At 36.5% G+C, this 284,832-nt stretch overlaps 1 protein-coding gene and 11 non-coding genes across 12 annotated transcripts; 3 read left to right on the plus strand and 9 right to left on the minus strand.

Moving 5' to 3' along the window:
* The first annotated feature begins 12,688 nt into the window (after positions 1 to 12,688).
* Positions 12,689 to 169,040, plus strand: LOC150082595 (phagosome assembly factor 1). Its single transcript, XM_090378706.1, has 13 exons — positions 12,689 to 12,886; positions 71,215 to 71,297; positions 74,392 to 74,475; positions 87,494 to 87,537; positions 92,621 to 92,700; positions 103,777 to 103,856; positions 109,808 to 109,911; positions 116,708 to 116,820; positions 129,383 to 129,459; positions 148,168 to 148,308; positions 153,975 to 154,175; positions 158,183 to 158,314; positions 168,662 to 169,040. Exons 1-13 carry the CDS (start codon positions 12,823 to 12,825, stop codon positions 168,737 to 168,739), a joined length of 1,281 nt encoding a protein of 426 aa, XP_090234832.1. The 5' UTR covers positions 12,689 to 12,822; the 3' UTR covers positions 168,740 to 169,040.
* Positions 169,041 to 186,198: 17,158 nt separating this feature from the next.
* Positions 186,199 to 186,270, minus strand: TRNAE-UUC (transfer RNA glutamic acid (anticodon UUC)). The gene has a single exon. It is a non-coding gene; the product is annotated as a tRNA-Glu (tRNA).
* Positions 186,271 to 197,866: 11,596 nt separating this feature from the next.
* TRNAE-CUC (transfer RNA glutamic acid (anticodon CUC)) lies at positions 197,867 to 197,938 on the plus strand. The gene has a single exon. It is a non-coding gene; the product is annotated as a tRNA-Glu (tRNA).
* Positions 197,939 to 198,510: 572 nt separating this feature from the next.
* Positions 198,511 to 198,582, plus strand: TRNAE-UUC (transfer RNA glutamic acid (anticodon UUC)). Its single transcript has one exon. It is a non-coding gene; the product is annotated as a tRNA-Glu (tRNA).
* Positions 198,583 to 204,638: 6,056 nt separating this feature from the next.
* Positions 204,639 to 204,710, minus strand: TRNAE-CUC (transfer RNA glutamic acid (anticodon CUC)). The gene has a single exon. It is a non-coding gene; the product is annotated as a tRNA-Glu (tRNA).
* A 2,381-nt stretch (positions 204,711 to 207,091) lies between these two features.
* Positions 207,092 to 207,163, minus strand: TRNAE-UUC (transfer RNA glutamic acid (anticodon UUC)). Its single transcript has one exon. It is a non-coding gene; the product is annotated as a tRNA-Glu (tRNA).
* Positions 207,164 to 208,873: 1,710 nt separating this feature from the next.
* On the minus strand, positions 208,874 to 208,945 carry TRNAE-CUC (transfer RNA glutamic acid (anticodon CUC)). The gene has a single exon. It is a non-coding gene; the product is annotated as a tRNA-Glu (tRNA).
* Positions 208,946 to 229,935: 20,990 nt separating this feature from the next.
* Positions 229,936 to 230,007, minus strand: TRNAE-UUC (transfer RNA glutamic acid (anticodon UUC)). Its single transcript has one exon. It is a non-coding gene; the product is annotated as a tRNA-Glu (tRNA).
* Positions 230,008 to 231,073: 1,066 nt separating this feature from the next.
* Positions 231,074 to 231,145, minus strand: TRNAE-UUC (transfer RNA glutamic acid (anticodon UUC)). Its single transcript has one exon. It is a non-coding gene; the product is annotated as a tRNA-Glu (tRNA).
* Positions 231,146 to 232,207: 1,062 nt separating this feature from the next.
* TRNAE-UUC (transfer RNA glutamic acid (anticodon UUC)) lies at positions 232,208 to 232,279 on the minus strand. The gene has a single exon. It is a non-coding gene; the product is annotated as a tRNA-Glu (tRNA).
* Positions 232,280 to 233,060: 781 nt separating this feature from the next.
* On the minus strand, positions 233,061 to 233,132 carry TRNAE-UUC (transfer RNA glutamic acid (anticodon UUC)). Its single transcript has one exon. It is a non-coding gene; the product is annotated as a tRNA-Glu (tRNA).
* Positions 233,133 to 233,493: 361 nt separating this feature from the next.
* On the minus strand, positions 233,494 to 233,565 carry TRNAE-UUC (transfer RNA glutamic acid (anticodon UUC)). The gene has a single exon. It is a non-coding gene; the product is annotated as a tRNA-Glu (tRNA).
* Positions 233,566 to 284,832: the final 51,267 nt, after the last annotated feature.

Here is a 284,832-nt window from a genome sequence, read left to right on the forward strand (position 1 = left end):
AAGTGTAGTACCACACAGTTGGTACGTTTCTCTGGGGTTACTTCTACCCATATGCAGTACTTTGCATTTGTCAAGGTTAAACTTCAGTTGCCACTTCTTAGCCCATCTGCCCAAATTATCTAGATCCTGTTGCAGTAGCACACTGCCATTACTGTCATGAACAACTATGCCAACCTTTGTATCATCTGCAAACTTCGACACTAAGCCTGATATACCTTCATCAATATCATTGATAAATATACAAAACAACAGAGGACCCAACACCGAACCCTGTGGGACTCCACTAATAACATTAGTCCACGAAGAGCAGCACCCATTAATTACCACCCTCTGTCTTCTCCCACTCAACCATCCTTTTATCCATTGTAGCAACTTACCCTTAATACCATTCTGCTCCAATTTGCGCAACAGTGTCAAAAGCTTTCCTGAAATCCAAATATCTGATATCAGAATTATTTTTTGCATCCAGTTCCTTTGTACCCACATCATAATATCCTATCAAATTTGTCAGACAAGACTTTCCCTTAACAAACCCATCCTGTGTCTGAATTATTGCTGCAGTCTTGTCTAGATGATCCTGCAATGCATCTTTAACCAGTGACTCCATTATTTTACCCGGAACAGAAGTTAAACTAACTGGTCTGTAATTACTCGTGTCACCCTTCGATCCCCGTTTGTGAATTGGGGATACATTTGCAAATCTCCAGTCCATGGGGACCTCCCCTGAGTCTAACGATGCTCTCATAATTATGGCTAAGGGTTTGCTTAGTTGCTTTGCCGTCTCCTTTAATATAACTGGATAGATCCCATCCACCCCAGGTGCCTTTCTTATGTTTAACTTCAACAATTTCTCCTCCACTTTGCTCTCAGTTATTACAAAATCATTAGGCACCCTGCTACAATTTGATAACCTTCTGCCATTTTCAAACCTTAATAATTCCTCATGTGTGAATGTAGATGCAAAATACACATTCATTTTGTTTGCTATCTGAGCAGGATCATCAACAGTCGAACCATCGATATCAAGTGGACCAATCAGATTGACCCCTTCCTTTTAGAGTTTATATAAGTAAAGAAATCCTTGGTGTTTTTCTTAGCATCTTTTGCCAAGATTTCTCGTAATCTGCCTTCGCCTGCCTAACCTCCTTTGTGACCTTATTACAGACTAGCTTATATCTGCCATAGGCTTTCTGAGTCGCTTGATAATTTATATGCATCCCATGCATTTTTCTTCTCTGTCACGAGTCTGATTAGTTCTTTACTTTACATATACTTTACCTTCTGTGACCACGCCATTTTCCCCAATACTACTTCAAAGGCGCCACCTACTGACTTTGTTCCAATTGACAAATAAAATAAAAAAAAACAAAAACCAGCAAACGAATAATAAAAAAAACAAAAAAAAACGTGTTTTATGAATGAGTGACAAACAAAATGCTGAAAAATAGAATGCAGACCGGTAAAAATGCCACGGTTAAAACGTTTGACAGTATAACTTGGTTAAAATGCCAACCTATTATTTAATTAAAATCCACCCTTTGCAGTACAAATAAATAAAATAAAATAATCAAATGCAGAATTTTTTAAAACTATTACCGAATATATCTGAAGTTTCCTGCCTTGCTCGTTTAAACAAGTAACTAATTTTAGTGTTTTTGATGCTAAACACAGATGCAGTTCTCGATGTTTTGCTTAAGTTTCATTTGGGACAGTCCTGTTTGAAGATTTATTTAGACTTATTAAGGATTATTAAAGCTTTTGTTTATTTTGTTTTGTTTTGTTTATTTCCAATGCCACAATTTTATTTTATAAAGTTGTAAGCTCTATTATTGTTTTATTCGATATATAGATTAAAATTTAATAAATTTAATTATTAGAAATAAGTGATATATTTATTTCTTGCCAAACTGTTTCACCACCTCTCATTCCCATTTGCTTGTCTTTTGGAGTACTTGTTTGAAACAAATTCCAAGCTATCCACTGATCATCTTTATAGGCCAAAATATTTGCATATTTTGCAGGAAACATGCAGTTTCCTGCAATCAGAGGTGTGTTCAATGACTTTTGGTAAGATAATGTACTTAATGTTCATCGTTTAGGATCTGTCGTAGAATCGAGGTACTACAGAAACGTCCCAATCGATTCAATCTAACACTATTCCTGGCTGCCACCCTTTCACCTTACGCAATTTGCTGTCTCACTAATCAAACCCCAGGGATAATGAAGAAGTGAGAAAACAATTTTTTGTCACATCTCATATGACTACTATCTGCCATTATGTCTGGAAGTTAAGAGTACAATAAATTCAGTGTGATATGTAAATAACAACGATCTGAATGTAAGATTTTCGTTATGAAATACTGTTTTATACTTATTTCCAGTTTCATAATGGATGTGTTGTTACAGTTGTGAATGTTCCAACTCAGTCGTTACGTTATTTGTACTAATACTCAAGATCATGATCAGGGCTATGGAACTCTCCTTTTAACCATGTACTACCACCAGTGGATTTTCTGCGGCTCTCTCGTGATTTAATTCTAATTAGAAAATATGGTTTTAAAGAGCCAAAAATTTTAAATTTAAATGCACATATCACTGTTAAAAAGAAAGCGATTCTACCAAAAGCCATAGGATAGCCGTCTGGTTTATTTTTATCTTATCATTCTGTTTATTGCTAATATATTCTTATTTTATTTATTTTTTTATAACGTTGTCACCGATTGTTGTTGTAGTGGGGTTTTTAGGAGCATCAGCAACTAAAGCCTTTGCTTCGTATATGCTGTTTGTAAATTGCGTGTGTTCTGTGGTTGATTTTCTGTTTGCTGGATGAAAAACCCGAATTTCCTTGAGAAAAAACCTGATATCCTCTCCTGAGACCGGCTAACTCAGCCACAGGGATTGTTACCTTTACAACCATAAACAGATTTCGAAACTTGAAATTTTAAACTCGCTAGTAAATTAATGATTACATTATTTATTTATATGTAACTACTCATTATTTATATAAACTACAAATTCTATCTGAAAATAGTTTCGGTAGTTTCTGTGGAGAAGAAATCTAATGTTGGCCACCCATAAACATGAACTATGCCAAAAAACGTTTATTTTTTTTTCTTTATTTTATTTTGGAATCGGTGCCAAAATTGCTTGTCGACCTCAATATATGATTATCAAGCTTTAGTTTTTCTTTTCTAAGTGGCTTTTAAATCTTCCGAAATGTCGTATTTTTTCTTTTCTTTTCTTTCGTTCTATGAAAGATAATGAATATTAAATCTTTTCAATCTTCAATTTTTTCGTTTAGAATTTTCCTTTTACATTATATATCTGACGTTTAATTGAGTCATATCTTTCTTAAAAGACTAAAGAAACTTCAGAAAAGAAGTAATCTTTACTCTCTCGCTGGCTAAAAATATACAAATTGTACACTGAAACGGTCGATCTGCCAACCCGCGCTGGACCAGTGTGGCAGATTATGGTCCATTTCCCTCAACATGACTTGTTGAGGATGCCTCCATCCTGCTGACTATGGCTGCAGATTTATTTATACTAAAAGAGATCATACACATACAAACTGTCCTCCTCGACACCATGTTTCCCTTATTGTGAAGGCAAGCATTCTGCTTTCTCTAGATACTTGAAATGTGGAAAAAAAAGATGCAAAAATATAAGGTAGAAAATCGTGTGACATATTCTGAAGTACTGAAACAAATACTGTCATCATATCTTTCCAAATCTTATGCCACAGTTAAAAAGATATATAAAATAAGTCAAAACTGACAAAGCAACTAAGGCTATGAAGCGACAGTATACGCTATCTGCCCATTCTACCTGTTTGATGGACGAAAAACTCGAATTTCCTGGGAGGAAAACCATACAGCTCTCTCCCGAGACCCAATAACTCAACCACATAGTGAAAAAAGGCCATAAAAATTAATCGCTTCAAACCGGACATTATCCACCAAATGTAGGGAGGACGGTGATTTTATCCGCTGCTACCTTCGAGGGCCTTATTCCTTCAAAAATAACAGTTGTAGAATGGGCACGAACTGTAATTTATACCAATCTAAGATCTTCAAAGTCTTCTGTCTCCCACTAAGAGAGGTTCAAAGATTCTTCACAATCAGAGATTCAAGCACAGCGTAATACCAAATCCGTTCACCAATGAAGCAAGTAGCAGTAGTTTGGTTTTAGGGGCATCAGCAATTAAGGCCATATTACTCCGTGTATATTGTCTGTAAATTACGTGTGTTCTGAGGTCGATTTTCTGTTTTTCTGGACGAAAAACTCGAGTTTCTGGAAGAAAAAATCCAAGCTATCCTCTCCTGAGGTCCACTATCTCAGCCACATTGTGAAAAAGCCCCATAAAAATTCCCTCCGTTATGGACGGGACTCGAACTCAGGTCTTTACCACCCAGTGTGGGGAGGACGACAATCCTACCAACTGTGCTACCCACGAAAGCTTCCACCTTCGCAATACATGAAAAGAATCCATTAATATTATTTACCACTGAGAGCTGCCATCTGGATGCATTTACTTTCAATAACCCTTACATGGATAATGGCACGCATTACATATAAATAGCGGTATACTTAAAAAGAAAAGCAGTACTGTTTTGTGTAGTGTAAGACCGAGGCAACTCATGGTGATTAGCTTCGTAGTTAGTTTCTTCTTTCGGTACCTACAAACACTGAAGCTAATATTAATTTCAATAGTTTAAAGTTTCATGTTTAAATGGGTAGCTATTGCTTTCATTCTTTGTCTTGCTCTTTGGCTAAATGAATCCAGTTCTCGGTGTTAAGCTTTTGTACATTACATTTTGTTCATATGTAAGGATAACTAAACCGGATTGCATGGAATTATCTTTTAAATTGATGTTCGCGTGTATCATTTGTTGTCAGTATCAAAGTACATGTGAATTCCAAGGTATCTGATTTTGTTGCTATGTGACCGAGGTGTAAATATTTACTAGCTCCTGTGTGAGTGTTATGCTGGGAAAGGTGATTATTGTGTTGTGCAGTGTACGTTGACTTTTCAATGTCACTAATCAAAAAACATTTGGTTGTTTTAAGAATAGAATTAATGTACTAGATCTTTATTTTCCAGGATGAATATTTGAATACCTTATTTCAGTTACCGGTTAGATAAAGATAGTAATTTCTTTCTCCTGCTTAGTTATTTTGAAAAAACAACTCATTATTTAAACCTGAAATACAAAATTATTCAGTTTTTGTTCCTAACTTGACAACTTATAAATTCTAGTCTATTTACACACCAGTGTCTAAAAGTTAAGTTAGCGCTTTTTTAACGTAATTGCGAAGATGTTTACATTAAATTTGATTTCCTGATGTAATTTAATATGGAGCGAGTCATCAGATGGGTTATAAAAGTGCGCACAACAACAGCATTATTTATTTTTAATCTTTCGTGCTACAGAAGGCAACTGATTAGGTTTCTCTTTCTGTGAAGTCCTCCGTGATAGTACAGTATAGTGTTCTCGCCACTTGTCACTCGTTTGGAGAGGTCTGGGTTGGAGTCCTGTCATAGGTTGGAGGAATTTCTAAAGGCCTCTTTAATAGGGGCTATAGTTAGCCGATCTCAGCAGTAGAGTTGCCCTATGAGATATTCCTGGTTTTTCAGCACTCACACCTGAACATACCGTGCATCATGGATGCATGGACTCGTGCTGTTTTCGCCGTATTCTGTTCCTCCTCGTCATTGTAAAATAGCAGGAACTGGGATTCATCAGAGCAGCCAACGTTTTTCCAGAGCTCATTGTAACCGTACCTTTTGTTTTTTGCTGAAAGGAGTGGAATCCGGCGGTCGTTGGCTGTAATACCCCATCCACGAGATGGTACGACAAGTTGTAAGCTCTGAAATGCCTCTTTTATTACCACCATTGTATTGGGTTTTTATTTGACCGACCGTAGCCTTTCTGTTACCCTTGCCAAATGTCCGTTGGCCTCTCGCATCAACACGCTGTTTCCGACCACAGGATGTTTGGTTAATGGACCATTCTTGATACACCCAATACCGTACATAGTCACAAGTGAAGCCTCAGCAGGGTTGCAGTTTCCGAGATACTCATGCCAGCGCATTTCATGCCGAATACCATGCCACATTCATTCACTTAAATCTTATTTGTACCAGCGCGTTTCATGCGGAATACTAAATTCAATCACTTAAATCTTAAGTTTTATCCATTCTCCCACAGAATTGCATACATACAACATGCCTACATATCTGTCCACCTGCTTTATATCGCATGGTACGAACATGTGATGCTATTATTGAAGAAGCTTCGAATTTCATGGAAAGGGTAGGTGGAGCTGATAAAGTGGCCTTTCAGTATATATGACATTACGATGTGTGTGACAAACCGGAAACGAAGTTCCGATGCATTCCGCTTATTCTGAGCTTGGACACACTGATGCCTCATGTTCTTGTTTGCATTGGAATAAGCATTAAACATACAACTCTGGTTTTTCGTCCAGCAAACAGAAAATCGACCTCAGAATACATGCGATTTACAGACAATATACACGGAGCAATACGGTCTTATTCGCTGATGCTCCTCAAACCCTACAACAACAACAGCAACATTAATTAAACATACAAACTACTATGATGAAATATTGATAAGTGATAAATGCTATATCTGGAGAGGAAATGGCTAAATAATTTCGATTTTTTCGGTTAATATCCCACTTGATAATCTTAAATTATATTGATTTGTTTAACTAAACACAGACTTTTCCACGTGTAGAATAAGCGAACTTAATGAAATAGTTGGTAATATTTATTTTCCTTTTTCTAGAGATTCTCAAAATTACCTTTGTATTTAGGTTCACTCTAACGCTGTCGTCATTGACAAACAGTTTCTTCTAATACATGGATGTTTTATATGCACCTGGGGTAAACCATTTGTTCAGGGGCGGAAGGTAAAGCTTACCCTCAGACACCACCCCAGAAATCAATACTGGTGGCGTGTTTCTACTCATTGTTCTCAAAGGCATCACTTCTGAAACTTCGTGGAAAAGCGTTGTCTGCTAACATTTTGGCATTAGATCCTTTTGAAGCGCTTTCTGACAACTTTAACTCTTTTGAAGTTGCTGAGCAATGAGTCTCTGGGGGACCCAAGCGCAAACCGACTATATGAAGTCCCATATCAAGCAAGTTTTTTCGATACTCTTTTGTATACGTGCAGGAGCAATGTTACAAAACAGACGACGTTATTTCGAAGGCACTTGCCAAAGATTTAAGAAAACATTCGCCTTTTGTATAAATATTTCATTAAAATCGCTCGTATTATTAAATTATACCCAGATGATGTATCTAATAACAGCGATCATAATTATCCCAATACAAATTGGAATCAACAAGTAATTATCAAAATGACAACAAAATATTATTAAATATTATACGTCAAACGTTACTTATGAACAAATGACGTTAGCGCCATCTAACACTAACAAAAAGTTATATTAATGTTCAGGTGATTACTGCTATTTCTGTAACAAGAAATTTTAATTACAAAACTCTTATGAATAAAAATAAAATAAAATAAATGATAATGTTGTTTTTGGAAATAAATATGCGGAACGTTTTCAGATATTTACAGCTTTGTTACGAAAAATAAGATGGATTATTTCTTATGTCTGTAAGAATCCAAAAGGGAAACATAATGAGAGCAAATTATAAAATGTGATTTATTTATAAAACACGCGTATGAATACGTATAGATTGAATTAGATTTTCAATGCAAAAATATGTTTATTTTTGCATTGAAAAATTCAATGCAAAAATTTAAAAAATCAAAACATAAGTACAAATAATAAGTAAAGTACATAGTTTAATAAATCCGCACATATTATATTTAAAACATAAAATTAAATGCGTGATATTATTAAATTTTCATTTTTAATACTTTCCATTATATTTTTCATTACAGTTTAATCAGTCAACGTGATTATTTGTTTAATGATTTATTAATAATTTTATTCATTGTTTAATATTTATTTATTAATATTTTTTAATTTTTTATTTTTAAAAATTAATTTAGAGATTAATGGTACAATTAGTTTATTTGTAGGACAGGGATAAAATTATGAAAAACTTGCCCTAATAAATCCCAATATCTAAATTAAAAAGAGGCTATATTTCTGAATTCTACATTGAATTTCGTCTCCCAGAAAAGTTTTGAGTATTGAAGTTGTTTGAACGGGACTACTATTGGCACTTATTGAGTACTGTCATTTGGCCTAATCAGGAGAGATTTGATTGCAGTTCCTAACTCCACAGGGTTGAAGACATCAGGAGCAGCTAGCGATAGCTGTGAAATTGTCCAGAGTACGGCTGATGAAGGGTTTCAGTAAGGGATCCCGAAACGTCACAGCTGAGTTTACCTTTTCATGTAACTTTTTACACAGTGAATTTCAGTTAAATCATATGGTTTAATTAATGTTATTCGAATTTAATTAATTAATTATGAACAATCACGTTATGTTCTTCCAACATTAATCTTTTTTTATATTATTATCTGCCACCTCCCAATCAAATTACTGCATACTTTCCTAATTACTTATAGGGGATCACATCTGGTGAGTATGGGCTTGGCACACCCAGGGTCCTGAGCTGGGAGGTGTTAGCATTAGCATTAGCATTAGCATTAGTAGAGGCATATGATGCAAGAAAGCAAGCTTATTCAGCATCAGCCAAAAAAAAAAAAAAAAAAACAACCACTAAAAAAAAAAAAAAAAAAACAACCCGTTCTTCTCTTTATTGGTGATTCCCTTCTACTTCTGACTCTCTCAGGGTAACTCAGAATGTTTTTTTTTTTTTTTTTCTTTTGGTTGGTGCAGCAAAAGCCTCAGTCTTCCTTGCACCTATAATAATAATAATAGCCAATTTATATCCTCACTTTTATAGCAAGACTTGTGAATGATAGCCCTGGTGGGTAGCACAACTGGTGTTATCACCATCCTCCCCACATCGCGTGGAAAAGACCTGAGTTCGAATCCCTTCAGTGACGCGAGGAACTTTAATGGGCCTCTTTCACAATCTAACTGAGTTGGTTGGGCTCAGGGGAGAGTAGCATGGTTTTTCTCTGGAAACTCGGGTTTTTCGTCCAGCAACTTTCAAATCGAACATAGAACGTACCCAATTTGTAGACATATTATATACTTCGCAATATAGCCTAACTTGCTGATGCGCCTAAAAACCTATAACAATCAGCCAACTGTGTATGGTGTGACGTGTTACGTTTTTAGGTGCCTTAGCACAATGCTTAAAGCGCCTATTGTCTTAACTAACCATATCTGTCGATCCGTTCGCGTGTAATGACTCCCGTGGATGGATTTTCATGATGTTTTACATATGGCTCTTTTACAACGACCTGTTGAGCATTCCCTATTTTCATTAAAACCGGTCCAATAGAAATCCGCAATTATAATTTTTTTATTTTTAATAGATATCACGCATGCTATCCAAATACCATATACTGTATTGTATGTAACTGAAGCACTGGATTCATTGAAAGAATGAATGGCCAGTATGGCAGATGCGCTGAAGCGAAATGTTTATGTGCAATTAGTTTCGGTTCGCACATAAAAAGTCATTGCTTTTTGCTCATTTTTTTTTTTTTTCTTTTATTGTTATAAATTGAGTTATTACTATTTGCTAACGTGCGCGCAATGTAACTCACTGGTGCATTAACTAGTTCGGATCCACTGTGAAGAGATTCTGGGCCTCTTTGCTGGTTCTCCATGCTCTGTGAATAGGCGACGTTTATAATTTTAGTGGCTAGAAAGCGGATCAAAATGAATTTAGGTACGCCCGGTCATTTGTCAAATGTTATTCGGTACGCACAAATACACACACACACACACACTTCTTCACGTGCGCACACACTAGGCCAGTAGGGCTGCCAGGAGTTTTCTTTGGAAGACATTGAGAATCAGAGCCTCTGTTTGAAAATTACACTATATATATATATATATATTTTTTTTTTTTTTTCGTTTTAATCAAGTCTTTTTGGGAGAGGATGAAGCCTGTAAACCCCCTTCGGGATACACCCATATCTAATAAACTCCTTTCTTTGAAAAGTGGGCTAACCACCAGATCCTTTAGCAGCACATCCTTGATTTGTTGTATTTATTACAGTCGTTTTTACGTTTGTGACGCATCATGTTATGTAACACTTCAACCAATACTAATCATACATTTTGGAATCTCGATTGCGATTCTATTTTGAATGGATACAGATAATCATTTTCTCAAATTGGAAATGAATAACTATCGGAACGCCAGTATTAAATGACCACTACTGATTAGCGTAAGGGTAGGGGAGTCATTCACAAGTTACGTAGAGCAAGGAGATAATAGGTAGCTGGAGGTGTAGTCACAGCAAATAGTAGGCAATAGTTTCGTTTATAAAATTGGGAATAAATTAATAATTTTTCAATGACTTTTGGGTGACGTTGGCGACAAATGGCTAAGCGATGCAGAACCCAGCATCTGACCATAAATTCGTCGAGAGGGGAAAATTTTGCCATGGGATTTTGTAGTTCTAAGTCACTGCCAATATGGACGTCTTGATTAGAATTATTGTAACGATATAATTTATTGGCTAGTCCAATCACTAAAGATAATAAATAACGAAGCAGTTTAGATAGGGAATTCGTATCCTCTGTAGATGGATGGAATTTTAGGATTTTTCACACTATGAAGAAAACGTACAATCCAGAGCAAAAGGTGTGCGGTTTCCTCCCTCCTGGAAATTTAGGTTTCTTTCATCCGACAAACCGGCCATAAAATACACGCAATGTACAGGGAATATATTGATACCTTTTGGCCTTAGTTTCTTTGGCGCAAAAATAGAACAAGAAAATAGAATAGATATTTATGATTTCTCCCGAATAATGACTTTGTTGATGAAATATTTGTTAATATTAAATCGATATTATTTGGGCACCTTACTGTTTTTATCTATCCTCATATCTTACTTTTATCTCAGCAGCATAGTAGTGCTACAGATGTGTGCTACACCCCCGCAGTCTGTATATCTGAATCATGTCTACTAAGAAGTGTTTTTCACTCTTCTTCTGCTTCTGGGAATTCCTTTTTGTACAAAACTAAAATCGGAGACAGTTCAGTTATCCCTTGGCTGGTTATAATAATTTATTTCTTTGTGTTTTCATTTATTGTTTCGTATATCTAACTCTTCTCCTCTCCTCTCCTCTTCTACACCAATCGAAGTTCCCTGGGGGGGGGGGGGGATCGTGACTCTTTTTTTCAAAGCTGTTTTGTTAAGGGATTCTTTTAGCTTTGCGGGAAGAAACTGTTAGGGAGTTTTAAGATCAATTAAACTATTTTTAATATGTATTTTACCGATTAATATATAGGTAAATAAACCTTATTAGTTTTTGATGTTTGTCACTTTGTTTATAACTTTATATGTATTTTTTGCACAAGTGTGTATATGTTATATACAGAAGTGGCCCTATATTAGCTTTTAGAAACTGGTGCCCTAGGTGATCTATGCAGTCGGCGATTCCCTCTTCCAAAAATCTAAGAACAGTTGTAAATAAATAATAAATAAATTTTCTGTTTATACTCCGGGGCGACCACCCGGTCAGATGAGTTCAAGATCGAAAGAATACAAGAAACAGCACCGTATTTAACAGTCACGTGATTGAAGCCCGGTCACTCAAAGCACGTGTAGGTTTTTTTTGGTATGTACTCTACACATTGACTGTTTTTCTTGTAAGAACGGGCACCTTTGGTTATATACAGATACATGAATTATAAGTGACAGTGGCGTATCATAATGAAGTTGAGTTCGCGTGCGGCATAATTTATTTATTTTCTTTTTGGGCTGTGAAATTGCATGTCAGTTCATTATAAACAATCCTGTTTGTAATATCATTTTCAAATACAAATTATTGCCGAATCACTTAATTTTTTTTTGTCTAAGTGTATTTCTAATATAATTCTTAACTCTTTTAAGCACAGAGAACGATTGTTCTGCTGATGCGTTCGAAACAGGAATTGACAAAAATATTTTTAAAATTATGCCCACATAAGAAAAGTTGATACTAGTCCTCCTAAGAAGGCGAATTTAAATTTTCATTTTTATGCAAAATGTATAAAATGCGTTAATTCTTCCTTAAAAAAAATATTAGTAAAAACAGCAATGAGTTTTTAAAATTGATTCTGGGCCCCAGGCAGATGTCTTTTTTACCTATAGGATAACGAACCACTGCATAGGTGGGCTGTCTGATTATCTAACAGGTTTTTCGAAATGTTTTTCTGTTATCATTTTCGATGGATAAGAAAAGGAAAAAACAAATGACGATTTTTTTTTTTTTTTGAAAATGAGCAATTTTTCTCAGCTGACGTTAAGCCTGATGACAAAAAAAAAAAAACGTTAGCAACGGAAATTTTAGCAGCTACATTAGTATTTTTTTCTTCTTTGTTGTTGGAAAATATATGTCTTCAAGTTGTAAGCACAAACCACAGCAGTTCTCTTTAAGTTTATTACATCCTTTTGTTTAGTTCTTTGTTGTTATGTGCTCCTGTCAGATCTGTGACCCAGGAACAAAATCTGAAACGTTGTCAAGGTCAAACGGAAGATGGTATGTTTATGTCTACTGCGCATGCCTCTTACAGACTAACCTGTGTAAAGATGGCGTCAGGTACTTTAAACAAAGAGTAACTAGCCAAGTTGTAACTTTAGTTAGTGACTTATTGCAGCTTTGTTTTCAATGCATTGTGGGGTTGATGATTGTCTACTCTAATACAGAATTTAGTGACTTTGTGCGAGGATGTTGGAATTGGAGGTTGTGCCTGAACGATCACTGGGCAATGAACAGTGGGAGCTCGTTCTTGGTAAGTTGTTGGTGAAATGTGTTTTCGAAGCGTTGTTTGTAACCTTACGTCAGTTCATCTGGGCACAGCTGACACCACCACCCATAGGTTCTCAGCTGATGCCACGACATTGGGATAAGTTCTTTTTATACTTTATCAACACTTAATAAAATGTGACACTTTTAAATTGCTGTACAACCATACATAACAAACAAAGGATTTTACATTTACGTTACGTGCCAATTTTTATAAACAAACCGAATTGCTCCAAAAATATTCTTTCACACCTGTGTGAAGTGAATGAACGTGGCTTGATATATTTAATACAGTGTTTTATTTTAACTATTTTGTAGTTATAGCATTTAAAAAGTGCGTTATTATTGACTGCTGTAACTATTGTTTATTCTTTTGTTCATATTGTGCAATTCACTGCCAGATCACTAAGTTTGGCGTGGCATGTATGTCATCATCAAAAGAACTGCTATTTTTTCATTGCTAAATAAAATATATTCGCTTTGTTATTCTGTTATAAAATATCATAGTTGGAAAATGAACCGCTCTTTAGTGTTTTCTGGACGGTATAGTGTTCATACAATAATCGGATTTAAAAAACAACAGAAAAAACACCTTAATTTCCTTTTTACTGTATACCTTTCCTCTGAAAAGAAAGTACATTTTTTAGATGTACTTTCTTTTCATTGTAACATTTTTATTTTTGATATGTGTAAATTGTGGAAATACTGTACTGTGTTCATTTGATGATTATTTATAGTTGCTTCATTTTTTTTTATTTACCTTGCATTTTGTTTTATTTTATTTGTAAGCAATTAAAAATATTCACTTTTCCGAAAAAATGATTTATTATAAAAATGCAGTTGGTACTGATTGATTCTCCCAGGAAGTGATAATTAAATTCTAGTTTCTTTTTAAATACCCAGTTGATAAATGTAATAAAAATACTTTAAAGAGCTTGTACATTTAATTGATATTTTAGATCAATTAAATGAAGACATTTAATTGATGATTATTACTTGATTAAATGAAGACATTTAATTGATCTAAAATATCAAACATTTTGATCTTATATAGTCTGTTAGAATGATTTCTATTTTCACATGGATTATGCATTTCTACCAACTAATGAAAATTAAATGCATAGTATTGTAAATTGTACATGTTCATAAAAAATGCTACAACTTTGTGTGCATATATTCTTTATGTATTGCATTGGCATTAGTGAGTTTGGTATCATTAAACATGTAAGACTGGAATTGAATAGCAATAGATTGTGATTTATTATTGAAGTAAAAACATATTCAGTATGTGATCTCTGTACATGCAGGACCATTTGCAGACTTGATTGAAGTTTACAATAACTACAGCCAGTGTTTCTTCAGAAATGCTCTCCACAGCAGCTGTGATTTCACATTTAAATTCTTCATTGGTGTGCAGATTACTCCTATACATATTGTCCATAAGGAATCCCCAAAGGGATTCAGATTCAACAAGTATGGTGGCCAAGACCACCAACCCCATGTTGTCCAAGATATCAGTTAGAGATGACCTTATCATCAAGATGCTTCTTTGGAGAAATGAAGAACCTCATTTGCTATATGTGGTCGTTTCCCATCTTGTTAGGAAATGTTTTTTCTGTGTTCTCTCTCATGCCTTGAAATATAATAGTAATTATTATTTTAATGATCCCGAGATAAAGCCCATATCTGTTTGTGTGTATCATATCTGTAGAAGTGTGTTTACAGTCAATTTACATGTGATGCAGGCTGAAAAACTCAGAGGAATGCCTCTGAGTTTTTCAGGTAGCATTCTGCATTAACTGTATTTGTCAAGAAGACTGGTCCAGTGATTGCATACCTGCCATGCCATGCCACACCACACCATGTATTTTAAGGGTTCAGAGGCTTTTAAGGATTCAGAGGATTCATGAGTGAACGGAGTTTGCACTGCCCCATACATATTCTGTTTATTGACTCGGCCATTAATTAGTGAGCAATATGCCATGTGTTTAAGGAAAGTTTTAAATCTTATTGGACAATTCTTAAAATGCATGCAGTTTTAAACCCAGCTTTTGTGACAATCATTTCACAGATTTCCTTGGGCTATGAATAATCGCTTTCTGTAAGTGTGCAGTATTTCACGCATCCCAGTAGACTTCTTTTTGTTAATATACCTCTTATTGTCTATCACAATACCAGACTGTTCAAACTTTTTTTATTGCTAAATCAAAATTGCAAAGTAATTGTCATTTAACACCATGTAACGATTGAGCTTAACTGTGAGATTTATTCTTTACCAACCTCAAAATTTTGGATCTTTTCTGCAACTGAATTCACTTGAAATTTCTGTACTATAACAAAACTGCCAGTTTTATAAAATATTTTTACAGAATTTCATACAGAATTTTCCTGTTAAGGTGCATCACTAACAAGTAAAAAATATTCCCACGTGTTTACTGACACTGAACTCACCATTGCCAGTCCACTAAGTCAAGTGTAGGCATTTATAACTATTATAACTTTCTTGATGACTCTGTATTTGTAAATGGAAATATAGCATAAACTCTTTTATGGCATGACTCCTCATGTATTTAGTACAGTATCCAACTGCTTTTAATATAACTGTTTTATTACTTTCATGTCACTTATTGTCATAATTCCTCTCTTCTGTGATACAAGCAACAGTTCAACAGTTCATGGCTTGAGTGTGAAAGGTTTATTTGAGGAGTCTAGCAATATATTACTTTTCAACAGTCCCTTTGGAGTCGATATGCTTCTGCTACTGATACTGCAGGTGCATTGATTCCAGCTGTGAATAAAGTTTTCTCTTGGGCCTCTGGAATTCATCCACTGTAGCAGTAATATCACTGTCAGTTGGAAAATGGATGCTAGACATGTATTTTTTCAAATTAAGAAATAGATGAAAGCCTGATGGTGCTAGATCTGGTGAATATGGAAAATAGCCGAACATTTCAAAGCTGTGCTTATGCAGGGAAGCCATGGGAATGACAGACTTGTGAGCAGGTGTAAACAAGACTCCTGAGTTTACTGATTGCTGAGTTTACCTCGCCATTTGTCTTTGATGTTTTCACACAAATGCCTTACAAAATCTGCATAATACGTTCCCATGACTGTCTGGTCTTTCTGAATGTAATCCACTAGCAACACTCCATCTGCAGTTCAAAAAAACTGATGACATCACCTTGCTAGCATAAGGAACTGACTTGGCTTTCTTTGGATGGGAAAAAGAGCATGTTTCCACTGTTGCAATGCTCCTTTGTCTCTGGCTGAAAGTGATGGATCCACATCTCATCCATGTTCACAAACCTTGAAAGGAAATTTTCTGTATCTGCTTGAAAATAATGCAAATATTCACTTGACTTGACATCTCTTGTGTGTTTTTGATTTGCTGTTATTGTGTGGTACACATCTTCAGATGAGATGCCCAAGATGCTGGCAATGTACCAAACTGTCACTCATCACCAGATCATGCACACTGTCAACAACATCTGAAGTGATGGACACTTTTTTTCCCCAAATATTGGATGAGTCTGTTTGTTTGTTGATTTTTGTCCATTTTTCCTGATTCATACAACTTTGTTGACTTCAGGACCTGTAATTAAAGAATGTTATTGAAACTGCATGAAACTTTGTAGATTACTATTTGAAGTGTTATACATTTTAAGTACAGCAATTTTTTAGCACTGTACTACTATCCTTTTATACCTCAGCCACGAACCTTTCAGATCTCCCTTGTATTGTTGTCTGTGAGAAAGTGTTTGTTTGTTGAATATGTGAGGTGTGATCAAAAAGTTCAGAGACTGAACTAACATTTGAGAGATGAAACTTGTGGCTATTCATATAGATCTCCTTCAGAGTTGTCTGATGTATACACTGATTCCAGTGCTTCTGCAACTTATCGATGCATTTTCTTTTGGAATTTCTAACAGTTGCTGTGTTACATTCAGAATATTTCCTTATTTATTACAAATCTGACTTTTCAAGGGGACTATAAGATTGGGGGAGGGAAATCACAGGGAGTTAAATCGGTAGTATGGTGAATGGGATCCACAGTGATGAAATGCTTCACAAGAAATTCTTGAATGGAAAGCGCTGAGTGTGCAGGGACATTGTCATGCTGTAAACACCAATTCCCCGAAGTCCATTTTTTCAGCTGTTTTCTCTGAATAGTATTGCACATTCACTGTAGAACTGTTTGACCATGCAGGAAAAATTCATAATGAACAATGCCTTGGGATTCAGAAAATGTGATAAGCATAATCTTCACATTTGATTAAGATTATCTTGTTTTTTAGGGCCAAGGCGAAGATGGAGTCTTCCACTGAGAGGACTGGACTTCGTTTCATGGTCATAGACATACACCTATGATTCATCACCAGTAATGATAAAAGAAACAAAGTGTGGGTCATCAGCAGCAGCAGTAAGTTGATGAAAATCTTGACATGTGGAAACTTGTCGCTCTTTGTGGTCATCAGTGAAAATACAAATTATAAACTCGACTGAAATGTGTCACATTCTCAAAGCTTTTGTTAAGATTGATATGTCTCACAAGAAATGTTTTTCACTAGAAATTTATAGATAGTTAAACATTGATCAGATTAATGTTTAACTATTTGCAAGTTGCCTGATCGGATCATGAATGATTGAATTTTTGAAGTTGAAGGGCCAGAGCGATGATCATCTTTGAAGCACAAGTGGCCTTCTTGAAACTTTGTGAACCACTGAAGTATCTTTGAACTTAGCATCTTCTCTGAAAGCTAATTTAAACATTTTTGGGTTTCTTTACTTTTTTCCTACTTTAGAACAGAATTTGATGCAAAATTTGCTGCTTAATAAGATCACCCATCATTTTAGAATGAAACACAAAATACCATATATTTAATGCATGCTAAGTCAGAGTGATTGCAAATAAATGGGCAATCATTGTGTTAATATGACTAGATGAGTCACAGAATGTGTTATAACTTGCTACATTGCAATTTTAAGATACAAAGTCCCCAAACTTTTTGATCACATCTTGTATATGCCTATTTTTATGCTTTTACAAAAGAAATGGTCATCTTTCAAAAGGCGTGTTAGCGTTTACATTTTTGAAGTCAGACGTTAGTGGCTTAATCTGAAATTGTTACTTTTAATTTTTTTCTAAGATTTATATTTTGTATTTTCCTGCTTTTGTTTATTATGTTATACATAATTTATATTTATGAAATGATTATCAATGCAGAATTTATTAATTTTGGATAAAATTTAAATTTTAGAATAAAACAACCAGTCAACATCCATTCACTGTCCATCTCCGAACTCATTGAATGAATTTTTTTTATCCCTCATTTATTCCTTCTACTTCTGTTTTTAGAACAACCTTTCTTCACATGTATCTCCCAAAAATCACAATCTATGGAAATTCAAGTCTGACATCAACAATTATCTTTTGTCTTCTCAGATTTCATCTAAGTATTGCAGGTTCTAATACCTTTTGTATTCGATGTTTTCTTATTAAAAAGAAAAAAACAGCCTTATGATTTCTCCCAAAAATCTTCATGTGTGTGGCTAAACAAGACACAGAAATTAACCTTCTATTGCTAGTATGGCATCTGACAGATGCCACTTTTTAAAAATTTTTATGTTTTTCTTTTTTTTTTTAAATTTATAAATGAAAAAATCCTCTCACATACCTTTGCACATCAATATTCTAACTAGTTATACAGCATTTTCTGTTTTAATTTTGATATACTATGAATTACAAGACATTTAATTTTTATATGGCATTTAACAGATGCCAGGCAAGCAAAACATCTATCTTCTAGACAGTTCCCATTCCCATTCCCATGTGGTGTCTGTGAGACACCAGCAACAGATGTGTCTAATCTTGCTGTAGAGCTTTGATTTCTCTGGCTAAACATGAACAGCTGACAGAAATACGGACATTCACGATGCATCTGTCAGGGTGCCACATAAATATCTGTATTTCAATCCAGGGGACCTTGAAAATTCCAAAAATATGATAAAAACTTTATTATTATTATTCTTTTTTTCTTGTTTATTTTGATTTGATATTTTTTCATTGGGTTTTGCAAACCATAATTAATAGAATGCCGTTCAATTCAGTAAAAAAGCTAAAAATTAATTTTTTCTAATTAAAACAAAAGGGCTATCATACAGATGCCATGTGAGTTTAAATTTAGGGTACAAGTGATGGATGGTTAAACTGAGTGCACTTATATTCTGTGGTAAAGCTGCCCTATAAGTGTCGTAAGTGTATCCATTTTAATATTTTTTGTGTATTTGTATTCGGCTTTGGTTAAGATTTCAAGAGAAAAATCATAATGCAAGATTCTGGTATTCTAAATTTTAAATGGAAGTTAATTATCAGTATTAATAAATTCTTTGTAACATACAGTGAGTGCAGTCATTCCACAATTGAAGTTATCTGCCTGATGCAAAATGCCTTTCATCTCCCATTAGAAAAGTTTATCTGCTGGCATAATTTCCTATTAAAGAGTTTTTAATTGTTGGAGACCTATGTCTTGTACCAGGTTTTGCAATTTTTTTATCTACTTCTGAATCAGTATTTAACCTAGCCCAACTGAGTTCTTTATACTGAATTTTTTTTTTAAACCCGCTATATATAAAAAAATCTCAGGTTAAATGTTCTCAGTTAGGACAAAAAGTATCAGTACCCCAAAGAAATATGTCAACTGTGTTGATACTCAATTTGTTTTCATAAAATAATTGCATAAGATTTGTTTCCTTTAAAATTTTATAATGTTTATTTATTATTTTAAATTTTATTAACTAGCTGTTAAATATTTGTGTTGATAACAGTGATAATCTTTTATTGTTAACAACAAAGGTCAAGTTGTATTATTTAGAAATTAAATAGAATAATAGTGTCATGCTGTTATTTCTTATTTACTTTGAATAAATCTTAGTTTTCACTGATTTTATCTTTAGCATCCACATTCAGTTGATGTATTGGTAGTTAGTATTAGCAAATTTTAGCAATGTTGTTTGAGCATTTGATAAAAAATAATGTAAGCTGGTAAAGCTTTTCATTCATTCTTTATGCTGTTGATTTTAAAATCCATGACATGAAATAACTGAAACTGCCATTCAACCAAAACAAAAAAAAAATTGCCCTAGGTGGTTTTTTCATCATGAGTGATTTTTCCACCAGGCTGATTCTTCCATTCACTGATTTTCTATTCAGCCTATTGGTGTAATGATTGCAGCATGCCCTTTAGGTGTGATTAAAATATTAGTTTTGGACTCATTGCTTTTATTTGACTATGGCGTTCAGTGGTTTTAAAATTTTGCAATGGATGCTTATACAAAACATTATACAGTATTTAGGTTAGTTATTTCATATATATATATATATTTTTTTTTAGTTCATATTTTGGAAGGAAAAGGATGTTTTTTTTTTGTTTTATTTTTTAAGTTTGATTCGATGAAACATTGAATTAGTTTGTTCAGTTTTGAACAAATTGATCCAATTGTTTTTTCTATTGTGCATTGTAATATTTGAATCATATTTGATTTGATGTTTACTGAAGTGATGTTTTAAAAGTATTGCAATTTGTGAGTTAATTAAAAAAATGACTTTCTTCATAAAAGTTGCTTGTCAGATGCTTGTTGCTTATTTTTATTTTTTTATTATTAAAATTTAACATACTTAGTGATTAAAACCTTTGTAATTGTAACTTATATGCATAACTTATATATGTACCTCAGTGACAGAGATAAAAATATATAGCCTGTGTCATGGGGCATGGAACATATTAGAGCAATTTGGAACACTGTTCTGGTTGGTGCACTATGGCCATAGTTGCCGATGCACCCAATAAATTCCAAAACAAACTGTTCTGGTTTGTTACTGCATCAGTAATGCTCCTACATACTTGATTATTAGAAAGAGGATTAAAGAATGTTCCATTTCATGAAATTTTCCATTCTGACCCCTGCTATGTTACAAAATTGTTGGATGCAGGTATAATTCAAAAATTTAGAACAAAATAACTGAATTACTCATAATTTAACAGTTAGCATTAGCCATATGGTGTAAGGAAGTTCCAGGCTTTTACTGCACCAGCCAAAACCAAAATAAATAAAATAAAACTGTCTGTGTTTTTCTCCTTGCCTGCTATAGGTGCCCATCCAGCTGAACTTTGAATATCACCAAGCTGTTAGCCTCAACTACTGACTAAGGGAACATTCCAGTAATGAACAACTCTTGAACTGAAAGAAAATGTTCCACAGTCCAGTTTAAATCTCTTTCCCCACAATTTTTATTTTATTTATCCTGTTGACCTAGTATTATTTATACTTGTGAACATTTCACTTTCATTCATTTTGCTGTCTCTTCTCAGAGCCTTGTAGACCCTCAGTCAGGTTCCCTCTAAGGTAGCTTAGAGGGACCTACCTAGTTAAGCTAGTTTGCTAGTTAAGCTACCTAGTTTTGAAGCTCTGTAGCCCACATATTCAAAGTTTTTTTTCATTTGGGTGCCCTTTTTACCATTCTAACCAGGCACATTGCGTACTTTTGAACCCCTTCAAGAAGCTTACTGTCTTTTTTCGACTTATCTTCCCTATTTGGACACACTATTCCAAGTGTGGAGTCTGACAAAAAAATGTTTGACAAATCATCATAAGGACACTATTAGCTGTTCTTGCTACGTGTCTATACTGTCCCCATTATAGAAAAAAGTACTACAAGTGTATAAGTTATTTTGAATTTGCTATTCCCAAGTATTAAGATCTTGCATTTTATTGCATTAAAACATATCTGCCAATTTTCTGACCATTGAAGCCTAACCAAGTTATCCCAAAGCATTGCTGGGATAATTTTGGGATAACCAAGTTATCCCAAAGCATCTCCTGTTCTTGACTTCATCTGCAGATGATAGGATTTCCGGTCAATGGAAAAAGTCATTGATGTACAAGAGGAAAAGAGTGGGAAAAAGAACTGAACTTTGGGGAATACCAGCATAGTGAAGAAGTTAGCAGACAGAGAGCCCTCTACTATCATGTGCAGTGAACAGTCACAGAGAAAACTGGATACCAAATTACAAAAAACAGTGCCAAACCTTTTTGTCAAACATGATTAAATGCCTTTGAAATGTCAAGAGCAACTGCTTGAGTTTCACCAAACTTTTCCATTGAATTTGACCACAGATGGGTAACATAAGCCAGAATATTACCAGTGAATCAATACTGACAGAATCCATACCAGCAATCGTTGATCAGATGGAAGGTTTTTAGATAGTTTAAGAGTTGGTGATTAATTGATTTCTCCATTACTTTATAAACAGTAGAAGTAATTGCAATGGGATGATAATTGGATGGAAGTGATTTGTCACCCTTTTTTAGGAACTGTCTAGATATGAGCAAATTTCCAAGCAGAAGGAAAAACACCTTTAGAATAAGAAAGTGAAAAAAGGTGACACAGAACTGGAGTCAGTTCGGGAGCACAGGTTTTGAATGGAGTGTACTGGCAATGATGGGAGGTGGTTTACTAAGATCATTAATACACAAACACAAGTTGTAAGGAAAATAGGATGTTAGCATTTATTCTTGGCTGAAGTGGAAATAGAACCATCTGGTTTTGACTTAGGTGGGAACAGAGATGGGCGAAAGTTGTGGCCAATAGTTTTCTCAAAAGACCAGAATTCTCATCTACCATTTGGACAAGAAGCAAGTTTTCTACTCTTAGCCTGTTCGAAATCTAGTTTGAACTGATTAATAACTGTTTTACTTACAATTGTTATGAGCTTTGGAAAAGGCAGAAAATGGGACAAGATTTGGAAACAAGCCAAATACGATATGCAACATTCTTCTCTTGAACAGCTTTAGCACATTTATTGGAAAACCAAGGTTTACATAAAGGATGAGATTTTAAAGTGGAGTGTGGAATGAAGGATTTCATCCCTACAAGAATAATTTCACTTACACGATCTGAGAAAATGTTGACATCAGATGTTTTGAAACAGTAATCCGACCAAAGAAAAGAAGAAAAGAAATCTTGCAGATCATCCCATTTTGCATTCTTGTAATGCCAAACAACACAAGGTTGGGAATGGCCATGAGGGAAAGGCTCCATTGGAAAAGAGACCATTACCAAGTTATGGTTTGAAGTGCCTAGAAGATCATTTACCTCAACCATCTGCTTAGAAGGGTTGTTTGTGATTAAAAGATCAAGCGTGTTGGCAGTGTGTGGTTAGGATTGTCTGGTATTCTGGTAGGTAAATAAACAATCTGTGCGTGATCATTAGTAACTGCAAAAGCCTCAGCATCTCGACCAGCTGGGGCGATATGACTAGAAAACGGAAGCCAAGCTGGAGTTGTGAACATTAAAATCACCAAAGAAAATTACCTCACTGTTAGGAAAGTTGGACTGGAGAAAGTCAAGTTTCGAAGAGAGGAAGTCAGAGTCCCAAGTGATTAATGGAGTTGGGAGAATGATAGCGACAACAGATGAATTTGAAAGTACAGTCAGTTCTGCTATAACGCGAATTTTCACATGCGAATTTGCTCAAAGGTGATTGGTATATTAGGGAACAATGCAACTATAATGCGATTTTCGCTTTGGCTCATGCACAATTTCGTCTGCAAGTAACACCAGGTGAATGTAAAACCTGGCACCAAGCTGAACGTAACGACCTGTGCAGCAATACATACAAGTTTACAAAGCTTAAAAAATGTCAAACCTCAAATGTGTGAGAGCTATATTTACTGTAACTGTATTGGTTGGAGACACTGTTGTCATTTGCCACATTAACAAGATTTTTTGTTCAAACAGAAATTTCATGAGACGGGATGGCGTGAGCGGAGGAGCACATTTCTGGAGGTCACTATCATAAAACAGTAAAAACAGTTTTCAGTTCCCGGTTCATTGGGCTTTTCTGTTAACACAGTCTAATTATAAATGGGTAGTAAACTCGATCTTACTGCATTTGCAATAATAGCTGGAATTCTGTGGGTTTTTACGTTATGGTGAGATGTGTTCCCCTTCCTCTTCAATCATATAAAAAACATAAATAAATTTTCAGAATCTTCTCTTTTGTGCGTGCCGTGTTTATCGTTATTGATTGCTTAATTCATATTTTTATTACAGTGATAATTAAGCTATGTACATAAGCATATATAGTCTCCAACCAATACAACTAAATGGGAAATATAGCTCTCATACATTTGAAGTTTGACATACATGTTAACTCAATGTATGAGGTGATAATATTGTGTTTCTGCCTTAAAGGCACCCCCCCCCCCTTATGTTTCTCTTACCTCAGTTCACCTGCGTGTGTTATCCTATAAGTCCGTGTCTTGGACTGTTCTTCCACATTTGTTAACTTTTCTTTATAAAAAGTGTATTCATACAGCATTTCAGACATGGGTAAGCATCCTAGCTCCAAGAAGCCAAGCAGTGAGTGCAAAAGGAAAGCATTAAGTATAGAAGAGAAACTTGAAATAATTAAACGTTTTCAAAGAAATGAGAGAACATGTGATATCTCAAGAGCAACAGGCTTAAGTGAAACCACATTGCGCACCATCCATGCCATGAAAATAAAAGCTGCGCATGTAGCTGGAACAACTTCAAGGGCCGCAAAGTCAATTAGAACAAGACCTAAAGAAATAGAAGAAATGGAAAGGCTGCTAAGCATATGGATTGAAGACCAAACCAAAAAAAAAAAAAAAATTGGGAGCAAGCCCAATGAAGACCTTAAATTTAAGTGGAGTGTTTTCACAATGTTAAGCTGTATGGCAAAGCCGCAAAGGCTCATCTGCATTATTTTCTGTACCACCTGTGGTTCAGAAAATAATTGAAGAATGCAGCTACACATTGGATCAGATTTTCAATCTGGATGAAACAGGTCTCTATTGGAAACTTATATGCCTTGAAGGACCTACATCTCTAAGGCAGAAGCACATGCCTTAGAATTTAAGGCTGCAAAAGATCGTTTAATTATGATGTTTGCCGCCAACTCTAGCGGAGACTTGAAGTTAAAACCAGTAATTGTTTATCGCTCTGCCAATCAGCGAGCTTTAAAAAGGAATTGTGAAATCCAACCTTGGTATTCACTATAGGTCTAACAAGAAAGGTTGGATGACTGGGCAGATATTCACCGATATTTTAGTTGAAGCCTACCATGACCCTTTCAAGAATTATTGCAAGAAGAAGAACTTAGATTTTAAAATTGTAATAATTCTTGATAATGCACCAAGCCATCCTCAGACGGTTGCTGAACTCTCCCCGAATATCAAATTCATCTTTTTACCTCCGAACACAACCTCTCTACTACAGCTCCTTGACCAGGGTGTGATAGCAGCATTTAAGGCAAACATTCAAGATGTTAATTGCTGCTACTGAAGGTGACAAGGCACAAACTGTTATAGAATTTTGGAAGAGATTTAACATTAAAGTTGCCATTGATATGATTGTAGAAGCCTGGAATGATGTAACAAAAGACTACTTGAATCGCGTGTGGTGGAAACTTATCCTTCATTTAATTTACGAGTTTGAAGGCTCTGAACCTTCAGAGCAACTAAAACAAATCAAGCAGGTTGTGTTGCTTTTGCAAAAGAAGTTGGTTTCAAGGAAGTAGAAAATGAAGATATAGAAGAACTTCTAGAGCTCCAAATGAGGATCTATGTAATGAAGGCTGCAACAAGTTGTTGCAAGTCATGGGGCAGCCTGCTAGACTTCGTCAAAATGAGGATGATGACGAAGTCTAGCAGGCTGCCCCATGAGAACTTAAAACAGCAGAGTTATTAACTGCTTTAAGTGGAATTGAAAAGCATTTGCAGTGGATTGAAGATAATGATTATAACGCTAAACGTAGTAAGATAGTGCTTGGTGGCAGTTGGACTCATTTGGAACCATATAGGCAGCTCCTGTATGAAAGAAGGGGGCAGGAAAAGCAGCAAAAGCTAGATAGCTATTTTAAACCAGCACAGAAGAAAGAAAATCAGGACAGTGAATCACACCCTTCCACATCGGGTATAACAATATTTGTCCTAAGAATGATAACCCTCCTTCGACCACTTCAGACGAGCAAACTTCATATCTTGTCAAGGTAAAGTGCTATATTTACTGCAATATTTATTTATTTATTAGAAATTTAAGATGTGTTAGCAATTTTATTGGGTTTCTAACTTTTTTTTAGTGTTTTACTTACTGGACTGAACTTTTTTTTTTAGTGCTCTGCCCCATCCCTATTTTTCCCATTAAGCCCTGTTTTTAATGTGCGAAATACCATAATGCAGAGATTTTTAGGAACACATGTACTGCGTTATAGCAGAACTGTCTGTATGTGGTAGAGAGATTTTAAGCCAGAGAAGGTCAAAAACAGGAGATTCCAAATTACTGTCTCTGACAGGGAATATCAGAATGAACATATGCACAGGTACCATCTTTGAAGCAAAAGGAATCATACAGTGAATAATTCGGACAACTGAGATGAACAGTTTTTAAATCAACTGAGATTCTGTCAGAAAAAGTACATGGGGTTTGGTAGACTGTAATTGGAAATGAACATCATCGAGATTAGATCTGAGACCCCGTATATTTGTGAAATGAACACGGAAATGTTTGGGTGGTTTAGATCTTTTTTGCAAATAAGTTTGCTCTATTAATTTGACAATTCATGGTGTATTCAGTAGCAAGAAAAGGTGGGGGGGGAACATGCTGTATAAAGTAATGAAATTTTTGGATATGGTATACACATGGTAAGAATATACTCAGCTCCTTGACATAAAGCGGCCTCGACAATGCCCTCTGCATACACACTTCTCGGACTCCCTCCAGTCACTATCTGGCAAAGTAGAGGCAGTGAGATTATGCACTAGCTGATCTGGGAGCCTCCTAGAGAGTTACCAATGGGTTTGGTCCAGTGTACTATCTGCCAGCCTGTGAACACTGTTTTAGAGCTGTACCCTCAAAATGTAAGGAAGATTGGCCCTTGCCATGATGTCCGTCATAACCTCAAAAGACATCAATCATACTGCATGATGGAAGAGATGGGGAGGGTTTACCAGAGCTTTGCTTTGGAGACTAAACATGGGTTCCACCACTTCAAGCCTAAAATAAGCAAAGTGGTAGAATTGCACCGGTTGATGAGAGTCATCTGCCACCTAGCATTGTCTAGTAACACAGAAGGGCGGCATTCCTTCGTATAAGCAGGAGTTGAGGTGTGGTGTGGCACCCACACCACACCTCAACTCCTGCTTATGTTGGTTTGCACCTGAGTGGTCACCCACAGTGTGCTAGGTACTGTATTTCAGGACTTGCACTTGGGGATTATGCCCAGGATTACTAACAGTCCCACCATTGTGAAGGTGCAAGCAGAGGATCTGGCAGTCACAGACCAACTAGACTTTGCCAAAATTAGCTCCACTTGACTTGAGTGTCACCCGAATATCAGTTCCATTAGCATTTTAAACTCCCAGGTAGCAAGCACAGCTTGGCATATCTGATAGAATGTCTGCAGCACCCTCAAGGATCTCAGTGATATTCCTCAGTGAACCCCCTATAGTCCACTGGTATAGTCAGTGGTCTACAGGGATTCGATTTTCACACTATGGGTGTTGACTAACATTAGAGTTGGGAGAGGGAAAGGTTTGCAAAATTTTACATAAAATTATTTTTTAAAGTATTGCCTCAGGTTTTAAATGCTTGTTTTTTTTATTTCCAAGAAATAGTTTTATTTTATAAAGTTGTAAGGTCCTGCCATTGTTTTATTTGATATCTAGATTAAAATTTAATTATTAAATGCGAGTGGTGTATTTATTTCTTGCTTTTATGTCAGCACTCTCCCATGGGGGCATGCTCACATAAATTCATTTATTGTTTTAGCCAGTCATTAGCATTAGCATTAGTAGAGGCATTTGATGCAAGAAAGCAAGCTTATGCAGCATCAGCCAAAAAAAAATAAAAATAAATAAATAAATAAAAAATAACCACTTCACCCCTCTGTTCGTTCGAAATACCTGCCCAGCTGAGCCTTAAACTTATTTAGGTTATCAACTTCCACGACAAGGAATGGAAGTCTATTCCACCAACCAACCACCTGCTGGCTAAAGGCAAATTTCCTCACGTCTATCCTACATCTGTCTTTTCTCAATTTGAATTTATGTCCTCTCAGGTGATTATTATGAGCAAGAGGAAGAATCCCGTCAGCATTGAGCATGCTCAAACCATTCAAGGCTTTATACACCTCTATCAGATCACTTCGCTGGTGCCTAGTCCCCAGACACTGTAATTTGCAAAACTTAAGCCTTTCTTCGTAAGAGCACCCCTTTGTTCCATTCATTAATCTTGTTGCCCCTCTCTCTACTTGTTCCAGCATCTCTACATCCTTCTTGAAATGAGGCCTCCAGACCTGTATACAGTATTCTAGGTGTGGCTTGATCATTGCCTTATACAAGGGAATAATCACCTCCTTATCCCTGCTAGAAAAATTCCTATATATCATCGACAATACACCATGAGCTACTCTTGCAGCCCGTCTGCACTGCTCAGAAAACTTCATATCTGCCTGCACAACCACCCCCAAGTCCCTTTCATTCTCTACCACTGTCAGTGTAGTACCACAGAGTTGATACGTTGCTCTGGGATTGCTGTTTCCCATATGTAGTACTTTACATTTGTCAACGTTAAACTTCATTTGCCACCTCTCAGCCCATCTGCTCAACCTTTCCAGATCCTGTTGCAGTAGTATAGTGTCAGTAGTGTCCTTGACAACCCTGCCAACCTTCGTATCGTCTGCAAACTAGGACATTAAGCTGGATATACCATCATCAATATCATTTATAAATACAGAAAACAATAATGGACCCAATACTGAACTCTGAGGGACTCCACTAATAACATTAGTCCACGATGAGCAGTGTCCATTGATTACCACTCTCTGTCTTCTCCCCCTCAACCACCCCTTTATCCATAGCAGCAATTTGCCTCCAGTGCCACACTGCTCCAATTTGTGCAGCAGTCTTCCATGTGCAACAGTATCAAAAGCCTTTCTAAGATCCAAGTATATAATATCAAAGTTATTCCCTGCATCCAGTTCTTTTGTGACTGTATCATAGTATCCAATCAAATTGGTCAGGCAAGACTTCCCCTTAACAAAACCATGCTGTGTCTGAGGCTATAACTGAAGTCTTGTCTAGATGATCCTGCAGTTCTTCTTTAACCAGTGCCTCCATTAATTTTCCAGGAACAGAAGTAAAACTAACAGGTCTATAATTACTTGTGTCGCCCTTTGATCCTCCTTTGTGAATTGGGGTCACATCTGCACATCTCCAGTCCATGGGTACTTCCCCTGAGTCCAAGGAAGCTCTCATAATTATGGCTAAGGGTTTGCTTACTTCCTTTGCTGCCTCCTTTAATATAACTGGATAGATCCCATCCACCCCAGGTGCCGTTCTTGTATTTATCTTCAACAATTTCTCCTCCATTTTACTCTCAGTTATTACAAGATTCTCTAGCTTACTGCCAGAGTTGAATACACCTCTGGCATTTCCCTCGCTGAATAACTCCTCATGTGTGAATGTCGATGCAAAATATTCATTGTTTGTTAGCTACCTGAGCAGGATCATCAACAGTTGACCCATCAATATCAAGTGGACCAATCTGATTCATCCCCTTCCTTCTAGAGTTTACATAAGTAAAGAACTCTTTGCTGTTTTTCTTTGCATCCCTTGCCAAAGATTTCTCGTAATCTGCCTTCGCCTGCCTAACCTTCTTTGTAACTTGGTTACAGATCAACTTGTATCTATCATAGGCTTCTGTGTAATTTGTATGTATCCCATGCATTTTTCTTCTCTGTCACGAGTCTCATTAGTTCATCTGACATCCATTTAGGTATTGTTCAAGGTCTAAACCTTGAACAATATTTCTTAGTTGGTATGTAAAGCCTAGTAGCTTCCAAGATAAGTTCTTTGAATGCTTCCCATTTTGAATTTGCTGTTGGTAACATTATCAGTTGGTCCCACTGTATAAAATTTAAATACTGTCTCAGTCCATCGTAGTCGCCTTTATGAAAGCAATAACCCTTCCCTTTACCCCTAATGGTAGTTACCTCTTTGAGTAAATCCCACTTCAGCACACTGTTATCACTGCCACCTAGTGGTTCATTTACCTGCAGATTCTTAATGCATGAAGAATCACTACTGATAATCAAATCAAGAGTATTACTCCCTCTAGTTGCCTCCCGAACATGCTGATGTAGAAAACAATCATCCAATAAATCCACAAAAGCCTTGCTAGTGTGTGAGTGACCAGGCCCCAAATTCCAGTCAATATCTGGGAAATTAAAATCCCCCATTATAAGACTCTCTGATTTACAGGCCCACTCTATTTCCCTGTACAGTTTCTTATTATACTCATCAGAGTCATTAGGCCTATAGCACACTCCTACTCTCAATTTTGATCTCCCAATGCTTATGTCACACCAAACAGACTCGACACTGCACTGTCCAGCAATGTCGACTGGCTTCACTTCCTTGGATTTTATGTATTTCTTAACTAATAGCATAACCCCTCCTCCCTTCCTATCCTGTCTATCCTTTCTGTAGACATTGTACTCCCCAAATTCCAGTTCTTCATTCTTTATATCTGTGTGACACCACGTCTCTGAAATCCCCACAATATCTGCCTTTGATGTTTTGAGCAATACCTCAAATTCATCAAATTTATTTACCAAACTCCTAGCATTGGTGTACACGCAAGTATACATGCACCTGTTCTTTTTCTTAGCTACCCTAACACAACCTATGTGTTTATGTGTACCCCAATGATTCCCGGCAGTCTCTGAAATATCCTGCATCTTATTTTCCAGGCTGTGGCTCATTCCAATAGAAGCAGTGGAAGAATCACTTTCACCTCTGCCAGTGGCTACTGTTAATCTATTAGTCCATGTATCCCCCCAATCTAGCAGTTTTCCGACCCACCTAACACTGCCTCGATAGCATCAGCAAACATTCTTGCACCCTTTCTATTTAAGTGTATCCCATCCCTGTAGAAGCAGCCATCCCTGTAGAAGCAGTCTCTCCTGTTAACAAGTACAGACCAGGCTGAAAAAAATTCTACCCCTTGAGTCTTGCACAGTCTTTCCAGGGCCGAATTGATCGACAGGGCTCTCATCATATACTCCCTCCTATCGTGTCTGGGCAGAATTGCAGACACTTTCAAATTCAACCCTTATTCATGGCTTTTTTTCAACAACATTTTTCATGGTAATGCAAAGTTTGAAAATCCTTGGTCTACTGAGTTTGAATTAATGATCATAATGTAATGTGTTTGCATAGTGTTAATGTGTTTATAAAGTTTAATCCATCTTTTCCCATAAAGCATGCTGCTTTTGGTTTAGGATAGATCATCTTTCCATCTTCTTCTTTTTGGCATTCATCTACTTTGTTTGCTGATGGATTTCCAGTTCTTTAATATTTTTGCCCACCTTTCATATATCCTATTTATATGTTTTTTACCATTCTTTTTTCTATTATATAACCATTCTCTAATAGATTGTGTTTTACCTTTGTTTCCTGATTTCCTCACTTTTAACTTTGTCTTAATGTTTTATTAGTTATTTTCCTTACTGATTTTATTTCTGTGGCTTCATTTATTTGTTTTATTTTTGCTGTTGCTCCCTTGTCTCAGCTGCATATGTTATTATGGGTTTAAATACAGTTTACATATTTTACAGTTTAAATATTTTAGAAAATTCTATGCAAATTTAAGTAATGTTTTAAACAGTTTATTTGGGATGCCGTAATTCCAACTTTTTTAATGTCGTTTTAAAAAGCCCAGTGTCTTGGAATTTATATGAACATAAAGTGAATTTCAGTCCCAATAGTTATTAAAATCGATAAGGTGCAACTTGATGTTGTTTTTGTTTGCATCCCCTTTAAATTTTTTTTTTTAATCAGGGGAATAAACATTTTTGTTCACTTGAACAAAAATGTTTATCCCCATCCAGAGGATTTAAAATCCAGTTTTTTAATAGAATATTTCTAATTAAGGAATAGCTATTTTCTAGCTATTCCTTAATTAGAATTCATTGTTTGCTAGTGTATAGTTTATTTTGGTTTGTTCTTCTTTGCATTGCACTCCATGTAAGTATTGTTACCACCTTTCTGATCAATCCTGAAACCTATTCAAGTCATCCATTAACCATTGTCCCATTTTGACGTCACCTGCAAATTTTGACATCATACTGTATCCATTTGCCGGTGTCATTTCAAATTGTCATTAGAATTGGGTTCCCTCAGGGAACCCATTTCTAATACTAATGCATACTGAAGAGTAATCATGTTGATATATAGATTAAGAGAGTCAGGTTATAATATACAAAAAAAGTATGTGAAAATATTATTTTGTCTATAGTTGTCCAGTGTCTAGTTACTTACTAATCAGGTGTCAAGTAAACACTAAAATGACAATCTGGGTAAAAGAAATACAAAAAATGAGATCACACCACCATATCACGTCATGTCACAATCGTCACGTATATGTAATTCTGCTCTACCGACAGTAGACTCATGATGCATGATCATTCTCAGTTGACTTTTGCTGTTTTAACCAACATAAGTATATACTGCAATACATCATTCACCGACTAAGCTGATGAAGAGACACTTTGTCTCGAAATCTACTGTATATTTTATTAGTTTTGTCCATATTTTACTGTATTTTAACACTTTTATTTTATTTTATATCTGTTTTAGTATTTTATATAGATATTATTTATTTATTTTAATAAATTTATTTTAATTCAGTTTGTCGGTCGTCACTAGAAAGTTTTGTGATATGAAAGCCGAAGCTCAGGGCCTGTTTTCCAATGAGATTAATACAATTTTGTAGAAAACTTAGTTTGCATCTGACTACATACAGTATGCAGCTTTTGTCAATAATGTGAAGGGCGTTGGTAATCATACAGGTATCTGCAAATTTTATAATGCATACTGATGTGCTCAAGAGTTTTTCTTTCTCAACCTAGGGTACTTTTTTTTTTTTTTTTTTTTTTTGATTTGGTAGTTGTTGGCGCATCGGCTTCTGTGGCCATATTGCACCTCCCAAGGTTTTTGCAGTACTTTGATCCAAGCCCGAGGCGGGACTCGAACCCGCGACCTTTGGGTTGCCGGGCAGGTACTTTACCCACTCGGCTAGCCCGGTCGGCCCTAGGGTACTTAACCAAGCATATGATTGTTTACCTTAACATTGTATAGGAATAAATATTGTTATATTTGGTTTCGATAGAAGGCAAGTATGATCATTACTCAAAAAGTTTTAGCTTATCAGTTTTTTTTTTTTACTTTAGCAAAAACTTTTTTATAAGAAGTGCTCAACTTCAACACCCTTTCTGGATTACAGAGTTTCCAAATGCTCTGATAAATAGTGCTTAGTCTGTCTTCAAAATGGAGTCAGATAGCAAGTTTCACTCTAAATAAAATGCTGCACTAGCAGTATAATGGCAGATAAAGAAATAGTTGGAATGTTTATAAATGGATGGAAAAACATTCACAGGAAATGATTTTGCCGACGGATGCAAGTTAGAAATTATGGGTTAAGCATGGAAGTTCTACATATCATCATTTTTCTCTTTCTTGGTGATTCCTTTCTATCTCTCTCTCTCTCTCTCTCTCTCTCTCTCTCTCTCTCTCTCTCTCAGGGTAACTCAGGAATTTTTTTTTTTTTTTTTTTTTGACTGGTGCAGTGTAAGCCTCAGGCTTCCTTGCACCATATAGCTAATAATAATAATAATAACAACAAGGAAAGCTGACTTCCAATTTCAGTCATGCAGCATTTGCCTAGCCTTCAGAGTAACATTATACAGTGAGAATCATACAGGAATACTTATATCTCAGTTATTTAAAGGTGTGTTTGTGGATCATTCCACTACAACTGACACTAAGCCACACCACAGATTTCAGAGGAAAGAAATTGCTAAGTTGCTGGCATAATATGAGTAAGAGTGGAAATCGTCTCATGGATGATTTCCACTCTTACTGGTGATAAAATATGAATACACCACTTTAAGCACAAAATTGAATGACAGTATTGTGGGATAGCTTCATCCAGTTCTTCTCATCACTTCACACAAGGAAAATTGATAGCATTTTGCTGTTTTTTGGGACACGAAAAGTGTGCTTTTGATGAATATTATGGACTGCAGAAATTCTGAGGCATATATTATCAGCCATAAACCTTGAACAAACCAAAAAGCTGTTTATAGTGAATCTGACCAAAAAAGATGTTTGCAAGACATTTTCTCCTGCATAACTATGTATGAATGTGTACCAATTGCAAACAAAGAAACAGTTGCAAAATTGCACCAGAGCACGTTTTCTCATCCACTACACAGTCCAGATTTTTTTTCCTTCAAATTTCCATCTTTTTGATCCATTTATGGGTGTGTCGTTCATGGACATAAATTTAGGGATGATGTCAAAGTGGTCGCTGTTGTTGTAGAGAATAAGTGGCTTAGAGGGTCTCCAATGAGAACTTCTATCAACATGGAATACTAGCCCTTGTCTCCAGGTGGTATAAACCTGTAAAAAAAGATTGAGATCATATAGAAAAATAATTTTATCTGGCAAAACTTTTTGAGTGATCCTCATATTTAGTGTATATCCCTGTACACAAATAGATATACAGTATTTGCATACCTGGATATAGAATGAATTAATTCAGATTTATGATGTTAGCAAAGTGAGTTAACTAATCTAATAAAAATTAATTTACTTACGGCACTAGGGGTTCCCCTATGCAGGACAGTGGTCATATGTTATATTGTGCTATCCACAGGGGTTAGCATTAGCAGTGGCAAATGATGCAAAAAAGCAAGCTTATACAGTATCAGCCAAGAGCGCACGCACGCACGCACACGCACACACACACACACACACACACACCTCCCATTTCATTTCATGTATCCATTCCCTCCAATAGTTTGTCTAGTTCTTTCTTGAATTTATTTAAGGCAGCAATGAACCACCTGTTGGCTAAAGGCAAACTTCCACATATCTACTATTCTGCAACCATCCTTCCTCAATTTGAATTTGTGCCCTCTTGTGTGCAGTCTGAGTAAGAGAAAGAATCCCATCAGCATTGAGCTAGCTAAATCCATTCAAAACCTCAATCAGATGACCTCGCAGGTGCCTAGTCTCCAGACACTGCAATTTGCAGAACTGAAGCCTTTCTTGGTAAGAGCACCTCTTTGTTCCTCTCACCAATCCCATTGTACTTCTGTGTACTCATTTCAGCAGCTCCACATCCTTTCCTAAAATGAGGTCTCCAGACCTGTATGCAATACTCTAGAACACATGTTAAATTCTTTGGGTTGCCTAAGAATTTAACAGAAACACAAATTAGAAAAAAAATGTGCCATTTTCTTGCCACATGGTACTCCAGTGACTAACAAACATATAAATGATTTAATAATAATAATAATCATCATCTGGTTATACATTCAATTTTCACCATACCAAACAGATTTCAACCACTACTACTTTATACAGAAGATAGAAAAATAACTTTTGATACATGTAATTATTAATATATATACAGCATATTTAGCAATGGATTGGTATTTTAACCTGTTCTAGATTGTCAGAATTTTGACCAGCTGGCATTTTGACCTAGTTGCTGCTTTTAAGTTTTGGCAATTTGATTGCCTCCCATTGACAGTGAGTCATCTGAACTATGACTTTTAGGTTTGTTATTGTAAAGCTAAATCTAAGTTATCTACTATGGTTGCTCTTTTTATAGTTACAAAGAATAATTAGAAACAGTGAATGGGCAATTTTATTTTATTTTTTTCATGTTTATTGTTTTTACATTTTAATTTTCATATATTATTCTTTTGAGTTCTTAGTAATAATTATATCTTTTCATAAATGGTATAAACCTTTGATTTAAGTTTTGAATATAATAATAATGATATCTTCAAACAGGCCTATGGGGCTGGGAAATTCCATACTGCAATAATTAGACTCAAACACCAGCCAAGTGATTAAAAATTTGACTATAAAATAAAATAAAATATAATAAAATACTATGATACAATATTGGGAGACTAAACTATTACAATAAAATAAAATAAATTAAGATAAAACAATTAAAAACAATTCTAAAATCGTTAAAATTTTCTAAAATACCAGAGCTTTCGGAGACTGCTGTCTCCTTGAACAGTTGAAGGAGACAGCAGTCTCCGAAAGCTCCAGTATTTTAGCAAATTTTAATGATTTTAGTATTGTTTTATCGTAATTTATTTTATTTTATTGTAATAGTTTAGTCTCCCGATATTGTATCATAGTATTTTATTATATTTGATTTTATTTTATAGTAAAATTTTTAATCGCTTGGCTGGTGTTTGAGTCTAATTATTGCAGTAATAATAATAATAGTTAGAAAGTCATAAGTCATTTTTGGCATTCACAGTTTATTATTATGGAGACATATTTTTTTTAATAATATGTGAAGATAACCTATCCCTTTCCCATGCCCGTGCTCTCTCTCTCTCTCTCTCTCTCTCTCTCTCTGTCTGTCTGTGTGTCTTGATTTAATTGCTGAGGTCATTTATTAATTCAATGTGTTAAAGCATTATCCTTGTCATACTGTCTGCACATGACAGGGATGCTGCCTGTACTGTCTCAAAAGAAACTGGAAGTAGTAGATTTATGGTAAAAAAAATCTGAAACTTGAATGTTCTTTATACTTAAGTTATTCAAAAAACAATGCTTTCACCCATCACCAATGAAATTCTTCTTTTTATGGCTGCTGCACACTCACATTGAACTCAAAGTCAGATATGCTGATGTTTCCTCTACCTACAAAATTATTAATGTGAGTAATCTGGTTTCTTAAAGAATTCTTCTCCCTTTTCGTTCTTTTGGCTTTCCTTATTATTCTGACCTTGAATGGATGTAGAATTTTAAAATGTTAGTTCTGCTATTTCCTCATAGTGGTAGGCTGTTGGCTATCATTTTTTATGTAATTCTGCAGCTGTCCCCCCAGTAGTAACTTATGCCATATAATATACTAATGCCCCCAACTTTTAGGCTGTATCCTCACAACCTCTTTAAATCAAATAATTTTGAATCTTTTTGTCATCTCACTAAATTTCTCCCCCAACAGTTTTTCATCTTTCTTTTTCTCTGCTTTCATCCGTTCTTGTTTCTTGATTCTGTGGTGGTGATTTTTTTTTACCTTCATCCCCCCCATCACCAACTAGTTCATACATGAAATCCATTCTCTTCACTCAGGAGTAACTCACAGCACTTTCCAGGGCAATTTTTCACCTTAATTTCTCCATTAAAATTTTTAAAAATTATTGAGTATCATCAAAATTACATTAAGGTGGTAATATCTTGTATATGATTTCATGTGACTACTAATGGGCTAAATGAACAAAGAATACTGACATCATAATTCCCGCAAAGCCCAGGGGTATACCATTGCTCAATGAACACATTTTTACAGAAATCTACATGTTCCTCTGTATATTACTAATCCTTTTTGATTACCCAAGCCAGATATCACATATGTAGATAAATCCCCATGATATTTGTGAAGTGCATCAAGGTTCCTTAATGTGAAAATTCCCTTGTGATTTTCCAAGGAAAGCATGACATATACCAAGGAAAACTAACTGATAATGTTTTCAAATTATTTTATTTTTTAGCAGACTCAAATTCTGATAAAAGCTTTCTACTAATTGTAGCAGTATAAAAATAAATTTCATATTGATATACCCTTCTTTGTTTAAATCAGAGTCAATCACATTACTTCATATCAACTTGGCTGATCTTCCTACAATGTGTTTGAAACCCCTGTCATGAGTTTGGCTGAATCAGTACAAAGATATTACTGCTCTAGATCACAACATATATTTGTATAGAAAGAAAAATGTGGTTTTACTTGAATAATCTCATTCTCAGTAATGCTCAGCAGTTGCTAATTCCCTTGCCAGATTTGCCGGAACCAATTTTCTGTGTAAAATAAAATATTTTAAAAATAATGTTTTATTAATCCCCTGCATTGTGATAAACATTCAGCAAAATCTGTGATAGTATCTCAACCTGATATTTGAGTGCAGTTAAAATATTTATATAATTATCTGACTTATTTACAGTGAAACTTCTCCTAACGGACATCTCTCTACAACGGACATTTTCAAATTCCCCAACTCACCTCCATTGGTTTTAACGTGTTTTCAGCTTCTGTCTAGCGGACATTCTCTGTAACGGACGCGGACAGGCAATCTGCACTGTTTCGTTTAGATTAGCACTTTATTTGATCTCCCTATAACGGACAGCAGGCGAGCTCATGGCCCTTTTTCTAGGAACTTTTCTTCCACGTATTGCCTCAATCATGTGTTTATTTTCTATTTCCGATTCTCTGAATTTTATCCAGGTTTACGTCGGGTTCTAAACCCTTTTTCAAGAATTTTAAGGCACGTGTAAAACTTCAGATGAATTCGGTGTGTGCAGGGGGGGGATATGGTCGGCCTTTCGTCTTTTCAGTTTCAGTTTTGTTCAGTGTCGTGTGAAGTGCACAATGTCTTCTCGTAAACATTTAACTTTAAAAGATAAAGTCGAACTCATTAATGCGTATGATCGGCAAAAAAATAGTGTTTGCAATCTCGCTGCAAAATTCAAAATCGGGAAGACGCAGGTAAGCGACATCCTAAAGAAAAAAAATGAACTGCTCAAACAATTTTGGCAACACGGAAATGATCAGGTTCAAAAATCATTCCCGAAAACTGTTGGACTTCAAATTGACAATGTTACGTATGAGTGGTTTTGTCGCGAACGTGCTAAAAAAATTCCCATTAATGGGCCTATTATTAGGGAAAAGGCTTTGGAGGTTGCGAAATCTATGGGAGTAAATGAGTTCAAAGCTTCTGTGGGATGGCTAGACAAGTTCAAAACTCGGCATAAAATTTCTTGGAAAACCGTAAGTGGTGAAGGTGGATCTGTTGATACTGGGGTTGTAACAGAGTGGACCGTCAAATTGGAAGATTTATGTCGTGATTTTGAAGCTAAGGATATTCACAACTGTGACGAAACAGGGTTGTTTTTTAAAGCTCTTCCTGAAAAAACAATGAGTCTAAAACACGAAAAGTGCCAGGGCGGAAAAATTTCTAAGGAACGCTTGACTGTACTATTGTGTACAAATATGCTGGGAGACTTTAAACAACCTCTTGTTATAGGAAAACCACAAAATCCTTGTTGTTTCAAGGGCATAAAGTTGAATATTTTGAATGTTGACTGGAAGTCTAATAAAAAAGCGTGGATGACACGAGATATCATGAGCGAATGAATAAGTCACTTTAACCAAAACACGATTCGTCAAAACAGAAAAATTATTCTTTTCGTGGATAATGCTGCATCTCACCCGCACATTGAACTGTCCAACATTCAAATCGTTTTTCTGCCACCAAACACATCTGCAGAGTGTCAGCCCTTGGATAAAGGGATAATAAAACATTTTAAACTTCACTACAGAAAACGTGTTTTAAGACATCTCATTGCAAACATGAACGATGTAACATGTGCGAGTGACCTTGCAAAGAAAATCAGCATCCTAGATGCGATTCAATGGATTTCCTCTTCAGTAAACGCAATTAGAAAACAAACTGTCGTGAATTGTTTTGTAAAGTCTGGCTTCTCAAACGCAAAAAATTGAAGTTGTGAACAGCAATGTGGAGCACCAAGAAGAACAAGAACTTCAACATCTATTGATAATGTACGATACTTCCGCTACAAGTGACCCTGGCTACAAAGATATAGACTCGAACCTCACTGCAGAAGATGGTGCTCTAGATATCAACGACATTATCATGGATATTTTTCAAGAAGTTCCTCACGAGGATGAAGAAATGGAAGGAGGTCATTCTGTCGAAGAACATATTAACGACGAACCACCAATGAAAATAGAAGAAACGCTCATACAAATCAATCGTTTAAAAATGTTTTTCGCTGCTGAAGAAGATACTGAAGGACTTTCGATGGTTTCTTCACTCCAAACAAATGTTAAAAACAAAATTATCAGCTGGAAGAAGGTGCAGAAGAAAATAAGTGATTACTGTATGTATTTTTCTTAAGATAAAGTCATAATATGCATAGCACAATTGTATGTATATTATTTACAAAAATATTGTGCAAAATCTGTATATAATTTAATTTAATTTTACATTAAACGTTTAACGATTTTTCTTTCTTTCTTTTTTTTTTTTTTCTCCTTCAGACTTCTTGTTAGCGGACACTTCTCTCTAACGGACACATTTTCGTTCCCCATGGCTGTCCGTTAAAGGGAAGTTTCACTGTATTTATTTATTTTTAAAATTCTAATTTGAATTTTGGTAATAATTTTCACTCCAATATTGGACAATCAAGTTAAAATAAGAACACATTAATATTTAAAAAGTTTTATATACAGTACATATAAAGTGTTCATTTTTATAAAACTTTAAAATTCCACAAAGAAACTCGCTGAACAGGGCCCACGACCATTAAAACTCACTAACTGTAACTCACCAATGTGCGGGAAAATTCACTACTGCAGGCCCCCCCATACACAATCCAGGAACTTACCTATATGAGCCCAAGCCCATTCCGGAAACTCGTTCAAGCAAGAAAGAATTAAGCAAACTGAAAACTGAAAAATTAGAAAAGACAGCTGATAATGTACTGTTGTTGGCCATTTCATTTTCAAAGTGAGGAGCAGGGTATCTTGCTTTTTTTTTTTATTACTTTTGATATGTTTATATTATTAGATTTTATCCAATTTTTATCAGTTTTAATTTTATTAAATACTTTTTTATTTTCATTATAAGTTGGCTGTTGCAAGAATTCTTAATGCTGTCATTTTTTGATAATGGCACATAGCACAGGGTAATATAGTGAGAGTTACCATATTGACAAACTCTGAATAGTTGTACAGTAGTACTATACAATGTACTGTTAATAATAACAGAAAATGGGATGGGGCATGTTTAAGTATTGGTGTGATTATAATGAAGTGGTTGAAAGTGCGAATACAGAGTTCCATATTCCTGTCCTTGTGAAATTTTGGCACATTGACTACTCAGGCTATGGTGCACAAGTTCCTGTGGTACTTTAGTTCTTAGGTTATTTTTTAATTTTTTTTGTGAATTACATTTGTATGAATGTGTGTTTATAGGCTGATATGTGTGTTTCATGTGCTGAATTAATAACAGGGCTATATTCTTCCCCCCCCCCCCCATCTGACATCAGCTGACTGTAGCCCTGATTGAGGAGAGCTTTTAGAATTTCTCCAGTCATTAACTGGATTCAAACCTAGTTCCAACTTCAATGTGTTTGAACCAGTGTGATGCCACAAATTTGTACATCGGAAACTTCTCTGAGCTTTTTTGGCTGTCTTGCAATATGAAAAGAATAATAATTATATTGTTTATTTTAATGGGCTGATGCTGTAGAAACTTCGCTTTTTCATATCATTTTTCTAGTTCTAATACTAATTAATGTTGTCACTGACATTACATGGGAACAGGCAGATGCTAACATGGTATATTAACAAGTGATTATTGACAAGTATTGATTAATATTCCTGGGATAAGTTAAAAGTTTAATGATGAACCAGCTGTGTACCTAAGAGATGAACTGGGTTCTGAAAGTTAGGTGTCTAGTATGTAAACCTTTCTTTAGATCTGTTGCTTGAAGGAAGAAAGGTTGGAGTGAGATTCAGTTGATAACACAATAGATGAATTTCTGAACATGTTGCTTTAGTTCTACAAAGGACTTAATGGTTCAGTAACAATGCTAGACCAGTGGTGCAATTTGTATATTAATTTGAAGTTAGTGAGCCTTTTGTTTTAATCGGAACTACTTACCTCCTCCCATTTTAGTCATTTTCTTTTAGCTTTACATCCGAAATTATATTTAACAGAAATGACCCTTAACTTCATTGCCAAAAATTGTATTGTTTGGAAATAGATATAGAAAGACATTTCTATATCTATTTGTTGGTAGTAGGTGTAAAATTTTCAAAATGTACTCAAACTCACCCTTATGAACTTGCTAAAGTACAAGTGATAAATATTATTGTTAAACAAATTTATCTCTTTTAATCTGTGGGAAAGCAAATGGAAATCTTCCTTTATGTATTTTCATTTATTAAATCAACTCACTGGTTCTTCTTCCTCTTATATCAATTGACTTATGAAATGCACACTGATCGGTGTTCTTTGACTTTTTCTTTAAGGCATCATTATTAAGTTTTTAGTCTTTTTTTTTTTTTTTTTTTTAACAAATTCTAATTAGCATCAGTTGTAACAAAGGTTTAATTTCCTGTATTATATATCAAATTCAATGGAATTTTGAAACAATGCAGTGATAAATGTACTTGTTTTTCTGAGGTATGCTGTTTTCTTCTATGGCTTCTGCTTCAACTTCTCTTGTGTGATATATCGATTTGTCAACACAGCAGCTTACTGAGCATCACTTCTCCAATCTTTGCTTGAAGATTGCTACAGCAATCTTCAAGTGAAACAAAGTGAAAGAGAAATGACTTAAATACATTCCAGATTTTCATCTGTGTTCAGTTTTATATGTAACCTTTGAGTACTAAAAATCAAGGACAATGTAGTTGTCTGTTTTTTAAGTAGGCTGCCTCAAAAGCCCGTTAATGTATTTTGCTAGTGAGTGGAACCACTTATGGTGGAATTAGGTAGTAAGTTTTACTTTAGGGCTGTGTCATATGCATGTTATGGTGAAATAAGAAAAGATGCCATATATTTATTCCAGATAATTTGCATTTTATATTATAGACGTCTACATTACTTTTATTAGGGAAAATCTATTAAAATGACTAATTTTTATTTTTATATTAATTTAAAGTTTATATAAATATTTTTCGATGAAAGATTTGTTATGGGGAAGATAAAGATTATTTAAAACCTCATGTCAGTTATTAAAAATACGTTAGTTTAATCTGAAGAATCTCAAGTTTATGAATTTCTGGTTTTTAAATCATAACGTAAAATGTGAAAACTTATTGGAATCCTAGTATTCCAGTAGTTGGGAGCTGAGAAGACAAAAAGATACTTGTTGATATTGGACTTGAATTTCTGTAGATAGATTGTAATTTATAAGAAAAACAAGAAGCAAGGTTGTTCTAATGAACAGAAGTAGTAGAGGCTAGTCAGAAAAATGATCCAATCGAGTAGCAAAAAATGAGAATATGTTTAAGCATGGAAAGATGAGGATGAGACAGTTGTCCCATTTAAGGAGTTACTGAGTAAAATAAGAGGACAATTTTTAATTTTCCCATTTTCAACTACAGCTTGGTTGCTCTGCCAGGCTGACTTGCAAAAACATGTTTTCTGCCTTTTTATACAAATTCTAATGTAAAGTATTGATATGAACATTTTTTTGATTCTTAACATTACATTTGAGAAATGGTATACTTGTAACCATTGTCAACACTGATGTTCATGGATCTGATTGATGTTCATATGACAACATGAACATCATGTTGCCATATGAACATCAGTTACTACAGTGGATCATGAGTTGATATAAGCTTGTTGGTATATGGTTGAATACTATTAGTATTAATAGAGGCAAATGATGTAAGGAAGCAAGCTTATACATTAACAATCCAAAAAAATAACAAACACATTACCCACCCATCTAATTATTTGTGTAGTAATACTTCCTTAAATTTATTCCAACTGTCCACTTATACAACACCAGATAGATATTTATTGTAACAAGCAGTTACTCTCTGAATGGAAGCAAATTTTCATGCATCTGTCCTGCAACCATCCTTTTTCAGTTTGTGTCCTTATGTGTGTTGTCTGTGAAAGAGTAAAGATTCTATTATATTTACTTTACTTAATCCATTTAAGTGTTAAAAACTTCAATAAATTCTCACAGATGCCTAGTTTCCAGATGTTGAAATTTGCAGAACTGAAGTCTTTCTTGGTAACAGTATCCTTTTGTCCTCCTGACTAATCTTGTTGCTCTTCTTTGCACTCAGTCTAACAGATCCACATCTTTCTTGTGTAATACTTCCACAAAACCCCAGGGGCTCACATCTGGTGAGTATGGGCTTGGCACACCCAGGGTCCTGAGCTGGATATCATCATTCTTCTCTTTCTTGGTGTATCCCATTGCTTTATACAGTAAGATGATCACCTTTTGTCTCTGTTGGCAAAATTTTTGTATACATTGATAGAACCCCACAAAGGTTGGCAGGGTTGTTAATGCCAGTAATGACAGTATGCTACTGCAACTGGATCTAGAAAAGTTGGACAGATGGGTCAAGAGGTGGAAACTAAAGTTTAACATTGACAAATGCAAAGTACTGCATATGGGTAGCATTAACCCCAGAGTGACATACCAACTGTGTGTGTGGCACAACACTCAGGGTACTGAAGAATGAAAAAGACCTTGGGGGTTATTGTGCAGTCAGATATGAAGTTTTCTGAGTAGTGCAGCTCATGGGGTCTTGTCAGTGATATACAGGAATTTTGCTAGCAGGGATAAGGAGGTGATTATTCATTTGTATAAGGCAATGGTCAGGCCACACCTTGAGTACCGTGTACAGGTCTGGAGGCCTTATTTTAGAAGGATACAGAGTTGCTAGAATGAGTACAGAGAAGGGCAACAAGACTGGTGAGGGGAACAAAGGGTTGCTCTTACCAAGAAAGGCTTTAGTTCTGCAAATTGCAACATCTGACTAGGCCTCCAAAGGGATCTGATTGAGGTGTATAAGGCCTTGAATGGTTTGAGTATGCTCAATGCTGTTGGGATTCTTCCTTTTGCTCAGATTACACATCTGAGGGGACATAAATTCAAATTGAGAAACAGTTATAGAATAGATGTCAGTGGGTGCTTGATTGCTGGAACAAACTTCTGTCTGTTGTTGTGGAAGTTGATAGCTTAAATAAATTCAAGGAAGAACTGGATAAACTTTTGGAGTGAATGAATGGGTATAATGAGTTTTTTTTTTTTTTTTTTTAGCTGATGCTGTATTCTAATGAACTGTCTTAAGCTGCTTGTCTGCACTGCTCAGAGTGCATGTTCTGCAAACTTTTTACTTCAGAAGTATTAATGAAGAGAATTTGTTTTTGCATACTACATTATTAATATACGTGTAGCTTTTTTCCCCAAAACTGATGCCTTCAAATTGTTGAAGAGATTGCTCATCATATACAAAAATACAAAAAATTACTGTATGGCATAAAAATGGCAACATGCTTATATATTTTTTAAACTGTATTCTTGTGTTTGCTATTACAATCCCTTGTTGCATACTACCTTAGATTAAAGTGGGTGCAGAATATGATTTTTCAGTCAGCCTTGCCCTCTGCCAACTGAGCTACATTCCTGGGAAGATGAAACTACTGTCTTTGCTTTTTCCACACTGAGTTACTTTTTTGATGGAACAGCTGTCTTGTCCTCCATTTTTCTATGCTAAACATCCTCCTTTTCCACTACTGCATTTGAGCAGTTTTGTCTAGTTGATAAACATTTTCCCTAATTGGTATGGGGTGCTTAACTAGTATAATGCAGTTTTTCAGACTGCAAAACTTCTTTTTATTAAAACATTTATCTTAACAGTTGTTTAACCCAAGGTCTATCTCACTGCATGCATTATTTTTAAAGCTGTTTTACTTTCACAGTGAAAATTTTCAACTAGCTCTAGTTTGTTAATTCCATTGTTTCCCATGGAATTTGGCAAATGAGCAATACGAGATGAAAATATCATTATGGATGTTACATGTAAAAAAAAAAAAAAGAAGTTCTTGATTTTGTAAGTTCTGCAGAAAATAAGCACAAATTGTTTTTCATTAAGATTTTAATTGCATTCAGTTAATTTATTACACCCTTGCATCACCAAAATAAAGGTCCTACTCTTAACTGCTACCAACTAGGTCATTTTATCCCAGTCATTTATGTAGTGGGTTAAAGATTATGATGATTTATGAGTAATATCAACATTCTCACAATATCGTAACATCATCAGTATCACTCTGGAAATAAAAAGTAACTGCATGTGGTATTCCCTGGTGTTTTAGATGTTTGAGTGATTTTAGCTTAATTGTAAATGGGCATGGAGTCAATTTCTGTATACTTGACTTGTTCTCTTCCTGTGTACATGCACTATATTTTTGTACTACAGAAAATTCCAAGGCTAATGAAATGGTATAACATTGTAGACTGCACCAGCTGTCTACAATGTGTCAACTGCAGTAACCCCAAGAGAAAAATCCAAAAAATGTTTTATTTAACATGCAAGTAATGCATAGTAAATAATATGAAAGTTGCAGAAATGCAATGTGTAACTATAAGGTCTGTTTAAAAAAAATCCGTATTCAGACTGCTATGATCTAGTGACAGTAAATGTACAGGATGAGAAACTTAATCTCTTTCAAAATAGTCCTTCTGATGCAATGCATTTCCCACTCTTGGAAGTACATCTGGAAAGCCAGTTTCGAAGTCACTGAAAGCTTGCGCTGTCATATTATTTTTTATTGTTTGTATGCAATCAAATTGACATCTTTCAGAGTTTTTTACAGTGTTTGAGGGGGGGGGGGAATGTTCACATGGCGTGATATCTAGTAAAAATGAAGGTTGCTGGACTTAATGGTTCCATGCTTTGCCAAAAAAACTCTGTACAATTAGCAGTAAATATGGTGGTACATTATTATTGTGAAGCAACCAGTCTTTGGAGTTTAACTTTTCCATTAGCAATTACACAAACATCTAATCTTTGGTTGTTTCATACCAAAGTATGACTTCCAAAAGAACAGGTTGGGCACATGTTATAGAGCTATAACATCATCCTTGTGGTCTTCCATAAAGTGTTGATGGCTGTCTTATCAGTGTTTGCAAAAATACGTTGTGTAATGTTATATATAGGTTTTGATGAGCTGTATCTGTAGTATTGTCTTAGAGTGACTCATGTTAGCCTTAATGAAATTCCATGTGTGACTCATAAGAATCAGAAATAAGCACTATTAATAAGAAATAAGTTCTGCACAATTGGAAATTTACAGTTTGGAGAAAAGTATTATTACATAGTCTAATATATTGTGAGCTGCTTTGATTTCTTCAGAGGCAGAATTTAAAATTAAAGTTTAAATGGTGAACTACATTTGGGAGGCCAAACACAGTCAGAATCTGACTGGATATTTTCTACCAGCATAAAGATAAACTTTATTATATATATGCTGAGGCACTTTGATCATATAAGCCACCAATAGCAAACATTATATGGCCTGCATGCTAAAAATAAGTTGAAACAAAAAAAAAAAATAAAATAAAATAACAATTTTAATGTGCCATAGAAAACAAAAATGGATAAAATTAATAACTAGTCTTTATATATACTTTAAAATTTTTAATGAGAAATTTTAATGAGAACTTTGCTGCATAATTATGCATACTGTTGTTTTTCACTACTAGATATGGCTGATTGACTTTAAATCAAATTTATCTTTAAATAAAAAATATTTTTTTTATATATAGTATATTATTTATGGGTGACTACGTGCCAGTATATTTTCCTATATGTGTTGCTTGTGTCATGCATGCTATTTGTTCACCATTGCTGATATTTGCTAATTTGCAAATTTTATAAAATCGACTCATTTTCGATTTGTTGCTGTTAAATCAGTCCATATTATAAATTAATTAATCTCAGTTAGCAGAGTTTCTCAATAGGGAAAACTCAAATCAGTGTAAAATGTGTTATTACGCTAGAGATTTATGAACTTTCAGTTTATGTACTTTCTAACTGATGTTGTTTTATGCTTTATTGGCCTAATTTTAATGGTTACTTTAACTTTTTTAGGTACAACAGATATATAGGTTGCAGAGAAACTCTACTGACAAACTTGAACAGGTGATTAATAGTACCAAAAGAAACATTTTTTGTCAAGTAAACATAGGTCATAAATGAGTCGTTACAGCAGCAGAAGCTATTAAACGGTTGTAAAAATCAGAACAACACATTCAGTAATTTAATGTCATTTAATGCATACAAATCATTTGCTGTTGCACACAAAATAGAAAAAATAATTTACAAGAAGTGCTCGAACTGGTGACCGTGATGTTCAATGCATAACTCACACCGGTGCATCATTGAACGTTGTAGGTATTGGAAGTTCCTAGGATTGTCTTGTATCTCTGCACTTGCTGCGGCAATCCATGCTATAAGTTCCTCCACTGTGTCAACTGGCGTTTCATATACAAGAGTCTTCATGTATCCCCAAAAGAAAAAGTCTAAACAAGTCAGATCAGGCGACCTTGCTGGCCAGGCTACAGGTCCACCTCGACCAATCCATCTGCCTGGAAAGGTTGTATGTAAGTGTGTATGTACACATCTGTCAAAATGTGGTAGTGTGCCATCATGTTGTAACCACATTTGTGCTCGGACAATCAGAGAAACATCTTCCAACAACTCTGGAAGTGTTTGCTCTAGAAAATGCAAATAGAGTCGTCAATCTAAACGTGCAGGCAACATGTATGGTCCAACTAAAACATTTCCCACAATGTCAACCCATACATTGACACTAAACTCATGTTGGTAGCCTATTCAACCATTGCATGGGGATTATTCTCTGTCTACACATGGCTGTTGAACAATCCCTTTTAGGTGAAACATGCCTCATCAGTGTAAAGCACATTATTGGCAAAATCAGGCTGCAAGTTGGTTTTCTGTAAAAACCAATGGGAGAACTCGACATGGTGGGCAAAGTCAGCAGGTTCTAGTGCATACACTTTCTGGCATCGGAAAGGATGTAGTCCTGCTTCATGCACCACATCCCACACTAAACGATGCTGCACACCCAGTTGGTGTGCAACAGCTCTTGTGCTGGTAAAAGGAGTATTAGTGAAGAACTGCAAAACCTGTTCCTCAAGTCCTAGCAGTGCGTCGACATCCAGTAAATATCATGCATATTCATACCGAAAGAGCCACTATACTGCAACCTTTGGTGTATCGCAGCAAATGTTGTGTGGTGAGGCAACCTTCTGTCTGGGAAGCGTTCTTGATAAATCCTGCAAGCCTCTCTTCCATTTCCATTTGCTGCACCGTATATTAAACGGATATCCACCATTTCTGCAACAGTGAAACACTCCATGTCTGTACACGTTTATGCTATTAGCGGCAGATACATGCCACTCTGAGGACCCTCAATGCATGCGTACGTTAATGTTGATGGTAGTTGTACATTCGAGCACTGTGTTATGGATTGTTTTTTCTATTTTGTGTGCAACAGCAAATGATTTGTATGCATTAAACAACATTAAATTGCTGAATGTGTTCTGATTTTTACAACCCTTCTGCTGCTGCTATAATGACTCATTTACGACCTATGTTTACTTGACAAAAAATGTTTCATTTGATAATTTCTATCATCTGTTCAAGTTTGTCGGTAGAGTTTCTCTGCACCGTGTGTGTGTGTGTGTGTGTGTGTGTGTGTGTGTGTGTGTGTGTGTGTGTGTGTGTGTGTGTGTGTGTGTGTGTGTGTGTGTGTGTGTAAAGTGCCTGTTGTCCTCACTATGCCTATTTGTCCATCTGCATGTAATAACTCAACTCCTACTAGGTGGATTTTCATAAAATTTTATGTTTAGCTCTTTTAGAATGATTTGTCGAGCTTTCCCAAATCTCATTAAAATTGTATCAATAGAAAAACAGCAATTATTATTATATTTTTTTATTTTATATTTTTCTCCCTTCCATATCAAATAAACTATCGATTACCATATATTGTAACTGAAGCACTGAATATTATGTTTGCTCCCATGTATTTTATAAAGGGATAAATAGGGGGGCTTAGAGGGGAACAGGTATCCTGTGTGTTATCAGACACTCAGCCTAAAACACTGATGGATCCAATATCTCTCTATTACAGAAGATTTAGGAGAAGTCCGGTTGGCCTGCCTCCCTAAAATCCACTCATGCACACGAGTGGATTTTAGGGAGGCAGAAGCATCACTTCTCGATTGTTAAGCCCTGTTATGTCACTTAGGTGGCAACGAACGTGTAGAGTGGTTCTCTTCAAGACGCCTGGTCAGCGTGAAGAGGAAAAGACCAAACCCTCCAGCATATGAGAGCACAACAATACAAATGGCCCTCAGTCCCCAGCAGCTTTCACTCTCCCTCTTACGGCAGCGAGAGGATCAGAGTGGAAGCAGAGGGTGCTAAGAATCTCTGGATATGACCAGGCTGCCATGCACGGAAACTGAACTTGGCCTGTTATAACGTACGATCACTCATCGGTGAAGACAGGATATTAGAGCTGGAAAAGGAATTAGAAAATGTGAATTGGAATATCATCGGTTTGGCTGAAACAAGAAGAAGAAATGAATCACTTATAAGTTTAGCAAGCGGAAATCTGCTGTACACCAATGGAAACAGTGAAAGGAGTGAAGGTGGAGTTGGGTTTCTGGTCCATAAAGATTTTAAAAACAACATTTTGGAATTCAAAAGTACATCACCAAGGGTGTCAAGACTAATTCTCAAGATTTCTAAAAGGTACAAGCTAAAGGTTATAATGATTTATGCACCAACATCGAGCCATGATGATGAAAAGGTTGAAGAAATGTACACCGAAATTGAGAGTCTTCTAGATGAGCAGAAAACCCACTACACTATTATTATGGGGACTTCAATGCTAAGGTTGGAAAAAGGCAAAACAGCGCAGAAAGAGGAACTATAGGAAATTTTGGAATTGGTGAAAGAAATAAGAGGTGAAAGACTAGTGGAATTTCCAGAATCTCAAGGACTGTCAGTAATAAACACTTTTTTCAAGAAAAGGGTGAACAGAAAGTGGACATGGAAGAGTCCAAATGGATTAACAACTAATGAAATCGACTTCATCCTCACTAACAGAAGATATATTGTGAATGATGTTACCGTCCTGAATAAGGTAAATGTTGGAAGTGATCACAGAATGGTAAGATGTACACTTGATATAGATGTAGGAAAGGAAAGGAAAAAACTGACTCGAGTAAATAATACAAAGGTCTTTGAGATAACAGAGGAGGAGAAAAAGCAGTATGTACTGGAACTTAAGAACAAGTTTGAGCTTCTGCAGACTGCTCAGGACCAAGATATCGACGAGGAATACTACAACTTTCTGAAAGTGATAAAGCCCGTTCTCTGTCCAACTTCAAACCCACAGAACCAACTTTTCATCTTCCTCATTTATTCATTCAACTGCCGTTTTCTGGAACAACCTTCCTTCATACGTATTTCCTGAAAATTACAATCTACAGAAGTTCAAGTCCAATGTCAACAAATATCTTCTTTCGTCTTCTCAATCTCCAACCCAAGCACGGTACTAAGTACTATAGGTTCTAATACCTCTCGTGTTTGGGGTTCACATTAAAAAAAAAAAAATAATAAATAAATAAATTTAAGGCAGAACTAGACAAACATTTGGAGTTATTGGATGGGTGAAATGGGAAGGTTTTCTTTTTTTTTGGCCGATTCTATATAAGCTTGCTTTCTTGCATTATATGCCTCTACTAATGCTAATGCTAACATAGGAGTATTTGTTACCTTATTTTTTGAAACTGTATGTAAATGTATTCTAAATTATTTTTTCTCTCCCGCTGAATTGAAGAATTGAATACTGCATACATACAGTAAGACCCCCATATCTGCGGGGGATACGTTCCAAGACCTACTGTGGATGGCTGAAACCGCGGATATAAGCAAACAGCTGCTGACACCATATATATAACGCGATTTTCTTGTACATACATAGATATAATAAAGTTTAATTGATAAATTAAACACACAGTAAGACATTACCAACATTAATTACAGTAATAATAAAGTACAGCAGACTCTCAATTTACCAGGATTGGCTTAACTGGGACACTTCAAGACTCCAAATAAAAAAAAAAAAAAAAAAGAAAAAAAATCAACCAGAAGTCATAAAATTCAAGTAACAACTAGAATAGGTATAAACAGATATTTTGCAAGTTGTAAATAAGCGACAAGAACCGGCGTTATAAGTCATCATTGGGAGATTAGTGTACCTGTTATCTTGCAACCCCACTGTCGTCACACCTACCGCTCAAAAAGAAAAAAAAAAAAAAAAAAAGAGAGACATGTTTAGTTTGATTTAGTGTGTCACGTCGATTGTTGTGTTCTGTCGCACCGCAAAAAGACAAATTTTGTTTTGTTATTTATGTCAGGGATCTCAGAATTTTTTTTTTTTTTTTATATAGTAGTTATTATTATTTTTTTTTTTTTTTTTGTTTAGAAATTGCGAAAATGATGGGGAAATGCAAGAGTTGTGCTTTCAAATTAAACAAAAACTTGAAATTATCCAAAAGTTTGAAAACGGTGCATCCATTAAATCTCTAAAGAACCATTATAATGTTGGTGACTAACCCATATGTGACATTGTAAAAAATAAAGGGAAGCATCGTATTGGACACGTGAGTAGTATGTGTTAAGTTTTTTTTCCGTGGTTAACTGTGGGTAACTGAATCAGCGGATACGGGGGCACAACTATATATATATGTGTATATGCAATCACACACTAAGGGTCTATCCATACTTTACCAGATAGACTGATAATCAGACCTTTTTAAAAGGTTATAGACTATACAACCCAAATTTGATCCTGAGGTTTATTTCGCTCAGATTAGGCTCATCAGCTGACTGCACTATCACCCGGATGTCCAAATTTAATCCCCCTAACAAAAGACAATTTAATAAATATTTCCTCAGACATTGGAACCCTATAATATACCATAAATCCCTTACACGATTAATACATAAATTAACCCCACCAGCACATGCATAACACAATTATATTAACCGTACAATTTTCTGTAGTAGATCACCAATGTAGCATAAATTGAGGTACCACGGTGAAAATTCACCATGAAGGAGGCTGTACATATGTAAATAGTTATCCCCCGGTCATATACGAGTTCATTATGCCTTAGAAAAGCTATATCCAAAGGATAAAATTTTTAAAAATTTTTTTACCTGTTTTATTATATTAACACGCTTCTCATATAAAATCTAAGTAATGTGAGTTCGTATAGGTTCATTCTGCCTTCACAGACTATACCTGTTATATCATTAAAATATAAATTTACATTCATTACATTCTCCAGCAATTAGAGCTATAGTAAAGGTGGACTGATGTTATTAGTGGAGTCCCTCAGGGCTCAGTGTTGGGTCCATTATTGTTTTCTGTATTTATAAATGATATTGATGATGGTATATCGGGCTTAATGTCCAAGTTTGCAGACGATACAAAGGTTGGCAGGGTTGTCAAGGACACTACTGACACTATGCTGCTGCAACAGGATCTGGAAAGGTTGAGCAGATGGGCTGAGAGGTGGCAAATGAAGTTTAACATTGATAAATGTAAAGTACTACACATGGGAAACAGCAACCCCAGAGCAACGTATCAACTCTGTGGTACTACACTGACAGTGGTAGAGAATGAAAGGGACTTGGGGGTGGTTGTGCAGGCAGATATGAAGTTCTCTGAGCAGTGCAGAAGGGCTGCAAGAGTAGCTCATGGAGTATTGTCAATGATATACAGGAATTTTTCCAGCAGGGATAAGGAGGTGATTATTCCATTGTATAAGGCGATGGTCAGGCCACACCTAGAGTACTGTATACAGGTCTGGAGGCCTCATTTCAAGAAGGATGTAGAGCTGCTGGAACGAGTACAGAGAAGGGCAACAAGATTAGTGAATGGAACAAAGGGGTGCTCTTACGAAGAAAGGCTTAAGTTTTGCAAATTACAGTGTCTGGAGACTAGGCACCAGCGAGGTGATCTGATAGAGGTGTATAAAGCCTTGAATGGTTTAAGCATGCTCAATGCTGATGGGATTCTTCCTCTAGCTCAGAAAAATCACCTGAGAGGGCATAAATTCAAATTGAGGAAAGACAGATGTAGGATAGACGTGCGGAAATTTGCCTTTAGCCAGCGGGTGGTTGGTTGGTGGAACAGACTTCCATCCCTTGTGGTGGAGGTTGATAGCCTAAATAAGTTTAAGGCTCAGCTGGACAGGTATTTTGAACGAACAGAGGGGTGAAGTGGAAGTGGGTTTTTTTTTTTTTTTTTTGGCTGATGCTGCATAAGCTTGCTTTCTTGCATCAAATGCCTCTACTAATGCTAATGCTAATGCTAAAGGCATAGAGGTTATAGCCCACAGCGATTTACTATCACACCACAGATCATGAAGGGTGCGGCCGTGCACTAAATTTAATGTCAGCACACACAAAACTATCTGAAGGTGGGAATTAGACTACCTTTTCAGACTGACCACCACAAGATATGCAGGAGGTAAGACCCTATATTCATTTTAACAGATACATACCCGTTGGGCTTTGAGTCTCCTATCCCAGTTTGCTGTATCAGAGAGTGTTAACTAAATTAAACTTATATCCAATTCATAATTGCCATTCTTAATTATTTACCAGATTATTACCTAAGTGTTTAATTCTGGCAAAATTGGTATAGGGACTGCAGAAACAGGTATCTATGAGAAATTCTTTTAAATTATTATTGGTCTGCTCAAAGCCTTTGATGAAGTAGTAGACCGATGACCAAGTGGAAGAATGTTATTTTCATGTTATAAATTTCAATTTTTGCTTTATTAACTTCTAATTATCATTTCTTTAATTACCATTCACCTTCAATCATAGACTATCCTGACTAAGGCCAGTTACTATATTACTAGTCTGTTAGTCATGTCCTATTCACACCTTATTCCTTACGGATAGTTTAAATTAAAATTAACTAAATTATAAAATTGAACAAAATATATACATGTATATATATACATAAAACTAAAGTTAAATGTATGCCAATGTAAAATTGTTTGCTTTATGGTTTTCATAGTTGTTCTTATTATTACACACACACACACACACACACACACACACACACACACACACACACACACACACACACACACACACACACCGAGTGATCACTTGATTATGACCACCCCTATGAAGACTGAATGCGACCTGTTGACCACGTGAGGTATGAGAGTGCAGAGTTAGTCGACCTACGTAGCATAGATAAGGTGTCAGTGGTTCAGTATGTAGTGAAATTCCAAGCATGATGGGTAAAAGGAAGAATTTCTCAGACTCTGATAAAGGACAGATTGTGGGTGCTCGACGAGCTGGTGCCTCAATTTCCCAAACGGCTGAACTAGTGGGGTGTTCGAGAGCCGCCGTATTTAAAGTGTACCAGGACTGACGTAAAAATGGTCAAACAATGACCCGATGGAAAAACTGCAAAGGTTAGCGAAAGGTTGATGTTAGAGGTGAGCACCGGGTCCAACGACTCATACAGGCGAACAGGCGCAGCACTGTTGAAGAGTTGACTACCCAATACAACATGGGCCAACGCGGAACAATATCTGGCATGACCATGCATCACACGCTTGCACATATGGGCTATACCAGCAGACAACCAGACGGTATCCTCTCCTAACTAAGGTTCATCGGTGTAAAAGACTCGCCTCGTGCAAAGAGCATGCAAGTTGGATGTTAGAAGACTGGAAGAAGGTGTGTTGGTTGGATGAGTCACATTATTTGCTCCACACCATGGATGGTCATGTACGGATTTGGCATCAACAACATGAGACTCTTGATCCATCATGCATGGTATCAAAAGTGCAGGCCGGTGGAGGCGGTTGTATGGTGTGGGGGCATGTTTCACTGGCAGGAACTTGGATCCCTGGTGCATGTGGAAAAACGTATCACTGGTCTCTGCTATCGTCAACTGCTCGCTGACTGTGTACACCCTGCTATGTTACACTTTTTCCCGAATGGCGATGGCATCTTCCAAGATGACAGTGCGCTGAGCTATCGGGCACTTGATGTGCAGGAATGGTTGAGGAACACAGTTCTGACTTCCAGCATATCGATTGGCCTCCGAACTCCACCGATATCAATCCCATCGAGCACTTGTGGGACACTATGGAAAAGCATATTAGGTGTCTGGATACACCAATCACCCCCATACCTGCATTGCTGGGTGCATTACACACAGCTTGGTTGGCCATACCTCCCTAATGCTTCCGACATCTTGTTGAATCAATGCCATGTCAGATAGCTGCTGACGGCAAAATGAGGACCTACGAAGAGTTAGGTAAGTGGTCATAATTCAGTGATCACTCAGTGTATATATTACAGATGTATGAAATATGATAATGTAAGTTAGGTGTAGTGGTCATTGCATAAATTTCCAAACTACTAGAAATATAGGATAGAAGGAAGAATAAGGAAGCAGTAAGAATAAAAGCGTAAAGAATTTGAAAACCTAAGTGAGTTGCATGTTAAAGAATTAAGTGCCAAAAATTATCATTAAATAAGCAATGCTAAAATCATAAACAATAATAAAAATTAATAAAGAATTATCTTACATCATCAAATCTCCTCTCAGTTCTGCACATAACGTTAAAACTAAATTTTCTCTTTATCTTATTTTATTGTATATATATTTGAATAGCAATTACATGTGCCAAGATTTCTGTCATTAAGATTTGAAATTTCTTATCCCTTCTCTATGTCTCTTTCACACCAGTTCTTATTTAAAAACATCACAGAACTATAGAGTAGAGTCCTTCATCCATTTGGGTACCTGTGGGTAATTTCTCAGGTAATTTTGCTGCCTGTGGGTTGGGTGTGATTCCAGTTTTTATAAATAATTCATTGCCATATGACACTGAAAATCTTGAATTAAAAGGTTCAACAGAAAGAAAAGGTTGGAAGGAAGATTCTTTTGAAGTTGAAGATTCAAGTGATGAAAATGTTGAACCTCCATCTAATGAAATTCAAAATTATATCACAATGAAATTTTCAGTTGTTGAAGTGGTGGGAAAAAAAGTTCACCCTCCCAAACCTTGCAGCTGTGGCTCATTTAATCCTTGCCATTCCTGCCAGCAGCAGTGTACTCAGTGAAAGAGATTTTTCTGCATCTGGATACAAGAAAGATACAAGAAAGATACATCTGGATACAAGAAAGATACATTTTCTGCATCTGGATACAAGAAAGATACATACAAGAAAGAAGAATACAGTTTAACCTAGAAACTGCTGATGGTTGCGTCCTCTTTCTGCATAGCAGAAATGTATAAAATTAATTGTATTTATGAATATATTTTCATTACATTTTTCTCTATTTAACTTTGTTTTTAACCTTTTTGTGCATTTTATACATTAAAAATATTAATATTGTTGATAATTGATTTTTGTATTATTATTGATGTGTAAAAAATTTAGGACAATTTTTTTAATATGTCCTTTTTGTTTTGTGGGTAGAAATAATGTTGGTTGGGTTTATGTAGACTTCCAGTGCCTTTGAGTGCAGGTTAGGTGTAGGTCTAACACAATGGACTCATACGGGGCTCTCCCTAGGGTTTCGTGGAACCCAGTTTGAAAACTGGTTTCAGCAAGGATTGCCTGTTAGTCATCACTTTTGAAACTGGACATCACAATTCATGGCTTAATTTGTCTACTCTGATGGGTTGGGTGCGAGAGAATGCTCTTTCTCCTAGCATCATAAAGTGCCAGGTATAATAGCTCTGCTTACCATTTTCCCATCTTTTTTAAACATCTTTACTTCTGCATGTTTACTCTTTCTTGCCTATTCAGTTTGAAATTTGATGTGATGAACTCTTTATCTATCTGTACATTAAAAACGTTTTTTCCTCCTTGTGATATTTATTCGAGCCAATGGGAGAAGAGGTGAGGCAATTACGTCACTACAAATGCAATTAATTATTGCCAACTGCCTCCATAACATTCACCAACCTTGTGCACGTGATTCTCTGTCTAACATTTGATGTTCCATTGTAACGTTTTTTGTATATTAATGAATATTGTATATTTGTAAATACTGTGGTTTTGTATTTTGTAAATATTTTAAATATTTGTATAGTTTGTAAATATTTCAGTTAAAAATTTAGTCCTGCTCTTTCGGATGCAACAATATTCCTCATGTATTATGAAACCCGAAGCAAAAGGCCTTTTCCTAAGTAACCTATGTAAATGCAGGTAAATAATTACGTAGTGATGATATTGGTTGGTAGTTCAATTAAAGCGAGGAAGACAGCAATAGTTGACAGGTGAAGTAACCTCCCTTTTCTGATTGTTTTGTGTCATCAAGGAGGGGGGGCTTAGCTTAGGTAGGGTGTTTATCCCTCCATCCCGCTGTTTTAAAATGGGGAAATGAGTTCCCGATTTAAAGACACCGGCAAATGTGGGGGAAAACACCCTAGGAAGACAGTGTGCTATGAAAGCCGTGGCATCTGCCAATCACTGCTTTGTTCCTGTCTGTTTGTCGAAATATGGGAGTCACTACTTTCCCACTGTTTTGCTTGCTGCCATGTTGGAGGGTATACACCGTTCTGGAGTTTTACTGTGATATTTATTCGACCCTGAAAATGCACATGTAAATAATTACATATGTCATTTCCTGATTAGGTATTGACCAGTGCATTTTGACAGGTGTATCTTTTGTGTAGAAAAGATTTGACTTACTCTGTATACCTCTACATTTTACGTAGAAAGGCGTGCACGGGGGGTGGGCGAGCAAAGCAAGCAGGGGGCAAAGCCACCTAGTTACTATTATTATAATCACTTGATAAAAAGATGAGCAAAGAAATGTGCAGCAACCAAATCTCTCTCTCTCTCTCTTGCAGTATTACTAAAAATCATGTTTCAACAGTATTTATTACAGTTGCACATGCTTTGCAAACTTCTTTTGATATTTATTTTTTTAATACCTTTCCTGTTTGTTAACACTTTCAGAAATTTCATTACATCTTATTTTTATCAATATTATATATATAATTTTTTTTCTTCCCCTTTTAGATGAATTCAATTTTATATCAGTATTTATGATTTTGACATAGTTTCCTAGAATGGTTTTTGGATTTTCAAAATATTTATTTAAGTTCTGTTTGAGCCTTTTGTTGCTTTCCTGATATAATAGCCTTGAAAGTATGTGGCAACATTCACAAACAGTACATATACAAAATACCTTTTAAGATTAAACAGTTAATCTGAGAAATTTCTTGCTCAGTTCATATTACATATAGTGAAATTTATATATATTAGGGCATGATTCTATTTAATTTTTGAGTTTGAATTTGTGGTGCAATTTATATTTGGGTGGGGGGCATTTCAGGCATCATGGCCTAACTGTGCTGTATAGCAATTTGGTGTGCTAGTAGTCGTTGGTTTGCCTATAGATCTATGTTGAGAAATATTAAATTATAAAAGATTAGAGGAAATAGGAAATTATTTAATTTCCTATTATTTAATTATTATTAAATAATTATTTAATTATTATTAAATTATTTAATTATAGAATAAAAAGTTAGAGAAGGAGGAGGGAAAAAAGTAAAAAATGGAAAAAATAGGAAATATTACATTTATTCACATGGTCATCTCTCTACTACTTCTTCAGGGGCTTTGAGCTAATAGATAGCCATATTAAATGAATTGTCTCATGCATACCTGTTTATGTAGTCCCAATAACAGTTTTACTAAATTCATTATCATATTTAGGTTTAGGTATTGTAATTATAATATATCTGAAAATTATACTAATTTAATTTTAGATTGGTATTCACAAAAAACTGTGATTGGAACCCAAAGCCCAACGGGTATGCATCAGTATAAAGTATGTAGGTATTTACCTGGAATCGTTATGGATGGTGGTCGTTATAAGAAAAGCTGTGAATCAGTCCAGGTGCCGAATTTATAGGTGGCTGGGCACCATCCAGTCTGTTTTGAACGTCTGGCATTAATTATAATTATAATCGATTAATTAATCTATTGAAGTCTACATGTTCCCAATTTGTGGGTATTAAATTTGTAATAGTTCATTAGGATTAGAGGTAAATACATATAGGAATAAATTGTAATAATACATTTTAATACAACCTTAAACTAAATTTTAATACTATATTAATTCTAATTAGTATTGTTATCCACTGGACAAGGACTGGTATAACCTTTCTACAGCATAACAGCCAACTTATACCTGGTGGGATAACTATATACTGTACATATTTACATCCTTCTAAAGTATTGATTTAATCTTTACTGTGCATTGGAATTTATTTTTACTATTAACTGGTGGCAGGGTAAAGCATAATGTGCATATGTGATATAGTTTTGATGCCAATTATATAATTATCGAGTAAAATATGTTGGGAAATAGTCCCCTTAAGTTATTATGTGGCTAAAGTAGGGGATCGGTAGGCAGTTTAATCCAGCCAGGGTCTGCCTGTGAATTATTATTATAGTTTTCGTTTTAGGGTTTGAATTTGGACATCCCAGTTACAGTGTGATCAGTCAATGAGCCTTGTCTGAGCACAATAAACCTGGGCGTCTAATGGGGGAAAAAAAGTAGCTCTGTGACCCTATTAGGATTGATGTCAGGGTGATGTATGATTAAGTTGGCTTGAATAGCTGCATTTATATGGGATCTGATAAACTTAACTGGCATTTTATTCTTAATTAAATTAGCTTTTAGTTTTATTAATGCGCCCAGCATATTTTCCTGGTTTTTATAGATGCGTATTATTCTGTTGGTTTGATTACGTCGCCATGTATCTGTTTGCTAAATTTGTCTCCCAGTTTCTAAGTTTAATGGCTTGGAAGTTGAAGTGTTCTCGTTTGTCATAGTGCCAGGTGAAGACTATATTTTCTTTAATAATGATTTCACTATCGAGGTATATGGCTTGGAGGTGGCCATTTGGATTGGTGTGTTTGATAGTCAGGTCTAGGGGATATATTTTCAATGCCAATTATTGAATTTATTGTAATTGACAACTAAAACATCACCAATATATCTGAAGAATATTATACTGTTTTATTTTGCTTTAATAGTAGTGCAAGTAGAGGTTGGCAATGGAACACGAGCTGCTTGCTCCCATTGCCACACCTCTACTTTGCACATAGATACTATCGCCCATAAGTATGTAATTGTTAATTACACACAAGGTTATTAGATCTAGCCAGTATTGTTTATTACAGCTTTGAATTTCCTGGTATTCTTTATAATAGTAAAGTAGTACTTTTTTTAAATTATCGTGTGATATGCTGGTAAATAGATTTTTGAAATCATAGGAGTATACTTGGCTGATATTATTATTTTTTACATATTCTATAAAGTTTATATTGTCTGAAATGAATTTAGCATTGATGAGGTTGATGGTTATTAAGCTTAGTTTGGCCTCCAGTTTTTTACTGTGGTAGTTTTTAATGTAGCTGTTTCTACATGTGGTGATGAATCTGCTGTCTACAGGGACTTTATGGAACTTCGTGATCCAATAAACGAATGGAAATCTAGTATTATCAATTTTTAATTTTACTTTTTTGTGCACGGCTATTAGTTTTTTTGTAATGATACTAAGGGTGGAGTTGGTAATTTTATGTTTTGCTGTTGTTCAATTCTTTTTTGAGTGTGTCTGAGTAAAAATTTTTGCAAATTATACTGAAGTTGTTATTAGCTTTGTCTGTGCTGGTAAACAAGTCTTTAATATTTTTATTTAATCTTTTTAGGTTGTGTTGTTTGTAGCTATATTGGTACGGTACTGTACATGTATCTAAATCTTTCCATTATGTGATCTGAAGTGGTATAAATCCTCCTTTGAAAAGCTTCCACAGTTGTATTGTATTTATAGGCTAATATTTATGCAAACTGTAGTAGATCCATTCTAATTGAACTTTGTATGTTTTTTAGGTTGGTATGGGTGTTAAGGTCTGAATTTCATACCTTTACCCATGATTTCTTTTAATTTATTATCCTCAACTATATTAAGGTTGCCTGTAAGTATGTGATGCAGATCTATAAATGCTTTATATTTGGTTTCTTTGCAGTAGCAAGAGTGTTCAATTTTATTCATGTTTGCTATTGTGCTTTTGTAATTGCATATAGCTAGTCCAGTGGGCCTTACATATCTATGCATGATCTCTATATTAATTTTGTCAATAGGTAGTTATTTTGTGGTTTTATCAATAACATCTCTAAGGTTAAAATGGCCAAATATGCGATTTTGATATTTTATTATGCAGTATTCTTTTGCTTTATTTTCAGGGTTGGTGTATCCAATGTTAAATTTAATTATGTCTTCAATGGTGTGTTTTAGATGTAAGCTTTTGAAGGAGTATCGTAGGCAGATCTTATTTAGAGCTTTTAGTTTGCTATGATTTAGTGCAAATAGTGTGTTATGATTCGTTTTAATATTAATAGGATCGTTATCCCATTCGGTGAGCAGCATTTCAAAGTTGTCAAGTTTTTGTGGACGTTCTGTTGTAGTTGTATTCTTGTTTAATTTTGTTGTTTCTTAGAGCATTGCCATATATATTTTTAGCTAACTGAAATAGTGTATAAGTGCACTGCCTTGCACCGTTGTAGGTGAAGTTACTGCCGTTAAACCTTTTATTTAACCCATATGGGTAAAGAAATTTATCTTGTAATATAAGATGAATGGCCCTGGAGAGATTGTGCAGGGCTCACGGTATAGAATTTTTCGCAGCATGGTCTGTACTTGTTAACAGGAGGGATTGCTTCTACACGGATGAGATACACTTAAATAGAAAGGGTGCAAGAATATTTGCCGATGCTATCGAGGCAATGTTACGTGGGTTGGAAAACTGATAGCTTGGGGGGGGGAATTCACAGACTAATAGGTTAACAGTAGCTGCAGGCAGAGGTGGAACTGATTCTTGCACTGCTTCTATTGGAATGAGCAGCAGCCCAGAAAGCCAGTTGCTGGGGATTTCAGGAACTGCTTGGAGTCATGAAATAAGTAAATACATGGGCTCTGTTAGAGTAACTAAGAGTAAGAACAGGTGCATCTATACTTGCACATACACCAGTGCTAGGAGTGAGTAAACAAATTTGATGAATTTGAAGTGCTGGTTAAGATATCCAAGGCAGATATTGTTGGGATATCAGAGACTTGGTGCCACTCAGATATAAGGGATGCAGAATTGTTATTTGGGGAGTACAATGTGTACAGAAAGGATAGGAAGGGAGGAGGGGTTATGCTGTTAGTTAAGAAACACATAAAATCTGAGGAAGTGCATCCGGTTGACATAGATGGACAGTGCAATGTTGAGTCAGTTTAGTGTGACATAAGAACTGGGAAAGCAAAAATGAGGGTAGGAGTTTGTTATAGGCCTAATGACTTTGATGAGTACAGTGAACAATTATACAGGAAATAGTGGGCCAGTAAACAAGTCACGAAGGAGGTTAGGCAGGCAAAGGCAGATTACGAGAAATCTTTGGCAAAGGATGGAAAGAAAAACAGCAAAGAGTTCTTTACTTATGTAAACTCTAGAAAGAAGGGGATGAATCTTATTGGTCCACTTGATATTGATGGTCAACTGTTGATGATCCTGCTCAGGTAGCTAACAAACTAAATGAATATTTTGCATCTACATTCACACATGAGGAGTTATTCAGGGAGGGGAATGCCAGAGTTGTATTAAACTCTGGCAGTAAGCTAGATAATCTTGTAATAACTGAGAGTAAAGTGGAGGAGAAATTGTTGAAGATAAACATAAAAGAGGCACCTGAGGTGGATGAAATCTATCCAGTTATATTAAAGGAGGCAGCAAAGGAAGTAAGCAAACCCTTAGCCATAATTATGAGAGCTTCCTTGGACTCGGGGAAGGTACCCATGGACTGGAGATGTGACAATGTGACACCAATCCACAAAGGAGTATCAAAGGGAGACACAGGTAATTACAGACCTGTTAGTTTAACTTCTGTTCCAGGGAAATTAATGGAGGCACTGGTTAAAGAAGCATTGCAGGATTATCTAGACAAGACTTCAGTTATATCTTGGACACATCATGGGTTTGTCAAGGGGAAATCTTGTCTGACCTGTACGCTGCTGCAACAGAATATAGAAAAGTTGAGCAGATGGGCTGAGAGGTGGCAACTGAAGTTTAAAATTGACAAATGTAAAGTACTGCATATGGAAAGCAGCAACCCCAAAGTAACGTATCAACTGTGTGGTACTGCACTGACATTGGTACCTCTGTAGCCAGGTGGGCAGGAGCAGCAGTGCGTAGCACATGCTTCTTGATTAGACCGGGGTTCGAGCCTGTGACCACCAAATTCAGAGGATGCAGAAAGGTCAGGGAATGACCACCGCATATCTCCGGAGCAATATGGCCTTAGTTGCTAATGCTCCTAAATAAATCAAATTACAAACTACACTGACAGTGATAGAGAGTGAAAAGGACCTGGGGGTAATTGTGCAGGCAGATATGAAGTTTTCTGAGCAGTGCAGACAGTCTGCAAGAGTAGCTCATGGCATCTTGTCAATGATATACAGGAATTTTTCAAGCAGGGATAAGGAGGTGATTAGCCCCTTGTATAAGACAATGGTCAGGCAACACCTTGAGTACTGTATACAGGTCTGGAGGCCTCATTTTAAGAAGGACGTAGAGCTGTTGGAACAAGTATAGAGAAGGGCAGCAAGATTAGCGAATGGAACAAAGGGTTGCTCTTACAAAGAAAGACCTAAGCTTTGCAAATTACAGTGTCTGGAGACGACACCTGCGAGGTGATCTGATTGAGGTGTATAAAGCCTTGAATGGTTTGAGCATGCTCAGTGCTGATGGGGTTCTTTCTCTTGCTCAGAATAATTGCCTGAGAGGGCATAAATTTAAACTGAGGACAGATAGTTGTAGGATAGCTGTGCGGAAGTTTGCCTTTAGCCAGCGGGTGGTTGATTGTTGGAACAAACTTCCATCTGTCTTTGTAGAAGTTGATAGCTTAAATAGATTCAATGCAGAACTAGACAAACATTTGGAGCGGTGGAGGGGTGTTTTTTTTTTGGCTGATTCTATATAAGCTTGCTTTCTTGCATCATGTGCCCTTGCTAATGCTAATCAGAGTGTCTTATAATGGGGGATTTTAACTTCTCAGATATAGACTGGAACTTGTGGGTTGATGACTTGCACACATTAGAGCAAGGCTTTTGTGGATTTATTGGATGATTGTTTTCTACAGCAGTTGGAGAGGGAACAAGAGGGAGTAACACTTTTGATCTGATTATCAGCAGTGATTATTCATGCATTAAGAATTTACAGATAAAGGAACCACTAGGTAGCAGCGATCACAGTATACTGATGTGGGATTTGCTTAAAGATGTAACGACCATCAGGGGTAAAGGGAAGGGTTTTTGCTTTTGTAAAGGCGACTACAGTGGTCTCAGAGATTTTTTAGGTTCTATACAGTGGGACCAACTGATGATGTTACTAACAGCAAATTCTAAATGGTAAGCATTCAAGGAAGTAATCTTGGAAGCTACTAGGCTTTTTGTTCCAACTAAGAAATACTGCCCTAGGTTCAGGCCCAAATGGATGTCAGATGAATTAATGAGACTTGTGGCAGAGAAGAAAAATGCATGGGATGCACATAAATTGTCAGGTGACACAGAAGCCTATGGTAGATACAAGCTAATCGATAATCAAGTCACAAAGGAGGTTAGGCAAGCGAAGGCAGATTATGAAAAATCTTTGGCAAAGGATGCAAAGAAAAACAGCAAAGACTTCTTTACTTATATAAACTCTAAAAGGAAGAGGATGAAAGAGATTTGTCCACTTGGTATCAATGGTTTGACTGTAGATGATCATTCTCAGATATCTGCCGAACTAAATGAGTATTTTGCATCTACATTCACACATGAGGAGTTATTCAAGGAGGAGAGGGCCAGATGTTTATCAAACTCTAACAGGGAGTTAAATGATTTTGTAATAACTGAGAGCAAAGTGGAGGAGAAACTGCTGAAGTTTAACATAAGAAAGGCATCTGGAGTGGATGGGATCTATCCAGTTATATTAGTGGAGACAGCAAAGGAAGTAAGCAAACCATTAGCCATAATTATAAGAGCACCCTTGGACTTGGGAAGTCCCCACAGAGTGGAAATGTGCAAATGTATCTCAAATTCACAGAGGGGGATCAAAGGGTGACACAAGTAATTGCTGACTGTTAGTTTGACTTCTGTTCCAGGGAAAATAATGGAGTCACTGGTTAAAGAGGCATTGCAGGATCATTTAGACAAGACTGCACAATAATTCAGAGACAGCATGGGTTTGTCAAGGGGAAGTATTGTCTAACCAATTTGATTAGATACTATGATGTGGTCACAAATGAACTGGATGCAAAAAAATAATTTTGATATCATATACTTGGATTTCAGGAAAGCTTTTGATACTGTTGCACATGGAAGACTATTGTACAAATTGGAGTAGTATGACCTTAAGGGCAAGTTGCTACAATGGATAAAAGGATGGTTGAGTGGGAGAAGACAGAGTGGTGGTCATGTGTACTGCACTACATGGATTAATGTTATTAGTGGTGTCCTTCAGGGTTCGGTGTTGGGCCCATTGTTGTTTTGTATTTTTATCAATGATATTGATGAAGGTATATCAAGCTTAATGTCAAAGTTTGCAGACAATACAAAGGGTGGCAGCGTTGTTAATAACAGTAATGACAGGGTATTGCTGCAACAGGATTTGGAAAAGTTGGGTAGATGGGCTGAGAAGTGGCAACTGAAATTTAACATTGACAAATGCAAAGTACTGCATATGGGTAGCAGTAACCTCAGAGAAATGTACCAACTATGTGGTGTTGAAATCAGGGTAGTGGAGAATGAAAGAGACCTTGGGGTAATTGTGCAGTCAGATATCCTGAGCTGGATATCATCATTCTTCTCTTTCTTGGTGATTCCCTTCTACTTTTGTCTCTCTCTCTCTCTCTCTCTCTGCCGCCTCCGTAGCCAGGTGGGAAGGAGCAGCAGTGCGTAGCACACGCTTCTTGATTAGACCGGGGTTCGAGCCCGTCACCACCAAATACGGAGGATGCGGAAAGGTCAGGGAATGACCACCGTATATCCCGGAGCAATATGGCCTTAGTTGCTAATGCTCCTAAAAACCAAACATCTCTCTCTCTCTCTCTCTCTCTCTCTCTCTCTCTCTCTCTCTCTCTCTCAGGGTAACTCAGGAACTTTTTTTTTTCCTGGTGCAGCATAAGCCTCAGGCTTCCTTGCATCATATGGCTATTCATAATAATAATAGTAATAATATGAAGTTTTCTGAGCAGTGCAGACAGGCTACCAGTGTAGGTCATTGGGTCTTGTCAATGATATACAGGAATTTTGCGAGCAAGGATAAGGAGGTGATTAACCCCTTGTATAAGGCAATGGTCAGGCCACACCTTGAGTACTGCATACAGGTCTGGAAGCCTCATTTTAGGAAGGATGTAGTGTTGCTAGAACAAGTACAAAGAAGGGCAACAAGACTGGTGAAGGGAATAAAGGGGTGCTCTTATGAACAAAGGCTTAAGTTCTGCAAATTGCAATGTCTGGAGACTAGGCACCTGTGAGGCGATCTGATTGAGGTGTATAAGGCCTTGAATGGATTGAGTAGGCTTAATGCTGATGGGATTCTTCCTCTTACTCAGATTACAAACCTGAGGGGGCATAGATTCAATCTGAGGAAAGACAGTTGTATAATAGATGTGTGGAAGTTTGCCTTTAGCCAGTGAGTAGTTGATTGCTGGAACAAACTTCCATCTGTTGTTGTGGAACTTGATAGCTTAAATAAATTCAAGGCAGAGCTAGACAAACATTTGGAATGAATGAATCAGTGAAATGGAAAGGGGTTTTTTGGCTAGTGCTGTATAAGCTTGCTTCCTTTCATCATGTGCCTCTACTAATGCTAATAAATCTCTTTACCCATATGGGTTAAAAAGGGAAATATTGGAAGACCTCTTTATATTGTAATATAAAGAGGTCTTCCAATATTTCCCTTTTTTCAGTGTTTTTTTTCTATAGTTAGTATAGCTATTAATATATTGTTGAACTTGTGTTTTTGAAAGTGTTTTAGTTCTATCTCATTGGTGTATAGCTTTTGTAGTTTTGCTTTTTTGTGGGTCTTTCTCCAAATTTCTTAATTTGTGATCTATGTAGATTTAATCTTATATGCAGTTTGTACTAGTTTGTCCAATGTATTGGATCCTGCATTCTTTGCAGGTAATGAGGTATATGGCATTTTGCATATGGCAAAAACTGGGGCACTTTCTATTGTAGGGTTGTGTTTGTTGTGCATGTATAGACATGTCATGCATAATTTACTTGTACATTTCCTAAATTTTAGCTGGTTCTGATGGGTGTAGACTGTCTATATAAGGGAAGAATTTGTTTCTGTAGGCACCTTCGGATTTCTTATTAATCACCAGTGGGTTGGAGGCATTGAATGCTCTTTCACCGATTTCAGTAATTAACGGGTCCGTCGCGGTCATGTCTAAGCCCAGGGTGCAATTTCTACTGTGATACCTGTAAAGCATGTTGTTACATGTCATTGTTCTGTGCATGGTAGTTAATTAGAAGTAGGAATTTAAAGCTAACGGCCACTAATGTCTTTAATGCTTCCTGTAATGAGGCCTAATTAGTATATATAAAATCTTAAGGTATTAAATACAAATTATTTGAACTGCTCTCCCTGTAGCTACTAGCATAACAAGGGTACTAACAGCATTTTATATACTTAATCGCTGATTTTAAGTTTTTATTCTATAATGAATAAACTTTGTTGTAATGTGGTTGTAGTTATGTGGCATTAATGCTATTGTAGAAATTATCAATTAAATATTATAAGCAAGTTAATAGTATTAGGGCATGATTCTATTTAATTTTGGGTTTGCATTTGTGGTGTAATTTATATTTGGGTGGGAGGTATTTAGGCATTGTTGCCTAACTGTGCTGTCTAGCAATTTGGTGTGCTAGCAGTTGTCAGTTTGCCTATAGATCTATGTTGAAAAAATTTCAATGAAATAAAATTAAAGGAATATAAAAAGTAAATTTTTAAAATGAAAATAAAAGGTTTGAGGAAATAGGAAATTATTAAAGAATAAAAAGTTGGAGGAGGGAAAAAAGTAAAATATGGGAAAATGAGGAAAAATAGGAAATATTACATTCATTCACATGGCCATCATCTCTCTACTACTTCCTCGGGGGTGCCTTCGTAGTCAGGTGGGCAGGAGCAGCAGTACGTAGCACACTCTTCTTGATTAGACCGGGGTTTGAGCCCGTGACCACCAAATACAGAGGATGCAGAAAGGTCAGGGAATGACCACTGCATATCCCCGGAGCAATATGGCGTTAGTTGCTAATGCTCCTAAAAACCAAATAACAAACAAACAAACAAACAACTTCCTCGGGGACTCTGAGCAGACAGATAGCCATATTAAATGAATGTCTCATGCATACCTGTTTCTGTAGTCCCAATAACAGTTTTACTAAATTCATTATCATATTTATTTTTATGTATCCTAATTATAATATATCTGAAAATTACATTTATTTAATTTTAGATTGGTATTAACAGCAAACTGGAATTGGGACCCAAAGCCTGATGCATGCCCAAAGGACGGGTATGCATCAGTATAAAGTACATAGGTATTTATCTGCAATCATTATGGATGATGGTTTCTATAAGAAAAGCCGTGAATCAGTCCAGGCGCCAAATTTATAGGTAGCTGGGGTGCCATTTAGTCTATTTTGCATGTCTGGTGTTAATTATAATTGGTTAATTAATCTATTTATTTAAGTCTACATGTTCCCAATTTGTGGGTATTAAATTTGTAATAGTTTGATATTATTGCCATCAAAACTATATCACATATATACATTACGCTTCACCAGTAGTGTAATGTGTATATGCAATACGTAGTTACCAGTTAATAGTCAAAATAAATTCCAATGGACTGTAAGGATTAAAATCACTACTGTGGGAGGATATAAATATGTATATAGTTATCCCACTGGGCATAAATTGGCTGTTATGCTGTAGAAAGGTTATACCTGTCCTTGTCCGGTGGATAACAATACTAATTAGAATTAATATAGTATTAAAATTTTGTTTTAATATATATATATAACTTTTTTTTTAGGTTAGGATTATACTATATGTAGATGTGCTAGCTGAAAATGCTTTTAAATGTTTGGTTTTATCCAGTAGAGTGTATTGTATTACTGTGGTTATATGAATAGTAGTTACATGTTTTAAAAGAGGCGCCTCTGTAGCCAGGTGAGCAGGAGCAGCAGTGCATAGCACACGCTTCTTGATTAGACCAGGGTTCGAGCCTGTGACCACCAAATATGGAGGATGCGGAAAGGTCAGGCAATAACCACCGCATATCCCCGGAGCAATATGGCCTTAGTTGCTAATGCTCCTAAAAACCAAATAACAACAACAACATGTTTTAAAATTCCTGTCGTTTAAGATTAGAATTTTATATCCCTTCTTTTGTAACAGCAAATGAATATACAAACATTTAAATTTTCTCTATAACTGTACTAGATGGTGAGGACAAGCAAACCTTAACCACTGTGTCAGTTTTCACAAAACACCTCGGTGCCTCCGTTGCCAGGTGGGCAGGAGCAGCAGTGCGTAGCACACCTTCTTGATTAGACCGGGATTCGAACCCGTGACCACCAAATACGGAGGATGCAGAAAGGTCAGGAAATGGCCCCAGCATATCCCCAGAGCAATATGGCCATAGTTGCTAATGCTCCTAAAAAAACCAAATAACAACAAATAACAAAACACCTCTTTTAACATTGTGTCATTCTTCCACAGCCATTAGAAACAATACAGTTACTGAAGACTTTTGTAATCACTTTTTCCAAATCACAGGAATTTGATATCATTTTTGATATGGAATTTGTATTATTTAATTTGGAATGGCAATAAACAAATCCCTTTTGGTACTATTTCATTCAACACTCAGGATTAGACATGTGTGTTCAACCCTGTGCGCTGCTCATGCTGCAAAATACTGGCCAGTTATTTAGCAGTGAATTGCCGTGTTTATTCACTATAAATCATTGTAAATTCCTCTAGCCTATATCGTCTTCATGGAATGTAAAGAGAAAAATTATTTAATAATATAAATGAAGTTGATAGATTTCTTTTATTTTCATTGTTATATATCTCAACAAGAGTCAAATTGCAATATGCATACTTTCTTTCTATTTAAAATGGATGGAATAACTTTAAAGGTATTAATTGAATAAATTCTAAAATTATATAAATGCTTTAATACATCTAATTTTTTCATCCCATTTTTATGGATAGAATAGAGCACTTTTTTGATAAGGTATTATAATTTTATTACTTTTTTCATTATATTATGATATTATTTAGCATGAAATTTGTGTTTTTGAATATTCATCAATAAAAATATATGATAAAAGTGAACTTTTTTTTAGGCATGGCATTCAGCCAGGCTATACAAGTCCTCCAGCAACAGTTCCGGACCATTAGGGGCATTCAAGTTTTGTACAGTGAACTTGTAAGTTACCGAAGTAATCTTTTATTACTTTCATTACTTACCATATCTGAAAATTACTTTTATTACCATATCTAAAAAACACAAACACCTTCAGTTGAAAATTTTTAGTGTTACAATAGATATTGGGTTCACCTGCACATTATCCTTTCTTTTTTCATATCCTACAGTTTGCAGTATAAAGTATATGCTGGTAATTTTTTGATTGGGAATGTTATTGTACTGCTAATGTTTCCTCCTGATTTTGTTTGCTGTAGAATCAATCGCCTTCATCTATTAGCCAACATAAATTTGCATTTAAAATGGCATATGGTTTCTCCTCTAGACAGTCAGGAGCAAACAGGAAGTGCATCAAGGTTCATTACAGAACAATGAGATAGTACCTTGCAAAACTAGTTAGTAGTAAGAAAACAAATATCAGAGTAAAGTTTAAATATTTAAAAAAGGTTAAGATTTTCATGGATTTGTTTATAATATTCTGTGCATAATAGATGTATTTCTATGTCTGTTTTCAGCTGATTAGTACTAGCCACATAATGAAAGGAGGCCATAAGCTTTTGCTGCACTAGCCAAAAAGATAAAATAAATAACTAAATAAAAAAAAAAAAAAAAAATATATATATATATATATATAAAAGAAAGAAACAATCTTATATATGTTTTCCTCCTCATACAGTAACCATTCAGCTGTCCTTTGAATTTTTCCAAGCTTTCAGCCTTCACTACCTACAGAGGCAACTTGTTGCTATAATTAACAAATTTCTGGATAAAAGAAAACTTCCACCAATCCAGTCTAAATCTCTTTCTCCATAATTTGAATTTGACCTCTTGTTCTAGTATCATTTATAACTGAAAATTTCAACTTCATTCATTTTACTATCCCCTCTCAGAGCCTTATAGATCTCATGAGGTTCTCTCGAAGGCACCTGGTCTCCAAGCTCTGTAGCTGGTATTGAGTCCTTCCTTATAAAGACTCTGGCATATTCAGTCTTTCCTGGCGCCTCCATAGCCAGGTGGGCAGGAGCAGCAGTGCGTAGCACACGCTTCTTGATTAGACCAGGGTTCGAGCCCATGCCCACCAAATACGGAGGATGCGGAAATCACCGGAGCAATATGGCCTTAGTAGCTAATGCTCCTAAATAACAAACAACAACAACAGTCTTTCCTCACCTTTCTTCAAAAGGCTGCTGCCCTTTTGTAGATCTGACCAAGTGAGTTGCCCATGTTTGAATCCTTTAAAGAAGTTCAATGCCTTTTTTTAGGTATGGTCTCCACACTTGGACACAGTATTCCAAGTGTGAGCTTACATTTGCCTTACAAAGTGAGAATATAACCTCATTATCACTACAACCAAGTGTTCAATAAATCATTTATAGGACACCATGGGTCTTCCTTTCTGCTTGTCTACAGGACTTGGAGAGAGAGAGAGAGAGAGCTTCATGTCCACTCATATCATAACTCCCAAGTCCTTTTCTTTTTCTACTGTTTTTAATTCATCCCTATCAAGTGTATAAGTTATTTTGGGGTTGCTATTCCCCAGTGGGAAAACCTTGGATTTTTCTGCATTAAAACGTAACTTCTACTTTTCTGACCATCCCTTGAAGCCTATCCAAGTTATCCTGAAGAAGCACTGTTTGACATTGATAATTAACAACCCTCCAGATCTTCATCTGCAGATTTTGACATCATTCCCTCAACTGATCAATCACATTTTGATTGTGACAATGGAGTGGTTGGAAATAGTTAAGAAATTCTGAATTTTTTGAAAGATCCCAATCTTTAAAAATTTATTATGAGGGAAAATGGCAGTTATGGATGCAGTATTAAGTAACATACCTCCAAAGAAGAAAAGAACATTATGTGTGTATAGTTATAAAGATGGCAAGAAAATTTTGATTGGATTTGTCTAATGAAGCGCAACATTTATGAAGCAGCTTGCAAATTTTACTTAAATCCAGTCGTGTTACCTAGCATCTGTAGAATGGTCAGTGGCAGTAACAGTAATTATAAATTCTCTCCCCTTCCTCCATACTGTTAATTGAAGAGTTAGGCCATATTATACTTTTCGGAACTTGGCAACTTTACTCTTATAGATATCTTTCTGCCAGACTAAGGCTCTGAGAACTTATCCCTTAATTCATAGTGTTGGAATTTGTTTTGAGATGGCAGAGATCACTATTTATATTAATGGTAGTGATGTGAATATGGAGACATGCCTACATATTCTCATCGCTATCATTAATGAAATGAAAAACATACTAGGAATGTGCAGCTGATTTCCCCCCCCCCCAATGTAGATGTCATACCCCTACTCAGACCAACAAAAAAAAGAAAAATCCATTTCACATATGGAGAAGTGCAGATGCAATTTGTAAGCTCTTCAAATGGATAATATATCAGCCAGTACCGAAACAGAAAATAGTATTCATGCCAAATGGGCTGTGCCAGTGTTTGTGAAATGGATGGAATTTTGAAATTGGTAGAATATCTAAAATTGTTTCTATCAGTAGAGTATAAAATGCTGGCTTCCTTTCAGTCTTGGCAAAATGAACAGAACAGATGTTAAGTAAATTGTTAGTGTATTTTGGTTTTAAATGCAAAAAATGAATCATTTCTATGAATAGACTTGTAGTGCAGATTTCCTGAAAAAAGTGAAGGTGGCCATTGCTGATTCAAGTTTTATGTCGGGTGATAGATGAAGAATTACATGTTGTATTTTGCATATATATTGACAGGAATGTTACATCCTTATGTTAGATTTCTTGCAATATGTTTTAATTTCGCTGTTTGTTTTTGTAAGCAAAAGTTTTCAATAGCCAATATTGTGTAGTTGAAAAATATGAGTTTGAGGGGTGGATGGAAGTTGTTAAAATATGGTTTATTGTATTTCATAATGACATTATGAAATGCAATACGTCTTGTCATATATGTGCATTATTTGTTTATTTGGAAGAAATGGCTCAGTTGATAAATATGAATCCAGTTAAGTTTTCTGGATTCAGCTAAAAGTTGATATGATAAAATAGACATTTCTTACATATTTAGGTTAGATGATTGATTCCATTTTAAGTTTATAATATAATTTTATTTTTTACAGAATCCTCTTGCTATGGATCTTATAATAAATCTTTCTCAGGATGGAATAAGGCTCATATTTGATTCTCTTTCTCAACGACTTAAGGTAAAAAACAGTTTCAGTTATCCTTTATTGTGTCAAAATTTTAGAAACCTAGAGAAAAGGTGGTGTTTTGCTTTTATTTTTTAATGTCAGAAATTGAACTACACTTTCACAATCAGAATCTGGTGCTCTTCATTTTTTTCATATAGATTATATACGGAACAAGAGAAATATGAGCTCATTATAATAAACTTCAAGGGAATCCCAGATCACAATTCATTAGTCAAAATTTTCATATGAAAAATCATAAACTTTAAATTTTTAATATTAATTTTTTGAAAATTTTCTTTACATTTTTAATATCAATATTGACTCAGAACAAACTTCCTTAACCGTGAGATGCCTAAAGAAACTCCATTACTTTTAAAGAAATAGCATCTCCAAAAGACTACTCCAATTTATCCAATTACTATGATATTTGCTTAAAATATGAGATACAGCTATGACAATTTGCTTCAAGACCTATTTGTCTCACAAAATAGCACGCGATCTTCATTGCGTTATCTCTGATGACAAAAAGCAATGTGAATAATGAAACAGTTCTGACTTTCCATGCTGTGTAAAGAAGCCAAAACAGTGATTATTTTTGACATAGCAAAAGGTATGCCTTATGAATTACTGTGGAACCCCAGTAATCCAGGAATATTGTAACTTATTGTTTACAGGATTTGAAATTTAATGCTTGAAATTAATATTGTGTGATTCTGCTGTCAATAAAGCATAGAGATCATCCACCATGGAAAAATTATGCATTGTTTCAACAGAGAAAATAAGAAATGTTGTCACTTTGGCAATTATAGTATAGAAAAATCCCCTCACTTTAGAAAAATTTCGTGGTGATCCCATTGAAAGAATTAAGATGGGAAATGGAACCACTGTGTAATAGATTTTTTTATTATAATTAATACAGTTAATCCTATTAATAATAATTAATACAGTTGTGTAAATTACTACACGACTATATTAATTTACATAGGAAACTTTGCCATTACTTCCTGAAGCATGTGTTTCTGATTTCAGTTGCACTCATCCTCCATGATGGGGAGGAATCCAGTTATTTCTCATTGCCTCTTAATCATGACCGACAGATGCTGTTATTCAAGTTGTGCATCATATAAGCTTTCAATGTTAGCAGGTTTTTTTATTTTTTTATATTAAATACTTGAGGCTCAGGAACCCTTTCTAAGATGAGCAGTATGCTAAATTACCAAGTCTACAATCAAGAAACAAAGGCACAAAGAAGTTAATAATGTTATTTCCAATATCACATTAAAAATAAATAGTAAAAAAGTAAACTTTTAGCTATAAAAATTTATTATGATGTAACAGTTTAAATAACAATACCTGCCAGACAGAGGTAACCCATGAGAAAATAAGTACACTAAGAGGATTTGATGTTTTGAGGAAACTATGGCAAAGTGTCCCATGGCCATATAATTTATAGTAAGATCTTTGAGATTTTACTGTGGTTAAATTGAGGACTACCTCTTCCTTCTATATATTTAAAAACAATGCTAAATTTAGCTCAAGATGCAGGTTATCTATTGTCTAGCTTAATAACATAGAAACTGATAAAATATACAGTAGAGAGTCAGTTATCCGGAATAATTGATGTCAGACCTCTTCCGGATAAGTGAATGTAAGGTAAGATTAAATAAATTTAATCTTACCTTATTACAATTAAATTAAATAATTAAGATTAATTAAGTTTAAAAAAAATTATAAACCAATCTCGGAAAACAGAAACATCCATCCAGGCATTTTTATACAAAACAGGAAAATTAGAAAGATTTTTAAATGCTCTCAGTTTTTTTGACTTACCAATAATGAGCATGGTCAGTTTGTGCATCCCAGTAGCATTTGCACACATAGCAATTGTAACTCATTCTTTTCTCATCTTAAAACCTGGTGCAGGCATTTCTCTTTTAGTGGCTATGGTTTTTCTCGACAGCGCTTTACATAATAAGCCGTCTCATCAACATTATAAACAATTTTGCTAGGGTAAAGAACGCCAATGCGAGAACCACGGGAAATTTTTACCAGTCAAAAGCATTTCCCAGTACCACAGCTTCTCCCTGCATTCTCGGTAAACAGATGGTGCATGGTATCGGTAGTGGCAGTAGAAGTCGATAGTGATGTATTGATTACTTTTTTCTTATTATTAAAAGCAGATTATCAGAGTTCATGAGTGGGCTGAAAGACTGCCTCAGTCTTAAGGGTGTTTATCCCCCCCTTCCCGCTGTTTTAGCTCAATATGAAAATGACTTCTACAGACAGTGCGTGTTATCTGTAGTTGCAGTAGAAGTCGTTTTCTTATCCGGTTAAAACAGCGGGAAGGGGGGATAAACACCCTAAGACTGAGACAGTCTGAAGGGTGTACCCATAAGTAAATTTCAGCCACAAAGGCATTACACACATGAACTCCAATAATCTGCTTTTAATAATGAGAAAAACTAATCAGTACATCGTTATCGACTTCTACTGCCATTACCGATAACACTCACCATCTGTTTACTAAGAATGCATGGAGAAGCTGCGGTACCGGGAAACATCTTTGACAGTTAAAAGTTTCCTGTAGTTCTCGTGTTGGCTTTCTTTACCTTCACCATATTTTCTTTCTTGTAATTTGCTATAACTGAAGCACACTTACTTTTAAAGGACACTGCTGCCGATTCATCTGCAGAAAGTTTCTTGCCTTGAATAGTTCACATATGCCATGTCTCAGTTTAAAGTTTTTCAGCCAACCCGTGCTTGCCTTAAAATCTTCATTACCTCTTAAATTTTTGATTAAAATCCAATGCTTTTTCACACAGCATTGGGCTAGACACTGGTTCACCTAAACTTCGCTTCTGAAGAAACCACAAATTAAGTGCACTCTCTAAAGCGGAATTTTCAGGTTTTGACAGTCTTTTTCCTTCTAGATCCTCCTTCACTATCCATAATCGACTAATATTCTGTTATGAATTTTAAAAATTCATTGGAAATCTACTTGATCTCGTAAATTGTTGAAGTCCCCACATTAAACTCTTTAGAGAGATTTTCACCTTTTCTAATTCTATTAATAATTTTTGTTTTTTGTTGCAATGTTAAAACTATGTGTTTTCTTTTCATTCACATTTTACCTTAAAAAATTGACAAAAATAATAAATTGCACAGTTTCAGGCCAATATTATTCTTACTGAAGCTAAACTAATCTGAAATTCACTCATTTTCTGAGAAAACCCAGTAGTCTCTGTGATATTTTTCTAAAGCACATTTCTGAAGGTCGCATAGAATTCTAGAGGTCACAATTATAAAACAATAAAAACAATTTGCAGTTTTCAGTTTATTGGGCTTTTTGTTTGTACAATCTGTTATAAATTGGTAGTAAACTTGATCTTTCACTTATTAGAATCAAAATTCAATTTGCAAATGTGATCACTATACCCAGTGTTTACTGTACTACCGTTAATAAAAAAAGAGAAGAGAGATCAGCTTTTAAAATTATTCCGGATAATCGACGTTCTATTGTATATCATTTCTCTGTTCGGCATAGTTGTTCACATCTGTTTTCATTATTACATGATTTTTTTTATTAGAAAACATTTTCACTTAACCTAGAAATGAGTATGCTGGTATTAATAAATTAAACAATTAAAATATCTATTGGATTTACATGGAAGTGAATTTCAGTATGTTTTTAAGTGTGGTCTTGATTTGATTTATTCACTAATTATGCTGATAATTGAAAAAATAAGTTGATTTAAAAAATCAGATCAATGTGATCTTTTGCATTCGTTTAGATTTTAGAAATTCTTTGAACAGGAAGAGCCTTTAAAATTAGAAATCTGGTGGTGTATGTCCACCAGATTATTTCTTTGAAGAAATCTGAATTTTTTAGTTATGGCAAAAATACATTTACTACAGTGAATGATATACACTGAGTGATCACTGAATTATGACCACCTACCAAATACTTCGTAGGTCCTCCTTTTGCCCTCAATACAGCAGCTATCCGACGTGGCATTGATTCAACAAGATGTCGGAAGCGTTCGGGAGGTATGGCCAACCAAGCTGTGTGTAATGTGGTCAGCATTGTGGGTATGGAAGTGATTGGTGTATCCAGACACCTGATATGCCTTTCCATAGTGTCCCAAAAGTGCTCTATGGAATTGATATTGGTGGAGTTCAGAGGCCGATGGCTCGCTGCATTGTCTCCGTGGAAGACACCATCGCCATTCGGGAAAAAGTGTAACATAGCGGGGCATACATAGTCAGAAAGCAATTGACAGTAGTGGAGCGGAGACCACTGATACATTGTTCCACATGCACCAGGGGTCCAAGTTCCTGCCAGTGAAACATACCCCACGCCATACAACCGCCTCCACCGGCCTGCACTTTTGTTACCATTCATGGTGGATCAAGAGCCTCGTGTTGTTGATGCCAAATCCATACATGACCATCTGCGGTGTGGAGTAAATAACGTGACTCATCTGACCAGCACACCTTCTTCCAATCTTCTAAAGTCCAACTTGAATGCTCTTTGCACCAGGCGAGTCTTTAACACCGATGAACCTTGGTTAGGAGAGGATGCTGTAGGGGTCGTCTGCTGGTATAGCCCATAAATATGAGTGTGCGATGCATGGTCATGCCATATATTGTTCCGGGTTGGCCCATGTTGTATTGGGTAGTCAACTCTTTAACAGCGCTGTGCCTGTTCGCGTCGTCAGACCCGGCGCTCACCTCTAACATAAACCTTTCGCTGATCTTTTCAGATTTTCCATCAGGTCGTTGTTTGACCATTTTGACGCCAGTCCTAGTACACTTTAACTATGGCAGCTCTCGAACACCCCACCAGTTCAGCCGTTTTGGAAATTGAGGCACCAGCTCGTCAAGCACCCACAACCTATCCTTTATGAAAGTCCGATAAATCCTTCCTTTTACCCATCACGCTCAGAATTTTTACTACCTACCTAACTACTGACACCTTATCTATGCTATGTAGGTCGACTAATTCTGCACTCTCGTTGTTGTTGTTATTTGGTTTTTAGGAGCATTAGCAACTTAGGCCATATTGCTCCGGGGATATGCAGTGGTCATTCTCTGACCTTTCCGTATTTGGTGGTCACGGGTTCAAACCCCGGTCTAATCAAGAAGCTTGTTTGTTATTTGGTTTTTAGGAGCATTAGCAACTAAGGCCGTATTGCTCCGGGATAGCGGCGGTCATTCCCTGACCTTTCCGCATCCTCCGTATTTGGTGGTGACAGGCTCGAACCCCGGTCTAATCAAGAAGTGTGTGCTACGCACTGCTGCTCCTGCCCACCTGGCTACAGAGGCACTTGCACTCATACCTCACGTGTGGTCAAAGGTTGCATTCAGTTTTCATAGGGGTGGTCATAATTCAGTGATCACTCAGTGTACAATAAAAGATAACAAAAAGTACATACTGTCTCTTTATTATAAGTATTTTTATGCTGTGCCCATATTTGTTTGTTTATATGTGAATAATATTACCATGAATGTGTTGATTCATTTCTACTCTGACTCATATTCCATATTAATGCTATAATGTCTAAGATGTTTATTTTTAAATGGTTCATTTAGGAATTTTTCTAACACATTTTCTTCTGATAAAGTAATTGTAATGTTATTTTGATAGATTAAACAAGAAAGCAAAGCTCTGAATTATAACTAAACAAATACTTTTCCAATATGTTTTTTGAATTAGTATGATTGTTTAGGTTTCAGAATTTCATAAATTTATGTTAATTACATGCCTAAAGTAAAGTTTATATAGCATACCCGCACAATTCATTTATGTCTTTGTTTTCTCATAGAAGAAGTTTTAAAAATACTTAAAGATAATAGGTTAAGCACACACTTTTTCTCAAATAACAAACCCACAAAAAAAAAAATAAATAAAAATAAAAAAACAATAATAATTATAAAATAAACCAAGAGAACCTGGAGGCCACTCAGTAGTGGACCCATGGTGACCTATTCATTTGTGGGAGAATTTTTTGTAAAGAAGTTACAGTGAGAGGATAATGTATTGAGGACCATCCTGCATAAAATATAGAGCCTTTACCCATATTTTTGGATAGGCTTATTACTGTAGCATTGCAAGATTTCTCTCTGAAGTGACACTGTCCTTGAAAAAGAATAGTTTAACCCAGCCCTTCTAAACAGATTCCCTGCCTACCAAGCAACTGCTCTGGGAGCATTTAATTTATAGCACTATTATAATTCTTTCTAACATGTTACAAATTTTTTCTACAAAATAACACTTTAGAAATGAAAGATTTAATGATATTCAGTTTTAAAAGTGTAAAGGAGCTTATAATGTTCTCTATGTATTTTTATAGAACTAAATGACAGCTATGAATAGCAGCCATTTAGTTTTATGAAAAATAAATGTTGAAAGCTACATTTTGTGCACAAAAGCATATTTAAATGGAAAAAGGATTTTTTTTTTTTTTTTTTTTAAAAATGGATTTTATTAACTAGAGCAGTGGTTCCCAACCTTTTTTGACTTGCTAGTCCCTTTCAACGTAATATTTTTTATCGCGAAACCCTTTCAACATAATATTTTTAATGCGAACCACTAAGCCTATGTTCTCTGAAATCGTATAATATTTCTGAATTTTTATTATAAAATATTTCCAGTACTACGTTATTTTATAAGTGACATTGCATAACAATAAAAATTATTATTAAGTATTATTTATACTGTACTTTGTAAAGTAGTTATTAATCAGTCCAAACAGGCTAAGAGTAGAAAACTTGCTTCTTGTCCAAATGGTAGCTGAGCATTCTGGTCTCTTGCCAAAGTTATTGGCTGCAATTTTTTCCCATCTCTGTTCCCACCTCTGACAAAACCAGATGGCTGTGTTGCCACATCAGCCAAAGATAAAGCTGACCTGCTAGCATCCTATTTTTCTACCAACTCGTGTATTGATGTTCTTGGAAAATCAACTCAAACCATTCCCAGTACACTCCATTCAATGCCTCCTGTGGTCTTCGGTCAAGAGGATGTCAGAAGGATTTTGATGAATCTGATGCTAAGAAAGCTCCAGGTCCTGGTGGTATTTCTCCACTTGTTCTCAAGAACTGTGCCCCTGAACTTACTAATTTTGTGTTGTCTTTTTTCACTTTCTTATTCCAAAGGTGTTTTTCCTTTTTCTTGGAAACTTGCTCATATATAGCCAGTTCCTAAAAATGGGTGACAAATCCCTTCCATCCAATTATTGTCCCATTGCAATTACTTCTACTCTTTCCAACGTAATGGAGAAATCAATTAACCGCCAACTCTTAAACTACAGTATCTGGTGCCGACCGGGCTAGCCGGGTGGGTAAAGTGCCTGCTTAGCAACCCAAAGGTTGCGGGTTCGAATCCCGCCTTGGGCTTGGATCAAAGTACTGCAAAAACCTTGGGAGGTGCATTATGGCCACAGACACCGATGCGCCAACAACTACCAAATAAAAAAAAAAAAAAAAAAAAAACAGTATCTGGAAATCTTTCATCTGATCAATGATTGCCAGTATGGATTCCGTCAGTGTTGTTCCACTGGAGATATTTTGGCTTATGTTACCCACCTATGGACAGATTCAATGGAAAAGTTTAGTGAAAATCAAGCCATTGCTCTTTTCATGCTTGGCATAAATGTCTTCTGAATATGCTTCCTTCCTATGGTTTGCTAGCTGTTCTTTGTAATTGGATATCCAGTTTTCTCTCTGACCGCTCACTGCGGGTGATGGTAGACGGCTCTCTGTCTTCTAACCTCTCCACTAATGCTCGTGTTCCCCAAGGTTCAATTCTTTCTCCTACTCTTTTCCTCTTGTATATTAATGACCTTCCACTGACCGGAAATTCTATCCATAGTTTTGCTGACGATAGCACATTGCATTCCACCTTCCAGTTTGAGAAGCCTTGCCTTGCTCAACCAGCTTCAATTTCTCGAGTATCCACTGCGAAATCCTTAAATGCTGACCTTCAGGTAATTCTCCAGTGGGGCAAAGATAACTTAATTTCAATCCTTCTAAAATTCAGTCATCTTATATATCACAAAAAAAGGATTCTTCTGCTCTTGTGCTTATCTTTGATGACACTTCGATTTCTTGGCGAGATTTTGGGGATTACCATGTCTTCTAATCTCTTTTGGCACAAGCACATTACTTAAATTTCGTCCAAATAGCTGTTCACTCTGTACAAATCGCAAATCTGCTGTACCATTGAATATTGTTCCCACATCTGGGGCGGTGCCCTTAAAACCTCTCACAGGCTTTTAGAATCCATTCAAAAGAGGGCAGTTAGGTTAATTAATGTCTCATCTCTAATGGAGTCTCTCCACTCTCTGTCTCCATACACTTTCTGTTTCGATTGCATGCCTTTTCTATAGATACTTGCATGGGCACTTCTGAATTGGCTTTTATAATTCCTGCTCTTTCTTTCAAAGCAGTCCGAACACGTGCCGGAACCAGTCAACATCCTTTTACTGTCCAACTTCAAACTCACAGAACCAATTTTTCTTCTTTTTCATTTATCTTCAGTTTTATGGAACAACCTTCCTTCATAAGTATTTCTTGAAAATTACAATCTACAGAAGTTCAAGTCCAATGTCAACAAGTATCTTCTTTCATCTTTCCAACCTTCAACCCATGCACAGTACTAAGTACTACTACAGGTTCTAAAAAAAAAAAAGTACCTATACATACAGTGATCCTTGAGAATGACAAAAAATCTAGTATGGAAAACAGATTTGTTTAACATGATATACTGTAAGATAGTAAACTAATTATAAAGAATTGTGAAAGATGTGGTTTCTTTCTCTGGCAATTCTTTACTTTTATTTAATTTTATTTTACTTTATTGTTTATTACTTACATTTTGTAGTATAGAATAATATATACAATAGTTACATTTGTAGTTTAGAATAATATATCTATGTAAATCTAAGCAGACGCCATTACAGAATTTTTAGTGCGAACCCTCAGGGGTTTGTGAACCACCAGTTGGGAACCGCTGAACTAGAGGAATATTAAATAAGTTAGGAGAAGCAGCATATAATAAAGGTGAAAATTAATTGTTGTAGCATAAACTGAAACAGACACTCACTCACTCACTCGTAAGCCTAGGTTTAACGTAAATAACAAAATTATTAACTAAACATATTCTAATAGTTTCAAATTATTTTCCCCCTTTTTCCTGAAAAACCAAGACAATGCAGCCGAAACATTGATGAAAACTTGGCAAAGGTAAAGAAAGAGACTACAAAAACTATTGGCAACTTTCCCACTACGAGCTCAGTAAATGGAGAATGTGTGCACTATGTGAGTCCTCTGTCACCATGATTTTTCTCTACATGCTTTGTCAGTAGCATAACATTCTGCAAAACAACAAAGAGTGATTGATCGCAAGTTGGTGAGCAATATTATAATGTTGGCAACCACAAAAGTATTTTCATATGAAATCCAAATGTATTCTACTATCTGGCCAATTTATAAATTTCTCTAACCTATCTTAAGGTAACGCTTTATTTTTAAAATGTTATTTTGGAAACATCTAATTTTATGATTATTAATGGTGGCTAGTATAACCAACTGCTGACAGGGAATGTTCTTCTGGCCATTTGAAGACTTACACTAAATGAAGAAAATCTCTAATAGCGAATAAATTTGGTTTGTTTCAGTAATTTCACAGGAAATTACAGATTGTACTTTGCAACATCTAGGCATCCTCTGATGTTGTTGGTAAGCACAAATTGCCATAGTGACAGTTTAATTGTATCACCCATAGAAAAACATGCATGACTTTTACACATAAAAGAGCTTTGATCAAAATTAAAATGTCACATACAGCTTAGAAATTTTTTAACAACAACCTAGGGAAATATCCTGCACAGAGAAACAGAAGTTAAAAACTAGATATCCTCTTATGATGTTGGTTAAAATTTTGTAGCATTACACTTGACTTTAATATTCAAACCAGTTCCAATAGAAATTAGAAAGCTAAGTAACCACTTAGAATATTTTAACAGCTGCATTATATCCCACATTGAGGAACAAAAGCTAAAACTCAACACATAAAATAAATGGTGTCATCAGCTAATTATGTCTAAATGGGGGGGGGAAAGAACTCTTGTGCTATAAATAAAAATTACTGCTGGATTCAGAGTTAAAAGTTAGATACCGTCCGTTCCAATGGTTAATGCTTAATAGTATACTAGAACTAAAGAACAAGTTTGGAACATGGACTGAAAAACCTTGCAGGACCCAAGATATCAATAAGGAATTCAACAACTTTCTGAAAGTGATAAAGCCAGAGAAACCTATAGGTAAAAAGAAATCCAAAGAAGAAAAAATTAGTCAAGAAACACTGGTCATGATGAACCAAATACGACAAATGAAGAGCAAGACAAGAATGTCTTGCTCTTCAAGACATTCTTGTCTTGCTCTTCATTTGTCGAACTGACAAGAACAAAACTGAGAACTGACAAGGACAAAATTGAGTATACTGAGTTATGCAAAGCCATTAGAAAGAGACTCAGAGAGGACATATGAAGATTTAACACAAGAAAAGTAGAACACGCATTAAGGGAAATTCCTAATGTCACATACAGGAAGTCACATACTAATGTCAAAACAAAGGATTTAAATCAGCAGTCACGAGCAGTAATACAGAAAGACAGATACTGAAAGTGAAGAATAGCAATAGTGTTCTTATAAATAGCAGAGAAGGCATAATTCAAATAGCAGAAGACTACTATAAAGAATTTTATAAGGAGCAAGGGAATGATGCCTGCAGTGGAGATGGATCACAAATTGGCAACACATACGACATACCCGATATCCTTTCTGATGAGGTAGAACACGCATTGAAGAAAATGAAGAATCAAAAACCCCAGGTGAAGATGATGTTACTGTAGAGTTGTTAAAATTAGGAGGAAGAGACATGACACAGAAACTGGTACTCTTCACAAAATACATTAGGAAAGGCATGATTCCTAAGGAGTGAAATAATGCAATCATAATTTTGCTGCATAAGAAAGGAGATAAATTGGAAATTATCGACCAAACAGATCAGTTCACAAACAGATTAGAAAGAATACTTGATGAGAATCAACCGAAAGAGCAAGCTGGCTTTAGGACAGAATTCTCAACTATGGATCACCGTCACGTAATATCACAACTAATGGAGAAAGCAAATGAATATAAAACACCATTATGCCTGGCATTTGTGGATTATAAAAAGGCATTTGACTCCATATAGCATAAGGCAATGTTTCGGGCACTGAAAAGACAAGGCATAGATACTCCGTACATTATGATTTTGAAGAAAATATATGAGAATGCTACCTCCTTTATTAGACAAGACAAAGACAGTAGCAAATTTAAAATTGAGAAAGGAATTTGATAAGGAGACATAATATCTCCAAAGTTGTTACTGCTACCCTTGAGGAAGCTTTCGGAAGAGTAGACTGGTCACAGAAATGAGTCTATGTGAACAGAGAGTAGCTAAACCATTTATGATTTGCAGATGACATTGTGAATCATAAGCCTTTAGTACCAAAGAATTAGAGGAAAATCTTAATCAGTTATGCGGAGTAAGTAAGGATTTCGGACTAAAGATGAATATGTGAATGTGTGAATGAAGATGATGAAAACAAAAGTAACGATGAACAAGTATGCCACAGAAAGGGATATAATCATTGAAGGAGCAGTAACTGGATTCATATACTTATCTGGGATAAGTCATTAGCTGTAATAATGATAAATGACTGGAAATGTAAAATAATGAACAAATGTATTCTCCCCCATGACTAATGGAAGTGAAACTTGGGCACTCACCAAAAGAATGGAAGACAAGCTGAAAACTACACAGCAAAGAATGGAATGAATTATATTAGGAATCAGACCATTAGATAAGAAGAGAAACACATGGATTAGGCAGCAAACACAAATAAAGGACATTCTTATCAAAACTAATGAACTGAAATGGACTTGGGCAGGACACATAACTCAAAGACATTGATGACAGATGGACTAAGAAAATAACAGAATGGTACCCAAGAGCAGCTAAAAGAAAACCTGGAAAACAACAATGGAGATGGACAGATGAAATTTGCGAATTTGTGGGTAGTAAATGGATGGCCATTTCACAAAACAGAAGAAACTGGAAAGTTGCTGGAGGGGCCTTCATCCTGCAGTGGATTGTAAATGACTGATAATGATGATGATGAGTGGCGGCTGATAAAACTAGCTACCAAGCAGGAATAAACATGGCCATTTGAAGAAATACCCTGATGTCAAACCAAACATTGTTCTTTCAGTATTGGCTGAAAATTGGTTGTATAATTGATTCATTCAATCAGTGCCTGATAGAAAAGCAGTTTGCCTATATTTTTTGTAGTCTGGCTTTGTGCAGAGTAGAACAAATGCAAAACCAGTGATTAAACAGAAGTAATACATTGGACTCTGTAGAATGTACAATGATTCATTTAAATTTTAATAAAACATGGACTGAAAATGTCACTTGAACATGTCACCATATCTCTATTTTGAAAACATACAAAATAGAAAAATGGTTACATCTGGATGATTTGTGGTGTGGGGGGGGGTCAGAGTAGTAAAGTTTGAAACCTCATTTCTTTGTACTTTCACTTAAGAAGCTTTTATGAAACAGCATCACCACCTCTCTATTTTTCAAAGTGTTTCTGTGAAAATTACAAAGAGGTGGCATATTTTTAAAAGCTAATGTTTCTTAAGATCTGTCTGGTTGATAGGCCTGACATAGCCAAGTGGTCAAGAGCGTGAGTGCAGTAGCACACGCTCTTTGAGTGGACCGGGGTTCAAGCCCATGACTACTAAATACGATTAACATTTGTATTGATTGATTTATTGTAAACTCCACTGACCTGGTTGTCATGCCAGAGTATAAACAAGAACATTTTTAGATATAAAATTTGTATTATGGAGTTTTCTGTATTTTAATATAAAAATTACAATTTCTGCTTCTATTAAATATTTTTATTTTTGATTTCAGATTATAGAAGTATATAATGTGGGCAAGGTGAAGTTAAAATATTGGTAAGATTCAATCCTTTTATGTGCATTAGCTAAAAACAATTACAGATTAAACAGTACATCTCCATTATCCATTGTGTTGTATAGCTGTAGCAGTCTAAAGAAGTTTTTTGATTGTAATATTTTTGTCATATAATTTTATCTTGCGTTAAAACTTATTATTTTTTTCCTGATTATTATATGTGCAGGCAGCACATCAGGTATTGTGTGTAGTATCACTTAATGAAATGGCTGAAATTTGCCTGATATTATAGTTGATTATGAATATACATGCAGTGGTGGCCATATAAATTGCATCACTCTAAATTTTCTCCCATAAAAGGATTACAGTTGAATTAATTGTCCCTATAGGCTCAAATCTGTTATAACTGATGTATAAAATTATCATGCATCTTATTGATAAGAAAATAAATTAAAGAAAAAAACGATTTTTTTTTATTTTTTTTTTTATGTGAACCCCAAACACGAGAGGTATTAGAACCTATAGTACTTAGTACCGTGCTTGGGTTGGAGGTTGAGAAGACGAAAGAAGATGTTTGTTGACATTGGACTTGAACTTCTGTAGATTTAGACAAATTTATTTATTAATAGTCACAGAAATACACTGCAGGCCATATGAATGCCTTTTCATTGTGATTAAACAATGTTTGAAATTAACATTATGTAATAAGATGGGAAAAAAATATACAGGTGACTCCCACTTAATGCTGATAATTTGTTCTGGAAAAACACTAAGTGAATCAGCACTAAGCGAGCACTGTATTCCCATAAGGTAACATACGTATTTGCGAGTTGCAATCTATGCCATGGGATATTTCCTAATCAATAATAAATGGTACTGAAAAGACGCACGAATTTTAATATTCAAAAATTTGTACATGTAAGATATTCTACATTACATAAGCATATAATTATGTGGTAAGTAACTACATTATGTGTCAAAATTAAACTTAAAATATCAATTAAAGTCATGAATTCATTAATCTGATTGCCCTGGGCTGTTGAGTTTTCGTACCTTTAGACTGAAAAATGTGCCGATTTTTGGGTTGCACTTGGCCCTCTTCCTCTTGTACAAAATCATGTAGGAATTCATTTCTTTCTTTAAACTTCTTATTACCTTTGCACTTCGTTCCATGTCAGTCATTCTCCCAGAAATGATCACATTTTTTTGAAGTGTTCGAAAGCTTCAATAAGTCTTTTTGCAGTCAGATTTTATTGTTTCTTCATTTGTAGGGTTTTGATCATCTTCTCCCTCATTCGCATGTTCTTGTTCTTTGTCATTTCCAGGAGTTATTCATTAGAGAGGTCATCCCTGTCATTGTCGATCATCTCTTGTACGTTGGCATTGTCAATTTCGTCCAATCATGTTTCGTTTCTGAGCCCAACAATTTGCACTTTAACATTCTCAACTGAATCTTCAGGTTCTTGGAACTCCTTTATGCAATCATTCCAAATTTTCCTCCACACTCCAGTCATGGTTTTCTGAGTCACTTCATCCCAGGCACTGGAATGTAGAATTTCCAAAACTCTTTTAGGCTCAGTACATTTTCACCAGTGTTGATAGCTTTAACATCTTGGGAAAAGGTGTATTGTGTGTATAAAAAAAAAAAGTAAAGTGCAGCCATTATCAACCCACTGCAGGATGGAAGCCTCCTCAACAATTCATGCTGAGGGAAATGGACCATAATCTGCCACGCTGGTCCAGTGCGGGTTGGCAGATCGACCGTATTCAGCAGTCAGGGGCTTGAACCCCAGTCTACTCAAAGAGCGTGTGCTACTGCACTCCCGCTCCTGCCCACTCGGCTACGGAGGCCGCGTATTGTGTGTAGTAGGCTTTAAATATGGCAATAACACCTTGGTCCATTGATTGAACAGGGATGTAGTGTTCAGAGACATGTAAAAAAAAATTTATATGATTATTCAAGTTTTCTAAGCTCTTTTTGAGTAGTAAATGGGTGGCCATTGCACAAAACAGAAGGAACTGGAAAGTTGCTGGAGAGGCTTCATCCTGCAGTGGATTGAAAATGACTGATGATGAAGCTCTCGTTGCTTGGATGTCCTGACACATTGTCCATGTCCATGATCAGAATTGCTTTCTAATCAAGATTATTTTTCATACGATATCTTTCCACTGTGGGATAGAAGAATTCAATGTACCAATCAATGAAAAGAGGCCAAACTACCCAAGCTTTTTTATTAGCTTTCCAAACTATACGTAGGTTTGATTTAGCGAAACCTCTAAGGGGCTCTTGGATTTTCTGAAGGTAAACAAAATTGGGTTTTAATTTAAAATCTCCAGCAGCATCACCACCCAACAATAAAATCAACTGATCTTTTGCCACTTTGAGGCCTGGCATATTTTTTTTCTTCTTTCAACATGAAGCTTCCTTTAGGCATTCATTTCCCAAAAAAAAGAAAAAAAAAAAAAAGTCTCCTGTTTCATCTGTACTGTTCAGCAGTATAATACCCCTCTTCAAAAAAGAATTTTAACAAATTCTTTTTTGAAAGTTTCGGCTCCTTCTTGATCTGCACTTACAGCTTTTCCCTGCATTACTATGTTGTGTAGGTTAGAAGGCTTTTTAAATCTACTGAAGCAGCCCTTACTAGCGTTAAATGGCTCCACATTTTTTTCAAGGTGAGCTTTCTTCAGATCTTCATATAGGCTAATTGCTTTTTCTCTAATAATAATTGAACTTAACAGAATTGTGCATTTGATATCATCTTTGATAAAATTATTTATCTCTCTCTCTCCATTTTAGTCATAATAGCCGGCCGGCCTAGTCAGTTTAGTGGGCTGCAGTGGAACAGTTGTCTTTCCTGTTGCTAAAATTAATTCTCTATTTTTTTTATAATTGTTCTTACAGTTGAACCTGCAAGTCCTAAATTGTTGCAAGTCCTAAATTGTTGTACTTGTTGTTGACTGGAATCAGTTTGCTTCAAAACATCTAATTTAATTTTCAAACTCAATCTTTTTCTTTCCTTTGTAGTCTTCAAACTGCATCCAGACGTTGCTTTTTCACCGTTATCCACTATTATTAACCCTTCAAACATGTAACTGCATTGCATTATGATACAATGTTCGAGTAACTGTCCATTATGGATGCTGTACTGAGCGATGACTCTGATCATGTGTGGAGCTCATGTACATATGTAATGCACAACTTTATGTCACTGGTAAATACTAGTTATATTATAAGAACAATGTTATAATGAATCAGCATAAAGTGAACTGCATTATAATGAGGGCCTACTGTGCAAGCAGCAAACAAAAATGGATGTGATACCATTAGGTCTTCCATAATAGATATTAGCATTTTATTTGCCCACCATGAGCTTTAATTACTGCCTTGCACCACTCTGGCATGGGGTGTATCAGATTTTTGATATTATCTCTGCTTTCATGGTACCAGACATGAGTAGTGGTTTATTGTAATGTTATCTTGCTTGATAGCTTTTTTAGCAGCTGTTTTGTGTCCCATAACACTTTAGCAATTTTCAATCGGGTACAAATTGGAACTGTTTCCTGGGCATGATAAGGATCAAATATTGCAGTTTTGCATGAACTTTTTCACCTAAAGATAAAAAAAAACGATGAAACAGTCAGTGTTTTAAACAAGTTTCATCAGTTTAAAAAAAAAAAATTGATGAAACAGTCAGTGTTTTAAAATTAGTAATAATTAAAAATACAAATTAAAAATACTAGTTAAATTTAGTATACTAGAAATTGTATTAAATGATTATGTAATGTTCTAATAACCGTAAATGCACTGTGTGCAGTCATGTTGAAAAACACAAATTTCTGTTCCTTGAAAGAGGTGTCTGATGACAGGCAGCAGTTTCATTTAAAAGTTGTGTAGTGAGACATTAACATTACTATTTGCAAAATGTGTTCTGCCGACTCCTTTGCTTGTTATGCATCCATTGGACCAAACTATTTGGCCCAAATTTATATTCATCAGAGAAATTACAGATTCCAATTAGCATGTTCTTTAGCTTATGTCAGTCTTTTTCCTTATGTATTTTGTCAATAAGGGCCTTTTACGAGTTCAGTATGCTTTCAAATCACTGATCACAAGTCTTCATTCGATAGTCTATCACTTGCATTTACCCTTAGTATGTTCCTCCCACGTGGAACCTATGCAATAATCACGGAGGCATAGATGCCTCAAAATTTGTCCTGTGTACTGCAATACTTTTTCATTTCATTTCAGTCCAGTTGCAGATTTTCTTTTGACAACCCCTGTTTCATATTTCTTTTTAAGTAACCTTGACACAGTAGACTGGTTACAGTCAACTTTTGCAGCTATATATTGGCTAGAAAAATCCTCCCTAGCAAGAGCAATAATTATGCATCTCTTCCTTGCAATTAACTGGGTGTGTGCCATACTGCTGCTGAATAGGAAGTGAAGATAGACAGGAGTAGGTGGATGCTTTTATAAACAAGATGATGCAATACAGCTCTAATATTAAAGAATGATGATGCAATACACACTAGTTTTATAGGATGATGGTAGTAGTGTCTTGAGATGACATAATTTTACCTATAGAGACAAGGTAGTGCAGTTTATGTGGCTGCCAGTGTATATATAGATGATTAAAAATACAAAAGTAAATGGAATAAGAATTAACTAAAACTTTCCCAGATGTGTAAATTCGGTTTTTAAGGAATTATTAAAAATGATAAAACAAGTTAAGAACAATAAAAAAAAAAAAAAAAAAAATCTTGCATGCATATATTCAGTTAGTTCTGTGTCATAATCAGATGCTTAGATAAATTGTGTTCTGCATAATTTTAATCCTCATAGATAATGTGAAATAGCAATGTGTTGTCATCTCGAAATTCCTTAATATTTTATTGAATATACCAGAACTGATTAGAACTTAATAAAATGTTAAGTTTTGTTTATATATCACACTTCTAATTCTAAAGGGTTTTTTTTTTAGGATTAAGAAAAGAAATGTACTGGTGATAGAGCAATAGTGTGCTGTTTAGAATTACTTTGTCATATTTTGATTATTTTGTTCTTGTTACTGATTAAGCATATGTTTCTGTACATACATATTGCTGTTTTCCCCCCTTATTTAGTGGTATAGCATTTTGTTCTCCTGAAGTACCTCCTACAATAGAACAGATAGACCATTCTTTTGGAGCAACTCATCCAGGAGGTAACTACTAAATTTTTACATACATATTAAAAATGTAGTTAACTTTTTTTATTATTATTGTGTGATATAATGAATAACATGAAAATACAATTTCTCCTTGCTGAACAACGGTGATATATTTTTTTAAAAACATCATTCATGATGAAACTGTGTTCAGTAGATTTAATAATTTATTTTAAAGATAGGGATAGGTGATCTCTGTTGCCAGTAAGGCCAAACATTATATTAAATGTACAGAGGCATACGATGCAAGAAAGCAAGCTTATGCAGCATCAGCCAAAACAGAAAACCTTCCCATTTCACCCCTCCATTCATTCCAAATGCCTGTTCAACTCAGCCTTAAATTTATTTAGGCTATCAACTTCCACAACAAAAGATTGAAGTCTGTTCCCACCAATCAACTACTCGCTGGCTAAAGGCAAATTTCTGCACATCTATTCTACAACTGTCGTTCCTGAATTCGAATCTATGCTCACTCAGGTTCTTAATTTGAGTGAGAGGAAGAATCCCATCAGCATTCAGCTTGCGCAATCCATTCAAGGCCTTATACACCTCAATCAGATCACCTCACAGGTGCCTACTTTCCAGGTGCAATTTGCAGAACTTAAGCCTTTCTTGGTAAGAGCACCCCTTTGTTCCCCTCACCAATCTTGTTGCCCTTCTTTGTACTCGTTCTAGCAACTCTACATCCTTCCTAAAATGAAGCTGCCAGACCTGTACACGTACTCTAGGTGTGGCCTGACCATTTCCTTGTATAACGGGATAATCACCTCCCTGTCCCTGCTAGCAAAATTCCTATATATCATTGACTCCATGACCTGCCCTGGCAGCCCGTCTGCACTGTCAGGCTAACTTCATATTTGACTGCACAATTACGCCCAGATCTTTTTCACTTTCCACTTCCCTGAGTGTAGTACCACACAGTTGGTATGTTTCTCTTTGGTTATTGCTACCCATATGCAGTACTTTGCATTTGTCAATGTTAAACTTCAGTTGCCACATCTCAGCCCATTTTCCCAACTTATCTAGATCCAGTTGGAGTAGCATTCTGTCTTTACTGTCGTTAACAACCCTGCCAACCTTTGTATCATCTGCAAACTTGGACGTTAAACCTGATATACCTTCATCAATATCATTGATAAATACAGGTAGTTCTTGACTTTACGAGTTGATTCATTCCTAGCATGCGCTCGTAAAGCAGGAATTTATTTCTCATAGACATAAGGTTAAAAATAGTGGTCACGTTCTCAACAACAAAATTAGTTAGCTAATTAGTTTGTTTAAACAATGATTGATTTATCCAAAGAAATTAAAACACAGCCTGTAAAATCAGGCAAATTATAATAATAGAGAAATTATTTACGACTTGACTTACAAATGTTAAAGAATGTTTATTCTTCATCATCATCGACTAAATGCACACTCATTGATCACTCATTATTGGCTCGGCACTCGTTGGTTTGTTGCACAAGGAGCGTCTTCTTCAGAAATATTTCAAGAGGCATTTGTTTCCAAGATAATCTTCTCTTTTAATTATAAATTTCACGATTGCATGCATAAGCATTTTTTTAACGGCACACACAAATTGCAACTAACACCCTTTGTGCGGAGTAACAAGTTTACAAAGCTTAAAAAAAAAAAAGGAATGAACAGAAGATTCTGAAAATTTGTTTTTTATACGATTGAAGATTTCAGTAAAGGGGAAACTCATTTCACCGTAATAACATAAAAAACCGCACAATTCCAGCTATCGGTATTTTCGCAAATGCAAGAAGATTGACTTTAGTACCCATTTATAATTGCTTGCAGTAACAGAAAAGCCCAATAAACCGGAAAGTGCAAATTATTTTTATTGTTTTATGGTAATGACCTCCAGAAATGTGCTTTAGAAAAATATCACAAAATTGATTCTTATAACGGAACATATGATAACGATGAAAGTGTAGTGCATTTTAATGATTTGAATTGGTAACTAGTACAATTTACAAACCACGCTCATGACGTTTTATATGTCCTTACGGTCAAGCTCGTGACCTTAAGGCCATATAAAAGGTTTTCCCCAGAACAGAAATTAAACCAACAGGTCTATAGTTACTTGTGTCACCTTTTGAACCCCCTTTGTGAATTGGTGATATATTTGCACACCTCCAGTCCATGGGGACTTCCCCCAAGTCCAAGGAAGCGCTCATAATTATGACTAAGGGTTTGCTTACTTCCTTTGTTGCCTCCTTTAATATAACTGGATAGATCCCATCCACCCCAGGTGCCTTCCTTATGTTTAACTTCAACAATTTCTCCTCCACTTTGCTCTCAGTTATTACAAAATCACTTAGCTTCCCGTTTGAGTAGAGTTTGATAAACTTCTGGCATTCCCTTCATTGAATAACTCCTCATGTGTGAATGTAGATGCAAAATACTCGTTCAGTTTATCAGCTACCTGAGCATGACATCAATAGTCAACCCATCTATGTTAAGCGGTCCAATCTGATTCATTACTTTCCTTCTAGAGTTTACATAAGTAAAGAACTCTTTGCTGTTTTTCTTTGCATCCTTTGCCCAAGATTTCTTGTAATCTGCCTTTTCCTGCCTAACTTCCTTTGTGACTTGATTACAAACTAGTTTATATCTGCCATAGGCTTTTGTGTAACTTGATACTTTATATGCATCCCATACATTTTTCTTCTCTGCCACGAGCCTCATTAATTCATCTGACATCCATTTAGGCCTAAATCTTGAACAGTATTTCTTAGTTGGAATGAAAAGCCTAGTAGCCTCCAGAATTAAGTCCCTGAAGGCTTCCCATCTAGAATTCAATGTTGGTAATATCATCAGTTGATCCCACTGTACAGAATTTAAAAACTGTCTGAGACCCCTATAGTCACCTTTATGAAAGCAAAAGCCATTTCCTTTAGTCTTGATGGTAGTTACATCTTTAAGTAATTCCCACATCAGTACATTGTGATCACTGTCACCCCCATGGTTCCTTTATCTGCAAATTCTTACCATGAATAATCACTGCTGATAATCAGATCAAGAGTATTACTCCCTCTGGTTGCCTCTCGAACACAAACATATTGCTGTAGAAAACAGTCATCCAATAAATCCACAAAAGTCTTGCTAGTGTGTGAGTGATCAACCCACAAGTTCCAGTCAATATCTGGAAAGTTAAAATCCCCCATTATAAGACATTCTGATTTACTGGCCCACTATTTCTCTGCACAATTGCTCATTATACTCATCAGATTCATTAGGCCACACACACCCAATCTCATTTTTCCTTTTCCAGTGCTTATGTCACACCAAAAATTCAACATTGCATTGTCCACCAACGTCAATTGGATGCACTTCCTTAGATTTTATGTGTTTCTTAACTAACAGCATAACCCCTCCTCCCTTTCTGTCCTGTTTATCCTTTCTGTACACATTGTACCCCCAAAATTCCAATTCTGTACTGCTTATATCTGTGTCACACCATGTCTCTGATATCCCAACAATATCTGCCTTTGATGTCTTGATTAGCACTTCAAGCTCATCAAATTTATTAACTATACTCCTAGCATTGGTGTATGTGAAAGTATACATGCACCTGTTCCTACTCTTAGTTACCCTAACACAGCCCATGTATTTACTTGTTCCACCATGACTCCCAGCAGTCCTGGAAATCTCCATTACCTTGCTTTCCAGGCTGCTGCTCATTCTGATAGAAGCAGTGCAAGAATCACTTTTGCCTATGCCCGTGGTTACTGTTAACCTTTTAGTCTTAATGGTTTAAATACATTTGACATAAACTAAATTGATTAATTGCTGTACTAATTAATCAGTGGTAATCATTAATTTTTCTCAGTTAATATGTGGGATGTGTTAGGTAGGTAGTTTTATTGGGAGGAGGAGATAAGCATATCCTGCTCCACACTTCACTTGAAATACAGTTATTATTTGAACGGGCTTCGTATACAGGCTGTCTGCTGTTTGCATAGTCTTTCTTCATAAATATTTCAAGTGCCCCACGTAAGAAGCTAATATGCTTCAGTATCTGTTAAAAGTCTCCTACAGTTTGTAAGCCAGCATTGGTGACTCAAGATATCCATCGTCTTCACTGTTGGATGCTAGCATCTATTCATTTTCTTCTTTTGTAGCTTTTGGATGAGACCACCACTTCCTCCACTTTTCCTCCTTTGGCCACCGCATGACTGTTATTTCCAGACTATGTCTGCCTGGGGCAAAAGTAGATGATGTCATAGAGCAGATATCATCTAAAAAAGGGAACAAAGGTTATATTGTTGTACACATTGACACTAATGATATTAAGAGTAGGACATCTTAGACTTGCTTAACAAGTACAGGACAATATTGGGAAAAGTTGTAAGGATCAAATTTGAAAGTGTCTGCAATTCTGCCCAGATAAGATGGGAGGGAATACCTATAGAGGCCTCCGTAGCCGAGTGGTCAGGAGCGGGAGTGCAGTAGCACACGCTCTTTGAGTAGACCGGGGTTCAAGCCCCTGACTGCTGAATACGGTCGATCTGCCAACCCGCACTGGACCAGCGTGGCAGATTATGGTCCATTTCCCTCAGCATGAATTGTTGAGGAGGCTTCCATCCTGCAGTGGGTTGATAATGGCTGCACTTTACCTTTTTTTTTTTTTTTACCTATCATATATATACCGATTGAGAGTCTTGTTAATCAATTTGGCCCAGAAGAGACTGTGCAAGACTCGTGGTGTTAAAAGTTTTCTCAGCATGGTCTGTGCTTGTTGACAGGAGAGACTATTTTTACAGGGATAGGATACACTGGAATAGAAGGGGGGTGCAAGAATATTTGCTGATGCTGTTGAGGCAGTAGTTAGGTGGGTCAGAAAACTGTTGGCTTTAGGGATACACAGACTAACAGATTAAATAGAGCCACAGGCAAAGGTGAAAGTGATTCTTGCACTGCTTCTGTTGAAGCATGTAGCAGCCTGGAAAGCAAGGTGTCAGGGATTTTAAGCTCTGTTGTGGGTCATCGTGGAGCAAGTAAATACATGGGCTGTGTTAAGGTAACTGGAAGTAAGAACAGATGCAGGTATACTTGCATGTACACTAATGCTAGGAGCACAGTAAATAAATGTGATGAATTTGAAGTGCTAATTAAGTCATCAAATGCAGACACTGTAGGGATGTTGGAGACACGGTGTCACTTAAACACAAGGGGTACAGAATTTGAATATGGGGACTACAATGTGTTCAGACAGAACAGGAGGGGGGGTGAGAGGTTATGCTCTTAGTTAAGAAGCATATTAAATCTAAGGCATGCATCTAGTTGACATGGGTGGCCAGCATAATGTTGAGTCAGTTTGGTGTGAAATATACAGTGGGAAAATGAAAATGAAGGTAGGATTATGTTATAGGCCAATAAATCAGATTGTCTTATAATGGGGGATTTTTACTTTCTAGATATTGACTGGAACTGGTGGGTTGGTCACTCACACACTAGCAAAACTTGTGGATTTATTGGATGGCTGTTTTCTACCCATTACACAGAGGTAACAAGCAGAAGCAATACTCTTGATCTGATTATCATCAGCAATTCTTCTTCATGCATTTAGAATATGCAGGTAAAAGACCCACTGGGTGGCAGTGATCCTAGTTACTGATCTGGGATTTACTTAAAGACACAACTACTGTCAAATGTAAAGGGTTTTCACTTTTGTAAGAGTGACTACAGTGGTCTCAGACAGTTTTTAAATTCTATGCAGCAGGACCAACTGATGATGTTAACAACAGCAAATTCTAAATGGGAAGCATTCAGGGAAGTAATGTAGAAACTAGGCTTTTCATACCAGCTAAGAAATACTGTTCACGGCTTAGACCTAAATGTATGTCAGATGAAGTGATGAGACTTGTGGCAGAGAAAAAAAATGCATGGGATGCATATAAATTATCAAGTGATGCCGAATCCTATGATAGATATAAACTAGTCTGTAATCAAGTCACAAGGAACATGATGTAAAAAATAATTTTGATATATACATGAATTTCAAGAATGCTTCTGATATTGTTGCACATGAAAGAGTGCTGTACAAATTGGTGCAGTGTGGCATTAAGGGCAAGTTACTGCCGTGGATAAGGGGGGATGGTTAAGTGGAAGAAGACAGAGAGTGGTTATAATCACAGTGTAGTGTGGTTTATAAGAGAAGGCAGAGAGTGGTTGTTATAGTGGTTATGGACACTGCTCTTCACGGACTAATATTATTATTGGAGCCCCTGCAGGTTCAGTGCTTGGCCCATTGTTGTTTTCTCTATTTATTAATGATATTGATGAAGGCATATCAGGTTTAATATCTAAGTTTGCAGATGATGCCAAGGTTGGCAGGATGGTTAATGACAGTAATCAAGGTAAGCTGCTGCAACAAGATGTAGATTAGGTAGATGGGCTGAGAAATGTCAGTTGATTTCAACATTGACAAATGCAAGGTACTGTATATGGGTAGCAGTAATCCCAGATTAATGTACCAACTGTGTGGTAATACACTCAATATAGGAGAAAATGAAAAAGACCTGGGGGTAATTGGGTAGTCAGATATGAAGTTTTCTGAGTACTGCAGACTAGCTGTCAGGCCAGCTTGTGGGATTTTGTTACTGATATACAGGAACTTTATAGCAGGGATAAGGACGTGATTATCCCATTGTTCAAGGTAGTCATTAAGCCAAATCTTGAGTACTGCGTACAGGTCTGTAAGCTTAATTTTAGGAATAGTTGGAACGAGTGCAGAGAAGGGCAACAAGATTAGTGAAGGATTCAAAAGGGTAGCCTTACCAAGAAAGGCTTCAGTTTTGCAAAGTGTTCTCATTGAGATGTTTAAGCCTTTGAATGGATCGAGCAAGCTCAGTGTGGATGGCATTCTTCCTCTTGCCCAGCCTACACATGTGAAGGGACATAAATTCAAATTTAGGAAGGATGGTTGCATTATTGATGTGTGGAAGTTTGCCTCTAGCCAGAGGGTGGTTGATTGTTGGAACAAACTTCCAGCTATTATCGTGGAAGTCAGTAGTTTGAATAAATTCATGGAAGAACTAGACAAATGAGACTTTATGAGCTTGCTTTCTTTCATCATTTGCCACTACAAGTACTAATTTGGGATCTTAATACATCTAGGGATTTTAAATATACCTTTACATTAGGAGAAGAGCATATTTAAAATTCCTAGATGTATTGAAACAACTCCCTGCAAAGGTGGATTAATTAAATTTTTTGTTGTCACTATTTGCACCCTTAATTAATTAATATTACTATTAATGTTTTGGTATCTTTAAAATCTATAAAAACACCAATGCAAATACTTGATGAAGTGCAAATAAAAAAATGTGAAACCTAGAGTTATGTATTATCAAAGCGACAAAATACAGCTCTCTTTTGTGACCTTTTAATCATATAAGAACTTTATTAGAAATTTTTTGAGGTCTTTTTGAAGTAATAACCTTGCTTGGCTTTATCATGTATCTCCCAACTGTCTGGATTTACATTAGAGGGTCTGTCTTTTTGGCTTGATTTGACTTCTTCAACTTGCCATCATACTAGAGTGTACCAAAGATTAATAAAAGAACTTTTAAAGTTTATTAAAACCTATTATAATTAAAGATTTATTTTCAGAGAAAATAAATTTACACATTTTCAACTGCTAATTCATATTGCCGATAGCCTAGAAATAAGAACCAGAAACACTGCCCATCCCTCTTAGTAAATTAGTACACGTCTCCTTTCTTGTCAAGCAAGAAAGGCAGTCTGTTACTAAAAACCAATGAAAGACCAGTACAGAGACAGTATACTATAAATGTCAAAACAAGCTGACTTGGTAAAACATTAACCTAAGCCAGTTTTATGAATATTAAAAAAAAAAAAAAAAAAAAATTCTTTACATCTTGTACCATTGAGGTGATTTGTACTCTTATATGATCCAGTGAATTGTTACAACTTCAAATATTTAATACACTCATAGCAGAAGCTGTGACTCTATGAATAAATTTGATAAATTGAGGATGAAGATTTAGTTTGACTTTCTATTGTGAATTCTGAAGGCCAAATCATGCTTACTTATGACAATAAAAGGTCTGCTAGTTCCAAATAGAATTCTTTGATAGAAAATTGTCCGATTGCATTATCGAAGCTGTATGTAGACTCAAGCGTTTAGGGCATAAGCCTCAAGCTATGAAGGAGTCTAGACTATGTATAAATATAGTGCAAACGCATCAGAAATACATAGCTATATCTGAATAAATCAGAATATTAGTAAAACGGCATCGTTTTAAGTTATATCTCATATTGTGAATACCTTCACAACGAGTTGCCATGATATTGCACTACTTCGAATAAGTAACGCTTCACCTAAGGAGAAGACTAATGTTACTTATTCTCAGATGGATACCACCACCCAGACGGCACCGTTTCAGGGCTATTTGGCCCTTCTTCGGTGGGTGGGTAGGTACCCGAGTGATGCAATGATGGCAAAACAGTTATGAAGTATAACTCCACAATATGAGAGATGCCTGATGGTGTATCATGTATTTAGACTCAAGCGTTTAGGGCATAAGCCTCAAGCTATGAAGGAGTCTAGACTATGTAGGTACTATGAAGGAGTCTAGACTATGTAGGTACTATGAAGGAGTCTAGACTATGTAGGTACCCACCCACCGAAGAAGGGCCAAATAGCCCTGAAACGGTGCCGTCTGGGTGGTGGTATCCATCTGAGAATAAGTAACATTAGTCTTCTCCTTAGGTGAAGCGTTACTTATTCGAAGTAGTGCAATATCATGGCAACTCGTTGTGAAGGTATTCACAATATGAGATATAACTTAAAACGATGCTGTTTTACTAATATTCTGATTTATTCAGATATAGCTATGTATTTCTGATGCGTTTGCACTATATTTATACATAGTCTAGACTCCTTCATAGCTTGAGGCTTATGCCCTAAACGCTTGAGTCTAAATACATGATACACCATCAGGCATCTCTCATATTGTGGAGTTATACTTCATAACTGTTTTGCCATCATTGCATCACTCGGGTACCCACCCACCCACCGAAGAAGGGCCAAATAGCCCTGAAACGGTGCCGTCTGGGTGGTAGTATCCATCTGAGAATAAGTAACATTAGTCTTCTCCTTGGGTGAAGCGTTACTTATTCGAAGTAGTGCAATATCATGGCAACTCGTTGTGAAGGTATTCACAATATGAGATATAACTTAAAACGATGCCGTTTTACTAATATTCTGATTTATTCAGATATAGCTATGTATTTCTGATGCGTTTGCACTATATTTATACATAGTCGAAGCTGTATGTTAAATATTATTTAGCTTTAACTTAAATATGAATCAATTTGGCAAAAAAATAAAGTTCCAGTAATTCTCAATATCACTGAAGCTAAAGAAATATATATTTTGCAGATCAGTTTTGTCAATTTCAGTATGAAAACCTATCAGACACTTTTTAAATAGAAAGAATTAATGTACAGTGATTCTTAGTCAGGAAACTGATAATTGCACAAGGAAGCATGAAATATAAGAAGTCATCTCAACTCATTTTTGGCATTTTAGTAATTCTTCATAGCATTGCTGAGTGTCAGAGAATATTCAGCCATGTGGGGGGGAGGGAATTCGGATTTCTTTCTGGCAGTTTTGGAAAGGCTCTTGACAGCCAAGTCTGTACAATGATGACATTATTATAAACAAAACTTTTATTCAACATTTTTCTACTGGTAAACAGTCCTGTGGCTGTATTTTAATATAAACTATGTATTTTTGTCAGTGAAATTTAATTTTTAGTGCAGTGTGTTTTAGTGCAGTCAAAAAAAATTATTCTTGTTTTTCAGAAGGAACTGCTTTTTTGCAAAAAAAAAAAGAAAAAAAAAAAAAACATTCTTTCCTCCCTTTTTTTTTTTTTTTTTTTTTTTTAGCTAAACAAAACAGGGGGAAAAAATACCCAGATTCTTCCTGCCCAGAAATACCTAAGTTCCAGCTTTTCAAAACTCAAAGTTGGTGGCTATGGATGATGCACAATTTTGATGTGAGTTACTTTTAAGATCAGATCAGCTATTCTGCTGAGTGCTTATCAGTAGAATAGCTACACTAAATATTCAACAGAATTTGCTTCTGTTTTAAATAATATCCATAATGGTAAGTTATATAACTTCAGCAGTTGGCCTCTTACTTTGTCTCTCAAGAATCTTTCACATGCTTAAAACATGAGTGTAATCAGCACAAGCATTGTTCTTCCAAATCATAGCTGAAATGCTGTTTGCATGCCTTTTATAGAGATATTTCCATGAGCACTGTTCTGAATTGGCTTCTGTTATTCCTCTCTTCTTTCTCTTCCAAAACAGTCCGAACATGTGCTGCAACTAGTCAGTATCCATTTACTGCCCAACTTCAGACTCACAGAACCAGCTTTTCTTTGTTCTCATTTATCCCTTCAACTTCAGCTCTCTGGAACAATATATTTTCATATATATCTCCTGAAAATTACAATCTACAAATTCAAGTCTAATGTCAACAAATATCTTCTGTTTTCCCAACCTTTAACCCATGCACGGTACTAAGTACTATATGTTCTGATATCTTTTGTGTTTGGGGTTTTCATTAAAAATAGAAAAAAAAAGTACAAATTTTATTTATTTTTTAGAGTTCAGACTCCTTGAATGTTTCTTTTTCACTGAACAAGCACATACTTGCAAGATTTGAAAGAATTTCTCTTTTTGAACAATTAATATAATTGCACAAAGGTTTATAGTAGTAATGCAGTCACTTTTTATCTTTCATGGAGCAAGTTATTATTTGTTGTTGGGTTTAAAAGCTTTAGAGGTGGTGCACAAGGTTTAGAAGTTGGCTTACATTATAAATCCATTTCCTGTGAATGAGATAAGAAGCCAGTAGGCTTGCTATTTTTATTTATAATTTTTAGAAAATAATTTGTTTGTAAATAATGGCAGTCAATTATTTTCTAAAAAATATAAATTCTATAAGTAGAATAGTTTATATAAAAGTAACCATCCTTATTGAGTCAAAAATTTATTTATTTTATTATTTTTTTTTTTTTACAGTGTATGATTCAACACAGCAATTGTTTGTACTAAACTTCAGAGGACTTTCATTTTCTTTTCCTATAGAATCCAAGTTCCAGGTAATTAAGAAAATAATTTGAATTGTGTGTGTGTGCGTGAGAGAGAGAGACCCTGGTGAATGTTTGTTAATAGTATGATGTTAAACAAACATTCAGTACACTCAATTAGCAAAGCATTATTAGATCACTGCTTTATGTACATGTGCAAATATACTTCCCAGTCATCAGCATTTAAGATTAAATAAATTGTCCAAACATATAAATGTATATTTCAATTCAATTTATAAAAATATGCATGCTGTAGTAGAATTGTGCTAATTTGCATATGTTATTTTGTGTTAACTTGTAAAACAAATGAGGTCACATTTTGGGCTTACACTACAGCAAGTTAGATTACCTATTAGAGTTGAGCAGTTATCTGAAAATGATTCAGATGTGCCAAGTAACAATAATGGCTCTGTAAAGGTAATTCTGTTCTACATGTGAACAGTTTCACTTTTATGGAATCTGAAGGCGATGGTAGGTAAATGATTGTTGCAAGTGTTTTTGAACTTTCAAGTAGTAGTAATTTTTCAACTGTGATTTTTGAAATCATCCAACCAGAGCTCTCAGAAACTTTCCTGCATAAGTCATCCAATTCTCAGCAATTGAATAACACAGAAAAAAAACATCTGTAGAATGAATAAAATGATATCTAGTTTGACAGAAGGGAACAAGAAGAAAGAGACTTCAAGCTGACAAATTTTCTTTAGCATCAAAAACAGAAGGAATTGATAAATAATTATAGAATGTATGATGCACCAGGTGAAACAATAGTTGATTAACAGCTGTTTCTAAAATAGCTAGATGCTGATTTGCACAGTTCATGGCAAATAAAAATGATAAATTGGACATTTTAGCTAGCTTTCAACTTTGATTCTGAGTTCCTTTTGAATGGTTTCCCTTATTTGCAAACATATGATAATTGACTGGCACATTGGAGAACTATCAGAATGCGTAGTTCTAAAGCTGATGGATCCATTCCTTCAAAAAGGAAAAGAATGACTATTGACTTTTTTTCCTTTTTTTTTTTTTTTTTACCTTCAGTTTCCCCTCATATAAAGATTGTTCATCAAAAGACAACAGCCGTGAGCACTATGAATCAAAGCAGAAAAGACTACCCATCTCTCTAAAAGCCAAAAAAAGAGTGACATTTATGCCTAAAATAATGTTATTTCATAAGTTGTCAAGGAAAAATAGAAAAGATATAATTCTAAGTACCTATGACATTGTCCATGTCAGTATCAGGTGTCAAAAAAAAAAAAAAAAAAAAGCTGACATTGTATAATTCAACAAAAACACAACATAGATGAGATTAATCAGAACATGGAAGAAAATTTTCCACCAAAGAAAGCCTTACAAGATAGCAATTACAAGTTTTCCACATTGTTTTGAATCTAGCTGTTTTACATGTGTGGATTTTTGTATTGCAAACTTACAAGCCAAAAATTTATTTTGAAATTGGTTGATAAGATTACAGAAAACTTACATAGAGCTAAAAAAAAAAAAGAGAGTTGCTCCATCAACATTACAGCTAGGAACCAGCAAATAATGATGATAGTGTCAAAAAAAAAAATTGCAAAAACAAAATCAGTGATGTTTGTAATAAATGTTGAAGATCTATGTGTGGCACATTTACTGGAACTCATGTTATTTTTATTAAATTGCTGCCTAAAATTAATCTTATTTCTTTCTGTAATATTTCTTAAAGTTTAATTTTGCAGTTTATTGGAAATCAATGAGTATCACCTTTTTTTATAATCATATTGACTGTACTGATAAAATACAATAAAGTAGTTTTTATGAATTTGTATCTCTGTAACTTTAATGAAGAACGGTAATCTGAAACACTGCTAAATTACATGCACAGTGAAATTGACTGCTGCCATACTTATAGGTAGTTCGAAAACCACCATACTCCAGTGTTAAGAAAGAAGACAAGGTACGAAAACATTAATGACAATTTTTTTTTTTTTTTTTATTTTTATTTGTACAGTATAGTACTATGTGCTGTATTTCTGAAAGTTAATTTTTTTAATGCACAGTAAAGTACATTAAAATAATTAACTTTCAGGAATAACAGATCTCTTTGTTTCTATTTTTTTTTTTTTTTAATATTTATTATTGATGACAACAATAAATAATTGGGTTCATTTATTTGTAATGTTTTTAAAATGTTTTTGATTTGGATTGATAAATAAATAGGGAATTCTGCCATACTAATATGATCAGTTTAATACAGTTTTTGACCAATCAACCAGCTGCCTTGATGTAGAACAGTTATCATCCAGCTAAGGTCTATAACAGATGCCCTTCCACTCTATTAAACTGCTGCTACAGTAGTGGTTAAAAATGTAAAAGCACTTCACTGCATAGAGGTAAAGCATTTAATTAAAAGTTTCCTGTACAATGAGATTGAAAAAATATATAACAGATTATACATTGTGCCCTATTTTGAGGAATTCATCAGTACTATGAGAAGATTAGCTACATTGCTTTAAAATTTTGAAATTGCATGACACACACACACACACACACACACACACACACACACACACACACACACACACACACACACACACACCTGCTAACAGAAATTTAAATCCTTCGTGGAACTGGAAAACAACGACTGATGTGGAACTGAGACAAAGGATGAGAACATTTATGAGTTTTTGACTCGCTGGCTCAGAGATGATGTTGTTAGAAGCCAGATGAATGTCCCTGTAAGAAGTGGTGAGAGAAAAAACATAAATCATGGAGTCCTCTTTTCTGAAGTGCTTTGTATATGGTTTGCCTTGAGACTCATTTCTGTAGCTGCTTGTAAGTTTGAGAGAGAGAGAGAGCGAGCGAGCATTACCTGATTGTCCTCTTATGCTGTTTGACAATCAGGGCCATATAACAATCCTGGATGTTGCTACCTTTCACCAGTCTTGAAGCTGCTTTTGAGACAGGTACTGCATATGGGTAGCAATAATCCGAGAATAACATACCATTTGGGCGGCATCATGCTTGTGGTGGTGGAGAATGAAAACTACCTGCAGGTAACTGTACAGTCTTACATGAAGTTCTCTGAGCAGTGCAGACAGGCTGCTAGGATAGCCCACGAGGTTTAGTGAATGATATGCAGGAATTTTGCCAGCAGGGATAAGGAGGTGATTATCCTGTAGTATAAGGCAATGGTTGGGCAGTATCTTGAATATCTGGAGGCCTTATTTTAGGAGGATGTGGATTTTTGGAACAGGTGCAGAGAAGAGTAACAAGAATAGTCTGGGAAACAAAAGGCATTCTTATCAAGAAAGATTTTAGTTCTGCAAATTGTATCACTTTGGATCTAGGCATCTCAAGGAGACCTGACTGAAGTATTTAAGGGCTTTAAATGAATCGAGTAAACTAAATGCTGATGGCATTCTTACTCTTTCTTGGAAAACACACTGAAGGGGACATATATTTAAATTGAAAAGGATTGTTGCTGGATAGATAAGTAAAAATTTGCTTTCGACCAGAGAGTAATTGAATTGATTGTTAAAGGAAACTTTCACCTGATGTTGTGGAAGTATGTAGTTTGAATAAATAAAATTTAAGGATCTAACAAAATAAAAATTGATGGAAAGAGCCTCAGACTTTGGAATCTGAAAAATTATTAAAGGTGATGGACAGATTAGGCATGTAGTGTTTTTTTAGCTGATGCCGTAATCTTCCTTACATCATTTGTTGCTACTAATACTTATATAATTATTAATAGTAGCAAACATAGTAATATCCTAATATTGTAGCCATATAGCCTTGAACTTACCATTCTTGTATTTTACAGAAAGAAAGAACCTAATCAGATGTGTTCTATACATTATGTTAGAAATGAGTGGTGCTGTTATAGTGTGTATTTTTGTAGTCTGCCTGAATTACATGTTTTAGAGCTTAAAATCATACTCTGATTTTACATTTGGATTTATCAGTTTAGTAAAGAAGCAGCATACTATTTCAACTTAGGTGTTGAAATAGTTTGCAAAAATAATGCATTATGTTGTTCATTACCATCTGGGAAACCTTTATCCGTATGTTGACCTAAAGTAACTAACATAATTTTTAACCGAATAATGTCATCAAGGAGGTGAATCTGTTATTCCTTAAAAACTAGAATGCACTATTCTGATTGGTGTTAGAGCTGTTTGGCTCCATTATCGGTTAGTGGGTAGTCTCAGTTAGTGACCTTGTGTCAAGAGGTGAATAAATGTATTAAATTTGAATGTGCAGCCAAGTAGCATGAGGAAGAAAATTTCCACTTAAAATCATAAACTATTCTTACATGTATAATATCCACCCCTGCTTGTTACTGGACTGTGTTGGTCGAATGCAGCATATTATACACGTAACTATAATGAAAGTTATGATTTCAGTTGGATGATTTCTTTTTAGTTTTCATAGTGCTTAGCTGCTCATTCAGATTTGACACATTTATTCACCTGTTCAACACATGGTCACTAATTGAGGCTACTTGTCTGATGATGAAGCCAAACAGCCATTAGACTGGCTATGACAGCACTTTGAGTTATGAATATAATGGATTCAGGATTCATCCTTGTTAGTGATGTTATTTTATTAAAAACAATATTAATTACTTTTGGTCAAATTGTGGATAAGTGTCATTCAAGGGACAAGAGTATCCCCAGACAAAAGAAAAACATAATGCAAAGTAAAGTTATTTTCTCAAACCATTTGAATTTATACTGTTAAATTGCATCAGATTTCACTTAAAAATTTATGCAGTTAAGTTCATAAAATAAAAATACATAGTTGTAATTTAACTTCTGGACACACCAACTCATTTATAGGGGTTATTCTGTGAAATGGTAGAAGGATATTAATTAGGTGGGTTTTGGGTCAAATATGTCTGTTGTATGAATATGTCTCCCATTCTCAAATATCACAGAGTTATGATCATTTAATGCATGTTACTGCAAATGGGTAAATGAAAAGGAAATCAGAGCAATTCATGCACATCTCTGATGTATTTTAGTAGTTATATTAGGTAATAAGAGTGAATGACAGTGTTAAAAGCTATAATTTAGAATAATTTTTAAATAAATACATCTAAGATATTACATTTTAGTTATGTTAGATACTCTTCACAATAGCTGCTATGATTTTCTAAGCAAACTCTGCATATTTCCACACTGACTCAGCTGATTTTTGATTACCTTCAATATTTATCCAGCAGCATCCATGATTCGACACAAAAGTTTTCTTGTCTGAATTCCTGTGAGTCTGTTGAAAGAGGAATGGCACATGATTATTTGTAGTTAATGGATTATGAAGGAAGGACACATAGATTATATAACCAACACAGTACAATTCCTTAACCACATTTTAAGAATCAACCGCATCCTGTCATCACACCTGAAGAGCTGTATGGAGGTGGTCGACTTGATTCCAAGTTGGCCACGTCCATAAAGCACCCCAGGTCAGATCACAGGATTTAGTTGAATCTTGAAATGTCACCATCCAGTTTAAGTATTTGTATTGTGGTGGTTATATAATCTGTGTGCAAAAGTTTCACTAAATTTACTTCCGCAATAACACATAACATAACATAATTAAATACACAATTTTCTTCAAAATTGTGTATTTAATTTTTGTTTGCCTAGCACCAACTGCATGCATAACTTCAAATGCTCACAATGTGTAATGTTTAAGAATGAGATACATATCCATATAAAATTTTGACAAATTTTATATGAACATAAAATTTTAACTGACAACCTTCTTCCTTAAATTTGCTGTCATTTCGAGGAGCACTATGTATACTGTATATATGTAAACGTCATCATTTATGAAAATATTTTTGGCTCAAATATTGTTTCATGGGCTATTCTAGAAGAAATTGTAATTTCCTGGATAATTGAAAAATAACAAAAAAATTCTTAATCAATTTTCAACCTGCTTTATTTATATGTGCAGTATTATTACATTTTCAGCCAAGATATGCTCATGGTTTGGGTAGTCTCCAATTTCCCAATGGTGCTTCTCCTGTAGTTTCAAAGATGTGTATATATAGTGGAAACAGTTTATCAGACACTAGGTAAATATTAGTATTTAATATTTAGCTGTTAAGACTTTTATCATTTTATTCTTCACAAAAAAATAAAATAAATATATATACACAGTCGAACTCATTAATACAAAGTTCAAGGGACCTAAATTTTCACGTTTTGTAATAATGAAGTTTGTAGTAATGTGGTCCCCCAAAAGTGCACAATTTTGCCTTTTTTTTGGTACATACTATATATATCTAAGAATAATAATAAATAATAATAATAATATCAAAAATAAATTAATTTAAATTAATAAAATAATAAAAATAAAAAATAAAAACAAAAGCCTTGTCTAACATACAGTAATAGGAATAATGCATTTTTTTAAAGATTTCATTTTACAATTGACTTTCAGAATAACGGCACCTTCAGGGATTCAAGATGCCTTTATTTCGACTTTTCCATTATCTAAAAAGTTTTATTTTTAATATACTTAATGCAAAAATAATGAGGCTAAATAAGAAATAGAGAGATTAAGAATGCAATTTTATTAACTGCACATAAAAAACATAAACATGTTGATGATCCAATGTTATATTCTGCCAGTTAATACACTCCTACTTACTCCTGTTCTGTTTTCTATTATTATATCAAGTTTTTCACTAAGCTTTAATGTTGTTCTTTTTTTCTTCTCTGTATGAGGTTTATTAACATTAGGAGCCATAGTGAGGCATTTTTAATTTTAAATAAATGTAAAACAGCGTATAGTCCATGGTATCAAAACAGAATTCGCAAAATGGCAAACTTAAACAAATACAGTACAGTAATACCCCGAAGTTACGCGATAGGTGGGTCTGACGAAAATCGCGTAAGTCGAGGTACAACTTTGCATATAAATACATATAAATTTTGCTTAATTGGGACCAAGGACTAACAAAAACACTAGTTTAGAAGAAAAATATTAATAAAATTGCAGTTCTTTATACATATTAATACAAAATATGTATTAAAAAAACAAATGACTTACGTAAAAAAGTTATTTCGATGTCGATGGCTTCATAAAATCTAACAAATTCGTCTGACGACACAGCGCGTTCTTTTTTTCACGCAGAATTTCTTCGTAGCAAGCTAATAATTTTTTTATTCCTTGCTTTGTAGCTATAATGCGTTCTTCGTTGGAGTCTGTTTTCTAAAATTTTTAAGCCCTTTACAATTGAGCCCTTTTCAATTTTCAACCTGTCAAGTTTGCAATTGTCATGTGCTTTTCGCCTTTGCTTCATTTAGGCCTGTAGCACGTGCAATATCACATGGTCTTTCATTTCGCTCAAAGCGTTTCACAATTTCATATTTTTTCTCTATCGACAGAGGTGGACTGGCCATAAGCCTTACCGGGGAAACCCCGGTGGGCCAGTGTGATTTTGGCCATAAACCATAGTATGAGGCCACTATAAATTTTCCCGGGTAAGAATTTTTGACCCAGTCCACCTCTGTTTATCGATAATTGCTTTTCTTTTTCTCTCTGAATCTGCAGTGTCTTCACTAGGACGCTTCCTTTTCACACCTTTTAATTAAGTATTTTACTCATTTTTAGGGAATAAGGCACGCTTGATACGCATAAACAAAGCTGCGCGCATGTAGCAACTGAATAAACAACACCATAAAGGCAGAGATACACTATTAACACCTCACATTTCTAGGGGTTACTACCATAAAACAATAAAAATCCAGTTGCGTTTCTGCTAGTGAAATCTGTTATAAACTGGTAGTAAACTCGATCTAATTGCATTTGCGATTATACCGATAGCTGGAATTGTGTTGGTTTTTACGTTATTATGGTGAAATGTGTTTCCCCTTCACTGATATAAAAAACATAAAAGCAACAAAGTTGAATTTTGTTCATCTTTCGCTCTCATTCTCCGCCGTCGCACCGTATATCAATAACATATGAAAAACGACCTTGAAGATAGTGGGCGGCAGCGTTGCCAAACGAAAAAAATCAAGAACCGCGTAACTCCGAGTTCGCGTAAGTCGGGGTATTACTGTAATCGTGTGACTTGCCATTTTCTTTTTTTGGTACTGAACTCAATGTTAGCTTGAATGTTCTGTTATTTGTGGTGCCGTTATTTCGACAGTCTACTGCATTTGTAAGATAAACTAAGAGAAAAGCAATTAACGGAAATGAAACTCATCCAAGTTTCTTGCGATGACCGACTAACTGGTTAAAATAAATTTATTAAAATAAAAATGATATATACATAAGATAAAACAGAAATAAAATAAGATAAAAGCGTTAAAATACAATAAGATAAAAGTGTTAAAATATAATATAATAAAAGCGTTAAAATACATAGTAGCTTTTGAAGCGAAGTGCCTCTTCATCAGCTAGTCTGTGAATGGTGTACTTCAGTATATATTGATGGTTACAATAGCACAAGTCAGCTGGGCATGATCATGTATCACGAGTCTGGTGTTGGTAGAGCAGAATTATGTACACGTGATGATCGCCAGCGCCCATCACACTGCAATACAGTACATTCTATAATAGAGTGTAAGTGTACTCCCCTCGTCCAATTCATTGGTGGCTATGTGCAGTGCTTCAAGTCATGAGCGCTGGCTGAACTTCCCCTCTTAAAATGAGGCCTCTAGACCTGTACGCAGTACTCAAGGTGTGGCCTGACCATTGCCTTATACAGAGGGACAGTCACTTATTAGGATAAGACAATCACTTCACAGTAGGAAAGAAGACCTAAGACTCTCATAATAGCTACTGAATGACAGGTAAATAGTAATAGTATTTGCCCTATAGTGCAAGGAAGCCACAGGCTTTTGCTGCATTGGCAAAAAAAAAACCAAGTAGATAAGAAAAGACAAATTATATGCTTCCTTCCTCACACAGGTAACTATCCAGTTAACCTTTGAATTTATTCAAGCTGTCAGCCTCAACTAGCTGTGAGGCAAACTTGTTCTAGCAATCAGCAACTCACTGGCTAAAAGAAAACTTCCTACAATCTAATCTAAAACCCAACCCCTGAAATTTTAATTTATGGCCCCTAGTTCTGGAATTCTTTATAACAGTGAAAATTCTGCCTTCATTCATTTTACTAATCCCTCTCAGAGCCTTATAAACCTCAATTAGGGGTTGAGCATGTACAGAGAAGGGCAGCAAGAATGGTGAGGGGAATGAAGGGATCCTCTTACCAAGAGAGGCTTAAGTTCTGCAAATTGCAATGGCTGGAGACTAGGCACCTGCACTGTGATCTGATTGAGGTGTATAAGGCCTTGAGTGGGTTGAGCACACTGAATCTTCCACTTGTTCAGATTACGAACCTAAAAAAAAGTAAAAAAAGACCTAAGACTCTCATAATAGCTACTGAATGACAGGTAAATAGTAATAGTATTTGCCCTATAGTGCAAGGAAGCCACAGGCTTTTGCTGCATTGGCAAAAAAAAAAAAAACCCAAAAAAGTTCAGATTATGAACCTAAGGGGCATAAATTCAAATTTCCTCCAGGGGTAAAGGAAAGGGTTTTTGCTTCCGTAAAGATGAGTACAGTGGTCTCAGACAGTTTTTAAATTCTGTACAGTGGGATCAACTGACGATGTTACCAACAGTAAATTCTAAGTGGGAAGCATTCAAGGAATTAATCTTGGATGCTACTAAAAGTTTCATACCTATTAAGAAATATTGTTCAAGGTTTAGGCCTAAATGGTTATCAAATAAACTAATGAGACTCGTGACAGAGAAAAAAATTGCATGGGATGCATATAAATTATCAAGCGATTCAGAAGCCTATGGCAGATATAAGCTAGTCTGTAATCAGGTCACAAAGGAGGTTAGGCAGGCGAAGGCAGATTACGAGTAATCTTTGGCAAAAGATGCTAAGAAAAACAGCAAGGATTTCTTTACTTATATAAACTCTAAAAGGAAGGGGATGAATCTGATTGGTCCACTTGATATCGATGGTTCGACTGTTGATGATCCTGTTCAGATAGCAAACAAAATGAATGAGTATTTTGCATCTACATTCACACATGAGGAGTTATTAAGGTTTGAAAATGGCAGAAGGTTATCAAATTGTAGCAGGGTGCTTAATGATTTTGTAATAACTCAGAGTAAAGTGGAGGAGAAATTGTTGAAGTTGAACATAAGAAAGGCACTTGGGATGGATGGGATCTATCCAGTTATATTAAAGGAGGCGGCAAAGCAACTAAGCAAACCTTAGCCATAATTATTGAGTCCAAGGTTAATTATCCTTGGACTCGGGGGAGGTCCCCACGGACTGGAGATGTGCAAATGTATCCCCAATTCACAAAGGGTGACACAAGTAATTACAGACCAGTTAGTTTAACTTCTGTTCCGGGTGAAATAATGGAGTCACTGGTTAAAGATGCATTGCAGGATCATCTAGACAAGACTGCAGCAATAATTCAGACACGGCATGGGTTTGTTAAGGGAAAGTCTTGTCTGACAAATTTGATAGGATATTATGATGTGGTTACAAAGGAACTGGATGCAAAAAACAATTCTGATATCAGATATTTGGATTTCAGGAAAGCTTTTGACACTGTTGCGCATGGACGACTTGTACAAATTGGAGCAGAAGAGGAGTACAAAAGGATGGTTGAGTGGGAGAAGACAGAGGGTGGTAATTAATGGGTGCTGCTCTTTGTGGACTAATGTTATTAGTGGAGTCCCACAGGGTTCGATGTTGTCTTCTGTTGTGTCCTCTGTTGTTTTGTATATTTATCAATGATATTGATGAAGGCATATCAGGCTTAGTGTTGAAGTTTGCAGATGATACAAAGGTTGGCAGGGTTGTTAATGACAGTAATGGCAGTGTGCTACTGCAACAGGATCTAGGTAATTTGGGCAGATGGGCTAAGAAGTGGCAACTGAAGTTTAACCTTGACAAATGCAAAGTACTGCATATGGGTAGAAGTAACTCCAGAGAAACGTACCAACTGTGTGGTACTACACTTAAGGTGGTAGAAAATGAAAAAGACCTTGGAGTAATTGTGCAGTCAGATATGAAGTTTTCTGACAATGCAGACAGGCTGCCAGGACAGGTCACGGAGTTTTGTCAATGATATATAGGAATTTTGCTAGCAGGGAAAAGGAGGTGATTGTCCCTCTGTATAAGGCAATGGTCAGGCCACGCCTTGAGTACTGCGCACAGGTCTGGAGGCCTCATTTTAGAAAGGATGTAGATTTGCTTGGTGAGGGGAATGAAGGGATCCTCTTACCAAGAGAGGCTTAAGTTCTGCAAATTGCAGTGGCTGGAGACTAGTCACCTGCACGGTGATCTGATTGAGGTGTATAAGGCCTTGAATGGATTGAGCATGCCGAATTCTGATGGGATCCTTCCACTTGTTCAGATTACGAACCTAAGGGTGCATAAATTCAAATTAAAAAAAGACAGATGTAGAATAGATGTGCGGAAATTTGCCTTTAGCCAGCTGGTGGTTAATTGCTGGAACAAATTTCCATCTGTCGTTGTGGAAGTTGATAGGTTAACTAAATTTAAGGAGGGAATGGTGTGGTTTTTTTTTTTTTTTTTTTTTTTGGCTGATGCTGCATAAGCTCATACACTTGCTTTCTTGCATCACATGCCATTACTACTACTACTAGGTCATCTCTGAGGTGCCTGGTTGCCAAGCTCTGTAGCCCACATAATTGAAGTCTTTCCTCATATGATCATCCTTCTGCCGATCTCACCATGGACCCTTTTTTTTTTTTTTTTTTTTTTGAACCCTTTGAAGAAGCTCAATGTCTTTTTTCAGATGAGGTCTCCCTACTTTTCAGTTACTTTCAATGCTCAATTATTTTGTCTCAAAATAATTGAGCATTGAAAGTAAATGAAAAGTGAAAAAAACTTTATAAAAAAAATTCCAAAAATTCCATTTTATATGGCAATTTTTGACAATTCAAAATCCTTATGGATATCACTGTCAGGGTGCAGCATTTGCTAAAGGTCATCTCTGATCATTAGCAACTACCACTACATGCAAAAATTTAAATGCTCATAGCTCTAAAATTCTTGTAAATGGGATACATATTCATAAACATTTTAAACTCAAGATCATCTAATTAACAACCTCCTGAAGTATGGCTATCATTTCATAGAATAAAGCTAAAAGTAAATAAGACAACTCAGCTGATAGAATCTATCCAATTAGAAACAAAAAATTATTTTGACATCATACATTTAGATTTCAGTACAGCTTTTGATACTGTTCCACATGAATGACTGCTGTACAGACTGGAGCAGTGTGGCAAGTTACATCTATTTGGGGGGGGGGGGGTATTAATGGCCACTGCTCTTCATAGACTAATCAGTGAGGTCCCTCAGTGTTTGTTGCTGGGTCTCTTATAGTTTTTAATATTTGTTAACAATATCCACAATATGAACATCCAGTTGAATGTTTAAGTTTACTGATGATACCAGGGAACCAGTCAGTGTTATTTAGTTGCTAATATCTAGCTATTGGAATTTTTTTTTTGTAAAGTTTTTTTCACTTTTCATTTACTTTCAATGCTGAATTATTTTGCCTCAAAATATATGTGGAATGTAGTGTTTTTTAATTTATGATTAGAATTACTTTAAACTATTAAACAAATTTCACCAACAGTCACATGCATAACATTAAATGCTCATAACTTAAATGCTTCAGATTGGGATGTCTGTTCATATAACATTTTTGACTCAGAATCACCTAATTAACAGGCTCCTGAAATCTGGCTGTCATTTCTTAGAGCACTCATTATATTACATATATATTTATGATTCTATAGCTCTTTATATACTTATGCATGGACTGACTATGTAATATTCGTTTATTGTAGGCCACCACCTCTTCCCATGACTAGTTTCTATAATCACTGCTATTTAGACAAGTTAGAAGTACTAAGGGATAAGTGTATGACCCATGGCGTGAAAGTGCAAATTATTACTGAAGGTAAGATAAATTTTCTTGTCTTTTAATTTCAAATGATAGATATCATCTCAAATTCAATTTGAAATCTACTATAATTTATTTAAACAATTTATGAAAAAATAAATTTAAATGACAGTCTCTCTCTCTCTCTCTCTCTCTCTCTCTCTCTCTCTCTCTCTCTCTCTCTCTCTCGTGAGTTTCTTGATCCTGTTTGGGCTCTGAAAAGTGAGTTTTTCTAGTGGTAAATTCTGTGCAGTGAGTTTCTTCATGAAATTTTGAAAATTCACAAAAAGAACTTTATACACAAATGCTTTTAAATATTGCCATTTTCTGCTTGTTTTGACTTTATTTGACTTTATTGTCTAGTATTAAGTTTTAAGTGAAATTATTTCAAAAATAAAATCAGAATTTAAAAAATCGTTAAAAAATCATAAAAGAATTTTTTTTTTTAAATTCAAAAAATTTCTTGTTACTTTTATTTGATATAATACTGTCTTCATCAAATTATGCATTGCCTTAATCAGTTTAATCTTCTGAATCCAAATTCTAGAGAATTCAGTTTTTATAAGCCAAAAACACCCTTAAATTATCTGACTATGGTTGACAGGCATGATCTCCTCTTCTAATTTTAAAATTATTTTCATGCTGCCATGTATTATATAAAACGAGTTAGTTAATGCACACAGTGCACGTCAGGCATGTTTCATTTTTTTTTCCGTAAATTAAATGATTTTTTCCCATTTCCGTGATTAGTGGAAAGGAAATATAGTTATCTCCTTATCAGTTAATTACTAAGATTATGTCTTTATAAAACTCATAAAAAAATAATATCACATTGATAAAACTATATAATTTTATATTCTCTAAACTTAAAGAATATAAAATTATATTATCTAAGTTTAAAGTTCTGTTAGCCCTTTGGTTTAATTACAACTGTATGATATTGATTACTCTCCTGCCACAATTTTTTAAAATTCTCTTTCTCCCTCTCCCCGCCCCCACCTTCTATATATATACATACAGTCGAACTTCCCTATAACGAATTCGATAAATCCATATAACGAATTCGATAAATTCGTTATAGAGAAATTTTGTTATACAGAGAATATCTTTTTTATTAGAAATTGTTATTTAATTAGAAAAAGAATCTACATTTATTTTTAAAGTATCTTATTTCAAAAACACTTATTTAAATTACGTTTACACAATTTTCGCTGGTAAATATCACAAATTAAAAAAATCTGTAATTTTCGTTTGCGCAGTACAATTAAAAAATGTCTGATTCTCAAAGAAAATCTCACATTTGTTCAGAGCATTAAAAACATTATCAGGAACATTTTCACAAAACTGTAGACCCATATGAACCGTTTTAAAAGCGTTAATCGTTTCTTCGCGAGCTGGCTTTTCTACAGGTTGTTCTGATGTGTCTTCAGCATCATCATTAATTTCTTCGTGATCATGGTTGCGTCTAACACTGTTCAGCAGTATTTCATCTTCATTTGGATGTTCTGTTGTAGTCAGATCTTGATCTACATAAACATAACTATCCAGTGTTATTTCATTTTCGACGTTTCCGGACGATTCTAAAAATGTCCAAATGTTTTTCAGTTGTGAAAGGGGCAGTTCAACTTTTTCGTTCAGTTGTTGTTCGACTTCTGTACTTAATGCAAATCCCGCTTTCGAAAAACAATTACAATTCAGTGACATCGTTTGTCCAAACTTTTGCCAGTTCAGAAATGCATTCTCTAAGGTTAATTGTAACCTCCAAGTTTCTATTTTCTGATAACGCATTGACAATCTTTATTATTATTCTCTTTCGATAATGAAATTTAAAATTTTCAATAATGCCTTGGTCCATTGGCTGGAGTTTTGACATCACGTTTGGTGGTAAAAACAACAAATTCACACTTAAGTTTGGCAGAAATACTGGCAGGATGTGCCAGACAGTTGTCAGTTATTAACACAATTTTCCTTTTTTCTTTTGTTATATGCTTGTCTAGTTTTAATATCCAGTCTTCAAAGATATCACTTGTCATCCATGCTTTTTTATTAAAGGTGTAATCAACTTCCAAAAATTTTGTGCTTCTAAAACATCTTGGATTTTTTGATTTTCCGATGACTAAAATCTTAATTTTTCACTTCCTGTCATATTTGCTTCAACTAGCACAGTGATTCTTTCATTGCTCTGTTTTCCGCCAAAACATTTATCATCCTTAAAAGCAAGAGCAAGCATTCTATTCGGTAAACATTTAAAGAATAAACCCATTTCGTCAGCATTAAAACATCCTTAGGTTCATATTCTTCCAAAATCTTCTTTAAGGTATTGTTCCTCCAACTGTTGCAATCTTCTTCGCTTACATTAACACTTTCTCCACAAATAACCTTTTCCACAATTCTGTGGTGCTTCTGAAATTTATCTAGCCACCCAGTGCTCGCATTAAATTCTGTATGTCCCAGGGACTGTGCAAATTTCAGAGCTTGTTGCTTAATTATTGGCCCGATATTGGTATATTCTTTTCACGTATCATTTGCACCCATTTTAGAACAGCTTTATCAACATCTTTGTATATACACAACTTAATTCGCTTCTTGTCTGCTCCTCCTTCAATTGAATTTAAAATTGATTCTCGATTTTTTAACGTCGTAGATAAGCTGCTTGCAGGTATGCATATTTCTCCGCATTATCTTTTTTCTTAAAACCCTGGTCAATATCATGAAGAATCTTTATCATTAATACTTAAACACTTTCTCTTCGACATTGTTTCTGCACTGTAAAAATTACTGGACTGCAGCTCTTGCTGATACATACACCGCAAACTTCTCTTCACTGGCCATATAGTGAATTGTTAGTACCGCCTACTCAATGACGTCCGCTTGCCAATTCAACATATCACGTGACTTTTCCTATCAATCAATTTGAAGAAATATACGACTTTCATTCAGATATACACGAAAGAAAATTTACAGTTAATGTATGTTACTTTTCAGGAAAAAAAAATACAAGTGCATATAGCCTATGTGATTGATGACAAATTGTTCTAAAAGAATGAAATAAAAAAAAAAAAATTCATGAAAACCATCTACTGGGAGTCCAGTTAGATGAAAATGGACATATCATATGATTGACAGGAAGGTCACATAGTACAGTTGAGGTGAGAAGCGAATGTCACTCAGTAGGCATTACTAAAAACTGACTATGGTAGCATTCTATGTATTGCCGACGCAGCATGCTAAAGGCTTACTGCAGCGAATTTCACATTTTCCCCTGAGCCAACGTCAATTTACAAATGTACCCTGTTTATTGTAAAGTTTATGACCACTTTTAAGAAAACCCATTTGGTTTTATAACTGTAACAAAAATGAAACAAAGACCTTCCTATGGGCGTCAACGACCACAAGTATTCACTAAAAGGATGATGAATTCCAGATGCTAATGCAAAATTTCGGAGGGAAGGAGGCCGCATATTTGAGCGGCTGTTTAGCAGTAAATAATTGAAAATCTTCGAAAATGCTTTTACTGATTTTTTAAAAATTCGTTATAGAGAGACTAACACTTGCCATATGGGGTTAATTTTACATGTAATTTCGTTTCAAGGTGCAATGTTTTGCAAAAAAATTCGTAATATAGAGAAATTCGTTAAATAGAAGTTTGTAATAGAGAAGTTCCACTGTGTATATATATAGTAAAATTATAAGTTCTATAAGCAAACAGAGCAGATGAGAAAAACTAGAAAAATTTTTTGAAACGTATTGTATGCCAAGTGCTCCAAAATGCGCAGAGCAGTAGTAAAGGAAGCAAAAGAATATATAAATGCTTCTACTATATACATATATATATATATATTAGGGGGAAAAGAGCAAAGAAACATAACATAGAAAGAATAGGAAAATGAAGACACATGGTAAGAAAATATATATAAAAATTTTGAAATACTAAGACTGGTGCCCACTTGTTGATGCCGAGGCAAAAACAGCGTGAAATATCACAAAAGAAACATAATGAACCTACCACTAAAGATAATAGAAATAAGATGAACCCCAAGGAACAAATAAAAATAACCATTATATCCATTCTCATCAGAGGGCCACTGGACATACTGGCTGTGAATATTACTGCAACGCAAATTACCGCAACCAAATTACCACTGAAACTCAAACGTCAACCCACCAGAGCAATAAAATACACCACAGAGGCCCTAATACAACAACAGAAATAACAATAAAGACTGAGCACTCACCACAGAAATAAAGAAATGAAGTGGATAATGCCTCTTATGCCTAATTTTTATTATTATTAACTATTATGTATATCTTAGTATGTTAGCCTTTGAGCAGGTAACAACAGACTTGTAATCATTTACAAATCTTAACAGGGGTGAAGCCATAATGCAATCATAGCAAAGATTTATTAAAGGTAGATTGAGCCTGATCAATATGATTAGACACCATGAAGTAGTAACATAGGAACTGGGTGAAAAGAATAATTCTGATATTGTATACAGGCATACCTCGATTAACGAATAGGATGCGTTCCACGAAATTACTTCGTTAAGCGAAATTTCGTTTTCAGAGATAAAAATACTATGGCCAGAATAGGGATACGTTCCTACGTAAAGAAAATGAAAAGCTTTTTTTCGAACAAAGAAAAGTTTTATTAAATAAACAGTCAACTTACATACAAAGTGAAATCACATTTTAAAATATGAGGTTAAAGTTGATTGTTTATGCTTTTTTCCTCTTTCATTTAACAATTGCCTATACGGAGTTATTGCATTTAACACTGATCGCTTAACTATAACACTTCTTCCTAAGTCAGGATCATTTTCACTAAAAAAATTTAAAACGTTTTCAATATCATTTAAGCACCTTTTTAAATCTTTGGTTGTTAACACTTTTTCGGCAGGTACTTCTTTAACTTCGCCTTCACTATCTTTGTCTTCGTTGCTAACAAAGCTTTCTAAATCTTCCACTGAAAAACCATCATCTTCTGCATTCAATAAATTTCTAACATCCTCTTCATCGACATTTTCGAAACCTATTTGATTGAGCCATCTGGATAACTTGATTTCTAATTCTTGGATGTTATTTTCTTCTTCTAGTACAACTTCTGGCCATATTTTGCGCCAAACTCCATTTAAGCATTTCTTAGTGACTTCTTTCCAAGAACTATCAATGCTTTCTATTGCGTTTTTAATGGTGTAGTTTTTCCAAAAAGTTTTAACTGTCATTTCCTCTTTATCCTCTAGTTCAGTTAAATTGCTTAAAGTTCGGCGCAGATAATAAGCTTTAAATGATGCTATTACTCCCTGATCCAATGGTTGAATCAGGGAAGTTGTTTGCTGGAAGAAACACAACTTTGACAGGAATGCATGTGTCCAACGTATTAAGATCAGTAGGATGTCCCGGAGCATTGTCTAACAACAAAAGAGCTTTTTCTTCAAATTTGTTTTTTTTGACAATACCGTTTTACTCCAGGACAAAAGTGGTTAACAAACCAATCAGTAAATAACTCCTTGGTAACCCACGCTTTTCTATTTGCTTTCCATATTACAGGTAAATTCATTTTTATGTTACCTTTTAACGCCCTCGGATTTTCTGAATGGTAAACTAATAACAATTTTAATTTATAATCGCCAGAGGCATTTGATCCAAAGAGTAACGTTAAACGGTCTTTGGCTGCTTTGAACCCAGCAGCTGATTTTTCTTCAATAGAAATGAAGCTTTTTGTTGGTAGCCGTTTCCAGAACAAACCGCTTTCGTCAACTTGAACACCAAATTTGGTGGAAAATTTTCACGTTTAATTATTTCCTTTAGTTTTTCTGGAAACTTATTTGCAGCTTCAACATCTGCACTTGCAGCTTCTCCTGTTAATTTTACGCTATGAATCCTGGCCCGTTTTTTTAAATTTCTCCAACCAACCACGAGAAGCCCCAAAGGTTTCCGTAATTTCTTCAGTTTGTTTAGATTTCAGGTGATTAAACAAAAATGGAATATTTTTTTATGTTAAATGGGGCTTGAAATTGCGGACTTCGTTATATCGAGGCTTCGTTATCAGAGGTAACGTTAACCGAGGTATGCCTGTATTTAGATTCCAGTAAAACCTATGATGCTGTGCTGCACGTACAATTGTTGTACAAAATGGAACAATGTGGCATTAGGGTCAAGTTATTATTATGGATAAAGTGGTACAAGACAAACAGTGGTTATAAATTACTAATTCTTTTCATGGACTAATGTGACCAGTGGGGTACTTCTCATTTATCTGATTTTAATGAAAAATGGCTTGAAAATATTTTTAAAAGGCCCAAATATAAAATTTCATGAAGCTGTGTCCACTGGGAGTTGAGTTGTTACTATAATTTAAAATAATGTAATTTTGAATTGTACTTTAAATAACCTTTAAAATGTATGTATACATATATACTCCTTGGAGAGCCCACAATAAAAAAAAAAAAGGTGTGTGTACACATACTCTGGAAAATGTTGAAGCTATTAGAATATCCGATACTCCTAACAGCTCTTCACACACTTGATCATTTCCTCCCTAACTGCTTCTTCACAGTGTAACTTTTATAAATAGCTCAGATCATGACTTGCTGGTAATCTCTTTTCCCAGAACTCCCATCTCTTATGTTATTTGGAGTATATCAGGGCCAAGTGGAATTAGCTGTGTACAGTTCCCTTTTCATTAATTGGACTACTGTTAATATTAACAGCTCCTCAATTGGGGCTGTAATTAGCTGATCTCAGGCAAAGAGAGTAGTCCTTCAAGTTATTCTTTGATTTTTAGCTGCACATCAACACACACACACGCACGCACGCACACCTCCGTAGCCAGGTGGGCAGGAGCAGCAGTGCGTAGCACATGCTTCTTGATTAGACCAGGGTTCGAGCCCGTGACCACCAAATACGGAAAGGTCAGGGAATGACCACTGCATATCCCGGAGCAATATGGCCTTAGTTGCTAATGCGCCTAAAAACTAAACAAAACACACACACACACACACAAACACACACACACACACACACAGAGAGAGAGAGAGAGAGAGAGAGAGAGAGAGAGAGAGAGAGAGAGAGAGAGAGAGAGTGAGTGAGTGAGTGAGTGAAGGGAATTATATTTGAAGATGATAATGAACTACATTTCACTTCCAGTTTGATATTTTTCTTCCGTAAACCACTTATCTGCTCATTTCGACTTTATACATTATTCACCAGTTAGAATTCACTTGTTGTCTGATGAGAGACCAATACATCTTGTACCAGCTATCACAATCATTGTCTCCAAGTTTTAAATAAATAGAATATTAATTTTCTGTGTTGCTATTTATATTAAAATGATATTAGTACTTTAGGTCACTCACTTTTTCTGACAGAATCCCCATTATTGGTTGTCTCAACCACTGCTCATCTCAGTTTCCCTGATTCCTTTTGCTTCAAAGGTGATACTTCTGCATATGTGTGCTCTGATATTCTCTTTTCAGATACTTAATAATTTGGAATCTCCTCTTTCAACCTTCTCTGGCTTAAAATCTCTCTACCCCATTCTGTCAAATTTGCCTGTTACCACTATCATTCTCCCAACTCCATTAATCACATGGAACTCTTTGAAACTTGACTTTCTCCAGTTCAGCTTTCCTAATAGTGAGGTAATTTTCTTTGGTGATTTTAATGGTCACAACTCTAGCTGGCTTCCATTTGCTAGTCACACAGACCCAGCTGGTCTGTGTGACTAGCAAATGGAAAAATCTCGTCCTTTATCTAAACCTTTGTTTTTTTTCCAATAAGTGTGCTATGGCTGTTCAAGATAAGAATGTTGCATATTGCATTTGGCTTGGGTCCAGATCTCCAAATTCATTTTCTGCCTACACTAAAGCTCATGCCAATTATAAAGCAGTTATTAATCAGTCCAAACTGGATTTTGAACAGGCTAATAGTAGAAAACATGTTTCTTATCCAAAATTAGTCAAGTATTATGGTCTCTTGCTAATGCTGTTGACTGCAACTTTTGCCCATCTATACTCCCACCTTTGTTAAAACTTGATTCTTTTGCTTCCTCAGCTAAAGATAAAGCCAACTTACTAGGTATTAGGAGTGGCGGGTGGTGCAAGAGGGCAAGGTAATGCAGCATTAACCAAAAAAAAAAAAAAAAAAAACAAAAAAAAAAACAGAATTTCTCATATTGTCTATCCATTCCCTCTAATAGTTTGTCTAAGGGCAATGACTGCAATGTAGGCCGTCTGCTTTGTGGCAAAAAAAGGTCATGAAATTGAACAATCTTCTTTTATGTTAGATAACTTGGTATCTATTAGTTTTGTGTAGTATTGTCAAATTAAGTCAAATTTAATTGAAGTCATGCCTCAGACTAGAGTAGCAGAGCAAAGGGCTGAAAGTAGTGGGAGTGTTGTAGCTCAGAGTAAAACTGGATAAAACTTCTACGAATAATGGAATAAAATGAAAAACATTCCAAATGTGGTCTTACATTTGCTCTATGTAGTAGGATTATGACCACCCTATCTCTACATGATAATGTTTGATAAATCATTGATAGAATGCCACGGGCTTTCCTGGCTGCCTGTTTACACTGTTCAGAAAACTTGATATCTGCTTGTATTGTAACTCCCAGATCCCTTTCTTCCTCCACAGTTTTCAATTCAGTTCCACCAAGTGTAAAGACCTTGCATTTAGCTGCCACTTCTCTTACCATTCTTGCAGCGTGTTCAAGTCATCTTGAAGGAGCACTACTTGGTACTGACCATTAACTATTTTACCAATCTTAATGTCATCTACAAATTTTGATATCACACTGCCTTCTATCCCTTCTTCGATGTCATTTATGAACATGAGAAACAACAGTGGTCCAAGAGGGGCTCACATCTGGTGAGTATGGGCTTGGCACACCCAAGGTCCTGAGCTGGATATGATCATTCTTCTCTTTCTTGATGATTACCATCTACTTCTTCTGACTCTTGTTCTCTCTCTCTCTCTCTCTCTCTCTCTCTCAGGGTAATTCAGAAATTTTTTTTTTGGCTGGTGCAGCATAAGCCTCTGGCTTCCTTGCACTGTATGTCCAATGATAATAAAAATAATAATACTATCATCCTACTTTTCTTCTAACTTCTATTGATCTTGATAAATCACCTCCAACCATCCCCAGTATACTCCACTCAAGTGTGGGCAACATTGGGCCCCAGCAGGGGTCCAGTGGCTAAATGGCCAGATGAACAACAATACACAACACTACACATATACAGTATCCATACCACTTTTAAACCTCTGGCCTTTGCAGTGAACTGTACTACACCCACAATGAAAGCAACACGGAGATGGGGAAACCCCTGTTGCCATTTGACATGAACACACTTTACACTCCACTCAGTATCTCCTGTGGTCCTTTGTCAAAGGGATGTTCAGAAGAATCTTAAAGAACCTTGATGCCAAGAACGCTCCAGGTTGTGGTTGTATTTCTCCACTTGTTCTCAAAACCTGTGCACAGCTTACTACTGTTCTGTGTTGCCTTTTTACACTTTGTTATTCCATTGGTTTTCCATCTGATTGGAAATTGCAAATATCCAGCCAGTTCCTAAAAAGGGTGACAAATCTCTCCCATCCAATTATCTTCCCATTGCACTTACCTCTACTTTTTCCAAAGTAATGGAGAAATCCATTAACTGCCATTGATCCACTGGTAATATGTTTGTTTAGACTCAAGCATTCTTGATATTTCTAAGTGTTTTGGTTGTGTTTGGCATAAAGGTCTTCTTAACAAGCTTCCATCTTGCTGTTTTTTACAATTAAGTGTGTCCAGGTTTCTCTCTAACTTCTCACTGTGGGTATTGTAGATAGCTTTCTGTCTTATAACTTCTCCTCTAATGCTGGCGTTCCCAAGGTTCAGTTCTTTCTCCCACTCTCTTCACCTTGTATATTAATGACCTGCTTACATTGACTGCAAATCTTATCCATAGTTTTGCTGATGATAGCACATTGCATTCCACCTTCCAGCTTGAGAAATATTGCACAAACAGCTTCAACTTCTTGAATATCCATTACCAATTTTCTTAAATGTTGCTGATATCTAGGTAATTCTCCAATGGGGCAAAGATAACTTAGTTAACGTAGCCGAGTGGTCAGGAGCACGAGCTGTAGCATGTGCTCTTTGAGTGGACCGGGGTTCAAGCCTGTGAGTGCAAAATACGATAAACATTTGTATTGACTGATCTATTGTAAACTCCACTGACCTGGTGGTCGTGCCGGAATATACACAAGAACTTTTTTTTTTTTTGTTTTAATTTCGATTCTAAAATTCGGTCCTTCCTGTCTGATACCTCACAAAAAGGATTCTTCTGCTCCTATGCTTATCTTCAATGACACTCAGAGTTCTAAACATGATCACGTCTCTATTAGGGGTTACCCTGATTTCTAATCTCTCTTGGCATAAGCACGTCACAAATATATATTGCTTCTTCTGCATCTAAGAAATGGGTTTTCTCTTTTGCTCTCTGCATTGCATTTCTTCTAAACAGTTACTACCTCTGATTAAATCTCAAATCTGTCCTGTCATGGAGTATTGTTCCCTTGTTTGAGGTGGCACCTCTAAAACCTCTCATGCTTCAAGAATCTATTGAAGAAGGCAGTCAGATTAATTAATGACCCTTCTTACAAAATCTCTCTACTATCCTGTAGATGTTTTGTTTCTGCTGTATAACTTTTCTATCAATACTTCTTGGGCACTGTTCTTCTGAATTGGCTTCAGTAATTTCCCCTCCTGAAAATTACAGTTTACTGTCATTATAGTTATTTCCTGAAAGTTACAATCCACAGAAATTCAAGTCTAATATCAACAGGTATCTTCTTTTGTCTTCTCAACTCAAAACAGTACTAAGTATTATAGGTTCTAATATCTTCCATGTTTGTGGTTTCGTAAAGGGGTGGGGGGGAAGGTCAACTCATCTCTGATGTGAGCACAAGCCCAAACCTTGAAAGCCAGAAGTCTGTATCTGTCAGTGAGGGACAAAAGTATCCTTTGGGTAGCAGATACAAATGTAGCCTAGCTTTCAAGATTTGGACCTTCAGTAAGAACTGTTGGAAGGTGGTATGAGCTGAGTAAGAAAGAAATGCAACACTGAATCTGCATACCATTCTTACGAAGTCCTAAAAGCTATAAAGGTTGCTACAACCAAACAGTGATAATGGGATCTGTGACTAATAGAAAGTGCAGTAGAAGACCATCCACTTTCGTGTATGAGATGAAAATTGAGGTTAGTATATTTTAACACAATCTTAAGAAATTTATAGATATTGTTGTGGGAAATCAGGCCAACTTGCCATTCTGTATAGAAAATGTGGAAAACAGAACTAAGGTGGAAACCATGCTATATGCACTATTCAGAGGATAGTGATCAAATGATGGAGTTTGTCAAAATCATGTTTGGGCTGTAGGACTGGCAGGATCTCTTAAAGACTGTTATTTGGCTAGCCACAGCAGTCATTACCAGAGATTACCTGATCTATAGGAAACAACAGAGATGAGCCAAAAACTGTTCCAAAGTGACAGTGGTGTGGGATGCTCTTTGATAGAATTTTTGGCTCATATATTTATAAGATATAATGAATACAAAAAAATACTTTACTACACTTCAAAAATGTTGTTTTTCTTGTAGTCACACACTGTTCAAATGCACAGGAAATTATCTTTATGAAGGATACTATTCCACCACACTTTATTATTCCTTTGCAAAACTGGCTTGACATTAATTTCCCAAACAGATGATTGAATATGAATCAACAGAGTGGTCTGCAAAAGAGCCCTGAAATGACAAAGAGAGATTCTTTTTTCAGCTCTGACTGAGGAAAAGAGTACTGGAGAAGGCCAAAAACTGTTGATAAATTGGAGGAAATTATCTGAGAAGCAGCCAGAAATGTTCTGTGGGCTTACTTTCATGTTAATGGAAAGTATATCATGCAGATTAAGAAAGGTTTATCTACTATTTAATGTTACACTGCAATGAAATAGAAAGAAATGATATTATTATCACTTAAAAAAAAAAAAAGTCCACCAAAGTTTGCTGAAATAACCTTGTGTACTTTTCATTTAGTGCTTTTGAAGGCTGTATTTTTGAACTAAAATGCCACAAAAAATTGTATATATGGTAGCTATATTAAGATTTGAATATGTTTAAAATAAATAGTATAAAATGCCTAACAAATATTGCCCCATTAAATCTTTTATATTTCCATACTACTCCAACAATACCTTTTTAAAAGTAAGAGGGAATTGTTTGTGATTATTGTAATTGTTTATTTGCATTTCCATACACATAAATAAAATTTTATGATTATGGTTAAATAAATGAACTTTTATTAGTAAACTGTATCTTTTATGTTTCTGATCTCATGACTTTTAATGCTTTGCCTTTTTTTGTCTCCCTTGTTAATGTTTTTTAGATAGCTTTATAATTATTCTCTAGTTTGCATATTAAGCAGTCTCTTATAATAGATACCATAAATTTTTAATAAATTTTCTTAAACTTATTGTTCAGTATAAATAGCATTCGCTAAAGAGCATAAAATATATATTGCATTTTAGCCCTTGGTACAAGTAAACTTCCGGAGTTAAGAAAGCAGGTTGCAACTAAAATCTTGAAATTTGGAGATGCTGCACAAGTAAGTTTGTTGCAGTTAAAATTTATTTTTAGAGTGAGCATATCAGGCTTGATTAATATTTAAGGTATGTTATACAATTTTTTAACAATAAGGGAATCTTTTATTTGTATTAAGTGTATATAATGATATCTCAAATGTGGTATTTGACACATCACATTTGTATGTGTTTGTGTAACAGACAACCTTTGTCTATTTTTATTTGACGTAGTTGAATGAACATATACTGTAAATGTATATTGTTAATCAGTTACTCATATTGTGAAATAAACCTTGAAGAATTTTGTTTGGCCAGCTTGATGTGAAGGCAGTTGAGGTCTTGTACTGAAACAAAATTTCTACTTTTGTATAAGTTTTTTTTTGTTTTAATATTTTGCTCATGATTATTGTGAAGCTTTTTGTTTAATTAATGATCTGGACAAAAGAAAATAGACTTGTGCAATTCCAAACCATGCTATTTTATTCAGGACTTTCATATGCTTGGTGCCTCTGTAGCTATGTGGGCAGGAGTAGCAGTGCGTAGCATATGCTTCTTGATTAGACCGGGGTTCGAGCCCATGACCACCAAATATGGAGGATGTGGAAAGGTCAGGGAATGACCACCACATATCCCCGGAGCAATATGGCCTTAGTTGCTAATACTCCTAAAAACCAAATAACAACAATAAGAATCCATATGCTTATGTTTGTATTGGTCATATTGTGCAAGCAAGCCAGGCTTCTGTTTTGCTAGCAAAAAAAAAAACCCACACACACCTATGGTATTTCCCTCTTCCTGTAGGTTCTGATCCAGCTGGCCTTTGGATTTCTCTAAACCATAAGCCTCAACTACCCATGTGGGTAACCTATTCATACAGCTTGCCAGCTGAATGAAAACTTCTTGCAATCCAATCTGTAACTCTCTCCCTTGGTTCTAGTGTCACTTAATACCTTGAAAATTTTCCCTTTGTTCATATTATTATCATGTTCTCAAAGCCTTATATACCTCAATTAAATATACCTAGTACCTCTAAGGTACCAGGCTCAATCAAACATTGGAAATCTCTCCTAATATGAGTGCCCTTTAGCTAGTCTCACTAGGAGTGCTATCAGTATTTGGACCTTCTCAAGAATCTCTATCTTTTTAGGTGTGGCCTTCATGCCTGGACATAGTATTGCAAATATCTTGCAGCTGTATTATGCAGTGCTGTTAACCTTATTCCTATTTCTACAACTAATTGTTCAATAAATCAACTGGATACCATCCCTTCTAGCAGACTGTCTTCTTGGGTCTGACCCCCCACAAAACCTTCTTTCTATATTGTTTTTACAACACTCCAAGTGTACAAGCTATTTTGGGGATAGTCATTTATCTAATCATCCCTGAAGCCCATCCAAGTTCTCCTGAAGGAGCATTGCTTGGTGCAGTTCATCAGTGATTCCTGCAATCCTCACAATTTTGACATTGTGCATCTCTTGGTAAATTTTACTTAAGAAAATCAAAGTCATAAGCAGTTCCAGCAATACTCCCTATAGGATTATATCCCTCAGAAATCATTTTATCATGAACATAATGATTATTATTATAATCAACTAAATGCTATTTTGCCAAGTGTAACATTTACCCAATAGGCAAGCTAAGCTATTTTTAAGTTATTATCAAAAACAGAACAAAGGAAAATACAACAGACAGCTATGAAAGGTGAAAGAAACAAAATGTTTAACTTTTGAAAACATCAATTAATATCAGTATTAAGAAATTAAAGTAATCCTGGTACTGGAATAATATTGAAAAGAAATTTGTAACAAATAGACAGAATAATAAATAAAGAAATGGTGTTGATTGAAGTGTGTATATTAATGGTATGGTAATTTTCCCTGCTAGGAAGTCCACTGAAAATGCTTGATGATAAATAAATGTATTTATTGTATCCTAGTTTCAGACATGATTTTTTACTTTTTTTTTTTTTTTGTTAAAATTGGAACACTTTTTAAATAATTCAATGCCATTTTTTTCTTTGAGAATTATAGCCTAAAAGGCTTCTAGTTATCCAACTAACGATCACAAATGAGATAGGCTTTTCTTTACAAAGATAACTCACCTCTTAATTCTGCCTTTTCACATTCCATATGGAAAGTTGAAACCACGAAAAGAAAGGAAAAGGAGGAAGGGAAAGCATGAAAAAGTACTACCTCCATGAAGTATTATGCTCTACTTCATGGAGATAGTACTTTTTCATGCTTTGATGATGTTAAATACCTGTTATTTTATTTTAACCAGAATGAGTGAATTTGCTTTATTCTATATAAATTTTATAAGACATCATGAAATTATCTAAAATTAGTTAAAAATAGAACAGAAGATTACTTTGTATAAAACATAACACAAGTTAGTATTCTCATTTTTCAATTTTATGTTAATTCTCTATCATAAACAGAAAGTTTCATATTGTAGTTAAATGGAGAGTTGTCATTTATGATGTTTTGAATGTATACTCTCTGAAACTGGCAATTTAGAAAAACTAGTTTCTCATTTTGGTGAAAGTTTCAACAAATTGGTGAATGTAGTAAGCCCACTGTAAACTGTTTGAAACAGAGATGGCTGCAGAGTAATGATTCAGTAATACTTGTTTTATTGTTTCCTTTCTTATAAATATATTTGAGTAGTTCAGTATGAAGGTGAAAAGAAACCTTGAGTACCTCTTGCTGAAATTACTTTAAACAAGTTAAAAATCTAAAATTTTTTGGCTTTTTAGAAAAAATATACCTCAAATTCATACCCCACGTGCATAAAAATTGGTCATATCAGTACTGTGAAGAAATGATGCAAAGAATACAGAGGAGTGTGGGGGGGGAACAAAATATTTTTATCTCAATTAATAAAAGAGCTGATTCACGAGACTAATCATTTTATAATAGCCAGTATGGTTATTATTGCTCTTGAACTCAGTAATCCCAGCCTTTTATGTCTTTTAATAACTTTGATAGTATGAACCAGAGCTGTAATACTCAATATGTTTTACGTTGATATCATATTTGATTATATGATTATATAATTATATTATATTATATGATTATATTTGTAAAATAATAAGAGAAGTTTACCTCAATATAGTGAAAAGAAACCTTGAGTACCTCTTGCTGAAATTACTTTAAACAAGTTAAAAATCTAAAATTTTTTGGCTTTTTAGAAAAAATATACCTCAAATTCATACCCCACGTGCATAAAAATTGGTCATATCAGTACTGTGAAGAAATGATGCAAAGAATACAGAGGAGTGTGGGGGGGAACAAAATATTTTTATCTCAATTAATAAAAGAGCTGATTCACGAGACTAATCATTTTATAATAGCCAGTATGGTTATTATTGCTCTTGAACTCAGTAATCCCAGCCTTTTATGTCTTTTAATAACTTTGATAGTATGAACCAGAGCTGTAATACTCAATATGTTTTACGTTGATATCATATTTGATTATATGATTATATAATTATATTATATTATATGATTATATTTGTAAAATAATAAGAGAAGTTTACCTCAATATAATATGTAGAACACTTCCGTATGATACTCTCCAGCAATTAAAACAAAAAAATTGAAAAACCTTGCATTACAGTAAAAAATCATTAAAAATCAATTGAACACAATTAAAAATCAAATGAATACAATTAAAAATCAATCTAACACAATTAAATAAATTAATTAAAAGAAATTTAACAAAAAGCTAACATTAACAGAATTTTTGTGTAATTTAATTTTGACAGTTTCTGCATTTTTTTTGTAGTTGTTGGCACATCGGCTTCTGTGACCATAATGCATCTCCCAAGGTTTTTGCAGTACTTTGATCGAAGTCTGAGGCGGGATTCGAACCCACTACCCTTGGGTTGCCAGGCAGGCACTTTACCCACCCGGCTAGCCCGGTCGGCTCTGCAATTAATAGTCTGGTATAATGACGTTGGACAATAAGTATTTTGGCCACATTAAATAAAAAAGTATGTTTTTTGTTAACAGCATGAAAGGCTAATTCTGACGATGCTGAACGAGAAGCATGAACTGAGGCCACGTGTTGATTAACACGAAAATTCAGAGGAAAACACATAGAACCTTGGTACGACGAGTTGCAATCCCTGCAAGAAGCGTATACCAGGTCATTTATTTGTGTTGCAAACGAGGAAAGGACTGAGCGATTTTTCAGTATAGTGTGTAGTTTCCGTATTGGCCTGGCCACAATTTTAAATTCAGTATCTTTAAAGAATCTGTTAAGCTGTTTGTGCCACTGTTCAACATATCGGACAGAAATAAAGTATTTTTTAATATTACGATTGTTGGTTGATGTAGTATTTTGCATCCTATCTCTAGCTTGGTTTATTGTAGCAAGGGGATAACCCCTGTTTAAGAATCTGCCGGTTAATCTTGTAGAAGAACGGGTGATAGTTGTTATAATGTAGAAGCTTGCCGGTGTTTGTAGGTTTATGATAGATGTTAAATTGGATTTTATTCGAGTCTAGAGTAAGCAGGAAATTTAAAAAATTTAATGACTTTGTATCCATACCTTCCCTTTCCAATAAAAATTTGAGTCTAGAGTGAATATTATTAAACGAATGTAAAATGTCTTGGATAGTACTACTATCAGTAATAACTAGAACATCATCTAAATACCTCCCATAGTATGTGATACGAGGTAGAAAAGGCCTCAAATGTATACGCTCAATCGTTGAGCGATATACCTCTGATATTAAGCCGCTCAAGCTCAGTCCCATCGGAAACCAAAAATTTGTTTATATACTTTGTCTCGAAATGTGATATAGTTGGCCTCAACTAAGAGTTTAATTAAGTGAAAAATTTCTTTAATCCGAATCTTCCTATAATTAATCGGTATAGAGTTATTATTTAACATATCCCAAATAATATCTAATGTGTATTCAACGTTTACATTCGTATATAATGAGGTAACATCCATTGATAATAAATTAATAAATTATCATTATTGCCAAGTCTGCAGTCCTTAAGGTTATTAAATAATGTATCGTTGTTCTTAATCCCAAATTGCATTGCCTGTCTAAAGGGTTTTATAATGCTATATACATGTGTGGCTAAGGATGAAAATGCCGAGTTTCTGTAGGAAACAATAGGCCAAATAGGAAATCCGGTCTTGTGTAATTTTACCTGACCGAAAAGTGCAGGAATATTGTATGTTCTGGCCTTCAATTCCTTTAACTGAACCATGGTAATGTAATAATTTTTTCAATACGTGGTTAACATTTTATTGTATTGATTGACCAAATTGGTAAATAGTGCCTGGTCTACTTCAATATAAGTAGAGGTATCTGAAACAACTGAATATAACTTATTAATATAATCATGTTTATCGAGTATTACAACTGCATACCCTTTATCTGCCCTCTGTATAACAATGTCTTTATTTTCCTGAAGTTCACATTTATTCAATTTAGGAAGTCACGTTTCTTTTGTGTTATTCACTACCTGGTTAACTTGTTGAATAAATAAATCTTTTTATGGAACATTACAAAGTCCAAATTCAATATCAATTACGCACTTTTTTTAGGTAGTTTTTGAGGTGGTAAATTATAATTTAATCCTTTGGATAAAAGTGAAATCTGGTCCTGTGATAGTGTATAGGAGGAAAGATTTGTAACCTGTTGATACGTCGCTTTGTTCAATGTTGGGTGGGGGCGCGTTCGCGAACTAGCTGACATATTCTGTTGTAGCATGTGTGTATGTGGGGGGGAGTCGCCGCCCAACTTGTATGTACTTGGTTGCAAGCCCGCACGAATGTGTTTTGACCCTCCTGGTAATGTATTCAATTTGTTAACGTGTCTGTTTTTTATTTCTGAGGCCTGTGCTTCACGTGGAAAACTATGGCAGTCTTCAATACAGACCAATCTCTAGAATGTAGATAATTTTTTAATTTGTTGCGAAGTTTCCTAACCTAAGAAAGGTATTTTCGTTTATTAGAATACCGAGAGCTTAAGGCAAGTTTAACTATATTACGCGATGTGGCAAGTGCTAATTGTTCTGTGCCTGAAATTTTATGATTTAAATTCAACTTCGGAACGATGTTGCCACCTTTTCTACGCCTTTTCTACCCTGGAGTATCATACGGAAGTGTTCTACGTATTATATTTAATGTAGATTTGACGCCTTTTCTACCCCATATTACATACTATGGGAGGTATTTAGACGATGTTCTAGTTATTACTGATAGTAGTACTATCCAAGACATTTTACATTCATTTAATAATATTCACTCTAGACTCAAATTTTTATTGGAAAGGGAGGGTATGGATATAAAGTCATTAAATTTTTTAAATTTCATGCTTACTCAGGACTCGAATAAAATCCAATTTAACATCTATCGTAAACCTACAAGCATTGGCATGCTTCTACATTATAACAACTATCACCCATTCTCCTAAAAGAGATCTATTATCTTTAATCAAAATCTAAATGCCTATAAATATTCAACAACAGAATCTGCTTTGGGCTCAGAAATACAAATACAGTGGAACTTCTCTATTACGAACTTCTATTTAACGAATTTCTCTATATTACGAATTTTTTCGCGAAACATTGCACCTTGAAACGAAATTACATGTAAAATTAACCCCATATAATGAAGTGTTAGTCTCTCTATAACGAATTTTTAAAAAAATTATTAAAAGCAGTTTTGAAGATTTTCAAGCATTTATTGCTAAACAGCCGCTCAAATATACTGCCTCCTTCCTTCTGAAATTGCGCATTAGTATCTGGAATTAAATAATCATCCTTTAAGTGAACACTTGTGGCCATTGATGCCCGTAAGAGGGTCTTTGTTTCATTTTTGTTACAGTTATTAAACCAAATGGGTTTTCTTAAGAGTGGTCTTAAACTTTACAATAAATAGGGCAGATTTGTAAATTGATGTTGGCTCAGGGGAAAACGAAATTTGCTGCGGTAAACCTTTAGCATGCTGCGCCAGCAATACATAGAATGCTACCATAGTCGGTTTTTAGTAATGCCTACTGAGTGACATTCGCTTCTCACTTCAACTGTACCACGTGACTTTCCTGTCAATCATTATATGGTATGTCCGTTATCGTCAAACTGGACTCCCAGTAGATGGTTTTCATGAATTTTTTTAAAATTTTTATTTCGTTCATCATCAATCACATAGGCTATATGCTCTTGTATTTTTTTTCTGAAAAGTAACATACAGCATACGTTAATCACAAATTTTCTTTCGTGTATATATGAATGAAAGCAGAATAAAAGAAATTCACAAAGTCGTATGTTTGTTCAAAGCGAGTGATACTGTTGAATTGGCAAGCGAACATCATTGAGTAGGTGGTACCTGTACTAACAATTCACTGTATGGTCAGCGCAGCGAAGTTTCCGGTGTATGTATCGGCAAGAACTGCAGTAGAGTAATTTTTATAATTGCGGAAACAATGTCGAAGAGAAAGTGTTAAGTATTAATGATAAAGCAAAGATTGTTATGATATTGACCAGGGATTTAAGAAAAAAGATATTGCAGAGAAATATGGCATGCCTGCAAGTAGGTTATCTACGATTTTAAAAAAATCGAAATCAATTTTAAATGCAATTGAAGGAGGAGCAGACAAGAAGCAAATTAAGTTGTGTATATACGAAGATGTTGATAAAGCTGTTCTAAAATGGGTGCAAATGATACGTGAAAAGAATATCCCAATATCGGGCCTAATAATTAAAGATGCAGATATAGTTGGGGAAGGATGTTACGTGGTTGTTATCCATTAAGAATTATTATTATGTATAATTAACCACTCTTTTACTACATGGAGTTTTTAATATATATTTTATTAAGCATAGCCTAAACCAATATATACAATAGTGTGACGTTTTGGGTATCTTGCGGATACCCATCATCAGACCGTGCTGTTTGGGAATAGAGATAAAATTAAAAAGGTGAAGGTTACTAATTAGATTTACATTGAGCAGTTCTAAATTATAATCATAATTTTTTTTTTTTTAAACAAAGGATCAGTTATAAGATGTATTAACAATTGGTCATTTCTAATTTTCAATAATGCCAGTGAGTAGATAAATAATTCTAAGTTATAATAACAAATGGAGCATCTCTAAGATTATAGTTATGACATAAAGGAGCAATTCCATGTTACTATTACACAATTATATGAGCAGAACTTGGTTACACTGAGCAATTTTTTAATTTACTTTACTTTTAGCCTATTTTATAAGATGAATTAAGACAAACAAAACAAATCTTACCTGCTGACCGCCCTCAGACCTGAAGAGAAATGGGAAAGAGGATCAGCCAGCAGTGCCTTTTATAGGTCAGAGATTCTTATATTTAGCTAGTAGGAATAGTGTTAGGTTATCCTAGATCCAGGGAGCTTGAAAGTTGACCTTTGACCTCTTGCTAGGGTTCCGGTTGCTGTTGACCTTCACCTTTTTAATTTTATCTCTATTTGGTCCTTGAGGTTGTCACAGTCATTCTCTTAGATATGCCAGACAAGCTGTACTTGCTACCTGGGAGTCTAAAACACTGATGGAACTGATATTCGGGTGACACTCAAGTCAAGTGGACCCAATTTCGGCGAAGTCCGGATGGTCTGTGACAGCTAAATCCTCTGCTTGCACCTTCACGATGGTGGGACTGTTAGTAATCCTGGGTATAACCTCCATGCAGAAATACATGGTGGGTGACCACCCAGGTGTGAACCAACGTAAGCAGGGGTCGAGGTGTGGCACCCACACAACATGGAGGAATGCCGCCCCTCTATGTTACCAGGCAGTACTATGTAGTAGATGACACTCATCAACTGGTGCAATACCACCACTTTGCTTATTGGAGGCTTGAAGGGGTGGAACCCATATATAGTCTCTAGAGCTAAGTTCCGGTCAACCCTTCCTCATCTCTTCCATCATGCAGTACGATTGATGACTTTTGAGGTTATGATGAACATCATGGTGAGATCCATTGTTCCTTACATTTCGAGGGTACAGCTCTAAAATGATGTTCACAGGCTGGCCGCTAATTAGTATACCGACCGAAGCTATTGGTAACTCTCTAGGAGGCTTCCGAATCAGCTAGTGTATAATCTTTCTACCTCAACTCTGCCAGATAGTGACTGGAGGGAGTCCGAGTAGTGTGTGCAGTAGTAGTAGTGGCATGTGAAGCAAGAAAGCAAGTGTATGAGCTTATGCAGCATCAGCCAAAAAAAAAAATCACACCATTCCTTCCAAATGCCTGTCCAGTTCCTCCTTAAATTTATTTAACCTGTCAACTTCCACGACAGATGGAAGTTTGTTCCAGCAATTAACCACCCGCTGGCTAAAGGCAAATTTCCGCACATCTATTCTACATCTGTCTTTTCTTAATTTGAATTTATGCCCCCTTAGGTTTGTAATCTGAACAAGTGGAAGGATCCCATCAGAATTCAACGTGTTCCACCCATTCAAGGCCTTATATACCTCAATCAGATCACCGCGCAGGTGCCTAGTCTCCAGCCACTGCAATTTGCAGAACTTAAGCCTCTCTTGGTAAGAGGATCCCTTCATTCCCCTCACCAATCTTGTTGCCCTTCTCTGTACACGCTCAAGTAAATCTACATCCTTCCTAAAATGAGCCCTCCAGACCTGTACGCAGTACTCAAGTCATGGCCTGACCATTGCCTTATACAGAGGGACAATCACCTCCTTCTCCCTGCTAGCAAAATTCCTATATATCATTGACAAAACCCCATGACCTGCCCTGGCAGCCTGTCTGCATTGCTCAGAAAACTTCATATCTGACTGCACAATTACTCCCAGGTCTTTTTCATTTTCTACTACCTTAAGTGTAGTACCACACAGTTGGTACGTTTCTCTGGGGTTACTTCTACCCATATGCAGTACTTTGCATTTGTCAAGGTTAATCTTCAGTTGCCACTTCTTAGCCCATCTGCCCAAATTATCTAGATCCTGTTGCAGTAGCACACTGCCATTACTGTCATTAACAACTCTGCCAACCTTTGTACCATCTGCAAACTTCGACATTAAGCCTGATATACCTTCATCAATATCATTGATAAATATACAAAACAACGGTGGACCTAGCACCGAACCCTATGGGACTGCACTAATAACATTAGTCCACGAAGAGCAGCACCCATTGATTACCACCCTCTGTCTTCTCCCACTTAACCATCCTTTTAGCCATTGTAGCAACTTACCCTTGATACCATTCTGCTCCAATTTGTACAATAGTCTTCCATGCGCAACAGTGTCAAAAGCTTTCTTGAAATCCAAATATATGATATCAAAATTATTTTTTGCATTCAGTTCCTTTGTAACCACATCATAATATCCTATCAAATTTGTCAGACAAGACTTTCCCTTAACAAACCCATGCTGTGTCTGAATTATTGCTGCAGTCTTCTCTAGATGATCCTGCAATGCATCTTTAACCAGTGACTCCATTATTTTACCCGGAACAGAAGTTAAACTAACTGGTCTGTAATTACTCGTGTCACCCTTCGATCCCCCTTTGTGAATTGGGGATACATTTGCAAATCTCCAGTCCATGGGGACCTCCCCTGAATCCAAGGATGCTCTCATAATTATGGCTAAGGCTTTGCTTAGTTGCTTTGCCGCCTCTTTTAATAGAACTGGATAGATCCCATCCACCCCAGGTGCTTTTCTTATGTTTAACTTCAACAATTTCTCCTCCACTTTGCTTTCAGTTATTACAAAATCATTAAGTATCCTGCTGTAATTTGATAACCTTCTGCCATTTTCAAACCTTAATAATTCCTCATGTGTGAATGTAGATGCAAAATACTCATTCAGTTTGTTTGCTATCTGAGCATCAACAGTCGAACCATCGATGTCAAGTGGACCAATCAGATTCATCCCCTTCCTTTTAGAGTTTATATAAGTAAAGAAATCCTTGCTGTTTTTCATAGCATCTTTTGCCAAGGATTTCTCGTAATCTGCCTTCGCCTGCCTAACCTCCTTTGTGACCTGATTACAAACTAGCTTATATCTGCCATAGGCTTCTGAGTCGCTTGATAATTTATATGCATCCCATGCATTTTTCTTCTTTGTTACGAGTCTCATTAGTTCATTAGATAACCATTTAGGCCTAAACCTTGAACAATATTTCTTAATAGGTATGAAACTTTTAGTAGCATCCACGATTAATTCCTTGAATGCTTCCCACTTAGAATTTACTGTTGGTAACATTGTCAGTAGATCTCACTGTACAGAATTTAAAAACTGACGGAGACCACTGTACTCACCTTTACAGAAGCAAAAAGCCTTTCCTTTACCCCTGATGGTAATTAAATCATTAAGTAAATCCCAGATCAGTACACTGTGATCACTCCCACCTAGTGGTTCTTTATCTGCAAATTCTTAATACACGAATGATCACTGCTGATAACCAGATCAAGAGTATTACTTTCTCTGGTTGCCTCTTGAACATGCTGCTGCAGAAAACAATCATCCAATAAATCCTTAAAAGTCTGACTAGTGTGCGAGTGACCAAACCACAAGTTCCAGTCAATATCTGGGAAGTTAAAATCCCCCATTATAAGACGTTCTGATTTACTAGCCCACTCTATTTCTCTGTACAATTGTTCATTGTACTCATTCGAGTCATTAGGCCTATAACACACTCCTACTCTTATTTTTGCTTTGGCAGTGCTTATGTCACACCAAACTGACTCAACAGTGCACTGTTCATCTATATCAACTGGATGCACTTCTTTTGATTTTATGTTTTTCTTAATTAAGAGCATAACACCTCCTTTTCTATCCTGTCTATCCTTTCTGTACACATTGTACTCCCCAAATTCCAGTTCAGCATTCTTTATATCTGTATGACACCACGTCTCTGCTATCCCAACAATATCCGCTTTTGATGTCTTGACCAACACTTCAAATTCATCAAATTTATTTACTATACTTCTAGCATTGGTATACAAAGGGTACTAGGAAAGTTTTGCAATACAGCTTTGTTTATTTAATTTTTTCAAAGTAATTTCCTCTACATTCAATACACCTCTCCATCCTCCGAAACCAATCTTTAAACCAGTTCTGCCAAGTTTCACTAGGGAGTAAAGCACACTCGTTGTCCCAAGCCCGTAGAAGGTCCTCATCACTGGAAAACCGCCTCCCTTTTAGCTTGATTTTCACATGCGGGAACAGTGCAAAGTCGCAGGGAGCAAGGTCTGGACTGCAGGGAGGGTGCTCGAGAAGTTTCAGTCCTGTCGTGGTCAAATATTCGGTGCAGGCTTTGGCGCGGTGAGCTGGAGCATTTTCGTGCTGGAGGTACCAGGTGTCCATTCTTGACTTTGGCCGCAGGTTCTTCATAGATCCAATGACTTTAGGCAGGCATTGTTCAGTATACCACTTAGCTGTGACTGTCTTCTGCGTGTCCAAAACGACACGTTCCACAATTCCACTCGATTTGAAAAATACAGCTATCATTTTCTTCTTTACAGATCGGGATTTTCTGACAATTACGGGTGTGTCGTCATCATCAAAGACCCAAACTTTGTTTTGAGCCTTGGTCGGCAGATCGTAATAGTACAGCCAAGTCTCGTCACCTGTCACGATGTTGTTCACATACCGAGATTGTCCCTTATCAAACTTTTTTAACATTTCCCGGCACCAAGTCACACGTCGTGTCATCTGCTCTTCAGTCAGTTGATGCGGCACCCAGAGAGAACAAAGTTTCTTCATGTGCAAATGATCTTGCAGAATCGAACGAATTGCTGGTGCATTTAGGCCCAAAGTATCCTCTATCTGTTGGTAGGTCACTCGTCTGTTTTCGTCAAGCATTTTCCTCACAGCAGTAACGTTTTCCTCCGTAACTGACGTTCGTGGCCTTCCCGGCCTCTCAGAATCCTCCAGAGTGAAATTTCCCCTTTGGAATTCTCTATACCACCTGAATATCGTTGTACGATGTGGACAATCATCATCTAGTGCAAGAGTCATTTCTTCTAAGCACTGGTCTATGGTTAAACCACGCACGAAATTATACCGCAAAGCTGTCCTTATCTCATTTCGTGACCACGATGCCATCGCAAGCACTTTACACTCTCACTACTGATGAATAACTGAGCCCATCGACTTGGCGCGGCGGCTACTATGCACGTATGAACGTCTCAACATGCAGCAACAAGCAGCTTCCTGTGATTCATTGTTGCGTCATATTGCAAAACTTTCCTAGTACCCTTTGTACATGCAAGCATACATGCTCCTGCTCGTATTCCTAGTTACCCTAACACATCCCATGTACCCACCTACTTCAGGATGACTGCCATCCGTCCCTGAAACCCCCAACACTCCACGCTCCAGGTTGCTACTTATTCTAATAGAAGTTGTGCAAGAATCATCTTCACCTCTGCCTACAGCTACTGTTAAACTATTAGTCCTTATATCCCCCCAAGCTATCAGTTTTCCGACCCACCTAACACTGCCTCGATAGCATCAGCAAATATTCGTGCACCCTTTCTGTTTAATCGTATCCGATCCCTATAGAAGCAGTCTCTCCTGTTAACAAGTACAGTCTAGGCTGAAAAAAATTCTACCCCTTGAGCCTTGCACATTCTTTCCAGGGCTGAACTGATCGACAAGGCTCTCATCATATACTCCCTTCTATCGTGTCTGGGCAGAATTGCAGGCACTTTCAAATTCAACCCTAATTCTCGGCTTTTATCCAACAGTGACCTGTACTTGTTAAGTAATTCTGTCCGTCTCCTACTCTTAATATCATTAGTGCCAACGTGTACAACTATATCGCCTTTTGTGCCCTTAAAAGATGATATCCGCTCTACGTCATCAACCTTTGCCCCTGGCAGACATACCCTGGTCCTGTTCCACCTATCCTTTTTACAAAGCATGTTTCCCGTTTCCCCTGACAATAGAGTCACCAACAACTACTAGTTCCTATGGGACCAGCGCATTCTGCTTTGGGAGTTGCAGCTGTGTTGCGTGATGACCAAGTGCAAGCTCTGGCGTTGATGTGGGCAGCTGAGAGCTTGATGGGCCCTCAATTTAGATCTTTCGAGGGCATCCACCCTGTCCTTCAAACTCTCATATAGGCCCATAACAACGCTGAGTTGTCGCCTGATTTCCTTACACTTCTTACATTGCGCACACACACACAAAGACATCCCCCATGGCAATATCATGTTCCGTTCCAGAGAGTTCGGCAAACATTTCACAAGTCGCACAATTTTTTAGGCTCTGATGCGTTGGAGAATCGTCCCCCTCAGTTCTCCCCCGAGTCACAGCACTCCTGCCACTTTGTTTGTGTTGCTTTGCTGCTCTAGTTTGGGGCATGATATTTTAAATTAATAAAATCAATAAATTAAATTAATTAAATGTCAATACTAGGCTATCTAATAGAAACAGTGAAGCGTATTACTCTATAAATTATACATTAGAGCTACCTAACTACCTCAATTAAAAATTTGAATTCCCTACCACTCTATACAAAAACAATGGCTGCAAGATTTGAACGAAATAACGGTTTTACGTATATTAAGTATTACGTATATCTACAAAAACTGTTTATCTAAATTAAAATAAAAATAACCAGTGTAACTATAACTATAAGACTACGTATTAAGTACAATATAAAATAACAATTAGGTAAATAAAAAGGCAAACACTTGTCATTTTTTCGGAGCCTGCAAGTGTGTGTGTGTGTGTGTTCCTCAGCTATGAATACATAAAAAATATATGTATTTTTTGTGTACAGGGGCATTGTCAAGGCCACGTTATGTCAAGGATCTGGGTATATTCTTACCATGTGTATGCCATATCCAAAAATTTCATTACTTCATACAGAATGTCCCACCCAATTTTTCTTACTATTGAATACACCATGAATTCTCAAACTAATAGAACAAGCTTATCTGCGAAAAGATCTAAACCTCCCAAATACTTCCTAATTCATTTCACAAATATACGTGGTCTCAAATCTAATCTAAACGATGTCCATTACCACTTGCAGTCCAAACCCCATGTACTTTTTCTGACAGAATCTCAGTTATTGGTTGATTCAACTACTGCTTATCTCAGATGCCCAAATTATTCGCCGTACGATTCCTTTCGCCTCAAAGGTGGTACTTGTGCATATGTCCATTCTGATATTCCCTGTCAGAGACTTGGTAATTTTGAATCTCCTCTCTTCGATCTTCTCTGGCTTAAAATCTCTCTACCTCATTGTGTCAAATTCATCTGTTGTCTCTACCGTTCTCCCAACTCCACTAATCACTTGGATCAATTTGACTTCCTCTCTTTGCAACTTGATTTTCTCCAGTCCAACTTTCCTAACAGTGAGGTAATTTTCCTTGGTGATTTTAATGTTCACAACTCCAGCTGGCTTCCGTTTTGTAGTCACACCGACCCAGCTGGTTGAGATACTGAGGCTTTTGCAATTACTAATGACCTAGCACAGATTGTTCATTTACCTACAAGAATACCGGACAATCCTAATCATACAGCCAACACGCTTGATCTTTTTCTCACAAACAACCCTTCTAAGTATACACGGTCAAAGTGAGAGGTCCTTTAGGCACTTCAGATCACAACTTGGTGATTGTCTTTTCTCCAATGGAGCCTTTATCTCATGGCTATTCCCAACCTCGTGTTGTATGGCATTACAAGAATGCAAAATGCGAGATTTCTTTTCCTTGGTTGGATTAATGTTTCAAAACTTCTGATGTCAATGTTTGCTCAGATTGTGTCAGTGAAATTATTCTTGCAGGAATGGAATCCATTATTCCATACTCCTCTTTAAAATCTCGTCCTTTATCTAAACTTTGGTTTTCCAATAAATGTGCTAAGGATTTTCAAGAGAAGAATGTTGCATATCGTAATTGGCTTGTTTCTAATTCTTCAGTTTCATTTTCTGCCTACACCAAAGCTCGCAACAATTGTAAAGCAGTTATTAATCAGTCCAAACTAGAGTTTGAACAGGCTAAGAGTAGAAAACTTGCTTCTTGCCCTAATGGTAGCCAAGCATTCTGGTCTTTTGCCAAAACTATTGGCCGCAACTTTTGCCCACCTCTGTCCAAACCAGATGGTTCTGTTGTCACTTCAGCCAAGGATAAAGCTGACCTGCTAGCATCCCATTTTTCTTCCAACTCATGTATTAATGATCTTGGTAAAACACCTCCCACCATTCCCAACATGCTCCATTCAATGCCTCCTGTGGTCTTCCGACAAAAGGATATCAGAAGGATTTTGATGAATATTGATGAATCTTTATGCGCCGGGTCCTGATGATATTTCTCCACTTGTTCTCAAAACCTGTGCTCCTGAACTTACTCCTATTCTTTGCCGCCTTTTTTCACTTTCTTATTCCAAAGGCGTTTTTTCCTTCTGCTTGGAAATTTGCTCATATCCAGCCAGTTCCTAAAAAGGGTGACAAATCCCTCCCATCCAATTATTGTCCCATTGCAATTACTTCTACTCTTTCTAAAGTAATGGAGAAATCAATTAACTGCCAACTCTTAAACTACCTAGAAATCTTCCATCTGATCAATGATCGCCAGTATGGATTCCGTCAGTGTCGATCCACTGGTGATATTCTGGCTTATGTTACCCATTTATGGACTATTTCAATGGAAAGGTTCGGTGAAACACAAGTAGTTGCTCTTGACATCTCAAAGGCTTTTGATCGTGTTTGGCATAAAGGTCTTCTAAACAAGCTTCCCTCTTATGGTTTGCCAACTGTTTTTAGTAATTGGCTATCCAGTTTACTCTCTGATCGCTCACTGAGGGTGATGGTAGATGGCTTTGTCTTCTAACTTCTCCACTAATGCCGGTGTCCCCTAAGGTTCAGTTCTTTCCCCCACTCTTTTCCTCTTGTATATCAATGACCTTCCATTGACTGGAAATCCTATCCATAGTTTTGCCGATGATAGCACATTGCATTCCACTTTCCATTTTGAGAAACCTTGCCCTGCTCAATCAGCTTCAACTTCTCGAAAATCTGTTACCAATTCCCTAAATGCGGATCTTCAGGTAATTCTCCCATGGGGCAGAGAGAACTTAGTTGATTTCAATCCTTCTAAAATTCAGTCTTGTCTTATATCTCACAAAAAGGATTCTTCTGCTCCTATGCTTATCTTTGGTGACACTCCGATTTCTAGGCAAAATGATATATCTCTTTTAGGGATTGCTCTGACTTCTAATCTCTCTTGGCACAAGCACATTACAAATATTGCTTCCTCTGCATCTAAAAAACTTGGTTTTCTCTTTTGCTGTTGGTGTTACTTTTCTTCAAAACAGCTGCTCACCCTGTATAAATTGCAAATCTGCCCTACCATGAAATATTGTTCCCACATCTGGGGTGGTGCCCCCAAAACCTCTCTCAGGCTTCTTGATTCCATTCAGAAGAGGGCAGTTATTTTAATTAATGATTCATCTCTAACAGATCTCTCCACTCGCTGTCTCATAGATGTACTGTTTCTGCTGCATGTCTCTTCTACAGATATTTCCATGGGTACTGTTCTTCTGAATTGGCTTCTATAATTCCTGCTCTCTCTTTCAAAACAATCCGAACACATGCAGCCGCCAGCCAACCTCCATTTACTGTCCAACTTCCAACTCACAGAACCAACTTTTCATCTTCCTCGTTTATTCATTGAACTGCCGTTTTCTGGAACAACCTTCCTTCATACATATGTCCTGAAAATTACAGTCTACAGAAGTTCAAGTCCAATATCAACAAATCTCTTCTTTCATCTTCTCAACCTCCAATCCAAGCACGGTACTAAGTACTATAGGTTCTAATAGTTCTCGTTTTTGGGGTTTACATAAAAAAAAAAAAAAACAGCATGGTCTGATGATGGATATCGGCAAGATACCTGAAACATCACACTATAGTATATATTAGTTTAGGCTATGCTTAATAAAATATATATTAAAAACTCCATGTGGTAAAAGAGTGTTTAATTATACATAATAATAATTCTTAAAGATACAAAACTTACTCGTGAGCAAGTTCAATCCAAAGAATACATTACCAGATGTATTGAAAACAATTTGGCCTTCCTAAGGACAGTTCCTAACCTGACTTACTACTGGGCTCAATGTAAGTGCGATCTATTCGCTATGATTAGACAGCTCAGTAAACCTACAGTGTTCTTTACTCTGAGTGCCAGTGAAATCGGCTAATGACACTCACTCACTAACTTTGATTTGGTACGTCATTTCAGAAAAATGATATCAAAGACGTCATTTCTTCTGTATATATATTGGTTAATGAGACTAACACACTAACTTTGATTCGGTACTTCATATCTGGATTGACTTCATTTTTGCATTGCAAAATCTTGACAAGTTGGTTTTACTACAGTCCGAAATTTAGTAGGTGCTGTCAAAGATGTTTTCACATCAAAAATAATAAATGCTGGCTCGTTCGGATTATTGACGTTTGGATTTTCAGTGCTGTACTGTACTTTTATAATTAGTAATAATAATACACAAAAGTGCATTAAATAAAAGTTGAGTTTATTGCTATAGTAAGAGCTATTTTTATTTCTATGAGTCAATAACTTTCAAATAAACTGGTTAGTATTTCATATATAAATATTTTTTTTAATAATGATAATGGATATGAAAAATATAACATAAATTATTCAAACATATTTAGCAGTCATATGTTAATATAGCTGATTGTATGAATTGTCAGTAATGACAACTTCATTTTTTCTTTTCCAGGATGTGGTTGCTGCCCTTGGTTCTCCTAATAAAGTGTTCTATAAAGCAGAGGACAAAATGAAAATCCATTCCCCTAATTCCCATAAACTTCTTACTTCACGTTCTTCAGACTATTTTTATAATTACTTTACTCTTGGTATTGTAAGTAATCAAAACTAAAGTTCTGTTCTCATAATTAACTCTTTATTTATTAGCAGTCTCTCTTAATCAAAGAATAGCTGAGCACTGAATATTTTCAAAACAGAGAATATTACTAACTTATATGTTAGCTGTTATATTATAGTTATGATAGATTCTTTCTAAAACCATTTGTCCCACTGGATATAAACCATATCTCCCAAATTATATGGTTTTAAAATGAAAAAATAGTTTTTTATGCACTTTTATCATTTTTGACAAAGAAAAATATACACATGTGCAACACTAATACCACTTTCACTTCATTGAAATGAAAGTGGTATTAGTGTTTCATAGTATTAGTGTCATGGGTTTCATAACTGGCTCAACACTTCATTGTTGAGCCAGTTATGAAACCCATGAATACAGAATATTCATATATAAAGTACTTTAAAAATAAATTTCTTTGGAGGTAAGGAACTGTGGCTGCCATATATTGACCACCACTGACCCCAGGAATGTTGAAATATGAATCTCTCACAACCCAGCATAGCCAATATCTTTGCAGTATAACACTAAACTGTTATTAGAAATTCTGTACACAATAAACAGTACAAATTAGAGTAAGTAGGTATTACTTAAAACACTTTAATTTTTTGGGTCAACAAGAAGCTCTGATAACATCAAAAAATTAGACAGCTATAATGCATTTATATTAGGGCTCCACTAGTTGGTAGCATTGATTTTAATCAATTTTGTGTTGCTGTAACATCTATTCAAAGCTCAGATGCCATCTATTGCTCATAACAACAAACTGTGTACTACCTGTACTAGATGTAGAACACACACACACACACACACACACACACACACACACACACACACACACACACACACACACACACACACACACACACAAATTGCTTGTAAGCCTAATAGTTGGCTAAAAAGCTTGAGATTTATATTCAGGCAAATGCAGTATGTCACTTATGTCTTTCACCAGTCCTAATAAATAAAATACTATTAACCTGATGTCAGTCACACAGGGCCCGACAGGTGACCTCCAAAATGTCTGTTGCTTATCAATTGCTAATTAATAATTAAAATTCTGAATTTTTTTCCTACCTTTATAAATACAGTAAACCCCCGCTATTCGCAGTATCTGTATTCGCGATCGCTGATTTAATATAAAATGAAACCTAAAAAAATGTGAATTTTAAAGTGCCGTGAATATTTTCCGCCATAAAAAAACATGGGCATGGCTAAAATTATCTTTCCCAGTCAAAACAGCGCTCAGTGGGTGGGGGGGAGAGGTTGACAAAATCGCAGGCGTGGCTGTTTCTCGCTAATCCTTGTTCAGTATGTGTTATGCGCTTGTCATGGAAGGTTTCGTCGTTTGCTTTTAATTTATATGCTTATAAATTGAATAAATTTATCAATTTATAAATTGATATAAATTGATTTTGTAAGCATATCAATTTATAAATTGATATGCTTACAAAAGTGATAAATCGACTTTTTCGAGTGTGTTAACGGAAGAAAGTGACTTTATTGAGGACAAGTTCTTTCTAACCCGTACAAAAATATGGCTACGAATAACAAGGGAAATGTGAATGTGAAATTATCAAAGAAGGTGATGACATTAGCAAATAAAATTGAGTTATTAGACAAAATTTCTAATGGTGAAAGTGTCTCCTCAGTGGCAAAACATTATAAAATCAATGAGTCAACGGTACGATCAATCAAAAAATCGGAAGAAAAAATCCGCCGTAGTGTCCGTGAAAACGCACTAATTGCTTCAAAAATTTGCTCTGTAACTCGTGATGTTAAATTAGAAAAAATGGAAAAAGCTTTAAATCTGTGGATAGAAGACCGAACTCAAAATAAAATTCCATTAAGTTCACTCATCATTCGTGAAAAAGCAAAACTCCTTTATCAACACTTTAGCGAAACTGGTGATAGCACTGGCAGGATAAGTTTTTTTAGCTAGCAAAGGTGCTGGTTTGAAAGATTTGTTTGAAATTTCTAATAAATATTACATTTAATATCAAATTGTTTCTTATTTTCATTTCGATGCCATATGCTTGCATTTCACTATGTACTGTCTATGTACATAGTCATATTATGAAGGTACATATAATACATACATAGACAAACTTTTAGACTAGTTTTTCTTATATATTACATACTTTGGAACAGATTCCCTTTATTACTATGGGAGCCATAACTCAGTATTCGTGTTTTCGGTATTCGCGACATTTCTTAGGAACGTAACCCCCGCGAATAGTGGGGGTTTACTGTATAGCCAAATTCGTATTCAAGATGTTTGGAAGTAAAAAAATTGTTTACTTGAAATTACAATTGCAAAGAATCTGTCAGGTACCATGCAACTATTTGCTGTGTTTGCCTTTTGTTTCAACTTGTCAATTTTGCTTTCATCATCTTGTGCATGTTGCTCACACATGTTGTTTGAGATTACCATGCTGGCTGATGTGTGGCAGAGAAGTCTGCCATAGAAAGTAGTTCCTTCATGTTTAATTGTTGTACAAAATGTGCTTTTTGTCTTGATTGTTATGATTATTGATGTAAAATGGTTTTTTGCTTCAATTATTATCTGTTTATTCCTCTATTTATTGGAAAAACACATATTTGAAATTTTATAGTTCTTAACCTTTCTCAGAACTGAAAAATGGAAGTGACTGTTAGTTTCATGTTTATATTTTATAACTGTAATTTTGTTTTTAATTTTCACCAGAACTGATATCTTTTTTTTGTCTTTTGTTAACAAAATGACAGGTAAAAAACACAGCATTTTTTATTTAAATTTAAAAAAAAAGTAAACTTTTTTTCTGTAAATAAAAAGCAAAGTTGGTACTTGTCAGGTTCTGCATGACTGTGTTTGTTACAAACAGGGATGTGACAGGTTAAATATTCTTTAAATCCTATATTCCAGTTTTACACAAACTTATTAGTGGTTTGTTTAAATAACTAGGGTGCCCTTAGAAGCATCATAATGACGATGATTAATGCTAGTAAAGTTATACTTAATTTTAGAGTGAGCACAATATTGCAATTATAATAAGTTTAATGTGAAAGAATAGTTAATGTGACTACAGTTCTATTAACAAATTTACTTTAGATTATGGTATGTACGGAAATGATGCAAATGCTCTAACTTGTACAAATTTACTTTATTATTGCTATATGTAACATCCATTAATTATTATGTATTACATGCAGCTTCCATAGCCAAGTGGTCAGGAGCAGGAGTGCAATAGCACATGCTCTTTTTGAATAGACTGGAATTCAAGCCCCTGACTGCTAAATACAGTTGATCTGCCAACCCACACTGGACCAGTGTGGCAGATTATACTCCATTCCCTCAACATGACTTGTTGAGGAGGCCTCCATACTGCACTGGGTTGACAATGGCTGCAAATTTATTATTTTATTTATTATCTATTACATAATAATTTATGATATTATGTAACACCTTATATTACATAATTATCAATATATTATGAAATATCCATTAATTTAATATTGAGCTGAGAAATTCACAGCGGTCATAATTCAAGGTCCTATAGTCTGTGGTCTCTCTTAGCTTAAGTGAACAGATTGATTGTATTTGAATTTGAAATGTTCATGTTTCAAAGGAAACAGAAGCTTACAGGGAACAAATTTTTAGTTTCAAAACTTACAATTAGAGAGATGGAGGAAGGCTGTTGCTGAATTTCAGGCAACTGCAGTTCTCTGTGGTATCCTTCAGTGGCTACAACCTGGGAGAAGTAAAGGACAGTTTTTAACTGTGAAACACAATTTGTTTGCAGTTGGCCTTGGGTGGTCACAGTGCTGGGTGTATTATTGGCAATGGCTGCTTGATGTGTTGTTTTTGTGGCTTTTGGTATTGTGGCACTTGTTTGCACTGATGGCGACTGTTTGTTGGAGGGATGAAAGATGTTTTTCAGTGCTGGAAAACAGAGTGATCCAGTGGTGGGGGAGGGGGAGATGTAATGGATAGTAATGGATGTGTTCAGTCACTGTATGTACCTTCAAAAAGTATCCAGACAGATGTCAGTTTTGCATACTGACATTGCAATTGCCACTAATTAGCATATTCATATCATTTGGCCACGAATACCCCACTCTCCTGGGTAGGCTTTCTTAACTAACAATAGACTACAATGGGTATAGCCCACAGTTCTTCCTGCAGAACAGTGCCCATTTCAACTACTGATATGGAACATGTTGGTTTGGCCTTTATCTGATGTTCCATTCATTCCATAGCGTTTCATAGAGTTAAAATTGTCACTCACAGGACAATCAAGCTTTTGTACATTTGTATCCACAAACCATTCTCAAGCAGTACTGGCAGTATGGGATGGGATATTTGAAATGAATGTGAGTCATTACTAAAGAATCTCCACATCATAAGGAGCATGGAATTGTCTATAATTGGTTATGCATTGGCATTCATGGTTCTCTGTAGAACTACCAAAAGTCTTAAGTCGTGACAAACTGCCTCACACACGATAACCTCACCTCCTCTGAACTTCATTACTGACGCAATACACTATACACAGCAAATGTTCTTTATGTGCCCTTCACACTCGCACCTGCCAATCTGAACAAAATAGGGTGTAGTAAAATTTGTCACCCCATCAATTTACACTGTTCTGTGTGCCACTTAGATATTCTTGCACCTTGCAAGGCAAGACCACTGATTGCAGTTAATGATGTTTGGGTAATATGCCTCTGCTCTCCCATGTAAACAGGCTATGGAGTTCTGTGACAGTATAGTCATTTCGGCACTTATCACTCATTTGCGGAGTAATAGTGATAGTAATTGCCATATAGTGCAAGGAAGCCACAGGCGTTTGCTGCACTAAGAGGGTTAAGGGATGGATGATGATTTTCCTATTCCTCTTCAGGAAAGGTTAAACATCTTGTAGTTTTTACCAACCATCTATGGTTGGTAAAAACTACAAGAAGATTTACCAACCATAGATGGTTGGTAAATTTGCAGTCAATCAATCTGCATAATTAGTCACTGAAGATAATTTTTTTACAAATATGCAATAAAATTGGTATTGTAAATTTTCCTCATAACCATAGTTCTAGTGGATCTTGCAACGTATGTACTGATGACCATGCACATTACTCCAGGACTACCGCATGCCTTTCTCTGCTGAATGCTTCACACAGTCCAACCTGCATTTACAGCTTTGATAAAAGACTTATTTTTTCAACTTGATAAAGAACCTGAAGCAAAATTTTCTTACTGTGAGCATCATAGATTTTGAATTCTTTAAAAAAATTCCTTACCTCAATTATATTTAAACTTAGGTGAGAAGTGTTTTTAGAAGCCAGTGCTGTATTCCTGATTTTTCATTTCTTGGATTTTTTTATTGGCTATATGAGAAATAGATTCATACTCATATAATTTATGAAGTTTTATTGAGGTTTTATAAAATATATCTCCCTTGAGTACTGCCATAGTATATCTCCCTTGAGTATAGCCATATGCGCCTATTGAATAGTAATTGTTTTCACCATCTTTGTATGTGTGGAAATAATCTGCTATTTATTTTATACTGATAAAAATGAATTTACTAACAAAAATTAATAAACAAAGATTTATTATTTTATTAAATAGTAGTAAATTGAAATGTCCTGTTACAATTTTTCAGGATGTTCTGTTTGATGCAAAGACACACAGTGTAAAGAAGTTTATCCTTCATACAAACTATCCTGGACATTACAACTTTAACATGTATTTCCGATGTAATTTTGTTATTACTTTGAATACCCATAAACCTCAAGAATCAGAAGAAGCAACTTTGATAGATGTTACTGAACAAAATACACAAATTATTACTGCCTTTACAAAGGTAAAGTAGTTGCATTTATGTCATAAAATGTTATTTGATCTATTCTGTTAAATTATATTCCATATAGCAAGCAATATAATCATTACTTTTTTTTTTCCCCTCCCTAGCATATAACTGTACATTTATGTGTAGTTATATGCTTGGGAAAAGGAGTGATTTAGAAGTTTTTCAAGCTGGAAAAACATGTTTTGTTGATTTGTAAATTTTTTGAACTTTAACTTTATTCCCACAAAAAAAAAAAAAAAAAAAAAGCTTTATTCCAGCTTACAGTCTTGCTACATGGTTACATGTAACATTTTAAGAAAAATATAGCAATATACAATTTCTCTTCCTTTGCTGTCATAGATATTTATTGCATTGTTTATATTTTGAAAAGCTTAAAGTTGTAAATGTCATAAATGTTTGTTATTTTATTTTTGCGACTAAGACTATGAGGTGTCAGTGTATAGTGTCTGTAAGTTGCATTTTATATGGATGGTTTACCTGTTTGCTAGATAAAAAAAATCCATTTCCAGGATAAAAAATCATGCAACCTTTGACAAATTAACTCAACCATAGTATGAAAAGGAGCCCATAAAAGTTCCTTCCATAAGGATAAAATTATGTATTGTGATTTCATTGTCATTTTCGGGTATACCGCAGTCTGATCATTAATAAAGAGAACAATTTCAGGTCTACAATAAAGTAGTGGGGTTGTTTTGATATTTTCTGAAAAGAAGGATAACATTCCACTTCATTTTAGGAATTGCCCACATTTATGCTATAGCTATAATCCCAGTGCCAGCTTTTTTTTTTGCCCAATGAAAAGGCTCTCGTTTGGTTTCATTTCAGAGTCATTAGAACCTGAATATTGTACAATAACTCTTTCAGTGTGAAGTTCAGCAGAAGCTGAGATATTTGTGTTGGTGATTTATTGTAAACTCTACTGACTTGGTTGTCGTGCCGGAGTATAAACAGAAAATTTATTTCTGTGTTAAGTAACATATGTCTGACAGCTGTGGACTACAGCGAGAGATAAAAGGGTTACTATCTAGTACAGATTCTGTACTTACATTAACCACTAACTACAGACATAGTGATTTGACAATTTCTCTTACAGCCTTTGCTTATATATTTTATTATATGGGATGTTCCTATTATACAGGAAATTCAGTAAATTAGAGGGTACTTTCTATGGACCAAAGCAATGCAAAAATGTTATATAAACATGGGCCAGAAATGCTTCGTTAACAAACTACACCGAGTGGACAGAAATCATGGGATACCTACCTAGTAACGGGTCGGCCCACCTTTCACACAGCGACGCATTGAGTCCACTCGTTCATGAAATCATTCCACAAGTATTTCCATCCATGCTTGCTGCACCGCTGTCTGTAATTCCATTGTATTTGGCCTGACATAGCCAAGTGGTCTGGAGCGTGGGTGCAGTAACACATGCTCTCTGAGTAGACTGGGATTCGAGCCCGTGACTGCTAAATATGATTAGCATTTGTATTGATTAATTTATTGTAAACTCCACTATTATTTGTTTTTTTTTTTAGGAGCATTAGCAACTAAGACCACATTGCCCCAGGGATATGCGGTGGTCATTTCCTGACCTTTCCGTATCCTCCGTATTTGCTGGTCACGGGCTCAAACCCCGGTCTAATCAAGAAGCGTGTGCTATGCACTGCTGCTCCTGCCCACCTGGCTATGGAGGCGCCGTAAACTCCACTGATCTGGTGGTCATGCCAGAGTATAAACAAGAACATTCCTGGGTGCTGGATCCAAAGCTCAAACGGTCCTTTCCACAGGGTTCATGTCTTGTGCATGGGGAGGCCATTCCATGATGGTAAAATCTGCGGAATGCTCTTCAAATCATGTTCTAGTCACTGCGGCTCTGTGGGGAGGCACATTGCCCTGTGAGTGCACGATAACCATGAAGGGATGCAGATGGACTGCAAGGATGTACACATGTAACCTGGACTGTTCAGAGATGTCTAGATGTACCAGAGGTCCCAACATGTGCCAGTTGAACAATCCCCAGACCATTACCGACCATCCACCTGCCTGAATAGTTCCTTGTTGACATGATGGGTGCATAGCTTTGTGCTGTTTCCTCCATATATGTACCTCCCGTCCACTTGAAATAACTTCAAACGGGACTCATCGGGCCAGGAGACCCATCTCCAATATTCCAAGGTCGAATGCCGATGTTCTTTCGCCCAGTTGAGGTGTAGAGTCCTGGGTTGTGGTGTTAGCAATGGGACTCTGGTGGGTCGGTGGCTTCCATAATTTGGGGGTTAATGATCACCTGATGGTCTTGGTGGAGACGTTTCTAGCATCTCCCTCGTTGAAGTCTGCAGTAATTTGTGCTGCAGTCACTTTCATCCATCACCTTTCTCTGCCCACAGTACTGTCCACAATGAGATGTTATTCGGGAAGTGGCGTGTTCCCGATACTGTCGAACGGGATAGTGCAATTTCTGTACCACCTTCACGATAGAGTGACCTGTGCATCGGCACCCACTATCATCCCTCTTTCAAAGTCAGTTAACTCATGACATTTATTCATACTGACATCGAATTACCATCTACTTGAATACATTGTACCTATATACCTACTATGTGGTGTGTTCGTCCACTAGCAAGAGGGGTGACAAGCGTCGCATTGCCCAGGAACCAGGTATCCCATGAATTCTGTCCTTTCAGTGTACAGCCAGTTGAAAATTTTCTCCACAACTGTAGGATAAGAGAATTTCATTTTGAAAGTACCTTATATTACAGATATGGTTTAAAGAAATTTGAGTTGAGAGTAAGTATGCAAATGACTAAATGCCTTTTTAGGCACATTAGCATATGTGCATAATGTGCCTGTTGTCTTTACTGTGTCTGTCTGTTTGTGTGTCGGTCCATCTGCATGTAACAACTGGACTTCCAGTGGACAAATTTTTATGGAGTTTTATATTTGGGCCTTTTAAAAAGATTTCTTGAGCCATTCCAGATTCATTAAAATTTGACCAATAGAAATCTGGCAATTATTTCTTCTCCCCCCCCCCCCTTGTCTGGTGTAATAACTCTACTCCCAGTGGGCAGATTTTCATGAAATTTTATATTTGGGCCTTTTAGAAAGATTTGTAGAGCCTTTCCCAAGTTTCATTAAATTCGAACTAATAGAAATATGACAGTTATTATATATTTGGATATTCTAGAATGATCTATTGATCATTATTAAATTTCATTAAAATCAGACCAATAGAAATCTTGTAATTACTATTTATTTTTTAATATAATGTGTCATATGTTTGTTGGTTGGGAGAGTGAATGGGTAATGTGGCAGGTGTGCAGAAATGAAATTTTCTCAGTTCCACATAAAATTTGGATTTTGATTTTTTTTAAAAAAAGCATGAAACATATGAAAACACAGACCACTTGTCTCACAGATGACTAAACAATTTGTTTTACACTGGACACTAATATAGCTTGCATTACCCCAGAAAAATGATTGGAGATGACATAGCTTAATGTCTTTTGTAAGTACTATGAAGGATTTAACCAAGTAACTAGCCAATAAAAAATGGAAGTTAATAAACCGTTCTCACTGTTTATTGGCTGTAGTTAAGGATTAAGCCTTTGAGATTATTCATTAAAATTTAAGTTTTGAAATAATTTCTATTTTATATTTCTTGCCATTTCATGAACTCGCAAGCAAAAAAGAAATAATTTTTTTTTTTAAATAGCTTTAGAATGAACTGCTTATCCAACAAGGAAATAAACTATTAATTTTCAACTTTATGACAGTTTCAGTTTCACTAATATGTTATACAAATTTTTTTAAATTATTTATTCTAGTTGTTTGACTATTATAATTTATTTAAGATAGTTGAGAATAATTTATTTATTATATCCCTATAAGCAAAATAGTATTAAAAGTGTTAAATTTCTTTATAATGCATTTATTATCATTAGACTGGCATGTGTGATTTAAGATATTAAATTAACCAATTAATCTCTTTTTTTTTTTTGTAGTGGGACACAATACAGGAAAGGTTAGTGAAACCTTCAGAAAGACCCGTAGTACTCAATCGAACTTCCTCCCCCAATGCAACTAATCCGTTTGGTTCTACCTTTTGCTATGGTTATCAGGACATGATTTTTGAGGTGAGAAAAAGAAAATATTAAGTATATTATTTTATTGCAGTTATTCAAAAAAATTATATTTAGTGTGTCCTGCCATTACTAAAACAAACACATAATATAATCTGCTCGGTATTAAGTCCCCCATAAAGAGTGCAGTGGGTCTCTCCCTGTCACTCACTTGAAAAGTTCTTCTGGGTGCATATTCTTCCCCAGAGACTGTAGGATTTTTAAAGGCTGCTTCAGTTGAGGTTTTAGTTAATTGGTCTCAGACACGGAATATGTTTTGTCCCATAAATTATTTTGTTTTTCAGCCTGAAAAATTTCAACTTAAAATGGAGTATATTATTTATTTGGGCCTGTGATTCATACCGTCTTTTATTATCGACATCACATTCATAGCACAAAAGCTTACAATTAAAAAAAAAATCAAAATTATCCATGAAGTCAATTGAAATATAAAACAATGTTCAAGAAATAGTAGACAGTACTCATAATTCTGTTAAGTGAACTGTTAAATCGTAAAATTTTCCTTCAATACACCTACAGTCCTAATGTTTGATATTGGCAGTGAGCTAAAATTACAAAATAACTATTATTAAGTGTGTGTGTGTGTGTGTGTGTGTGTGTGTGTGTGTGTGTGTGTGTGTGTGTGTGTGTGTGTGTGTACACAGTATAAGATACAAAGTATTAGTCCTTTTACTGCTATAGCAGTTATAGTCATTTTTCCTAGATAAAAAGGATTAAATACACAGTTCTGCATCCTGGCTGAATAAAATTAAAGATATTATAAATAACCTAACAAATCAGAAACTACTTTTCTTTCTTCTTTAAACTGTGAATGATATTAGTAGCCACCAAATGAAATTCGAAAAGGAAAATTCTATACAAGCAGCCCATGTTTTATGAATGCCCACTATCGTAAGGCAGATTCAGACTTAAAACAGAACGTGTTATTTTGGGGGCATGTAATTCACACTTTACTTTCCTTTATTACAGATATTATGTTCATGTGAGGGAGGTTAAATTTGTGACTTATTTCACTGTTTCATAAACCAAATTCCCTAGCTTCAGTTATACTGAAGAACAATGAAAAAATTTTTCAATGGAAGCTAGATTTCAAATGTGCAGCTAATTTTTTTCTAGCACCCTCAGTTTACAAGATATTTTAGATTTCATGTACTTAGGTATCGGTCTCTGTTCCTATTGGACTGCTGATTGAGAAGTACTGGAGTCAGTAGTTTTCTAGATCTTGCTGTACTGACCAGCTTCTAGCAGTTTCTAGGCTATTTTCTATCCTCTCTGCATGTCAGATGGATATAAAATCTCCCAGACAGGTTAATCAATTAGGATCATCAACAGTTGAACCATTGATATCAAGTGGACCAATATGATTCATCCCCTTCCTTCTAGAGTTTACATAAGTAAAAAACTCTTTGCAAAGTGTGTGGGTTAACACTTTTCATAAATTAGAACCTCATAAATCTGACTTCTATGAGACATAGCACGTGTTGAGTATTTGAAGATTCAAGTTTTTTGGAAGTTATGCACATAAACTAGGTATTCGGGGCCAATTTTTATTATGTATGTATTCTGTAATTGGCAAACTCAGGTGAACTGATAACATAATTTAATGCAGTCACCTGAAACAAAGTCATCAATAATAATTTGCCATTCCTAACACATATTTATCAACTGCAGACAAAGTGCACAAGGGACCCAAACCTCTTAAGTGACATTTCATCCATTAATTGGGGAGCAGACCACTGCATTTTTCTCTGCCTCTATCATGCAGCTGTCCAACTGAAATTCGATAATGGGTCCCAAGTGTTATGCATCAGCTACAAACAGCGTACTTCAGTGGCTTGATTCAGTTCATCATCAGGCTGTCTGCATTGCTACTGGAGCATTAAGAACATCACATCTCCCGACCAGAGTCTATTATGTTGAAGCAGCTGAACCAACCATTTTGATGAAAGCAGTTGTTGCTGAAATATACTTTTAAACTAAGAACCTTGCCTGACCACCCTGCTTGAACTTCCATTTTTGAGCCATGATGGGAAAATCTCTATCATATCTGTCAGACTGTGAACCATCCCTTTGGTATTATTGTCTGAGTTGCTTACAAAGCTTAACATCAGTGTAGACAATGTTGCCAAGTCATCAACTTTTTAATAAAAAAGTTGCATGATGGCAAATTTTCACCCAGTGAAAATTTGCCATCATGCAACTTATTTATTAAAAATTGTGGAATGGCCAACACTCCACTTTCTGTGTACCTAAAACTCTGTGCTGCCCATCAAACTGCCTACTCAGATATGAAATCAATCTTCACTGATAACTCGAAGTCAGAATCATGTGGGATCAGCTGTGGTGTTTCCAAATAGCATGGTATCTGAGAAGATTATTCATGAATGCAGTATATACACAGCATAGTTTTATGCTGTAGGGCTAGCTTTGTACCACATTAAAATCAAAGGGGTGCATAGTTTATGCAAATTATTTAAGTGCATTACAGGCTTTATCAATGATGGGATATCATTTTCATCCAGTTCTGTTCATGCTTCAGCAGAAGTTATTTTTCCTTCATGAATCTACATTTGACATATGTTTCTGATGGATTCCAAGCCACATGGGTTGCTGTAGCCAGATCAGCACAACCCCAGAGAAATCACAGCCTGCTACTTCCATATACAGACTAGAGGCAGGTATTAAGTAATATATGTTACATTCCCAATGGCAACAATCATGACATGGACAGGGCACAAATAAGTTGTACCAGATTAAATCTGTAAATAAGACATGGCAGTCTAGTCTGAGCAAGAATCACAGAGAGGAAGTTGTTCTTGCTTGCTTCCACATAGGACATAGTCGTCGTATGTATTCTATTGTGTTGAGGGCTAATGACCCTCGTGTGTATGAGGATTGTGACACCTTTTTAAACATTTGTCATATTTTAACCAAATGTCCACATTTTAGACATGAATGACATATATCTTTTTCATCTTTTAGCAATCTGACATAGCCTAATGCCAGATTGCTAGAAAGTATTTTAATATTGATAAACTTGTTTAGATCTATTTAAAATACAGGTAACCCTCATATAACACGGCTATTAGGTTCCTGTTAAATGTTGTTTTGTGCAAAACCGTGTTATATGGGACTAAGAAAAGTACAAAAAGGGACTTACGTTCCAATAGCTAACAAAAATACACCATTTTAGATTTCGTGTATCTTCTGCTGTCTTTAAAAAATCAGTAATCTGTGCTTGTTTGCTTTTGCTTGATAAATCTTTGTGAATTTCATCGTATGGAACTAAGCATTTTTGATGCTCCCTTTTGAACTTTGGGCTTCTTTCATTCAAGAATCTGCATTCAAAAAATAAGATTCTAATTGCTCAGCTAACTTTATGCCTTCCCCCATGCTTTTTAGTGTAAGATTTGGAAGTTTAGAATTTTCATCTGCGATAACATCATCTGAATTGATTTCATTTTACCTCCGATGCCATTTGCGCCAAATCTGCTACACCAGCTTCTTTTTCCGCCAGTAATTCTTGAATGTCTTCAGTAATCATATTTTAAAAAATTTTTTTTTTTAGCATCGGCGACTAAGGCCATGTTACTCTGTGTATATTGTCTATAAATTGCATGTGTCCTGAGGTCGATTTTCTATTTTGCTGGACAAAAAACCGGTGTCCAGGAGAAAAAACCATGCTGCCCGAGCCCGACTAACTCAGCTATATTGTGAAAAAGACCCATAAAAATTCTTCCCTTCATTGACAGGATTTGAACTCTGCTTTTTTCCAACCAGTGTGGGGAGAAGGGCGATTTTATCAACTGTGCTACCCACGAGGACTTCAGTAGTCACATCATCTAAACCTTCCCCTCCTACCAACATAGCAAGTTCTACTATCGCACCGATTCCGTTTTCTGCCCATTCAATCATATCACCGAATGAACTGTCTTTGGTCATACATTTTTCCACACGCATTTAATGTTGATGGTTTTACTTCTTTCAGCAATAAAGCTATGATTCTGATGCAGTCCACAATTTAAAAATGTTTCCATGCTTCCATTACTTCAATAGATTTGGAATCAATTTTTTCCAAAATCTATTGTAACAATTTTCTGATGGAATGAGTTTTAATGGTGGATATAATGCCTTGATTTAATGGCTGAATGAAAGAAGTTGTATTAACCCAGTACAACTGTGGCAGTAGGAACATAACTTCAACTTCTGGATGACCTGATGTGCTATTCAATAGTAATAAAACTTTGAAATCTAGATTTTTCCACAAGTTCAACAAGTACAAGTTCAATAGCACAGAATGTAACGTGGGAATTTCTCAACAAAATAAAATACAGGGATTTCTCAAAATTTTTTTTGACTAGCGAGTCAACAGCGGGGATTCAAAAAGAGTGGAAACATTGAAAAATTGCATCTGACATAAAAGCAGGGTTTTCCCCGCACAAAAGCTCAAAAATATCGTTATGCGAGGTTTACCGAAATTCGCTAACTGTGTTAGAGCGAAACCATGTTATATAAGTACTGTGTTGTGCGAGGATTGCTGCAATTTATCAATCGTGTTAGAGCGAAACTGTGTTGTAGAAGTACCATGTTATACGGGTGTTGCCCGTATACTCTTTTATTACATGCACTTTTAATACTCACATATACTTTGAATCGATATTTACAGAAGAAAAACTCGTTGTGTCAATGAGAAATTATGGGAGTGAAGTTGAAAAAATGCAATTAATGATGTTGAAATTTCATATTGCACGAAATTTCACGTTTATTTAATGAAAAAACTTTTGAGCCTACAGACCAATAAGGTTCCTGGGGTTGATGGCATCAAACCATTGAGGCTAATTATGAGAGCATCACTGGACAGGAGTGATTCCATTGGATTGGAAAAGTGCCATATCTGCAGTACATAAGGGCAGTTGTAAGAGTGAAGTAAGAAATTACCGGCTGGTTAGTCTAACTTCAGTAGTAGGGAAAATCATGGAAATAATGATCAAGGGTGTAATTCAGGATCATTTAGATAGAAATGGAAGTTTGAAGGATACTCAGCATGGTTTCATAAAGGGAAAATCATGTTTAACTAATCTGGTTAGCTGTTTTGACAGGGTCTCTGAGGAGCTGGACTCGGGGGAATAATTTCGACATTTTTTATTTGGATTTCAGCAAAGCATTTGACTGAATCCCACATGAGTGGTTACTTTATAAGTTGGAACAAGTTGGAATCACAGGGAAAATCCTTAGGTGGATAGCTGGATGGCTTCAGGACAGGAGGCAGAGGGTTTTGATAAATGGTTATTTCTCAGATTGGGTTGATGTAAGAAGTGGGGTTCCCCAAGGATCAGTATTAGGACCATTGTTGTTTTTGATTTTCATAAATGACATCAATGAAGGGATTGAGGGCGTGATGTCTAAATTTGCAGATGACGTAAAGATTGGAAGAGTAGTTAATGATTGCCGCCAAGCAGAGCTTCTTCAGGGATGGTCAGAAAAATGGCAGCTATGCTTTAATCTAGCAAAGTATAAGTTATTACATCTGGGGAACAGTAACCCCAAAATAACTTATACACTTGGTGGAGTTGAACTAAAGCCGGTAGTGGAGGAAAGGTACTTGGTGATGATGCGGTCAGGCATGAAGTTATCCAAGCATTGTAGACAGGTTGCAAGGAAGACCCATGGTGTCCTATTGATGATTTATCGAAAAATTGCTAGTAGAGTTAAGGATATCATAATCCCATCATATAAGGCTATTGTTACACCACACTTGGAATACTGTGTTCAAATATAGAGACCGTGCCTAAAGAAAGACATTGTGCTCCTTGAAAGCATCCAAAGATCTCACCAGGCGAGAGAGCCTGGTGAGATTAGAAAAAAAAATATCGTACATATGACGAAAGACATTGAATATGTGGGTTGCAGAGCTTGGAAATTAAGCACTTTAGAGGAGACTTAATTGAGGTGTTTAAGACTCTGAGAGGCATAGTAAAATGAATGCGACGAAATTTTAAGGCTTATAAATGATTCTAGAATTAGGGGCCATAATTTCAAGGTACCGGGAGAGATGTTTAGACTGGATTACAGGAAGTTTTATTTTAGCCAGCGAGTTATAAATTACTGGAATAAGTTACCTATATGGGTGGTAGAGGCTGACAGTTTGGGGAAATTCAGAGGTTAGCTGGATAATTACCTACAGGAGGAGGGAAATGTTCAGGTTGTCTATTTCCTTTTCTCTTATTGATTTATTTTTTTTTAATTTTCTTCTTCTTATTATTATTTTTAAAATTTCTTCATCTTATTATTATTTGTTTTTCTTGGCTGGTGCAGCATAAGCCGTAGGCTTCCTTGCACCATGTGGCCATTGCTAATACTAATAATCACATATATTTTTATACCTTTTTTGACAATTTTTTATTCTTATACAGCCTACAGATATGTTTTGACACGGTGACCAACTTTCATTGGTCACTGTACTTTTTTACTGCCTTTTTGTTGTTTACTATTTTTATAACTGATTTTATTAATTTACCATTGTTGGCCCATTATAACCTCTGGTGCTCATGTACCAATAAACTGCAAACCAACCAGTCTTCAGTATAATCTCCTTCTGCAACGACACACTTTATCCTTTGTTCTTACCAGTGATCAAAACATTTTTGAAACTCTTGTGAATGCTTTTGGGTGGTATGTTTTGATTTTGATTTTTTAAATCAACTCAAATTTTTTTTTTTTTTTTTTTTTTTTCATGCCCTGTTTTAATTTTGGGGATAGTGAAAAGTTGCATATTGCTAAATTGAGAGAAAGACTGGTTCAGCATGGCAGGAATGTTTTTGTTGGTCAAAAATTGTCAGATGGCATGTGAAGTGTGGTAGTACATCATGGCAAAGAAGTCAACCATTTTAAAATTCCTTGGTAGGCTGTGTGACACCTTGTGGAACTATAATAATGTAGTCCCTTGGCAAAAAATGTAGTCTGCATGACTTTCGTGTGATTTTGACTGCTGTGCCTTTTAGATGTGAAAACATCTTTGGCGGCACCTACTAAATTTCAGACTGTAGTAAAACCAATTTGTCACGATTTTGCCACACAGAAATTAGTAACCTTAATGGAAATGACGTCATTTTCGTTAAGGTTACTAATCTTCGCATTTCTTTTAGGTATTTTGATTTGTATATCTTGGTTATGAAATAAGAGCTTTTGTATTGTAAATATTTTATTCATCATTCACAAATTTCCATAATTTCAGCTGGAAGACAAGATAAAATGGATTTATGAAAACTGAAATAAGAGACATATGCATGCGACTGCAACGTATCTAAAAACCTCTTAAAAACTGTCGATTGATGTACCCAATCTTGTAGCGGAAATTGAGATTAGTGTTTATTGTGAGATTGAATGTTTCTTGCAGGAAAGTAATTAACGGTTTACTTTCGTTCAGTTTGAAGTTAACGTCCAGTGCTTGATTTTATGTTTGTCTTTTACACAATCTCGATAGTTTTTGTTGTTCTCGTACACTCATTGCTGCCTCCATGTTTATTTTCTTAGGTTGGCTTGCTCGATACTCTCAACAATGCTGTGCATTTGAATTCAGCATCGTTGAACACACAGCTATAGCAGTGTGGCATTCAGTGCCTTTCACTACTCAGAAAATTATTGATGTGAAAAAACATCTGTATGGGCACTTAACGATGGAATGTAACAAAAATGCGGATTGCAGCAATACAAATATTTGTATTGTTGCAATCCCTATTTTTGATTCTGCATTCCTGATTCCAACAATACAAATATTTGTATTGTTGGAATCAGAATATTCAACAAATGGCTACAATCAAATGGATAATTAGACTAATGACATGGATTTTGCTGACCTCTTCCAAACATTGATTCAATAGAGTCAGTAGCGGGCACGAGCATAAAGCATTACATCATTCATACTAAATATTTTGGACTGAAGTATGAGGCTAATGCTTTTTTTTTTTTTTTTTGATTTGGTAGTTGTTGGCACATCGGCTTCTGTGGCCATATTGCACCTCCCAAGGTTTTTGCAGTACTTTGACCAAGCCCGAGGCGGGAATCGAACCCGCGACCTTTGGGTTGCCGGGCAAGTACTTTACCCACTCGGCTAGCCCGGTCGGCAAGGCTAATGCCACTAACATAGATTCGGTAGACTAAGTAGCAGGCACGAGCATAAAACTTTACATTATTCATGACTTTGGTTCTAGCTTTGTTCGATTTTTAAAATGGTTTTTAAAATTGATTGATTTTCATGATTTTCTTTCATGATTTTCATGAAAGATGTTTTCATGTAAAGCATCTTTTGTGCATACAGAGAGGGGCGCCTCCATAGCCAGGTGGGAAGGAGCAGCAGTGCATAACACACGCTTCTTGATTAGACCGGGGTTCGAGCCCGTCACCACCAAATACGGAGGACGCGGAAAGGTCAGGGAATGACCACCGCATATTCCCGGAGCAATATGGCCTTAGTTGCTAATGCTCCTAAAAACCAAATAACAAACAATAACAAACAAGCATACAGAGTACACATGTAGTTTTTTTTTTTTTTTGGGCCTTGGTGACTGTTTTCCATTGGGAGTTTTGAACCTCAGTCTCTAATAAACTGTAACAAGTATTTTTGTGGATCTGTAGTTGACTTCCCAGCATCACAAAAAAAATTTATATTTGCATATTGTTCAAATTTCATCATTTTCAGTGCACATGACAAATGAGGAGAAAAGTACTCATTTAAAGCAGTTTTCCACTAGACTGGTACATAATAATGAGTTAAAACTTGGTGTACATCTACTCTAAATATGTCATATAAGCCCCACTCCCAATATTTTAGCTACCACTATGCATTCAAGAGTTGTAAGATCATTCACTAAACTTTTTTGATCAGACTTTGTAAGCTAAAGTGGCACATTTCAGTGTGATCAACCTGACCTAATTTCTTACCAATTAACCCCACTTTTTAGTTTAGTGACTTATAATTAGTACAGAAATGAAAGAAGTAATGATTTTAATAGCTTTCAACAGAACTTTTTTTAATAATACTTGCTGTGGAAGACAAAAGATAAAACACCACAAGATTTAATAGCCTGTTTTATAGAAACAGATTAAGCTCTGATTAAGTTGCTCCATCTAGCTTAGTTCAGTGCAAAAGAAAAAAAAAAGTGTTTAAATACTGTATAATCTAATTATTAAAAATAGTAAGGTAATTTTATTGTGATTGGATTCTGTTTTTGTTTTTTTTTTTTGCTTTATATTTGTATACAGTAGACTCCTGATTATCCAGGGGGTTATTTTAACCCACTTGCAGATTAACTGAGGACAAAAAAAAAATTTGATTTAAACGTTTTAAAAAATCAATTACAGTACGTAATTACAATAATTTATTTTTAAATGGTTTTTAAAAAAATTTAATGATGGGAACATTTTTGTAAAATATTTGCCACCAAATGTGAGAGTGTTAATACAGATGATGGACCAACGGGTGATTCAAAATTATAAAGAAATTTATAAAAAAATATTTTTTACATAAATTAATGAAGGAAGGTAATTTGTTGTCATTTTGGAAACATATGACAGTAAGGATGCAACTTATGAAATTTCAATATCATGGACCTCGATACACATGACATTACAAAAATCTTTTCGGAAAAAAATATTACATGTACCTGTGAAAGATGAAGTTCTTAGCGACAAGACTAATAATGTCATATTATATGATTTATGACAGACTGAAGGTATTGAAATTTTAGATGAAGGAGCAGTTGTTGAGTAGTTTAATTCAGATTAAAGTTTAATCTACTATGAAGTGCTATGTAACGACACGTAGGGTTATGAATGAAGAAGAGCCAAAAAGAGGTGAAGAGTAGGAGAATGTGGAAGAAAATCTATTGCCAACAAATAAAATCTTGCATAGTCCTGCTTTGTCTCATGTAGAGGCTCTGCTTGGCTGCAGAGCAAGAGGAAGACATTCTTAGTGACAAGATAGTGTTACATAATTTACATTCTGCCATTTGTAGGAAGGTCAGTGATGCAAAGAAACAAACTTTACTTCCCTTTTTGAAATAAATAATAGAACATACAAATATATTAAATGCATATTGTTCATAATCCCGATTTTTTGCTTATTTTGTGGATTATCCAGGATAATCAATTTTCTGGATAATCCACAAAATAAGAAAAAAATCCAGGAAATCAATTATCAGGAGAAATTAATTTCCTGACCTCTCCGGTTAATTGGGAGGCTACTGTATTCCGAAGAAATAATTTTAATAAACATATTATTTTATAGTTCAGATGAGCATTTATTGATGGAAATAATGATTAATGTTAGTTAAATCTTTCTAGGTGATGCCTAATAATCATATAGCTTCTGTGACTCTCTATCAACGAAAGCATGCCAGAAAACCAAGACTTGAAGTTTGACATTGTCAGCATTAAGGCATGCATAAATCTGCTAGTCACCTTCTCAGAAAAACACATATTCACAAAAAAGAAAAGTGGTCTCCTTTGGTATTAATGTGGAAACCTGCAAAAGATATTGGGGCATTGTTGTTGCTCTGTGGAGGTCCAGCATTATAACATATCTCCTATTATCCTTGACTGAAAGGAATCAAGGGCACAAGTATATATACCATATATTACCCACTGAGAAATACAGCCATTACCCTATGATATTTGTATGCTGTACCATTGAGTATGCCATTTTAGTTGTAGTTGTGTTTTTCCCTTCCACTCCGATTTTTAATTCTGTTTTTCGTTCATGTGGCGGTATTTTGGTAAGCTTTTGTAAACTCACTGTTTGCTGTGTGTACGTGTGTGTAGTGGGTGTGTACGTGGGTGGGTGTTCGCAGCATGCATATGTGTTAAATAGTGTTAATATTTTGGTGGTCTGTTTACCCGTTATTAGAGATTATTTAGTACATTCTAAAAGAGTAGCAGTGTCTCACTTAAAATAATTGTGATAAATGTTCCGATAAAGACTATTGCTACTATTAGCAAATGTAACAGCGAAGGTCAGAAGTTTGATGAGAATCATCTGCTACACTGCAAAAATGGCAATGGTGAAGGCAGTGCAAAATAAGAATTCTACAGTTAAGAATTCTCTACCAACGAAATACTATTAGTTATGTGACTCTAGTATTAGCCCTTTTTTTTATCATTCCAGCCTATATGATCTCATGGTAATGCTTCTACCAGTGTAGCTTGCAGGCCTCTGTGGCACTTGTTTTTAATAAAAATAAATAAATAAATAAATAAAAACACACAAACCCAAAGTGTGGTATAAATGAAGAGAGACATATACAGGACTTCAAAAATATATATTCATTACATTAGCAAATATATCAATTTGTATAATAGACTTCAGCATCTGAAGCTGGAACCTTCATCTTGAGGCAGAAAAACTTAATATACAGAAAATATATTGTGTAATTAAGAGTAATTAATTTGAAATAATAGAATTTTGGTTTTTAAATCAAAAAAGTAAAGGCACATGAACATTTCATATTATATACTTAAAACTTTTTGAAGTCTTGTATAATACATGTGTATTTGTATATACATATATGTAATATATATATACACATGCACACAGGAGAGATAATTAGTGTTTTGCCCTGCCTGTCGGTAGGTTGCAAACCACGAGTCACTTAGAGGTGAAATTTGGAAGTGTCCAGATTATGTGGAAACAAAGTGAGAGGCACAAAACAAAATTAGTTCCACAAGATGACATAAGGGTGTAGTTGGTACTGCATGAAGCCACACAGCAGTTTATTTGATTAAGTTACAGAACAGCATCAAGGAGCCACAGGTGGTGAAGATAAAATTGCATGGTAACATATAATAATATGCAAATGTACTAGAATCACAGTACAGCTTGGTCAACTGTTACTCAAAGCTAATCACAGGGAAAGTTGGTAACATGCCTTATGTTACTTTTCTTGAAGTCAACCAGAGACTGAATATCGTCTTAATAAATATTGTCTTTAAGATATCCCTACAGCCAAAAGCTGCAAGGATTAAGTTGTGGAGCATAAGATGGTTAGGTTATGACAAATATGATAGTGGGAAATGATGTGGTTATTATCAAATGTGGCTCAAAGCAACTATTTTACTAGGCAAGTAGTAATGTGGTGCAGCTCCATCCTGCATAAAAATGGTTTTGGCTATTAAGAAATGAACAATGCCAGTATTATTCCAATACTTTGTATGCCATGATAGATACTTTAAAAAATATTTATTGTAGTGTATAAAGTGTTACTAGGCCTCTTTAGCCAAGTAGTCAGGAGCAGGAGTGCAGTAGTACATGCCCTTTGAGTAGATCAGAGTTCAAGTCCCTGACTGCTAAATATGGTCAATCTGCCAACCTGCACTGGACCAGCGTGGTAGATTATGGTCTATTTCTCCTCAATGTGAATTGTCGAGGAGGCTTCCATCATGCAGTGGATTGATAATGGCTGTAATTTACTCTTTTTTTTTTTTTTCATATATATAAAGTGTTTGGAATAGTTCATTACTTGATGGATATAACCCACAATGGTGTCTCTTTAAAGACATGGTTAAATTTCTGTCCATCTCTCTCTGTTTCCCCTTTCCCCATATAGTGCTGGAAAGAACATGGTAATATTCACCCATAGCAGCACATGTTTTATGAACACATGTTCAAACTTCCTCAAAAAGAATGCTCCAGTTTTGAAACTACACCAAAGATTAACTTGTGGGCATTGGAGAAGAACTTCAATAATAAGTGCAGGAAATATGCCCCATACCCAAAAATTATGGGTACTCACACTGCCACTAAGCTGGAAATAAGTATCATCGGTCCAAAAGATATTCCAAGGCGATGTGCCATCTGCTTCCATCCTATCCAGAAACCATAGTGAAGTTGGGGCATCATTTGGAGTTAACTGGTGCAGCACATGGATCTTGTAAGGAAGCCACTGCAAGAGGAAACAAAGCACTTTGCAGACTGTTGCCTGTGGAATATCTAGTTTTCTTGACACCACTCTGTAACTAATAGATGAGTGTGCATTTCATGTTGCCATCAACAACAGCAAGTTTTGTGAACAACAGCTGATGCAGTTAGCATTCTCATCAGGAACTATATACAAAGCACATGTTTCTTCAAATTTCTTTTTTCTTTTTTTTTTTTTTTTTTTTTTTTTTTGTGCAATGTATTCAGGAAAAGGGACCCTCTTAAGTATTTTAAATAGTGGTAATCCCAGAGTGCAGTATACGCATTACTATTGCTTTGGTAAAGAAACCACTTTACTAGTAAAATAGAATTTTTCATTTGTGGTACCATGCTGAATTTTTCTTGCCGCTGTGACTGCCTCTGCCACCATGGCAAGCAAAAAAAATTGCTCTTATCACATCTTGTGAATTTACTTAATATACTGTTGCACATAGTGTCAAGCACACTTTGGTATAATTTTTTGGAACTAGCTATATTTTTAATATATACCTTTTGTTTTACACATTATCTGTATAAGGAATGCAACCTTTCCCACCGTAGGAGCTAGTTTAAAAACAAACAAGGTCTGGAGAATCCCTCACAACTGCTTAGAAGTGCATCTGTATTTTAAATAAAATAAAATAAATACATACAATATTAGATAGTCATATAAAATTAGGAAGTAAACTTAAATTCTAAATCAGTCAAGTAATTAATAAGATTTCTGTCAGGATAATTTTATTTCTGTGCACCACAATCAGCCAAAATACGATTTATGATTGTCCAGTCGATTGCTACTGACCATTTTCCAGCCCTTAGTCTAGACACTCTTTATCCCAAATTTCATCCCTTGGTGTTTCATGGTTTACAACCTACAGGCAGCTGAAGCAATGAACTGTAATTATAATCGCCCTGTATATATATATATATGTATGTATACATGCATGCAGATGTGTTCCAGGCAGTAGTGTAATTCTAGAAAGATTGCTCATTTTGTATTCTGCTGTACCTGTGACTATATTGCTTATTTATATAAAGTGCAGTTTTTTCTAACCGAAAATCAGTATATTATAATCTTTGACTGTTATTGATATAAAGTGCAAAGAATCTGGTGACAAATTTTACTTACGTAGTATAAATAAATGTCATTTTCCTTTGATGTTTTACCCTTTCGACTGCTCAAATTTGATATATATTGCATAGACGTGAAAAATGGAAGTGTTCTAAATCTTTGACAGGTTAATTATGAACAGGAAGGAAGGGATTATAATACTGTTACGTTATTTTGTGGACTATGGTTTAAGTTTTTAAATAAATAAAAAGCTTTGAGTAAGCACGTATTCTTTATTTCTTGTATATTATTTTAGCCACGATCTTAGTCTAAAAACCATATTTATATTTAGATGAGTATTAGTATATAGAAAAATATTAGTAAAAAAAAAATTTTTTTTATACAAATTTCTTTACTTTTCATTATATCTATCCTCTGTAGTTTAATCTTGTTATATAGGTAAGTGAAGTTTGGATATAGAAAGAACATCATGAAATTAAATACTGGGGGGGAGAACAGGGAGAATTAGGAAGGAGAACCACCCCCAAGATGTAACATTATTTAAATTCTCTATAATGATTAAAGAGAATTTAGATTAATAATCAGAATTGGTGTTTTGAAGGGGGGAACCACCCCAAAGATGTAACATTATTTAAATTCTCTATAATGATTTAAGAGAAGTTAGATTAATAATCAGAATTGGTGTTTTGAAGTGTGATTTAGTTATAATTTAGATTAACACGTTTTCTGCATCTGAAGCATATTTGAACGGTTCCTCTAGTGCTGTGCTGTGCTGTAATACATACAGGCAGTCATTCTTAAACAATCAAATTATTAGTAAAATAATAAGAAGAGTATACCTCAATATAGTACGTAGAACACTTCCGTATGATACCCTCCAGAAATTAAAACGAAAAAATCGACAACTTACCGGTACATTAGAGTAAAATATAAATAATTAAATAATCAATTTAACACAATTAAAATCAGTTTAAAACAATTAAAAATCAAATTAATGCAATTAAAAGAATCAAACGAAAATATTCAAAACTATTTTCCTTCCTTGGAAGGAAGGAAATTGCGTTAATTTGATTTTTAATTGTTTTAAACTGATTTGAATTGTGTTAAATTGATTATTTAATTATTTATATTTTACTGTAATGTACCGGTGAGTTGTCGATTTTTTTCGTTTTTTCCATTTTAATTTCTGGAGGGTATCATACGGAAGTGTTCTACGTACTATATTGAGGTGTATACTCCTCTTATTATTTTACTAATATTATTATCAACATAGAACATATTGAGTATTACAGCTCTGATTCATACTATCTAAACAATCAAATATACAAGTTTTGTGAAAGTAATGGTACGTGAAATTAACTGCCCCGTTCTTTCGACGCACTGATTGAACTCTGCATGCCCACTGATTAAGCAGAAACAAACTGTTGATGCTAATAGCATCAATGATTCGTTTTTGTTTATATCTTGCTTAGTTTATGTACATAGAACGAACTATTGATAAAATTTTGAGTTTTGTTCCAATTTACAGCTCAGTCAAAAAGTAAGTGTCTGCTTTTAGCTACGAATTCAAGATTTATGCTTTTCAACCATTATATATGAATTTTTGGAATGTTATTTCTACATTCTGAAAATTTCTGCACATTGAATGCACTCCTCAAATACAGGTGACAGTGAACGTGTTAAAGCCATTTCTTATATTAAGTTTATGTGTGCGATTTTCATTCAGCTATTTAATCATTTAGTATAATTATATATTAACAAATAGATAAGTTTGCTTGTATGCATGTATATATGTAAGTTCATTGTTCAAAAAATAAATTTTATTACGGCTTATTTAAAAAAAAGTTTTAAAAAATTAGATTGGGAAGAAAAAACAACCAATTTAAAAGATTTCAGTCAGTATTTCTGATCTCACTCTAATAAGCTTTAACTGGCACATATATTTTGAAGGAAATTAATAGGTTTTAATTTTTACATGCTGCGTCATGTGAAATTAAGAAAAGTTTGTTTTTTTTATCGTAAAATGTACATAAAGTACATTCTAGTTCATCAAACAATGCCATATATACAGAAAACGGATTTGTCAGTTTATAAACAGCTGATTTTATTATTGAGAAAAGTGGAAATTATAACATTAATAATATTGTCTAAGTTGGGAAAATAGTTTTAGAAATATTGTGCCTCCTTTATTCATTTTAACTACTCTAATAATTATAAATTAAAAAATTTAGTGTTCGTTCTGTAAGTAACCGTATCTTTGCATTATGTCTCTTGATACTATTGTCCCTTAGTAGCATAGATCAGTGGTCAGCACTCATCTAATCTCATGTTTTGTCAGAAAATACATTAAATATAGAAAAATTCCAAAAAAAAAAAAAAAAATCTAAGCCAATAATAATTATCATTATATCTGACTCATTAAAATTTTGCCCTCAGAATTAACTCGAAATTGTGTTAAGCTTAAATTCATGATTAATGTAAGACAACTGATATACCCTTTCACAAGAGAGGGATGACACTAAAGTAAACCTTGGTCTGCTCAATTTTGTAAGCATAACTGTCCAGCTGCCTGTCTTTGATACTGTACTTACTGTGCCATTTCTTCATATGTAAGTATTAGATAGGAGTAGTTTGACGGTTGGATATTTTTTTAAATTGTGAAAGACACAAAAGTTGTTAGTTAGTCTTTGTGTGTTAAATGATTACCCATATTCAGATATATTACCAAACACTTTTCATTAAAATGGCTTTGAAATTTGGACCTAGAAAGTTTAATTCAGTTTGGGAGGGAAATTTTTAAGGTCATCTAATCCTAGTTAGCAGCCTTTAATTTTTTTTTTTTTTTTTTTTTTTCCCCTTCTTCTTTACCATGGTCTGGTTTTTTGTGAATTCGATGTTAATGAGGGCTTGTATTTCAGCACAGAAGGCTTGTAAAACACCGAAGTTAAAAGGGATGGGGGAATTATACCAGAACAAAGCATCTTTTTTCGTGCTTGTTATGGTACATTATAGATATGTAAATAAGTTAATGTTCATGTAGAAGTAGTATTTTTATCATGGTGAAAAACAGATATTTCACAGATTTTTGTGCCATTCTCTCTCTCTTCTTTTTTAATTAAACACTTTTCCTAGAAATGCACATAAATACATTAACAGTGCTTGATATTGGTTAAATTCTATTGACTTTTAAAACTGAGTTATGCAAAAAGTAAACACGCTTCATTGGGCCTTATCAATACATAGTTTATCATATTTTGTTTTGAAGTTATTTGGACTGAACCAGGATTAAATCTAGTAGGCAAGGGAAACTCGTTTATCTTTCAACTTGTTCTATGAAGAGAAAAATGCAGTGACATGTTTTATTATTTTTGATATTGTTGCCTTCCATGGAAAGTAACACTGTTATAAAATTTTTGTTTCTAGTATTTGATTCTTGTACTCTGTTATACAGTTAATTCCTGCACTGAATTAACTAGAAACTGTAAATTTATATTCAAAAGCCACATTATGGAAATGGGAGAAGCGATTATGCTAAATTGATTGTTTTCTTTGTTTAGTATTGTTTTGGAAGAAGCGTTGCGAATATCTCACAGTTGATTGGTGTAGAGTGCCATTAATTTAAAAAAAAAAAAAAAAAAGTACAAGCATTATATATTAACACTGCCATAATTAATAAAGTTGTCATATTATTTTTTGTTGGTGTTGTATGGGCAGCATAAAAATCTTTTGCTTTTAAAATTCTTCCTTTTAATTGAACTTTTTTAATTGTTGGTCTGATAGAATGTTTGTACTGCTTGACAGTGGGCAGATGCCCACTGACTTCATAATCCAGCCTCAATTTTGAAGAACAATATCGTAGAAACATTTTTTGCTCAAATATGAGATAGTCTGTAGCCGCGGTTATGTTTTTTCTCCTGACAAATAGAAAAGTCAGTCATTCCCTAATTTGATATTTTTAAATAAGCACCCTAGATATGTGTCCGAAGAGCAAAAGTTATTATTGACTGCCTCTACACTAAACAACTAGGGGTTGGAGGTGCGAGAGAGAGAGAGAGAGAGAGAGAAGATAATGTAATAGTAGATATCAAATAGATTTGGTTGAAATATTTTAGCATTTGACATAAATGGAATTTGCAAAAATTTACATACACTAAAAAAAAATTTGTATTTGCCACAAATATGGTTTCCAGAGCAGATGCCAATTACTTTATGTGAGAGTATATTCTGTGTTACCTTGTTAGATAAAATTGCGTATATCACTTCTCTTTCTACCTGCAGAGGAAAGAAAAGGTTACTAATAAATTAAAAAAAACCTCCGGTGTATTTTGTAATCTTGATATATATTTCCAGTTTGAATTTATAAGGGGTATTTCTAGTTTATTGCTCCTTAAACTGCGGTAGTTTTCTCGTTTTTTTATATTTAAAAAGAGAAATTAATTCTATTTCTTTATAAATGCAAATTTCTGTTATTTGGTTGAAATAGGAATTTCATTAATTGTAAATTTTATGACACAGTGTACATTAAAATTATGCATATTTAAATACAGTGAAAAGAAAAGAGCACGCATTGACTTGAGTGTAAATACCAAGATTAGTATTTTTTGTAATAGTGCTACTCTGTGTTTAGTAGATGATAACAGTAGCTGTATTGGTTAAAAAAAGTAATAAATTAAATGAAAAAAAAAAAAAAAAAACATCAATTTTATAATAGAAAGAGCAACGGTATGTTGGTAAACTAGTGTTTTCTTAAGAATTATTATAACCTTAAGGTTTCTATGTCTTGGTAAATCATTAATACTTGTCTAATTGTGGATCTCACCATAGTTTACCATAGAAGATTCTTATAAAGTTACTAGCTTTTATACTTGACCTTATTAGTACTTAACTGATATATCCTAATAATTCGTGTTACTCGATGTATTACCTCTAAGCTAAAGAACAACAAAAACATACAATTATAACTTATTACAAAAGAGTAATTGGCTTTTTAATGGTGAAAGAGGATAAAGATGTTAAAATATTTCTGCCGTTAAGCAAATATAAATATTAACTTACAAAACTTGATATTCTAATATAAAATATCTTAGGTTTGTTATTTTACTTTTTTTGTCAAACTGAATCGACTAAAAATTAAGAACTATTACAACTGTAGTGTAATTTGAAAATATACTTTTTTTTTTCAGCTATAGTTGCATCACTGTGATAATAAAAATTGGTGTTAATGTATATTGATTTAATGTTATAGCGACTTGAATTCAGAATTTTCATTGTGTTTTCAAATTGTAAAAAAAAAAAAAAATGGAATGGAAGGGCTTAATAGGATTGTGTATGTCTTTTGGATGTTAAATACACACTATATACTTTTCTCGTCAGAGCTTATATTAGATGGATATTTAAAATGTTATAATATTTGTAGTATGAAATCTTGTCATTATGGAAGGTCATAAAAAGTTAAATGTTCTTGTAATTATAATCATTTAGATAAACTACTACTACTTTTAGCTTATTCTCTTAAGTATTACTTGTTAGTAGGAGTATAGCTATTTAAAATTATAAAATTGTTATTGTATATTGTGATTATGCTGATATTTTGCTGATAAAGTTTGTAACTTGCCTAAATGATTGGGACTTGAAGTATAGAAGTGTGAATATGCTATTGTAAACACTGTATAATGTTGATGCCATAAATGTAAAATTTTTGTGTGCCATTCAGGAAGCAATTCGTCTAATAGGAGCTAAAATCTATGAGGTACCTTATATTTAAAAGGTTCTGCTTATCATAGCTTGAATCCACCACACACATTCTACTCGACGATCAATTTCCATATGTGTTTTGCTGAATCTGGGTCCTCACTGCTAGGATCTTATGTCTTAACCTCAAAGTACTGTATTTTTTGTAGGAACGAAACTAATTGGAACTGCAAATACGAGCGTAGACTGGTGTGATAACTATTCGTGTTTGTATTTCGAAACCTTCAGTTTTGAGGTTACACAGCATTACCCCTGTTAAATTTTGTACGTCCGAGTTAATTTCGCGAATTAACTCATATGAACTGTTGTATACTTTATAGTAAACTGGCAAATGAGCTTTATGTGTTCTGCTATTGGATTTTATTTTATGTTGGCATTGTCAGGCACTTAATGCACTATTGTCATTAGCAAAAGACACTTGTCTTTTTTAACCTCCAATAGTGCAATAAAATATTCCTTTGTAATCAGCGAAAAGCACTTGTTATTATCTTTATAAGTATTCGACTTGGTTTCTTTAATGGTGTTTTCTAACAGCATTATTGAGCTGAAATTTTTTGTAGTATCTTTATGTATATATATTAATGTATGCTTTTAAGTCATTAGCAAATAATGAATGTCTTTGTTTAATTTGAAGTGTCCTGTTAACACTTTTTTTGATTTTTTTCCTTTTGCCCACAAAACTTTTGCATTTTTGTAGACAGCTTTACTTTGAAATCCTTTAGCATTCCTATCCTTTTATTTTAATTATTTGTTTTGCTGAAATTTTAGGATAAAATTAATTTTTTTCATTCAAACCTTGGTGGATGTTGGTTAGGTAGACTCACAGTTATCTGAGGTGGTCAGGAAATAAATTTTCCCAGATTATTGAAATCCTGGATGAATAATTTGCAAAATTAAAAAAAAAAGCTGTGAATTGTGACAAACATAAATTTATTTACTTACATATTCACATTTCTAAAAGTGTAAACTATCAGAAATCCTGGCAAGCATGATTAATTTATCCTTTTTTTTTTATATTGCATAAGTTTGTTTTCCAATATTGTACTCACTCATTAAAGTAGACACTTTGGCACCTTTTTTATGTTTATTCAAGAGCTTGCTCAAGGTTTTGTTTAGTAGAGAAAACAATCAGTTTGTTTTAACACAATGGTGCCTATTAAAAATGCAGAGAGGAATATTAAAATTAACCATACAGTAGTAAATTAAATATAGAGTGAGCTCTAGTTGGAAGAAAACAAAGATGCACTGAGTTTGCTGAGAAATTCAAGAGTTATATTTACAACAATGGTAATAGATCCCACATATCTCTTCTTGGTATCTAGCTAAACTCTAGTGGTGACCATGGGGATCCTGCTTAATCTGCAGCTTGTTTAATCCACTCCTGGATAATCAGAAGTCTGTTGTACATGTAGTTTTTCTGGTTCCATTTCCATTTAACCAAGCCGATACTTCCAAGAGCAACTCATGAGCCTTGGAGATTGAGTCTTAAATTCGTACTTCCTATGTTTTTTTTTAAAAACTGATAATAGTTCAGTTTGGATTATAGTGCTTTACTTATTTTGGCTAAGTGGTGTTTATCATTAGCCTTTCTGTGTTGCGATTTCATTAATTGGTCTCAACCAGAGAATTTTTTTTTCTCCCTAGCAACTTGAGTTTTTCATTCTTGAAACTAACCTGTGACAACCTTTCATTTTATAAACAGACTCCTCTTGGCTTTAATTGCCTTGGTGTTTTCCGGAAAAGAACTTGAAGCTTATTGTGGGTACTTTTGAGAGTTTCTTCTAATTTTATTATTTAAAGTATTAGGTGAAGGCTTTCTATGAAATAAAATGCAATCGACTGGTTCATTTCCTATTTCCACCATTTAGCATTATCTGGTATTAGATCTGATTTGTTTAGTCACCGCTTCATAGTTTTTTTTTTTTTTTTTAATATATATTGTTAAGTAATCACAACTGCTGCCAGTTTACTATAAAATACTTTACTGTTAAGAGAGAAGAAATTTGCTGTTCCATGTTATAATACTTTGTGTGCATTCATTAGTTGGACCATATGTATTTTAGACTTGGTAGGTATTTACTAATGTATTACACTCAGATATAACTATCAATATTTTTGAGGTTTTAAATATAATTGAGTGTTGGTACATATTGATTGGATATCATATGCATGTATTTTGCATGATTGATATATTTATGTATACTTGGTAATTTTGGAAGCTTTACATGTCTATTTTTCTTTGTGGGGAAAAAAAAAGTCATTTTTTTAAATAGGCCTGTTCATAATTTGTCATGCAATACTATTACAGGTACAAAGTGTTTCTGATTGGGGTGCTTGGTGTAATTTGTTTCTGACAGAAGGACTAAGTCAGGCCAGGGCATGTGGCTGTGATATCTTGACCAATTTACTGAATATTTACCCCCCTATTTATTTAAAACTGTATAAACTGTATCATACACAGCATTTGAAACATCTTCCCATTCTAGCCGTACTCATTTTTGTATTGTTTTATGCAACTGTAATACACCCAAATCAATTTGTACATGTTGTAATAGCAAAAGAAACTGTAGTTAAAAATAAGAGAAATCTGTTAATAGTTTACATACTAAAGTGCAAGTTTCTGTATGTTTCTTTTACAATAGCGAGCAAAAGTGCATGAAAGAGAATCGTGTGCGTGCGTGTGTGCGTGCCTGTACGTTGGGAGGGGGGATTTCTGAATGTGTGCGTGCGTGCATGTTGTGTGCATGATTGTAATAACAGAAACTGAAAGATTGCAAACCTGAGAACGCTTCAGGAACTTTCAAAGTGTGAGCAGTATGATGCTGGAAATGTAGAGATAAAAACCAGCTTTCTGATGTAAATGAATTTCATAGTTTCTTGAATGTTTTTTACTCTGCTAAATGCTGCTGCCATGGTTTGTACAGAAATTTGTATTTATTCTTGCCAGCAAAACACCATCATTGGTCCCCAGATCAACCACTATACGGTGGTTGATAATTTCTCTCACTTGACATCTAATAAAAATAGTTCTGGTGGCCATAATGTTTTTTATCCATTTTGTTCAGCACACATGCATGCATGCACGCACACACACACACAAAAGCTATTATACAAGTAAAATAACAATAATTAGAACCAAAATGCTTTCACAGCAAGACTGATGACACTTTTATAATCAGTTATCATTATTTTTCTTTGTTGTAATCACTGATTCACTATATTTCCATTACTAAATGTACTTTAAGTACATTTAGTAATGGAAAATTTGGTAATTAGCCTTAAGATGTATGCATTTGAAAGGTACTGTCACTTCAACTGGAACTACGTAAGACAACACATAAGGAGGCAGACTGAAAAATAATTCCTTTTAGTTCATAACTTAGTTATATGTGGTGCAGCAAGTTCCAACCAAGTTCTCCACTAGCTAATACTTTCTGTTTAGTACATGTGTACAAGTTACAGTCAAGTACAAGTCACACTTTAGCATAGGCATATGATGCAAGAAAGCAAGCTTATAGAGCATAGGCATATGATGCAAGAAAGCAAGCTTATAGAGCATCGGCCAAAAAAAAAAAAAAATAAATAAATAAATAAATAAAACCATTCCCATTTCATCTATCCGGTCATTCCAAATTTATTTAAGCTATCAACTTCCACAACAACAGATGGAAGTCTGTTCCAGCAATCAACTACCTACAAATTGTTCCGAGATTCGTCAAATGCAATGTTGCGTCCAGCCATAGTGAAGTGGTGCCAGTAGTTTGAAAGTGGTTGCACAGAATTGATGGATGCCGATTGAAAAGGAAGGCCTTCAACATCAACCACTGCAGACGTGATGCAGGTTGATATAATGATTCACAATAATTGAAGACTGACAGTGGCAGAAGTGGCAAAGGAGTTGGATATTTCAGTAGGCAGTGTTCATTCCATCGTATGTGAACATCTTGAATATCGCAAATTGTGTGCATGATGGGTTCCTCGTCCACTGACAGATGAACACAAAGGTCAGCATTTTTTGTCTTCTCTAGCCTTCCTTCAACACTTCTGTGGAAGGCCAGACTTCTTATGCCACATCATCACTGGCGATGAAACAGTGCACCGTTTCACCCCAGAAATGAAGAGAGCATCTATGGAATGGAGACACAACATTGCCTGTGTGAAAGAAATTCAAAGTTGCACCATCGCAGGAAAGGTCATGGCCACTGTTTTTTGACTGTGAAGGAGTCATTTACACAGAATTTATGACAAAAGGCACAACAATGCTGCCTCATACTGCCAAACATGATCTTTGCGAACAGCCATAAGAAACAAGGCCTGGAAAGTTAAGCAAAGGTGTTCTCATTCAGGACAATGCCACACAATGCACGCACAACACGACACTTGCTCCAGAATTTTGGATGGGAGGTATGCAACATTAGCCGTACAGTCCCGATCTCTCGCCTTGTGACTCCCATCTTCCACAAGCTGAAAGAACATCTAGGGGAACAACGATTTGCAAACGAGCAGGTGCAAACAGCAGTTCAGCAGTGGCTGAATGATCAAGGAGTGGATTTCTATCATTAGGGAATTGAAAGTTTAATCACATTCCAAGAAGTGTTTACACCAACTCTGTGACTGGAAAAGTGCAAGGTATGTGCTTTCTATTGCATAATGTTACATACCTCAATAAATGTCTCTTGGGCTACAATGGTCTTATTTTTTTTAATGTAACTTATTTTTTGAATTACCCTTGTAGCATCAAACATCCTTTTCCAGTAAGTCCCAAACGTGCTCAGTTGGGTCACAATTGATGAGTTAGGCAATCATGAGGTGCTTGTGGGTAGCACAGTTACCTTCATCCCCACACTGGTCGGAAAAGACCTGAACTCAATTCCCATTGATGACGTGAGGAAATTTTATGGGTCGTTTTCACAGCGTGGCTGAGTTAGTCTGGTTTCAGGCGAGAGTAGCATTGGTTTTTCTCCTGGAAACGTTTTCCATCCAGCAAACAGAAAATTAACTTCAGAACACACAATTTCACAATCAATGTACATGGCCTTGGTTGCTGATGCTCCTAAAAACCCAATAACAGCTGCCATAGAATTCACTCATGTTTCTGAAACCAGTTAGCAACCTGCAAGCCCTTGAGGTAGGTTGCTAACTAGCATGTTTTCTTCTTGATAGACAATGGAGATATCTGGATACATTACACTCATGAAGGGAAGTAGTCACCAATGATAGGCATTCCTGTCGAGCTGTTGATTAATGGTGATCATTCATTGATGGTGATCAGAGGACTTGGGGCATGCTACAAAAACAAACCAAACCATACCACCACCTCCAGCCTGTCAAACACCAACTGTGTATCCAGGTGCTCTGCATGTTGCTTTCTCCAAATGTGCACACACCCATCAGAGTGATAGAATTGGAAACAGGATTAATCAGAACGCAAAAGATTTTCAACTCGGTGGCCCAGTGTTGGTGCTAATACTCATGCAAAGCACAGTTTCTTGTGTCTAGCAGTAAGCATGATAGCTGTCAATTGTCCTAATCCATAAGAGCCAATGTCTAGTGCATAGTCCATGTGGATATTGGTCTTGCTGTTCCTGTGTAGTACTGGTGGTTAGTTCGGCCACTGCTGTGTTATGAGACACTATGCTGTTGCCAGGATACTCATATCTGCATGTCTTGCCCCCATCATAATTACATATTAGAAGTCAGAAAGATCTCAATGCCGACCTAGCCTTCCTTTGCAGGCACTTAAAAGCTGATTGGCATGTACAAACTACCATCTTATATCAGCTCTTTGCAACTTTGAGCCTTCACCAGCATCAAGATCAGTCCATTCTAACACAAGAGGTTTTGCTAATGCAAAGCCAAACCTTGTGTGTGCATTTAAAACCAGGAACCTTTTAAGAAAAGTTCCATGGCTTATTTTCTAAAAAATTTCAACATTTCTGAAGGGAGACATAATCCTTCCTCCAATCTGATTAGAAGCTATGATGCAGTAACAAGGAAACTGGATGCAAAAAATAATTTTGACATATACTTAAGATTTTAGAAAAGCTTGACATTTCCATGTGAAAGACTACTTTACATATTGAAATTCTGGGCTATGAATAGAGAGATGGTTGGGTGGGAGAAGTCAAAGTGGTTATCAATGGGTGCATGCACTGCTCTTATTATTGTAGTTCCCATGGCTCAGTGCTGAGTCCATTATTGTTTTCTGTTTTTATTAATGATACTGATGAAGGCAGCATATTAAGGTTAATGCCTACATTTTCAGATAATATGAAGGTTGGTAGGATGGTTAATGACTAATTGGTATGCTACTGCAACAACATGCAAAAAAAAGTTACGCAGATGAAAAAAGGCAATTGAAGTTTAACACTGACAAATGCAAGATACTGTGCAAAGATGCATTTGAGTAGCAATAATTCCAGAATAACAACTGTGCAATAATCAGGGTAGTGGAGAATGAAAGGACCTTGGGTATTATTGTACTGTCAGACAAAGTACTCTGAGCAGTACAGACATACTGGCAAGACAGCTCATCAGGATTTGTCAATCATATACAGGAATTTTGCCAGCAGGGATAAGGAGATGATTACACAGTTGTATGAGGAAATGGTTTGCCCATATCTCGAGTATTGCATACAGGTCTTCAGACCTGTATGCGATAATTGAGGTGGTAGGAGGGATGTGGATCTGTTGGAATAAGTGCAGAGAAGAAATAACACGATTAGTGGGAGAAACTAACGGTTACTCTTTACCAGGAAAGACTTCAGTTCTGCAATTGCAGTGTAAGTTTTAAGTTTTGAAATTTGTTTGGTTTCAAATCGGAACGAAAATTTTAAAAGAGTCTGGAAAAGCAAACACCATGCTGGTTCTCATATAGAGCTTTAGTGAGGAAGTATTATTATCATTAGCCATGTGGTGCAAGGAAGCCTGAGGCTTTTGCTGCGCCAACCAAACGAAAAAAAAAAAAAAAAATTTCTGAGCTACCCTGAGAGAGAAAGTCAGAAGTAGAAGGGAATCATCAATGAAGAGAAGAATGATTATATCCAGCTCAGGACCCTGGGTGTGCCAAGCCCATACTCACCAGATGTGAGCCCCTGGAGTTAATAAACAACTTATAATTACAAATCAAACATATAAAGAGGCCAATTACACTGTTACAGCACAGATATTAAGCTTTTCAGACACTAATGCATGTAGGTAAATCAGATTTTAAAGGGGAAAATGGAAAGATACTTGGGAGACAAATAACACCAGCTACACACAACTGTAAACAATAGCTGGAAATGACAATGCGTGAATGTTACAATTGTTATATTTTTTGAGAACAGATAACACACTACTTTCGTGTTTCTAGTTTTAAGTGATTTATAGGCTAAAGTGGAAGGTGGTGCAACATATATTGCTTTCGTGCTTTTAGTTTTGAGTGATTTATAGATTAAAGTGGAAGGAGGTGAAGTTGCTTGGAGTTATCTTAGATATTAGAACCAAAATAATAAATTTAAATTCACTTTTTTTGTTTAACGGACAAAAAATATTAAAATACAAAAAATTAATGAAAAGAAAATGGTTTACTAGAATCTTGTTATAAGAAAAGGACTTGGGATTAGAAAAATATTTTGATTCCCATGTATTACTGGTTGACGACTGAAAAAATGTATTCCTGGGTGAGTATTTAACGATTCATATGAGACACACATACAGTAATCTTTTTAGAACAGGTCTTAATTTTTTTCAAAAATCGTAAAGCTTTCAAAAAATATTTAGTGAACATAATTCTTTAACTCCATTTTTTGTCGCTCAACTGTTTATTGGTGCTGCTTTACATCGCTTTATTCAGAGTTCAGTTGGTTCATTGAATATAAAAATTTAAAAAAATAAAATAAAACTGACGAATTAAATTAAAAGTTTCTATTCACATTATCGTGTAACAATGTTTCTTTTGATATTGGCCTCTGATGTTTGAAGTACTTTCCAATTTTCCGGGTGTTTGAAATTATTCAAACATTCGAATTTTCGATAGAATAAACGTTTTGCAGCAATTCTGAACCCAGGTTATAATTAAAATGATCAGGACTTCATTGGTGAAACTTCGTATATGAAAAAATGTTCCCATGCCGGGAATCGAACCCGGGCCTCCTGGGTGAAAGCCAGGTATCCTAGCCACTAGACCACATGGGATTATGATAAGATTTCTCATAACTGATTGATATGCGGTTCGATGTCAATGTTTTTATCCAGTTTCTTGATTGTGGTACAGTTCAGTGGAAGCACAAGCGAAGACACTAAATGAAGTGATTTTTATCCTAGAAATCTAGTCATTGGGTTTTCAAAACTACACGAACTGTAACAATAAAAAGATTTAAAATTTCGAATTCAACTAACATTAAAAATTCAAACGCACAGAAAAAAAAGACAAAAAACTCCATGGGGAAAGTTTCCATCAAACCATTCATCACATGGGATTCTTGTGATATGTCTATCGTAATATAATTTATTGAAAATTACCAGCCGATGAAATTGGCTTTTAAGTATTGCTTGAAAGAAAAAAAAAAAAAAAAATTTGGACAGCCACACTTTTCTTTTTACCTAAAGTACAGGGTTGTTAAAATTAAAGTATCCCTATGTAGAGGGCTGTGGAGCGAGTTCTAAGGTTCGTACTGAAGGGAAATTTGGACAATAGATACAATAAAGAATGCGCTCGTCATTTATTGGAAAAAAATTACTGTAGTTACAAAATTTGTCACTTGAAAAGCGCTACAATTGTTCAATGTGTCCTCCATTTTGGTCAACAACGGTTTACATTCGAAGAACAGCATTTTCTACAGCAGAATGTAATATGTCAACTGGAATAGCCAGCACATGACATCTAATGCTGTCCTTCAGATCTGCCATCCTTCCCAGTACACCTGGCTCTTCAAAAAACCCCACAACCTGAAGTCACATGGGGTGAGGTCCAGTGATCGGGGTAGCCAAGATGTCTGGAAACAACGGCAGATTACCCGTTCGTCTGTAAAGTGTTGCCTTAGCAATCTTTGGACATAACGGTGGATGTGGGGTGGTGCACCATCTTGCATGAATATGGTATCTTTAAGGTACCCACATTGTTGCAGCTCTGGTATTGCGAAATTTGCCAAGATTTCATAATATCGCTGTCCAGTGACGGAACAGGTGCGGGGTATTCCAGTTACCTGTTCAAAAAAATATGGCCCAATCATGAATGTGGCCATAAATCCACACCACACTCACTTTTAGAGAATGCAATGGGACCTCTTGGATAACTCGAGGGTTTTTGTTGCCCAAATGCGACAGTTGTGCGTATTCAATACTTGTCCATTTAAGCAGAAGTGGGCTTCATCACTCCAAAGGATGTTCCATGGCCAAGTGATGTCCACTGTCATTCGCGCCAGAAACTGAAGTGCGTATAGAAGAACTCTTTATTGCATACAAAACGCACATGCCGTACACAATACCCTTCACAGCTAAAAGCCAGGGGTTGAAACGAATATCTGCATCACCATGCTTTAGCGGTGTAGCATGTGCATCTTGTAAGGATAGTACCGCAACACCTGACGCATTACTAGCCTTACAGTGGAATACGGCATGTCCACTTCACGAGAAACAGCTGGCACACTTGCGCTACCACATGGAGATTGACTTGACGACTAACAATAGCCATTTCTTCAACACCAGAGGGGTCCACTTGTTTTCGACCTCTACCTGGTTGAGTCCTGTCGCTTCAAATTTTGCAATCATTTTGCGGACAGCACAAACAGTCATAGGTCCACGCCTTCTGACGCGAAATTTCTCTGATAGCCACAGCTGTATTATTGCTGTTCTGATAGTACAGCTTCACTAATAGCACCTTTTCCTGCAACGTTGCTGTTCTGATAGTACAGCTTCACTAATAGCGCCTTTCGTGCAACGTTGCTGTTCTGCTAGTACAGCTTCACTAATAGCGCCTTTTCCTGCAACGTTGTTGGAATTGCTGCTGATGCTGTAGTGCAGGCTAAACATCTACTGTATGATTTTGAAGAGACTGCTTTGCTTTTATACAGTACAGTTGAGATGAGTAGTGGCGCTATGGTAATAATAATTTTACGATAATAATAATCGTTTAGCATAGACAGTGGCGCACTGTCTATGCTGTCTACTGGGCACTGTCTATGCTTAACGCGGTTACTGTGTGCTCCTGGATTTTATGTTAAAGTGTTAAGAAGAGTTATTTGATTTTTCTTAGTGATCATCTTGTTAACAAGTTGCATTGTAGTTGGGATTGAGTGTTTTTGCACCATATCAGGCAGTATTCAACTACTTATAGATATGCGTTTATTTGACAGTTGGAACGTTCTTAGTTCTAACGGTCAGCTGACTGTTTGCCTGTGTTACAGCATAGCGTAAGTACTTAACATTTTATCTGGCTATAATTAAAATTTATTCATTGGGACTAAGCCTGTAAAAACATGAAAATATGTTTAAGAAAATTAAAAAATCATTAATATATTGGTCATTATTAGATAGAGATTGGAAGAGGGATAATGCGCCACCTCACTGAAGATTAAAAAAATAATAATAATGGGGAACACTAAGTGGGGCTCTGCTGTAGTCACCTTTCCTCTTCAAGAGCATCTTGTGGGATGCATGATGACTCTTCCTATGATTAAAGCCGGCCCTTTTCAAAATCGGCCATGTGGTAGGCAATGGCATACCACCACATTATCTGATGCCACAGAGACCATAACAAAACCAACTCCCAAAGCTGCTGTTAAAGGAAGACCTGCAACTAGTTGGAAGGATGGGATCAGTGAACGTTTGGGTGTGACATTTTGCGATGCCGCTCGTATAGCATATGATCGATGCAGTTGGAGGATTTTGTTGGTGGTCACAACAACTATGTGACTGGAAGAAGAAGAACTAAGATAGTTACGTACCACACAGTGACAAATTTTGTAACTAATTTTTTCCCAATAAATGGCGATCGGATTCTTTATTGTACCTGTTGTCCAAATTTCTCTGCAGTACGAGCCTTAGAACTCGCTCCAAAGCCCTCTACGTAGGGATACTTTAATTTTAACAACCCTGTACTTTTTTTTTTCATACATATGAATTTAAAAAAAATGTACTAGGAGAAAATTAGTAATACAGGCTGGCCTCGATTAACGCGATTAATTCGTCCCGCGAGTGCATCGCGCAAAACGGAAACGCGATAATCGAATATCATAACCAATAGGAAAAATTATAATTGGTCCTTGACCTTCTGGAATGTCCATAAAGAATTTTAAAAATACCTTTTAAATAACTTTTTAATTGTATACAACGTAAAAGATAATGAAAATAATTATGGAATTAAATGTTTATTGCATAAAACAGGGGTTCACAAACTGCGCGCCGCGGAATATTTTAAATTTTCGAGGGAAACACAGCGATACTCGACATCTGTCGGACACCGCGCGAACTACTAGCTCGAGGTAGTTTACAGTTTCAGCATTTCTTATTAAGTTGTTTGGACCTAACTACTAAACGGAACTGTTAGGTATTTCTTTTGGTCTGGGTGCGCCTTGAAAAAATTACTCAGACACTAAGGGCGCCGTGAACCGAGAAAGTTGGGGAACCTCTGACATAAAATACACAATGAAGAAATGACTGTTGCGGAAATATTTGAACAGTGTTGACTTTCTCTTTTCATCAATCAATTTCCGATAGCGGACAACAATCTTCTCTGAGCCCTGGCGAAATAAATATCGCAGAGAACCTCAAACCTTTTGTTTGAGGTTCTCTGCGATACGAAAGATTTCATCTAGTTCTTTTACAGTTATCTCCTTTGCGGTAACATTTTCATCTGGCTCATTTAAAAATTTGAATTTTTATGCAAGTGTGCATTGACTTTATTAGCAGGAGACAAACAAGTAACACGTCTTCTTCCGATGGTTGGTGGAACACACCGAGGCGGGCAGCAGGCAAACGTTTGTTTATTGACCGTACGACTCGCGGTAAGCTTAATGCGATTCAAATCTTTTTCAACTATCGCATAAAAAAAAAAAAAAAAAAAATATCGCGTTAACTGGAAATTTGCATCGTGTAAAGTAAAAAGTGGTATAATTTTTCAAATAGCGTTAACTGAAAATGTCGTTAATCGAACTCGCTTTATGCGAGGCCTGCCTGTATTCAAAATTGCAATCAAAATAACAGTTACATTTCTTCATGACTTCCAGAAATAATGCTGCACACATCCAAACGGTAATCAAACTTTTTTGTCAGATGCATGTGTAACTGTATTCATGGCTCCAGTGATCCTTTTCTTCTTTAAGTCATCCACATCATTTGGCAAGGACGTCTGGTTGGCGAGCTTCCACAGAATTTTATTTGTGAGCAACACCCATCGACATAGCAATTGGAAATTAAAATATTCGGTAACTAAAATATACTTGTGCCAATCGTGAAGCGAATGCATCCACGGTGGATTATTCCAGAACCTGATACTAAACTGATAAATAGTTCGACAGATAGGACTGTTCGATAGATACTAAACTGATAAATAGATAGTTCGATCATGCAGAGAAGGAGGGAAAAATGAGGATTACCCTTTCATCCAAACATTAGCCCCAGGGGCTCACATCTGGTGAGCATGGGCTTGGCACACCCAGGGTCCTCAGCTGGATATCATCATTCTTCTCTTTCTTGGTGATTCCCTTCTACCTCTCTCTCTCTCTCTCAGGGTAACTCGGGAACTTTTTTTTTGGCTGGTGCTAATACTACTACTACTAATTATTTTATGTAGTATTTAAGATGACTCAAAATGACATGAGTGATTTCAATCATTGTTTTTACTCGGTGTTTCTTGATCCTGGTACAGTTGACTGGAAGAACAAAAGAAGACTAAATGAAGTGATTTTTATCCTTGAACTCTACAGTAATCAATGGTTTTTCAAAACTCACGAACTGTATAGTAAAAAGATTTTTAAAAAAATCGAATTAAACTAACGGAAATTAAAAATTCAGACGCACATAAAAAAGAAAAAAAAAAAAGAAAAAACTTTTCATAGATCAAACTTGGATTTCGAGGATGGAAGTTGGGTACGCAAACCACTATATCACATGAGATTCTTGTGGTTTGTCTGTCGTATTATAATTTATTGAAAGTTACCAGCCGATGAAATTGACTTTTAAGTATTGTTTGAAAAAAAAAAAAAAAAATGGATAGCCACACTTTTTACCGAATATGTACAGAGTACGTCAAAAATACTTTCATACATATGAAAAAAAAAAAAAAAAAAAAGTACTGGAAGAAAATTAGAAATATTCAAAATTGCAATCGAAATAACATCTATATTTCTTCATGACTTCCAGAAATAACGCGGCACACATCCAAACAATATTCAACTTTTTGCCAGTTGCGCTGTATCGTGGCTAATGTAACTGTGTCGATGGCTGAAGTGATCCTTTTCTTCTTCAAGTCATTCAAGGGAAGGGAGCTTGTACGTCAGGTAAGTGATTTTGCCACAGAATTTTATTTGTGAGCCCATCGACATGGTATACCAATCGTCAAGCAAATGCATCCATGGTGGGTTATTACCGAACCTGACACGAAATTTCAGCTGAACTTGCATCCAAGACTGCTTTTTCCATCCAAAAGGAATTTTGAAAAACAGTCCTATCGACGTTATGATGGAACAAAAGTTTTAAATAAATAAATAATAACATTAAATACCCAAATAAGATAACTGTTTCCTAAAAAAAAAACAATACGCATGCCGAGAAGCACACCGCGGCTTCCTCATGGAGAAGGAGGTATCTTAACCACTAGACCACGTGGGATAGTAACATTTCTGTCCACTGTCAATAGACATGTTGTTGTTATTGGATTATGAAGTAATTAATTTTTTTTATAAGAACCCCAAACACGAGAAGTATTTGAACCTATAGTACTTAGTACCGTGCTTGGGTTGGAGGCTGAGAAGACGAAAGTAGATATTTGTTGACATTGAACTTGAACTTCTGTAGACTGTAATTTTCAGGAAATACGTATGAAGGAAGGTTGTTCCACGAAACGGCAGTTCAATGAATAAACGAGGAAGATGAAAAGTTGGTTCTGTGAGTTGGAAGTTAGACAGTAAATGGAGGTTGGTTGGTGGCGGCACGTGTTCGGACTGTTTTGAAAGAGAGAGCGGGAATTATAGAAGCCAATTCAGAAGAACAGTGCCCATGGAAGTATCTGTAGAAGAGGCATGCAGCAGAAACAGCGTCTATGAGAAAGCGAGTGGAGAGACTCTGTTAGAGATGAGTCATTAATTCACCTAACTGCCCTCTTCTGAATGGAATCAAGAAGCCTGAGAGAGGTTTTGGGGGCACCACCCCAGATGTGGGAACAATATTCCATGGCAGGGCAGATTTGCGATTTGTACAGAGTGAACAGCTGTGTGGAAGAAAAATAATGCCGAGAGCGAAAGAGAAAACCAAGTTTTTTAAATGCAGAGGAAGTAATAGTTGTAATGTGTTTGTGCCAAGAGAGATTAGAAGTCAGGGCAATCCCCAAAAGAGATATATCATCTTGCCTAGAAATCGGAGTGTCACCAAAGATAAGCATAGGAGCAGAAGAATCCTTTTTGCGAGATATAAGACAAGACTGAGTTTTAGAAGGATTGAAAGCAACTAAGTTGTCTTTGCCCCACTGGAGAATTACCTGAAGATCGGCATTTAAGGAATTGATAGCAGATTTTCGAGAAGTTGAAGCTGATTGAGCAGGACAAAGTTTCTCAAACTGAAAAGTGGAATGCAATGTGCTATCATCGGCAAAGCTATGGATAGCATTTCCGGTCAATGGAAGAAGGTCATTAATATATAAGAGGAAAAGAGTGAGGGAAAGAACTGAACCTCGTTGGGACGCCAGCATTAGTGGAGAAGTCAGAAGACAGAGAGCCATCTACCATCACCCTCAGTGAGCGATCAGAGAGAAAACTGGATAACCAAGTACAAAAAACATTTGGCAAACCATAAGATGGAAGCTTGTTCAGAAGACCTTTATGCCAAACACGATCGAAAGACTTTGAGATGTCAAGAGCAACAGCTTGCGATTCACCGAACTTTTCCATTGAATTAGTCCATAAATGGGTAACATAATCCAGAATATCACCAGTGGATTGACACTGACGGAATCCATACTGGCGATCGTTGATCAGATGGAAGGTTTCTAGGTAGTTTAAAAGGTGGTGGTTAATTGATTTCTCCATTATTTTAGAAAGAGTAGAAGTAATTGCCATGGGTCGATAATTGGATGGGAGGGATTTGTCACCCTTTTTAGGAACTGGCTGGATATGAGCAAATTTCTAAGCAGAAGGAAAAACACCTTTGGAATAAGAAAGTGAAAAAAAAGGCGGCAAAGAACAGGAGTAAGTTCGGGAGCACAGGTTTTGAGAACAAGTGGAGAAATACCGTCAGGACCTGGAGCTTTCTGAGCATCAAGGTTTTTCAAAATGCTTCTGACATCCTTTTGACGGAAGACCACAGGAGGCATTGAATCGAGCGTGTTGGGAATGTTGGGAGGTGTTTTGCTAAGATCATTAATACATGAGATGGAATAAAAATGGGATGCTAGCAGCTCAGCTTTATCCTTAGCTGAACTGACAATAGAACATCTGGTTTTGACAGAGGTGGGAGCAGAGATGGGCAAAAGTTGCGGCCAATAGCTTTGGCAAGGGATCAGAATGATCGGCTAACCATTAGGGCAAGAAGCAAGTTTTCTACTCTAAACCTGTTCAAAATCTAGTTTGGACTGATTAATAACTGCTTTACAATTGTTGCGAGCTTTGGTGTGGGAAAACCAAGGTTTAGATAAAGTACGAGATTTTAAAGTGGAGTGTGGGATAAAGGATTCCATTCCTTCAAGAATAATTTCACTGACACGATCTGAGCAAATGTTGACATCAGAAGTTTTGAAACAGTAGTCCGACCAAGGAAAAGAAGAAAAGAAATCTCGCAGGTCATCCCATTTTGCATTCTTGTAATGGGAAACAACACGAGGTTGCGAATAGCCATTAGATAAAAGCTCCATTGGAGAAGAGACAATCAACAAGTTGTGGTCTGAGGTGCCTAAAGGACCACTCACTTCGACCGTGTACTTAGAAGGGTTGTTTGTGAGAAAAAGATCAAGCGTGTTGGCTGTATGATTAGGACTGTCCAGTATTCTTGTAGGTAAATGAACAACCAGTGCAAGGTCATTAGTAATTGCGAAAGCCTCAGCATCTCGACCACCTGGGTTTGTGTGACTAGAGAACAGAAACCAACTGGAGCTGTGAACATTAAAATCACCAAGGAAAATTACTTCACTGTTAGGAAAGTTGGACTGGAGAAAGTCAAGTTGCAAAGAGAGATTACTAACAGTCCCACCATCGTGAAGGTGCAAGCAGAGGATTTGGCTGTGACAGACCGACCGGGCTTCGCCGAAATTGGGTCCACTTGACTTGGGGGTCACCCGAATAGCAGTTTCATCAGCGTTTTAGACTCCCAGGTAGCAAGTACAGCTTGTCTGGAATATCTGAGAGAATGTCTGCGACAACCTTAAGGACCATTTAGTTTAGAAATGGAAGACGTACCTCTGTAATGTCTTTTAGAAGTGCTGATACTCTTCAGTGCTGATACTCTCCGTAGATGAATAATTATACAAATAAAATAAATAAATTATATTTAATAAATAGATTACATGTATCCACTTCCTCGTAGACAAGATCAGCGATCCAATGTACACCGGAATGGGAAACTCGCTGACCCCAAAAAATATCGAATCACCGCCCCAATCTTCGAGTGAGAGAATACAATATGTCCATATTTTAAAAACAATTTAAATGATTTGAGACCAAATAAATACATAGTGAATTCATGCTCTTAACATAAAAACTAATATTAAAATATAAAAAAATTAAGAATCCTATAAAAACCTTAAGAGACTGAAGAATTTTGTACTTCCCTGAAGCGAACGGGTCTTTCCGATCAGGGTCATGATATAGCATGGAGATTAGTTGCGATCCTGGCACATGCACGTGAAGGACCATGAATCTGAGATGGCGTAGGGGCGACGTACATTGACTGAATTTTGATGTGGTTTAATTTCAAGTGTCTACGAAATTAATAGTTTGGTGTAATCATATTGGATGCTGAGAATTTTTGCTTCATAGAATAGAAAGGTGTGGCCTTCACTGACCGCATGGAATGCGAGTTCCGAAGCCGAGGAGCGGGGTGAAAGGACAGATGTTGAATGTTGTCTCATTCCCGTATTGAGTGTACAACGAGTGGATCCCTAGTACGAGCTGTTGCAATCCTTGCAAGATACATTGTAGACTAAGTCATTTAATTGGAATGTGGAAGAGGATTGGACTTCGTGGTATTTTAGGGCAGCATTTAGTTTCGTTGTGGGTTTGGCTATGATTTTGAATTGTGTGTCTTTGAAAATACTATTTAGTTGTTTGAACCATCGTTCAATATACGGTAAAGTAATAAAATATTTGTTTATGTTATTATTGTTGATAACAAGAGAAGTTTTGCGTAATCAGTTTTTTGCTTGTATCCTTATATCCTCTATAATAGGTAGGGGGTAACCTCTATTTTGAAATCCGTTTTTTAGCTTTTGTCCTGTATGTTCCCCGCATCTGTGATGCAGAGTATATAGTCCAGATATCTACCATAATAGGTGATCCGCGGAATAAAGGGTGTTAAACGTATTGTTTCGATATTGGTAAGGTATATTTCTACAAGATTTAATCCCATGGGTAGGCCATAAAACTGTTTGAAGACTTTACCTAGGAAGTGATATAATTGGCTTCAGTTAAAAGTTTTATCAGAGCGAATATAACAGTAATCGGGAGTTTTGTATGGTTAATTGGTAGAGGGTCTTTGTTTAGCATGTCCCAGAAGATGTCCAGGGTGTATCAGACGTTCACGTTGGTATATAAAGTGGTGAAATCTAGGGAAAATAGGTTGTCTTTATCATTAAGCGTTTTATCTTTTAGGATGTTAAATAGCGAATCGTAGTTTTTTATTCCAAATTTTATGGTTTGTCAGAACGGTCTGACTATATTATGTGGGAAGCTAACGCTGAGAATGCAGAGTGTTTGTATGAAACGATGGGACGAATGGGGAAACCTGTCTTACGTAGTTTGACCTGGACAAAAAGTGTGTGTATTGTACGTTCTAGCTTTTAATTGATTTAACTGGGCCATCGTAATGTAATTATTTTTCGGTTGTCGTTAAATTCTTATTATATTGGTTGACTAAATTTGAAAAAGGTCCGGATTGACTTCTTCGTAAGTGGAAGTATCTGATACTATGGAATTTAATTTGTTGATATAATCTTGCTTGTCTAAAACTGCAACCGTATCGCCTTTGTCAGCTTTTTGTATCATGATATCTTTGTTTTTTTTTTTTTTTTTAAGGTCACGTTGCTGAGGTTTCTTTACTATTTAATTAGGGTTGTTCACTACCTGGTTTATCTGTTGAATGATTGTGTCTTTCTGAGGGACGTTCCGAAGTCCAAATTTGACGTCTATATAACAAGTTATTTCTTAGACAAATTGCGCGGGGGAATAGATGTAGTTTAAGCCTTTGGACAGAAGCGAAATTTGGTCACGGGTTAGGGAACTTTTAGAGAGATTTTTAATGGTTTTCAAGGTTGACCGATCATTCGGGGGAAGGTATTTTCTTAATTTATTACTGATGTTTTACTCGATGCAGATATTGCTGCTTGATAGAATAACGAAATCTCAGGGCGAGGTTGATGATACTACGCGATGTGATGTAAGCTAGTTTGTTTATGTCCGGTAAACCTTGTATTTACCGGAGTAATTAATTTATGTATTTTATTTGTGTGATTTGTGAACTTTTTCTATGGAGCCGTCCACAAATTGTTTTCTCTCGAAGTCCGTAATCAAGGATTTTTAAAACGATTAGCAGTAAAAATGATTTTAAAAAGTCAAATTAAAAGAGCAGAAATTAAAAACAATGAAGTTCACCCAAATAGGTTCACATTATTTTGAGGGAATTTTAAAACTGTGATCAAAAATAACAAATTTGACTTTTTTGAAATTTGTTTTTCCACCAGTTTAATGCAGAGGTTCCCAAACTTTCTCGGTTCACGACGCCCTTAGTATCCCAGTAACTTTTTCAAGGCACCCTAGGCCAAAAGAAAACCTAACACCAGTGGCGTAGCTACCATGTAAGCAGGCAAGGCAATTGCCTCCGGGACATTTAGGGGCCCGGCATCTTTGGCTGTCTCCTCTTTTTGCAATTTTCATTAATTAAGTAAGGGCCCCGAACATGTTCTTTGCCTCCGGGCCCGAAAAAGGGTAGCTACGCTACTGCCTAACACAGTGGTTTCGACATTTTAATAATCACATTATCTCTGTGTGTATATATAATATTAAAAAATATATGTTATATGATAGTTATTATAATAATATAATTATAAACAAAATTACAATTCATAATACAAATTACATATACTTATATAATAATTTTATTCTTTATGCAGAAGTACTAAACATCAATTATAGATCACCACAAAATTAAAAAGATACGGTACAATGGATACCGTACGCCTTTTTATAATGAAATAAATATATAAATTTCAAAAAAATAAATAAAAAATAAGTTTAAGTAAATTTAATTCAAATTACGTGTTACATGGCACCCATGGAATGTTATTGCGGCACCTCAATTGAAGATCACTGGCTTAATGAATCTTTTTGAGCTGAAATAAAGAAGTATCGACAGCTGGAAAGCATCACTGTTATCCCACGTGGTCTAGTGGTTAGGATACCTGGCTCTCACCCAGGAGGCCCGGGTTCGATTCCCGGCGTGGGAAAGTCTACTTTTAGAGAACATTTTTATCTCATTTGGGTATTCAACGATTCAATTTGTTTATCTAAAACTTTTGTACGCAACATAACGTCGATAGGATTGTTTTACAAAATTCCTTTAAATTAAATATCGTTCGTGTCTAGCTGATCATTACTTTGGTCTTTCCTCCATCTTTGGACGACTGTGTTTCCAAGTTGAATATTAAAAATTAATTAATTATATCCTTTTGCTCTATTTATATCATGTAAAGGTCCAAGGTAAGTAAAGAGTACTTTTGCAACTTTAAAACCTGCTCATTTGTTATTGATTACAGAAATGGCGACGCACTGTTGCGAAAACAGAATATTATTTTTTGGATGGAAAAAGTAGTCTTAGACATAAGTTAAGCTGAAATTTCGAATCAGGTTCGGCAACAATCCACCATGGATGCATTCGCTTTACGATTGGCATAAGTATATTTTAGCTACCGAATGTTTTAATCTCCAATTGCCATGTCGATAGGTGTGGTTCACAAATAAAATCGGTGGCAAGTTAGCTTGGCACGTATCAGTCTATTATGAGAAATCTGAACCACAATCCCATGTGGTCTAGTGGTTAGGATACCTGGCTTTCACCCAGGAGGCCCGGGTTCGATTCCCGGCATGGGAATGTTTTTTTTTTATTTATTTATTATGCACTGAGTTTCACCAAAGAAGACATGCCAATTTTAATCGCAACCTGGATTATAAAACTAGCTTCAAAAAACGCTTATTCTTTTGGAAATTCGAATGTTTCGATAATATTTCAAACACCGAGAAAATTGGTGATAAATACTTCAAATATCCGAGGCCAATTTCAAAAGAACAATTAATGATGCTACGTGATAATGTTAAGGGAAATTTTTAATTCAAGTCAGTTTTTTTTTCTTTTAATTTTTATATTTAGTGAACCAAGCAACTAATTTTCCGAATGAACCAATTGAACTCTCATTAAACCAATGTAAAGCTGCACAAATAAACAGTTGAGCTCCAAGAAAAAATGAGCTAAGGAATTATGTTCACTAAATATTTTTTAAAAGCGTTACAGATTTTGAAAAAATTTAAGACGAGTTCTAAAAAAGATTACTATATGCGTGTCTCATATGAATATTTTAAAATATCTACCGAGGAATAAATTTTCTTAGTAATCTGGCATTAAACATTAGTAATCTGGGAATCAAGATATTTTTCTAATCCAAATTCATTTTGTTATAATAGAATGGCTCCCCAAAATAAACTATTAACGCAACATTCTAATAAATCCTCTTCTTTCTATAGATAAATATTTAATATTTTTTCTCCATTAGAAAAAAAAAGTCAATTTTAATTTAATTTATTAATATCTAAGGTAACTCCAAGCAACTTCGCTAACATCCTCTTTTAGCCATTAATTCATTTAAAACTAGAAACACAAAAGCAGTGTATGTAATTGAAGTTTCGGTAAAAGTTCACGCGTTGTCATTTCCAGCTATTATTTACAGTGGCGTGTAGCTGGCGTTATTTAAGTCTCCTAAATATCTTTCCATTTTCTCCATTTACAATCTGATTTAATTACAAGTCTGAAAAGCTCATTTTCTGTGCTGTAACAGTGTAATTGGTCTGTTTACCGTGTCTGTTTGATTTGTAATTATACGTTATTTACCGGTATAAATCACGTGTAAGTTGTAATTTTCTTATTAAAGCTTTAAATCAGAACAAGCACAGTGTTTGCTTTTCCAGACTATTGTAAATAATTTTTCTTCCCGATTTGAAACCTGACAGATTTCAAAAATTTAAATTTTGTAAAATAAGTAAAATTTAACAAAGCCGATTTACAGATATTTATCATTAAGTGACGTAGTAGTTAAATGTTAAAACAATACTGTGGAGACTGAAATAACAGCTACACGCAACTGTAAACAATAGCTGGAAATAAGAAAGCGCAAATAATATTACAGCGGAAAATACCTCCAACCCTATAATTATATATCTACGACTGCACACTGCTGCCATCTTCCTAGTTTTAAGCGAATTACAGCCTGAAATGGAGGTTGGCTGAATTGCATGCAGTTACCTTAGCTATCTGAATCCTCTAATATTCGTATATATTCTTTTTAAAACAAAATACATATGATCTGCGAATGATTCCCGATCATTCGCGATTATCATCGAACTCCATAATCAAAGTATAATTATTTAACTTCTTTTCTTTTTTTTCTTTTTTTTTTTCGATTGGCACATAAGAAAGCAACAGTGCCATATTGCTCAAGTTTATTACTTCAGAAATATCTTGTTTATCTTAATTCTGTTGATTCAATTCATTGTTTTTGATAGCGCGTAAATACGAGAACATTTCTGCATTTTTGGTTTTCAAATGGGTTCGAAGATGGATAGCGTTTACTCTAGAAATGAATGCTTTATCTTAAAGTTCATTTGCTGAGTAAGAGCTGTGCTACATATGTTTTTCTTTCATAAGGGTTGATACTGAGCAGACACCGTAGACAGTTTGACGTATGTTCTTCGATTAGAATATTTTTCAAGAAAGCTGACAATCCAATCAGTGACTTACAGTTTACATACGCCTCTAGGCGTTAGGTGGCCAAATGTGATCCCCAGGGGCCCACTTTGGTGAGTAAGGGCTTGGCACACCCAGGGTTCTGAGCTGGATATCATCATTCTTCTCTTTCTTGGTGATTCCTTTCTACTTCTCTCTCTCTCTCTCTCTCTCTCTCTCTCTCTCTCTCTCTCAGGGTAACTCATAATTTTTTTTTTTTTTTTTTTGGCTGGTGCAGCATAAGCCTCAGACTTCCTTGCACCATATGGCTAATGATAATAATAACAATAACTAGGGGGCTCCGCCCCCTGCTTGCTTTACTCGTCAACCACCACGCACGCTTTTCTACGTAATATATAGAGGTATAACCGAGTAAGTCAAATACTTTCTACCTAAAAGACACACCTGTCGAAATGCACTGATTGATATCTAATCAGAAAATTACCTACACCGTGCTGCCACTTTATGAGGTACACCTACCTAGTAGCGTGTTCAGCCTGCTTTCGCCTTCAAAACAGCCAGAATTCGTCTAGGCATGGACCGAACAAGATGCTGAAAACATTGTGCAGGAATGGAGTACCATGCAGACATGAGTGTGTCACGCAGTTTCTTGAGATTTGACGGAGGTGTAGGCCTGCAGCGAACAGCCCTTTCCAGCTCATCCCAAAGATGTTCAATAGGATTGAGATCCATGAGTGGGCCACTGGAGCAAAGAAAAGTCATTGTCATGTTCCTGGAACCATTCCATAGTGATTCGGGCTTTCTGCACCGGCGCATTATCCTGCTGGAAGTAACCATCTGACTGAGGATGAACTGTCAACATGAACGGATGCACTTGGTCAGCAACGATGTTTAGGTACGATGTGGCATTCAGACATGAATCTATGGGTATCAATGGACCCAACGGGTGCCAAGAAAACATTCCCCACACCATAACACTGCCCCACCACCTTGCACAGTAGTCGTCAGACATGACAGGTTCTGCGCACCTCAGTTGTATTCTGACGTGATGTGCGACATTGTGGCCCGTTTGTTTGTTTGCACAATTCTAGCCACCCTCCTCTGACCTCTCTCATCAACAAGCGATTTTCTTCCACAGGAGTGCCGTTGAGAGGATGTTTTCTGTTCATTGCACCATTCTCGATACACCCTCGAAACTGTGGTGCGTAAAAAGTTCAGGAGAACGGCCGTTTCAGAGATGCTTTGTCCAGCACGTCTTGCACCTACTACCATGCCACGTTCGAAGTCTGTTAGATCACTCCTTTTCCCCATTCTTGCTACAAACCGTAGCAAGAATGGGGAAAAGCATTTACATTTGTACGCTTAACTGATACTAGAAAGGTTGTTCTGCTGCATTTATATCCACAACTGTGGTCATGTGACTTGCAACATTGTGGGACAAACCGTTTGTGTGCACAACAGGGGTGTACCTAATAAAGTGGCAGCACAGTGTATGCAATTATTTACCTGTGCATTTGTAGTGCGCGGCATGCTCAAGGTTGAATAAATATCACTATGTAATTATTTACCTGCATTTACATAGGTCATTTAGGAAAAGGCTTGGTAAAAATTCAGATCTTCGGTACCACTCCATACTTCGACTAAAAGTAAGGAAGAAGGCAGCGATTGGCAGGTGTCACTCACTGTTTAGCCCCGCCCCTATCCTCCTAGGTTGACATGCCTAGGATGTTACCTCCCCCCCTTTCTGCTGTTTTAAAATCAGGAACTTGTTTTCCGATTTTAAAACAGCGGGATGGGGGAATAGAAACCCTACCTAAGCTAAGTACACCCTGCCTCGACGATACAAAACAATCAGAAAAAAAATGCAATCACAATAATCACCCAATCACAGAACGCGACCGCACAATCACCACACCCACTGCGCGGTCGTAGAACGGAAAGTATTAAAAATAACAAATTTTTATTTTTGTTACTGTCTTTCAGTAAACAGAATAAACAATGAAAGAATTTGCATAATTAATAGATTTTAGCCAAAGGCCTTTTGCTTCGGGTTCCATAATGCACAAGGAATATTGTTGCATTTGAAAGAGCAGGACTAAAATATTTAACTGAAATATTTACAATCTATACAAATATTTAAAATATTTACAAAATACTAAACTATTTACAAATATACAATATTCATTAATATACAAAACACGTTACAATGGAACATAAAATGTTAGACAGTGAAGCACGTGCACAAGGTTAGTGAACGTTATAGAGGCAGTTGTCAATAATTAATTGCATTTGTAGTGACGTAATTGCCTCGCCCTCTTCTCCCATTGGCTCGAATAAATATCACTAGGAGGAAAACGTTTTTAATGTATATAGAGATAATAATAATAACTTACAATCCCCAATTGCGCTGTTATTCTAACATTCGATTCTAGTTTGAACCCTGGTTACAGCTGCGAAGTAGGCCTATTTTAGCAGATATAACCAATTCAAATTTACGGGTTTCCTTTGGTGATAACTTATGCACTGAGTTAACTTTGCATTAGAAATACCCTCCCCTCTTGTAGGAATGCACTGGTCTGAGACACTGGTGAAGGCTCAAAGTTGGGAACGGCTGATAAAAGATTGTAGTTCGCTCACGTGGCGATCAGTTTTTGAGTATCTGTTAGGAAGAATGGGTCGATGTTGAGATTTTTAGACTCTGAACGTGGAATAACTGTGGAAGCAGGACGTGCAGGTGCCACTATCTCGACAACAGCCAATATGGTTAAGTGCTCCAGTTCTGTGGTATCACGAGTCAACCGTTATTGGCTTAACAGCATTCGAACAACCAGCCAAATGTCACATGTGGGACACACCCGTGGTGAGCTTTGTGCGTATCATCTCTTAACACAACGACGCAGCATCGGACTATGCACGGGACATTGGCTCATATAGCTATGGAAGTTGACGGCCGTCATGGATATGCATGCTCACAGCGAGACACAAGAAACTGCACCTTGCATGCAGGCACGTCAGCACCAACACCGGCCCACGGACTTGTGTGGAAATCTGACGCCTGGGCTGATGAATTTCGGTTACAACTCTATTATGCTGATGGACGGATCCGCATTTGAAAAAAAAAACGACATGAGGCCATGGCACCTAATGCAACATACGTTCGTTTTCGGCAGGCTGGAGGCGGTGGTTTTATTGTTTGGGGACTCTGTTCGTGGCATGCTCTGGGTCCTCTAATTACTGTTAATTAACGGATCGATGGGAACGCCTACCTTTCTATCGTCGCCGATCCCTTCATGATGATAGTGTATCCTGACAACTCCAGCGTCTGTATATACTTATCACCACAAGGCATGCCAGGCTACTAACTGGTTTCAGGAAGATGACAATGATTTCTCCGTCCTCCCATGGCCGATCTACTCATCCAATCTCAATCCAATTGGGCATGTTTGTAACATACCGGACATTCCATGCTACGACCATCCACCCGACAATATGCAGGCATTACAGCACATGGGCGTCACTACCACAACCTTTTGGAGAAGTCCATGTCAGGATGACTCTACGAGGTAGACGTTGCTAATTCAAAGCGTATCACATAAATAGGCATTAATTGGATGAATTAAAAAGAAAGAAAGGTAGATCTTTTTCAAGCGCTCCTGCGTAGATCTTTTAAAAAGGAAATGCTGACCTAGTTATGCTTCCGGTGTCTCGTGTTTAAGCTTGGTTTGGGTGGACCTGCCTCGATCAATACCAAAAGTCCCTCAGTTTTCGAACTACAAATTGCTTAAGTTTATAAGATGAAATAAGCGTTCCACCACCCATTTTTATCATTTAATTTAATATATTTTTTATTAATATCCATTAAGAGAAATGTTCAGTTCCTTTCAAACATACGTCAAAATGAGAGTAGGTAAAAGAACGTAAATTCTTTAATCCCTTGAAAATTTTGAGTATTTTTATGTGGTTTATTAAAAATAACAAAAAAAAAAAAAAAATTATAATCACAAGCCGAGAATCGTGGATGGTATCTAGCGCTGTTACTGTCTTTCAGAAAACAGAATAAACGATGAAAGAATTTGCATAATTAAAATAAGAAAAAAAAAATCTTCGAATAAATAAATCAAAAAAAAAAAAAAAAAAAGATTCAAATAAACAAATGAAATTTAAAAGGAAGGCTAAGAATAAATAAACGAAAATTCCCACGCCGGGAATCGAACCCGGGCCTCCTGGGTGAGAGCCAGGTATCCTAACCACTAGACAACGTGGGATTCCTTTCAAACGACGCTATTCGTACATATATGAAAAATGTCTGAAAATTGTCCAAATGCGATACAACTGAATTTCTTTTTTTTTTTTTTCGTTTTTTTTTAAATGACCATCTTAGGTATTCGTTTAATCCTTCCCAAGGATTTTTTAATTTAACAAATACTTGAGAGAAATTCTACAGGCGGTTGGGAGTCATGCATTAGCTGCCTTTTTCTCTCATTCCGTACACCTTTCATTCAAGGGTACCGACTACTTATCTAACAGCGCGTTTCTTTGACAGTTTGTTGATGAGAAGAGGTGGAACTGTAGCCTGAATTATTATTTATTATTATTATTATTATCATTAGCTATATGGTGCAAGGAAGCCTGAGGCTTATGCTGCACCAGCCAAAAAAAAAAAAAAAAACCGAGTTACCCTGAGAGAGAGAAGAAGTAGAAGGGAATCACCAAGAAAGAGAATTACCTTTACCTGCCTATTGAAATTCTCTTTACTATAGACTACATGGAACTGTAGTGGGCTTATGTCATAATGTGACTTACACCAACCGATGAAATTGACTTTCATGGATTTCATTTAAAAAAATAATTTTAAAAATAAGAAAAATAAAGCCGAAACCGAGCGGTCAGGCGTGAGGGTGCATAAGTACGCGTGCCTTGAGTAACTGAGGGTCAAGCTCGTGACTGCTAAATACGTGCTGTTTCTTGTATTCTCTCTATCTTGTGAACTCCTTCGGGACGACCATGTGGTCGTCCCAGAGTATAAACAGAAATTTATTTATTCTGAATTTCTGCCTTTGTACTTGTTTTGTTTCCAGACTTGATCAGCACTAAAATTATTGTAATACACAGGGGAGTTCTTATGGAATGTGGCGCCCAGGTACAAATTGCAATTTGTCCCCCCCTTTAAAAATTTCTTAATATTTGTATGTAAGTTTCAGGCTTTAAGACACTCCTTGAACGTTGGTGCCCGGATGCAGAACACCTGTATTGCCCTCGGGACGGCTCGGCCCTGATTTCGTCAGTAAGCCGCGTGTACGTGAATGTACTGAGTTTTTTTTTTTTTTTTTTTTTTTGATAATAAAGCACTATTACATACAGAGAGAGGTCTCCTACGGACAGGGCACTTCGCACGGATTTTGCTGTGTGGTTGAAGCAATCCATGAAAGAATGCTTAAATGTAAGTATATTTATGGTATTTAGAGTAAGGAGCGTAACTGGGCATTATAGCCCCAGAGATTTTCGAAAGGCTCTTTTCCCCGGTTACAAAAACCGTATCATCCCAAGTTCCCAACCATCGGGCCACCTGCAGCAGCTATTTAAATATGTGATAGTTTCGGAACTGAAACGAGCAAAAAGCAGGAACTGTTATAATGCGAACCGAGAACATTTCGTTCCTGCGTCTAGCCACATTGCAGATTCATTCCTCCAACAAGCGCATGGCAACCAACATAATATCCAGCGCTTTAGCTACAATATACGGTGTGGGTAGATTATGTGGTATGTATAAAAAAAAAAATAATCATCCGATTTTAATAAAATTTTGGAGTGGCTATACAATATAATTTGTCTAGCCACTCTAAAGGAAGTAAATATAAAATTTTATATACACACACAAACAAAAAATAAATGTCCGATTTCAGTTGGTCCGATTTAAATGAAATTAGGGATGGCTTGATAAATCTCTCAAAAAGAACTAAATCTAAAATTCATCAAATCTACCCACTAGAAGTCAAGTTATTACACGCAGACGGATGGACAGACATGGTGAAAACAATCGAAGCTTTATGCATATATGCTAATGTGACAAAATTAATGACAGGAATATTTTTAAGGCACATCCAAATTATATTTCCCAAGGTCTCACGATATTTTCTTTCCTGGATACTCACTAAAATATATTGATGTGGGCCAGAACTACACGCTCAAATACAAGTGTGCGCGTTGAAATGAGTTCCACAACCCATTTTTATCATTTTGTTTAATACTTTTATTAATATCCATTAAGAGAAATGTTCAGTTCCCCGTTCAACCATATGTCAAAATGAGAATAGGTAAAAGAATGCAAAGCAAATTCTTTAATCTTTTGAAAATTTTAAGTATTTTTATGTAACTTACTAAAAATAATAACCAAAAAAGAAAAAAAATTATAATTATATTCACACGTCGAGAAGTCTGGGATGGTATCTAGTGCACTTACTGTCTTTCAGTAACCAGAATACGATGTTGATAATGAATATGAACTTCTTTCGTAGATATCAGAATTTGCATAATTCAAATAAAATTTCTTTAAATAATAAATAAATCGCATAAATAATTTCAAATAAACAACTGAAATACAAAGGAAGGCTAAAACAAAAAATAAAAATAAATAAAAAAGAAAACATTCCCACGCCGGGAATCGAACCCGGGCCTCCTGGGTGAAAGCCAGGTATCCTAACCACTAGACAACGTGGGATTGCTTTTCTTTTACTTGATTAATGCTACTCTTGCACATGTGAAAAAAATGCATATCGAAATTTTCTTTACTACATACGACGGGGAACTTACGTCATAATGTGACTTACACCAACCGATGGAATTGGCTTTCATGGATTATATAAAAAAAAAAAAAAAAAATTAGAACGACCAAACTTTTTACTGATATATGTACACGTTACGCCAAAAGTAGCTGCCTTCATTTAGCACTGTAACTTTTTACTAGGTTTACATAAAAGAAACGTTGTACTAGGAAAAAATTAGTACAAACCCCAAATTCTAGAAGTAATGCGGTACACATCTCAATGGCAATCAACCTCTTGCCAGATACAACATTGCACGGTTGATGCATGTGCGTAGATGGCTGCTGTGAACTATGCACCCAGAAATTTTGTTTTAGGCGGATGGGGTAGTTCATACGTTCCCCATTAGTAGCCAGGGGCGTATTCAGGGGTGGGCAGAGGGGGAATATGCCCTTCCTTAACCAAAAATTTTAAATTAAAGAAAAAGAACGCAGGAGGCGTTCTAAAAAAATAACTTAAAAGCCTGGTCGCCATACCCCCTTATGATGATACCTGGATACGCCACTGTTAGTAGCTTTTACATATGACATAATTTCAACATATGACAGTACAGTTATATAATATAAAAGAAAATGGTCTTTATCTCCCTCAGCACGCCCCTATACATATTAATTGACTAGCTATTAACCATTGGGTTTATGCTATAAAATAAAATGGTTTAAGAGCAAAATAAAATAAAACACACAAAACATCCCATGTTTAGTTTTTTCAGGATTGGCTGTTGACGAATTGCACAGCACGTCAGCCTACAATATGTACACCGATGTGTACATATTTCATTCGCGAACTTTTCATATCTTAGATATGAAAAGTCCGCGAATGAAAGTATTATTACAGTAATAATATGAGTAAATTACACTGAGTTTTAAACGAAATATAACTCCGTTTTCATGAATAACAATCATTTAAACATCACAGGATCACTACTGTGGCGGTGACCTTAGATGGAGAGGCATCATGACTACCCAAAACTAAGGATTCAGTAAATGGGGAAAGTAATTTTCTTTAACACCCAAATTACCTATGGCATCTCGCTATTAAGGATATTGGTCATCATGGAATGCTTCAACCGCTGGTTGACCTCGAATTTGCCTTTGAGATAACTCTACTGTCTTTTGCTGTTGCAATAACTATTAAATTGCAATTTTTAATACATTTAAGCCTCTGGTCATCTCAAATTCCAAAAACCATCCATCCATCATCTCGAATCTTTATAAAAACATATCATCTACATTCCACACAAACAGAAAACCTAATTAGATGTATTGCGTAGATTGGAGTGGTACTGATAGATATTGGTAGATAGGAGGGACATGATATCTGATGATTAACCCGTCCCCCAGGAGTTATTGTACAGTCCAACATGACTTGATTTCCACTAATTTATGGCCCAATTCCGACGTTCATTGGATACAAACAACTTAGCCTACATCTTTTCTATAAAAAAAAGTCCCTAAATTTAAGGTTATCAATTCTGGATTTATATAACACGGTTAAGGCAACGTTCCAATACTACTTCCCTTTCAAGAAGTATGTATTTCGTATTAGTATAAGAAGATATTCATAACATAAATAAGAAACTGTGATTGAAAAAGATAATAAACATATTCCCATGCCGGGAATCGAACCCGGGACTCTTGGGTGAGAGCCAAGTATCCTAACCACTAGACCACATGGGATCATGTTAGATAATATTAAATTACCAACTGATGAAATGCAACACACGGGCTGTATCAAAAAAAAAAAAAAAAAAATCAGCAGTCAAACTTTTTAAGACATTTTTTTATGTAATATCAAGAGACTTGAAAGAATATAATTAAGGATTTTCAAAATTCAATAACTTATATTCAATCTTCAATATCCATTTCAATATTCTCCCCTAAATACACGTTTAAATCTTTTCAAAAACAAGCTCAAAATGAGACCACATAAGATCTCGTTGTATTCGTATAATAATAGTAATTAGTAGCGATAAACTTGATTTTTAATTTGAAGAACTTCTGCAGGAGTCCTATCATTAATATGTCATTGCAGACAAAATTTTGAAATAAATAATAACGCTAAACACCCAACTGAGACAATAATGAAGATTTAAAAAGCGTCTCCCATTCCCGGAATTGCATCCGGGCTCCCCGGGTTAGTGATTTTGAATCAAAGGGCTTGAAAGTACTGTAACACGATAAATACACTGATCCGAAATGCCAGATTTCGGTAGTCTGGGGCCATAGCCTAGATATTTTTAAAACTCAAAAATTTATGGTCACCGGACCCTGGGACAGTAATCGCGCTGGTTAACCGACGAGCATGGGACTCCCTGGAGTAATTGAGCAATTGCACTCAAGTAACTAGGCCTCTCTAATATGAGGGAAAGTAAAAGATACTGTTGGATGAGCTTCATCGGTTGGCCGTTAAGGGATATCACTTTGCTGTTGTGATTCCCAATTGATCTGCACGTCACAATTAGAACCAGGACAGGTAAACGCTAAGATTTCAACAACAGTTCACTGAATCATGGGTGAAAATTATGTTCTCTTCACCAATTTAAAGTAATCTAACTTTTCACTGAAGTTGCACTAACGGTGTTCCCTTTTTATTTCTTCAGAAAGCTTGTATTGCGGTGTCACAATGGATAAAGTGGAATACAAATCAGTGATTCAGTCCCTCTTTCTGCAAGAGAAAACACCCAAAATAATCCAGGAAGAAATGGTTACGGTTTATGGAGAAGACTGTCATGTTCAGGTTACAGTATTGTTGCACATTGCTGTAAATGGTCAAAATGTAGAAGAACCTCGGTGCATGATGAAGAAATCCCAGAACGCCCAGCAACTGCTGTAACAGAAGAGAGTGTTGCAAAAATTAAGGCCTGGAACATCCGTATTAGCGTCAAAGAACTAGTTAGCTGCATAGCTGCAAAATAGTATAGGGTCTATGGAAAACATCATCCATCGACAGTTGCATATGAGTAAAAGTGTCTGCTAGGTGGGTTCTCAGACTTCTGACCCCTCACCAGAAGGAGGAAACGGCACAATGCGCACATGAAATGTTGTCGATGTGCCAGGAAAATCAAGAGTTTTTTCAACGCTAGTCACCATGGATAAAACTTGGATCCATCACTATGATCCAGAAGCTAAACAAATGTTAAAACAATGGAAGCATGCAGAATCACCCCCTCCCAAAATGGCAAAGATGCAACCAAGTGCTGGAGGTGATGCTGTCAGTTTTTTGGATCAGCATGGTGTAATACCAACAGGTTACCTTAAAAAGGGCTGTATCGTGAAGGCGAAGTATTATTCCAACTTCCTCATAAAGCTATGTGCTGCTATAATATATAAAAAAAAAAAGACTGGGAAAGCTCTCAAAAAGTGTGCGCCTGCTCCACGATAATGCCACTACGCGTTCCTCCCATGGTGCAGTGAAGAAGTATGCTCACGAATGTGGGTTTGAAATATTGTCACATCCTGTTTATTTCCCCAACCTTTCACCCTCAGATTTCTTCCTCTTTCCTGCCTTGAAGTCTTTTCTTCGTGGAAAACACTTTGCTGCTAATGATGAGGTGACTTCGGTTGCCGAATCGTGGTTAGAAGCAAGTATGGCCAGTTTTTTTCTACAAACCTGGCCTGCGAAAGTGTATTGAGAGGTGACAAAACTGGATCGAAATTATATCTGGTAAATATGTTGAAAAAAGTGTAATACAGCACATGGTGTTTGTTTCAACCTCCTATCACAACTACTTCTACATAGAAATCTTTTTTTGAATGCCCCTCATACATTTGCGTTTATATTCCAGATTAATTAGCAAACATCCTGTTCTCCGGAAAGGTATTAAAAAAATTCTTGGACCAGTTCGCAAACCAGTAGGAAGCTTTGTAATACTTTACACCTTAATTTTTTTTAATAGTCAACAGGATTTAAAATACTAGATAACGTAACAGTCTTAATTCTCACATTCAAACTCGCCTTTGCAACGAGCTGCCCTGGTACTGCATTACTTTCAAACAGATGGCTTCTCCAAAAGGTTAACTGGCCATTTGTTTAAAAGATGAGTTTACTGTGGCTGCGTGTTTCGGGACTAACTGGTCCCTCTTGAGATAGCAGGTGGTCTCTAGTGGCAAAACACGGAAAAATTCTTTAGGTTTTTTTTTTTTTTTTTTGATTTGGTAGTTGTTGGCGCATCGGCTTCTGTGGCCATATTGCACCTCCCAAGGTTTTTTTTTTTTTTTTTTTTGCAGTACTTTGATCCAAGCCCGAGGCGGGAATCGAACCCGCGACCTTTGGGTTGCCGGGTAGGTACTTTACCTACTCGGCTAGCCCGGTCGGCAAATTCTTTAGGTCTAAAGAATTGTTTCATGTGTTGCCCTATACAAAATCAGTTTTTTCCCCCAAAGTTTTAATGAAGCTCTCTGACTTATTCATACAGTTTAAATCACGTAAAAACAGATGAAAGGAGAAGATAGTAATTATAACTATTAATATATAAAATAGGCTCCTCTAAAACTGCTCAACCGCTAGGTCTCTAAAATCCGGCACCTCTCAATTTCCGAGGGTGCCAGATTTTAAAGATATGCCTCTACACGAATTAAAAAAAAAAAAAAAAACCCGGAGATCCCAGAGGAAACTTACTGTCATGATACACGAATAACTAGACAGAAAGTTAAAAAAAAAAAAAAAGAAAAAGAGGAATAAACCCCTGCTGCATTAGCACATATTGAGTCTGAAAATTACACGTGTTCTGTGGTCGGTTTGCCTGCTTGGGGGCAAAACTAGAATTTCCAGGAGAAAAAAAAAAAAAAAAAACCCTCCCCGTTCCCCGTCAGAGACAGAAACACTCGGCCACAGCTTGAAAAATACATCAGAAGTTCCTAAATCACCAACAGGGATGACACCAGGTTTTTCAAACAGGAGAAGTGTTCTAGCCATTAAATTGCCAGAGAACAAGTCAGATATATATTTTAACAGAATATTATTCTATCCTGTTGAAGAGTATAAAACGTAATTTGTTGCATTAATCTACGGCTGCTACACTATTAAATAATTTACTTATTAGCTTCATAAAATACAAAAAAAAAAATAAGAAATATAAATCTTTATAATGATGAAAATATATTCCAAATAATAATTTTCTAGCAATTTTTAGAATTATTAACAAAAATATTGCAATTTTGGAATGACGGGAGGAACGTGATACAATCCTGACATAAATTACTGTATTTGTATTCGTATCATTGATAAACCTAAGTTTAGGTCTATCAATGGAGTGCCACACAAAGGGTATGTAATGTGACTACCCTCTTCATAATAATTTCATATCTCATAGAGGTTCTTTTCAGTAAGATGGCTGACAGATACTGAAATCTGTGGTGCCTCCTTGAACACTTTTATAGCTTTGTATCTAAAGGGTTGGCCTTCGTTTGCAATGCCGGATTAAGGTATGGGTTAGCAGGGTTCTTGCCCAGACCGCCATTCTTTAGGGGGCGCCAAAAACAGAAGAACAATGAGGCAAAAATATATATACATCCTTAGTAAAGGGCGCCAAAAAATCTTTCTGCCCGGGGCGCGGAAATACCTTGGTCCGGGGCTGTTCTTTTATATCACAGTCGTGTCCGACTACTTTCGAAGGAAGATATCAATAGTTGGTCACGTCCTACACAAGCATTACGAGTTACACACAACTATAAATATGCTCGTAGGCAAGATGCCGCATCGACAGCGTTAATAGACTTCCGGCGCGGAATGATAATAGAGTGCCACACAAACACTCGGTCTGTATGTGATATTTCAGCGGATGAAGATCGCTAAGTCGACGATTGGTGATGTGATCTGAAAATGGAAGTGGTCTGGTGCTGAACCCGTCACAGAAATGATCCGGAAAACCTCCAAAGGTGACGAAACGTGACAGGAGAATCCTACAAAGAATCGTCCGCTCGGAATGCAGGTCGACGTTGTCGCAGCACGCACGCACGCACGCACGCACGCACACACACACACACACACACGATTGGGACACATGTCAACAAATGTACAGTAAGCAGGACGCTGCATGATATGGGTTACCACGGATGTGCAGCCGTCCACAAACCACTAATCACCCCTACTAATGAGTCGGCTCGAAAAACTGGTGGAGAATGTTCATGGAGACTAGGGGCTGTCATAAAAGATAAAGGTTTCAGCAAATGTTATTCGTTCTCTTTTAAATAAACTTTATTTGTAGGTAAGTAGGTGTGCGGATATTAATAGTAGGAAGACCAAGGAAGAAATAAAGATTAATCTAATCTACAAACAACTAGGACATTTGATTATTTTCTCAATTTCAGCCATTGTCATAGCGAATAGAACATCAGAAAATAAGAAAATAGAGTGATGTCCAAAAAATAAGTTACAACCATAAAATCAGAGATACGAAAACTGTGTTGATATTTTGGAGAATAGTATTATTATAAGAATGTAAATTATATTAGGAAACAGGACTCTATTTTCATGAAAATATATAAATTTCATGAATATCACATAAACATCAAGATCTCGTTACTTGGTGTATTGTGTCTCAATTGCATGTATTCTTTGGCCCGTTTGCTGAACGAAACTCATTTTTCATTAATCCTACCATGTGATTTTTCCCCAACCAAGCTCTGCCGATTAAACTGCAGTGAAAGAGTTCTGAATCCGTGACAGTTGTTTTATGGAAGTTTCGTTGACACCTCGCACTGCATCTCCCCCCCCCCCCCAAGGACCAGTCCTTGTGGTGCATAACCCTATATTGCATACTGATCGGGCTGTAATGTTTCCAGAAAAGACATTTAATTAAATTTACCACTAACTAGAAGGCAGCAAACAAAACTAGGATATTTATTCTAGTTTGTGTTTTATCTTAGTTTAGGATTTCATAAAAGACTAACAATTTTAGACTAACTATTTAGAGTTTGCGAGATCAGAAGGGAAGAGCTTGATCCAGTGCCACCACCATCTCCTGATACTATTCTACTTGCTTGTTTTTTAGGTGGTTCGAATGGTGAAATAAGCAATTGCAGCCGTGTAAGTTATTGCCAGAGGAATTATGGAGTCAATAGTTAAAGAATTAATATCATGAGGGTGTCACGATGGAGGTCGATGTAAAGAACTATGTTGGCATTACTTAGATTTCAATGATGCTGTTCCACATGGTCGATTTTTATATAAATTGGAGCAACGTGGCATTAGGGAAAAATTATTACTATGGATAAAGGAAAGGTAAAATATAGACAGACGGTACTTACAAATGGCCGCTACTCTTTATGAACTAATGTAATGAGGGGGTTTCACAGGGGTCGATGTTGGGACTCTTATTGTCAGAGTTTGCTTATGATACAATGGTGGGTGCGGAAATTAATGAGAATCAGGGTGTGCTACCTCAAAGGATCTAGATAAACTAAGCAGATGGGCTGGAAAATAGCAATTAGGGTTTGACGGTGATAAAATGCGAAGTACTTAATGCACTTGGGTTTTCGTTGTTGTTGTAGTAGGGTTTTAGGGGCATCAACGACCAAGCGGCATTGTTCCTTATATATATTGTCGGTAAATTGCGCGTATTCTGTGGTCGATTTTCTGTTTGCTGGACAAAAAACCCTGGTTACTGGTAGAAAAACCATGATGCTCTCACCTGAGAACAAACTAACTAACCACGTTGTGAAAAAGGCCCATAAATATTCCTCACGTCATCGACGGGATGCGAACTCAAGTCTGTTCCACCCGGTGTGGGGGAGGACGGCGATCCTCCCAACAAGGGCAATGCACTTGGGTAACAGTAGTCCCAGAATAATATTACATTTGGGTAATACTGAACTCAAAGTAATGGAGAAAAAAGGTCTAGGGGTAACTGTACAGTTTGACATGAAATTCTCTGAGCAGTGAAATTATGTTGTTGGAACAGCTCATGAGGAACTTTTTCCGCAGGAACAAACTGGTAATCATCTCGTTGTATAAGGTAATGGTCAGGCCACAGGAATATTGCATACAGGTTTGGAAGCCTCGTTTTAGGAAAGGTGTAGATTTTTTGGAAAAGGTGCAGGGAAGAGCGACAAGTTTAGTTAGAGGCACAGAAGGATGTTCTTGCCATCCTTTTGTGGCCCAACTCACTTGTTACCAAGAAAGATTTGAGTACTGTAAATTGCAAGGCCTTGAAGCTAGACATTTGCGCAGAGACCTGATCGAAGCTGCTGATGACATCTTTACTTCTTTTCAGGAGTCGCATGCAAGAGGATGTCCAAGTAAATTTAAATTGAAAAAGCGAAGAGACATTCAAAAATTTACCTTAATCTAGAGAGCAACGGATTGTTGGAATACAATTCCGACTAGGTTATTGGAAATATGTAGTTTTTATAATAAATTTAAATTTAAAGGATTGGATAGAAATTTGTTAGAAGAGATGGGCAAATGAAGTGGGTTATTTTTCTGGCTGATTCTGTATGAGCTTTCTTCCTTGCATCATTTTGCCAATATTAATACGTTACGAAACTCGAATTTATGATGCGGTAACCACAGTTACGGCAATGCCGATATCTTGAGCAATCCCCAGTATGAAATTGAATATCAGCTTGGCATCCTGCCTGTTACTAACCGTGTTGGCGTTAGCATTCACTTGGGAGTGATGGTGAAGGTACAAAACAAACGTTTACTACATTTCTTAGAGCTGCATATTTCTTCCTATATCCAATTCACATGCAACTTTATGGATAAAGATTTAAATATATACAAGGCAGGGAAACCGATTATTCGGGTTAGCGTTACAGAGATACTCTTCCTCATCAAAATGTATCCACAATTGGTTTATATTATTATTATTTTTTTAATGTTCTGTGATCTTGAATATAAAGACTACGGTTATGAAAGAAATTGATTACGACATCCCTAACTGGTCCAAAGTCAGGCACTAAAATTTTGAATTAACATTGCATGAAATAAATCAATAATTTAAAAATCTTTAATAAAATAAAATCGTTTACAATATTATCGCAGCCTAATTAGTTTTAATAATAAAGAACCTTTCTGCCCAAAAATTCTAAATTATTTTAGTTAAAAATGTCGATTTGCGCCTGTTTTAGATATTTGTTGATATTAATAATTAGTTTCGTTCTAAAAATGCAGTAATCAGACTTCCCTGTATTTAATAATCAGATGACTTTCCTTGAATGATTATAATTATCAAATACAGTACTGTATAAGACTTTTCGAACCATTTCAGAAAACCTATCTTTTGTGGCAGTTTAAGACACTAGATGGCAGCACAATGAATCGAATGAATAAAACTTTAAAATATTGCTCAAAATAACCTTTTCCTGGTAAATGTCCTAGTTTTCTATCTTCGAGACCCTAAATATAAATTCCGGTTTTCGGCAGTGATTAATTAAATTAACCAACTTTTTTTTTTAGCGGCATTTGAAAGAAAAAAAAAAAAAAAAAAAGGATTTGAAGTCAATGATAAACGCTACCTACACTGGCCTAAAAATTTGAAACCTTTTGCAATTGGTGTCAACAAAATGCTGCAGAACGTCAATACTCCAAAAACGACACAGCAGTAATTTAAAGAGAATTGTGCGTCAGGATAGAAGGTCCAGTGTGCGGAAAATGAATGAAATATTCAGTTTAGGCAAAGAACGCCCCATTTCCACCCGAACTATGCGGCGGGAGTTGAAGATCTGGGATTTGGTAGTCTTTCTGTAAAAAATTTAAAGATTCTACTGGAGCGGTGCCACCCACACTAAGATCGGACTGGGGAACAGTCCAGTCAGTGTGGGCGGACGTCTCGATTTACACTTTTTTTGCACCAAGTAGAATGAAAGCGAGGCGTGAACCTCATAAACTTATGCATCCAGGCTGTGTCGTGTCCAACAGTCAAGCGGCTGGAGCTGTATCATGGTGATGTATATTCTATTGGTACGGATTAGGTTCGTTCATACCGTTATGTCTGAACGGACTCAGTTACCTCCAATGTCATATCGGTTTCATTTTTGCCCGGATTATGATAGATTCAAGACAGTGCACCAGTTCACGATGCAAAAATTGCATCTGAATGCTTCATGATTTATTCCGAAGATTTCCAACAGCTACCCTGGCCGCTTAATTCTCCAGATCTCAATCCAACTGAGAATTTCTGGGATATGCTGGAAACGGCAGTTCCGCTTCGCAGTTCTCTACCAACCAAACTTCAGCAGCTGACAAATATCCTAATGGAAGAATGGTCAAAGCTGGAGCTAAGTTCCCTCAGACACCTAGTGGAATCCATTCCCCGACTGTGTACGTACTGTAATTCGGGCAAAAGGTTTTTCCCTACTGAATAAAGGTTTCTAATTTTTCGTCCAGTGGTCACAAGATGATAACCAATGGTCACGTCAACAACCAGTCCAAAGATGGCTCATTATTGAGACAAAAAAGCAGAATTTGTGAGGTGTTGTTCAGTTCCTATAGACCAAAATGGTTAAACCTGCTGAAGTCATTAGAGTTGGTGACAAGTGCCAAAGCAACTAAGGCATCAGTATATTGTGTCTGTAACTGTGTATATTCCTTGTCGGTTTGCTGGACGAAAAATCAGAGTTTCCAGGATGAAAAATAATGCAATCATCTCCTGAGACCGATTAAGTCAGCCACATCATGAAAATAGATATAAAAAATTCCTCTTGTCATTAACAGGATTCGAACTCAGTCTTTTTTTTTTTTTTAATTCGGTGTGGAAGCACGGCGATTTTATTTAACCACCTTGCTACCCTCTAGGAGCACATCAATGAACAATAAACTCTGCATGATTCTGCACGCCGGTAAAACCTACGGTCAAAATTCTTCAGGAGCGCCTTGGGAGAGAACTTGCTAGAATGGAACTCAAGCTTAGAAGTCTTCAAGTCGAGGTATTATGAACATCGTCAACACAAAGACACAGACTGATACAGTTACTGAGGTTTTTCCGAAAATGATAGTCCAAAAATTCCTGTTATACATCTTACTGTACCAGATATTTACCACTGAACTGCCACACTCATCGACTGAGTGTTTGTTTCCGGGCTCCCCAAGACGTTAAAAGTTATAACGATTATGTTACTTCGTCATCGAGAGACAAAAACGTGGAAAAAATCATTATTGTCCGGTTCGACGGAATGCACTAGTCCAATTTAATTACCATGCAGAAACTAGAAAAGCATTCAAAGGAACTTCAGTCACAGTTATGAGATAGGAAGATACCCTACTAAGACGTAACAACGCTGAAAGTCGAAGAAGCAGTCATGCAACTCAGCTGGTCAACGAATTCAAAGTGAAGATATTTTCTGGACAGAGTGGCACGCCGAGGTGAAATTTGCACTTGTAAACAAGACAAGACAATTGTCTAGGACCCATGATTTGGCAAGGTCCAAATCACGGGTCCAGATTTGTTACATTAATTAGATTATCTTTTACAATTAGGGAGATGCGATTATTTCAGCTGCAATACTGTCTGAAATGATGATACAGACTTTTTTTTTAAATAAAAAAGTCTCATATTAGTGTTTTGAGCATTAGTTTACGAAATATTTTTTCCTGTGCTCCCTCTGTACGGTTATTTTGTCGAACCCCATATATAGATATTTTGTCTAGTATAAATTAGCCTGAAAATTCAAAAATTCAACTCTATGCCAGCGAACCTTCAGAGACGAATTTGATTGAAAATGTAGCTTTGTAGAATTTCTATTGGTCCCAATTTAATAAAATTTGGAATGGCTCGACAAATATTTTTAAAAGGCCCAAATATTATGGAAATCTCACTGGGAATTGAGTTCTTACATGCAGCCGAATGGGCAGACATAATGAAGATCATTCCTTATATCTGAGTCACACAGATATAAGGAATGCAGAACTGGAATTTGGGGAGTACAATGTGTACAGAATGGATAGACAGGATAGAAAGGGAGGTGGTGTTATGCTGTTAATTAAGAAAAACATAAAATCAAAAGAAGTGCATCCAATTGATATAGATGAACAATGCACTGTTGAGTCAGTTTGGTGTGACATAAGCACTGCGAAAGGAAAAATAAAAGAGTAGGGGTGTTTTACAGGCCTAATGACTAGAATGAATACAATGATTGGTTAGTTGGTTGGTTGGTTATTGGAAGTTTAATGGCGCATCAGCATCTAAGGCTATCGTGCGCCGAGTACAATAAACAATTGTACAGAGAAACAGAGTGGGCTAGTAAATCAGAATGTCTTATAATGGGGGATTTTAACTTCCCAGATATTGACTGGAACTTATGGGTTGCTCACTAGCACACTAGTAAGACTTTGTGGATTTACTGGATGATTGTTTTCTGCAGCAGCATGTTCGAGAGACAACCAGAGAGGGTAATACTCTTGATCTGGTTATCACCAGTGATCATTCGTGTATTAAGAATCTGCAGATAAAGGAACCACTAGATGGCAGTGATCACAGTGTACTGATGTGGGATTTACTTAAAGATATAATTACCATCAGTGGTAAAGGAAAGGGTTTTTGCTTCCGTAAAGGTGAGTACAGTGGTCTCAGACAGTTTTTAAATTCTGAACAGTGGGATAAACTGACGATGTACATTCTAAGTGCGAAGCATTCAAGGAATTAATCGTGGAAGCTACTAAAAGTTTCATACCTATTAAGAAATATTGTTCAAGGTTTAGGCCTAAATGGTTATCAAATGAACTAATGACACTCGTAACAGAAAAGAAAAATGCATGGGATGCATATAAATTATCAAGCGACTCAGAAGCCTATGGCAGATATAAGTTGGTCTGTAATCAGGTGACAAAGGAGGTTAGGCAGGCGAAGGCAGATTACGAGAAATCTTGGCAAAAGTTGCTAAGAAAAACAGCAAGGATTTCTTTACTTATATAAACTCTAAAAGGAAGGGGATGAATCTGCTTGGTCCATTTGACATCGATGGTTCGACTGTTGATGATCCTGCTCAGACAGCAAACAAACTGAATGAGTATTTTGCATCTACATTCACACATGAGGAATTATTCAGGTTTCAAAATGGCAGAAGGTCATCAAATTGAGGAACAGGGTGCTTAATGATTTTGTAATAACTGAGAGCAAAGTGGAGGAGAAATTGTTGAAGTTAAACATAAGAAAGGCACGTGGGGTGGATTGGATCTATCCAGTTATATTAAAGGAGGCGGCAAAGCAACTAAGCAAACCCTTAGCCATAATTATGAGAGCATACTTGGACTCAGGAGAGGTTCTCACTGACTGGAGATGTGCAAATGTATCCCCAATTCACAAAGGGGGATCGAAGGGTGACACGAGTAATTACAGACCAGTTAGTTTAACTTCTGTTCCGGGTAAAATAATGGAGTCACTGGTTAAAGATACATCGCAGGATCACCTAGACAAGACTGCAGCAATAATTCGGACACAGCATGGGTTTGTTAAGGGAAAGTCTTGTCTGACAAATTTGATTGGTTATTATGATGTGGTTACAAAGGAACTGGATGCAAAAATAATTTTGATATCATATATTTGGATTTCAGGAAAGCTTTTGACACTGTTGCGCATGGAAGACTATTGTACAAATTGGAGCAGAATGGTATTAAGGGTAAGTTGCTACAATGGAAAAAAGGATGGTTGAGTGGGCGAAGACAGAGGGTGGTAATGAATGGGTGCTGCTCTTCGGGGACTAATGTTATGAGTGGAGTCCCACAGGGTTCGGTGTTGGGTCTACTGTTGTTTTGTATATTTATCAATGACATTGATGAAAGTATATCAGGCTTAGTGTCGAAGTTTGCAGATGATACAAAGGTTGGCAGGGTTGTTAATGACAGCAATGGCAGTGTGCTACTGCAACAGGATCTAGATAATTTGGGCAGATGGGCTAAAAAGTGACAACTGAAGTTTAACCTTGACAAATGCAAAGTACTGCATATGGGTAGAAGTAACCCCCAAGAAACGTACCAACTGTGTGGTACTACGCTTAAGGTGGTAGAAAATGAAAGACCTGGGAGTATTTGTGCAGTCAGACATGAAGTTTTCTGAGCAATGCAGACAGGCTGCCAGGGCAGGTCATGGGGTTTTGTCAATGATATATAGGAATTTTGATAGTAGGGAGAAGGAGGTGATTGTCCCTCTGTATAAGGCAATGGTCAGGCCGCGCCTTGAGTACTGGGTACAGGTCTGGAGGCCTCATTTTAGGAAGGATGTAGATTTGCTTGAGCGTGTACAGCGAAAGTTAACAAGATTGGTGAGGGGAATGAAGGGATCCTCTTACCGAGAGAGGCTTAAGTTCTGCAAATTGCAGTGGCTGGAGACTAAGCACCTGTGCGGTAATCTGATTGAGGTGTATAAGGCCTTGAATGGGTTGAGCACGCTGAATTCAGATGGGATCCTTCCACTTGTTCAGATTACGAACCTAAGAGGGCATAAATTCAAATTAAGAAAAGACAGATGTAGAATAGATGTGCGGAAATTTGCCTTTAGCCAGTGGGTAGTTAATTGCTGGAACAAACCTTCATCTGTCGTTGTGGAAGTTGATAGGTTAAATAAATTTAAGGAGGAACTGGACAGGCATTTAGAGGGAATGGTGTGATTTTCTTTTTCTTTTTTTTTTTTTTTTTGGCTGATGCTGCATAAGCTCGTACACTTGCTTTCTTGCATCACATGCCACTACTACTAGTACTACTACTACTACCATAGACACATTATGCATATATGCTACCGCGCCTAAAAATGGTGCTGTCTAACATTGACTAACATAAAAACGAATAAAAGTTCTCATGACACGAAGCCTTTTTTTTTTTTTAAAGAGGCGTTGGGTTAGGAAATCTAGGATAGAAATGTTGAGGACTTCTACCAATATTTTTATCGGTGCGTCAGAATACGCAGAGAAAAATAAATCTTAGAATTGTCGAAATTTGGAAAACATTACTACGATACTGGCACCTCAGGTGCTTCCGGAGGGAAAGGAGCAGACGGCCCACTGAACGTTGTGTACGGAGCGGGAAATGAATTAGGGTTCAGTCCGCTTATGTCTGAAGTCGGGCCAGCTCGGCGAGATCGTTTGCCCCAATAATCGTGCTGGCTTTCGGCCGTCCTGGGCCATAGTTTTTTTTGGTTCTCACAAAGACCACAAAAAAAAAAAAAAAAACAGGACATAACAGACAATGTAATTTTCTTGGAATGAACTCGTCAAACTGGGCATTGAGTAGACAGAAAATAATGGACAAAACTGGAGAATTACGTTTTATTGCCAAAAGTATCCAGACATGCCTGACTACACCCGTTATCCATGTGCAAGAATAAGTATATAAAAGCAACTGGGTTAACTATAGAAGGAAGCAGATCAATCAGAAATAGGTAGATGGATCGAGACGTTGAGTTTAGTGACTTCCAAGTGGGAGTCATCATAGGATAGCAAATTACGAATGAATCTGATCGCGCTGCTGCAGCAAAGTTACAACACACACTATACAATGATCACTAGCATAATCAAATGAAAATATCATGGTACTATTATATCCAGGAAACATTCGTGTGAACTGCAGAAATTGACGGAAAGGAACCAGAGGGCGCTTAGAGAAGAGATACGCAGATCTCGCAAAGTCCTCAACGAATACTATTAAGCAATTCAGAAAGGCCATGGAAAATGATATTAGTACAAGGACGATACTTTGTGCTGGATTTTACGGAAAAGATGCAGCACACAAACGTCGCATACGCAGTCAGAGCGTCAACTTGTTGGTGTACAACTATTCGTCATTGTTCTCTGGAACATTATAAAACTGTGTTATGGATTGACGAATCACAGTACAGGGTTTTCTGAACTGATGGTCTCTGGAGTTCTCCGAGAAAATTATTTCCCAGAATGTATCGCTCCACTGAAGTTTTATGGAAGTGCTGTCAGTGTTTTGGATTGTTTCTCTTGGACCATTGGTCGTAATTTCTGGAAAAATGAATTCCGTGTGGAAAACTGACATTGTGGATAATTCCACTCTTCTTACACTGTGAAGCAGAATGGGGAGAACACTGAACGTTCACGTGTTCAGTTACTTCTAGGTGAATATTTTAAATATTCAGCCCGAAGTTCAATGCACTTATTGCGTTTAATCTGCAAATAGTTTAATCCTTAGAACAAAAAAAATCTTCAGGTTGGGTACAAAAGCAGATTCCCAGTTCCACAAAGACGAAACTTTGAGGTGTCAGAACAAATAATAGTCACCTGAGTCCAGATCTCACTGTACGGTGGGGGGGGGGGGGGTGCTGTAATTGTTCAAATCAACATTCATGAGTGTTGATTCCTGTGGAACCCGAACCAGGGCTTGGTACACTGGTGACTTGTCATGGAGAAGCAAACCCGATGACCCAACTTTCCTTGTCTTTTTCTTCGAATTGAAACTTTTAACTTTGGCATCAGGCTCACATAACATTCCCATTATTGTGATTTTGGGTGCAAGGTAATCAATTAACCACAGTCCTTTTGTGTGCCAGATAATTGGGGCTTGTTTGTTGTTTGGTTTTTAGGAGCATTAGCAAGTAAGGCCATATTGCTCCGGGGATATGCGGTGGTCATTCCCCGACCTTTCCGCATCCTCCGTATTTGGTGGCCACGGGCTCGAACCCCGGTATAATCAAGAAGCGTGTGCTACGCACTGCTGCTCCTGCTCACCTGGCTATGGAGGCGCCTTATAATAGAGGCCAACACTTTTCCAGCCAATGGTCGGACTCAAAACTTTGTCGGAGTTGGAGACCCATCATGCTTTCACTGCATGCTTTCTAATTCGAATTTCGGATTATAAAAACATTGCTGTTTCATCACCGGTCATCACGATTTAAAATCTAAATTTTGAATTCTTTTTTGATGACTCCATCCTCTGTTTGTCATGAATGGGGATCCCATCTTGGACAAAATTGGACATTCCCAAATGCTTGTTTATTATTGTTAAAACTGTCTCCATGAGAAATCTTAAGTTTTTTTTCGAGTTCAGACACTAAATTCCTATTTCCTAATTTTTTTCCTTCAACGATGGTCGACCAGACTTTGGATCGTGCTGAACTGACTCCCGTCCTCTTTCGAACTCTGCCGACCATCTTCCAACAGTAGCATAACTGGACGATACTTCCTCAAACACTCTAGTCATTCTTTCATGGATTTCTTTCAAATTTCTATTCTCTTTGGTCAAAAATTTGGTTAAAGAACGATTCTTGATTTGCTGGATATTCATTCTTCCATCTACCAATGTAAAAAATTAAATTTTAGAAACTGCTACGACATTGACATTTTTCACGTTATTTCATAAGACATTAAGCTACCAAAATAGTACAAATTAATACATTTATATACCCTGTTCCCAGACCTTTTCGACCGCCCCTTGTTTCTAATTCGTTTCGTTTGGCCATAATGCGAATAAGCGCGTTATTAAAACCAGAATTTTCGATAACAAAAGTTAATTTTTTTTTGTTTTTTGTAATCAAGTACCTCTCCCTTCACAGAAACGACTCGCTTATGACGCACAAGTAGGTGTCGCATCTGTGCAGATAATGGACTGGAGCATGTAGGAGTAAAAGAGTTGCCAAGACGTGGTTGTCTGATGATCACATCACGTTGGCGGAAACCGCTTATGGATATGTCTGTTGAGTTTCTGTTGCTAACACAAATGACCTTCACTGTTTGACTACAGAGCCGCATGATGGAGGATTGTTAATCATGGAATTTGAACTTTACACTTAGCCATAACTCGATAAAGACCTTCTTAAAGAGGAAGAGGAGATAGGATAGCGATCGATTAAGATGGATACGAAACTATCCAATTAATCAACTTAAACTGGTAGTATCCACATAAACGTAAGACGCAAAATTGATTTTTGGGTTATATTTCTTATCGCATGCTTTTACCATTACCGAACCAGAGATAGTCTATTTTGCAGAAAAATTATCAGTGACTCCTGATAACGAACAATGCTTAAATCAAGAAAGAAAGGCCATTCCTGGTTGGTCTTTGGGATTATTGAAGAGATTTAATTATCCAGAATAAATCTTGTAAAACAGCAGATGATAATAACGCAAAAGAGCTGTTTTGAATAAGAAAAATGATAAATTTTAAAGCCAAACGGTATTCCTTAAAGGACATCTGTTAACTTAATGGATTCAAGCAACCCAATTAGAAATCTAAATTTTTTTTTTTGAGTGGAGGTGGGGGGGTTTCTGCACAAAATGCATGTCTACACTGAGTCACCGCTTTATTAGGTACACCTACCGTTTTTATGAAATGGATCACTCCCCCTTCATCTACCCGTAGGTATTGTCATCTGGTAGGTTTGCCTATTTTTCTAGACGAAAAATCCGAGTTTCCGAGGGGAGACCTTGAAATTGAACTCAGCTACGGAGTGAAAAAAAAAAAAAGAAAAAAAAAAGCCCATAAAAGTTCCTCCAGTCACTGAAAATTCAAACTCGGGCCATTTTTACTCGGTATGAGCAGGATAGTGATTATATTATCGGCCCGGAGCATAAACAGAAAATTTATTTATAACCACTGTACTATACGTGAAGACGTACCATGCGATCTAAAACAAGTGGACGCTATACGTGGGGACGCTATATGTGCAGTGGCAATCCCCGAATTTTCTAAAGTGGGACTAAAATAGTTAAAGCGGGGGGGGGGGGGGGCTAAAGTAGTGTTCAGACAATCCATAGTCTCTAATCATCATGTAGCAGTTAAACAAAATCATTATTTTGATCATAAAGGGGGAGGGCTATAGCCTCTTAAGCTCCAACTTTGGACAGCCATTGTATACGTCTGCAATTCGTGACTCAGTCCCGTTGTCAAAAAGCACATAGTCTATAAAAATTCGATAGCCCACAACGCAGAGCAAGTCCACCCGCTGTATGAGGACAATGATTACAACTACTATGCTAGCTAAAGCTTGTTGACATCAAGATTACTTATTCACTTATTCATAGTTTAACCCAATAACTTTTTCCGTCATATGGTTCCCCCTCCCACTAAGTTTAGTTAAGATTTAATTTGCTTTACATATTCGATCTTGAAATCACAATAATTTCCCTAATAAGTCTTAAGGGTTATTTTAAACTCAACGAGTCACCATTCAATGACATAAGACATAAAACTGATGTCATTTCTGGAGTTTTAATTTTTTTTTTTTTCCTTTTTAAAGATATCGATGAAACGAAAATATTAATGAGATAGCGTTTGAAGTCAAAAATGATGTTTATAGCAATTGTGGTCTACAGCGAAGAGAAAAACAACAGGTGGCCCAGGATCACTAACTAGGCTTTCGCGGAGTGGCCTTGTGGGTGACCTTCAGCCACCTGTTGTTTTCTCCCTAGTTTAATGTCCTCGTGGTAGTACAGTGGTTGGGTACTTGTAGTACAGTGGTTACCGTACTTCCCACAGCGGATGGCAAAAGCTCGGGCTCGAATCCCGTCAAAGAAGCGAGGAACTCTGTGAGCCTTTTTTTAAACTCTGCAGATGAGCCGGTCGATCTGAGATTGAGTAACTCGGCAAGGAGGGCAAAGTCTTTGTCCAAGAAATTCGGGCTTTTCGTCCAGCAAAACATGCAACCCGACCAAAGCACACTCACAATTTATGGGCATAATACACATTTGGGTGGATATGTTTGTTCTTGGGTAATACTATATGTCTTTTTTTTCTCTTTTTTTTTTACCCTTCTGCTTTAGGGATAAGACAACTTGCTTTTCTCTTGGGACCTCTGGGTTTGATTATCGGCATAGAAATTCTGTTTAAAGACTTAATCTTTGTCTAGATTGCTTTTTAAAGTTAATACGATACTTATATTTTATTTATTTAAAACTTGTCCACGTGATAACATCTATAGAACGGTCGCAAAAAAGTTCTTAAAATTTTAAATGTGCTGTCTATACCGAACATGTTCTGAAGAATTTGAATACAAATACACCGTGGTATTATGCTTTATTTTGCAATGGAGTCCATTTTATATTTTTACACGAACCTAAACATTATGTTTACTATTATTTTTTAATACTAATTCAATAGTATATCCGTCCGTTCGTCCGTCTGCATGTAAGAAACTTCTAATTAAGTATTGCAGAATGAAATAATATGAAACCTGAGATAAATAGACAGTTCTGATAATCAAATCTTTGTTATTAATGTTCAGAACTTACATTAATTTTAGCAAATAACAGAGATTTATTCAAAAAACTATATAGCTCGTAATTTCTTCTTTAAGATACAGTATTTATAGTTCATGATTTAAAATATATTTTGCTGAAATAATTGTAAGTTCTGAACATGAATACCATAAGTGAATCGGATTACCTGCTTTGCTAATGAAAAATCCCAGCTTCTAGAAGGGAAAAAACATTCACTCCTCCCCCAACACCGAATAATTCGAGGGGCTCCATAAATCGTTTTAAAAGAGCGAAATATACAATTTCATGAAAATCCATCTACTTGCAGTCGAGTTATTTATTACATGCCGACGGATAGACAGTCGGTCAGAGTGAAGACAATACGAGCATAATGAGTATACGCTAACGCACCTAAAAACTAAGTATAAATAATTGGTTGGTTTAAAAAACAAAACAAAACAGAAACATGCTGCTGGTGGGTTATGGGTAACTACTGGGCAGGTATAAGATGATTGAGTACATCGTTAATCTTCTATTAGGCAGTTATAGAAGATTAAGGATGTACCTCCCATTGTTGGACCTTCCTGATTTAGACTCTTCACTAACTCTGACAACATGCAGCGCGGCTGACCCAGCGACTAAATGGACGGGAGCTCTGAAACTTGCTCCCAAGTCAGACTGCACTGAACGTACTTCCCTGACTTACCGGATCGGAACAGAATCCCAGGAGAGACCCCTACTAGTGACAGAGCCCAGTGATAACCACAGACCTAACGACCAGACTTGGAAGCTCTGAACTCGTAGTGACCAGTATACATCGGACGGGACACACGATGTATAGTCCCAATTATGATCACAAGAACTGACATATCAAACTCACCAGACTCTGACAACCGGGACAGGACGGGACCTTCGTCCCAGGTGTGACACAACCACTAGCACAGCTCAGTTGCAGTTATTAGACCTTCCTAGCCACGCTCCCTCGAGTGGACCTTTACCTCCACTCTCCAGGAGGGAGGGAGGTTACTCCTGTCTCTTCCCCCCTCGCCGTCCCTCTTTTCTCTCTGGTGGGGCATGGGCCTGCTCCACTGATTTCGGGGTTTTCTTCTCTATGGACCTCGTATCTCTGTTTTATGCCCCAGCCTTCTGTCACCCCCTCTCTAACTTACAACTAGCGTCCAAATCATGTCTAAATTGATTGAGCCCTACACCAAAAAATTTAATAACCTCAAATCGCATAACTAGTACTCCTTTTGGCTGACCCCTTTCTATAGCGTTTTTTTTTTTTTAGATCCTAGCCACTGAAATCTCAGGATATTAGGTGGCAGAACCTGTCAGAGTAAATAACTATAATACTGATGGCGTACCTGGTCTGCGTCCACGGGGTGGAGTGTGGACAACGTTGGGTGGCAGCGGTTAAATGACTAGAGGAACAACGGTACACGACACTACACATATACAAAATCCATAAACCTTTAAACTTCTGGCATTGACAGTGTTTTGTTTCGTATCCACAATGCATACTACGCGGATATGGGAAAGGAAGGCGCCTCAGTAGCCAGGTGGGTAGGAGCAGCAGTGCGTAGAACACGCTTCTCGATTAGACCTGGGATCGAGCCCGTGACCACCAAATACGGAGGATGCGGAAAGGTCAGGGACTGACCACCGCATATTCCAGGAGCAATATGGCCTTAGTTCCTAATGCTCCTAAAAACCAAATAATAAATAAGACAGACAATACAGTCAATACTCCTAAAACCAAATAAATAAGACAGACAATACAGTCTCTTTCTTGTTTTTTCCATCCCCATAACATGGGGATGGAAAAAACAAGAAAGAGACTGTATTGTCTGTTTGCTGGACGAAAAACTAACGTTTCGGGGGGGAAAAACCATCCTACTCTCGCTTGGAACTGACTAACTCAGCCACGCTGTAAAAAATTCTTCATATCCTCGACATGATTCGAACTCGGGTTTCTTCCCCTCGCTGAAGCCAATGCGTCTACCAACTGTGCTACCCACGATAGCATCTCTAAGTCAAGAGATATTTACAGAATAGTATAACGAAAATTAAAATCTTATTTAATAAGATACATCATGCAAATTGCAAATAAGAGCTTTACCGAGAAATCAGAGAATAAATAAATAATATAAAATAACGGTGAATAAATATAATTCCCCAATTATAAAAAAAATCCCTTTCCGGGAATCGAACCCACGCCTTGTGGGTGAAAGCCAGGTATCCTAAACACCACATGCGATAGCGATCAACAGTCCCTCTAATTGCTCCCTGTCATCGACTGGATTAGAATTCTGGTCTTTTCCATACGGTGGGTGGAACACACCCGACTACGCTATCCCATCCGGGCCTCCCGGTGTGGGGAAAACAGCCATTCTACCAACTGTGTTACACACGATGGCATTTATGTGTGTTAAATAAAGAGATTTACAGGCAAGGATAAAGAAAATTTAACTGTTTTGTTTAATAAGATATAAATATCAGGGAAATTGCAAATATGATATTTACCAAGAAATAAAACAATAAAATAAAACAACATAATATAATTCCCCAATAAGAAAAAATTCCCATGCCGGGAATCGAACCCGGGCCTCCTGGGTGAAAGCCAGGTATCCTAACCACTAGACCACATGGGATTGCCGTTAACTAACTCTCCAATCTGCTCCCTATCATTTACGGGATTCGAACTCTGCTCTTTTTCCACATGATGGGTGGAATTGACCGGACTACGCTATCCCATGACCACCCACCAAAAATGTCAAATGGGAAATTGCAAATATGATATTTACCGAGAAAGAAATCAATAAAATAAAATAACATAATATAATTCACCAATAACAAAAAATTCCCCTGCCGGGAATCGAACCCGGGCCTACTGGGTGAAAGCGAGGTATCCTAACCACTAGACCACATGTGATTGCCGTTAACAAACCCTCGCATCTGGTCCCTATCATTGATGGGATTCGAACTCTGCTCCTTTCCACATGGTGGGTGGAATAGACCGGACTACGCTATCCCATGACCACCCACCGGGCCTCCCGGTGTGGGGAAGACAGCCATTCTACCAACTGTGCTACTACCCACGATGAAATTTATGTCTTAAAACAAAAGAGTTTTAAAACAAAGTGTCTTAAAACAAAAAGATTTACAGGCAATGATACAGAAAATTTAAATGTTTTATTTAATAAGATATATCAGGGAAATTGCAAATATAATATTTACCGAGAAATAAATCAATAAAATAAAATAACATAATATGTGTACCCAATAAGAAAAAATTCCCCTGCTGGAAATCGAACCCGGGTTTTCTGGGTGAAAGCCGGGTATCCTAAACACTAGACAACATGGGATTGCCCTTAACCACTCCTCGAATCTGGTCCCTCTCATTAACGGGATTCGAACTCTGCTCTTTAACACATGGTGGGTGGAATAGACCGGACTATGCTATTCCATGACCACCCACCGGGCCTCCCGTTGTGGGGAAGGCAGCCATTCTACCAACTATGCTACTACCCACTATGGAATTTATGTGTTTTAAAACAAAAGAGTTTTAAAACAAAAAGATTTACAGGCAAGGATAAAGAAAATTTAACTGTTTTGTTTAATAAGATATAAATATCAGGGAAATTGCAAATATGATATTTACCAAGAAATAAAACAATAAAATAAAACAACATAATATAATTCCCCAATAAGAAAAAATTCCCATGCCGGGAATCGAACCCGGGCCTCCTGGGTGAAAGCCAGGTATCCTAACCACTAGACCACATGGGATTGCCGTTAACTAACTCTCCAATCTGCTCCCTATCATTTACGGGATTCGAACTCTGCTCTTTTTCCACATGATGGGTGGAATTGACCGGACTACGCTATCCCATGACCACCCACCAAAAATGTCAAATGGGAAATTGCAAATATGATATTTACCGAGAAAGAAATCAATAAAATAAAATAACATAATATAATTCACCAATAACAAAAAATTCCCCTGCCGGGAATCGAACCCGGGCCTACTGGGTGAAAGCGAGGTATCCTAACCACTAGACCACATGTGATTGCCGTTAACAAACCCTCGCATCTGGTCCCTATCATTGATGGGATTCGAACTCTGCTCCTTTCCACATGGTGGGTGGAATAGACCGGACTACGCTATCCCATGACCACCCACCGGGCCTCCCGGTGTGGGGAAGACAGCCATTCTACCAACTGTGCTACTACCCACGATGAAATTTATGTCTTAAAACAAAAGAGTTTTAAAACAAAGTGTCTTAAAACAAAAAGATTTACAGGCAATGATACAGAAAATTTAAATGTTTTATTTAATAAGATATATCAGGGAAATTGCAAATATAATATTTACCGAGAAATAAATCAATAAAATAAAATAACATAATATAATTCCCCAATAAGAAAAAATTCCCCTGCTGGAAATCGAACCCGGGTTTTCTGGGTGAAAGCCGGGTATCCTAAACACTAGACAACATGGGATTGCCCTTAACCACTCCTCGAATCTGGTCCCTCTCATTAACGGGATTCGAACTCTGCTCTTTAACACATGGTGGGTGGAATAGACCGGACTATGCTATTCCATGACCACCCACCGGGCCTCCCGTTGTGGGGAAGGCAGCCATTCTACCAACTATGCTACTACCCACTATGGAATTTATGTGTTTTAAAACAAAAGAGTTTTAAAACAAAAAGATTTACAGGCAAGGATAAAGAAAATTTGAATGTTTTATTTAATAAGATATATCAGGAAAGTTGCAAATATGATATTTACCGAGAAATAAATCAATAAAATAAAATAACATAATATGTGTACCCAATAAGAAAAAATTCCCATGCCGGGAATCGAACGCGGGCCTCCTGGGTGAAAGCCAGGTATCCTAACCACTAGACCACATGGGATTGCCGTTAACAGACCCTCGCATCTGGTCCCTATCATTGATGGGATTCGAACTCTGCTCCTTTCCACATGGTGGGTGGAATAGACCGGACTACGCTATCCCATGACCACCCACCGGGCCTCCCGGTGTGGGGAAGACAGCCATTCTACCAACTGTGCTACTACCCACGATGAAATTTATGTCTTAAAACAAAAGAGTTTTAAAACAAAGTGTCTTAAAACAAAAAGATTTACAGGCAATGATACAGAAAATTTAAATGTTTTATTTAATAAGATATATCAGGGAAATTGCAAATATAATATTTACCGAGAAATAAATCAATAAAATAAAATAACATAATATAATTCCCCAATAAGAAAAAATTCCCCTGCTGGAAATCGAACCCGGGTTTTCTGGGTGAAAGCCGGGTATCCTAAACACTAGACAACATGGGATTGCCCTTAACCACTCCTCGAATCTGGTCCCTCTCATTAACGGGATTCGAACTCTGCTCTTTAACACATGGTGGGTGGAATAGACCGGACTATGCTATTCCATGACCACCCACCGGGCCTCCCGTTGTGGGGAAGGCAGCCATTCTACCAACTATGCTACTACCCACTATGGAATTTATGTGTTTTAAAACAAAAGAGTTTTAAAACAAAAAGATTTACAGGCAAGGATAAAGAAAATTTGAATGTTTTATTTAATAAGATATATCAGGAAAGTTGCAAATATGATATTTACCGAGAAATAAATCAATAAAATAAAATAACATAATATGTGTACCCAATAAGAAAAAATTCCCATGCCGGGAATCGAACCCGGGCCTCCTGGGTGAAAGCCAGGTATCCTAACCACTAGACCACATGGGATTGCCGTTAACAGACCCTCGCATCTGGTCCCTATCATTGATGGGATTCGAACTCTGCTCCTTTCCACATGGTGGGTGGAATAGACCGGACTACGCTATCCCATGACCACCCACCGGGCCTCCCGGTGTGGGGAAGACAGCCATTCTACCAACTGTGCTACTACCCACGATGAAATTTATGTCTTAAAACAAAAGAGTTTTAAAACAAAGTGTCTTAAAACAAAAAGATTTACAGGCAATGATACAGAAAATTTAAATGTTTTATTTAATAAGATATATCAGGGAAATTGCAAATATAATATTTACCGAGAAATAAATCAATAAAATAAAATAACATAATATAATTCCCCAATAAGAAAAAATTCCCATGCCGGGAATCGAACCCGGGCCTCCTGGGTGAAAGCCAGGTATCCTAACCACTAGACCACATGGGATTGCCGTTAACAAACCCTCGCATCTGGTCCCTATCATGACTGGATTCGAACTCTGCTCCTTTCCACATGGTGGGTGGAATAGACCGAACTACGCTATCCCATTACCACCCACCGGGCCTGCCGGTGTGGGGAAGCAGCCATTCTACCAACTGTGCTACTACACATGATGGAATTTATGTGTCTTAAAACAAAAAGATTTACAGGCAAGGATAAAGAAAATTTAAATGTTTTATTTAATAAGATATATCAGGGAAATTGCAAATATGGTATTTACCGAGAAATAAATCAATAAAATAAAATAACATAATATAATTCCCCAATAAGAAACACTTCATTGCTGGGAATCGAACCCGGGCGAAAGTTAGATATCCTAACGACTAGACCACATGGAACTGCAATCACGCATTCCTATAATCTGCTTACAAAATCAGTGAATATAATAAGTCATCCTAAGCAAAGTATCAATAAAAACATTGAAGGTCAACATAAACATACAGCCCTGTTCATTTAAGTTTAAATAAATAAGAAAAACGAAATAAAAATTCCTTATTATTAACAAGATTGCTAAACTGAAATAATAATCATTCTCAGTAAATTAAATTTGAGACACTGTTGTATTATACGAAACCAAGTATCCACCCAATAATCTGTAACGTGATATACACATAATTCGTTGCTTTTTAAATAAAAAAAAAAAAAAAATTTTCACAACAGTCCTATTTATTGTGCATATAATGATTACTGCGCCTGTCAACTATTGGTGTACATTTTTCATATATCGGTTATTTATATAAAATATATATTTATGTTGTGCGCATAAAAGTTTTAAATAAATTTAAACAGCAGTGGGCCAATTTACTTTGCAACTGAAGCAAAGTAAAAATTTTCAAAAATTTTTACTCCCATGCTAGTAATCAAATTATTTTTTTAAATATATGAATTAGCATTATTCTGAACATATGAATGATTTAATTTGCATAAGCATTTTAAAAATTACTGCCAATTCTAACGTGCATGAATTATGAGAAATTTTAATTTATTATTATGAATATTGCGAGCGTTTTTTTCCAGTCTTTTTTTACCTCTACTTTTTAAAACCTATTTTTAAAATTTTATTATTATTTTTTCAATAATTGTTGAATTCCTGCCCTACGAAAATTTCACACTCACCAATCTCAAACACATTTTCGACAAATGTTTAATGATTAAAAAAATATTTTTTTTTCGTCTTCTATGATTCTAAGTTGAATTTTTAAGTTCACGTTGACTTCTTACCTCTAGAATTTATTAGAAATTCTCGCCATTGATATGTAAATTTTGATATTCAAATCCAAAGATGTGATTAAATATTTCTTCAAAATACAACTATACTTCCATTATGTTCACCCTTATTGACTCGTGCAGTGCTAAACATGTATTCACAAAACAGCTAACTTAATTTTTTTTAAATTTAAATATTACATTAAATATATATTTTTTAAAATTCTAATTTTATATAAGAAATTATGCCTATCGTATCTTGTGGGACATGTAACCGGTTGTTTGTTCCATAAATCGTTATTTGATATTCCTAGCATAAACCAACAAATAAACAATATATATCAACGAATAATAATAATAATAATAAAATTATTCATATTAAAATTTTTTTATCCTACCTATTTATTCCAATAACCATCAAATTCTGCTTCAACCAAAAGATTAAAGAACGCAATTAGAATAAACAAACAAACAAACGCATCTAGCGCTCCTAGCGACCTCATAAAAGTGGGAAAAGAAGTTGAAAAAAAGAATAATTTACATAAATAAATAATATAAATTAATAAAGTAAACAAAATCAATAGAGAATAAATCAGTATGTGGATTTGGTTGATTTGTAAATACTCATAATTTCAACAGTGTTCACAGGCAATAAACCAATAAAATAATGGAATAGTAATAATAAAGTGAAAATTAAAAGTCTATTTATTATCTATGCTATTTAAAATGTAATTGTGAAATGTATCCCAATCTTCATTATACGATTATATAATTGAACATTCAAAGTTTATGTTTTGCTTGAATTTGTTATTGTTTACTTTGTTCTTTTTACAATTACCGGTAAAGTTTTTGGTAGGAGAATAAATAATTTTCGGGATTCTTTTTAAAATTATTAATTTTATTGGAAGTTTTCTCCATATTAACTTGATTCGTTGATAATGCCAAGGATTAATTTGTAATAATAATTTACAATAATAGCAAAAATCGAACCACTGCTAGCAAAAATCGAACCACCCTTCCACTTTAGCTCACACACAAGAAGGCACCTGTTTGTTTTATACGAGAATATCGAAGTTTCTTTTCGGTTTGAGTTCTGAAATTTATCGATAACATTCTTTCCTTCATTCCTTTCACAGCATGCAATGACTGGTGTTCAAGTTCATTAAAACTTTCATGGGAGTAAAGTTATTCATTCATTCAATTCGTTTATAATTAGAAAGCAGAAAGCAGTTCGTCATAGTAGGAATCTTTCCTTAAGATTTCAAAAGGAAATTATTCCTTCTATTTTTCCTCCATCATGAATTCCTCTTCTTCCTTCCTGTATTCCATTGCCCTCCTCTTCCCCGTTCTTTCGTTACATCCTTAATCTTCAGCAAATGTCACGTCCGGGAAGCTGTCGTTCAACATTTTATTATTGTTGTAGACCCATGGAAAATTTTCATCTCTTCAGACATATCACTCTTCCTACATGTGTGTATGTGTGTGTGTGTGTGTGTGTGTGTGCGTGTATATATACGTGCGAGTGTGTCTAAAGAACTTTGGAGCATTGCCAAGTCCAGAGTGTAATCAACAGATAATGGAACATTGTGGAGACAGCACGGGCTCCTGAATATCTGCAGAGAATGAAGTTGGCACCACACTGTAGTGGTAAGTGGCATAACATGCGACCCTGACGATTACGTGAAACATTCTTTGAGCTTCTCTCGTTCCCCTTTTTTTAAGCGAAAAACTTCCTAGTTGATATCTCTTTTGATTGCGGTTCACAGAGGAGAAATGAGATTCATAAAGGAATCGGCTGGTCGCCCATGCAAAGATACTATAGTTCGCTTCCACTCTTGAAATACTTATAAGATCTTGATTAAATTCGCATTTCTCCACTAGCTTGCAGTTAACAACGAAGAATCCTCATTAAAAATTTGATGATACAAATTTCTCCGTTCACCATCTAAGTGGGTAACCGCCTCACAGAGTGAATTTGGCGCTCAGTGAATCGTTTTAAGAGCTTCGTGAGCCTCGCCATCTGTCAATACCTTATCATAAAACAGTAAAATAAGCAACGACGATACTTCGCTAAAGTTTTCTCCCTTAAGGTGTTTAACTTATGTTTATAATTTCACTTTTTATCACACTTAAATTACGAGCAGGTAAACAACACCCATTTCCAACAACTGGAATACAAACAACCTTTTCTTAAACAAAGCAAATGTATTGGAAGTAAATGGGGTTAATGATGAATCCCTCCTCCGGAGACATTGAGGGTGGAGGGGATGGTGAGCCAGCTGTCTCAGACCCGAACATCTTGTAGGGACTCTGACTACTGTCATGAGTAATCGAAAAAAGGAATTGGATGGGTAAGGCGAACCTAGGGTGGGGCTATTTTTCTTTGTGGGGGAGGGGGAGCATATTGGCTATAATGGACTGCTTCCCTGTCGTTCACTATTACGGAACTCACTATGCTCTTAAAATGGTCTTGTTGTTATTTTTTGTTATTTGGTTTTTTTTTTAGGAGCATTAGCAACTAAGGCCATATTGCTCCGGGGAAGGCGGTGGTCTTTCCCTGACCTTTCCGCATCCTCCGTATTTGGTGGTCACGGGCTCGAACTCCGGTCTAATCAAGAAGCGTGTGCTACCACTGCTGCTCCTGCCCACCTGGCTAAGGAGGCGCCTTAAAATGGTCTCTTACTGCGATGTTTCCTAAAAAGGCACCATAATCGACATTCTATGCTCGCGTGAGAGATGAAAAACTCGAGTTAATATTGCAATGGCGAAACTACGCATTCTGGACCTCTTTCCGGATTGCTTAAACACTCACATGATCTTTAGCAACCATACCAAATCGGCTGTCGGAGTCCCAGTATCTTCGTATGGCCCCCCGTGATGATGGACTTCGCGGCATGGTAGTTTCGCAACTGTAATATTGCTATTAAAAGGGGAGAATGAAAATTCTCCCCTTTTAAAATCTACATAAATTCTCCAGTTTTGCAAGGCAAGGTGGTAGCTTCTTTCAATAGCAGATTCAACTGCTTGTTCCAAAAGCAAATTTTCTTACGTCCAGTTTGCGATTACCTTTCCTTAATTTAAATCTATGATCCTTCTTTTGCGTAATCTGAGAAAAATAAAATACACGCCCAGAAAAAGTTTTTTCAACCTTTCTATGGCCTTAAACGATCTAAAACTCCCCAAATGCAGGTGATTGGTTTCATTCTTACAAGAAGAGAAAGCGATTTTCTCCTTATAAGAATATATATATATACCTTTGCAGTGACAAATAACCTTCGAGTTCTCCTGTCTACTCTTTAAGCTAATCATGAATCAATATCTTTCATCTAATCAAATCATCAATATCTTTCATAATGCGACTAACCTAGAACTTGTGTACGCTATTCAAGATGTGGTCTGAGCTTTGATTTGTACAGTAGGATAATGATATCTCTTTCGCCTCGCGGATAGCACAATGGACATAATCAACGATTTCCAACAGCGGATCGAAAGAACCTGGCTCAGAATCCCGTCAATGACAGGAATTTTTATGAGCTTTTTTTCATAACGAGGCTGAGTTAGCCAGACCCTCGTGGAATGCACAGCTGGTATAATCACAGTGTTTTCCTCAAACGGAAGGAAAGGACCTGCGTTCGAATCAATTCATTTGAGGTGGGGAATTTTTATTGGTGTTTTTCGCAAAGCGGCTGAGTTAATCAGTCTTAAACGAGGATAAGATGGGTTTTTTCTCCCGAAAACCTGTGTTTTTCATCCTGCATAGATGCAAGTCAACCATGGAATAGAGACGCGATTTACTGACACAATATGCACACGCATTATCTCTTTATCTCAAGTGGCAAAATTCCTGTAGATCATTGATAAAAGCACATGTGCAGACTCAAACTTATCCTACAAGCATCAGCTCCTCTACCGGAAGGAGAACTCAGAAAATACATGGCCATGATTGCAAGAATCACTAGAAAGACTGAGGGCTAAAATGAAGAACTCTGGCACTCTACTACAAAGCGATTTTTATCCCGGCAATAACCTACAGCTCGCCATCATGGTTTACCAAGGCAGTTACAGCGGTTAACAAAAGAATTCTTGACCTCATCCAGAGAAATATTCTACTAACTATAACTCGTGCCTGCTGTACGGTGAGCACCCACGCCCTGGCGGGCGTGCTTCCCATTAATCTTAGAGTAGCTAAGAAAAAGAACAGGTGCACGTATAATTGCGTGTACACCAATGCTAGGAGTTTGGTAAATAAATATGATGAATTTGAGGTATTGCTCAAAGCATCAAAGGCAGATATTGTTGGGATATCAGAGACGTGGGGTCACACAGATATAAGGAATGCAGAACTGGAATTTGGGGAGTACAACGTCTACAGAAAGGAAAGACTGGATAGGAAGGGAGGAGGGTTATGCTATTAGTTAAGAAACACATAAAATCCAAGGAAGTGAAGCCAGTCGACATTGCTGGACAGTGCAGTGTCGAGTCAGTTTGGTGTGACATAGGCATTGGGAGATCAAAATTGAGAGTAGGAGTGTGCTATAGGCCTAATGACTCTGATGAGTATAATAAGAAACTGTACAGGGAAATAGAGTGGGCCAGTAAATCAGAGAGTCTTATAATGGGGGATTTTAATTTCCCAGATATTGACTGGAATTTGTGGGTTGGTCACTCACACACTAGCAAGGCTTTTGTCGATTTATTGGATAATTGTTTTCAACATCAGCATGTTCGGGAGGCAACTAGAGGGAGTAATACAGTACTCTTGATTTGATTATCAGTAATGATTCTTCATGCATTAAGAATCTGCAGATACAGGAACCACTAGGTGGCAGTGATAACAGTGTGCTGAAGTGGGATTTACTCAAAGAAGTAACTACCATTAGGGGTAAAGGGAAGGGTTACTGCTTTCGTAAAGGCGACTATGATGGTCTGAGACAGTATTTAAATTCTATACAGTGGGACCAACTGATGATGTTACCAACAGCAAATCCAAAATGGGAAGCATTCAAAGAATTTATCATGGAAGCTATTAGGCTTTACATACCAACTAAGAAATATTGTTCAAGGTTTAGGCCTAAGTGGATGTCAGATGAACAAATGAGACATATGGCAGAGAAGAAAAATGCATGGGATACATATAAATTAACACATGACACAGAAGCCTATGATAGATACAAGTTGATCTGTAACCAAGTTACAAAGGAGGTTAGGCAGGCGAAGGCAGATTACGAGAAATCTTTGGCAAGGGATGCAAAGAAAAACAGCAAAGAGTTCTTTATGTATGTAAACTCTAGAAGGAAGGGGATGAATCAGATTGGTCAACTTGATATTGATGGTTCAACTGTTGATGATCCTGCTCAGGTAGCTAACAAACTAAATGAATATTTTGCATCGACATTCACACATGAGGAGTTATTCAGCGAGGGGAATGCCAGAGTTGTATTCAACCCTGGCAGTAAGCTAGATAATCTTGTAATAATTGAGAGTAAAATGGAGAAGAAATTTTTGAAGATAAACACAAGAAAAGCACCTGGGGTGGATGGGATCTATCCAGTTATATTAGAGGAGGCAGCAAAGGAAGTAGGCAAACCTTAAGCATAATTATGAGAGCTTCCTTTGACGCAGGGGAGGTACCCACAGACTGGAGATATGTAAATGTGACCCCAAATCACAAAGGAGGATCAAAGGCTGACACAAGTAATTATACACCTGTGAGTTTAACTTCTGTTCAGGGAAAATTAATGGAGGTACTGGTTAAAGAAGCACTGCAGGATCATCTAGACAAGACTTCAGTTATAGCTCGGACACAGCATGGTTTTGTTAAGGGGAAGTCTTGCCTGACCAATTTGATTGGATACTATGATGCAGTCACAAAAGAACTGGATGCAGGGAATAACTTTGATATTATATACTTGGATCTTAGAAAGGCTTTTGATACTGTTGCACATAGAAGACTGCTGCACAAATTGGAGCAGTGTGGCATTGGAGGCAAATTGCTGCTACGGATAAAGGAGTGGTTGAGGGAGGAGAAGACAGAGAGTGGTAATCAATGGACACTGCTCATCGTGGACTAATGTTATTAGTGGAGTCCCTCAGTGTTCAGTATTGGGTCCATTATCGTTTTCTGTATTTATGATTAATATTGATGATGGTATATGAAGCTTAATGTCCAAGTTTGCAGACGATACAAAGGTTGACAGGGTTGTTAAGGACACTACGGACGCTATGCTGCTGCAACAGGATCTGGAAAGGTTGAGCAGATGGGCTGAGAGGTGGCAAATGAAGTTTAACATTGACAAATGTAAAGTACTACATATGGGAAACAGCAATCCCAGAGTAACGTATCAACTGTGTGGTACTACACTGACAGTGGTAGAGAATGAAAGGGACCTGGGGGTGGTTGTGCAGGCAAATATGAAGTTCTCTGAGCAGTGCAGACGGGCTGCAAGAGTAGCTCATGGTGTATTGTCAATGATATATAGGAATTTTTCTAGCAGGGATAAGGAGGTGATTATTCCCTTGTATAAGGCAATGGTCAGGCCACACCTAGAGTACTGTATACAGGTCTGGCGGCCTCATTTCAAGAAGGATGTAGAGCTGCTGGAACGAGTACAGAGAAGGGCAACAAGATTAGTGAATGGAACAAAGGGTTGCTCTTACAAAGAAAGGCTTAAGTTTTGCAAATTACAGTGTCTGGAGACTAGGCACCGGCGAAGTGCCTTGAATTGTTTAAGCATGCTCAGTGCTGATGGGATTCTGCCTCTTGCTCAGAATAGTCACCTGAGAGGGCATAAATTCAAATTGAGGAAAGACAGATGTAGGATAGATGTGCGGAAATTTGCCTTTAGCCAGCAGGTGGTTGGTTGGTGGAACAGACTTCCATCCCTTGTTGTGGAAGTTGATAGCCTAAATAAATTTAAGGCTCAGCTGGACAGGTATTTCGAACGAACGGAGGGGTGAAGTGGAAGTTTTTTTTCTAGCTGATGCTGCATAAGCTTGCTTTCTTGCATCGTATGCCTCTACTAATGCTAATGCTAATCTAGAAATGGTGCATTGTGGGCTAATGTACATGCTCTGTAGAGGAATCGAAACGACGTTCATAGAGTACACAACAGATCCGGCGAATAATCGGAAACAGAAAAAAACGCGGCTGGTGCTGCACCTGCGGCAAGCATGCCAAGAAAGGTGATCCAACTCCTCTAAAGGAGAAATCACAAGAAAATTCATACCTGAAGTCAGCAGAGTCTACCCCAGAACCCCAGATTGGTTTGTCCCAGGATTACATACTAGATACCTACCGACGGGCCATGGTGCCATAAATGCCAAGCTAAATAATATGAGAATCGTAGATGATCCAAATTGTGGATGCGGAGAGTTAGAGACTTGGCAGCACATAATGCATGAATGTGAATATTATGAGGATCTCCGAAGCATCCTAATAACCAAGACTGCATACCTTCCTCGTAATCGGAAACATCTTTTACTGGACACGGAAGAAGAATATAAAGCGTTCAGTAAGTTCGCGCAGGATCTTTTTGCAAGGAGAACATTGTTAATCTCCTGCACAACAACGCAGGAGATTAACAAAGAGACCATAGACCCGCACCAAACGAGCAAGAAAAACGCAGCAAGAAACCTAAGTAAGGGAATGGTGCCCCTATCAACAAATTCTTACTGACTAAACAGCCAGAAATGACACCTAAACTTGACCCTACTAAATAGAGAAGGCAATGAACAAAGAGGAGAATGTCTATGGCGATACGACACTGATGATGGATATGTCCCAAATCAGCCTCATGTCTGATGGACCAGAACTGACTACCCACAATGCGCCAAGTAGTAGTACAAGATTCTCCCCAAAACCGAAACTACCAAATGGAAGAACTGGGAATATAACTGAAGTATGACAAATACCAACTAATGACTTTCTAGTCCCTCAGTCGGGTGTTAGGAAAACCACATCTTGAATCCGATCTTCTGCCATTCGGCAATCTAAACCGGGTGTCCTAACCTGTTTTCTTTAAATTCCCATCCCCTGGAGAGGGGAAGTGGAGGGTTCCCGTCTCTTCCCCCTCTTCTCGTGGTGGGGCTTGTCCCCACTGATCATCACGGGGACGCCTTCCCTATTGTCCCATTATCTCTATCAGTTCCCCCAGCCTTCAGTCTCTCTCCCTACTCAAACTTAACTTACCGAGTATGCTCATAAAGTAAGTTAATTGAACTAGCGCAAAATTCAACCCCCTCACTTAAACTTATACCCCAATTCGGCTGTAAATTCACCGCAATGTTCTCCCCTTTTTTTTTTTTTCTATAGGTCGTTGCCACTGAAATCTTTGGAAACTAGGTGACACAGGGCCTGCCAGAGTACTTAAAAATCTAATAGGTGCCTGACCTGCCAAGTGTGGGCAACGGTGGTCCCATTAGGGGCCCAACGGCTAAATGGTCAGAAGAACAACAGAACATAACACAGCACAACATTTCGCTCCTCACACACTTTTAAATCTCTGGCCTCCACAGAGTACTGTGATGCACAAACAGAGTACACAACGCGAAGATGGTGGAAACCCCTAGTGCCGTCAGATAGCAAACACACTTTGCATCCTAGTAGCCTTACAGAACTACTGAGAGAACTTTATGATTGGTTGCATTAATACCCTTAGACTCCTTCATTTCAGCTATGAATGTCGAAACTGCAACAGTAATTTGGAGTTGCTGTTGCCTATGTGCAGACGTTGGTTGGTTGCTGTAGGGTTTTAAGCGCATCAGCAAATTAGGCTTTATTGCGCCAGTTAAATTTTACTCAAACACTACTTCGTATTATGCAGTCGATGCACTAAACTACGTGCCTAACTTAACTGAAATTTAGGTCAAAATTCTTATAAGGACAGGAGAAATGGCGATAGAATACCATAATGTGCATTACCTGATACTTCTAAGATACTTCCGGGTGACATTTCGCAAGAAAGATATAAGATGCACGATCTCAGGTTTCTTTACTTATTTATCAATGAGCAGCTTAAATGTCTTTAGTTGACGGGAACGGTTAAGTTTAATGGTGCCTTTGTATGGTCATATGTTTCTAGTGTACCTTTTCAGGACCAAACATGGGCATCTGCAACATGTGAAAGCGGACTTATGTCCATAGCCAACTTATTGCAAAGTGACTACTGCTAACTTTTCGGCAACATTGAACTTACTCTTTATTATAATAAATAGTGATATTGTAAGAGTTCAACGAGTTTGTATTTTTATCACAAGAAATTAAGACATTGGCTTTAAATTTTATATTAAGTTAACACAGATCTTGATAGGAATGAGTATCAGATTATATGGTTTTCCCTAATGTTCCTTTTTTTATATTTTCTGCTTAATGTGATTACTTTAGGTTCTATGATGGCATTAATTCGGGAGTTACCAACATTTTTCCACTTCTTTCCAATTTTTTTTCGTATTGAGGTTAGAATCTGAATGTAATGCATACTCTCTAGCCGAAGACACTTTCGAAGTAGAACCAATGCTGCTTTAAAAATACATAAATAACCATAACCATAGTTCTTTTTAAGTATTCAATGATTTCAAACGCATTTCAGCAGACTTTTAAAACAATCTATTCTTATTATGTTAATGATTTGATAGATACTGCACTATTATATCACATGGTAGATTAAGTAACTTATTATTGAATTGATACGATTAAAAGGATTGAACCAACACAATGCCAAACTGGTAAACAATTTATGGCTACGTTCTGGGGACTCATTGTTTCCCGTCTTCTGGCCTGTTAACGTGATACTGGAATGGTATGTCCATGGTAGGTCTCCCACTCCAGTATCACTTAACAGGCTTGAAGACGGGAAACAGTGAGTTCCTCAACCTAGCCTGCCTTGAGATGGTCCAATCCTTTAAACTGTATCATTTTAATAATAAATTACTTAATCTACCACGATGTAATAGTGTAGCGTCTATCACTTCATTAACATAATAATGAAAAATTACTTAGATTCTCTCTTGCAAAAAATTCTAGTCTTCCTTTGTTTTATTTCTTCTTCTTTTATTCATATTTATTTTCATTTGCTTTCTTCGATTATGTTGGAAGTGAAGGTCTGTTAGAGAACATCTTTCAACTGTTGTGATGAATCCTTGTTCATCACAATATTACAAGGAGAAAGTAATGTTAGCAGAACCTAAAGGGTATATGCGAATTCCAAAGTCAGAAAGTTACAGTCGGTTTGCCTGTTTTGCTGGATGAACCCGAGTTTCGGAGGAAGGGGAGATGATGGACATCGTCTGAGCCCGACTAACTGTGCCATGATGTGAAAAAATCCAATAAAAACTCTGCTCATCTTGTAAAAATAAAATAAATTATTGTAAATGAATTTGGTGTTAGTAGCTTAAGGTCATCTTGTTGGATAATAATATTGTCTGTTTTTCTAATGAGCAAGAAAAAGCTAATTATTTCCCAAATTCCCAAGGATATAATTCGTTCATATTGAAAATAGAGTTTTGACCCATAATAAGAACGTATCGTTCGAAACAATAAACAGAAAAATCGATGACTGCCTTTTTTTTATCGTGTTGTTTATTTTCAACCTCAGATGGGTGCAATGATTTATGCTAACAATAAGAAATTTTCTCTCACTAAAGCTCTTCCAGATCAGTAACTTTGGTAAATACTGCTGATTCAAGAATTTCGAAGCATTTCCTTTGCCGACTAAGCCTTTTTACATTGGCTTTGATTACAAAATGCACCACAGCTTTTGATGATGCCTTCAAGAAGTCTCTTTCCATACTTTAACCAAAGATATATGATATAAAACTGCCATTTAAAAATTTAAATTAGCTTATTGGATAACAACAAAAACTGTATTTTTGAACAGTTCTCTACAAAACAGAGAATTCAAAGTAATCTGTGGATTTTTTAACAGTTTTTATTTTTAGTGTGCACTGATTTTAAGAACGTTTGCATTCCTTATTACTGAAACTCTCTGTGGTTGGTAACAAAGAATGCGAAATCAAATACAGTCTTAGCAGAGAAAGTTGTAGTAAACATTTAAGACTGAGATTGCGAAGTATTATTCGCTAAAATTAGCAACAGTGAATGAGACCAAAGCGAAAGGAAATATTGACGCCATCGAGGCTGCATTAATGGTGTAAACATGAAGGGGAAAAACCTTTAGAAATAACTCTCACAATAAAGAGAAATTTCTACATCTTTTCTTTACGATGTTTTAGCCAACCGATTTAAATTTGCCGACATGAATTTGTGAGGTAAGGTTTTTATCCTTTAGAGCATTTATAATTTAATTTAAGATTCTGTAGCAGCAAACGAGTTAAGCCTGATTTCTCCTCTAAAATGAAGAACTTGTAATGTTGATACATCACATTTACTTAGTGACAAAGGCTACTGAAAAGTTATTCATGCTAATGTTGACCTCGTGTAACCGGCTTCTACTACACTGTTCTAAATTGAATTCTACTCCATCTAGTCTTACCAGTCTATCTTACCTTAATTATGCACTCAAATTTCAATATTCCAGTTTTTATCTGAGTTATTGAACATCTAGTAACGTTAGTAGAACTCCCTTTTTTTTTTTTTTTTTGGTAGAACTTGAGGTAGAGAAGTGGAAAACATCGGTCTTCTCCCGTATCGCGCAGGAAAAGCCAGGACCACGCAATGATGACCTGAAACTCGGAATGCGGTTGGTTTTGGGACTTCAACTTTTTTGTATGTTATAACCATACCATTTAGTATTAATATTAATACATAAAATTAATACATAAATATATGAAATGAATGAAAAATATCACATTTCCCCTATCCATCATATGTTCTTGCTTGAATTTATTCAAAGTATCCACTTTCACAACAACGGATGGAAGCTCGTTCGAGCAATCAACCACCCATTCGTTGAATGCAAACTTCCACACATCTATTCTGCAACCATCCTTCCTCAATTTGAATTTATGTCCCTCATGTGCATAGTCTCAGAAAGAGGAAGAATCTCATCAGCACTGAATTTGGTCAAGCCATTCAAAACCATAAACACCTCAATCAGATCACCACTTAGGTGCATAATCTCCAGATGTTACAATCTGCAGAACCGAACAGTTTCTTGGTAAAAGAGTGCTATTGTTCCCTTCACTATCAGTGCCGGATTTTAAGGTACGGGCTAGTAGGGTTCTTGCTCGTTCTTTAAAGGGCGCCAAAAACAGAAGAACAGTGAGGCAATAAATATATATACAAACTATGGGAATCCTCCCTATGCTTTACTATGGGAATCAAATACCATGTCGATTCACTAATTTCATATGAAGGATTTCTTTAAAAACGAAGTGATTTGTATCTTTAGTTAAAGGGCGCCGAAAAATCTTTCTGCCCGTTGGACGGAAAGTCTACGTCCTATATATTAACGGGACATGGATCCTTAAGGAGTAAGTTATATGATCTTGGTCTGGAAACCCAGCCAAATTGTAATTGTGGTCATAATAAGGAAAGTTGGGATCATGTATTGTTCGCCTGTTTATTGTATGAGGAATATCGCCAATTGTTCATGAATGAATTATTATATTTTGGAAGAGGATTTGAGCCTCATTACATAGAGACTAAGTCTAATAAGTTTAGTAATTTTTGTGAGTTAGTATTTCGGAAGAGAAGAAGGTTATAAGTGTTGGTGATATTTTTTAGGCATTCTGTATACTGGTTGCTGCCACTCCATGTGGTCTGACGCTTTTAAGTTTTTGTTCTACTCTTAATAGTGTTAATATTGCTGTTGATATTATTATGATTATTGTTGTTGTTTTTTTTTTTTTTTTTTTAAGGACCTCCTGGATTAGGCCCCTAGGAGGTTGGGAAGATGACGCCCATTGGAATTGCACTACATCCAATGGGCGTGGAGATGGTACTTAATACCGACAGAGATGATCCAGGTCTGGCTACAGGTGCCAAGGGACGAGCACCAGGGGCAGTCACGCTTCAGTGTATGCCTCCTGGTGGCGATGAGGCTTTTTTTTTCTTCTCCCTATTAGTAGTAGTTATTTTTTGGATATATGATATTGGGTGGAGATGGGCGCTTGCCCATGTGCCACCATATATACATTAACATATGATGATGACGATGCCCGTTAGGCGGAAATACCTTGGTTCGGCTCTGTTCACCATTTTCGTCGACTTTCATTGTACTCGTTCCAGCAGTTCTACATCCTTACTAAAATGAGTCCTTCAAACCTGTATGCAGTACTCAAGACGTGGCCTGACCATTGCCTTATAAAATGGGATAATCACCTCTTTATCCCTGCTAGCAATATTCCTGTATATCATTGACAAATCTCATGAGCTGCCCTGACAGTCTGCCTGCACTGCTAAGAGAACTTAATATATGATTTGTAATGCTGATACATCACATTTACTTATTGACAATTATCCCCAAGGTCCTTTTCATTTTCCACACTAACCTAAGGGTAGTACAACACAGGTGTATGTTACTCTGGGATTACTGCTACGCTTACTGCTACGCGTACCTTGAATTTGTGCGTTAAACTTCAACTGCCATTTCTCTGCCCATATGCCCAATTTTTCGAGATCTTGTTGAAGCAGCATACCTTCATTAATGTCATTAACCAACCTGCCAACCTTTGCATCTTCTACAAACTTAGACATTAAGCCTGATATACCCTCATTAATAAATACAGAAAACACTAATGGGCCCAGCACAAAACCCTAGTGGACACCACTAATAACATTAGTCCACGAAGAGCAGTCTCCATTGATAACCACTCTTTGTCTTCTCCCCCTCATCCTCAACGCCCCTTTATCCATAGCAGTAACTTGCCCTTAATGCCACACTGATCCAATTTGTACAGCAGTCTCTTATGTACAAAACTATCAAAAGTTTTTCTATCAACTATTTCAATCTTGCTTGTTCTCTCATTTCCTACAAACTAATTTGGACAAAGGATATGAAATTTATTCGCTTTTCCTTGATATTTCGCATCAAGATTTGTTCAAGAAGAGATTCTCCACCTCTTCTTGAACAAATACCTTTCATTAGACTCGGTTTCAATTCTTGTTATAAAACTACTTTCTCACTGCCTGTCCCTGGCAATAATCACAATATTGATTTTAACTTAAATCATCTATGTATGAGAAATTGCTTTTTACTGTTTTGTTAATCCAAATTTTGTATATACTTTAATACTAGTGCATCCTGTACGCTCATGTACATGAATGTACAGGATATACATTTTTGCAAAACATCATTACATACATTAATCTTATGCTAGTTATCATTATTAGCCACATGGTGCAAGGAGCCTGAGGCTTATGCTGTACAAGTCAAAAAAATTTTCTGAGTTACCCTAAGAGAGAGTCACCAAGAAAGAGAAGAATGCTGATATCCAGCTCAGGCCCTGGGTGTGCCAAGCCCATACTCACCAGATGTGAGCCCTATGCACGATGGGTTGATAGGTGGGTGAGTACAAGTCTGGTATAATTTGTTTATCATAGACCCTTTTATTATTTATATATTTATTTGCATTGCACGTCTAAAATTGTAATAATAAAAAAGAATATTTAACTTAACTTTTTATTTACAAAACGTGCTCTAAATATGGCAAACTAAATGTTTTGATATAGAACAGGATTAATGATGAAGGATTTTCAAAAGGCTTACTGTAAATAGGGGCTGGATTCGACTAAGGTCGCACAGAAGTTCCTTTAAATCGCACCTCACAATTTAAAGGGATCCGCACTTCGTCTAATGTTAACAATAGAACAATGAATGTAATCAGGGGCAGTCCCTGAATTTTTTTTTAAAGGAGTGGAGCTAAGGCAGCTTTCCGGGAATTACTTAGCCATAATCATCATGTAGGAAATTCCACATTATTTTGATCATACGGGGACTGTACAGCCTCTAACTGGGACCGTCCTCCTTTTTTTGAAGGAAAAATAATATGAATATATATTTTTAACGGCCCCACAAATTATTGTAACTTAAGACCCCACTAAATGATCTAGTCTCGGTTAGACTAACTGGCGTATTATTTTCTATAGGAAGTTGTAGATGGATGTTGGCTTGCGACATCATACGCAAGTAAAGAGTAGTTGGCAGGCGGAAGATAGCTCATAAAATTTAGCATATGATGGATTTCCTTTGTACGCTCTATTGTCCTATAGTTCCACCCCCTTCCTTCCCACTCTCCACGTTCAAATTCGCTGCGCTCATTTCCGCATGCGTCAACTGTAAATAACGCCATAAATTTCAGCAGTTTCATTTATGTAAATGGTACATCCAGTTCTATCCAGCATGTTTTCAAGAATGAACAGCTGTTGAAAATACAATATCAAAAATAAATTTTTATGACGAAGTTTTAGTAATACGAAATTTAATTTTATTCGGTGTGATTAATTAATTACTACTGTATAACCCCAGGGGCTCACATCTGGTGAGTATGGGCTTAGCACACCCAGGGTCCTGAGCTGGATATCATCATTCTTCTTCCTTGGTGATTCCTTTCTATTTCTCTCTCACTCAGGGTAACTCGGGAATTTTTTTTGGTTGGTGCAGTATAAGCCTCAGGCTTCCTTGCACCATGTGGCTAATAATAATAATAATATAAAATATATTCATATATTCAATAAAATTTACATCAAGACTTAATAATACAGTAATTATAATGTCCGGCACAACTTTATTCTCTTATCTTTTGGTCTTTAGTGAACATATTAATTTCGACCAGTAGAGGCGCTGCATAGGTTACCGAATATTTAAAATTTAAAATATAGACCCCGGAATTTCTACAAAATATATACAGAATTTGTTCGGCGTAGACATAATATTGGATATTTTGAATATATTCGTTTGTATGATGTTGAATGCACTGGTAGAAACATCGTACTTTAATTTTTCACGACAGCTAATGTTAAACCTTCAGATTTTTAAAATCTTCACAGCTATACATTGTAAAACTACTTGCGTGAACTAATTTTTCATACTATTGAATGATGTAACTTCTTTTCGATTAGCAAGGTAAAATTATATTTATTTGATAAATGTAAAAATTTTATAACAATAATAATAATAATTATTATTATTTCTCTCTGATGTGGGTTCCACCACGTGACGGGCACTGGTACCAAGTGCAGAGGATGGTTGTTATATCTGGTGTTACTGTTAGTCGACCAACTTTCTGACTGTCCTACAGGTGTTCAGGATTGAAACTTTCTTGAGTTCCTTGTAAGGCTGTTATGTTATGTTCTTTGGCACCATATTGGTGGCTGACACGATGATCAGGATGGTCGTTACTTGTTGCATATGCCACATCTCTTTGATCTGCTGTTTTAGGTCCGTGTACTTCTTGATCTTTTCCTCTTGGATTTTCTGGAGGTTACCATTGTTGAACACCGCTATGTCAATCAGATAGGTAGCCTTTTCCTTCTTGTCGACAAGGGTTATGTCCGGTGTGTTGTTCGGGATTGTCTTGTTCGTTATTACGGTGCTGTCTCAGTACAGCTTGTGGGTTAGTCTCTAGTACGGCCTAGGGTTCATACTTGTAATATGGTACACTTTCTTTGATCAACTGGTATTTCCTCGATAGCTTCTGATATATTATCCCATCTACCTCGTCATGTCTACGAGTGTACACTGTCTGGGTGATCACCTTGCATTGGCGGTGATGTGTTGGATGTATAGTTCCTGATGTTCATTACCTGGTTTTGGATGGCAAGCATGAATTCTTCAGTCTCGTGGAAGAGCGTCCCACTCTTGAGCCATGCATTGGAAGAAATTGTATCCTTGTGGTCTTGATAGATGTAGTGTCGACCATGGAGTGTCTTCTTTGCCCATTTTTCTAGCATTGTTTGTTCTGTCTGGGTAGAGGGGGATTCCTCGTTTTGGTTGAGTGGGGTATGTCGCTTGTTTATCTTCCTTATGGTCTTGTAGAGGGCTGCTATGTTTTGCTGGAAGTAATTCTTCATGTTAGCTATCGCTGTATCATTATTATTATTATTAGGGAAATCGAGTCGGCCGAAACTAACAGATAAATACCGGTAAAGAGATAGAAGCCATGACAAAGGAAGAGACCTACAAATAGCTGAGAATGATGTAGGCTCAACGGCTACAACACAAGGAGGTCAAGATCCACCTGATTGAGAATTACCATCATCAGAGACTGATAAGCCTGCTAAACTCAAAGCTGTATGGTGGGAACATGATAAGAGCCATAAACACCTACGCTTTCCCAATACCAACGTACTCCGTTGTTCGCCCAATCTATACGTTGGTATGGATTGGGCGAATACAGAGTTTGAGGAGATTATGAAATCGACTAGGATAATGCTGACCAAGATTCGCCAACACAACCCGAAGTCAGCCATCAAGAGATTTACCAATCATAGCCCAGAATATAGAAGGGAGGGGATTGACCGATCTCACTGAAGAAAAGGAGAAGGCGATCACGAACCTGCGAGATTACTTCAAGAAAAACATAGCACCAAACTACTAAGCCATAAGAAAGATAGATAAACGTCACACAACACTCAACCGTAACAAGGAGACCCTACTCACACAGTAAGAAAACACAAAGAAAGAAAGAAAGACGGGTGAAGAAGGCACTCTATGGCAGACACTACAATGATCATTATAAAGACCACATAAATAAGAGGCTTCCAACGCATAGCTCACGAACGGAAAGCTTTCTTCGAGACCGAATGGTTCATGTTCCCCATTGAAGACCAGGTAATCAACACATGAAACTAAACGAAATAAATCGCCAAGGATCAGGAAGTGACAGATGACACATGTTGACGATACCACCTAGCATTAGAACAATTCAGCACATCACCGCGGTATGCAGGGTGACACTCAGAGGGATTACATTTACAGACACAACCAGGTGGCTAGGATAATACATCAGAAATAAGCACAAAAATACCAACTTATCAAAGAAAGTTTCCTGTATTACAAGTAAGAATCTCAGACCGTACTAGAGACCTCTGCTCAGACTATATTGGGACCGTGCCATAATAACGGACAAGACGATCCCGCACAACAGACCAGACATAACCCTCATTGACAAGAACGAAATGGCTACCTACCTGGTCGACATAGCGGTGCCCAACACCACCAACCTCCAGAAAACATACGAGGAAATGATCAGGAAGTACTTAGACCTAAGCCAGGAATCTAAGATATGTGGCATATGGAACAAGTAATGACCATCGCGATCGTAGTGTCAACCATTTGCATGGTGCCAAAGAGCCTTCATAAGAACCTAGCAGCAATAGGCCTCCGAGAGAATACTTATATGGAACTCCAGAAACACACAAGCCTGAATACCTGTAGGACAGCAAGAGAATTCCTCGACAAACAATAATAATAATAATTTTATATTTCTAGTTGCAAAGGACTTAATTAAGATTGTCTTTTATTTAATATATTATTCTTTTTACCGTCTGACAGTTTTCGGTAGTAGCTGATGCTCCTAAACCCACCCTCATACACCAACAACAACAACAACATTGTTTGCAAAACATTTACACTGCATTAATGATACCAAAGAGAGGGGACTAGTTGTCTCAGAATTTACCACTGGTATTTCACATCTTTTATAAATATCCCCAGGGGCTCACACATGGTAAGTATGGGCTTGGCACACCCAGGGTACTGAGCTGGATATCATCATTCTTCTCTTTCTTGGTGATTCCCTTCTACTTCTCTCTCTCTCTCTCAGGGTACCTCAGAATTTTTTTTTTTTTTGGCTGGTTCAGCATAAGCCTCAGGCTTCCTTGCACTATATGGCTATTAATACGGTGGTTAATGTATATAAAGAATGGCGCCGAATGGGTCAAACCACCTCCTACTGACAGAACTGTAAAGGATTACGCCAGGTGGATGTTCGAAGTGAGCGAAGGGTGCAGTACATTGTACATGCTCAACAGCAGGTCACTGTGCAACAGTTGACATCGCAATACAATATGGGGAATGCAAGAACAATATCCCAAATGACAAATCGCAGCACACTCAGATGTATGGGGTTCCACAGCAGACGAACAAGAGACACCTTCTCTGATTATCATCGACGGCGAATGCTGTGGTGTCAACAACACGCTGGTTGGACCCTGCGTTGTTGTTGTTGTTGTTGTTGTTGTTGTTGTTGTTGTGGGATTTCTAGGAACATCAGTGACTAAAGCTATATTGCTTGTGCATAATGTTTGAAAACTGAGTTAGTTCTGCAATCGATTTTTTGTTTGCTGGACGAAAAACCCGAGTTTCCTTGAGAAAAACCCATGCGAGCCTCTCCGGAAACCGACTAACTCTGCCATGTTATGGAAACTGCCCACTAAAGTTCTTCACATCATTGACGGGACTCGATTGCAGGTCTTTTCCACCCTGTGTGGGGGAGGACGGCGATTCTAACAATTCTGCTACCCACGAAGGCGACACTGGAGGACTGGAAATGAATGTGCTGGTCGGATGAGTCTAAATACCTAGTGCAACATGCCAACGGACGCGTTCGTGTTAGCGCAAGCAACACGAGTCCATGGATCAATCGTGCATGGTGTCTACTCTCGAGGTAGGTGTGGGTGATTGCTTAATATGGGCCACCATGTTTTGCTAGCAAGAACTAGGACCCATGGTGCAAATAGACCAACGTTTCACTGGTGAGGTCTGCCGGCAGCTCTTAGGAGACCATGTGCATCCTATCATGTTGCATTTTTTTCCGTACAGAAACGTGATCTTCGAAGACAATAATGTGTTGTGTCATCGAGCCCGCATTGTGCACGGGTGGCTCTAGGAACACAGCGAATATAGAACCCCCCAAAAAACCAAACCATTATTTTTAGGCCTCGCGAATAATTAAATTCATCTTCCGTGCTGTGCATCTTACGTCTGTTAATTGCGTGTGTTCTGTGGTCGATTAGTCTGTTTTGCTGGAAGAAGATTTGGGGGGAAAGTTTGCTATCTACGCCTCAGACCGACTAACTGAGCCACGGAGTGAAAAAAGCCATTAAAGTTCCTCGCGTCATCGACGGGATTCGAACCCCGGCCTTTTCCACCCGGTGTGGGGAGGATGGTAACGATACCGCTGTGCTATCCGCGCAGACTAGATACAACCCATTTTGATTTCCTCGGAATTCGCTTGATCTGAATCCAATTATTATTTGCATACTGAACTATTCTAATAAATGGAAGTAAACCATTCTACTCTTCATGGTATTCTATCCAGTATAATAATTAATGTTTTTAAATCTCTTAATATTTTAATCAGTGTAGCAGAGTAAGAAAGAAACTAAAGAGGACCACTTTTATCTACTACTAATAACAATAGTTTTAAATAGATATCATCCAGATAGTGTAGTTTTACCTTGATAAGATCCTACAGACAGTTTACTTCCTGGTAGATGTCTTTAGTTGAGAAAATCGATGGCCAAAATAGTACGAAACCTAATATTAAGACATCGCACACAAAAACTGTGATTTGGGTGATGACGTGTTGCTTCGTTGAATATAAAGACTGCACAGGCTGTTCAACTTTATTTATTTATTAAACTAGGTGGTCCAAGTACGCTTTTCTGTAAACCCCACCACCATTTACATCTACTGTAGAAATAATATTAACACATATATACTCTGCCACTATATAGTCACTATACTGGAGCATGCTACATGGTCAGTAACTCTATTCTGTATGGCTGGAGCGCTGCCACTGGATCTAGAAGTACTAGGACGAGGTCTTATTAGCTACATGCACCAAGTTTGCATCCCGTGAATGATGCAATGCAAGGGCTCTCGTGAGTAGCCTGGTCTGATGAGTCCCGTTTCCAGTTATTTTCAGTGGACGGGAGGGTGCATACCTGGAGGAAACCGCCTGAAGCTATGCGCCTATCATGTCAGCAAGGAACTGTTCAGGCAGGTGGCCGGTCGGTAATGGTCTGGAAAGGTTCAATTGGCACACATTTGGATCGCTGGCATGTCTAGACGCATCTCTGGAATGGTCCAGGTTACGTGGTTACGTGTCTACCCTTGCAGGCCATCTGCATTCCTTCATGGTCATCATGCACGCACAGGGCAATGGACTCTTCCAGCAGGGCAATGCACCTCCCCACAGTGACTGGAACATGGTTCAAAGTGCATTCCGCAGATTTTACCACGGTAAAATGGCTTCACCATTCATCGGACATGAACTCTGTGGAGCATCTTTGGGATGCTGTAGAAAGGTCCATTTGAGCTTTGGATCCCCCACCCAGGAACGTGACGGAATGATGGACAGCAGCGCAGCAAGCATGGATGGAAATACCTGTGGAACACTTTTGTGAACTAGTGGACTCGATGGATTGCTGTGGGACTGTCCTTATCCAGGGGAAACGTGGCCCTACGTGTTACTAGGTAGGTGTCCCATGATCTCTGTCCACTCAGTATAGGTGGGTGAATGCTATTTACCAGAGCATGTCGTCCCAACCATGTCGTTTGGTAGAGGGCTGTCCCTGTCTAGGGATATTTTTCCTGTTTTTAACTTGCATTATTTGTCACATTTCTTTAGTAATGAATATCATTGAGTTTTAGAAAATCTATAAATTTAATTTTTGCATAAAACTATATGAATCCAGAGTTATTGACCAAAAACTTATGGAATTACTAACCATTGTAATATTTTTTATCGTTTATTATTTTTTCATGCTATAGTGATCAGGTTATGAGATCATAAATCTCCAAGTGTAAATCCTTTGGTGCTAAAAAGGGAAAAAAATGTTGGCTGCATTGTTAAGGCTTTTGGGACAAACAGAAAAAACGCAAGCAACCACCATAAATACAAATAAACCAGAAGCAACAGACTCACATTCAAAACACAACCACATGTGGTTGTGGTGTATCAAATGTGGCTGTAAAAAACATAACAGTCAAGGGACAGCGTAACCACTATGCTTGCATTGTTAGAGGCAATCATCTCACCATTATTAGAATATTCAACTTCTGGCGTGCGTGTGTGTGTGGTGGGGCGGGAGGAACTATGCAGATATATAAAACAAACATGTCATTACAGGATTACATGAGTAGAACTTCACATTCCCCACAAAAGCGTATGTTCGCTGGTTGGTTTGCCTGCTTTACCAGGATGAAAAACCCCCAACTTTCCAGGAGTAAAAAACCTAAACCAACTAACTTAAAAAGGCAACGTAAGTCTCTTTACTGCATGAAGGGAAATATGGATATTATATTCCCTTGGGCCAAGATGGACATTAACAGTTAAGGAAAAATTAATAGGTCAAGACAACCCATCTATCAACAGGGATTGGTTTCCACCTCTCCATCTGCTAACAGGCTCGAGTACAGCAATAAATGTATCTAGTCTTATTTCCAATTCTCAGTGATCACTGACTTATGACTGTCAATATTCACAGGCATCAACTCCACTAGATGTGTGATGTCCATAGGGATCTGCAGCTAGCTGTTCTGCCTGCAAGGCTTTCCACAGTGTCAGAATAGATGACAGTAGAAAACTCTTTTAGAGTGTTGGCATTCGAAGTGAGCCGACGCGCTTCGTCAGGGCTCCTCAGGTAAGTGGATTGGATTACTGTTGATTATTGCTTTTAAATATTTGATTTATTTAGATATTGTTGGATTATTTTGTTATAGGTTTTCCTGTAACAGTTTGATTTTTATAATATTATAGATATCATTTTTTAAAGTTAATTTTCATTGATATTTAGCTAATTTTATAATGGTAGTTACGAGATCTGCCTTAAATACGTCACAGGGTATCATGACTCACAGGGAAATAGCCAATGGCGATTTATGGGTGAGTCCTGATTTAATCCGTTGCGGAACCTGTGGAATGTTTTCCAAGGTCGACCTGGTGACTAATCATAGCTCACCTGGGGATTCTTTTCTTTGTGATCGATGTCAGGAGAGCACCAATCTTAAATTGCAATTTGGTGCACTGATGGAACATTTTGAGTCACTGAAAAAACGGGTGCTTGCCCTCGAGAATAATGCATCTGGGAGCTCGTCAGGGAATCAAGACTCCAGCAATCTACCAAGTGATGCACCTGATTCGGGCCTCAAAACAGAAAAAGCAAGTGCAAACTACTCTGGTTAAAAAGGTTTATTAGGAGACTCCATTGTCAGGGAAACGGGGAATATTTTTTGTAATAAGGATAGGTTGAGTAGAACCAGGGTATGTCTGCCGGGAGCAACTATTAATGATGTCACCAACAGATTGTCAGATTTTAAGGGGGGTAAAGAGAATATTATTATTCATGTGGGGACTAATGACATTGAACGTACACGATCTGACGATTTGTTTGAAAAATACAGGACCATGCTGAGGAAATTCCGCGAGCTAGGCCACAATGTCTACGTGTCTGCAATTCTGCCCAGACACGACAGCAGGGATTATATGTTAAAAGCCTTGTGGATTAACTCAAGACTTGAAGGACTCTGAAAGGCTTTAGGGGGAAATTTCTATCAGCATGGCCCACACTTGTAGGTAGAAGAAATTTGTTTGTAGGGACGGGATACACTTAAACAAAGGTGGTGCAAAAGTTTTTGCCAGTATTATTGAGGATACCTTAAAGGTTCAGGGAAACTGCTAGTTAGGGGGGATGTGGGTAATACTGACACGCGTTTATCTGATAATATTGGTCAAAGTAACTCTTGCACATACCTCAAGAGTTCTTATCTGTTACCCCAACTGGACATATTATCTAGATGTTCTGGTGGCAGAAACGTTTCAAGTGAGCGGATAGCTAATGCCAGGGAAGCAAGCCTAAAAAACTTCAAGGGTTGTGTTAGGGTTGTTAAATATACAAGAACAGTAAGTCTTAATTGTTTATATAGTAATGCTAGAAGTGTCGTCAATAAAATGAGCGAATTCGAACTGCTGGTTAAAACAAGTAACGCGGACATAATAGGGTTTACGGAGACGTGGTACCACCCGGAAATTGGGGATGATGAGTTTCAGTACGGCTTGTATAATGTATTTAGGAAGGATAGGTTAGATAGAAGGGGTGGTGGGGTAATGCTTCTTATCAGAAGCAGGCTGAGTGCGACGATAACTTTCCCGGATTTACACGTTTCACATGCTAGTATAGAATCTGTATGGTGTGGGACAGTTGGAAACAAAGGTATAATGCGAGTGTGAGTAATCTACAGACCAGGTGATTGTGAAGATTATGACGAATGGTTGTCAAATGAACTAATGAGACTCGTAACAGAGAAGAAAAATGCATGGGATGCATATAAATTATCAAGCGACTCAGAAGCCTATGGCAGATATAAGTTAATCTGTAATCAGGTCACAAAGGAGGTTCGGCAGGCGAAGGCAGATTACGAGAAATCCTTGGCAAAAGATGCTAAGAAAAACAGCAAGGTTTTCTTTACTTATATAAACTCTAAAAGGAAGGGGTTGAATCTGATTGGTCCACTTGACATCGATGGTTCGACTGTTGATGATCCTGCTCAGATAGCAAACAAACTGAATGAGTATTTTGCATCTACATTCACACGTGAGGAATTATTAAGGTTTGAAAATGGCAGAAGGTTATCAAATTGTAGCAAGATACTTAATGATTTTGTAATAACCGAGAGCAAAGTGGAAGAGAAATTGTTGAAGTTAAACGTAAGAAAAGCACCTGGGGTGGATGGGATCTATCCAGTTATATTAAAGGAGACGGCAAAGCAACTAAGCAAACCCTTAGCCATAATTATGAGAGCATCCTTGGACTCAGGGGAGGTTGCCACGGACTGGAGATGTGCAAATGCATCCCCAATTCACAAAGGGGGATCGAAGGGTGACACGAGTAATTACAGACCAGTTAGTTTAACTTCTGTTCCGGGTAAAATAATGGAGTCGCTGGTTAAAGATGCATTGCAGGATCATCTAGACAAGACTGCAGCAATAATTCAGACACAGCATGGGTTTGTTAAGGGAAAGTCTTGTCCGACAAATTTGATAGGATATTATGATGTGGTTACAAAGGAACTGGATGCGAAAAATAATTTTGATATCATATATTTGGATTTCCGGAAAGCTTTTGACAGTGTTGCGTATGGAAGACTATTGTACAAATTGGAACAGAATGGTATTAAGGGTAAGTTGCTACAATGGATAAAAGGATGGTTAAGTGCTAGAAGACAGAGGGTGGTAATCAATGGGTGCTGCTCTTCTTGGACTAATGTTATTAGTGGAGTCCCACATTGTTCGGTGTTAGGTCCACTGTTGTTTTGTATATATATCAATGATATTGATGAAGGTATATCAGGCCTAATGTCGAAGTTTGCAGATGATACAAAGGTTGGCAGGGTTGTTAATGACAGTAATGGCAGTGTGCTACTGCAACAGGATCTAGATAATTTGGGCAGATGGGCTAAGAAGTGGCAACTGAAGTTTAACCTTGACAAATGCAAAGTACTACATATGGGTAGAAGTAACCCCAGAGAAACGTACCAACTGTGTGGTTCTACACTTAAGGTGGTAGAAAATGAAAAAGACCTGGGAGTAATTGTGCAGTCAGATATGAAGTTTTCTGAGCAATGCAGACAGGCTGCCAGGGAAGGTCATGGGGTTTTGTCAATGATATATAGGAATTTTGCTAGCAGGGAAAAGGAGGTGATTATCCCTCTGTATAAGGCAATGGTCAGGCCACGGCTTGAGTACTGCGTACAGGTCTGGAGGCCTCATTTTAGGAAGGATGTAGATTTACTTGAGCGTGTACAGAGAAGGGCAACAAGATTGGTGAGGGGAATGAAGGGATCCTCTTACCAAGAGAGGCTTAAGTTCTGCAAATTGCAGTGGCTGGAGACTAGGCACCTGCGCGGTGATCTGATTGAGGTATATAAGGCCTTGAATGCTTTGAGCGCGCTGAATTCTGATGGGATCCTTCCACTTGTTCAGATTACGAACCTAAGGGGGCATAAATTCAAATTAAGAAAAGACAGATGTAGAATTGATGTGCGGAAATTTTCCTTTAGCCAGCGGGTGGTTAATTGCTGGAACAAACTTCCATCTGTCGTTGTGGAAGTTGATAGGTTGAATAAATTTAAGGAGGAACTGGACAGGCATTTGGAGGGAATGGTGTGATTTTTTTTTTTTTTTTTTTTTTTTTGGCTGATGCTGCATAAGCTCATACATTTGCTTTCTTGCATCACATGCCACTACTACTACTACTACTACGAAAGCATCTACATGCAAATGGAATGGGCAAGTAAGAGTCAATGTCTTATTATGGATGATTTCAATTTGCCTCTAATTGATTGGATTAAATGGGAAGGAAACTCGACGTGGGGAACAAAATTTTTAAATCAACTAGATGACTGTTATTTGTATCAACATGTCAGGGAAAGTACTAGAGAAAAGAATCCTTTGATATCCTAGACCTCATCATCACCCATGAATCAGATAACATAACAGGGCTGACAGTAGAGGAACCAGTAGCAGAAAGTGATCACAGAGTTCTACGGTGGATGATGATGAGAGAAGTAGCAGCAGTAAAAGACAAAGGAATGGGTTTTAATTTCAGAAAAGGAAATTACGATGCCTTAAGGTACTACATGGCCTCTATTAACTGGGTAGATATCGCACAGAGAATGAATACAATTGAACTGTGATATGCTTTTAAAACATTGATCACAGATGCCTTGAATGCGTATTTACCATTAAAAAAATACTCCACGAGGAGGGTTCCAAGTTGGATGAATAGTAAAGTTGCCACATTACTTGAGCAGAAAAAGGTGGATTGAAAGGTTACAGAGCAATAAAACGTACTGAAGCCTATAACAGCTACAAGATGATCTGTAATAGAGCCACAGAAAAGTTTCCACAGGCAAAGGCAGACAAAGCAAAGAGGGGGATAAGGAATTCTTCACATATCTAAATTAGCATTAGCATTAGTAGAGGCATATAATGCAAGAAAGCAAGCTTATGCAGCATCAGCCAAAAAAAAAACACTTCCATTTCACCCCTCCGTTCGTTCGAAATACTTGTCCAGCTGAGCCTTAAATTTATTTAGGCTATAAACTTCCACAACAAGGGATGGAAGTTTGTTCCACCAACCAACTATCCGCTGGCTAAAGGCAAATTTCCGCACATCTATCCTACATCTGTCTTTCCGCAATTTGAATTTATGCCCTCTCAGGTGATTATTCTGAGCAAGAGGAAGAATCCCATCAGCATTGAGCATGCTCAAACCATTCAAGGCTTTATACACCTCTATCAGATCACCTCGCCGGTGCCTAGTCTCCAGACACTGTAATTTGCAAAACTTATGTCCTTCTTCGTAAGAGCAACCCATTGTTCCATTCACTAATCTTGTTGCCCGTCTCTGTACTCGTTCCAGCAGCTCTACATCTTTCTTGAAATGAGGCCTCCAGACCTGTATACAGTACTCAAGGTGTGGCCTGACCATTGCCTTATACAAGGGAATAATCACCTCCTTATTCCTGATAGAAAAATTCCTGTATATCATTGACAAGACACCATGAGCTACTCTTACAGCCCGTCTGCACTGCTCAGAGAACTTCATATCTACCTGCACAACCACCCCCAGGCCCCTTTCATTCTCTACCACTGTCAGTGTAGTACCACAGAGTTGATACGTTGCTCTGGGGTTGCTGTTTCCCATATGTAGTACTTTACATTTGTCAATGTTAAACTTCATTTGCCACCTCTCAGTCCATCTGCTCAACCTTTCCAGATCCTGTTGCAGCAGCATAGCGTCAGTAGTGTCCTTAACATCCCTGCCAACCTTTGTATCATCTGCAAACTTGGACATTAAGCTTGATATACAATCATCAATATTATTTATAAATACAGAAAACAATAATGGACCCAATACTGAACCCTGATGGACTCCCCTAATAACCTTAGTCCACGATGAGCAGTGTCCATTGATTACCACTCTCTGTCTTTTCCCCCTCAACTACCCCTTTATCCATAGCAGCAATTTGCCTCTAATGCCACACTGCTCCAATTTGTGCAGCAAGAAGAATGCCAAGACGAGCAGGGAAAACCAGATCGGACCTTTGCGTAAGGGAAAGGGGATACTATAAAATACACCAGCTGCCGTTGCAGATGAACTCAACAGTTATTTTGCATCGATATTTACAAATGAAAAACCTTTTGTGGCAATGGGAAATTGTGGAAACGAAGTTGAAAAATATGTAATTAATGATATTGAAATTTCGCAAGATTATTTAATGAAAAAACTTTCCAGCCTACAGACCAGTAAGGCTCCTGGAATTGATGGAATATACCCTATAATCTTAAGGGAGGTGGCAAGTGAGTGCATTGAACCATTGAGGCTAATTATGCGAGCATCACTAGACTCTGGGGAGATTCCTTTGGATTGGAAAAGTGCCAATGTATCTCCCATACATAAGGGTGGCTCTAAGAGTGAAGTGGGAAATTATCGACCTGTCAGTCTGACTCAATGATCAAGGGTGGAATTCAGGATCATTTGGATCGAATTGAAATTCTCAAGGATACTCAGCATGGCTTTGTAAAGGGAAAATCATGTTTAACAAATCTGGTTCGCTATTTCGAAAGGGTCACTCACGAGCTGGATTTAGGGAATAATTTTGACATTGTTTATTTAGATTTCAGCAAAGCTTTTGACTCAGTCCCACATGAACGGTTGCTTTATAAGCTGGAACAGGTTGGAATCACTGGGAAAATCCTTAGATGGATAGCAAGATGGCTTCAGGGCAGGAGGCAGAGGGTTGTGATAAATGGCTATTCCTCAGATTGGGTTGATGTAAGAAGTGGGGTTCCCCAAGGATCAATATTAGGACCACTGTTGTTTTTAATTTTCATAAACGACATCGATGAAAGGATAGAGGGCGTGATGTCTAAATTTGCAGATAATGTTAAAATTGGTAGAGTAATTAATGATAATTGTCAAGCTGAGCTTTTTCAGAGAGACCTAGATAGACTTCAGGAATGGTCAGAAAAATGGCAGCTATGCTTTAATCCAACAAGGATTTCCCAGATGTAAGGTATTACATCTGGGAAACAGTAATCCCAAAATAACTTATTCACTTGGTGGAGTTCAACTAAACCCAGTACTGGAGGAAAAGGACTTGGGTGTTATGATACGGTCAGACATGCAATTCTCTGAGCATTGTAAACAGATTTCAAGGAAGGCCCATGGTGTCCTATCGAACTTTTGCAAGTAGAGATAGGGACGTGATAATCCCATTATATAAGGCTTTTGTTAGACCACACTTGGAATACTGTGTTGAAGTATGGAGACCGCACCTAAAGAAATACATCGAGCTTCTTGAAAGGGTGCAAAGACGGGTAAATCGCCTGGTGAGATCGGCAAAAGGGCGTCCTTATGAAGAAAGACTTCTAATATGTGGGTTGCAGAGTTTGGAAACTAGACACCTTAGAGATTTGATTGAGATGTTTAAGGCTCTGAGAGGCATGAGTAAAATGAATGAGGGCGAAATTTTCAAGATTATAAACGATGCTAGAACTAGGGGACATAAATTCAAGTTACGGGCGGAAAATGTTTAGATTGGACTGCAGGAAGTTTTATTTTAGCCAGCGAGTTAAAAATTACTGCAATAAGATGCCTACATGGGTGATAGAGGCTGACAGTTTGGAGAAATTCAAAGGTCATCTGGATAGTACCTTCAGGTGAGGGTAGCGCCTAGGATGATAGGTTTAATTTCCTTTTCTTTTATTATTATTTATTTATTTTTTCTTTTTTTATCATTGTTTTATTCGGTTCTTTTTTTTTTTTTTTGGCTGGTGCAGCATAAGTCATAGGCTTTCTTGCACCATGCAGCCATTATTAATACTAATTCTAATTGCATGTCCATACGCCTCACTTCCTGTTCCAAAACACCCCACACTGTTCAATTGGACTGAGGTCAGGCAAATTTTGAGGCCAATGAAGATGGATATCTTCCCTGTGTTCTTCAATCTTTTCATGCACAGTGTGGGCCTGCTGGCATAATGCACTTGCTAGATCCTGTTTGTCTGGAAAAAAATGCAACATGGCAGGGTGCACAGTTTCCTAAGAGCATCGGTAGACCTCACCAGTGAAATGTTGGTCAACATGCACCAGGGGTCCTAGTTTTTGCCAGCAAAACATACCCCATATTAAGCAATCACCCCCACTGCTTCGATAGTGGGCACCATGCAATATGGGTCCATGGACTCGTTGCTTGACACAAGGAGTCCATTGGGGTGTTGCACCAAGTATTTGGACCCATCTGACCAGCATATTCAATTACAGTCCTCCAGTGTCCAACCATCATGTTAACACCACAACATTTGCCCTCAGTGATGGCGAGAGGGTGTCTCATGGGTCAGCTGCTGTGGAACTCCATGTTTGAAAGTGTGATGCAACATTTGGGACATGTTCTGGCATTCCCCATATTATATTGTGATGTCAACTGTTACACAGTGACCTGCCATCAAGCCCACACAACCTGCTGTAGCCTTTGCTTACCAAACTATTATTTTTAGGCCACCCGAATAATTATATTCATCTGCTGTGTTGTGTCTGATATTTGTTAATTGCATGTGTTATATGGGCGATTTGTCTGTTTTGCTGGACGAAAAACCCATTTCTGGGGTAAAACCTTGCTATCTATGCCTGAGACCGACTAACTCAGCCACGGAGTGGAAAAAGCCCATTAAAGTTCCTCACATCATTGACAGGATTCGAACCCGGGCGTTTTCCACTCGGTGTGGGGAGGATGGTGACGATACCACTGTGCTAATCACGCAGTGTCTTTGCTCACCATGAACATCCACTTTGCATAATCCTTTAGTTATGTCAGCGGGAGTGGTTTGGCTTGTTTGACACCATCCTTCTTATACATTAACCACAGATACATAGCCTTTTGAAACTCTGTGATATCTTTACTACGTCCCGCAAGCTCTATCGCTTTGATCTGCACAACCAGATGCAAATTACTACTGCTCTAGCATACAAGAAAGCTATTTGGCTTTTCATATCGTGAGCTATGCAGCATAATACATTATGGATGGTGTGGTCATAATTCAGCTATCATCAAGTGTAAGATTTTCTAGTCAGTTTGCTGATTTATGTAATTAAAATTCCAAATTCCTGCGAGAATGACCTCTGTAGCCCTCACTGAAGATTAACTAACTAGGCTATGATGTGAATAGGCCATCAGTTCCTCGACTTCAGCAAATACCAGGAACCATACGTAACTCTTGTGAGCAGTTAGGAAGAACAGCAATTTTGTTGCCATGCTAATATTTGTTGACAATTAACCGATATTCTCAGTTTCTTAATTCACACCTATTATTCAGTTTGTGCCAAGGCACAAGCTGATGTCTGTAAATACATGTATTGTTTATGGGATGAAAGTCGAAATCCACATTACTTTCTCCAATGCTGTATTAATCAATGTGTTTCGATTTTACACGCAACCTGATCACATTTTGAATTTACCAGTAGAAAGCAATGATCCTTCAATGATCCTTGTGCCATTAATTGAATTTGGCATATGTAATGTGTTAAAGGAAGTCAATTAGGTTTGAATCATATTAGAAATTAGTGGCTACCAATGCAAAAAAATCCTATATGCACCACTCTTAGCTATTCTTCCTGTATTATCTGGTGCTTTGTGATTACTACCCCTCCACCCATGGTTCCTGTTGGAGCTGTATCAAAGCTAAGATGAACTATGGGGGAAATAACAATCATTAAGCAGTTCATTATAGTGAACTGTTTAAAAAAACCTAATTTAATACACCATAACACAAATAATTTATTTTGGTATCATTTCCAAAACTTGTTTTTTTCATCTACAAACTAGATCTAAAGACTTACCATTTCAATTAGTAAGTTTCAACAGTGAAGTTTCAGCTTTCATTTGAGGTTTTTTTTTTTTTTTTCCATGATATCAATAAATTAATTTCTCTATGCTGGCACCCTCGAATGGCCACAAGATGTCCTTTTGATCTTCCACTCACTAAAACAGCTCTGCTAAAAATGTTAGACCCAATTTGAAGCAGAAAAACTAAACTATTGAAATTACCACATGTGATAGTAGACATTTGCATTACAGGTACCATACTACGTGCATCTGAAAACATTCAGTTGAATCCACTGATCAAATGCAGTGCAGTTGCTTTAGCTAAAACATTTTTTCTCACCTCAGTACATCCCACAAAAAAGCATGCGGACACATCACTGCCCCTACAATGGTGTCAAACCCCTTCAGCTGCTGCACCACCACATTCCACCTCCTATTCCACTAACAAAAAAATTAACTGCAATGCATATAGTTGTCCATTCCTCTTGCAGAATGGTGACCAGTTGGGCTACAGATGTAGGATGTGTTTGTCTGCCCTCACCTGACGTTCCATTTCATCCGATGTGTAGAACACATCGGATGAGATGGAGCGGCAAATACTCTTTACGCTATGACTAATACTAGTGAACAATATTAGCCCTACAATGTACAGAACCCAGAGGCTTTTGCTGCAGTAGCCAAACAAAAAACATAAATAAATAAAATAACTTAAAAAATAATAATAATACAGTTCAAATTGGATCTCTGCATTGGCCATTCCAACTTTTGTACATTCATATCCATGAAACATTCTTGAAAAGCACCAGTGATACAGCATGGGTCTGTACCAAAGATTGTCATACCAAGAGAAGCACGGAATTATCTAAAATGTTAATGTAACAGTCAGCATTTATGGTTCTCTGCACAACCAAAGGCCCTAGACCACACCACAACCATAACTACATCTCCTCTGAATTTCATTGTTGGCACAATGCACCCCAGCAGTAGACATTCTCCAGGCATCCTCTGCATTCATGCCCAACCATCTGATGGGAACAGGATATAGTGAGATTCATCATTCCATTGAACCAATTTCCCCTACTCTATGGCATATGTTGCACCAACATGCAAGGCAAGTCTGCTGAATTCTGGTTTTATTTCATTTTTAGGTATATTTTGAGGCAGTGACTATTGGCTTTGCCATTACAGCAATTTCTAAAATTCATGAGTGCCAACCATCAATGGTGTGCTGCCAATCAACTGAACATGATAACTGTTCTATGTGATTAATATTGGACCCTGCAAATCACCCAAAATATAACATGCTCATGTGAGCCTGTGGCAGCACACCCTTGCCAAAAAATGGCAATATGGCAAAATTTAAAATGCACATAGAATCTTTGGTATATTTTTGGTAGGGAAAAAAAAAAAAAAAAACCCGTATTGCTTTGATTATAGTAAAACAAAAAAATTCAAATAAATGAAATTACAATTTAAATAACAAAACAGAAATTCTGTTTATAATGCAGAAATTAATTTCTTATAATTAACTTTTCAATTGCATTAAGGGCTCATTTATTCTCTGATAATTTGGAGCTTCTATATTTTGCTATATGTTAAATGCTCCATTTAACATTTAAAAAATGTGTATTAATGCAAGTTTCATTTGCATTAATAATTCGCTCTAGTTGATGTTTTCACAAGTTCCATAATAATGTGCTCCCTACCATCATATATGTATGGACCCATTGCAAAATTTTACAGGATATTTTACCCCTGTACCCTCCACTTTAATGGAGTGGATACACAAATTGTAGAACTTCAACGAACCAACTGCAGTTTCTCACTAGCTATTTTTTGTGGCATTTAAGAGGCAGTGAAGCTCAGCAGTTCATATAATGTGTATTTAAAGTCCCTGCTATGAAAAGTAGCTAGTGAGAAATTGTAGTTAGTTCATGCAATCTCAATGTGATGTCTAGTTTGGAATAAATGAAATATAATCTGGAAAACAGAATTCCATACCATGGAAGTATTCCCCTCAGTAAATTGCAGTCAGACGATAAACACAGATCTACTGGAAGTGCATCACCTTCATAATCATCGAAGTATGCTTAGTTAGACGTTGATATTTCCAATGGCCTTGTCGAGTACAACTTGAAAGACCAATCAGTTGTACACCCTGAAGCACCTTTCCTCATTGAATACTCTGACTTGAAAGACCACTCGGTGATGAAATGTGGACTAACTAGGGATGAATTGGCCTATTTGTACTAGTCCTCTTGAATCATTAGTGATTGTCTGCCAGTTGCCAAAGCTTGTACCTGCAGTACACTCAAGGATACCATGTTGTAGGAACTGTTCACTCCTTTTAATTTTAATTTCGATGATGTAGCTGGAAGATCAACTCACGCAGCAAGGATCATTCAAGAAAATGGAGGAACTTTTCACTGCATGGTGGAAATTGTCTTCAATGTGATGTTGCACAATCACATTTTAAGGATGAAATAGTCACCTCCTACTGAAGAGCCTATTAGTTTTCACCTCCACAAGGGTACAGCAAAGTAGTTGCCTCCTACTGAAGATGTGAGCTTTACACAAGTGTCACATGTGGTTAAATCACTTCTTCCATTTTGCTTGCTGCAGCAAAGAATCATTCTACATGTATCCTTATCAATCATGAAAAACTGGAATGTTATGAAAATATTCATTGCAGCACACGGAAGTGCAGGGGTCATCTTATATCACGCTTCTTTTGCAGTGAGCAATAGCTACATTTGTGTATTTTCACATGGTAAGCTTACAATAGAAAGTAAATGAGCATAACATGCTTACTCAATAAGTCACTAAATGCATTACAATTTGAACTACAAGCTGTCAATATTCAGCCATCAAGAGATGCAACAGTTTTGCATGCCAACACGTTGGCATTAGCAAGTAACTCCCAGTTGTTGTGACAATCATCTTCGATTTTCTTGTTCTATAAATAATTGCTTCTTCTACATATACAAATATTTTCAGGCATCTTCATAGACCTCTTTTTACCAACAGTGCTCCTCTCATTGTCTATTACAGAACCAGATTGTTCAAAATTCACTGCCAACTTCAAAATTTAGTGATTTTTTTTACAGCTTTTCTGCAACTAAATCTTGCTGCACTGTAAAAAGGTAAACTGCAGCCATTATCAACCCACTGCAGGCGGAAGCCTCCTCAACAATTCATGTTGACCACAATCTGCCACACTGGTCCAGTGCGGGTTGGCAGATCGACCGTATTTAGCAGTCGGGGGCTAGAAACCCGGTCTAACTCAAGGGGCGTGCTACTGCACTCCTGCTCCTGACCACTTGGTCACGGAGGCCTTGCTGCACTGTAATAAAACTAAAATTTGATAAAACCATTTCATAAAAAAAAAACATGCTCAGTAGCGTACTTCACCTTGCTACAGAATTTTCCTTCTTGGGTGCAACAAAAAAAAACCCTCTCAAGACTCACTTGCCAATTTGAGTCCAATACATAAAAAAAACCCTCTCATGTCTCACTTGCCAATTTGAGTCCAATACATAAAAAAAAAAAAAAAAAAAAAACAGGCATTCAAAACTGTTGCATCTTTTCTCAATGATCCTGTAGTTGGTATGGGGAAACAACTGCTCGGTGGTGTAGTTGAAGACATCACATTATGGTGGGGGAATCTTTAATCTTATGGAGTCTCTAGCTAGGAGGGAAAGAATCATTTTACCACAATGGGAGACCTGATAGTATAGTAGTTTTGCCATTGACTGCACCATTTGCCCTTTTCATGTCATAACCCAGTTCAAGTTCTGCTAAGCATGCAACATGCTGCAAACAACAGCAGAAATTCTACTGAACAGAAGCGGCCCAGGGTCTATTGGCACCCTGTGCAAGATTTTTTGGTGCCTTGTTCGGGGGAACTGCTTGATCATGCCTTAAGCTGGCCCTGCTACTGAAGAGTAAGCAATGGAAGGATGACCCTTAATACATGTCTGTGGATGATGGGGCAGTTCCACACTTCAGTTGTACATATCCATCCATGCATATTGTAAGCGGATGATGAATCTATCCTTATATTTTATGCATTTTTAATTTAGATTTTTATTAACTGTAAACAGTTGGTGGCTGCTAAATTGTTATAATGAAATAGACTGTTAATCACAAAGCCAACCTTCCAAAAGCCCAAATTAACATATGCATATATTTTTTTTTGTCAGGTGAAATGATGATATACATATTACTGTTTTACAAGTAATCTATAAAACATTACCCATAATTCTAATTTTTACCAATATGCTAAATAACTGACTAAAGTGGATAATTTTTTGCTGTTACTTAAAAATTAATTAAATAAAAATTTTTACATTAAATAATTATATAAAAAATAATATAAATACAAATGGAATTGTACATGTATTTATGAATACTAATAGTTTCAATATCTTAAGTACACAGATTTTAGTGTAAAATATACCTAATCTATTTAACACAAAAGTTGGATGTTAGTATATTACTTTTCATTGTAAAGTAAAAGTAAAGGATATGCATTGGTAATAACTATGCTTGTCTTGATATTTCTTTCCAGTAGAAATAAAAAATTTTGGCTGGACAGCAGGGAATGTTAATATCAGATCCATGTCTCCCGAACATGGGTTTCCAATATTAGATGGCTGAATAACTGGCTGTCCTGAAAAGAAGTACATCTACATTCCACTCCACTGTTAAAATTAATGAAATTAAAAATAGTTTTCAAATGTATCCAGGAACTAATACTGAATTTAAAAAAAACTGAAATATTCATTTAATCTCTTTTGAAGGGTAATATTTTATAGATAATCACTGGTGATTGTTGAGACCATGGATTCTCAGCGAATGTTCTTGTTTTATGAAAATTCAATACAAAGTATTTTCACAAGCTTGCACCTCTCATGCTACTCAAGTTACCTATCAACAGAAAACAAATGAAATTTGGGTCTATGAAAGGAGAGACAACATAGAGCACATGGAAACACTGGCTAGCACCACCATTCCACTCAAGAAAAGGTGGGGGGGAGGAGAAGAAAGCCATGTGGTGAAGAACACAAGGAAACCTGATCATCACTTTGAAAGAGTTGCTTACTTTGCTAGTTATTTAGGTTATGAGATAACCTCCAAATGAGATTCATCTACCACTAGGTGGTAGATGACTCTCATTTGGAAGTTAACCAGTGCAATACCACCACTTTGCTTATTGGAGTCTTGAAGTGGTGGAACCCATGTTTAGTCTCCAGAGCCAAGTTCCGGTCACCCCTTCCATAATGCAGTATGACTGATGTCTTTTGAGGTTATGATGGACATCATGGCGAGATCTAAACTTCCTTACATTTCAAGGGTACAGCTCTAAAACGGTGTTCGCAGGCCACCCACTAGTTAGTACACCGGACCGAACCTATTGGAAACTCTTTAGGAGGCTTCTGGATCAGCCAGTGCATAATCTTGCTACCTCTATTCTGCCAGATAGTGACTGGAGGGAGTTTGAGTAGTGTGTATGCAGGGGAGCATTGTCGAGGCCACGTTAAATCAAGGATCTGGGTATATTCTTACCATGTGTACGCCATATCCAAAATTTTCATTACTTCATACAGCATGTCCCTCCCACTTTTCTTACTATTGAATACACCATGAATTGTCAAATTAATAGAGTAAGCTTATCCGCGAAAAGATCTAAACCTCCCAAACAATTCCTAGCCCATTTCACAAATATAAGTGGTCTCAGTTCTAATCTCAACAACGTTCATTTCCACTTGAAGTCTGCCAAACCTCATGTACTTTTTCTGACAGAATCCCAGTTGCCCAAATTATTCACTGTATGATTCGTTTCGTCTCAAAGGTGGTACTTGTGCATGTCTGTTCCGATATTCCCTGTCAGAGATTTGGTAATTTGGAATCTCCTCTTTACAACCTTCTCTGGCTTAAAATCCCTCTACCTCATTCTGTCAAATTCATCTGTTGTCTCTACCATTCTCCCAACTCCACTAATCACCTGGAGCTCTTTAACTTCCTCTCCTTGCAACTTGACTTTCTCCAGTCCAACTTTCCTACTGGTGAGGTAATTTTCCTTGGTGATTTTAATGTTCACAACCCCAGCTAGCTTCCATTCTCTAGTCACAGAGACCCAGCTGGTCAAGATGCTGTGGCTTACTAATGACCTCACACAGATTTTTCATTTACCTACCAGAATACCGGACAATCCTAACCATACAGCCAACACGCTTGATCTTTTTCTCACAAACAACCTTTCTAAGTACACAGTCGAAGTGAGTGGCCCTTTAGGTACCTCAGATCACAATTTGGTGATTGTCTCTTCTCCAATGGAGCCTTTATCTCATGGCTATTCCCAACCTCATGTTGTTTGGCATTAGAAGAATGCAAAATGGGATGACCTGCAAGATTCTTTTCTTTTCCTTGGTTGGATAACTGTTTCAAAACTTCTGATGTCAACGTTTGCTCAGATCGTGTGAGTGAAATTATTCTTGTAGGAATGGAATCCTTTATTCCACTTTAAAATCTCGTCCTTTATCTAAATCTTGGTTTTCCAATGAATGTGCTAAGACTGTTCAAGAGAAAAATGTTGCATTTCGTAATTGGCTTGTTTCCAATTCTTCAGTTTCATTTTCTGCATACACCAAAGCTCGCAACAATTGTAAAGCAGTTATTAATCAGTCCAAACTAGATTTTGACAGGCTAAGTGTAGAAAACTTGCTTCTTGCCCTAATGGTAGCTGAGCATTCTGGTTTCTTGCCAAAGCTATTGGCCACAACTTTTGCCCAGAATATATAAAGCCACAAAGTTGTGGCGAATAGCTTTGGCCACAACTAGGGCAAAGACAACTTAGTTGATTTCAATCCTTTTAAAACTCAGTCCTGTCCAATATCTTGCAAAAAGGATTCTTCTGCTACTATGCTTATCTTTGGTGACACTGATTTCTAGGCAAGATGATAATATCTCTTTTGGGGATTACCCTGACTTCTAATTTCTCTTGCCACAAGCACATTACAAATATTGCTTCCTCTGCTTCTAAAAAACTTGGTTTTTTCTTTTGCTCTCGGCATTAGTTTTCTTCCAAACAGCTGTTCACTCTGTACAAATTGCAAATACGCCCTACCATGGAATATTGTTCCCATATCTGGGGTGGTGCCCCCAAAACCTCTCTCAGGCTTCTAGATTCCATTCAGATGAGGGCAGTTAGGTTAATTAATGACTTATCTCTAACAGAGGCTCTCCACACGCTGTCTCATAGACGTAGTTTCTGCTGCATGCCTTTTCTAGATACTTCCATGGGCACTGTCCTTCTGAATTGGCTTCTATAATTCCTGCTCTCTTTCAAAACAAGTCCAAACAAGTGCTGTCACCAGCCAACATTTATTTACTCTCCAACTTCAAACTCACAGAGCCAACATTTCATCTTCTTCGTTTATTCATTCAACTGCGTTTTCTGGAACAACCTTAGCTTCACATGTATTTCCTGAAAATTACAGCCTACAGAAGTTCAAGTCTAATGTCAACAAATATCTTCTTTCGTCTTCTAATTCTCCAACCCAAGCATGGTACTAAGTACTATAGGTTCTAATACCTCTCGTATTTGGGGTTTTCATATATATATATATATATATATAAAAATAATAATAATTAATATACTGTTAAAGCATGATCCATAGTGCATGTGACCAAGAGACTGGCAGAAATTCCAGAATGTGATGCTGCTAACAAGTAGTAATCACAGTGTATTAATTGATACTTATCTTTGAATGCTGAAAAATGTTTCTATTAGTGTAACCAGCATAAGTGCAACATGTACTCATAATCTCAAACTTGTGACCATGCAATTTACTCCACACACCTAATCTTAACAACTGCTCCTCTTTGAGGAAAGCTGAGGGTTAGGAAGAGAAACAGTTAAAACAAAGAGAGTGAGTGGGGGAGAGATCACAGGCTTGTTCACACAAAAGACAGAACTTTTAAGATACAATAATGAAGTCAAAAACTTGTTTTGTGCATAAGAAAGTAAAATCCATACTACTTCTGGAGGAAAAATAAAAAAAATATATAAAACATTTTGCACTAATAATCAAAATTACTTGTGAGATGTTTGTGTAAAATGCAAATATACTGAAAAATAATGTTGTAGGAATGTTATATTTAAATAATAATGTTGTAAATAATGTTATATTTAAGCCATTTGATTCAATTTCCTTTGTATAAAAGATAATAATATATACAAAAAAAAAAAAAATAATAATAATAAATAAATAAATAAAAAAAAATGTTTTATATATAGTTCTGGTCATTTTTATGTTGCATTTACATTGGATCTGGGTTGGAGTTAGTTCTGCCAAGTTCAAGTTGTTGCTAACATGGATGAAACCTTCATATGTGAAGATAAGATTGTTTTCCATCCATTATTCACATCAGCAATGATTCTGACAAAAATTACTTACTATGCAATTGGTTCCTAAGCATGGTTTAATGGTTATTTATATTTACATATAGTAAAATTTTCAAAAATTCAGATAATTATAAAATCATCTGTAAGGTGGATTCCATACACCCAATGATGAACTGATTCACCTTTCTGCTAGCGAATAGTTCATCTTAACGCAACACTAAGCCTGATGTAGCTGAGTGGTCAGGAGCTCTTTTACCTATATATGATTAATGTTTGTATTAATGATTTTATTGTAAACTCCACTGACCTGGTGGTCGTGCCAGAGTATAAACAAGAATATTTTTTTTTATATTACAATAAAGTTCATTCATTATATATATAATAGTCCAGCCACTGATTTTGGATAGATGCTGGGGGCACTGCCACCACTCATTTAATGTTACCATTTACAATGTGAGATGGTTAGTGCACTTTAGTTTATTTTCCACTGTTTGTATATCTTTTATTACTCAGTTAGTAAATATAATATGTAATTTAATCCAACTTTATGAAAACGGCTATGTAGATTCAGAGCCATATTTAGAAATCAATGTCTCTCAAAACTTACATACCTAAAATGCATTAATAAACATATATACATAGTTCATCCTCACAAAAAATCAAAGATATTTTGTACAAACCATTTATTTGGACTAGTAACTTCAGTGGTATAAAATAGCAAAGAAAATAAAATTAAAATAAATTAATATATATTTCTTGGCTTGGGACTTTATCATAACTGCAAATGGTATTGTTATACCTTATGCTAATCCAATCATTGAAACACACCACTCATTTTGGCCATTAGTCAGTTTTGCTATTTACCTCTAATATGTATACACATGATAATGCAGACTACTTTTTTTTTTTTTTCATGCCAAAACAACTAAGGTTATGAGATGTTGGTATATAATGTCTGTAAATAGTGTATATTCTATTGACTACTTTGCCTATTTTTAGTAGACGGAAAAAGTTTCTGGGAGGATAAACTATGCAATCCTTGTGCTTGCTCGACCACTGTGATAAAAGACCATAAAAATTTCTACTGTATTGATGGGGTTCAAATCTGGGCCTTTCCCATGCAATATGGAAGCCAGCAATCACAATCATTGTGGTATGCACTTCAAATTATTGTTCTTGAAAAGACTGTTTCGAAAATAATTTTCCTTGCAGCGGTATCAGCTAGATTTCACCATGCAAGACTTTCAAACATAACAAAAGAATTGGGGAGCAGTACATCTGGTGATTTTGGCCAAATATTTCTAGACATTCCACACAGAACCAAAACTGATAAGCTACAGACCTGTTTTAAAGTTTTGTACATTTGGAAAGATATTCAGCATCCTTAGAGCAAACATGCAAGTAAATTGAAATGCATGGTCATGCACTTTCTAGAGTTTGCTGAAAGCCTATTCAAACTGGAAAAGAGCCACTGAACCTAATAAACAAGATGAAACCCTTGAGAAAACAGTTTAAACACTTCATACACCAAAAGAAGCAGTTTTTTTTTTTAAAGATTGCACATTACTTCCATGACCACAAGTGACTTCGTCAAGGAGCCATCCTGACTGGCCAAGCAATATGGCATGATCTATTCATGCATTTGGACACTACTATTTCATTTCTTCTAATCATCCCCTATCAACTGTTTCAATATAAGTGGCTATGTTCCATGTTTGCCCAAATTTTTCCATACATATCAGCAAAGCATGGGACGAAACATTCAAAGTCATTGGTCTCAACCTGCAAAGCCCATATTTTTCTCATTGCCAACTTTATACTGGACACTCCAGAGATAATAAGAGCAACACTGAAAACAAAGTGGAGGAGAATTGCGCTGAAGTTAAACATAAGAAAGGCACCCGGGGTGGATGGGATCTATCCAGTTATATTAAAGGAGACAGCAAAAGGAAGTAAGCAAACCCTTAGCCATAATTATGAGAGCTTCCTTGGACTCAGGGGAGGTACCCATGGACTGGAGATGTGCAAATGTGACTCCTAATCACAAAGGGGGATCAAAGGGTGACACAAGTAATTACAGACCTGTTAGTTTAACTTCTGTTCCAGGGAAATTAATGGAGGCATGGTTAAAGAAACACTGCAGGATCATCTAGACAAGACTGCAGTTATAGTTCAGACACAGCATGGGTTTGTTAAGGGGAAGTTTTGTCTGACCAATTTGATTGGATACTATAATGAGGTCACAAAGGAACTGGATTTAAAAAAATAATTTTGATATCATATACTTGGATTTCAGGAAAGCTTTTGATACTATTGCACATGACTATTGGAGCAGTATGGCATTAAGGGCAAGTTGCTGCTATGGATAAAGGGATGATTGAGTGGGAGAAGACAAGAGTGGTAATCAATGGACACTGCTCTTTGTGGACTAATATTATTAGTGGTGTCCCCCAGAGGTGTGTTTGGCCCATTGTCGTTTTCTGTATTTATCAATGATATTGATGAAGGTATATCAGGCTTAATGTTTAAGTTTTCAGACAATACGAAGGTTGGCAGGGCTTTTTAATGACAGTATGCTACTGCAACAGGATCTAGAAAAGTTGAGCAGATGGGCTGAGAGGTGGCAACTGAAGTTTAACATTGACAAATTTAAGGTACTGCATATATGGGTAGCAGTAACCCCAGAGTAATGTTTCAACTGTGTAGTAATACACTCAGGGTGGTAGAGAATGAAAGACCTGGATGTAATTGTGCAGTCAGATATGAAGTTTTCTGAGCAGTGCAGACAGTCTGCAAGAGTAGCCAATGTCTTGCAATCAATGATATACAGGAATTTTTCTAGCAGGAGTACTGAGTTGATTATCCCCTTGTATAAGGCAATGGTCAGGCCACACCTTGAGTACTGTGTACAGGTCTGGAGGCCTCATTTTAGGAAGGATGTAGAGCTGTTTGAACAAGTACAGAGAAGGGCAATGAGATTGGTGAATGAAACAAAGGGTTGCTCTTACAAAGAAAGACTTAAGTTCTGCAAATTGAAGTGTCTGGAGACTAGGCATCTGCAAGGTGATCTGATTTAGGTGCACAAGGCCTTGAATAGTTTGAGCAAGTTCAATGCTGATGGAATTCTTCCTCTTGGCTCAGATTCTGCAGAAATTTGCCTTTAGCCAGTGGGTGGTTGATTGCTGGAACAAACTTCCATCTGTTGTAGAAGTTGACAGCTTAAATAAATTCAAGACAGAACTAGACAAACATTTGAGGTTAATGGATGGGTGAAATGAGGTTTTTTTCCTTTTCGTCTGCTGCTGTCTTGTATCGTATGCCTCTACTAATGCTAACACTGCAGTTCTACATTAATAAAATATTGTCAAACCCAATAAAAGAGGCTTGATGTAGCCAAGTAGTAAATGAAGGAATATAGTCATACATGCATTTTCAGCTGACTACAGTTCGAGCTTATATAACTGCCTAAATATGACATTATGCTGGTATTCTTTATATCGTCAACTCTGACCCTAAGTGGCCAACCTGGGTGCAAAGAGAAAATTTATTCATTTAAATTTATTTTTAATTTAAAACGTGGCATAATACTTTGTTTGACATTAAGTTGCTCCCACACAGAGCACAGTGGTTACGATCACTGAACTTGCACACCACATGGAAAAGACCTGAGTTCAAATTCCACAAAACCAAACAGGATATTTAAGCTGCAGCCAAGTTAGTCAGCCTTAGACAAGGGTTACACTTTCCCTTCCATATACTTGTGTTTTCATCTAGTAAGATAGATCACAGAATAAATTTAAATGTTTAACGTAAATTTTTGTATCGATCATTAGCTGAGGATTTACTTGCATGATTTACAGCTGAATCACACAGGTAAAATAAAGTAATTACTGTAAACCTACACAGTTTTGATTACTATACCAATGAAAAGCTAGTTAATACAGTGTTTAAAAAAAAATGTACTACTGTTAACATAATGAAGCATTATTAATAGAGTAATTTATAGAAAATATATACATAAAACAATCAAAGTTTAGTTTAAATTAGTACAAAATTTACATATTTCACATAACTGATTAATTAATATTAATGTATATGTTACAAATAACATTTTTCCCCTATACGAATCCTAAACATGAACCAAAGTTAGTTACATAAAATAACTGAGGCCGAAACCTAGTTAAACCATTAGGGCTTGTAGTCAACAGGAACAAGTTACATATTCATAAATGGCAATACAAAATTCTTTTTGCAAAGCATCATCAATCCATTTATGAAGTTAAGCCCACAAGATTGATTAATTATTTATTTATTTTGCAATTTTCAAGAAAATAGGGTTGGAGAACACTGACTATTTCATCCTGTATACAAAGTGTAAAATACCATGCTCAGTATTTTTTCCCTACCAAGGTATTTGTATTTTTCACCCATCACCAAGCAATGTGACACCACAAGTTGGAGGTCTCGTGATAAAAAAATAAACCAAGGATTTACTAATGGAAACAGTTTATGAGCTATGAACACTTATTCTTTAAGCTTCCTCAAATAATTTTAAGAAACCTGCATCCATCAGTTAATATCATAATAATCTGCCGGTGATCATCAAAATCAATCACTCACTACTTAGCAATTGATATGCAATCATTTTTACTTGGGTTGTTCTCTCAGTGCTGTCTCTCATTCTGAAATATTTTATTTGTAATTAGCTAGGTGCAGTATTGCTATATTAGTAACATTTACACAACAGTGTTTTGTAATTTCAAGGTATATGATAAGTTTGTAGTTTGGAAGTGTTTTTGTTTTTTTTCCAGTCACATGTCTTACATGAAATACAGGGCAATTCAAAAAAAAATTAAAGACTGGTAGATGTTCATGAAATGCTAACCATACACATGACAGTAAATTCTCACATATTAAACTATACATAAATGCTGATTTTTTTTTATTTCCCAATTTTGGCTTTTTAAATGGAGAAGTCATTTTGTGTCATCCAGTTTGCAAACACAAATCCAATGATTGTGCAATGTGGCTTTGTACAAAAAATGCAAGTCAATTTATTATTGGTATATGCATGCTGAAAGCAAAGGCTGTATACAAAGGTCCTCCCACCGCAAGTGAAATGGTACAACACGTAAGACAAATCTTTCAACGAACATGTCTCAAAAAATATCTGGCACATTTCCTGGAAACATATTTTTGAAAGCTTGCAAGTTGCTGTTAGTGCAGATGTTCAGAAGGTGGAAGGGATTGCATGTTTTTGCTTTCAGTGACACAGCCATTTTTCACTTCGTAGTTATTGGTTTTAATTAGATAATTAATGCTTCTCTGCATTTTATTTCTGTTTTGCCTACTTCTGGGGGTACTCTGTGTTCCTTCTGGTGATAGAAACAGGTCTGGGCTTATGCTTAATTTTTAAAAAATGGCATCATTATGCACGAGTTGGCCTAAAATTGTTATTTTTATTTGAATAGCATGAAGGAAATGAGACAAAATCCTTTATTCATTAAAATTCCTAAGGCACAGTTATTACAGATTGTTTCAATTTTTACTGGAATCTTGCTTAGTTGCTTGTTTATACATACTACATATGTATTTATATGGCCCAGGCACGTAGCATTTCTAAAGTGTGTGTGTGTGGGGGGGGGGAGTATATTTAAGTAGGCGAAAGGAAGAGGAGGAGGACAGAAGGAAAATTCCCACCCCCCTCGTATTTAACTAATAGTTTTGGAATTTAACAAGCGAACACGGCCTTCAATGTGTGTTCACTCCCCCTTTGAAGATGGTATAAGCAAAAAGCCCTCATCAAGCTTTGGGTAGTTATCTCTGTTTATACCTCCAGTTATTTGCCATGAATGGATTAAAGGTCAAAGCACTCTTTTGTCCAGTTATAAGGTTCATCTATCAAAGGGTTTGAAACGTACTTCAGGCAGGTCTTCCAATAGTAATTCCATCTATTCTAATTATACTGCACCTGGATGCAGTTGTAATGCGTTTCCTTTCCCAAAGAACTGGTAAATAAATTTGATGAATTTGAAGTATTGCTCAAAACATCAAAGGCAGATATTGTTGGGATATCAGAGACGTGGTTTCACACAGATATAAGGAATGCAGAACTGGAATTTGGAAAGTACAATGTGTACAGAAAGGATAGGAAGGGAGGAGGGGTTATGCTATTAGTTAAGAAACACATAAAATCCAAGGAAGTGAAGCCAGTCGACATCGCTGGACAGTGCAGTGTCGAGTCAGTTTGGTGTGACATAAGCATTGGGAGATCAAAATTGAGAGTAGGAGTGTGCTATAGGCCTAATGACTCTTATGAGTACAATAAGAAACTGTACAGGGAAATAGAGTGGGCCAGTAAATTAGAGAGTCTTATAATGGGGGATTTTAATTTCCCAGATATTGACTGGAATTTGTGGGTTGGTCACTCACACACTAGCAAGGCTTTTGTGGATTTATTAGATGATTGTTTTCTACACCAGCATGTTTGGGAGGCAACTAGAGGGAGTAATACTCTTGATCTGATTATCAGTAGTGATTCTTCATGCATTAAGAATCTGCAGATAAAGGAACCACAAGGTGGCAGTGATCACAGTGTGCTGAAGTGGGATTTACTCAAAGAGGTAACTACCATCAGGGGTAAAGGGAAGGGTTTTTGCATTCGTAAAGGCAACTATAATGGTCTGAGACAGTATTTAAATTCTATACAGTGGGACCTACTGATGATGTTACCAACAGCAAATTCAAAATGGGAAGCATTCAAAGAACTTATCTTGGAAGCTACTAGGCCTAAATGGATGTCAGATGAACTAATGAGACATATGGCAGAGAAGAAAAATGCATGGGATACATATAAATTAATGGGTGACATGGAAGCCTATGATAGATATAAGCTGGTCTGTAACCAAGTCACAAAGGAGATTAGGCAGGCAGAAAGGTAGATTATGAGAAATTCTTGGCAAAGGATACAAAGAAAAACAGAAAAGAGTTCTTTACCTATGTAAACTCTAGAAGGAAAGGGATTAATCAGATTGGTCCACTGGATATTGATGGTTCAACAGTTGAGGATCCTGCTCAGGTGGCTAGCAAACTAAATGAGTATTTTGCATCTACATTCACACATGAGGAGTTATTCAGGAAGGGGAATGCCAGAGGTGAAGTAAACTCTGGCAGCGAGCTAGATGATTTTGAATTAACTGAGAGGAAAGTGGAGGAGAAATTGTTGAGGATAAACATAAAAAAGGCACCCGGGGTGGATGAGATCTATCCAGTTATATTAAAGGAGGCAGCAAAGGAAGTAAGCAAACCCTTAGCCATAATTATGAGAGCTTCTTTGGACTCAGGGAAGGTACCCATAGACTGGAGATGTGCAAATGTGACCCCAATTCACAAAGGAGGATCAAAGGCTGACACAAGTAATTATAGACCTGTGAGTTTAACTTCTGTTCCAGGCAAATTAATGGAGGCAACGGTTAAAGAAGAACTTCAGGATCATCTAGACAAGACTTCAGTTATCGCTCGCACACAGCATGGTTTTGTTAAGGGAAAGTCTTGCCTGACAAATTTGATTGGATACTATGATGCAGTCACAAAAGAACTGGGTGCAGGGAATAACTTTGATATTATATATTTGGATCTTAGAAAGGCTTTTGATACTGTTGCACATGGAAGACTGCTGCACAAATTGGAGTAGTGTGGCATTGGAGGCAAATTGCTGCTATGGATAAAGGGATGGTTGAGGAGGAGAAGACAGAGAATGGTAATCAATGGACACTGCTCAATGTGGACTAATGTTATTAGTGGAGTCCCTGAGGGTTCAGTGTTGGGTCCATTATTGTTTTCTGTATTTATAAATGATATTGATGATGGTATATCAAGCTTAATGTCCAAGTTTGCAGAAGATACAAAGGTTGGCAGGGTTGTTAAGGACACTACTGATGCTATGCTGCTGCAACAGGATCCGGAAAGGTTGAGCAGATGGGCTGAGAAGTGGCAAATGAAATTTAACATTGATAAATGTAAAGTACTAGATATTGGAAACAGTAACCCCAGAGCAATGTATCAACTCTATGGTACAGTGGTAGAGAATGAAAAGGACCTGGGGTAATTGTGCAGGCAGATATGAAGTTCTCTGAGAAGTGCAGACGGGCTGCAAGAGTAGCTCATGGTGTCTTGTCAGTGATATACAGGAATTTTTCTAGCAGGGATAAGGAGGTGATTATTCCCTTGTATAAGGCAATGGTCAGGCCACACCTTGAGTGCTGTATACATGTCTGGAGGCCTCATTTCAAGAAGGATGTAGAGCTGCTGGAACGAGTACAGAGAAGGGCAACAAGATTAGTGAATGGAACAAAGGGTTGCTCTTACAAAGAAAGGCTTAAGTTTTGCAAATTACAGTGTCTGGAGACTAGGCACCGGCAAGGTGATCTGATAGAGGTGTATAAAGCCTTGAATGGTTTGAGCATGCTCAATGCCGATGGGATTCTTCCTCTTTCTCAGAATAATCACCCGAGAGGGCATAAATTCAAATTGAGGAAAGACAGATGTGCGGAAATTTGCCTTCAGCCAGCGGGTAGTTGGTTGGTGGAACAGACGTCCATCCCTTGTTGTGGAAGTTGATAGCCTAAATAAATTTAAGGCTCAGCTGGACAGGTATTTCAAACGAACGGAGGGGTGAAATGGGAGTGGTTTTTTTTTTTGGCTGATGCTGCATAAGCTTGCTTTCTTGCATCATATGCCTCTACTAATGCTAACTGGATAAAATCTCAGGTAAGAGAATTCCTGACTTAATTTCTAAAATATCTATAATTATATTTCTATATAAAAGAAATCTGCTTGAAATTTACACTTGAGGACTTAGATTGATTTAAAAATTTAAATTAAAAATGAGGACACAGATCCTATACAACAGAAAACCACAGCGGGGTAGCATTTGTCCAATTTGATGGATATTAGAATCTCGATTACACAAGTTGTCTGTCCAGTGTCTTAACTGTAATAAATGGCAAAAAATTCTAACTTGAAATCCCTCAATGCTCCTTGTGTAACTGCAATGCCTTATAATTTTTAATGAATAATGATTTGCCTTTTTTGAAATTTTATTCAATTAAACATTATGTCAGTAATTTTAGGTCAACTAAAACTGGGCATTAGCTCAAGCCTGCTACTGTCACAGGAGGGTACACAACACATCAAAGACAGCAAGAAGAAATAACACAAGCATTAATTATTATTAATTACTTCAACTCTTGCACTGAACTAAAAAACCCACTCATTTACAAATTTCTCCATTTCATGGTGTGTCAGCATCTTATGGCATATTGTGCTAGTGTATTATGTAAAAATGTATATTCACAGGTCAATTTGCAACTTTTTACTTGAGTAGAAGAATCAACTACCACAACATCTGGGTGTGAGGCACTGAAAATGCTCACTAAGTCATTGAGCACAAATGGGACTCCCAAGGCTCCTTAACTTAATTACCATTGGTTAAGGAACCCCATGACCTTATTTTTAGGGCTTCTAAAATTATGGGTACCAACAACCCAGACTATGAAAATCTTGCATCAGGGAAAACCCTCAAAATAACTGTGTTCTGTAAAATTTCATATTAGAAAAAATATTTATGGAAAAGACAACTGATGGTAACATTTATTCCTCACTTTCATGTATACAAGAGATGAATAACACACTACTTCTTTGGTGGATGGCACGAGATACCAAAGAAGCCAACATGTGATGCTCCTGTACTTCATCATCATCTTCAGTATTTAATCAATACCAAAGCTGCTGAAGAAGATGCCA

Source organism: Mastigoproctus giganteus, chromosome 7 (genome assembly GCF_048544385.1).
Source record: "Mastigoproctus giganteus isolate SK-2022 chromosome 7, ASM4854438v1, whole genome shotgun sequence".
Taxonomy (NCBI): domain Eukaryota; kingdom Metazoa; phylum Arthropoda; class Arachnida; order Uropygi; family Thelyphonidae; genus Mastigoproctus; species Mastigoproctus giganteus.

Coding starts and splice junctions, on each gene's coding strand:
- LOC150082595 (XM_090378706.1), top strand. CDS start 12,823: ATGTTGGAATTGGAGGTTGTGCCTGAACGATCACTGGGCAATGAACAG. Junction 74,476..87,493: donor CTCTTTCTCAACGACTTAAG/GTAAAAAACAGT, acceptor TTTTGATTTCAG/ATTATAGAAGTATATAATGT. Junction 109,912..116,707: donor AACAGTTTATCAGACACTAG/GTAAATATTAGT, acceptor CGTTTATTGTAG/GCCACCACCTCTTCCCATGA.